This window comes from Ambystoma mexicanum, chromosome 4q (assembly GCF_040938575.1).
Source record: "Ambystoma mexicanum isolate Mex_15411 chromosome 4q, UKY_AmexF1_1, whole genome shotgun sequence".
NCBI classification, from domain to species: domain Eukaryota; kingdom Metazoa; phylum Chordata; class Amphibia; order Caudata; family Ambystomatidae; genus Ambystoma; species Ambystoma mexicanum.
The window spans coordinates 1,259,249,520-1,259,537,877 of record NC_090928.1 but is presented as its reverse complement, the minus strand read 5'-3'; the positions used below and the strand labels follow the sequence as shown (position 1 = coordinate 1,259,537,877).

Below are 288,358 nucleotides of genomic sequence, written 5' to 3'. Positions count from 1 at the left end.
TGCTTGATTATGTGTAAATGACTTTTGCTTGTGCCTTTTCTTACCCGACCAGTGCACACACTACTGCATTTTATCACGTTAGCAGTACACACTGGCCCACATGCGCTTTGTGGCCTAAGATTAGCAAGGGGGTGGTTACTCTGAGCATGTGTGTTGGAAGTGTGTGTTTGCATGTGACGGGGAGTAGTATAGCTCACACCTAGCTAGCAAGCAACAGATCCCCAGAGAGAAAGGTGGAGAAAACTATAGAGAGAAGGAAAGGGAAGAGGCAAAGATGCGCCCTTGTTGCTCTCTTCCCTTGTTATTACTACTGCATGCTATTAATATTCTTATTATTATTAAAAGGGTTGTTTTTGTAATGATTGTATTGTTACTGTTATTAGTGAGTATTATTATTACTAAGTAGGATGTTTATTTTGTGTTGTATATTATATTGATTTACATGTATTGTACATGTCACTTTATGATCATGCTTAAACTATGTTACAATAACCAAAAAGAACAATGTTATGTCCTAGTTTGAGCAGCCCTAAGTGTCAGGTAGTGTACTCTCAAGTCATTGCTGATGTGCTGCCCTGCTCAGCTAGATGCTGTGAAAGAGGCTGTTTATGCCCCAGGACACTGACATCCCATAGTTGGCAATGGTCTTCACCGTCATGTTATCTTAAGCTGTAATTAACAGGTGGATATGTTTCATATTGCAGACAGTGCTGTACAGAATACGTGAACTAAATGCTAATTATTTTCCCGCTTGATGTTCCTTTCCAGGACAGTGCTGTACCTGGAGTATAAATTGGGCAAGTTACTTATCCGTCCGCTGCAGGACCACCATCCGGCTGCCCGCCATGACATTAGAGGGTACAGCCGCCAAGCAGACAGCACTTCCGTGTCAAGCATCCCCAGTCACCCAACCACCGCCATCGCCAGCCTCCCAGGGGCTGCTTCGGACCCCGACCCCCACTTCCCATTGTTGAACTGTCGCCTACTCATGAAGCCACCCAGCCGGACGCGCAGCACCCCAGCCTCTCTAGGTGAGACTTTCACAGAATCCCTGAGCACTCACTCTATAACCAGGGCCCCGCCCCTCATTTTCTGCCAATCAGAGCTAAGCGATGCTCTCCACCTAATGGAGCGGTGTAACTAGGGCTGGGCCAATCCTAACATCTAGCTAGATGTTCAGAATGACCAAAATGATATGCAAATAATCCAAAATTAAATGTATTATATGTAAATGTGTCCACGCCTATTCAGTAACAACCTGGCTTAATGCCACGGTTCATGGAGTCCAGCGCCCCAGAAAATAGTCTAATCATTGTGTTCCTCTCTTTCTGTTTAGAATCTTTTCTTTTTCTATATATTATAAGCTACCTTAACTGTTATACCCCTTTTGATGAAATTATCCACTATTTCTGTGGGGTGCATTGGAGCTCGCAGAGTTTTGTGCAATTAAATGGCCAGTGACCATTGTGTTCACACAGCATATACCAAGTAGCATTTATAGGAGTCGGTGGGAGTGCTGGTTAAGATGCACATTAGAGCTGCAATGGCAATTCAGATCTTGCAACAAGGGTCTTGGTTGCAGAGGTGAAAGTGAGCAGGAGCTGACGGGAACTGAGACCCACTAGTTTTATTTTTTCTGTTAGTACCGGTTCTAGGTTTTAGGGACATTTTACATTTCCAGAACTGCTGTTCTTGCAATGAAAGCAATTTTACTTAATGGTCTCTTTGAATATAATTTCTTCTCTTGGTCTGCATCTGATCTGGGAAGCAGTAAAACGCATGATAAGTGCTGATTTGGGTATTCTCTGTGGTTATAGAGGTGTCTATGCGGAGAGCTTACTCTGCTTAAAGAGGCACTGGCCTCATAACTGCATCTCTTCATGTACACCACATTAGCATACAGGGTTGTCCAACTGCAGCCTTGAGAGCCTGGATTCATATCGGATTTTCAGGATACCCCTCATTAATATTTATGAGATACATTTGCATACAATGATTCCAAATGTTTGCACATTTTTCCTCATGAATATTAATGAGGGATATCCTGAAAACCCATCAGGATTCCGGCTCTTGAGGCCTGGAGTTGGACAACCCTGCGGCATAGACACTAAACTCTAGCTTTAAATGGCAGGATTCGCTGGGCCCTGATTCCAGGCAAACAGACAATCTGTAAGCTTTCCTTGGCTCACTGAGAGGCAAATATTGCTGAGCAGTCTAGGCAAGCACTTCAAAGGGGCTGGGCCTTGAAAAGAATGCGGGGTCACACGAGTTTACTTGGAAGAATGGAATGTCCACATTAAGGTATTATGAACATTAATGAGGCCGCATAAGACTTGAGTGACCATTCGGCCTCATGCCTCACTTGGGAAACCTCCAAACCAATTACCCTCCCTATACATCTTAAAGAGGAAATACACATTAATAATGGGACCAGTTGAAATCATTGGGCAACATCCAATGTGACCAAGTTCAACCATTGGTTGAAGGGAACTATAAATGGCAGCTCCAAGCCAAGTTTGATCAGAGCCCTTAAACCAGACCAGCTACTCAGGGATAAACTACCCAAAACCTTGTAAGTACAATTATGATATCAACATTCATACAGAAAAAAAGTCCAAGATATAACCTTCGAAAGTTTAAATATTGCACTGATCTTATTAAAAGAGAATTAGCAAAAAAGAACAAACTAAGAGGCAAACATTGGCTGTGGTCTTACTAGACCCAGCTAATTCAAGAGGAATCAGAAAGAATGTTAAAAATATTGTTGTTTCACCAGAATGCCATTTTCTGTAAACCTATTGGTAAAGACTCCAATACCCAGGCATAACATCTAATTAATCCTATTGAGGAATTGGTGTGGATAAAACACTGTACAGAACGATAATCTAACAAACGTTCTAGCCTGATTATTGACTGAGAGGAGTTGGATGTTGCTCTCATCTGAAGATATCTACAATCTAATAAAGAAACTCAAAGCATCTCGAGCACTGGGCCTGATGACTGATCTAATCTTGTCTATGGAGCACACCCACACATATGGTCAGTGATCCTTAACATCTTGTTTACGCATGTCCTGTCTTCACACGATACATCCTCAACTTGGAAAACCTCTCACCAATTTTCAAAAAGGGATATTGGACGAAACCATGTAATTATCACCCAATAGCACTTCTTCATCATTAACGATATGGGAAGTGGAAGATTGGGCTTTTGCAAATGGAAGAATTGATCATCTCCGATCGGGGTTCAGGAAAGGCCTGCGTCCTTCTGCCAATGGATTCTTTTCAGAGCTACAGCAGACGAGAGACTTGAGGACCTACCAACTGATCTATCTTTGTTTTAATGTCCTCACTATGGCCTTCGATTCTTTAAGTCGAAATCATCGTTTGTATGAATTGTGGAGGTGCGGATGTGCCCCTTCGCTGGTGAATATCTTATGCATTTTCACACATATACAAGGGTTCAGATAAGATTGAACAACACAAGGCTAATGTCAAAATCGATTGCGACTTTTAGGGGACTGCGACTGGGCTGTGTCCTGGCCCCTATGTTGTTCAATATATACTTATCAGTTATAGGGGAGGTCTTTGAGGGGAGTAGAACTCCCCCACCCCATGCTAGTAAAATCCAAACTATCCTGTTTGGCTTCTGCCGACGACTTAGTGTTGCTAGATTATGAACCTACAGGCCTTCAGAGACAGTGAAATAACATTGATCTCTACCTAAAAGCTAGTGACCTAGAAATTAAGGTGCCAAAATCAAAAGCAATGCTTATGTCTTCAGCCAAAAAAACCTAGCCTGAAGTACATGTGGATATTAAATAAGGTTACACTTGAAATAGTCAGCAGTACAACGTATTTGGGGTTTTCCATTCGTGAGAGACACTCTACAAAGGCCTCCCTGAGAACACTGATTGTTAAGACTTTAGGCCTGGTGGCCCCATCCAAAGAAAGAAACACTCCATATGGTTGTTTTTCCTTAATTCCGGTGGTGACATTTTATAAAATGAAGGTGATTCCAGTATTGACCTACGGTGCTGAAATATCGGAGCACTGGAACAATATCTCATTGACAGGATTCGAAGGAATATCCTGGAGATCTGTCCTTAGGTCGCCAAATGGGGCACCATTTCCATCATTAGATATGAATGGGGTCTGTTATCGCGTGAATGCACGGTTACATGGAAACCCATATTCTTGTACAGGAAAGATCTCGATCCTCCAGGGAAGTCCTTATTTGGCAACCTAAACTCGGCGCTGGCCTTGCCTGCTGACCAAGAAATGTTAACATAGAGGAAAGGATGCATGGAATGACTTGCCCGATTATATTGTACTGATGAAATTGCTGTTGACCAACCATTATTGCTAAGGAAAGAATTTAAGAGAATTGGACTGGATTACCACTAGAGAGGATGTTTTACCTATATATCTGGACCAGAAAAAGCAGTAAATACTCTTCCAGAATATCTACCAAACCCCCCTGGCACTAGATGAACACGGTTATTCTTAAGAATGCGTTTTAACCTGTGCCCCACTAATGAGATGGTGGGGGCTCGTACAATAGCCCAAGACCCAAAGGATTCTGTAGATTCTGTCAGAATGATCCTAGCACAGAAACGCCCAAACATCTTGCTGTGGAATGCGCAAGCCGAAACAAGCTAAGACACTTGTCATTGCCGAGTTGTATGAATGTTATGAATTGGTTTAGCTAAAATGAATTGTGGCAAAGAATTTTAGCAGATGATCAAATTTTGCTAATTTTTGCGTCTATTAGATTTTTACTTGTACTCTTTCCATATTGATTCTGTGCTTGAGGCTGATTTGAGATTTTGACATATTTTGTATTGTTCATTCACATATTTGTGGTGTACAATCTTTTTATAATTCCTTTAATCTATATGTTTCCTTTTTAATTTTATGTACTGTATTGTATTGTTTTGAGAAAGGTTTGGATACAAGCCATGTCACATAATAAAACAAACCAAAATCCTCAGGTTGTTTAAAGATCACCGTCTATCCAGGCATAGGAGAGGGTTTGCCCTTTAATGAAACAACAATTAACGACATCCTGCTACACTAGGTATAGTCCTAGAAGTGATTTGGTTGCACATCCGTGGCACCTGGGCAGCGCACAATCAGCTCTGCCCTTTAGTGACCTGCTAGGCTTATGATAACTCATTATGTGGCCCCGCAGATGTTGTTGACTACTACCACCAAGACCCTTCAAAAGGGAAAAGGTTGGCTGAGGATCATGGGAGTTGAAGTCCCAAAAAATCCAGAGCTCTAAATAATGAGTAACAATGTGGTTAAAGCAGCGGTACCCACCAACTCACTGTGGGTGATGGATGCACTACCCATGACAGGTGTGCAATTTACAGATACCAATCAACATAACATAACATGACACAATACGAGTTGTGTCTTGTAATAAAAGAACACTGACAGCCTGTCCGCGGTGGAGGCCACAGTAGCCATGCAGTCCGATTCGAATTGTGCCAGTGCTGCTATGTAGTAGACTGTGTCCAGTGTCCATGTTTCCTAACCCAAGATATCTCCTGGCTTTGCCTCTGCAGGTGGAGGAGCACGGCGCATGGAGCTGTACTCGCTGGAGTGTTATGGAGAGGTGGTACTGGGGTACTACGCCCCGTGGGAGTTCCCAGGTCGCTTGGAGCTCTCTTCCTTCACCGACCGGGCAGACCTAGCAGCGCTGACCTCTGAACTTGGAACCATACATGGTGAGCTGCCCTTACCTGACAGCTGCTGATCTCTAAATTCAGATTAAGAAGCACCAGATGGAGCCAGGGAACACCCCTCCTCAGTCTTTCATTCTTATCAGGGTGGTAGTAATACTTGCTATGTACATCACGCCGGGATGGGGCTTCTACAATGTTACAAGGCATTTTCTGCCATTGATATGCTATGTTATGTTAAAGGAGTGGTCCACTGGCGCTCAGGCAGATCTGAAAAGCAAGAGGGTGAGGTACGTTAGTAGGACTGAGCGGGGAAGAAAGCGCAAGAGAGCTGTTTAGCTTAGTTTGTGATGTGCTGTTGGGAGCTTCAGTTCGGTTTACACCGTTCACTGGGCGCAAGTGTGAATTTCCAGTCGATAGTTGTCATGTGCTGTTGTGCAAGGCTATGTGTGGTTTGTTTTGTCATTGCGGTGTGGTGAAGTGCATGCGGCTTGTTGTGCTGTAGAGGTATGGTTGTCTTTTGTTTAGAGTTCGAGCGGGGTAAGCGGAGGGATGAGGTTTTTAGTGGGTTTGGTTAGTGGTGGTGCTTTATCGCACCCCCTCAGTTTTGGGCACCTGTGGCACATATCCCTGCCAGTTTCGTGCATTGTGGTGTGCTAGGGGCCTGCCACCTATATTCTGTGCAGAGTCTTGGGTTGTTAGCAGGGCTATTTAGTGGTGATACACTGCCCCCCTGTGTTCAGGCTTATGGATGCCTATGCTGCTTTATCCTCTGGCATAACCTGATGTGCAGCCACCACTGCCTCCCTGGGCCCATTGGGGGAGGACCTCTTCCCTGTTTTTTGAGCTCGCTGGGCCCCGTGGTTTATCTGTTCAGTCACCACTCTTTCCCCTTCAATTATAATCCCCTTTGTCTCTGGTTCAACTTAAGACGTTCCTATTTTGCTCCTTAGTTTCTGTTTGGCCCTCTATGGGAACGGGTGCACCTGGGTCTCCCTCCCATTCGGAGGTCTATCTACTTCCCTGTACTTCGTTGTGGTCTGGCCTAGTCCCCTATCTTGCCATTTGTGCATTCATTCCATGGAGTGTGGGTGTTGCCTATTCGTTTCTGTCTGTTTCTGAGTTGAAGAGCCAGGTTTATAGGAGTTTTCTGAATTTTAGAGGGTCCTTCATGTTTCGTATTTCTCTCGAGAGGGAGTTCCAAATTTTATCGGCTGGCAAGGGAATGCTGATCCACCGAGTTTTTTCCTTGTGTATGGTTTTGGTTCCAGGCGCATGTCATTGCTGGATCCCAGTGTTCTGGCCGGCTGGCAAATGGCGATTTTCTTTTATAAGAAATCTGCTCCTTGGCCGTGGATTGCTCTGTGTGTTATGCACATTGTTTTGAATGTAAATAGTTTTTTGACTGGCCAACAATGTAGCATCTTTAGTGCTGGAGTGATGTGGTCCCTTCATGAGAGTTTGAGGAGAAGTCTGACTGCTGCGTTCGGTTTACGTTGCAGTTTCTTCAGTAGATAATCCGGCGTTCCGGGGTATAGGCTGTTGGCGTGGTCTATCCTGGACATGATCAGGGAGATGATGGCCAGTGTTTTGTGCGTGAAGGAGAGAAATGGTAGAATCCTTTTGATCGTGTGTAGATGGAAGAAGCATTTCTTGATTATTGCGTTTACTTGTGGTTCTAGGGTTGGCTCGTTGTCCATTAGGATTCCAAGGTCCAATGTGGACATTTAGCGGTGTGAGTTGTCTATGGGTGCAGTGGTGCACGGTTCTGGAGGTCTGGTACAGCAGAGTCTGACACTACATTGCAGGTGACATGCATATAACCGATTGCAGGTTTTAAATTGATATATGTAAGAGCAAGCATTGCAGGACAAGCATGGGTGACCATGCGACAGAGCTTGGTGTACCTTTCGACGTTGTATGCATCTGCTAAGACATCTTTCAAGTCGCTAAAACGCGGTTGTAGAGCCTCCCGAGTGGGCACCCTCCCAGAGAACAGGGTATTTGGTTGTGTTCGTTCTCTGTAGAGTGGCTTCCAGACCTTTTTGGAATCTTTCAAATAACATTGCATGGAAAGGATTGTGCTGCAGAAGCAAGGATGTCTGTCTGTGGCTACTGCCTGTTGGGGGATTGGAGCCGTGCACTGCAACATGCATCAAGCTGCGCTGGCGTGTACTAGGCAATGCTATTGAGGGAGCGACTGGCTGGATTGTTTGCTAAGCATTTGGAAAGCTGCATAGTGCTGTGCACTGGGTGCAAAGGGGCATGTGGGCTCAGTGGGAAACTGCTGAAAGAAAGCATGTGCATTTGACTCTGGGGCCATGCCTTTGCACCCGATGTATCATTAAAAGAGGGTCATGCATCCCAGGGTGATACAATGTAACTATCATCTAATGGGGGTACCAGCCCCCCCAGGCTGAGAGTGTAGAATATGCTGTGCATACATGCTCAGATCACACCCCTAATGACATAGCGAGGCATTCCGGAAGGAACTGTGCGTGCAGACTCTTCCCAGAAGTGTGGAAATGTTATGATAAGGGTCTTATAGCATGCACTGTTGCCTCCGGCGTGTTCTCTTGGCGCTCTGGCGGATCTGTAACGCCAGGGGGTAGGATACAACAGTAGGAGCGAGCGGGGGGAAAAGAGCAAGAGAGCTGTGATGTGCCGTTGCCAGCTTCAGTTCCGTTTACGCCGTTCGCTGAGCGTAGGCGTGTTTTATTCGGTTGCTAGCCGCCATGTGCTGTTGGGCGAGGCTATGTGTGGTTTGTTTCGTTGTTGTTGCATCGACCACGCACTTGCTCCCTTGGCTATCACGTCATCCCCATCTTTAATTGCAGAGGCGTCGACCAGCTGGAAAAACACAACAGATTCAACAGAAGATCCTGGAGAAAATGTTCAGCCGCCGCCCCTTGGTGGACATGGACATGTCGAGAGGTAGGTCGGCAATGGTGCAAGTGGGATTAAGTCTTTTCAATGCTACCAACCCTCAGTGAGACCCTCACTATATTAAAGAGATGCTTCTCCTGCCCTGAGGTATTCTCTCTTTACTGAGGAAGTTACTAGTGGTGAATTAAGGTTATGATGTTGCACTAGTCACGTCCTCTTACTTGCTATAGAAGGGGCGCACATTTTCTCCATATGTGACCTAAAAGCAGGGATATCATCTGTGACCGATGTTTGGGCCGACAGCTGCTCCTTGGGTCCAAGGCGATGAGTTTCTGTTCACAAAGAGGGCTGGGATCCCGCATTCTAAACAATTCAGGAAACACTGAATGCTAAGTGTTGGGAATTCCTTCATTTCCCAATCCGACCGGATTAGGAGCTGGGAGTCGTCGGTGTAGGGGAAAGAAGGGAAATCCAGAGGTAGAAATGTGGGGCGGTCAGGAGGTGGGGTTGCATAGAGAGTGAAGAGAATAGGGACGGGAGAAGAGCTCTGTGGACCACTTGATGCAAGTGGCTTGGTTCAGACCACGCTTGAAAACCACTGAAATGTCATGTCTCAAGATGGCGGCGCCCAGGAAGAGATTCAGAAATTACATTCAGGGAATATCAGGCTTCTGGGGTGTGGAACCCACAGCAAACAATAATGGTGGGAAAGATGGTGTTAGGGAGAATTCTCTGTTTAGGCTGAATTTCCTAACCTAGTGAGTCCCCCAGCAGCTTTGCTGGATTTTTGGGGTTTATTTTTTTTCTCCTGCCAAGAGTGAGACTCTTTTACCCTCACTCTTGGACATGATTTGAGTGTGTTTCTTTGGATCTAAATGTGTTTAATGGACTATGGGGTCTTTTACCCCATAGGGCTTCATGTGTTTTTGTGATGTGTGTTACACAGCACCCTCAGTTCAGTGACACAGGGGTGTCATAGTGACCCCCCAGTATAGACTCCATACCCTGGGACTGACTACTGTCTCCCAGGGCATGTAAAGTCACCATTGACTTTACTAGTCTTAAATTCTGAACAGAACCAGTACAAACCATCATATTGTGGACGTACTGGCTGGGGAAATTCAATTGCCCCAGGATCTGTTAGTCGAGGGGGCACGTCTCCGTCCCCCCTGATCGAGTTTTGGCTGGTGGCAGTGGATACTACTTTTTATATTCAACTGCGAATATTTTCCTATGGGATTTCCATTGTTTTAGGCTACTATCTTTATTTAATTATTTACGGTAGCCTTGAACATACCGCCGGTTTATTTAATTAATATTAATTCTCCGGTTGGTATTTTTTGCCAAAACATGATTCTAAAATGGCGTTTGTGTTCTCTTCTGTGACTCCAACCCAAGTCGAGCCCTTTGTTCCACTTTTTGGTGGGCTTCTCCACAGAAGCCCTCCAAAATGGTGCCACTCTCTCTGGGGTACTTAGGAGTGGTGGAGGGAAATTTAGGCACCCTGGACTGAGTTGCCTAGGCAACTCAAGTCGCACTCCATCCGGCCGGCTCACCACTTAGCATGTTTGAGTGACAGCTAGGCTGAGTGAATGGGGGTTTGCTGCATAAAAGCAGGGCTTTGGGGACTGGAACTTCAGAAGTCGCCACAGGACCTAAGAATCTGACGAGGGAGAAGCTGAGGCGACCTGCCACGACACCACCACCGGTGGAGCCCTGCTGGACTGCCTCACCACTTTTCCCAACGACAGAGGAGATCTCCCGCCGGAGAGTCTTCTTCCTTTGACTGGTGGGGATAAACAGTTTCACCGTCTTTTCGCTTTCCCGACGTACCTCGAGGCTGCCTTGCCCGTGCCAAGCACCCCAGCAACCGGGATACCACGTTTTACCACGACTGCGAAACAAAGGTACCACCTTTTAACCGGAAAACTCAGCGGCTGGTTTCTTCCCTGGTAGTGCAACGACCTTCATCTTTCCTCCAAGTCGAGATCTTCTCTTCCCCTGAACGACGACGCGACTTGCACCCACTGCCAGGAACAACTGCCACCGCCCGAGGATCCTTCCCACATAAGGTACCGTGTCCCGCCTGGCTTCCCTTGCTACCGACTGTAGGGGGTAGATTTAGCCCCCGGCTTTCGAACCTGGGTTAGTCTGGGATACCCTGGCTAAACTTTCCTAAAGCCTCTCTAAACTCTTTTTTGAACCCTCTGCAAGACTTTCTAAGCCTAGTGTAACTGTGTGATCTTGGGCGCATTTGTGCTCTGCTCTCTCTAAGAGTGGGCCCAGCCTTTGGACTTTGGCTCACCAGTGACTTTTGCTCTTCTGCCTTGCTAACAGTGTTCCTGAATCTTAGAGTGGTGTACCTTTCCATATTCTGTCTTTTATCCCCCCTTTCTCACAAACTTATTGGAGTGCAATCTAGTTAAGCGCTCACCTCTGTATGAAAATAAGTTGTGTTTTACTGTGACTTATCTGATAAGGAAAAAGGGGTGTATATATTACAATAGTAACTGTGTTTAGAATATTTTACAATAAGAGTGCTGGAGTGTTTCAACTGTGTGTTTTTAAATAATTAATTATATACTTTGATACCAAAGCTCTGGTCAGTGTTTGCTTGTATTATTGTATCTGAGTGCCTATTGTGTATACTTTGCATACTGCCTAACTCTTCTTGAGGGAAGTCTGACTTCTCAGCCACAGCTACCAGGTAAATCTGGGTGGTGCAGACTGCTACCAAGTGGGTTTACTGCCAACACCTGTAGTCTTAAATCTTTTACAGTGGTCCCTAAGGGAACTTCACAGGTTTCTGCCTAACAGACGGTGCCGTATTTACAATCGGTTTTAGGGCAACCTATTGTTTTACGCGCGTAGGTATAGGAGTGATAGAGAATTGCTAGAGTTGGCCGCTGCGTATTGTGGTGTTCTAGAGGAAACGCCCTAACCTCTTACGGAAATTACTTTCCTTTTAATTTGATTGTGATATACTGTGCCTTGATACTACTGGAAACACTTTTTGATGTATAGGCGCCATTAAAATAAATACTATCACTATTGCTTGTAATTTAAAATGAACTACGCATGTACTAATGTTAAGCCTTGAAAAAGACCTTACGGTCGAAACACGTGTCGGCTTAGTCATGACACTCTATGATTGTGGAAAACTGTAATGATGCTTGAATATTAAATTCTAAAAAAGAACGTTGGGCTCAGCGCAGTAGGACTGGTGTTCACACTGACCTTAGACCTTACCCTATTCACAATAAAGCATTGATGGATTTCCCCCGCTACTCATCCACTTGCTTGCTAGAAATGACCAAAAGCGCGTTATCTCACACACTGCTGATGGGACCCTGCTTGCCAGGTTTTGCAAACATAAACACAAATCGACAAGTCTAACAAAGGGGAACAGATTGAATTACAAAGCTGGTCAGATAGCTCACTGGGTTCTATAGAAGAGTGTCTGAGAAGAAAGCCCCGGACTAAAATTGAAGCAGTAAAAATATATAATTTTATAACAAAAATAATATTAACACTAGAAAACGAAAATAAACGCATCTTGAAATCATTGCCCCATTACAGGGGGCCGCAAACCTTGACAGCCTTGGGGTTTTGAACTACAACTCTCATCAGTCCTAGCCAGTTTAATCAATGGTGAGGAATCATGGGAGTCGTAGTCTGTAGAGCCTCAGATTTCAGACGCCTGCCCTGTTAGTTAACGCTGCTGGTTTCAATAGAAGCCATGAGGCATAAACCGCTCTCTGATATAAAATGCATTGTTAATGCTCAGCAAAGCGTACTGTTTGTATGTGCTGCACACGAGTCTCGTGCAGAAAGGATGTGGCCTGGCAGTTTGGGCTGGACTGACCCTTTTGGGGTGGGACCAGACGTGGGTGCCGTGCCTGCTGGGCTTGGGGACCCAAGCTCGACAAGGCCGAAACATGACTGGGGAGGATTGTGGTCTTGTGCAGAAGAGATGTGGCCAAGCAGTTCAGGCATGACAATGAAAATGTGAGGCTTTTTTCTCCCTAAATCCTGAAGCTCTAAGTCAGACTTTAGAAAAAAGGTCTTGCCTTCTAGCAGCCTTGTGGGCTAGCATTAGCAGAGGACTTTAGTGATTCCCGGCAGGGCCCAGTCTCTGAACCAATTTCCAGAGCCTGAACCCTGGCTAGCCCCGGCCCACTTTAAGCCCTAGTGCTACCGGCGTTAATGACTAGTGCAGTGCGCTGGCCCTAGTGCTAACTGCACCGCTGCCCGCTTTAAGGAAGCCTTGTTATGGCCACGCCCTGAAGTAGGGGGATGTGCTGTCACCACCAGGGCCACCCTGCGGTCCCAGTTAATAATGCAGTAACTTTGAGCAGTGAAATGATGACTTCCTTAAAGATGAGTGACAGCTCCCAAATTAGAAAACTGCAAGGTAGCACAGCTGGTAGGGTGATGGTTGCTGAGATGTTACATGTTGAGATGAACTTAAAAATCCTTTCTATTTTTTCAAAATTCCTTCTGTAAAAATGGCCGTAAAATGCGCAGTTTCCACCTGAAATTTCTGTAAAATTGGCTTTAAAAGGAACTGAATAGGCCGTAGTCGGTAGGACTGGTCGCGGGAGGGGTGGTATTTTTGCCCGCGTAATGAAAATCAAAAGTCGGCACCCCTGCCTGGAGCGGAAGTTCCTCAGCAAATAAAATGACTAACTTTTCAGCACATATGGCTGGAATGGCTCATACTAGTCTGGCGTTCTGATGTGCACAGACCCGCTGGCGTGTTTACTTTTGCCCATTAGGTGACTGTCCTGCGCCTCCTAAAAGACAACACTACTGCATTGGACAAGTACTGGGAGGGAGATGGCATGCGAGGAGTGATTCACAGCTTGTGGGTGTTGTTTATGTATCCTCCCATTAACTGCCCATGCCATGCTAATCCTATGACCATTCCCAGGCACTACCTCCGCCCCTCCCACCGACAATACAAGCTGCTGGGATATCTTTGAGTTAGCTCTATCAAGCAGTAACATCAAATCGTGGAACCACAAGGTTATTTCTAAGCAATATGCGGACCGTTATTGGTCTAATAGCTTCTTTAACATGTAATAAAAATGTCTTAACAACCAGTGCCTTCAGCCACTTGATTTATGTCTGTTTCCTGCGCTGAAGTACTGTTAAAAGCAAACATTGACAAAGCCAACATATTTGCCCTAATAGTCTTCAAGTTAGGTGTGCTGCAAGCATTCGTTTTGTAGATAAACAAAAAATATCAATTAGACTAAATAGTTTCTTCGCGTGGCCTTTTAACTTTAAATGTTTCATAAATATACACTCGCTCCTGACAGACTTAAGGGTTAAAATGGGTGAGCTAGCCACATAAGGTTGGCCGTGTTCAGTAATCACACATGTCAATTTAAGCAGGAGTTAAACATGCACTGGTTTGAGGAAAACAACACAGATTTGTTTTACAAATCATGTCACAGATGGAAGAAGTCTGAGAATGAAAGTGTGTGCCAGGTCCTAATTGTGCACTAATAAGCGTCCAGCTCCAATGTATGTATAGTCTGGCAGTATAGTTAAGAGTATGTATAGACTTCTGGTATAGTTAAGGGCATGCATAGTCTGCCGGTATAGTTATGGATATGTATGGTCTGGCAGTATAATTATGGGTATGTACAGGCTGCCGGTATAGTTAAGGGTATGTATAGTCTGCCGGTATAGTTATGGGTGTGTATAGACTGCCGGTATAGTTATGGGTGTGTATAGACTGCCGGTATAGTTAAGGGTATGTGTAGTCTGCCGTTATAGTTAAGGGTAGGCATAGTCTGCCGGTATAGTTATGGGTATGTATAGGCTGCCGGTATAGTTAAGGGTATGTATAGACGGCCTGTATAGTTATGGGTATGTATAGGCTGCCGGTATAGTTAAGGGTATGTATAGTCTGCCGGTATAGTTATGGGTGTGTATGGACTGCTGGTATAGTTAAGGGTATGTGTAGTCTGCCGGTATAGTTAAGGGTATGTATAGTCTGCTGGTATAGTTAAGGGTATGCATAGTCTGCCGGTATAGTTATGGGTATGTATAGGCTGCCGGTATAGTTAAGGGTATGTATAGACGGCCTGTATAGTTATGGGTATGTATAGTCTGCCGGTATAGTAATCGGTGTGTATAGTCTGCCGGTATAGTTATGGATTTGCCTAGTCTGGCAGTATAGTTATGGGTATGTATAGGCTGCCGGTATAGTTAAGGGTATGTATAGTCTGCCGGTATAGTTAAGGGTATGCATAGTCTGCGGGTATAGTTATGGGTATGTATAGACGGCCTGTGTAGTTATGGGTATTTATAGGCTGCCGGTATAGTTATGGGTATGTATAGGCTGCCGGTATAGTTAAGGGTATGTATAGACGGCCTGTGTAGTTATGGGCATGTATAGTCTGCCAGTATAGTTATGGGTGTGTATAGTCTGCCGGTATAGTTATGGGTGTGTATAGACTTCCGGTATAGTTAAGGGTATGTATAGTCTGCCGGTATAGTTAAGGGTATGTATAGACGGCCTGTATAGTTATGGGTGTGTATAGTCTGCGGTATAGTTATGGGTGTGTATAGTCTGCCGGTATAGTTAAGGGTATGCATAGTCTGCCGGTATAGTTATGGGTATGTATAGGCTGCCGGTATAGTTAAGGGTATGTATAGACGGCCTGTATAGTTATGGGTATGTATGGTCTGCCGGTATAGTTATGGGTGTGTATAGTCTGCCGGTATAGTTATGGATTTGCATAGTCTAGCAGTATAGTTATGGGTATGTATAGGCTGCCGGTATAGTTAAGGGTATGTATAGTCTGCCGGTATAGTTATGGGTGTCTATAGTCTGCCGGTATAGTTATGGATTTGCATAGTCTGGCAGTATAGTTATGGGTATGTATAGGCTGCCGGTATAGTTAAGGGTATGTATAGTCTGCCGGTATAGTTATGGGTGTGTATAGACTGCTGGTATAGTTAAGGGTATGTGTAGTCTGCCGGTATAGTTAAGGGTATGTATAGTCTGCTGGTATAGTTAAGGGTATGCATAGTCTGCCGGTATATTTATGGGTATGTATAGGCTGCCGGTATTGTTAAGGGTATGTATAGTCTGCCAGTAAAGTTATGGGTATGTATAGTCTACCAGTAAATTTATGGGTATGTATAGTCTGCCAGTAAAGTTATGGGTATGTACAGTCTACCAGTAAAGTTATGGGTATGTATAGGCTGCCAGTATAGTTAAGGGTATGTATAGATGGCCTGTATAGTTATGGGTATGTATGGTCTGGCAGTATAGTTAAGGGTATGTATAGTCTGCCGGTATAGTTAAGGGTATGCATAGTCTGCCGGTATAGTTATGGGTATGTATAGGCTGCCGGTATAGTTAAGGGTATGTATAGACGGCCTGTGTAGTTATGGGCATGTATAGTCTGCCGGTATAGTTATGGGTGTGTATAGTCTGCCGGTATAGTTATGGGTGTGTATAGACTTCCGGTATAGTTAAGGGTATGTATAGTCTGCCGGTATAGTTAAGGGTATGTATAGATGGCCTGTATAGTTATGGGTATGTATAGTCTGCCGGTATAGTTATGGGTATGTATAGGCTGCCAGTATAGTTAAGGGTATGTATAGACGGCCTGTATAGTTATGGGTATGTATAGTCTGCCGGTATAGTTATGGGTGTGTATAGTGTGCCGGTATAGTTATGGGTGTGTATAGACTGCCGGTATAGTTAAGGGTATCTGTAGTCTGCCAGTGTAGTTATGGGTATCTATAGGCTGCCGGTATAGTTATGGGTATGTATAGTCTGCCGGTATTGTTAAGGGTATGTATAGTCTGCCAGTAAAGTTATGGGTATGTATAGTCTACCAGTAAATTTATGGGTATGTATAGTCTGCCAGTAAAGTTATGGGTATGTACAGTCTACCAGTAAAGTTATGGGTATGTATAGGCTGCCAGTATAGTTAAGGGTATGTATAGATGGCCTGTATAGTTATGGGTATGTATGGTCTGACAGTATAGTTAGGGGTATGTATAGTCTGCTGGTATAGTTAAGGGTATGTATAGTCTGCCCGTATAGTTATGGGTATGTATAGTCTGGCAGTATAGTTAAGGGTATCTATAGTCTGCCGGTATAGTTATGGGTATGTATAGGCTGCCGGTATAGTTAAGGGTATGTATAGACGGCCTGTACAGTTATGGGTATGTATAGTCTGCCGGTATAGTTATGGCTATTTATAGGCTGCCGGTATAGTTAAGGGTATGTATAGACGGCCTGTATAGTTATGGGTATGTATAGTCTGCCGGTATAGTTATGGGTGTGTATAGTCTGCCAGTATATTTATGGGTGTGTATAGACTGCCGGTATAGTTATGGATTTGCATAGTCTGGCAGTATAGTTATGGGTATGTATAGGCTGCCGGTATAGTTAAGGGTATGTATAGTCTGCCGGTATAGTTTTCCTTTGCAGCTGGGGAGCAGGTGTAAGTGGATCTAGGTCACCTGGCCTAAACCCTGCCCACCTGGTGCCTTCCTGGTTGCCGCTCTTTTTCACCACTTAGCAAGCCCCGCCCACCAGGTGCCTTCCTGCTTGCTGCTCCTTTCCCTACTTAAGGAGTCCACCAGCCTCTTTTCCTTTGCAGCTGGGGAGCAGGTTTAAGTGTGCTACTACTGACTTCTAAATTGTATTCGCTCTTCCCTCTTCCTTCTCCACTCTTTTTGACTGCTTACTCTCTGTTCTCTCCTCCCCTCCCCCTTTTCCTATTTCCTCCCCTCTTCCCCTAACTTTCTTCTATGCACTTACTCTATCAGAACTGTCCCTGGACCTAGTATGGTAGCAACCTCGTCTGTCGCTCCCCCATCCCCTTACTGCCCCACCCCCTCTCCAGCACTATCTGAAACACTGTCAGGCCTAGTACGATAGTTGCTTGTTTTGTTCCTCCCCTCCCTTTCTGCACCCCTCTCCCTCACCTTTTGTTTTTCTCCGGCTCGACCAGAACTGTCATCAGGCCTAGTACGGTAGTCGCTTGTCTGTTTCCATTTCCTTCCCACTCTCCCCCTCCCTTCCTTATCTATGTCTTAGCTCTTGCACTATCTGAAATGTCATCAGGCCGAGTATGATAGTTAATTTCATATCCTTACTGTTCATGGCCTGTAAGAATGTCGTCGTATTTTCTCTTGTTTCCACCCTTGCCTTGAAGCGCTTTGAAACACTTTGTGTATAGGCGCTATATGAATAAACTATCATATCATATCATATGTATAATCTGCCGGTATAGTTAAGGGTATGCATAGGCTGCCAGTATAATTATGGGTATGCATAGGCTGCCGGTATAGTTATGGGTATGTATAGGGCTGCCGGGATATAGTTAAGGGTATGTTTAGTCTGCCGGTATAGTAGTTAAGGGTATGTATAGTCTGCTGGTATATTTATGAGTATGTATAGGCTGCCGGTATAGTTAAGGGTATGTATAGTCTGCCGGTATAGTCAAGGGTATGTATAGTCTGCCGGTATAGTCAAGGGTATGTATAGTCTGCCGGCATAGTTATGGGTGTGTATGGACTGCCGGTATAGTTAAGGGTATGTATAGGCTGCCGGTAAGTCAAAGGTATGTATAGTCTGCTGGTATATTTATGGGTATGTATAGGCTGCCCGTATAGTTAAGGGTATGTATAGTCGGCCGGTATAGTCAAGGGTATGTATAGTCTGCCGGTATAGTTATGGGTGTGTATGGACTGCCGGTATAGTTAAGGGTATGTATAGGCTGCCGGTAAGTCAAAGGTATGTATAGTCTGCCAGTATCGTTATGGGTATTTATAGGCTGCCGGTATAGTTAAGGGTATGTATAGTCTGCCGGTATAGTTAAGGGTATGTATAGGCTGCCGGTAAGTCAAAGGTATGTATAGTCTGCCAGTATAGTTATGGGTATTTATAGGCTGCCGGTATAGTTAAGGGTATGTATAGTCTGCTGGTATAGTTAAGGGTATGTATAGGCTACCGTTATAGTTAAGGGTATGTATAGTCTGCCAGTATAGTTATGGGTATGTATAGGCTGCCGGTATAGTTAAGGGTATGTATAGGCTGCCAGTATAGTTAAGGGTATGTATAGGCTGCCGGTAAGTCAAAGGTATGTATAGTCTGCCAGTATAGTTATGGGTATTTATAGGCTGCCGGTATAGTTAAGGGTATGTACAGTCTGCTAGTATAGTTAAGGGTATGTATAGGCTGCCGGTAAGTCAAAGGTATGTATAGTCTGCCAGTATAGTTATGGGTATTTATAGGCTGCCGGTATAGTTAAGGGTATGTATAGTCTGCTGGTATAGTTAAGGGTATGTATAGGCTACCGTTATAGTTAAGGGTATGTATAGTCTGCCAGTATAGTTATGGGTATGTATAGGCTGCCGGTATAGTTAAGGGTATGTATAGGCTGCCAGTATAGTTAAGGGTATGTATAGGCTACCGTTATAGTTAAGGGTATGTATAGTCTGCCAGTATAGTTATGGGTGTGTATGGACTGCCGGTATAGTTAAGGGTATGTATAGGCTGCCAGTAAGTCAAAGGTATGTATAGTCTGCCAGTATAGTTATGGGTACTTATAGGCTGCCGGTATAGTTAAGGGTATGTATAGTCTGCTGGTATAGTTAAGGGTATGTATAGGCTACCGTTATTGTTAAGGGTATGTATAGTCTGCCAGTATAGTTATGGGTATGTATAGGCTGCCGGTATAGTTATGGGTATGTATAGTCTGCCGGTATAGTTATGGGTGTGTATAGACTGCTGGTATAGTTAAGGGTATCTGTAGTCTGCCGGTGTAGTTATGGGTATCTATAGGCTGCCGGTATAGTTATGGGTATGTATAGTCTGCCGGTATAGTTAAGGGTATGTATAGTCTGCCAATAAAGTTATGGGTATGTATAGTCTACCAGTAAAGTTATGGGTATGTATAGTCTGCCAGTATAGTTAAGGGTATGTATAGACGGCCTGTATAGTTATGGGTATGTATAGTCTGCCGGTATAGTTATGGGTGTGTATAGTCTGCCGGTATAGTTATGGGTGTGTATAGACTGCTGGTATAGTTAAGGGTATCTGTAGTGTGCCGGTGTAGTTATGGGTATCTATAGGCTGCCGGTATAGTTATGGGTATGCATAGTCTGCCGGCATAGTTAAGGTTATGCATAGGCTGCCAGTATAGTTATGGGCATGCATAGGCTGCCAGTATAGTTATGGGTATGTATAGGGCTGCCAGGATATACTTAAGGGTATGTTTAGTCTGCCAGTATAGTAGTTAAGGGTATGTATAGACTGCTGGTATATTTATGGGTATGTATAGGCTGCCGGTATAGTCAAGGATATGTATAGTCTGCCGGTATATTCAAGGGTATGTATAATCTGCCGGTATAGTTATGGGTATTTATAGGCTGCTGGTATAGTTAAGGGTATGGATAGGCTGCCGGTATAGTCAAGGGTATGTATAGTCTGCCGGTATAGTTATGGGTATTTATAGGCTGCCTGTATAGTTATGGGTATGTATAGTCTGCCAGTATAGTCAAGGGTATGTATAGTCTGCCGGTATAGTTATGGGTATTTATAGGCTGCCAGTATAGTTATGGGTGTTCATAATCTGCCGGTAAAGTTATGCGTATGTATAGTCTACCAGTATAGTTAAGGATATGTTTAGTTAAGAGTATGTATAGTCTGCCGGTATAGTCAAGGGTATGTATAGTCTGCGGGTATAGTTATGGGTATGTTTAGTCTGCCGGTATAGTTAAGGGTTTGCGTAGGCTGCCAGTATAGTTATGGGTATGTATAGTCTGCCGGCATAGTTATGGGTATTTATAGGCTGCAGGTATAGTTAAGGGTATGTATAGGCTGCCGTTATAGTCAAGGGTATGTATAGTCTGCCGGTATAGTTATGGGTATTTATAGGCTGCCGGTATAGTTATGGGTATGTATAGTCTGCCGGTATAGTCAAGGGTAGGTATAGTCTGCCGGTATAGTTATGGGTATTTATAGGCTGCCGGTATAGTTATGGGTGTTAATAATCTGGCAGTAAAGTTATGCGTATGTATAGGCTGCCAGTATAGTTAAGAGTATGTATAGTCTGCCGGTATAGTCAGGGTATATATAGTCTGCTGGTATAGTTATGGGTATTTATAGGCTGCCGGTATAGTTATGGGTATTTATAGGCTGCCGGTATAGTTATGGGTATGTATAATCTGCCAGTAAAGTTATGCGCATGTATAGGCTACCAGTATAATTAAGGGTATGTATAGGCTGCCAGTATAGTTATGGGTATGTATAAACTGCCTGTATAGTAGTTAAGGGTATGTGTAGTCTGCTGGTATAGTAGTTACAGGTATGTATAGTCTGCCGGTATAGTTAAGTGTATGTATAGTCTGCTGATATAGTAGTTAAGGGTATGTTTAGTCTGCCGGTATAGTTATGGGTATGTATAGGCTTCCAGTATAGTTATGGGTATGTATAGGCTGCCGGTTTAGTTATGGGTATGTATAGGCTGCCGGTAAAGTTATGCGTATGTATAGGCTGCCAGTATAGTTAAGGGTATGTTTAGTGTGCCGGTATAATTAAGGGTATGTATAGGCTGCCAGTATAGTTATGGGTATATATAATCTGCCGGTAGAGTTATGCGCATTTATAGGCTACCAGTATAATTAAGGGTATGTATAGGCTGCCGGTATAGTTAAGGGTATGTATAGGCTGCCGGTATAGTTAAGGGTATGTTTAGTGTGCCGGTATAGTTAAGGATATGTATAGGCTGCCAGTATAGTAGTTAAGGGTATGTATAGACTGCTGGTATATTTATGGGTATGTATAGGCTGCCGGTATAGTCAAGGATATGTATAGTCTGCCGGTATATTCAAGGGTATGTATAATCTGCCGGTATAGTTATGGGTATTTATAGGCTGCTGGTATAGTTAAGGGTATGGATAGGCTGCCGGTATAGTCAAGGGTATGTATAGTCTGCCGGTATAGTTATGGGTATTTATAGGCTGCCTGTATAGTTATGGGTATGTATAGTCTGCCAGTATAGTCAAGGGTATGTATAGTCTGCCGGCATAGTTATGGGTATTTATAGGCTGCCAGTATAGTTATGGGTGTTCATAATCTGCCGGTAAAGTTATGCGTATGTATAGTCTACCAGTATAGTTAAGGATATGTTTAGTTAAGAGTATGTATAGTCTGCCGGTATAGTCAAGGGTATGTATAGTCTGCGGGTATAGTTATGGGTATGTTTAGTCTGCCGGTATAGTTAAGGGTTTGCGTAGGCTGCCAGTATAGTTATGGGTATGTATAGTCTGCCGGCATAGTTATGGGTATTTATAGGCTGCAGGTATAGTTAAGGGTATGTATAGGCTGCCGTTATAGTCAAGGGTATGTATAGTCTGCCGGTATAGTTATGGGTATTTATAGGCTGCCGGTATAGTTATGGGTATGTATAGTCTGCCGGTATAGTCAAGGGTAGGTATAGTCTGCCGGTATAGTTATGGGTATTTATAGGCTGCCGGTATAGTTATGGGTGTTAATAATCTGGCAGTAAAGTTATGCGTATGTATAGGCTGCCAGTATAGTTAAGAGTATGTATAGTCTGCCGGTATAGTCAGGGTATATATAGTCTGCTGGTATAGTTATGGGTATTTATAGGCTGCCGGTATAGTTATGGGTATTTATGGGCTGCCGGTATAGTTATGGGTATGTATAATCTGCCAGTAAAGTTATGCGCATGTATAGGCTACCAGTATAATTAAGGGTATGTATAGGCTGCCAGTATAGTTATGGGTATGTATAAACTGCCGGTATAGTAGTTAAGGGTATGTGTAGTCTGCTGGTATAGTAGTTACAGGTATGTATAGTCTGCCGGTATAGTTAAGTGTATGTATAGTCTGCTGATATAGTAGTTAAGGGTATGTTTAGTCTGCCGGTATAGTTATGGGTATGTATAGGCTTCCAGTATAGTTATGGGTATGTATAGGCTGCCGGTTTAGTTATGGGTATGTATAGGCTGCCGGTAAAGTTATGCGTATGTATAGGCTGCCAGTATAGTTAAGGGTATGTTTAGTGTGCCGGTATAATTAAGGGTATGTATAGGCTGCCAGTTTAGTTATGGGTATATATAATCTGCCGGTAAAGTTATGCGCATTTATAGGCTACCAGTTTAATTAAGGGTATGTATAGGCTGCCGGTATAGTTAAGGGTATGTATAGGCTGCCGGTATAGTTAAGGGTATGTTTAGTGTGCCGGTATAGTTAAGGGTATGTATAGGCTGCCAGTATAGTTATGGGTGTGTATAGACTGCCGGTATAGTAGTAAATGGTATGTGTAGTCTGCCGGTATAGTTATGTGTATGAATAGTCTGCGGTATAGTTATGGGTATGTATAGTCTGCCGGTATAGTTAAGGGTAGGTATAGGCTGCCAGTATAGTTATGGGTATTTATAGGCTGCCGGTATAGTTAAGGGTGTGTATAGGCTGTCGGTATAGTTGTGCGCACCCCTGGCTATGCTCACTTTCCACACAATTCGGGTAATCTAGGAAACACATGCACACCTTCACACATCACACTGGGAACAGACACAGCTGTGCAGCCTGCACGCTGTGACCCAATGTGTGAAATGCACCAGCAGGGAACGGCTTGTACGTCTTTAGCCTGTAGGACCAAGATTAGTTCCAGATTGAGAACGTTTAGAAAGCCCTCTTAGTGAGCTACTCTGCATAGCTCTGTCTTGTACCTGTTATCAAATCCATCCAGAGAAAGCCTTCATCAAAAAAATCACCCACAAAGCATCAATGGCCTCATATCGAGTTTGGCAGTGTGGTAAAAAAAAATGACTGCCATTTTTTTGGCAGTATTGGAATTACCGCCCCTTTTATCGCATTTCTTCATTCTGAGTTTGGAGCTAAAGAAGAGGATTCGTCAACTTAAAAAGTTGAATATGAATCCTTGACTTTACCTACAATAATCGCCGATTTACCGCCTGCGGTATTATCACCAAAACTCTGATCGACTCCTCTGGGCTCCAAAAATTGGTATTTACACTGTTCTAGCACCACTTGTAAGCCAGTGGTAATGCCGCTTGACCGAGTGGCGGTAACGGTAAATGATTATGGCAATATATCGGCAGATGTATTGCCAATTTACTGCCAAATCAGTCATAAGACCCCATGACTCTAAAGTCACGTCACCATATATGCTGTCTATGTTAAGGAGTGTTGCAACTTTTGCTGCTGAATTAGGTCTGTTTAAGTGTACCGAGGGATGAGGCAAGGAAATGAAGCCTCATATTGAGTTTGGCGATGTGGTTAAAAAGTGGCGGTATTTTCTGTTCCTGCGACTTTCAGCCACTTTCGCTGCAGTGTTGAATCCTAAATTTCGTCTTGAAGTGGGAGATTCTCCTCCAGCAAGATGCTGAAGATTAACCCTCCACTTCAAGGACGTGAATCGACTGATTTACCGCAGTGGCATTACCTGCGCTGCCACCGCTCATAATCCCGCAGGAAACTCACAGGACTGTATGGCAATAATGGTAAATGAGTTTGGTGGTAATTTCACAGTACAATCACAGAATTCCCACCAAAGTATGAGACCTATCAGGTCTCATTATGGTTTTGGTGGTAATTCTGTGATTTTTACTGTGGTATTACCCCCCAACTCAATTGCCGTTACTGCCATTCGGTCGCTCAAATGAACAGCAAGATTTCTAGGCACAGCAATGCAGTGTTAGTCCCCATTTTGGAGTCCATTGGATTCCATGGGCATATTTTGACAGATTTACCACGAGTGGTAACTCCGCATCTGCAGATGTAATGTTTTTTGACCTTGAAGTGGGGGAGCACCGTGCTGGAGATAAATCCACCACATCAAGGCAAGCTTAGAATTCAGCAGTGCGGTAAACGTGGTAGTAATTCCATTACCACCAAAAAAGTGGTGGTCATGGAAATACTGCTGCTTGTTTACTACACTGCTGAATTCTTAATGACACCCACAGCGCCTAATAACGAGTTGGGGAGTATTCCGGCGGTAAATCCAGAATACCGCCTAATGGAATTACAGTTACTGCACAGGGTTCGGTGGATTTACAGCTGGATTACAAGTGGTGGCAGCGGTGTTAGTCCCCATTCATTTGGAGTCCAGAGGTCTGCATTGCGGGTTTCAGCGGTATTACCGCTGGCAGAATTACCGCCACGGTAATTCCACCGATTTTGCCAAAAAGTGGGAGGATTTACCTCCAGCATAAAAGCAAAAAAGGAAGAAGAGAAAATAAAGATTATTTTTATTTTTATTTCCTCGATCCATTGTAGCCAATGACAGCTATTCTGATGCTAGGCGCGTATCGCAACACAGGTAACAAGCATTGGCAAAGTCAACAGACGTGGCGTGGGATTCACATTTCCCAGACCCTGCCATAACTACCTGGCCAGAAGATGGTAAAAGCTGGCAAAGGGCCCCAGTGCCTGGGCATATTATAGCAGTGTCTAGCACATGCATGTGTCAAACCGGATGCCTTGCCAGTGCTGCTTCTGGGGTTCTCTGTCCCCCGCCATCCTGCACCTGCTCTCCGCTCCCTGCTGAATAGATTAAGGGCCATGAGATGTCTGAGTGTGTGGGGTGCGGTGTATATGGTCGGTCTAAACTGCACTTGAAATGTAAACATTGTAAACATGACTCCATATAAAAAGGCTGGAATTGCGCTTGACCGTAATAGGCCACGTGGGTGTAATAGAGTGTATCCTTAATGCTGTGATTTTTAAAGTCTGTTGGTTTGTAGGGGAAGGTTTTGCAGAGACTTCACGAGTAGCTGCATTTGGTAGATGGCGTCTCTTTGCTGTGCACTCTTAGTAACCTGCTCCTCTTCTGACAGAGACTCTGAGTTGCTGTTGGAGGAGGGAGGCCAGTCCTGCTCCGGCCCGGAAGACTTGGGCGATTCTGACATCTCTGGGGGACCCTCGCCACTTTCCGCCTTCACTCGCTCGGCCCTGCAGCGGATGAAAGAAGAGGTCCTGCGCACGGTGGGTACACACATGCGGCACGCGGATGCAGCCTGCAGCATGTGATAGCTGTGGACGTAGCGTAACATGCGCAGAAGCGAGTCGCGCTGCACACACCGTAGCATACTGTGCAGCATCAAAGCATGCAGTAAATATAGCACGCTGTAAAGCACAGCAAGGTGCGCTGTAAACATAGCATGCTGTGTAGAGCAGCAGCATATGCTGTAAACATAGCATGCTGTGTAGAGCAGCAACACATGCTGTAAACATCAGCAACACATGCTGTAAACATAGCATGCTGTATAGTGCAGCACGTCATGCTGCACAGAGCATACTGTAGAACATCCAAGCATGCGGTAAAGATAGCACGCTGTAAAGAACAGCAGGGTGCGCTGTAAACATAGCATGCTGTGTAGAGCAGCAGCACATGCTGTAAACATAGCATGCTGTGTAGAGCAGCAACACATGCTGTAAACATCAGCAACACATGCTGTAAACATAGCATGCTGTATAGTGCAGCACGTCATGCTGCACAGAGCATACTGTAGAACATCCAAGCATGCGGTAAAGATAGCACGCTGTAAAGAACAGCAGGGTGCGCTGTAAACATAGCATGCTGTGTAGAGCAGCAACACATGCTGTAAACAGCAGCAACACATGCTGCAAACATAGCATGCTGTATAGTGCAGCACGTCATGCTGCACACAGCATACTGTAGAACATCCAAGCATGCGGTAAAGATAGCACGCTGTAAAGAACAGCAAGGTGCGCTGTAAACATAGCACACTGTTTAGAGCAGCAACACATGCGGTAAACATCAGCAACACATGCTGTAAACATAGCATGCTGTATAGTGCAGCACGTCATGCTGCACACAGCATACTGTAGAACATCCAAGCATGCGGTAAAGATAGCACGCTGTAAAGAACAGCAAGGTGCCCTGTAAACATAGCACGCTGTGTAGAGCAGCAACACATGCTGTAAACAGCAGCAACACATGCTGTAAACATAGCAGGCTGTACAGTGCACCAGGTCATGCTGCACACACAGCATACTGTAGAACATCAAAGCATGCAGTAAAGATATCATGCAGTAAAGAACAGCAAGGTGCGCTGTAAACATAACCTGGGCATTTGTCCATTAGCTATGCCACTTGTATCAAACATTTCTCATTCTGCAGGCCCCTTTCCTTTGCCCTCCAGTAAGGTGCTGCATGAGACATTTCCTTTAGTTTGGCATAACAAGGCCGCAGATTTATTTTTACATACACACAACCACTGCAAACGGGTATTAAAAATAGCTCCAAAAGTGTGGCGACTGCTCCTCGTCCTGCTTCCCCCTTTACCTCCATGTCCATTGCAGGCACAACTCCCCCAAGGCCTTCGAGTCTGAGAACCGCCTGCCCCTGCAGGTCTTTGCGGACTGGGGGAGCGCCGTTTGTTGGGGGGAAGTTTTGAGCCCCAATTGCTACCGCCAGACACCCCTGCCGTTTAGGCTCCCAGGAGGCGCTGTCTAGGTTGGGCAAAGCCCCTTCCGGTTCAGCAATGGCTCATTCGGAGTCTTTGTCTTATCATAGGTTGCCACAACCCGCCACGCCAAAGGTGGGTTACCGCCCACCGTGGCTCCCTCCATTCCTTGCTTATAACTCCAGCAATTTTGTGCAGATGTTCCAGAAAAATAAATCCATTCCCTGCTCAGACAAATGAACTCCATCTTTCAAGTAGTACTCCGTGTTTTTTAGATTGATCAAACCGTCTCTGATATGCTGAAAGCCCCTTCCTCTGCAAAACTTAGCCATAGCCCAATTCAACTTCCTCCTTGAATTCTCCACAGCCGCCTGACTCCCAGCGCCCCTCCATTCGTGCCTCGAGATGATTTCTGACCACACAATTTCGGTCTCCCCCATTTCCGCCGATAACTCCTGTAATGAAGACATCATTTCCCTGAGCAAGATCCCCCTCCCCAGACCAGCCAAGTCATAGCCACCAAGGTGCACCACCAAAACATCGGGCCTCCGATGTTCCCTCAGGAGTCTGCGCACGTGCCCCCGCAGCTGTGCCCACTTCATACCCGGCACTCTATGCCATTGCACCCGGTATTCCCCGGCCGTCAACTCCTCTTGCTTGGCTGTCCAGCTTGCCCTGGCCCTTGATACAAACGAATGGCCCACCACCCAGGCGGACCGTCGCCTTCCCTTCGTCGATGCTACTGCGAGGAGATAGGAGGGAGGAACCGTTAGTCTTACAGTTTTTCAGGCCTGACGTATCGCTTAAAACAACCGGACCTCCAGCCCCCAATCCGTTTGATTGCCTCTGCTCCCAGGCCCATTCCAGCCGCTGATGTGGCTGCCCCTATCCTGAAGGAATGCGTCCCATAGACCCCCTTCGAGAACCCTGCCTCCCCCAGTGCCATGTCCATCACCTTTCTAAATTGAAAAAGGCTTAACGCTGACCCATCGTTATGTACCAGAAAAGGGTCCTCCTCCCCCGTGCGAATCCTCCAATTCAAATACTTGTTTACGCATCCTACTGGACAAACTGGGCTGTCCTGGGTACCCCCTAACATGATGCTTCTGCCTTTCCCTGTCTGATCGGTCTTGGATCTCCTCAGAAATATGTATAACCGCTCTCCTTGCACCCCAATGTCACAACTCCTAAGGAAACTTAAACCCTTACCCTTCTTGTTGGCTGGTACCAACTCGCTTACCCTTAACGCCCCAAAAAATGCCAGTGAGAAGGCTGCTGTGAACAATGCTTTTTCATACTCATCCCTACACACCACCGCTAAGCTCCTGATTATTTCGTGCAACTTGCCCACATCTATGGGCCGTCTCTCGTCAGGTTTACTTGTCACCTGCTTGGCCCAGCCCCTCATTGCCATGACAATGTAATGCTCTTTGGTGGGATCGGGCCTGCCCCCCAATTTATAGAAATGCGCAACCACTGCCAGGTGATAGACCACCCAAGCTCTGGACCTTCCTTGTTGCCAACACCATCCTACAAAGGCCCGCACTGGCCTTTCCTTCTCGCTCTCGGGCAGGATGTTGTTTTGAAAGGCTATGAAGTGCTCCCAGCACCCTGTATATCTTCGCATTGTGCCTGGTGCAAGCGCTATGTCGATCAGTGAGTTCAGATCTCCCCAACCAATCCCCACCATTGTGTCTGGAAGGGTGTCATCTTTGTACTCGCCTCTGGGTGATTCTCCCGGAACTTTCCCCACTGTAAACGAGAAAGAGAATCAGCTGCAACATTCTTAACTCCCGGGTATATGTCGTGCCCGGACCTCTGTATTCAGCTGCAGCAAGCACCTGGTTAGTTCCCTGAGTAGCCTCAGCGCCCTGCCATTCCTACTTGTACCCTGGTTGATAATCTGAACTACCGCTAGGTTGTCAGACCAAACCATCACCTTTTTATCTTGCAATTGTTCTGGCCAGAGCTTGAATGCCACCACTATCGGGAACAATTCTAGTACTGTAATGTCCTTGGTGATCCCCTCTGCCTGCCATTGTGCCGGCCATGCCTGCCCGCACCATCTCTTGCCCAAGATGGCCCCAAACCTTAGGGCCCCTGACGAGTCGGTGACCAGCTTCTGGTCATTTCCGTTCCCCAGGTTAGCTCTCCACATCAACACCCCGTTAAAGCAGTCCAAAAAGGTATTCCACATTTTAAGATCCTCTTTAACCTCCTTTCCTAGGCGCTGTCTTGATATGGGCAAAATCTTCCTCGGGGCCAGCCCTTTGAGAGCAAAAATACCCAATTCAGCCCAAAATACAGGTTCTATTGTGCTGAGCAGTGATCTCATGCTAGTGACAAATGACACCCTCAAAGTTTTAGCATATTTATTCTAAGCAGTGACTTTCATATACATTTGGGATTCAAGTTAAAGAATATTACAAAGCATAAACTTAGAACAATGCAAAATATAGTGAAACATGGAACTTAGATAAACATAGAGAAACATAGAGAAATATAGAGAAACATAGAGAAACACAGTCTTACGTCCCTTTAATCAGCACTGGGAGACCTGGGCTTTTCATAGAAAAACAATGCTGTAGGACACCGTGAGAGCCAATTCCGGGCACTTGACTGTACACGAATCAAGTCCACAGGACGATCTCCCCCCGAGTCATGTGTGCATGGATATTTTATAATCTCTTGCTGTCAGTCACCATGACGCACAGTTCCAGAACTTTCCCTGTGCAACTGGCTCATGGAAAAAACCCAACTCTCTCTGAGAGGCACCCTGCTCGCTCCTACCCCTCCCTGGTTCCCATCTGCGCTGGCTGAGGAATGTCTTATCAGTACCTTCCCAGAGAAAAGGAAGATTAGCTTGGAGCCAGGGCTACCGTTAGTGAGGCTGAATATTCTAAGGGAAGCAGGGATGTATTAACCCCATCTGCAAGCTCTAAAAGGCATGCACTCATAGCTTAGTGTTTATAGCGCTTAAGACTGGCTATCTAAGCGCTATATAGGTGCCATGATGTTCCAAACACTCCAAAAATACCTATTAGCTACAGAGCTAGGGGCCCTCTCCCTGCCTGTCTATCAACAATGCATAATGTGACCTATCACTCATACTAGGCCTGCATATTCCTTGTAGCTCACTACTGCATAATGGAAGTGCTACAACAGACTACTGTCAGCATTTTTAGCACATACTTTGAATACACTATTGGCTTTCAGCGGCTAATGCTGTCATCTAAAGCCCTGATTGGCAAGGCTGCAATTTCGTGTATCACTACATTCCACCCCTATTCAACGTTTGTGCGACAAATGCTGACTAATACCTATCAATATAGTATTTAGTGCAGTGATAAAGACCTAGGGGCTTTGCAAGAGGTTTAAGCAAACTATCTTCTAGCGGTTAGTTAGCGTGGCATGCAAGGTAAAACACTACCTAAACAAAAATGTACACAAAGTGAACAGTGACATATACCCTTGCCAAAACCTGGCCTACACAAAGTGAACATGGACATTTACTCTAGCCAAAACCTGGCCTACACAAAAATACCTACACCAAGTGAACATGGACATTTACTCTAGCCAAAACATGGCCTACACAAAAATACCTAAATCAATTTTGTATAACTGATTGTCAGTTAAAAAGCAGCATGCAGTTAAAATGTCAAGGCAATCCAGTGTAGTCTAATCTACAATGCACTATTGCATTTATGTATGGTTACCAATTCTAAAACCTGGCAGCCTTTCACTCTAAGGGCCTACCTCCCCCTGATCCCAGGGCATTCAAGCGTGACTATGGGCTGTGTGACTAGACACTTCCCCCAGGTAGGTGGAACCCAACCAGAAACCATCTAATTTCATGAACAAGGTGAACCCATGGGCACCAGGTTATCTAAATAAAAACAATTCTACTAATTTACATCAAGCATGGCATGTGTTATTCATGCAATCAAAAGCAAGCAATTCAATCCATATGTATGCTGGTAACTGTAGCTCTGCGTGCCAGTGTGTGGAGGATGGTCGCCCCCACCCAGTAAAAAAGCCAACACCTGCTGATCAAACAATGTTTGCCATACAATGCATCGTGTGTATATAGCAGTCTTGTTGACCTGCCCTATGGCAGACAAAAATGTCTTCATGTCTAAAATTCTGTCATCTTCAATTGGTTGTCAATACTTGTAGCAGTGCTGGGCATATCAATGGGCCCCACCAGGCCAGAAGTTCTATAGCAGAGCTGGCATCAGAACCCATAGTGGCTAGCTTATAGTGCACAGTTTCTATGTCACAAGCATATAAAGCTCCTGCAATTAATGAATCTAGCTCCCTAGCTACGCGCACTCTAGTGATGGGCCATAGAAATGGACTCCATTTGTAGCAGCTTGGTAGTACTAAGGAAACATTGCCTCATGGTAAATCTATGTCTAAGTGTATCACTGTAATAATGAAGGTGTGCATTACCAGTCTACAATTTACATGTTGTCTTACTACTGGAAAATCTAACAGGTTCACAGTGTCTACCTTCTGTGACTTGGAGAATACCCTTCTTCAAGTGGGATATCTACCATATACAATATTAACTTTAGCCACAAACACCATACTACTATCCGGCAGTGGCTGTTTCATCACATTAAACAAATTCATTTAGTCAAGTTATAGTCCATAAAATCTTGGCGAGAACACTCGCTGCAGTTCTTGGTCAGAAAAACATCACATTAGACAAATTAAACAAATGGTATCCATTCAGTGACAAAAGATGCCCGACAATGTGCCAGGCCAGTACACTAGCAATTCCATGTGGATACTCATTTGTAGCGCTTTTCCAAAGAATTATTCCAAATGTCTACAATCAAAAGGTGACTCTTTGCATTAGTGTGCTGGAGACAGCTGTCCCCACAAAAACATGAAACTGGTTGGTTTAACAAAAACCGTGTCACACTCTGTGTCATAAAATCAAACATCAAGTCAGTCATGGTTTCATTTACCTGCCTTAAGCTGGCTGTAAAAGTATCCAGTGTTTCAAAGATTACCATTTCAAATTAGAGCTCACACACTTGGCAGCATTACTTCAATTAAGAATCTTAACCTACGCACAGGTGACTTTGATGTGCGCACTCATCTTATCTCAAAATAAATTACACTCCTGCTTGCATAATTCTGCTGCCCCAACAATTCATAAATCATTCTCCTGCCTACGTGCAATGTAGAATATTTTTTTTTTTTCAAAAAACAAAACATCTCTGGTTAAAGCAATTCAGTTGGAAGAGTAAAACCATTTCGTTTTTTCAGATTCATCTCAACAGTGCATTTAAAAACCATTTTTCAATGTGTTAGCATTCAATTGCTGTGTCACACAGCTGTTTGTGGTGCCTGATGTTACAGTCCACAACTCATTGTCCATAGTCCTTTAAACAAGAAAGGGCAAACCATGTCATTTAAGTTATTTCCAGCAACTGAATCATTTGAATGTGTAGCATCAAATACTTGATAATTAGCCAAGTCTGCATCGTGCCAGTTCAGCAGAAGTTATTACTCTGTTGGACACTTTTCGCAGGTTGCAGCAGCGTTGAGTGCGGTGCAGGGCACGTTTAAAGTTGAAATAGCATGTCGCAGTGGCTCGCTTTCTCTGAGAATGCGTCTGACCCTTCTTTGATCAGTGTCACCCGGCATTTGCACACGTCTACCCCCCAATCTATTTCTTGGTTATTTGCCTAGGCAAAATACAAACAGAAATGTTAGGATTTCATCAAAACTTCAATATCATTATTCTTCATGTTAGGATGTCATCAAAACTTCAATATCAGCGTTATCCACCCCTTCCCATAATACCACCCCCATCTTCAAAAAGTCTCATCAGGTAACTACACACTTTATCATTGCTACTGCAATTATTTTTCACCCTTCTGCATGTTTCTGGGGGCTTATTTACACTCAACCATACGGGGTGTAACTGCCTAATCACAAACTCATTTGTGCAATGCGATCATAGTTGGTCAATGGTACCTCAGACTGATCTGTGCTTTTACAAAGCCATATAGTAAGTACCCAGGTCGCACAATGCTTTTCTTTTTCACCAAAGCGATCACAAATGCCAGGCGCCAACTTGCTTCCAGTGTCTCATGATCTTGATTTAGTTTGCCCTGCTGGCATCACTCCATTTTTCAAAGGTAAAGTCTTTCAGTCCAATACCGCTTACAGTTGCACAAGCAGCTGTTTATTTTTTTTTTTCCTTACAGGCAGTGTCTTTTCAAGCCTCTGGTTTTTTCACTTGTCATTTTCTCAAAGGGTGTTTGCTGTTTCTTGAACCACCCCTTTGAGTGCGATAGTCTAAGTCAGTTTCTTTTGTTGCTTCAACAAATCATTCATTCTTGCACTAAGCCGTGTGGCTTCTGGATCATGGCTAATGTGCAGTGTTCATGTTATACTTCAAATCCCCGCTCTGCATGTTGTCTCTTGCAAAACGGCTAAGCACTTTTGTCAGTTTTGCTTCCATCTGGAATGCCATAATGTCTTTGTCAGTTACTCCAGCCCTGGCAATGTAGCTTGCAGTTTGCCAGATGTGTATTTTCTCTTCTCAAAGCGCCTAGAGGTCTCTTCTCCAGTGCACAGCGCTTTACTTCAGTTCACATCACATGGAGCATTGGAATGCAGCTTGCACAGCAATAGCGTTTCACTTCACTTCACATAACATCACATGGGAATGCGGTTTGCACAGTAATGTCTGTTGGAATGGGCAGCTGTCTTTTCTTGGCCCATTTACAGATGCATAGGTAAATGTTCAGATGTGATGTGCCCGTCTGCCATCCTGCATGAAGCCTTTGTTTTCCTACCACAGTTTACTGGGCAAATTCTTTACTTCTGAACAGCTCTCTGTCTTTGCTCCCCCTTCCTCAGGAATGCAGGCATTGTTTATCTTTCGTGTGCACCTGGGAGCGCCATGAGCACGCAGCAGGCTTATCTCTTTTGACTATAACTCTTACACTGTGGCGGCTTCAATGGGAAGCACTCGTTTCAGACAATTCATCCAGATTAACTCTTTCTTGTACTGTTTCTGCTTTTGTTTGCCTTCGCTTTCGCGCACTTCGCCCAAAACAGCTTCAAGGCACAAACTCTGCACACACAGCAAGACTCTTATTTTCAAAAGAGGCACTTTTCTTGTCATCAGATTCTACTCCATGTAATTTTGCAAAATGTCAAAGCGTCTTTTTTGCCTGTTTTAACCTGATTAATGTCCCATGTAAAAGCATACGTTTTCTTTTCTTGTAATGTGCGATCTTTCAAGAGAACTCACAACCCATTAAATCTTTGTGCTATCTTATCACACACAGATGTTTCATTCTGTTGTACCATTGCCAAACTATAACCACTCATTTCAGTGCATTTAAAAAATAAAAATGCCAATGTTTAGTGCAGCTCCCTGCACGTTTTCCTGCAAGAGCAACCCACACTCTATTACTTGTGGGCTGTTTAATGTGTCAACAACATTTTTCCCCATGTATCACAGTCAACAGGACACTATTTCCAAATCATATATCACTTATAAGGCAACAGCACAAATCCATGGCATAGCATGTGAACAAAAATACTCCAGGGGCAATTTAGAAAAATATAAATTGTTTTTCCCCCCAAACCACTGCAAACTGATTCAGCAAATTCAAATCAATACACAAAAATCGAAAATCCAAATAACATTCACTCACTTTCCTTTTAAGTGAGTCTCTCACCCATTAAAAGCATGGCACAGCTTAAAATGCAATATAATCATTTTAGTGTGTTTCCTTTAAACAAAATTCGCCACCACCAGCACATGGAATTTTACAGTTGCCAAAAGAAAAACAAACCCTTTAGGCTCTCAGCACAGATGTTACTCATTCTCCTAAGCATGGCTCCTCATTATTCAGGAATGCCAACATTCAAAAGCATACATCAAAAAAGCGAACCTTCGCCTCCGAACATTACAGCCCCCACTCGCTAGCACACTGGGGCTGAGTCAATGGTTAAATCACTATTCACAATTTGCATGTCAAATTCTTGCAATTATTTTTCTCTTTTCCCTCATGACAGAATAGAGATGAGAACTCCGTCTCACTATGCATTCCAAATTACAACTTTAAACTGGGGAAACCGCATGATAAAATTCTTTTCTAATTGAGCATACATCTTTCTTGACCATTCATCGGAGTGCTTTAAACAAAGCCATTTCCCGCTCGTTTATCGCCTTGTACTCCCTGGCACCAGTCCCATGCAATAAGTCAGTCACGACTGATTTACTGAAGGGAGTCTTAACCACACAAGCTATCGGCCACGGCAAGCCGACACAACATTGCTGCCTTTTGAAGTCTCAGAGCTGCAGTGAGACCATCAAGGAAATGTGACAGCCTGCTCCCCACTCTACACTGTGTTCTCTCACACACTTTGTCATGTCATAGCATGGCACTGCTCTTCACAAATCCCACAAAGCTGCCACCAAATGTCTTGATATGGGCAAAATCTTCCTCGGGGCCAGCCCTTTGAGAGCAAAAATACCCAATTCAGCCCAAAATACAGGTTCTATTGTGCTGAGCAGTGATCTCATGCTAGTGACAAATGACACCCTCAAAGTTTTAGCATATTTATTCTAAGCAGTGAATTTCATATACATTTGGGATTCAAGTTAAAGAATATTACAAAGCATAAACTTAGAACAATGCAAAATATAGTGAAACATGGAACTTAGATAAACATAGAGAAACATAGAGAAATATAGAGAAACATAGAGAAACACAGTCTTACGTCCCTTTAATCAGCACTGGGAGACCTGGGCTTTTCATAGAAAAACAATGCTGGAGGACACCGTGAGAGCCAATTCCGGGCACTTGACTGTACACGAATCAAGTCCACAGGACGATCTCCCCCCGAGTCATGTGTGCATGGATATTTTATAATCTCTTGCTGTCAGTCACCATGACGCACAGTTCCAGAACTTTCCCTGTGCAACTGGCTCATGGAAAAAACCCAACTCTCTCTGAGAGGCACCCTGCTCGCTCCTACCCCTCCCTGGTTCCCATCTGCGCTGGCTGAGGAATGTCTTATCAGTACCTTCCCAGAGAAAAGGAAGATTAGCTTGGAGCCAGGGCTACCGTTAGTGAGGCTGAATATTCTAAGGGAAGCAGGGATGTATTAACCCCATCTGCAAGCTCTAAAAGGCATGCACTCATAGCTTAGTGTTTATAGCGCTTAAGACTGGCTATCTAAGCGCTATATAGGTGCCATGATGTTCCAAACACTCCAAAAACCTATTAGCTATAGAGCTAGGGACCCTCTCCCTGCCGGTCTATCAACAATGCATAATGTGACCTATTTCATACTAGGCCTGCATATCCCTTGTAGCTCACTACTGCATAATGGAAGTGCTACAACAGACTACTGTCAGCATTTTTAGCACATACTTTGAATACACTATTGGCTTTCAGCGGCTAATGCTGTCATCTAAAGCCCTGATTGGCAAGGCTGCAATTTCGTGTATCACTACAGGCGCACATGCTGGCCCGCATGCTTCAAGCCCACCGTTTTTAGCTCTTTGTTCCTAGCGAACACTTTACCTGCCGGGATCACTCTGCCAGCAAAATTCAGGTTGCCTGCTAGGGACTGAAGTTCCTTCAACGTGGCTTTTTCCTTGCCCAACATCCCTGCAATTACCTCCTTCAACCTCATTACTTTCTCTCCAGGCAGCCTGCATTCTCCTGCCACCGAGTCAATTTCAATCCCCAAAAATACCAATGTCGTGACTGGACCAACAGTTTTCTCTTTTGCCAGTGGAACCCCAAACTCCTCCATCAACCCTTGAAACACCCCCATGAGCTCCTTGCAATCCTGTGTCCCCCTTCTCCCAATAAACAAGAAATCATCGAGGTAATGGAGTATCCCCCCGACCTTGGCTCTTTGCCTTACTGAAAATTCAAGGAATCGGCTGAACCTCTCAAAATAAGCACAAGAAATTGCACACCCCATCGGTAAACATTTGTCATAGAAGTATTCCTGTAACACCTTGAACCCCAGCAAATGGTGGCTGTCCTTGTGAATTGGCAGCAAGCAGAACGCCGTCTCGATGTCGGCCTTCCCCATGAGGGCCCCCTCACCCCCCTCACCTAACGCTTTCACCAATTCCACAGCATCTTCAAATGACGCATAATGAACCCTGCATTGGTCTTTTGAAATGCCATCATTAACTGACTCCCCCTCCGGAAAAGACAGGTTCTGTATAAATCTGTACTGCCCCACTTCCTTTTTTGGCACCAGGCCCAAAGGGGACACTACCAAGTTTTCTAGTGGAGGTGCAGTGAAGGGACCTGCCACCCTCCCCAACTGCACTTCTTTTCCCACCTTCAGTGCCAAGACCTCAGGCATTGACAAAGCAGACTTCAAATTACAAGCCTCCCTTGGTCCAATTTGCCAGTTGAAAGGAATCTTAAAACCCCACCTGAAACCTTCCCACAACAACTTTGCATCACCCTTGTCACAATATGCATTCAGAAACGGAATCATAGCCTGTAAACGTATTGGCGTTGGTAGTTGCGTTTTAATCATGCTTGCTTTTTTCCTTGCTTTTTGTGCTGCCCTTTGCCTTACTCTCTCTGATGGAGGAGCTGTGCCTCCCTGCGCAAGGGCCCTTCGTGTGCTTGAACCTGCATGAATTTTCGTATGTGCACTTCCCTTCAGCAAACAACCAACATTCTGGTAACTCCCCCTGGTAGTTGGAACAGTTATTCCAGGAAGAGTTCCCTCGAAAGGACCCCCTCCCCCTTGAGTAGGACCCCCTGCCCTTGCCCTGTGTTGCTCTCTCGCTTGCGACAGTCTCATCCACTGGCCTGGATGGGACCATTTTTGTGTCTATGTAACCTCCCACATCCACTTCATCCCAGGTCATTGCTGGCCATACCTGCATTTTCAGTCTAAAACCCCTATCATAATTGATCCATGCATCTCCCGCGTTCCTTGTATGCCAGAGGGATGAGCCAAGCCAGCGCGTTAATCACCACTCTGGCTGGCGCAAACCCTGGCATGGGCCTCCCATACATTGTGGTATTGTTAGCCGGCTCTTGCCCCTGCACCTGTTGAGGGACCTGTGCCCCCCACCATGGTGTTCCCCCTATTTGGGGGGTATAAGCGGTGCTTGTCCCCTGCGTCGCAGGACCTGCTCCCCCCGTCTGCCCCAGGTTCACCCCTACTACCGGTCCACTCACCCCAATCATGGGCTGACTCCCCAACCGACCCTCCTGTTCCGGGACCACACCTCCCTTCTGAGCCCCTTTCCCCACTAGGTTCAAGGCATTAGTATTACAAAAAGGTATCTGTCCATTTACACCAGTCCCCCATGCTTCCATACATTCCTTGAACATACCTTTCACCATCTCCAAGGTGGTTGGACCCTCAGCTGCTACCGCCGGCATGGCTACAGGTGCGCCGCGAGGACCTCCCATTGGCCTTGGAGCCTCAGTAGGGACAGGTGACGGTGTGGCTTCAACCTCCTGCGCCCTCCCCTTTCCTTTAATAGTGGCTTTCCGTTTTTGAGCCGCCACTGCCTGCTGCTGGCTGTCCTTCGCTCTCTTTGTCATCACTCTTTTCCTCTTGACCACCGGCTAGTCCTCCTCCTCGAGCTCCTCAATGTCCTGCCCCTCTCCCTCCTGGGAGTGCACTTTGACCCATGCGTCTTCCACGGGTGTTAGTGGAAACAAGAGTGGTGAATCTGACCTCTGGCTGCGCCCTGCCACTTCAGCTCCGACCTGTGATGCCATCTGCTGCATCCAACTGGTGCCATATTTGTCCCCAGCCCTCCTTGCCATGACCAAAAATGCTTCCAGGTCATCCTTCTGCTGGTCCTCGTGGCTTTTTCCTTGAACCTCCATGGCTCTTCTTGGTAATGTAGCTCAAATTAATGGCAGTCTTATTTTATAAGCTTTCCACCAAGCTCCGACGTTGCTCAGCTTAATGGTGCGACCCTCTTTGCCGTACCGGCGCTGAAAGCCGCCTCTATGCGACCTTCCGGTCTCCTTCCGTGTCGTGTTGTAAGCCTTCTTCCCTGCTGCCGGCTCTCCACCGCTTGCCCCCGCTGCACGTAGCGACCTTCACCGCCACTGCTCACCGGAAAACTCTTGGGAGATACAGAACCTGGGATTAGAACTCAGGTCTCCTGCATCCCTAGTTCCAGCACTTATCACCTGTGCCACTGGTCTCTGCAATGGGGAGCAGGATGGTTGCTGCTAGAGACTTCCTCTGTCCCTTGCACCGCCCCCTTGCCGCCTACGTAATGCTCTGGTGGAGGGGCCGCTGGTGCTCCACTGCGCGGGGAGACTTCCTTTGCCTCCCGTGCTTGTGACGCCCCCTCGCAGCCTCCATAACGCTCTGTTGGAGGGGCCGCTGATGATCCGCTGCACGGAGAGACTTCCCTTGCCTCCCGTGCTCGTGACTCCTCTGCGCAGCCAGCTCCGCGAGCTTCGCTTCCTCAGCCACACGGATGCTTTGTTCGGCGCAGGTCCCGCCGGCTGCTTGTTCCGCTTCGGCCGTCGCTTCTTCTGCTGTCCGCCACGCCGGGGCTCGCCTTCCTCCTGGGTCCCACGACGACAAAACGAAGTCTGAAACAAAGCGACAAAAGAAATCCTCTGACGTTGACGGGCGCCCGGCTGCTGGAAGAGCTGCAAGTGCTCGTGTGCCGGGTGCCCGTCGCTTATGTACCCTGAGCTCCTCCCTCTTCTTTTTTGCAGGCTTTTTGGCGCCCTTTCCTTCTTTGTCTCCTTTTGCCGCCCTCGGGGGGAGGGATGAGAGAGCGGAAGGAGGAAGGCCCCTGCCCCGGTTATCGGGGTGCCTCCTCCATTTCCTCCGGTCCCCGTTGTCACCTTCATAGTATGCTGTGTAGAGCAGCAACACATGCTATAAACAGCAGCAACACATGCTGTAAACATAGCATGCTGAATAGAGCAGCAGGTCATGCTGCACACACAGCATACGGTAGAACATCAAAGCATGCAGTAAAGATATCATGCAGTAAAGAAGAGCAATGTACACTGTAAAAGCATGCTGTATATTGCCGAAAATCATGCAGTAAACAGCATGCTGTATAGTGCAGAAAAACATGCTGTAAACATAGCATGCTGTATAGTGCAGCACGTCATGCTGCACACAGCATACTGTAGAACATCCAAGCATGTGGTAAAGATAGCACGCTGTAAAGAAAAGCAAGGCGTGCTGTAAACATAGCATGCTGTAGAGTGCAGCAAGTCATGCTGCACACAGTATACTGTATAACATAAAAGCATACAGTACATATAGCATGCCGTAAGGAACGGGAAAACACGCTGTAAACATAGCATGCTGCATAGTACACCAAGACATGCTGTAAACATTGGAGTAGAGGATGAAGGGCCACTGTAAACATGCACTATACATATGGCAACACAGCATACTGTAGAATATTATGGTGCACTGTAAACTTAAACATGGCATGCCATATAGAACAGCAAGGCATGTTGTAAACATAGCATGATATATGGAGCAGCAATGCATGTTGTAAACATAGGATACTCTAGAACATCAAGGCAACCAGTAAACATGGCACGATATATAGACCAACACATCAGACGGTAGAACATCATGGTATGTGTTAGACATGGCATGCTGTATAGAACAGCAAGGCATGCTGTAACCATTCAGGATGTATAGAGCAGCATTGCATGCTGTAAACACAGCATACTGTAGAACATCAAGGCATGCAGTAAACATGGCACTATATGTATATAGCAACACAGCATAATGTAGAACATCATAGCATGCGTTAAACATGGCATGCTGTCTAGAACAGCAAGGCATGCTGTAACCATATCAGGATATATAGAGCAGCATTGCATGCTGTAAACACAGCATACTGTAGAACATCAAGGCATGCAGTAAACATGGCACTATATGTATATAGCAACACAGCATAATATAGAACATCATGGCATGCTATCTAGAACAGCAAGGCATGCTGTAAACATAGTATGATATAAAATCAACAGTACATGCTGTAAACACAACATACTGTAGAACAGGGCTGCAACCTGTGGCTCTCCAGATATTTCGGACTAAGAATCCCATGATCATCCACCATTGACTATGCTGGTTAGGGCTGATGGGAGTTGCAGTTCAAAACATCTAAAAAGCCAAAAGTTGCAGAACATCAAGGCGTGCAGTAAACATGGCACTATATATAGCTACACAGCATACTATAGAGCATCATGGCATGCGTTAAAACGTTTAGCATGGCAACGCATGCTGCATAGAGCAGGAAGGCAGTCCGCAAACATAGTATGCTGTATAGAACTGCAATCCATGCTGTAGACATAACATGTCAGACACACCAGTAGGGTACGCTGTAAGCATAGCATACTGTATCGGACTGCAAGGTATTCAGTAACAATAGCATGCTGTATAAAACAACAAGCCACAATGTAAAAGCATGCATTATAGAAGAGCAAGGCGCTCAGTAAGAACAGCAGGGCATGTTTAAGCATAGCATGGAGTATAAGTATCAAGGCATGCAGTGAACAATGCATGCAGTATAATTGGCAATGCATGCAGTAAACATGTTATGGAGTAAAAGCAGCTAAGTATGCAGAAAGCATAACATGCATTATAAGCAGCAAGGCATGTGGTACACATAGTATGGAAGATAGGCAGGAAGGCATGCAGTAAACATGGTATGCAGTGTAAACAGCAAGGCATGCTGTACACACAGCATACACTATAATAAGGATAATTGCCATGGCATGCAGTAAACATGTCGTGCAGTATAAGCATCAGAACATGCAGTAAACATAGTATGCACTATAACTGGGGTATTAATTGTTTCTACTTGGCAGAGTCTAATACACCCTGCACTATGTTAGATTCTATGGGAGTGCCCCGTTTAATGATTCCTTCATGGCATCAATTTGCCAGGCCCCCTGAGCTGACATCAGGCACCAGGAATGTGCAGAGGACAGTCACTCTCCTGGCAACCTCTGGGAAGTTCCTGCTCACTTCCTGGATCAGCAAGGCCTCCAGGTATTCTCAGGAAACGTCTCTTCCACGAGGCACTTCTGACGCAGCTTCTAAGCACTGCATGCCCTCTGCTCCAGGCCTACTCTGGAATGGACCTTCCCAAAATGGCGTCCAGGATCCCTCTTTCCTCTCCTCTGTTGGAATCAGTCTGTCTCCTTATAGGACCCCTGATATTCCTTCTGGATCCTGTGCCTTTCTGCTCTGGATGATTGCCAAATTTTTTTCTCCCTTTTTTATCTGCATGGCGTGTGCCTCTGTAAAGGGTATCACTCCACCATTTTGAGTAATTAGTGAGGTACATCTCTCCTATTGGTTCATATGTGATGCCCGAGTGTATTTCGTTTGAACAACTAACACAGCTACCAAGTGATGTTTCAGGAATGTGAGGCGAGGAGTATTCTCATGTCTCTACCTCCTCTTTACTGGAGAGAAGGTTCCATGTTCCATTTCATCCCTCGTCTCAGTAAGATGACGTCATCAAGAGGAACAGTTCACAAAACAAGTATGAAGTTACTCACATTGAATTTGCCAAAAGCTTTGAATAACAACAGATGTGGACTTTTCAAAGCAGGCTGTTTTCTGGTGTGAGGTTTGATTTCAGCTAAAATTGAGTTATCAAAGTGTTGTCCATATATCCAAATGTGGGTTAATCACTTTAAAAGTAGCATCATTTATGTAAAAACACATTTTCTACTGATCACATGCATGTCTTTGGTTTATCTCTGGCTACCATGGTTAAAAATATATGAGTATTCCTAACTCCTGAAAACATCAAATTCTAAGGGTCCCCTTTTAATCATGCCCTGCACATTCCTTCTCCGTTTCCGCTTCAAGGCTACATTGCAAAAGCACAAGTTATAAGTCTGTTTCTTCGAAGATTAGAGGCACTGATTCTCGGGGTGATGAAAGCTTCTTCACCCCTCTCTCCGGAGAGGAATTCAGGGGAAAAGCGCAAGCCTTGCCAAACTACAATGTTGTAATAAAATCCCTTTGAAGCTTCAGAATGTGTATATATTGGTTTAAGTCTTAATGTCTGTCTTGAAGGAATTCCTACAACATCTGGCCTCTTGTAATCCTAAGTGAGATAATCCACCGAGTCTATCAGGCTTTACACATTGTCGCTCCAGAATTATTCACTCAAGGAGACCGGGGCCAAATTCGTCTGCATTATGAGTCCACTGCACTGGGCACCTGGCTACCCCATGAATTCGGGCCCAGATCCCTGCCCACCCAGCTGCATACCTGTACTGCCTCCTGGCAACCCTCGCACTTGGGTTTGAATCTGCAACCCTACAGTCCCCTCACCCGTTGTCTGCGCTTAATTCTTGCACTTTCCACCTGCTGGCTGCACTAGCTGTTGTTGTTTTGATCACGTGTTCAGCACTTTCCACTCCTCCCCTGCCCCTTGCACTTTCCCCCTTCCCTCTCCCCTGCACTTGTGCGTTCTCAATGTCACTGGGCCTAGTAAATTCACTGTCTTGTCCTCCCTTGTACCCCTCCCTTGCCTCGTCGCGCCCTGAAACGTTTTTGTATGGGTGCGCTATAAATAAAATATCATATCTTATCATACCACATTTTGAATTGAAATTACTTATTTTGGTGCAATTTCCAATGAAAACTGTACCCCATGGCCACTCCCAAAGCGTGTTTCTAACCTGTTCTTAACACCATACCAGTATACAGCTAGCGAATCTTCACAGATTAGAGCTCAACCCCCCCACTCCCTAAAGGGGTCCAAGGATATATTTCAGATATTATCAAAATTAATGTGCGCCGGGCGAATTAACAACATATGTGTTGTTCCTTGGGGGAAACGTTGGTTCATGGGCCTGGTCTGTTGATTAATTAAACACGTTCCAAAGATTGACTTTGTTTTAAAACCTGGTACTCACCTCTTAAATGTTTTCTCTTGAAATATAAAATAATGAAGATGGGCTTCAGAAATGCGGTACCACATGCATAGAACAATGACTAGAGAACCTTGTATGGATTCCAAATATCAACATTCAAACAGTGCAATAGTTAATGTGGCAGTAGGCTTTGTTTACCACCAGCTCTGGTCACTTTAGACAGCGTAGTTCTATTCAGAAAACTCACTGAATGAATTTCATTTTTCAAATCCTGAATTGAAATAAGTGATATTTTGGCAGAGAAAATACTTCTGCCCTCCTATAATTAATAAAAGGCATTGCATTCAGTCACATAACACCTTATAGCTCCTCTCCCAGGGCCTACTTGATATGCTATGATATGGCATTTATAACACGCCTATACACAAGTGTTTCAAGGCGCAATGAGGCCTGGGAGGGAGACAAAGGGAAGACAGAAACAACGATCTTACTAGGCCAGGTGGCATTGAGATCACGCAAGTGCAGGGGAGGGGGTAAGGGGAAAGTGCAAGGGGCAGGGGAGGAGTGGAAAGTGCTGAACACGTGATCAAAACAACAACAGGTAGTGCGGCCAACAGGTGGCAAGTGCAAGAATTAAGCGCAGACAACGGGTGTCTAATAAGTGCAGGTGAGGGGATTGTAGGGTTGCAGATACAGACCCAAGTGCGATGGTTGTCAGGAGGCAGTGCTGCAACATTGCTGGAAGTGAAGGAAATCAGGAACAAGGGAATGTTCTGGGATCTCTGTTTTTTTTGCGAGTCCCAATAGAATTACTCTTGGAAAGCAGACCTTTAATGTGACGGTTCATTAAACACATTACAAGAGAAGATTTCTCCTAAATCTTCAGTAGGTTGCGCAAACTTGGCCAAACATTATGGGTTCCCCCAGTATGATATCTTTGTCGTGGTTGTCTCGTTTGTCTTCGTCCTTCTGGACTTTCCATTGGTGGTGGACTTTCCTTTAGAGGGACAAGGTTGCCACCTGTCCCTCTAAAGATTCCTACTTACTCTTTAAGGTTATTCTAATCCATTCTTCCTTCTTGACCTTCAGTCCGAAGCCAACCCAACCCTTATGTCCGATGGTCATTCTCTTTGCCTTGCAGCAGATTGGGGATGGCTGTTTCTCAGCTGGTTGATATGGACCTAGCATTCCTCTCTCTGATTCCCCTTTTGGAATTTGAATTTTGTGCACCACTGGAGATGTTTTACCTACAATTTCAAAGGATCCTCTGAAAGAAGGTAAAAACCTCTTCTTCTGAGGTTGGTCTCTTTGAAGCTATATAGGTAGACTTGATCATCCATCTCATTTTCTCTTTCCGTAGTCTTGAGGCCCTGCTGAGTTTTCATATTCTTGGCAGACTTTACAAAATGTGAGTGGGCATATGTGAACGCATGCTGTAAAGGCTTTCTAAGGTTTTTGACATACTTACAAGTAGTCGATCAATATCTAGCAGATCAATACCTGTTCCTGTGTTCGGTATAACATATGTTGAAGCATCTGCGTAGCAGAAGAGAGAGATCACTGTACCCTCAGAGCTTGAGGTAGTTGCACATCCCAACTAGGCCTAGAGTCAACAACAACCTTCTTAAGGGCCCCCACATTTGTTTTGTTGTACATTTCCACTCCTCCGCTAGATGTGGGGTTGTATTCATTGTGGAGTTTTCCTTTTACACCTAAGATTTCCCACATCTCATTCATCTCGTCATTAGTAAAGTGACTATACAGGTCAGACACAATGCTTTGAGGGAGGCCAAAATGAGATTGATTGTGGCTGATCATTAAAGTGGCTGATAGCTCCACCTTTCAGTTTGGGCTTAGAGACACTACAGCTATTTGGTAAAAAGGCATGTCACAGTCCCAGAGCCTATAACACCCAGGAGTCTGATCTCTGATTAGCTCCAAGAGCATCATGTGACTCAACGCCTCCCTCCGTCTGCAGCTAAGCACCATAAACAGCAAAGGGCAACTCCCTGTTTGGGCCAAAGCTCCTGCCCGTGCCAAGAATGTGCTGTCCTGGTCCGTTGCCTGACTCCTGCTTCCACGCATAGGGATCATTTGATCCAGTGACTCTATACAACAGAGCTGCTGTTTCCTCAAAGAACCAAGTGGCATCACTGTTTTGGGCCTGTTAACTGTCTTTTGGTTACCTATAGCCCCACTCAGATCTTACGCCCGCTTCTTCCAAGCCACCTATTCTATTCTTACTTACATTTCTGATCATATACCCTTTCCCTCTTGGGCTGCACCCTTCCTTCAAAGTCTTCCCTTCCCTATTTCTTCTACCCTCCATCATGCAGCTTGACTTCACTCCCTTACTCCTTGTACTCACTCTTCTACTCACCGTCTGTAAGAGCCTTTGGCCTCAAGTTGGTCTAACTTCTACCTCATTCTCCAACTCCCAATCTCCCTCTTCTCCCCCTGCACCCCTCAAACCTGATGCTCCCGTTCTACCAGGATCTCCAAAGTCATGGATTCTCCTCACCTACCGCACAGCACCTGCTCCTCTCCCCACCTCCTATTACTACTCCACTTGCCTCCGGAATGCACAATGCCTCTGCAACAGGATTTCCTACATTACGGATCACCTCAATTCTTATCACCTTCAACCTTCGCTTCTTGCTATCACAGAAACACGTAAACTTGGATCTCCCCCCATGACTCTACAACACTAGCAGCTCTCCACACGGACTGCGCTGCCTTCTCCCACTCAGCTTGACCTGTTGGGAAGGGTGGTGGAGTGGTGTTCCTTATCAAAAGGGTCCTCAGTGAGAACTCTCTTGGCCTTGTTTTTCGATGTCCTACTCTGACCTTTCCGTTGACTCTTCTCCCTCGGATGACTCCTTTGTCCACGTAATCATCGGCGTCCCTCCATCCCCTAGTCTTCCTCTACCCTCTTCAATAGAGGATACTACCTGATATACCCGGTGTTGCCAGGGCTTTCATTCCCTCATAGGTACATGTAACTCTGCAAATGTCACACTCACCTGAATTCTGCAGGAGCGATGGATTGGACCCCTGGACTGAGTTTGGGTTCCCTGTTCTAGTGTTCTTCAGTGCCACAAAGGTATGCCTGTGGAAACAATCATGGGTTTAGTGTTCTAATCTGCAGTGTCACACCCAACCCCTTCCCCGAGTGCCTGGGTGTGAGTTCAATCGGGCTCACCTTGTTTAATGTTTTGATGAGCTCTCCATCCTGAGCTAAGCAGGGGTGCGTGCTGGAACAAGAGTTGTCTTGTAACCAGTTACGTCACTGGTTCGGTAAGTATTTGTCCGATTATGTCTTCATATGCGATTGTCCTCTTATAAGTGTTTTCCTTTCTTTTTCAGATTGTGGGTTGCGGTAGCTGTTGTCGGCGTGCATCAAAGAATCCTGACTGAAGACCTTGCAGTTGCAGGTAAGTTTGCGGTACAGTTTTTCGGTAATTGTCTATTTATTGTCTTTAGTCTTCCAGGGTCGAGTTCGAGGTGAGCCGTGTTGCTAGGTACCTCGAGCGGGGAAGAAGGCACGAGTTTGGTGCGGGGGTAGATAGGCTGCGCCAAGGAATTCCCAGGTAAGCTTACCGCTGCTGCGACGCTGACTGGTCCCGCGCTGGGGACGCAGTGAAGGATAAGAAGCGGACGCGAGCTGGAGTTCCTGCAGGTAAGCAGTGGCGAGTAGCTGGAAGGAAGCGTGCCACAGGTTGGAGTCCTCGCAGGTAAGGTGTAGCACGCGCGGCGGGCAGAAGAAGCTGAGCTACTATCAAGCGAAGGTAAGGCGGAGTAAGAAGAAGTCGGATCGAAGATTCCAGGTCAGCAGAGGATCTTCGGAGCTGCGGTGAGTGTGGAAACAGAAAGTCACACGAAGCACAGGATGCTGACTGGGTGTGGCTTATATAGACAGCCACACCCAAAGACTAGACCGCACCATGCAGAATGGGCACTAGGAACAGGAAATGAAGCTTTTAACAGGAAGTGGACCTAACTACTGTAGTTCTATGCAATGCTGTATGATAAAGGAAAGATGAGAACTCAGGAGCCCCTCATGTGTCTTGTGTGCCAGGCCCTAGTCCGCAGAATCCCAATCTGACTATTAAAAAAGGGCAAAAGTGTGTTTGAGAGCTTGTTGCTTCTGACAGTCTTCCCCCTCAAGGCCCCTCCCAAGGGTGCGTGAATGATTCTTGGCTTAGAGGGATTGTTTCGATGAAATTGCTTTTGCAAACGAGGTGCGTGGATGTGTTCACTGGGTTCCCAGGACCTATCCTGTGGACCGTACCCTTTCCAATCTACCAAGTAGTATAGTTTGTTTCTAACCACCTTGGAGTCTAATATTTTCTTGACTTCGTACTCGGGTTCTTCTTCGATTATCACTGGGGCAGGAGGTGCTTGCAGACGAGTCTCTGGGTAGACTGGCTTCAATAAGGACACATGGAAGACCGGGTGAAAGCGTATGTGAGATGACAAGGTTAATTTCATAGCCACCAGCGACACTATGGCTTCCACAGTGAAAGGTCCTAGATATTTTGGCTGGAGTTTCCTAGATCTTGTTAGTGGAATGTACTTGGATGCCAACCACACTGAATCACCCACTCGGTAATTAGGTGCTGGCCTGCGTTGACGATCGGCATAGGTTTTTTGAGTTTCTTTAGCCATTTCCAAATGGTGTAAGGCTTCTTGACTGGCTTGCCTTATTCGTTCATGTAAGGTTTTGACCGCCGGCATTTGAATGTGCTCAGGCGGGTCATATATAGAAGTTTGTGGATGCTGACCGTGTGGTATATAGAATGGGCTTAACCGAGTAGAGGAGTGCACAGAGATATTTTAGGCATATTCAGACATCCACAAAACGTCCACCCAGTCTTTGTCCATCTGATGTAAGAGACAACGGAGGTATTGTTCAAGGGTTTGATTGGTGCTTTACGTTTGACCATCCGTTTGTGGGTGATGGCTTGTGGAAAGATGAATCTTAACTCCTGCCAAATCACAATTCTTCCAGAATCGTGACACAAATTGACTACCCCTGTCGGATACTTTTGCTGAAGGGAAGCCGTGTAGTTTCACTATCTGATCTAAAAATACTTGTGCCAATTGTGGAGCTGAGGGAATCCCTTTCAGAGCTACAAAATGGGCCATTTTAGAGAAATGATCTACGACTACAAGAATGGTGTTATATCCTGCACTGGAAGGTAAGTCTGTGACAAAATCCATAGAAATTGTATGCCAGGATGCAGGTGGTATTGCTAATGGTTGTAGTAGGCCTGCTGGTCTGTTCTTAGCTGCCTTGTTTTGAGCGCACGTGCCACATGAATTAACAAAAGTCGTAACATCCCTACTCCAACTTGGCCACCAGTATGATTTTTTAACCTTTTCCAAAGTCTTGAATATTCCAGGATGGCCTTCTAAGGGGGTGTCGTGGTAGCTAGTAATCACTTGTTCTCGTACAGCCTGCGTAGGGAGGTAGAGGCGCTCTCGGTAATACGTTAGCCCATTCCTGATCGTGAATTGGGCTCCCTTCTTAGCCCATGCCTGCAATTCTGCAGTTGACGTGCTGTCTTTAATCTTCTCCTTCAGCTCTTCCAAAGCTGAGTTGGCAGAACCGCATGTCCCGAGTATCTTGTTGCCCGGTATGATGTCTACTGGGTCTTGTGTAGTGTATGCTTCCTCACCTTTCCTGATGCGCGATAGAGCGCCTGCTTTATCATTCTTTTTTTAATTTTTTTTTTTACCATTCTTGACTCCAGGTCTGTATGTGATTACGAAGTCGTATTCAGCCAGAAACAGGGACCAGTGCAGTTGACGAGATGATTGAGCCTTGTAAGTTTTGATGGTCCGTTATGATTGTCACTGTGTGTTTGGCTCCCAGTAAGTAGTGTCCCCACTCCTTTAGGGCCTCCTTAATGGCTAAAAGTTCTTTGTCGGTAACCACGTAGTTTAATTCTGCCGGGGAGAACTTTTTTGACCAGAAGGCTACCAGATGAAGGCGACCAGTTTCTGGGTTCCGTTGGGAAAGGACCACCCCCATGGCCACACTTGAGGCATCTGTTTCTACTGTGTAGGGAAGTTCGGGATGAGGGTGTTGAAGAACCGGAGCAGATGTGAATTTTTCTTTAAGAGCACAAAAGGCTTCCTCGGCTGCTGGTGTCCACTCGAATTTTTGATGTTTTCGTAACAGGGAGGTAATAGGATAGACTAATTGCGAGAACCCCGGTATGAATCGACTGTAGAAGTTTGCGAAACCGAGGAAACTCTGAACCCCTTTCAGAGACGTAAGCGCTGGCCAAGTGAGAATTGCCTTCACTTTCCTATTGTCCATTCGTATGCCTTGGGGAGAAAGTACAAAGCCTAGGAATTCCACTTCGGTAACATGGAATGAACACTTCTCGAGTTTGGTATATAGGTGGTTGTCTCTCAACTTCTGGAGTACTGCTCGTACGTGAGTTATAAGTTCTTGCAGATTCGTAGAGTAAATGAGTATGTCGTCGATGTATACGACTGCACAGACGTCTAGTAGTTCACGTAGTACGTCATTCATAAAGTATTGAAAGGCCGCTGGGGCATTGCACAACCCAAAGGGCATTACTTAGTATTCGTAGAGCCCGTACCTGGTGCGAAATGCAGTTTTCCATTCGTCTCCCTTCTTTACACGCACCAAGTGGTACGCTCCATGGAGGTCTAGTTTAGTGAACACCTGTGCCTGTTTGACTTGGTCTAGCAACACTGGGATCAAAGGCAGTGGGTACCTGTTCTTGACTGTTACTTGGTTGTGCGGCCAGTAGTCTATGCATGTCCTTAGATCTCCCTCCTTTTTTGGGACAAAGAAGAGGGGGGAGGCCGCAGGAAATTTTGAGGGTCGGATAAAGCCATTTGCCAGATATTGGTCTAGGGAAGTCTTCAAGTGATCGTTCTCCTTTTCTGTTAGAGCGTATATGCGGCTGCATGGTACTTGAGCTCCTGGTATTAAGTCAATTTGACAATTGTATGAACGATGGGGCAGCAGGATGTTGGCTTGCTCTTTAGCAAAAACGTCTTGGAATTCCAGATATTCAGAAGGGAGGCTTCCCACTATTCCCAGGGTTGAAACTAACTTCTGACTGACTGGTAACTGGTGTTCTGCTTTATGTTCTTCCTCCATATGCCCCTTGTCACATTTGTCAGAAAAAGTGATCGTTCTCCTTCGCCAATCAATACTGGGATTGTGCTTCTCTAACCATGGTATTCCAAGGATTAACTGGAACTGCGGTGATGTGATCAGGTCAAACAACAACCTTTCTCTGTGTCCATGTTGACATACCAGTACTAGCTGCGCTGTACATTGCGTTACAGGACCTGACAGCAGTTGCGTTCCGTCTACTGCCGTGACATTCTCTGGAGTGGTCTTTGGACAGATGGGCAGTCCGATTTTACCAGCCAATTCTTGATCCATATAGTTACTGATAGCCCCGCTATCGATATAGGCCTCTAGGGCGTGCATTTCCGAAGGGCGTTGTTGATCGATCAAGGTCACAGGTATAGCAAAATGTGAGACCAGAGAACTCTTGACCATGCTCGGCAGACTGGCCTCTAGGCCTGCCGGGCGTTGAAGTTTCCCGATTCACCTTTCTCCTCACTATTGTCCATGGCACCTACCATCTTACGTGGAGGCTTAGCTGGACAGTTCCGGAGAAAATGACCGGGCTGGCCACAATATAAACATAGTTGTTCCGACCGCCAACGGTCTCTTTCCGCTTTGGAGAGAGGGCCTCTGAGGACCCCTAACTGCATGGGTTTGGGGTGAGTGTCTGCCGGTTGTTTCACTGGTGAGTCCTTAGCACTCACATAAAACGGTCTGTTTTCAGAGCAGGAGCAGTCTGCCTTCAAGTTGTATGGCTAAATCTATGTATTCTGCACACCCCTCGGGGGGGTTAACCACCTGTGGGAGAACATCTTTTAACTCCCCCCGCAGGCCTCTGTGGAACAGGGTAGTGCGCTTTTCCTCAGACCAATTGGTTTCCGCCACTAAGCGATTAAAAGTCGCCACATACGCCAGTAGATCCTGACTGCCTTGGAGAAGGGAAAGCAGTTCGTTATCTAGGGCCTGTCCCTTGGTGTGGTGAGCAAAAAGCTTTTCAAGTACCCGCTGAAACCCGGGAAGTTTCATAATAGAGGATCATCCCGGTTCACTAAGGGGACTGACCAGTCTGCAGCATGACCCCCCAGGTAAGACAATACAAATGCTACCTTAGATTGATCAGTTGGGAATACTCCTGGCCTACGCAAAAAGTGCAAACGACATTGATTCATAAATACCCCAATCTTCTTTGGGTCCCCAGTGAACCTCTCAGGAGGTGCTAACCGTCTGCTGCCGGGAATAACTACTTGCACCGGGGTCGAAGCTTGTGAAGCCGGAGTTGTGGATGTTCCTCCTGGCAGAGGGACTTGGCCAGCCTGAGCTTGCAACACTTGCCGTGCTAACTCCTCAGTTCTGTCTCTGTTCACAACTAACTCTCGGCTGAGTGCATTGGTTTCAGACCGGGCTGCATGCACCTCCGCCCGTAGCTCCCCCAGGACTTGGGATAACTGATCTACTTCTGAGGTTTCCATCGCTCAGGCAGAATAGTTTGAAGTGGCTTCGTGTTCTGTCACACTCACCTGAATTCTGCAGGAGCGATGGATTGGACCCCTGGACTGAGTTTGGGTTCCCTGTTCTAGTGTTCTTCAGTGCCACAAAGGTATGCCTGTGGAAACAATCATGGGTTTAGTGTTCTAATCTGCAGTGTCAGACCCTACCCCTTCCCCGAGTGCCTGGGTGTGAGTGTGAGTTCAATCGGGTTCACCTTGTTTAATGTTTTGATGAGCTCTCCATCCTGAGCTAAGCAGGGGTGCGTGCTAGAACAAGAGGTGTCTTCTAACCAGTTACATCACTGGTTCGGTAAGTATTTGTCCGATTATGTCTTCATATGCGAATGTCCTCTTATAAGTGTTTTCCTTTCTTTTTCAGATCGTGGGTTGCGGTAGCTGTTGTAGGCGTGGATCAAAGAATCCTGACTGAAGACCTTGCAGTTGCAAGTAAGTTTGCGGTACAGTTTTTTGGTAATTGTCTATTTATTGTCTTTAGTCTTCCAGGGTCGGGTTCGAGGTGAGCCGTGCTGCTAGGTACCTCGAGCGGGGAAGAAGGCACGAGTTCAGCGCAGGTTAGATAGGCTGCGCCAAGGAATTCCCAGGTAAGCTTACCGCTGCTGCGACGCTGACTGGTCCCGCGCTGGGGATGCAGTGAAGGATAAGAAGCGGACGCGAGCTGGAGTTCCTGCAGGTAAGCAGTGGCGAGTAGCTGGAAGGAAGCGCGCCACAGGTTGGAGTCCTTGCAGGTAAGGTGTAGCGTGCTCGGCTGGCAGAAGAAGCTGAGCTACTATCAAGCGAAGGTAAGGCGGAGTAAGAAGTCGGATCAAAGATTCCAGGTCAGCAGAGGATCTTCGGAGCTGCGGTGAGTGTGGAAACAGAAAGTCACATGAAGCACAGGATGCTGACTGGGTGTGGCTTATATAGACAGCCACACCTAAAGACTAGACTGCACCATGCAGAATGGGCACCAGGAACAGGAAATGAAGCTTTTAACAGGAAGTGGACCTAACTAGTGTAGTTCTATGCAATGCTGTATGATGAACGGCGGATGAGAACTCAGGAGCCCCTCATGTGTCTTGTGTGCCAGGCCCTAGTCCACAGAATCCCAATCTGACTATTAAAAAAGGGCAAAAGTGTGTTTGAGAGCTTGTTGCTTCTGACAGAAAATCCTGGTGCAGATTGGTGAAACAGTGTGGAATTGTATAAGAAACAAAGCTTCTCCAAGCCACAAACCCACAAACAAATGTTGACTTTTGCTGAAATCCCAGGTAAGGGGTGGGGTGTCCAGATGTCATGTAGTCAGTAATGTCAGGAGGGTCCTAACAGGTGACCATGCAGAATTTGGTGCAGATTGGTGAAACTGTGTGGAATTGTATGAGGAACATACGCTTTGCCACAAACCCACACATTTTCACTTTTATATATATAGATATAAGCAGGGCTCCCCTTCTCCTTGCCTTGATGATGTGACAGCCTCTCTCCTGTTTCTTTGGCCATCACTATCCTGCATGCACATTCGCACTCTTCCCGTCCCTGTTCTCAGTCCTCGATCACCTCTGAGATCCAGCCCCTCAAAAGAAATATATGTTGTGATCTACAACACTGGGGAAAATCAGAGAACCCCACACAATTGATCACCTACCAAGATTTATTTGCGGCCTTCACCTCCGCCACACCCTTCTAATTCACAAACCTAATCCCCTCCTTCTCAATCAACCCCACAAACTTTCACCTACTCTCCAATCTGTGCTCACACCTCCCAAGGCAATATCCCTTGCCCTGACCCTCACTTCTTTTCCTCTAAAATGTATAACACTCTCACAACCCTCCTCTCTCTCTCTCTCCCTTCCCAACCTCCTTCTGTTTACCACCTCTTCCCTGCCATTTCTTTACTCAACTCCTTCTTGAGCGTCTATCTACCCATTTGCTCCTCAAATGATCACACATTTATTCTCAATCACCTGCCCTTAACTCTCCGAGTTATTTAACCTCTCTCTCCGTTGGACTGCTCCCAGCCTTCTTCGAATCTGAAATTGTCCTACCTCTTTTGAAGAAATCCTCTGCTGACCAGAACATTCTGGCAGACAAACGTTTTCCCAGTTTCTCTCCTTCCCCATCATTCAAAAGTCCTTCAGTGGGTGGTCTTCAACCCGATCACTAAGTACCCCGAAGATAATGGCCTTAAAGGTGCACTTCAATCTTGCGTCAGTAGTACACACTACACGGAGACTGTGCTCTTTAATATCTCCATCTTCATGTTTGGTGCTCATCACTTCAAACTCTTTATATTCATCTTTCTAGACCTCTCTGGTGCTTCTGATACTTCCAATCACTCCTATTTCCTCCACACTCTCCAGGACATTGGATGCTCTCGCCTGGCTCGCCTCCTACTTGGAAGGTCCCTCCTTTTAAATTGCCTGGAACTTGCAAACATCTGACCCCACCACTCACCCTATCGACATAAACATAACATAACAGGTGTATTTCTTAAGTCACGTTCACCCCCGAAGCAGCATCTTGGCGCTAATAACAAATCTTTATTGTTACGCCACTTAATGGTACACATATAATCGACCTCAGAACGATAAAGGGCTGAGTGGACCTGCTGGGATTCCAACCTGTGACCATGAAGTCAAACACAGGCCTCTGTAGTGGATGCATTAGTCCACTGAGTCTCAGACCTGGCCCGGCATCTCCCAAGGGCCTCTACTCTTCGTCCTCTATACATCTACCATAGGAAAACCTATCTCGTACTATGGCTTTCACTATCACTACTTTGTTGCTGACACTCAGTTCTTTTCTCCTTTCCCTCCTTCACCTCAGCCCTCTCAGAAAGGATTACAAACTGCCACTTGCAATCTTTTACTGCACGGCTCTCCACTGCTTCATGCTGAACTCTTCAAAAATAGAATTCATCTTTCCTCCATCTTCCAACCCCTCTCCTACTGCCTTCCACCTGGCCCTCTTGCTCCCTCGCCCAAAGCTTTCTGCTTTGAGGTTCTCTTTGATAACAGCTTCTGACTGCAACCATTCATCACTACAACTGCCTCTGCTGCTCCTATTACCTTCTCAACATTCAACAAAAATGTCCTTTCTTTCCTTAAAGTTTCAATTTTTACTCACCACCCTATGACTATAATCTCCACCATCATGTTCTGCAAACTCAATTACTGCTTGTGCTTACTCCTTGGTCTTTCTCTCTTCTCCTGCCACCACATGGACAAAGTACTCAACTTTGCTACCTGCACCTTCTACAACCTGGCCAGCTTCTCCCCCACTTCTACCTACCAACCACATGCTGGTTGGCTCTCTGTGCACAACCAGAGGAGGTGGTGAAAGAAAGAATATGAGGGCAGGGTGAACTATCTAGGGGTGCAGATGGTGAAATATCAGGAGGGGAAGGTAGCGAGATGATAAAGAGGGAGTTGAGGGGGGGTTGGTAGGAAACAAAAAGGTGAAATCTGGGAGTTATAAGCCAGATGTGGAGCAGATGGAATAGGCGGTGGTAGTATGATTAAACACTGAGGAGGCAGGTACCACCTGCAGTTAGTGTATGAAAATGTTCTTTAATTCGCTCTGTCAACATGCTCCGGCACCATGCTGTCATTGGTAACATGGCTGTAAGAGCATGCTTTGACATATGATCTTCAATTATTTCCAGTGACGGAACAATACATCGGGGAAAACACAAGCATCGCCATAGCGAGCAACGCTGTGATCTAACACTCGCGTCCCGCATATGAGAATTACATTTTGAAAAGGCAATAGATGTCCCTGATGAAGGACTTTTTTAGGTCAGAAATGCATTGGACATTACCCATGTCATCTCCTAATTAAAGATTGCATCTTTTTATATGACAGAGCATTTTTCAGAGTATTTGATAAATGTTGTACATAGTTAAATGGGTTCCATGTAATAATGTCGCCACAAAAATCTCGCCATGCAAAAATATCGCCGAAAAATGGCCGTTTTTTGTGGCGACATTATTGCATGGAACATGCGGGGGACACCCCCGCAACCTCCAATTTATTTATTTTTTTAAAAAATGTTTACATTTTCTTTTGTTTTGTTTTTTTGCCCCTGTCCCCATATATATGGTCACCCATATAATATCGCCACGACCTTTTCCCGGCGATATTATTTACGGCGACCATATATATGGGGATAATATTACCTGATACCGTTAAATGTTAATACTAATGTTGTTTATTTCTGAACCTATGTTTATTTTCATGTATCACATGGAGGGAGTTCTATTCAGTTTACAGGTGTTATGGTTTAAGTTTAGAAGACACGTGCACCCTGCTATATCAATGAGCCACAGAACGTTGCAGGCAGAAGGCTGCTGGCTGCTTTATGCACGGTGCTGAAGGAGGCCCTCTTCCATGAACCTCGCAATAAAGCATTATGACCGCATGGATCTTGTCCTGTCTCCTACATACATAACAATATTATCTATGAAAAATGGCAAGAGTTCTCTAATTTGATCATTTGTTTTGAAATGTGTAAAAGAGGTCTAGTTTACATTGGTAAATGAAAAAAGCACAGAGTAGACACCGTGCAGGAAAGAACATGTTTATTTCACTCCCCACAGCTGGAAGATGCCAATTCAAAAAGTCCTGCAAGGGAACTGGTTGAAAGTCTCTTAGCTCCGCCCATGACAGGCTACAATTTCTATACAATTAAACACATATTAACATAATCCCCAGTAGTTACATTTTGGGGCAGGTAAAACGAACTGATTGGTTAAAACATTATGAGGCCCCCATGGATAAAATGCATTGCCCCCCTCTTACTGGGTAAACACATTTCACATTTCCTGAAACCAAAACCCACACCACCCACTACTGATACCACAATCCTGATAGCTCCCGCCCCTCAATGACATCACCATATGCTGACCAGCAGAAACATCCTTTGCTTTGACTGGCTGGCAGAGTTCTCATACGAAACTAGCTATGCAGCGGCAAGCCGAATGGATACTGCTGGTTGAAGATAACTCGAGTTGTAGAATTTCAGTCCCATGGTGGGACACTACATTCTAGCTTCTTTGATTGGTTCCTTCTTCCTCGCCTCACAGCTCCTGCGACTCCTTCTTTATTTGTGCCAATTCTGCTCTGAAAAAACCCTCACAGCCCGGGCTGGAACGTGAATTCACTGTACTTTATTTGATTTTGGAATCCTAATCTCTGTTGAAGTTTCTAGGCCTTTGCCGTATCGCATGGAAAAGGCTTCAGCGTGCATCACGTTTTATCCTGACCTTCACTGTGCAGTTTTCAAAAGTAAAACAAAGCCTGCAGCATTTTATTATGGGCTGGCTAGAAAAATGTGTTTCCCAATCGTGGCCTACAAAAACATGGCTGCCCTATGATTCAAATATTTGAACCCTAAAGTCCCTTTTACTCAAGGTAACATGTTGTACTATGGATGAGACGGAGAATAACTTCTCAAACTAAATAATAAGACTGACTCAGGAAGTTGGCAAATAACTCTGTTTTAATATCAATTGTCTAAAACAGGGAGTACAACGGACATCGACGGACGTCGCACAGAATGATCTCGAAACATTTCATGAAAAACAACAAATTTATACCAAATGTTCATCATAAATGACGTCATACTACGTGGCAAATTAAGAAAACCTACGTGAGATTGTGGTTAGCTCAAGGAGATCATCTAAATATACCTTATATACGGGATAGGATCGTGATTGGGTCTCTACAGTCAGGTGGGCACTCATCCCCTCCCCTAGTGCAAGTCATAGTGCAAGTCATCCTCAACAATAATTAGAAACACAACACTTCATTGGCTCTTAAACCATAAGGCTCTTCGTTATATGGCCTTCTACAATTCGTTGGCACGCTTGTACCCTTCTGGAACATTCAATGCTCTAGCAGCACATAAGCTGGTACCCCAGGTGCTGGTGAGTGAACTTGACAGTATCTCCCCACCCAATTAGCCTGAAATCTCTCATCACTTATGCTGTCTGCCATTCACATTGTCTTTGAACTCGACCTTGTAGTAGCTTCTCGCCTCTGGGAATATAAGGGAGTGTGAGCACTCGCTATCTTCAATCTGGTGCACCATGTCCATCGTCTATTTTCGCCCTCAGCTCACGTGATCAGAGACCTTGTATTTGCTCATATTATAGTATTAAATTGTCTTCAATAAAGAAACGTGGCACTCGTGTGTTCTCTCCTTGCAACTTATCAAGGGATGCCTCTGCTTCTCACGTTTTCCTGTTCTTCGCAGCTGATAACCAGTTCTTGGATGCTTTCAGTCTATGACATCCAGCCAGGCAGCCTACTTTGCTTTGAATTTGAGCCTATTCTTTGCTGCGACACGCGTAGCTTCCAATCCGTCTTCCTTCATGGAGACTCACTTACTAAAATGTATCATTAAATGTCCATAACTCTATATACATATACGTTGGCAGCACCGCCTGCAGCCTATATACTACGTATAGCCAGCCTTATGAATACTTAGTCTACTTGCGTTGCAGCATCTGTACAATTGTAAAACGTCTTGTGTTTTCTGCAGTGCTCTTCACACATGCAATGTTCATTACGCACATGAAAGTCTTCTCGATTCTTTGCTTCGCCATCAGATTCTATATCACCTATGCATTCTCTTCTCTGGTTATCCTAACCGATGTGTCAATCTCATCTTTCATGACGTCATCAGCTTCTTCTTTCCACATCTTCACACTTCTTCAGGAGCTCCTTTCAGGAGAACATCAGTCTTTCAGGGGTACTTCTCATAGGGTCTTCTCAACGGATAGCTTGCCTCAAAGACTCTTTGTGGTATAGGACCCATTACTGGCGTTGCACGTGTCGCATTTTCTGTTTTCCAGCATATAGGCAAAATAGGGGCAGGACTTCCTGTAGAGGCATTCGGCTGCTCCTCTACACTTTGCTCATAAAAAGAGCCACTACTCTTACCTAACAAAGCCAAACCTTATATTCTGGCAAACCCCAATCCCTCTATCACCCTAAATAGGGGCTGCAACATGTGTCCTGTGACAGCAACTCTATCGCGCGCATGTTTCTCTCTGTGCAGCGCTCTACACATGACTCTTATGTCACTGCGTCACTTACGTAGCTAATATGTACGGCCCAAATGTAGGCATTATTTGCAAGGGATGACTCTGCACTGGGTGGTGTTCCCCCTTGGTCCTAGATGTTTGCATAGGTGGTGGTAGTGTCATTGGTGAAAGGAGGGGACAAGAAGAGGAGTTTGAATCAGCAAAGGAAGATACTGCACGTACAACGTGTTCGAGAAAGTAACACTGGAACTGACTGCAGTGGCACGATGAGAGCAGCCAGAGGAGGGGCTGGTGTCAGGAAAGCATCTTCTAGGACAGGGTTAGAAGAACCCCCTCTATGGAACCCACCCAATCACCTAAAGATCAGCAGGAGACCTTGGGGCTTAGGATTGATGAACCCCAGCCTCCTTCCAGTGGGTGCCCGAATGAGGACAGCAGCAACTTTAGCCTTCTGGAACCAGATCCTACCAAGAGAGTAAAGAAATCAGCCATCAGACAACGGAAGATAAGTGCATAGGCCGCAGCAGACCATGAGTTACTGAAAACCTGTCAAGGATTGCCAGCAGGGGCCTGGACAAGAGCAACTGTGGAAAGCCCGCCAAGGATTGCCAGCAGGGGCCTGGACAAGAGCGACTACTGAAAACCATCCATGGATTGCCAGCAGGGGCCTGTACAAGAGCGACTATTGAAACCCCATCAAGGATTGCCAGCAGGGGCCTGGACAAGAGCGACTATTGAAAACCCACCAAGGATTGCCAGCAGGGGCCTGGACAAGAGCAACTATTGAAAACCCATCAAGGATTGCCAGAAGGGGCCTGGAAAAGAGCGACTATTGAAAACCTGCCAAGGATTGCCAGCCAGGGCATGGACAAGAGTGACTACTGAAAACCCACCATGGATTTCCAGCAGGGGCCTGGACAAGAGCGACTATTGAAAGCCCGCCAAGGATTGCCAGCAGGGGCCTGGACAAGAGCGACTATTGAAAACCCACCAAGGATTGCCAGCAGGGGCCTGTACAAGAGCGACCATTGAAAACCCGCCAAGGATTGCCAGCAGGGGCATGGACAAGAGCGACCATTGAAAACCCGCCAAGGATTGCCAGCAGGGGCATGGACAAGAACGACTATTGAAACCCCATCAAGGATTGCCAGCAGGGGCATGGACAAGAGCGACTATTGAAAGCCTGCCAAGGGTAGCCAGCAGGGGCATGGACAAGAGCGACTATTGAAACACCATCAAGGATTGCCAGCAGGGGCCTGGGCAAGAGCGACTATTGAAAACCTGTCAAGGATTGCCAGCAGGGTCCTGGACAAGAGCGACTATTGAAAACCCATCAAGGATTGCCAGCAGGGGCCTGGAGAAGAGCGACTATTGAAAGCCCGCCAAAGATTGCCAGCAGGGACCTGTACAAGGGCGACTATTGAAAACCTGTCAAGGATTGGCAGCAGGGTCCTGGACAAGAGCGACTATTGAAAACCCATCAAGGATTGCCAGCAGGGGCCTGGAGAAGAGCGACTATTGAAAACCCGCCAAGGATTGACAGCAGGGGCCTGGACAAGAGCGACCATTGAAAGGCCACCAAGGATTGCCAGCAGGGGCCTGGACAAGAGCGACTATTGAAAACCCACCAAGGATTGCCAGCAGGGGCCTGGACAAGAGCAACTATTGAAAACCCATCAAGGATTGCCAGCAGGGGCCTGGAAAAGAGCGACTATTGAAAACCCGCCAAGGATTGCCAGCCAGGGCATGGACAAGAGCGACTACTGAAAACCCGGCAAGGATTGCCAGCAGGGGCCTGGACAAGAGGGACAATTGAAAGCCCGCCAAGGTTTGCCAGCTAGGGCATTAACAAGAGCGACTACTGAAAACCCACCAAGGATTGCCAGCAGGGGCCTGGACAAGAGAGACTATTGAAAACCTGCCAAGGATTGCCAGCAGGGGCCTGGAAAAGAGTGACTATTGAAAGCCTGCCTAGGATTGCCAGCAGACACTTGGACAAGAGTGACTATTGAAAACCTGCCAAGGATTGCCAGGAGACAGCTGAAAAAGAGCGACTATTGAAAGCCCGCCAAAGATTGTCAGCAGGGGCCTGTACAAGGGCGACTATTGAAAACCTCCCAAGGATTGCCAGCAGGGTCCTGGACAAGAGCGACTATTGAAAACCCATCAAGGATTGCCAGCAGGGGCCTGGAGAAGAGCGACAATTGAAAACCCGCCAAGGATTGACAGCAGGGGCCTGGACAAGAGCAGCTATTGAAAGGCCACCAAGGATTGCCAGCAGGGTCCTGGACAAGAGCGACTATTGAAAACCCACCAAGGATTGCCAGCAAGGGCCTGGACAAGAGCAACTATTGAAAACCCATCAAGGATTGCCAGAAGGGGCCTGGACAAGAGCGACTATTGAAAACCCGCCAAGGATTGCCAGCAGGCGTCTGGACAAGAGTGACCATTGAAAATCCGCCAAGGATTGTCAGCAGGGGCCGGGACAAGGGCGACTATTGAAAACCTACCAGGGATTGCCAGCAGGGGCCTGGACAAGAGCGACCATTGAAAAATCACCAAGGATTGCCAGCGGGGGCCTGGACAAGAGCGACTATTGAAAACCCGCCAAGGATTGCCAGCAGACACCTGGACAAGAGTGACTATTAAAAACCCGCCAAGGATTGCCAGGAGGGTCCTAGACAAGAGCGACCACTGAAAATCCACCAAGGATTGCAGCAGAGACCGGGACAAGAGCGACAATTGAAAGCCCGTCCAGGATTGCCAGTAGGGGCCTGGCCAAGGGTGACTATTGAAAACCGGCCAAGGATTGACAGCAAGGACCTGGACAAGAGCGACAATTGAAAGCCTGCCAAGGACTGTCAGTAGGCGCCTGGACAAGAGCGACTACTGAAAACCCGGCAAGGATTGCCAGCAGGGGCCTGGACAAGAGCGACTATTGAAAACCTGCCAAGGATTGCCAGTAGGCGCCTGGACAAGAGTGACCATTGAAAATCCGCCAAGGATTGCCAGCAGGGGCCGGGACGAGGGTGACTATTGAAAACCCACCAAGGATTTCTAGCAGGGGCCTGGACAAGAACGACCATTGAAAATCCACCAAGGATTGCAGCAGACACCGGGACAAGAGCAACAATTGAAAGCCCGCCAAGGATTGCCAGCTAGGGCCTGGACAAGAGCGACTATTGAAAACCTGCCAAGGATTTCCAGCAGGGGCCTGGACAAGAACGACCATTGAAAACCCACCAAGGATTGCCAGCAAAGGCCTGGACAAGAGCGACTAATGAAAACCCGGCAAGGATTGCCAGAAGGGGCCTGTACAAGAGTGACCTTTGATAGCCCGCCAAGGATTGCCAGCAGGGACCTGGACAAGAGCGACTGATGAAAACCCGAAAACCCGGCAAGGATTGCCAGCAGGGGCCTGGACAAGAGCGACTATTGAAAACCTGTCAAGGATTGCCAGCAGACAGTTGTACAAGAGCGACAATTGAAAGCCCGCCAAGGATTGCCAGTAGGGGCCTGCACAAGAGTGACTATTGAAAACCTGCCAAGGATTGCCAGCAGGGGCCTGCACAAGAGTGACTATTGAAAACCTGCTAAGGATTGCCAGCAGGGGCCTGGACAAGAGCGACCATTGAAAACCCACCAAGGATTGTCAGCAGGGGCCTGGACAAGAGCGACTATTGAAAACCGGCCAAGGATTGCCAGCAGGGGCCTGCACAAGAGTGACTATTGAAAACCTGCCAAGAATTGCCAGCAGGGGCCTGGACAAGAGCGACCATTGAAAACCCACCAAGGATTGTCAGCAGGGGCCTGGACAAGAGCGACTATTGAAAACCGGCCAAGGATTGCCAGCAGGGGCCTGCACAAGAGTGACTATTGAAAACCTGCCAAGAATTGCCAGCAGGGGCCTGAACAAGAGCGACTATTGAAAACCGGCCAAGGGTTGCCAGCAGGGGCCTGCACAAGAGTGACTATTGAAAACCTGCTAAGGATTGCCAGCAGGGGCCTGGACAAGAGTGATCATTGAAAACCCAGCAAGGATTGCCAGTTGGGGCCTGGACAAGAGCGACTAATGAAAACCCGGCAAGGATTGCCAGCAGGGGCCTGGACAAGAGCGATCATTGAAAACCCAGCAAGGATTGCCAGCAGGGGCCTGGACAAGAGCGACCATTGAAAACCCACCAAGGATTGTCAGCAGGGGCCTGGACAAGAGCGACTATTGAAAACCCACCAAGGATTGTCAGCAGGGGCCTGGACAAGAGCGACTATTGAAAACCCACCAAGGGTTGCCAGCAGGGTCCTGGACAAGAGCGACTATTGAAAACCCACCAAGGATTGCCAGCAAGGGCCTGGACAAGAGCAACTATTGAAAACCCATCAAGGATTGCCAGAAGGGGCCTGGACAAGAGCGACTATTGAAAACCCGCCAAGGATTGCCAGCAGGCGTCTGGACAAGAGTGACCATTGAAAATCCGCCAAGGATTGTCAGCAGGGGCCGGGACAAGGGCGACTATTGAAAACCTACCAGGGATTGCCAGCAGGGGCCTGGACAAGAGCGACCATTGAAAATCCGCCAAGGATTGTCAGCAGGGGCCGGGACAAGGGCGACTATTGAAAACCTACCAGGGATTGCCAGCAGGGGCCTGGACAAGAGCGACCATTGAAAAATCACCAAGGATTGCCAGCGGGGGCCTGGACAAGAGCGACTATTGAAAACCCGCCAAGGATTGCCAGCAGACACCTGGACAAGAGTGACTATTAAAAACCCGCCAAGGATTGCCAGGAGGGTCCTAGACAAGAGCGACCACTGAAAATCCACCAAGGATTGCAGCAGAGACCGGGACAAGAGCGACAATTGAAAGCCCGTCCAGGATTGCCAGTAGGGGCCTGGCCAAGGGTGACTATTGAAAACTGGCCAAGGATTGACAGCAAGGACCTGGACAAGAGCGACAATTGAAAGCCTGCCAAGGACTGTCAATAGGCGCCTGGACAAGAGCGACTACTGAAAACCCGGCAAGGATTGCCAGCAGGGGCCTGGACAAGAGCGACTATTGAAAACCTGCCAAGGATTGCCAGTAGGCGCCTGGACAAGAGTGACCATTGAAAATCCGCCAAGGATTGCCAGCAGGGGCCGGGACGAGGGCGACTATTGAAAACCCACCAAGGATTTCTAGCAGGGGCCTGGACAAGAACGACCATTGAAAATCCACCAAGGATTGCAGCAGACACCGGGACAAGAGCAACAATTGAAAGCCCGCCAAGGATTGCCAGCTAGGGCCTGGACAAGAGCGACTATTGAAAACCTGCCAAGGATTTCCAGCAGGGGCCTGGACAAGAACGACCATTGAAAACCCACCAAGGATTGCCAGCAAAGGCCTGGACAAGAGCGACTAATGAAAACCCGGCAAGGATTGCCAGAAGGGGCCTGTACAAGAGTGACCTTTGATAGCCCGCCAAGGATTGCCAGCAGGGACCTGGACAAGAGCGACTGATGAAAACCCGAAAACCCGGCAAGGATTGCCAGCAGGGGCCTGGACAAGAGCGACTATTGAAAACCTGTCAAGGATTGCCAGCAGACACTTGTACAAGAGCGACAATTGAAAGCCCGCCAAGGATTGCCAGTAGGGGCCTGCACAAGAGTGACTATTGAAAACCTGCCAAGGATTGCCAGCAGGGGCCTGCACAAGAGTGACTATTGAAAACCTGCTAAGGATTGCCAGCAGGGGCCTGGACAAGAGCGACCATTGAAAACCCACCAAGGATTGTCAGCAGGGGCCTGGACAAGAGCGACTATTGAAAACCGGCCAAGGATTGCCAGCAGGGGCCTGCACAAGAGTGACTATTGAAAACCTGCCAAGAATTGCCAGCAGGGGCCTGGACAAGAGCGACCATTGAAAACCCACCAAGGATTGTCAGCAGGGGCCTGGACAAGAGCGACTATTGAAAACCGGCCAAGGATTGCCAGCAGGGGCCTGCACAAGAGTGACTATTGAAAACCTGCCAAGAATTGCCAGCAGGGGCCTGAACAAGAGCGACTATTGAAAACCGGCCAAGGGTTGCCAGCAGGGGCCTGCACAAGAGTGACTATTGAAAACCTGCTAAGGATTGCCAGCAGGGGCCTGGACAAGAGTGATCATTGAAAACCCAGCAAGGATTGCCAGCAGGGGCCTGGACAAGAGCGACTAATGAAAACCCGGCAAGGATTGCCAGCAGGGGCCTGGACAAGAGCGATCATTGAAAACCCAGCAAGGATTGCCAGCAGGGGCCTGGACAAGAGCGACCATTGAAAACCCACCAAGGATTGTCAGCAGGGGCCTGGACAAGAGCGACTATTGAAAACCCACCAAGGATTGTCAGCAGGGGCCTGGACAAGAGCGACTATTGAAAACCCACCAAGGGTTGCCAGCAGGGGCCTGCACAAGAGTGACTATTGAAAACCTGCTAAGGATTGCCAGCAGGGGCCTGGACAAGAGCGATCATTGAAAACCCAGCAAGGATTGCCAGCAGGGGCCTGGACAAGAGCGAATAATGAAAACCCGGCAAGGATTGCCAGCTGGGGCCTGGACAAGAGCGATCATTGAAAACCCAGCAAGGATTGCCAGCAGGGGCCTGGACAAGAGCGACCATTGAAAACCCACCAAGGATTGTCAGCAGGGGCCTGGACAAGAGCGACTATTGAAAACCCACCAAGGATTGTCAGCAGGGGCCTGGACAAGAGCGACTATTGAAAACTGGCAAGGATTGCCAGCAGGGGCCTGGACAAGAGCGACCATTGAAAGCCCCAGGAGCTTACTTTTGGTTTACTTGTTTGAATCACAGAAGAAGGAATGTGCTTCTTGTTGTTCTCGAGAGAGAGAGAGACAGAGAGAGAGAGAGAGAGAGGGAGAGAGAGAGAGTGTGTGTGTGTGTGTGTGTGTGTGTATATAAAACAGTTCAACAAACACAGGACCACCAGCGCAACACGGCCTTCCTCACACACAATTCTAGACTACCTTTCACTGACCAGCTCATACTACATACGTGTGTCTCCACAAAGTTTAACACACACTCTCTCTCTCTCACACTTATTTTGCCGGTAAATTTGCTCAGACGGTTGAGGGCCCATTGCTGTGATCTGTGTTTGATCTGCAGCTCGTCGACTCAGCCTTTCATCCTTCCAGGTCCATAGAGTGAGTATCAATTTCGATTGGGTAATAATAATGTATGTAAATATGTGCTACGAAAGCGCTTTGGATCAAAGCGCAATATACATATCGAATTATAAAACTACACAAACTCTAGACTAAAGAGCACGTTCTTAACAACAAAAAACACAACCATGGCATCGTAGAACTGTTTGAACTCCACATTTTGCCATCCCTAGCACTGGACTGCCCATAGGCGCTGCTCTGTGTGTGGGATTAGACGTCACATGTTTCTGTTTCTTGCTTAGACTTGCCCCTTTAATGTTTACTCATTAGCTTTCTTTTAGTGGGACTTCTGTCGCATGCATGTCCTATCCACGCTTTAGTTTCCTCCTGCACCTCCTGGGACAACTTCTTTGATGTATTATCCTCCGGAAGTAATTACCTTGCAGTTGACATCCAAACCGGAAACAGAAATGTCTATTGGGCTTGCACTCACCTAACACTTCAAAGGGATTCAATACAATATGTGTGCGGTGGCAACTCTTCCTTCCAAATCAAGTATAAAGCCACCAACCTTGGTCATGGCAGACCTGCGTTGAGGGGCATTTGAAAACTCTCCTCCCCCCCACACCAGCAGACACCCTTTGCTGCCAAGATGGGTGTTGCTGTCTCTTTGCTGCCACTGATGTGTAAGAGTCTCCTGAAGACTGACAGGAGCCTGAGCAGGGACATTGTGGGGGCTTGTGTTTTATCCTGGAGGAAGAGGGTAGCCCCCACCCAAGCCGCCACCCAAGAGCTAGAATGGGGTCACATGTGTGTCAAGTATGTTTACAGATGAGGGGGCCTATGTTAAACATCATCTCGCCAGAATTCATTTTTTTGGACACTCCATGTTGATGGCATGGTGTGGACGGTCACCTGCACCTGGGCCTGAAACGTTACAATGAGAGTGCCAGCATGACGATGTTACGCATGCCGGGGGACTGGGTGCTGTACTCTGTTAGACGTTAGAGATTTAGACTGCAAGGACCTAGCCACAGCTAATTTCTTCTGTGTGTTTGATCCGGTGTGAGTACCTCTAGCATGGCAAGCACATAGAGAAAAGCCTTGGGTTTTGTGCAATTGTTGGAACTTCACGATGGGTGCCAGGCTGGAAGAGAATGAGCAGGCTGCTGCCTGTCCTGCTCTCATCGAGTACGGGGTCAAGTTGATGTACCACCCTGGGACCAATAATCCAGCCGACTACTTGTCCCGCCAACCGAACTACGAGGGAGGGGAAGGTCCCTGCGAACTGATAGAGTGTCAAGAGTTTGTTCACAACATCGTTGAGAGTGCAATGCCGGTGGCGCTGTCGAGGGAAGCAGTAGCCGAAGAATCAGCGGCAGACGAAGTGTTCAAGATCATGCAAGTCGCGATACGGAGTGAGGAGTGGAAGGAAGTACTCCAGAACAACACCAGGCGAGAGGACAGGGCCCAGAGGGACCTTCAAGCTCTCTGGAGAGTGTGAGATGAACTCTCAATTTCGGATGATGGGTTACTACTGTGAGGGCGACAGATTGTCATCCCACGGACGCTGAGAGCCTGGGTCTTGGAACTGGCTCACACCAGCCATCAGGGGGTCGCAAAAACAAAGGCGCGACTGAGACCAAAAGTCTGGTTTCCGGACCTTGAAAACCTGGTGGAAATGCACGTGCGGAGGTGCCTGCCATGTCAAGCGGCGAGCCCGGTGGAAAGAGCTCCACCAATCAACTCCATGGAAAGAAGCGAAAGCCCCTAGGGCACAGTCCACGCCGACTTCGGATCAACCGGGAGGGGCATGTACTTTTTGGCCATAGTCGACCAATGGTCGAGGTATCTGGAGGTGGAGCTGGTGGACTCAACTGCAAGCGACCACACCATTTTGGCCCTACACAAGATGTTCGCTACCCATGGCTTCCCAGAGGTCCTGTGCTCGGACAACGGCCCGCCGTTCACGGGGAACCAGTTTGCGTAGTATATGAAGGAGAAGGGGATTCAGCACAGGAAAGTATCACCGCTCTGGCCCGTCCAAATGGAGAGGCTGAAAGACTCATGAGAACATTGAACAAAGTCTTCCGAATATCAGCAAACGGTGGAGGGAAACTTTCCCTGCCAGAGGAATTTTACAATAGCTCTTTTGACCTGTTGAAGAAGAGTTTCGGCATTTTAATGGGGAGCACCTGGAACGGGTAAAGGAATCGGGGGAGACATACGCCTTCCCAACCATGATATTGTGAGTTTCTCCCACCTGCCAGATCATCGTGGAATCTCAGGAGAAGGGGGGGAAAGTTGGCTTCATAGAGTTTATGTATGTCTCTTGTGACGTATATTCCCAAATACTTAAGCTTGACATTTTCCACCGTGAGCCCCAGTGGTAAGAGTCTTTCTATGTCTGCTGGTGTGGTTTCATGCAAGGGGAACAGAATCGACTTGGCTTTATTTATTTTGAAGCCTGAGAGTTCCCCATAGTCTTCAATTAATTGGACTTCTCTAGGTATAGAGGACATTGAGTTCGAAATGTGTAGGAGTAGGTCGTCGGCATATAGAGCTACCTTGTATTCATTCCCTCCCATCTGGAGTCCTTCTACCTGAAGATCTCCCCTCAATTTCTGGTCCAGGGACTCTTATGAGAGTGCAAAGAGTATCGCTGAGAGTGGACACCCCTGTTGTTTTCCCCTTCCCAGCACAAACCACCGGGAGTATTCCCCATACACGAAGACCGAGGCTTTGGAGGATGTGTACACCGCCTGGATCCCACGTCTAAATATCGGGCCTATTCCCACCTGTCAAAGAACCGCCGTCAGAAAGCCCCATTCAACCCTGTCAAAGGCCTTCTCAGCGTCAACCGATCACAGGGCGGGGTCATTTGTAATTTCTTGAGATTCATTGATCAAGTGTAGGGTCTTCCGCACGGTGTCGGCGTCCTGTCTGCCCAGTATAAAACCGACTTGATCGGTGCATATCAGACGAGGCATGAGTGTTTCCAACCTGGCGGCGATAACTCTGGTGTAAATCTTAGCGTTCGCATTCAATAAAGATATGAGCACCACACACCGTGGTTAATAATAAGCAGCGCTACGATACCTGAGGGTTCGTAGCGCTATATGAATGCCAAATTATTATTATTATTATTATATGGGACGATAAGAGCCACACTGCTTGGGGTCCCTTCCCTCTTTATGAATTACTGAGACCAGGGCTTGGTCAAAGGAGTCTGGGGCTCTCCCAGTGTCAAGGATCTTGTTAAAGAGTTCCACCATGAAAGAGAGAAGGGGGCAGAGGAAGGATTAATAAAATCCAGCGGTGTAGCCGTCTTCTCCAGGGGCTTTCCCAAGCGTCAACCTCTTGAATGCGATACGGATTTCGGTGCCTCTAAGTTAAGGGATTCATCATGTGAGAGTTTCAGCATTTCGACAGAGGCCAAGTAACTTTCTGTTCCCAGCCGATCGGCATCTACCTCTGAATGGTACAAAGTCTCACAAAAAGCAGCGAAAGCTTCTGGGCTATTTCAGTTCATTGTACTTTGGGGGCTCCCACCACTCTCTATTTCCAAAACTCTACGTTCCGCCCGCCGTTCCCTTAATCTGGCGGCCAACAGTGCATCCATCTTGTCCCCTTTTTCATTGAACTTCTGTCTCAGAAGTTGCAGCTTACGAGCTATTTGCCGGTTTTCTAGGAGTCAGAGCTCTTCCCTCTTTCATTTTGCCTCCAGAATCTTGTCGGCCCTTCCTTCTCCAGCCCCCCTCACGTCCCCATCCAGAAGGCAGATCTCCTACCTGAGTTTATTTTCAACCGGTCCTTTCCCTCTTCTTGCTCGAGCCCTCTCTGATTAGGACACCCCGCTATGTAGCCTTCCAAGCTTCCCACTCCGTCAGTTTGGCGATCTCCCCTATATTATTTATCTTGAAATATTAATTAATCTCATTTTCCATCTCCTCTTTAAAGACAGGGTCTTTCCAGAGAGATTCGTTGCACCGCCATTGACCCCATTTCGTGGGTAAGTTGCCCCAGTGCATGTCGACCATGACCATATCATGGTCGTAACCTGAGACCGGGACAATCTCTGATCTCGTTGTAGCATTATTTACTTCTTCCGACAGATAGATATAGTCGATCCTAGTGAATGTATTGTAGGGGGCAGAATAAAAGGTGTAGCCCATTTCATCAGGGTGGAGCCCTCTCCATGTGTCTCGCAGCCCATATACCTTCAACATATCCACGATCTCAGCACGGCCCCCATCGGTCGGTTCTCTTGCGTCAAGGTTACCCGCTTTCCTGTTGAGACTGGGGTCATCCCATAAGTTGAAGTCCCCTCCGAGGAGGACATGACCTGTTGCTTATAGCATAACTTTGGGAACTGTTTTAGCAAGAAACCGGGATTGTCCCGAGTTAGGGGAGTACACTGTGGCAAAAGTAATGCACACTTTCTTTATAGAGACCACCACGAGCAAGGCACGCCCCTCTACGTCTGCCCATATCTTGGTGGCCGTGAAGTCTAGTCCTTTCCTTATGAGTATCCCAACTCCCCCCTTTCTCAGAGGCCCCGACCCCCAGTATTCTGTCCCCATTCACACACCTAGAATCTTCCGCTCTTCCCCTCGGGCATATTTTGTTTATTGCAGGAGGAGGACATCTAGACCTGCCCTGCGGAATTTCCGACATACCAGGGATCTTTTGGTCAGAGAGTTGAGTCCCTGGAAATGTAGTGTTCCTACCCTGAGGACCCCTCTCCTCCGTGAATCAAAATTAACCGACATTACTACTTACGTGTATGAGATGATCCCTCAACGGAGATCTGCAACCGAGCAAACTGTGAAACGTCATATGCACCAATCTACAAGCTAATGAGGATTCTGTTCTCACCCCTTCACCGCCCACCTTGCTTCCCCTCACTCCCTTCGCCCACGCCCCTCCCCCATCCCTTCCCTTTCCCCTTCCCCCTCTACCCCCTCTTGTCCCCCCTTCCCATCCCTCCCTTCCTTGTCGGAGTCCGATCCAACCCAGTTAAGCTCAGTGGGCTAGTGCCTGACCCCTTTCCGAGGCCGTTACCTCACAGCACTCTGCATAAAAAAAATAAATCACAATAATCTTTGTGCCCCCAGTTCCCCCCTCCTCCTTTCTCCTAACACAAACGTAACACTTGCGAAAAAACAAATGTTTCCCAAACGAGTACAGTCACTATACCCTACCCTCTTCCTCCATTCAGGGATGTTCAAGTAGGTAAAGTCATACATGTACTCTGCCCAGTCGCCCTCTGTCTTCTGTGGCGCGCGGATCCTCAGATTCCTGAGGCTGTGGGACAAGCGTCCCTCAATGAGGCATGGGCTAAGTAGTAGATGAGTACCTTCATAATGTTAGGACCAACGTTCCAGCCCATCTCAGTGTTAATGGGTGATGTGAGCACCGAGGCCCCTTCAAAGTTGAGTGATGTGTGACCTTCGGAAGCTATATTGATTGTCAGGTATGATCAGCCTTCCGCCTCCGGTGAGGCGTTCCCTCTTCTAAATTTCCTCGAGCCTTTGACGCACCTTCTTTTTGGTCCCTGAATGCGCCATTCTCTTCCAGCCTGTCCTTCCTCTCCCGGGTCTCTCCCTTCATCTCGGTTGTCCAGCAGTTCTGACATGCAGTTCTTGATGTCCCTCTAGAACCTAAAGCGCTCTTTTTTCCCTTCATTCTCAAACGAGAGGGAGAAGGGATATCCCCATCTGTAGCAGATTCCGCGTTCCTTCAGCCATTTTGTGAGAGGGAGGCACATTCTCCTTAGGGCAAGAGTCATAGATGATAAGTCTTGAAAAATCGTGACACGTGCTTCGCCCAGGGCGACCGGCCCACTTCGTTTGGCCTTATCAAGTCCTGTCCTGGTAATTGTGGAAGCGGGCTAGGACGGACCTAGGTCCACCTGACGGTCCCCACGCTCTATGTATTCTCTCGTTTTTGGGCTCATCGATCACCTCATCATCAAACAATAGTTTCATGATTTCGTGAAGCGTATTCTTCAGATCCCCCTCAGATTCCCCTTCTTGTTCCGGGATGCCAAAACAAAACGCATGTTGCTTCACCTCTCACAATTTTCTAAATCATCCATGTTAAGGCAGAATTCTTCCTCTCTGTGTTCTATTTCTGCAATTCTACGATCCATTTGAGTTTCCAGAGTACTCAGAGAGGTTTGGTTGTTCTCAACTTCATCAAGTCTTTCTTCCATCTTGTCCATTCGTTGCGTAATCTTGCCGATTTTTCCCACAATATTCTCCCATATTCTTAATCTCCTTCAGTAGGGCTGCAACATCACTTTTGGTCGCAGCTGCTTCTGTACCAGGGGTAGCCATGCTTATGTCATGGGGAGCTTCGAGTGGGGAGGGGTATGGCAAATAGGCAAACTCCGCTAATTTTAATTTTACGTCCATGGGTTTCAAAGCCGTGCTTTCAAATTGAAGTTTGGGCACACCAAAATGTAGTGGAGGAGCGAGGCCCCCCTCTCCGGTGAGGGATAGGATTTTGTACATTTGTTTATGGAAGGCTATGCACTTTAATAGGGGCTGCCCCTCAAGAAGGGGGCCTTTCACTCAGGATCCAGCGTATAGGTCATAGCCCATGACCGTAGGACAGGTGCCACTCCTGATATCTCATATCTTGTGTCCCCATGTAGTCGCGGGGGCTGCGGTAGACGTCCGTTTCTTCCGATCCCCAGGTGTTAGCCTTGTCCGGGTTTTGTGCTTCTTTGCCTATGGAGGAGGGCGCACGCCCAATAAAGGGGGCCCAACCCTCCCGGTCCCAGGTAGAGCACAAGGACTGAGGTACCAAATATGCGTAGTTCGGATGCACCAACTGAATGGGGGCCTATAAGTGCGCCCTCCCGGATCGCGTCTCATTAGGTCCCGTTGGTAAGTGGGGGTGTGTGTTTTGCAGTTAGTAGTTCAATGGGAGTCCTCCAATTTCTCAGGGGCCAGTATATTGGAGTCTCAGAGAACCATATTCATAGAGGAGGCACACGCCTCTGTGTCGGGGGCCCAACCCACTACCAGCAACCTGAATCGTGTTACACCTTTTGTCCGCCGTGAGGTGTGAGCGCTGTGATTTCTTTTGTTGCAATCGGGGTCGTATACTTGGTGCGACCTGCCAAGTCATTTTGGCTTGTATCTATGTGCTAGAAAACAGCAGATCCCAGCTATCAAAGGGAGGACCAGTCCCACTTAGAGACCTATGCAGTATCAATGGACTGGGCGTTCATAGATATTGCATGGGGTGACTTAACTTCCACCTAGGCTCGACATCTCACTCTAATACATATTGCAGCCTTTCACCGGTGATGGGCTTTATCAGTAATCAGCACAGATGACATCAGAATGGTTGCAGGAGAGCCATGTAGTTTGAAGCTCCACGCGGACCAAAGGCCACTTAACATTGGGCAGGTCTCTCTTTACCCTATACAAGCCTACCCCATTGAAGGTGTTGTGTTACTGCTCTGCTTCTCTCCGATGTACCCACTCACCGCATATCACAAACTGCTGGGGAGCGAGGAGGTTCTTCTTTATTGCCAGAGGTGGGGTCTTGTGTCTCCATAAGGTGTAAGGGTCTCCTGACCAGTCCTCTGGCGTTGTGCTCTTCCCCCCCCCCCCCGATAGTATTTGCAATTGCCCAGGTATCAAGGGAAGGTAACGGGGGATGTAGCGGTGTGTCCTCTGCCTCGTTTATCAATGGTCCTGCGCTCCATAAAATCTGAGTGTGTGGGCTTCTACCCCTTTCACGTGACCCGATTCAGTTTAGTATCCCTCGAGGGCACCGATCCTGCCTCCCGTAAGTGGGAGCTGGGTGAGAGCGTAGAGGAGTCCATGTGGCGTGTGGGGGGTGGGGGGCTTGGGGTCTTCTTCGCGGGTTGCAAACATGCATCCCACCCAACCGTGTTAGCTCTTTCCTGAACGCAAGTCCATAGTAACGTGGTGCCCGGCAGGTAAGGGATCAGCGGTTCACACAGTCGCAGACTCACCCACACATTCCTTGATTAAAACAAACTTGGTGCAGCGGGACTCCGGATGGTGTGGAGGGCAGACGCAGGCAGTCGCTGAGATATCCAGCAGTCGGGGGGAGAACCGGCGGTACAACCCCCCTGAATCCCTTCAGGCCGCGGGGGTCTGGTTGTGTTCTCTCCCCCTGCTCTTTTTGCTGGGTGGGGGTGTGTATGGTGGGGCCCTCTCATGGCGCCTCAAGAGGCAGCGGTCTCACTCTGCGTATTTTTCCAACTGAGCCCAGGGCCTACGTCGCCTCTGAAGTTTGTCTCCGCTCCCTGGAGTCAGATTCAGTTTCACTTTCTCTGCAGAATGCCTCTTCCAGACGGAGGGGGGAGTCACCTTTTTCTGTCATGTTATGGGGTGAAATCATCACAGATTTGGATCAGACTTTCGCCCTCTAAGTTTTCCCTCTGAAGTATGCTGTTAAATTAGTATCCCTTGATGAAATACACATTTTGCTCTCCTGGAAGATGAACTTGGCATTTTATTGTCGTATGCGTAAGGCAACAGCTCCCTCTAGTGGTGATAACAGGCGGAGCGGGCAGGATGGCTTCGGACAAACATACATCTGGCCTTTTATTGTATGGTATCATGACTGCGATACAGAGTAAAACAACGCAATTATAGAATTATAGTTATCATTCAGGAAGGAGATACAGTATATAGATAGATCATACAGAGTGCATGTACCATGGTAGATATTATTGCATCATGTTTCCCGCCCCACATTATTCCTTTCTAAATCGATTAATCTTTTTTTGTGGCCACAAATATATTTCTACTTATGCTACAACAATGAGAAGTGCTTCAACGTGCGTGGTCCACTAGTCAAGACAGGTAGGTTTTAGGTGACTTAATAAAAGACCTCCGAACATTTGTTTATGTCACATAATAGAGCCGGCATTGGTGGCTACGAGCAAATGTGGGATGAGGTTTCCCTGTGGTCCCAGGATTGGATATATACCCCCACCCAGAACCTCCAAATAATATTGCCTGTGGATCCAGGGTGGTCGTATGTCCGTGGTCGATTTAATCTGCGATAGCACCACTCTCCAGATGCACCTCACCACATGTCCAAAGCAAGTGTTCAGTGTTCCCTCCTCCCCACGGGCTCACCAGCAGAGGGATGGATGCGATGGGTTCCTCTTATCCATCCCTCATAATTAGGTTAATCTGTCATCTTCTTCGTTTCAATACTGCTAAAGAGCTCATCTCGGGCTTAGTCCTTTCTAGATCTGACTACAGTAACAGTCTCCTCTATGGCCTTCTCAACTATGCTGTTTCACCTCTGGACAAAGTCCTAAAATTCGAGATCCACACACTTTGCAACGTTTCTTTCTTTACCTCTATCTCCTCTGCCCGTCGCCAGATTGGCTGGCTATGAAACAAAGAGCCAAGTTTAAATGTCTTCTCATCTTCAAAACTATCCATGGACTCAGCCCACCCTGCCTATCTGCTCATCTCACGCCCTACTCTCCTTCTTGCTCATTAAGATCATCTTCAGCCCACCCCGTTGCCACCACTCAAGCCCCCTGTGCTCCCTCTCATTTCAGCTCTCTCTCCGCATTCACCTACTCTGGAATGCTCTTCCTCTCCCCCTCCATATTACTCCAACTCTACCACTATTTAAATCCAACCTCAAAGCCCTACTACTGAGGAACCTGTTTTCTAAGTCTCTGTGCTAATGTATCCCCCTGTTTTCCTCTCGGCCTGCCCTTCATGGACAACCCTACAGCACTTTCCCATCGCCCCTCCATCCTTAAATCAGCACTTTCTCCACCATCCCGTTCCTATGTCATTCTGTCCTGTCCTCGTCCCTGGTTTATGGTTCCCCCTTCCTCTGCAACATCTGGTCTTCAAGTCACATCCTCTCACCGCATTGTAAAGGACCCATGTCCTCTCCGCTCTGTTATCAACAGCAAATAATGCACGCGTTTCTGTGCCAAAAATGCATTGCTTTCCTTGTGATGTAAATTATTCCTAATGATAACGATCACCATTGTATGCAGCCTTGCTGGTGGCTGGCACCATCTGCAGCCCATTCTGAAAAGTCCTTCGTTGTCGCTCGTGCATCCAAAGGAGCTCTGCATTCGAGCCCAGATACAGCCCCAGGATTCGTCGTCTATATGTTTCCCAATTTCTAGTTCCCGTCGTAGCCTTTAGGGAAGGCAATCATGTGGGTCAAAGCGATCTAGTAATCTGGATAATGTAGGTAGCCTGGATTTCCCTACTCCACATTGCTAGGTGCCTTCCAGTGCATCTAGGTCTCCAGTGCCCTTTGATTTGGAGTGTGGAGAGAGGTCCAGTGCCGTAGTTGTGGGCAGTGGAATCTTTCTTTTTGGCCAATTTGGAGTTTAACTGTGCATTCCACAAAGGTCAATGGATATCCTTCCCTATATAATGGTTGTAGTTGCACCAAGCCTCCCCCTTCCCAATATTTGAACTCTTTTTTTTCCATTCCAGGTTGGAAATCCGGGTTGCCCCTGACTGACGTTCGCAGACCCATTTCATTTGTCACCCCCCATCTTGGCATAGCTTTATTGGAGTGGTCGATTGTGGCTTTAGGATTCTTTCTTGTGGGTTGTTGCGTTCATAAGGGAAGCCGGAAAGGGAGCACAGAGGATGTTTACTGTTCTATCTGTTTCCTCCTAGGAGTGGAGTGACCCGGTCCCCCAGTGAGGATGTCTGATATTTCTGTCATCGGATGTTATCTGTATGCATCCGGGACCCCCAGACTTTATACCCCTTAATGGTACTTTTCTAGGAACGCAGGCTTTCTTTTTTCCCCATATAAAGTTACACCTCTCTTTCTGGAGAGCATGTAAGCTTGATTGGGAGAGCAATTCTGGGAATTAGATTCATCTTAATCACTGCCACCCCCACTCCCCCCCCAAGCCATGACAGTTCCTGTGTATCCCATCTATCCATGCCTTCAGCGAGTTCCTTCATTAATGCTGGGAAATTGCCTTGGTATAGCTTTTCAGCACTATCTGGGATATGGCCTCCTAGGTGTTCATTCACCCATTTCATGGGGCACATTAGGGATGGTTCATCTATATCTTGGGGTGGTATTGACATGTTTAATCCCTTAGATTTGGGGTAGTTGCTTGTGAACCCAGAGGTGTCCACAGAGTCTTGCAATTCCTCCATTACGGCAGTCAGTGAGGTGGGCACGTCAGGTGTGATCAATATCACATCATCGGCATATAGGCAGGCTTTACATCCCTCGCCTCTTAAATGGACTCCCTTAATATACCGAATACCCCTGTTCTCCTTAGCAAGCGGTTCCATTGATAGGGCATAAATCAGTAGTGGCGGGGGGGGGGAGGGGCATCCCTGCCTGGTTCCTCTTGTGATTAATATTCTTGGGGTGTGACTCCCATTGTTGTAGTTGGGGTCTAGTACTTTGCAAGGGCCATCCGTATGAAGATCGGTCCAAAATCAAGGGCCTCTAGTAATAATCGTGTGTAGTTCCAATCCACCTTATCGAAGGTTTTATGGGTGTCCAGTGATATTACTCCCATTTCTAAGCCTACTCTTTGCCCTATGTCAATTATATGTACGGTCCTCCCGATATTATCGTGGTGCTCCTATCGATTATGAACCCAGTCTGGTCCTCATTGATCAGAGCTGGCAACATTTTCATTAGTCTTTGGGTGAGTATTTTGGAGTAGATTTATGCGTCATCATTCATTAAATAGTTTCGTGAATAAAGGAATTCATTAAGTCTGGAATTCTGTTGGGAATCCACTTGGGCCCATGGTTTTATCCTTGATGTATTTCATGGCCTTCCTTTACACTCTCGTCCTCTTGAATTGGGATCTCAAGCTCCTGTCTAACGCTAGGGGATAAGCAGCGTAATCTGGCTCAAGCGATGTGATCTAGATGATGTTCCAAAATCCTAGGATCTCAGGTCATTAGAATAGTGAAAACAATTTGGACCAATTTGCCTTTTTGCTTTTGACGTAGTGTACTTTTCCTTTATCGTCTCTTATCCCATGTATGTCATGTTGGGTTTCGGGTTTGGATAGCTCTTATGTCAAGAGTCTATTGTGTCGCGTTTTTGAACTGGTTAGTGATTATTATGGGGATGTGAACACTGGGTGTTTCTTTGCGTAAACCCTGCGTCTTTGTCTGTTGTTACTTGCCGCTTATGTTCGTCACTGTTTTCAGATACTCACTGGAAGTTTAGCATAGTAAGAGAACTGAAAGGAGAATTGTTAATCGGCAAAGACCCATTGCACTGTTATCCTCTGTCACCTCCACCTGCCTTGGGATAGCAGATACCACCCATCAAAGTTCTATTATATCTCTCCACAATCCCATTGGTTTAGGATGGGTGAGGAGGTCACATGCACAGCACCCAAGGAGGGAGATTGGGGAATCCTGAAGATGGGGATGTGGGGGGGGGGGGTGTCAGCCGCTCCATTGTTGGACCTCTGGAGATGCTTGATGGATGATCCCCAGAGATCGCCCAGTCTTCCTTCAAGCAATTCAGGGGGGTATTAAGTCTAGGGCTAGAGCAGAGATACTAGCCTATTCATTCCCCTGGAGAGGGTCTACAACCACATGAATAACAGCCAATGGGGGCACAAAGGAAGAATCCCCCAGAGACTCAGCCTCCAAGAAGAGTCATAAAGTAGCTAAAGCAAGCAAGCGATTCCCCGACCATGCTCAGCCCCTTGGGGGTTCTGGGCACGGACTGAGTATGGAAATCCAGCGCATATCAGGTGAGCAAATCCTGGCATGAAACCGGAGCTCGAGCCGGAAGTGAATCCTGTGGCAGTGAGGTCCAGCGCATATCAGGTGAGCAAATCCTGGCATGAAACCGGAGCTCGAGCCGGAAGTAAATCCTGTGGCAGTGAGGTCCAGCGCATATCAGGTGAGCAAATCCTGGCATGAAACCGGAACTCGAGCCGGAAGTAAATCCTGTGGCAGTGAGGTCCAGCGCATATCAGGTGAGCAAATCCTGGCATGAAACCGGAGCTCGAGCCGGAAGTAAACCATGTGCCAGTGAGGTCCAGCGCATATCAGGCGAGCAAATCCTGGCATAAAACCGGAGCTCGAGCCGGAAGTAAATCCTGTGGCAGTGAGGTCCAGCGCATATCAGGCGAGAAAATCCTGGCATGAAACCGGAGCTCGAGCCGGAAGTAAATCCTGTGGCAGTGAGGTCCAGCGCATATCAGGCGAGCAAATCCTGGCATGAAACCGGGGCTCGAGCCGGAAGTAAATCCTGTGGCAGTGAGGTCCAGCGCATATCAGGCGAGCAAATCCTGGCATGAAACCGGAGCTCGAGCCGGAAGTAAATCCTGTGGCAGTGGGGTCCAGCGCATATCAGGCGAGCAAATCCTGGCATGAAACCGGAGCTCGAGCCGGAAGTAAATCCTGTGGCAGTGAGGTCCAGCGCATATCAGGCGAGCAAATCCTGGCTTGAAACCGGAGCTCGAGCCGGAAGTAAATCCTGTGGCAGTGAGGTCCAGCGCATATCAGGCGAGCAAATCCTGGCATGAAACCGGAGCTCGAGCCGGAAGTAAATCCTGTGGCAGTGAGGTCCAGCGCATATCAGGCGAGCAAATCCTGGCATGAAACCGGAGCTCGAGCCGGAAGTAAATCCTGTGGCAGTGAGGTCCAGCGCATATCAGGCGAGCAAATCCTGGCATGAAACCGGAGCTCGAGCCGGAAGTAAATCCTGTGGCAGTGAGGTCCAGCGCATATCAGGCGAGCAAATCCTGGCATGAAACCGGAGCTCGAGCCGGAAGTAAATCCTGTGGCAGTGAGGTCCAGCGCATATCAGGCGAGCAAATCCTGGCATGAAACCGGAGCTCGAGCCGGAAGTAAATCCTGTGGTAGTGAGGCCCAGCGCATATCAGGCGAGCAAATCCTGGCATGAAACCGGAGCTCGAGCCGGAAGTAAATACTGTGGCAGTGAGGTCCAGCGCATATCAGGTGAGCAAATCCTGGCATGAAACCGGAGCTCGAGCCGGAAGTAAATCCTGTGGCAGTGAGGTCCAGCGCATATCAGGTGAGCAAATCCTGGCATGAAACCGGAGCTCGAGCCGGAAGTAAATCCTGTGGCAGTGAGGTCCAGCGCATATCAGGGGAGCAAATCCTGGCATGAAACCGGAGCTCGATCCAGAAGTAAATCCTGTGGCAGTGAGGTCCAGCGCATATCAGGCGAGCAAATCCTGGCCTGAAACCGGAGCTCGAGCCGGAAGTGAATCCTGTGGCAGTGAGGTCCAGCGCATATCAGGTGAGCAAATCCTGGCATGAAACCGGGGCTCGAGCCGGAAGTAAATCCTGTGGCAGTGAGGTCCAGCGCATATCAGGTGAGCAAATCCTGGCATGAAACCGGAGCTCGAGCCGGAAGTAAATCCTGTGGCAGTGAGGTCCAGCGCATATCAGGCGAGCAAATCCTGGCATGAAACCGGAGCTCGAGCCGGAAGTAAATCCTGTGGCAGTGAGGTCGAGCGCATATCAGGCGAGCAAATGCTGGCATGAAACCGGAGCTCGAGCCGGAAGTAAATCCTGTGGCAGTGAGGTCCAGCGCATATCAGGCGAGCAAATCCTGGTATGAAACCGGAGCTCGAGCCGGAAGTAAATCCTGTGGCAGTGAGGTCCAGCGCATATCAGGCGAGCAAATCCTGGCATGAAACCGGGGCTCGAGCCGGAAGTAAATCCTGTGGCAGTGAGGTCCAGCGCATATCAGGCGAGCAAATCCTGGCATGAAACCGGAGCTCGAGCCGGAAGTAAATCCTGTGGCAGTGAGGCCCAGCGCATATCAGGCGAGCAAATCCTGGCATGAAACCGGAGCTCGAGCCGGAAGTAAATACTGTGGCAGTGAGGTCCAGCGCATATCAGGCGAGCAAATCCTGGCATGAAACCGGAGCTCGAGCCGGAAGTAAATCCTGTGGCAGTGAGGTCCAGCGCATATCAGGTGAGCAAATCCTGGCATGAAACCGGAGCTCGAGCCAGAAGTGAATCCTGTGGTAGTGAGGTCCAGCGCATATCAGGCGAGCAAATCCTGGCATGAAACCGGAGCTCGATCCGGAAGTGAATCCTGTGGCAGTGAGGTCCAGCGCATATCAGGCGAGCAAATCCTGGCATGAAACCGGAGCTCGAGCCGGAAGTGAATCCTGTGGCAGTGAGGTCCAGCGCATATCAGGCGAGCAAATCCTGGCATGAAACCGGGGCTCGAGCCGGAAGTAAATCCTGTGGCAGTGAGGTCCAGCGCATATCAGGTGAGCAAATCCTGGCATGAAACCGGAGCTCGAGCCGGAAGTAAATCCTGTGGCAGTGAGGTCCAGCGCATATCAGGCGAGCAAATCCTGGCATGAAACCGGAGCTCGAGCCGGAAGTAAATCCTGTGGCAGTGAGGTCCAGCGCACATCAGGCGAGCAAATCCTGGCATGAAACCGGAGCTCGAGCCGGAAGTAAATCCTGTGGCAGTGAGGCCCAGCGCACATCAGGCGAGCAAATCCTGGCATGAAACCGGAGCTCGAGCCGGAAGTAAATACTGTGGCAGTGAGGTCCAGCGCATATCAGGCGAGCAAATCCTGGCATGAAACCGGAGCTCGAGCCGGAAGTAAATCCTGTGACAGTGAGGTCCAGCGCATATCAGGTGAGCAAATCCTGGCATGAAACCGGAGCTCGAGCCGGAAGTAAATCCTGTGGCAGTGAGGTCCAGCGCATATCAGGTGAGCAAATCCTGGCATGAAACCGGAGCTCGAGCCGGAAGTAAATCCTGTGGCAGTGAGGTCCAGCGCATATCAGGTGAGCAAATCCTGGCATGAAACCGGGGCTCGAGCCGGAAGTAAATCCTGTGGCAGTGAGGTCCAGCGCATATCAGGCGAGCAAATCCTGGCATGAAACCGGAGCTCGAGCCGGAAGTGAATCCTGTGGCAGTGAGGTCCAGCGCATATCAGGCGAGCAAATCCTGGCATGAAACCGGGGCTCGAGCCGGAAGTAAATCCTGTGGCAGTGAGGTCCAGCGCATATCAGGCGAGCAAATCCTGGCATGAAACCGGAGCTCGAGCCGGAAGTAAATCCTGTTGCAGTGAGGTCCAGCGCATATCAGGCGAGCAAATCCTGGCATGAAACCGGAGCTCGAGCCGGAAGTAAATCCTGTGGCAGTGAGGTCCAGCGCATATCAGGCGAGCAAATCCTGGCATGAAACCGGAGCTCGAGCCGGAAGTAAATCCTGTGGCAGTGAGGTCCAGCGCATATCAGGCGAGCAAATGCTGGCATGAAACCGGAGCTCGAGCCGGAAGTAAATCCTGTGGCAGTGAGGTCCAGCGCATATCAGGCGAGCAAATCCTGGTATGAAACCGGAGCTCGAGCCGGAAGTAAATCCTGTGGCAGTGAGGTCCAGCGCATATCAGGCGAGCAAATCCTGGCATGAAACCGGGGCTCGAGCCGGAAGTAAATCCTGTGGCAGTGAGGTCCAGCGCATATCAGGCGAGCAAATCCTGGCATGAAACCGGAGCTCGAGCCGGAAGTAAATCCTGTGGCAGTGAGGCCCAGCGCATATCAGGCGAGCAAATCCTGGCATGAAACCGGAGCTCGAGCCGGAAGTAAATACTGTGGCAGTGAGGTCCAGCGCATATCAGGTGAGCAAATCCTGGCATGAAACCGGAGCTCGAGCCGGAAGTAAATCCTGTGGCAGTGAGGTCCAGCGCATATCAGGTGAGCAAATCCTGGCATGAAACCGGAGCTCGATCCGGAAGTGAATCCTGTGGCAGTGAGGTCCAGCGCATATCAGGCGAGCAAATCCTGGCATGAAACCGGAGCTCGAGCCGGAAGTGAATCCTGTGGCAGTGAGGTCCAGCGCATATCAGGTGAGCAAATCCTGACATGAAACCGGGGCTTGAGCCGGAAGTAAATCCTGTGGCAGTGAGGTCCAGCGCATATCAGGTGAGCAAATCCTGGCATGAAACCGGAGCTCGAGCCGGAAGTAAATCCTGTGGCAGTGAGGTCCAGCGCATATCAGGCGAGCAAATCCTGGCATGAAACCGGAGCTCGAGCCGGAAGTAAATCCTGTGGCAGTGAGGTCCAGCGCATATCAGGCGAGCAAATCCTGGCATGAAACCGGAGCTCGATCCGGAAGTAAATCCTGTGGCAGTGAGGCCCAGCGCATATCAGGCGAGCAAATCCTGGCATGAAACCGGAGCTCGAGCCGGAAGTAAATACTGTGGCAGTGAGGTCCAGCGCATATCAGGTGAGCAAATCCTGGCATGAAACAGGAGCTCGAGCCGGAAGTAAATCCTGTGGCAGTGAGGTCCAGCGCATATCAGGTGAGCAAATCCTGGCATGAAACCGGAGCTCGAGCCGGAAGTAAATCCTGTGGCAGTGAGGTCCAGCGCATATCAGGTGAGCAAATCCTGGCATGAAACCGGAGCTCGAGCCGGAAGTAAATCCTGTGGCAGTGAGGTCCAGCGCATATCAGGTGAGCAAATCCTGGCATGAAACCGGGGCTCGAGCCGGAAGTAAATCCTGTGGCAGTGAGGTCCAGCGCATATCAGGTGAGCAAATCCTGGCATGAAACCGGGGCTCGAGCCGGAAGTAAATCCTGTGGCAGTGAGGTCCAGCGCATATCAGGCGAGCAAATCCTGGCATGAAACCGGAGCTCGAGCCGGAAGTAAATCCTGTGGCAGTGAGGTCCAGCGCATATCAGGCGAGCAAATCCTGGCATGAAACCGGAGCTCGAGCCGGAAGTAAATCCTGTGGCAGTGAGGTCCAGCGCATATCAGGCGAGCAAATCCTGGCATGAAACCGGAGCTCGAGCCGGAAGTAAATCCTGTGGCAGTGAGGTCCAGCGCATATCAGGCGAGCAAATCCTGGCATGAAACCGGAGCTCGAGCCGGAAGTAAATCCTGTGGCAGTGAGGTCCAGCGCATATCAGGCGAGCAAATCCTGGCATGAAACCGGAGCTCGAGCCGGAAGTAAATCCTGTGGCAGTGAGGCCCAGCGCATATCAGGCGAGCAAATCCTGGCATGAAACCGGAGCTCGAGCCGGAAGTAAATACTGTGGCAGTGAGGTCCAGCGCATATCAGGTGAGCAAATCCTGGCATGAAACCGGAGCTCGAGCCGGAAGTAAATCCTGTGGCAGTGAGGTCCAGCGCCTATCAGGTGAGCAAATCCTGGCATGAAACCGGAGCTCGAGCCGGAAGTAAATCCTGTGGCAGTGAGGTCCAGCGCATATCAGGTGAGCAAATCCTGGCATGAAACCGGAGCTCGAGCCGGAAGTAAATCCTGTGGCAAAATCTAATTGCGCATTGCTCCAGTGACTTTTGCTCCACATACATTTAAGAAGACAGAAGTCTCTTAACAGGGTGGGTGTTAGGACAGCCTTTGGGACAGGCAGTAGGCAGCCTGCTAGCAGAGAGGGAGTATGGGTAATGGCAAGCTGGGACCAATTTTGGCAAAGTCAGGCAGGCCAGGAAAGATGGGAGAAGGTGGCTGGGCTCGGAATCTCATAGCACTGGAAACACCGTGTTAGAAAAGGAGAACCTGGGTTTGGGCCTGTCAGGGTCCAAGCTGAGAAGAGGAACACAGGTGGAGAAGACAGCTGGTAGCTCTTGCGCAGACTGGCGGCAGCAGCAATGTCACCAGGTCAAGCTAAAGAACCTTGTACACCCTTAAGTACCCATATAGCGAGGGCAGTAAATCATACCCACAAGCACGCTTAGTAGGGGTGAAATACCCAACAGTGATCTCAAGAGAGAACTCCTAGGGCAAGAGGGGTGCATTATAGGACCTACTCAAGATGACACAGCTGTGACAAACCCAAGGACAAGAAGACGCCGCTTACGATCTTGCCCAAGGCAACAAAGTCGAGGCCATCACTTTGTCCAGAAAGCAATGCAAGGCCAAGGCGAAGACCCAGAGTACAATATCCGCAAAGGCTTGGACCAGCCGCACGAAAAAGATCTGCGAGGGACATTGCCCCGGGTGCAGACCCCACGCAGCTTTGGGATTTAGACTAGGGAACTCGACCTCGGACTCAGGACCTTAGATCCTTTAGAATAGATTCTCAACTTTGGTTCATTTCATCCCATCCTGACACTTCTTACTATAGAAACCCTTGGTTTCGTTGTTTAGTTTAACCCTGAGGTCCAGCAGGTGTTCACCTCATCTTGCCCTTACACTGAGTTTCCAGTAGAGGCGATGAAAGGTTCAACAACAACATCAAATTAGATTATGATGGTAGCTGGAAGGAGGAGGTGGGAAGGTATGTTCTATGGGGATCAGGAACTTACCTCTGGATTAGCAGAATCTCCTGGTTTGGCCTCTGGAAATGAGATAGGGAGGTAGGGCCGTTTTTTGCAGTACCTTAGCCCAGGAGGCCTGCTTTTGTTTCATTGATGCCTACCACAGCTACCCTTCTATATCTATTCTAGTAAACCTTGTCTCTGCCCCATCCCTGAGAGAGAGTGTTCGGTTCCTCTCGATTGGTGCCCAATTTAATTTTCTTTGTCTTGTTTTTAAATGCCTTTATGGTCTCGCACCTGTTTATATCTTTCTTCTCCCATTTCCTTCTGTGTTCCTTCTCGTGTTTTGTGTTCTCAGGGTCAATATCTATAATCAGTTCCTCTCCCCCTGCCCCCACACACTGAAGCACGCTTTCATTCTTTCTCTTTGCTTGCTGCACTTCGCTGCTATTCTCTCCCTCTGTCTCTTCGCTCTATTACTTCTTACTCTCTTTTTCGTTCTTCTCTTAAGAATGATATTCAATTTTAATGGAAACTATGTACATTGTGTATAGCCTGTGATTTCATATTCAATTGTACTGTCGGTGTGTTTTGTTAAGTGCTTTGGCAGAAAGCGCTATATAAACTACAAATAAAATACTAAAGAGATGATACAAAAAGGTTCTTGTACTATTTAGCCCTCTCACTGCCGGGACTTCATTGATGGGAATGAAGATGCATATGGACATTCTGTGGGCAGGCAAAGGGCGAGCGCCATTTCCTATGCAACATAAATTAGTCAGCATTGATCACCCAATATGACGCTTGGAAACTTTCCCTGGTAAAATGGTATTCATCTCCGACGTATGTAGCATAGTTTGAACTTGGTTGAGCCATGCTTCAGCAGCACATTCTGATAGTACAGAGAGCTACCAGAGCGCTGCATGTGAATAAAGCGGCATTAACTCTGTCCAAGACACATATAGAGCGAGGCACTCCTGCAGCTTAATGTCCACTCTTTGTTTTTCAGCGGGAAGGGATTGAAAGCTTCCAGGACTTTCTCCGGGGCACGCAAGGACTAAATCATCTGCATTTCTGGTTGGACTGCGAGGACTTCAAGGAGCGCTCGTTGGCATTGGATGCCCAAGGAGACCATCCAGAAGCTCGCCACCTGTGTGCCCACATGTTCAGGTAGGCCCTGTGTGGGGAGAAGCCCATAGCATGCAGTGTCCAGCTTAACCATGGAATTCATTACACACTACCCCTCTGTCACAGAGGTATTTGGGGCGCTTTGCAAGACTCCTGTGAACCGTCCACTGCCAGTGACAGGAGGATGTGTGTCCCCAACATTATCATGTTGCCATCCATCCTATCGAGCTCTCTAGGGTACACTGCGGGTAGGATGGGTGTGGGCGGGAGGCATGGTGTCACAGGTATACACTGGCACAAGCGTTGCACGTTTCAAAACCTTTATTGTTAGATTCAAAGGGGTTGGAGAAACTCCTGTCTGGTCCTATAACTAAGATGGGAGTAATGCTGACCATCGAATAATAAAGAAAACAGTCCTAGTCAGTCTTAGTCAAACAATAAAGGCCTTTATTAACAAAAACCTAATGTCTGCCCTCATTCCAATACACTCCAATGTGATATAGGGATATGTATCTATAAAAAGGAAAAATCAGTGGTGAAGCGAAATGCCAGAATGGCAATAGAAGTCAGTATTTATTCTCGTCCCCACGTTGTACAGCACAGGGTTCGGTGGAACACTTGATGGATGAACACACTTTGGCTTGCGAACAAAGGTAGGCAGCTGGCTCTACCCTCCTTCTTGACCATTCAACTCTGAGTCACAAGTTCATGGGTTTAACCTCTGGGGTTCCCATCACCCAAGTCCAGGTCACCCTTCAAGCTTATACACAGTTTCAACAAAAAGTTTCTAAATATAGAATTTGGTCGCAGTTCACTATAGGTACCCCTCAATCGGGCTCAAACCTTTTCTCCTTGGTGGGGTTCCCTTCCTCAAGCTTTCTTCAAATTCCACACATGGGTTCCCTCTGTCGGCTCCGATCCACCTTTCATTTTGACTTCAATGTCGAAGACTTTCGAAACTGGGAAGATTTTTGCTCTCACCTCCACATGACCACTTCGACCCTCCTTTCTTTCTTTACTTCCACTTTAAATATTTTCCTTCAGTTCCAAAGTCTCTTGGAAAATGTACTTGCTACATATGACTTGCTTTCATATCAATTGCTCCTAGATCAAGTCTTTCAAACTTTTCTTTCATGCGATTTTGCGGCTACTTTCTTTCTCTCGCTTCCCGCTGCCTCTGCAGCTTTAGAACATTCATTTCACAGAGACTTTTGATTGGGCAATCTCACTTCGCTGGACCACTTTGCTACTTTGTATTTCGTATTCACAATTCTTAACAATGTATTCACTTTCTCTCGCCACTTATCAGCACTTGCGTACCCTTCATCCCTCGGATACTGTCACAAGCATTTCAATTAAACACAGAACAGGCTTTCTTTGCTTCCCTCAACACACCGGTAAGGTTAAGATGCTTTCTGTCATTTGGCGCCTTTGATGTAGGAGTCAAGGTTGTTACCACTGACGCTTCTGCACCTCCCCAACTCTGCCGTTCACCCAGGAGGGTTGCTGGTAACCTTGTAGCACTCGGGAGACTCTTTTTCCCTTCACAACCTTTTGGAAATAACGATCTCTCGCCGGGGGGTCTCTTGCTTCCTGCCCCTTCGGCTCAACCTCTCAGTGTGTTGCTCTCCTTTTCCTGGTTCGCCATCATCCTGGAGCAACTGCTCCTTCTCGTGCACTGCCTTGCTCAAAGTGTGTCTCAGTGTTCCACCTTTGAACCATGTGGGGAGAGTTAATAGGTATTAGGTGTGCGTGATTAAAGTCAAGTGCCTGACCCTGCCTGATCTCGTTAGAGGGACATGTCCAGTATATTGCATGGGTGGTAATCCTTTCAACCTTAGACCTCCTCTTCCTCGGCTCAGTGTTTGTTTAGGAAGGGGGGATCTGGGAAGTTGGAATAGCCCATAAAATAGGATTGGATAGGGGTATTGTGCACCCCCAGGTTCTGGATCCAAAGGCGATGGCCGTGCCCTAGCCACCTGAGTAAGGGATTCCCGGGGCCTGGGCAGTGAAACACCCTCTGGTTTTTCACAGGTGTGATTCCCAGGTGGCTGAGTTCTGTTATAGTACTCGGAATCCACAGAGGACCCAAGAATGAAACAATGTGGTGGCAAAACAGAATTTATGTGGCTGCGCAATAGGATCGGAGCAAAATAATTAAAACCAAGGACGGCTACGTCTCAGAAGATCCAGCGAGGGCAGAAAACTGATAAGTGCAGGGGTGTGCTAGGGTCGTCAGCCTAGGGTGAAAGTCATCAAAGGTTTGTAGGCCAAACGTCTGCCACACAAAGTCACTCACAGTTCCTTGGAAAACTCTGCACACTTGGGGAGTTCTTATGACGGTGAGTGATGCAGTACCTTCTCATGTGACTAGTGGTATCTTCCTTGTTCGCTGGTCGATTTTCAGGCCATCGTCATGATGGCCCCCGGACAAATGGCAGCGTGGCCCCAAGTTCTATTGTTGGCTGGGCTGGCAAGTGTTCTTTGGTATCGTTGGTGGACTTGCCAGTTCGGCCAGAGACAGATTATTGCCCCCGGGTAGCCCCTCTGATGCTTGTTCAGGGTTATTTAGATTTGGTCCTTGTAAGTGTTTTACCCAAGGTGAATTTGAATCTCCACTGCGTTAGCCTAAATCCCTTCCTCTTGCTCCACCGTTGACCCTACTGGCTTCTATCACCTGGTCAAACTCTGGGTTTCCTGGACCACCACTTGTTCTTCCCCACTCTTGCCTATACTCTCTCTCCTCCTTGATTCCTCCGCCGCCTCTCCTCCCGCTATATTTTCCACCTCCATTGTCCTCCTCTTCTCCCTTTTTCCTACACCTCCCTGTCTCTGCTTGTGAATTCCTCATTCCTAACTTCTGCTCTCCTCCTTCCTCTTGCTTAGCCCGCCTCACTTCCATTCCTGGCCCTGCTCCATGCCCTACTCTTATCGGCCACTCTGTATCCTGACACCACACTCCCACACAGTTTCCCTGTTCTAGGGCACTTTTATGCTCCTTCCCTGTTCTTGATTGGGGAACTAAAGACCAGAGCAAGTACAGTTGCACTTGGTAGTTTCTTGGGCTCTAGGATTGCTTGTGGGAGGTTCCTCCTGCCCCTCCCCCATGTGCGTCTGGGCCTGTCATGGTGGCCACCTAATTTCTGAATGTGTGCCTCTTGGATACCTTAGTACTGTTTGTTTGTGGCCGGAGCCACAGTGTCTATTTCAGATTTGGGGTACGTGGCAGTTCTTGTTCCACTGCGCGAGCCATGGATATGCACAAACTGACTTGGAATTGTAGAGGTTTACGGGAAGTGGTTGGAGAGTGCACATACCAGAGAACCAGCGAACAAAGGTGCCAGGCTGATGCATTCTCTCAGGGCATGTTTCTGCTGTTATGCAGAAGCCAGGGAGAAGGAAGAGACCCTCGGGGTCCACCATATCCTGTTCCAGATCAGGATGACTTAGGTCCTCATTATGGGTTTGCCACAGGTAATGCTGGCAAACTAATTCATGGGAAGTGTTGCACTATTTAGAGTAATGCACACCCTTCACTTAATCCACCATTTGGAATCCTATAGGACTTGATTGGGGACCTGCAGTAATACCTCACAAAGCAAGCAGTTTTAATACTTTCAGGAATTAAACTTTTCATGCTTTGGCAGTAATTCAAAACAGGTGGTGTTTCCAAATACCAATGTATTGCCAAATACTGCCCGTTTTACCACTATTGCCAAAATGTATAATGAGGGCCTTAGGAGGTGTACCCCATGACCCTCACGGTCTCTCGTTCCACACATCCGAGACGCCAGTATGTGAGTCCATGAATTCTCCATGTGCACAGCTTGAGGTGTCGAGCTGCAGTGTGTAAGAGTGCTCGTTTGAGTCATAAATCACCAGAGCACTGCATTGCCTTCTCCACAACACACACATGCTGAAGGGTCTACATGAGTCATTATCTCCTTATATTTGGGGGCCATCCTAATTGGCACACAATGGCATGGGCAGGAGTTATTTCTCAGTCCAATGTTGCAGTGAAAAATGAATCATAGCGGGATGACAAATTAGGACTTTGTGTCTCACAGTGTGAGCTTCTCAGCTGAGACAATGAGGAAATCCTTCACTTTCTAATTGGTTAAACTGTCTAGAAAGTCAATCTGGATTCTCATGAATAGTTCCTACCATGTGCTGTATGCTGAAGTCCAGTCCTGGGAGAGAGAATGACTACCAGAGTAACTTGGGATTTTCCCCTTTCATGGCCATACGCCACTTTAACGGTGCATGGCCTGTAAGGGGCTTGAACGCGGATCAAAAGAGCTCTAATGGGCTTTAAAGCCCAAGCAATAGCATAGCATTCTTTCTAAGCAGTGGCCCCTTCTGCTCCTGGGCTGTACACTGTTGTCGATGAAGGCCACTGGGTGTTATCTCCCCTTCTTATCAAGTTGTGATAGGATGGCTGCCTCCGCTCAGTGAGATGCATGTATGTTAACAGTGACAATCTTCTTAAAATAGGTGTTTGACGCAGAAGGGCATCACAGCGAGGCTCTGCCTACTTCTGAACGGCCTAACATAAGTGCTTTGCTGCCACTATTGGTAGCCTTTCTGCGTGTAGCTCTGGAGGTCATTAGTGGGGCAGTAGAAGAGGCAGATACATGTTAAACCTGAGGCGTTTATGGGGGCAGATCAGAAGTTCCTGTGTCACTTATTGGGGTTTGGCAGGTACAGCTTGTTATCAGTAGGGAAGAGCCCAAGCTCTCATAGGCTACATCACTTTGGGCCAAGTTAACAGCTGAAGTGGAAGAGTGTGATCAGGCTTAATGGTGGAGAGGTTAGTCATGGCTCGGTTAGTGCCGATGAGCTCTTGGCTAAGCACGTGGCGGCTGTCTGTGTGAGTGGTATGAGGAGGTAGGAGATCTTATAGGGGAGTCAGTCAGTCATAGGAAGGCGGAGCAGACCTTACAAGGCAAAACAACCTGCAACTCCGGACTCCAACCCATGCCAATTGTAGAAAGTCCCATTTCTCTAGCTCACAATGCCACCCGCCAATCTCTCTCTCACTCGCGCGCGCTTGCGCGCAGACACACACACACACACTTTCTCTCGCTCTCCCTCTCTCTTATACTCCTTGGTTCAGTCTTCTGAGGCTGCTAAGCTATGAGTACTTCAAGAAGAGCCGCCATGCAACCTTAGATTGCCACATATTTTATTTGAAGAGTCACATACTACTAAGAGCGCCAATATCTAGAAAAAGGCTTACAATGTATGCATAACTAATGGGGGCTGTGATATGATATGATAGGTTATTTATAACATGCGTAATACCCAGAGGTTTCTAAGCACGGACCCGGGGATGGAACCTGTGGTGTTCCGCGTCATCTTGCTTCCAAGGCGAGCACATTGCCCCTGAGCTATCCTCCCGTGCCTGTTTGACAGCACTGCACGCGCTTTCGGCAGCTTTTGATACTGGGTCCCACTCAGAGCTTCCCAACATCCTCTCGCGGCGCATGGGTATAGGGGGAGCGTTCCAATCCTTTCCAGCCAACAGGCATCAGGTCGTTCAGATTTGAAAAGTGGTGAAGTGTCTCCATCGGCCAGGTCATGCTGGCAACTCAGGGTTCATCCTGTAGGTAAGAGCAGGCACAGCTGGTTGTGTTCTCCATGGCTCCTTCCATGGAGGCCATCAGTGCATTTCTCTTGTAATAGGTCAGGGGGAGACTGAGTGCCTCCCCCTTCCTGAACCAAGACTGGAGACTGTATCTACCTGTGTGTGGAGTGTGCCTCATTGCTTGAGCTTGACACGCCTGGGACCCCTGGAAGTCATTGGGCGACTGGACCTGGAAGCATTTTCCACACATCAGGACTCGGGTGGCAGCGTAGCACTGTATGGCAGGGAGACTGGCATTCTCAAACACCTTCTGAGGCTATTAGTATTCCATGTGCTTCCCAAGAGTGCCACCACAGCCAGGCGCTATATAGTGAATTCTAATGATGTGGTGTGTCAGATTTCAATCCTACCCCCACTAGCCAGTAAAGAGCGGCCCCCAGAAATCCTGTCTTGAGTTGCCTTCGGACACTTCAAATCTCAACCCCATTTCCAGTCCATGAGGTTTTTGGGTGGAAAGGATGGCATTTCCTTGTCACCTGATCAAAGTGTCAATGAAGTGAGATGCCGAAGGTAAGGAGGTAAAGTGGGGGTATGCTGGGGTTTGGGGGCTGATTGACAGCGCAAAGGTGGGCGGAGTGACAGCACAAGGGGGATGAAGGGAAAGCACAAGAGGGGCAGCACAAGGGGAGAGGAGGGACAGCACAAGGGAGGAAGGAGGGACTGCGCAAAGGAGGGAAGAGGGACAGTGCAAGGGAGGGAGGAGGGACAGCACAAGGGAGGGAAGAGGGACAGTGCAAGGGACGGAGGAGGGACAGCGCAAGAGAGGGAAGAGGGACAGTGCAAGGGAGGGAGGAGGGACAGCACAAGGAAGGGAGGAGGGACAGCACAAGGGAGGGAAGACAGTGCAAGGGAGGGAGGAGGGACAGCACAAGGGAGGGAAGAGGGACAGTGCAAGGGAGGGAGGAGGGACAGCGCAAGGAAGGGAGGAGGGACAGCACAAGGGAGGGAAGAGAGACAGTGCAAGGGAGGGAGGAGGGACAGCGCAAGGGAGGGAAGAGGGACAGTGCAAGGGAGGGAGGAGGGACAGCACAAGGGAGGGAAGAGGGACAGTGCAAGGGAGGGAGGAGGGACAGTGCAAGGGAGGGAGGAGGGACAGCGCAAGGGAGGGAAGAGAGACAGTGCAAGGGACGGAGGAGGGACAGCACAAGGGAGGGAAGAGGGACAGTGCAAGGGAGGGAGGAGGGACAGCGCAAGGGAGGGAGGAGGGACAGTGCAAGGGACGGAGGAGGGACAGCACAAGGGAGGGAAGAGAGACAGTGCAAGGGAGGGAGGAGGGACAGCGCAAGGGAGGGAGGAGGGACAGCACAAGGGAGGGAAGAGAGACAGTGCAAGGGAGGGAGGAGGGACAGCGCAAGGGAGGGAAGAGAGACAGTGCAAGGGAGGGAGGAGGGACAGCGCGAGTGAGGAAGGACAGCACAAGGGGCAGGGGTAATAGCGCAAGGGAGGGAGGAGGTACAGCGCAAGGGAGGGAGGATGGACAGCACAAGGGAGGGGGGAGGGACAGCGCAAGGGAGGGAGGAGGGACAGCACAAGGGAGGGAAGAGAGACAGTGCAAGGGAGGGAGGAGGGACAGCGCGAGTGAGGAAGGACAGCACAAGGGGCAGGGGTAATAGCGCAAGGGAGGGAGGAGGTACAGCGCAAGGGAGGGAGGAGGGACAGCACAAGGGAGGGAGGAGGGACAGCGCAAGGGAGGGAGGAGGGACAGCACAAGGGAGGGAAGAGAGACAGTGCAAGGGAGGAAGGAGGGACAGTGCGAGGGAGGAGGGACAGCACAAGGGGCAGGGTTAATAGCGCAAGGGAGTAGGTACAGCGCAAGGGAAGGAGGGGGAGAGTGCAAGGGAGGGAGGAGGGACATCAGAAGGGAAGGAGGAGGGCAGGGGTCGAGTCCTAAAATAAAAAGTAGGGGACACAATAACATATCAATTGAATGTGGCACCACCAGAAATTAGCATATCAAGTGGCGGGACTCCTGCCACCCGCGTGTACCCTCGACTTGAGCCCTGGTGGAGGGACAGTACAAGGGGAAGGAGGGACAGCACAAGGGGAAGGAGGGACAGCACAAGGGGGGAAGGAGCAGATGCCTCCTGGTGCACAAGAAGAACCCTTCAGGTGTGGCGAAAGCCATATAGTGCTTAGATTCCGGATGTAGTCTGATTTGATGATATACAACCTTGAGATGGAATTTGCCGGAGATCTTGGCTTCTTTGAGGACCAGCAGAAGTTCAGTGATGCTCATAAGTGGATGGTAATGTACCATTGAGGCTTCAGAGATCGATGCACAGAGAAGGTGTCCGCCTGGATTTCTGATGGGCATGGTGGCACAAAGCCAGGTGGTGGCTTTGAGTATTGTAATGGCGACCACCTTTCCGCTCCTTCTGTCTGACAGCATCCGGAGTCATGCATAATATTGCTGCAGTTAAAGGAACAGTTTATCACACAATGGAGTTTGGCAAGTGTGTGTGCATGATGTGGGCAAATGCGCCCTCCATCCCGACCCTGGCAGAGATGTAGAGCTTCTGTGTGGCAGAGGAGGTGGCTCTCTAGAATAACAGAGGGATGTTGTGCCACTTGTTAAGGATTTCAATCAGGCGACGCACACCTTGGTCTCGGCCCAGTATGCAGCACACAATTGAAATGCTTAGGTTTTAGATTAGATTCAATATTGAGATGATATACCACTCATATCACACCCTTTTTTCAAATACCCCGGGTCACAATGGGCCATGAACCAGGCTGGTTGGTAAAATATAATATTTATTTATTTATTTATTTATTTGAAAATTAAAAGAAATCATACAATTATTAATATGGGGCAGCAATCACCAATGGGGTGATGAGAACAATAGGAATGTAAGCAATGCACTTAGTTTCACCTTCTATTGACACATCTACAAAACACCAGGGAATAGGAGCACTTTTTGATTTTAGGAAAGATAGCACTTGAGTTAGAATTTCCCACTGCAAGGTTCCCTCAACCCACAAATAATCAATTTTGAGTGGATAAACAGAAGTAGCAGGTAATCAGGAATGACAGGTAAGAAACCGAATTCAAATCTGAACGTCCCTCCCCAAATCAGAGAGAAAAACAGATTTGAAACCCTTGCAATGTTATAACATGACACTCGTAAATGGATGAATAAAAGAATGAATGTGTGTAAAAACATTGAAACAAATACAATTCTTCACTAAAGCAACAACGTAAAGGTACCAACAACCACAAGCAATGAATTAGCAAGAGCACACAGTTCAAAAAATGAGTGGGAGATTGAAAGCAGTTTGCAATCAAAATTAAACGTTGGAAACTTTGCAAACTTTGCAATTCCCGCCTGAAATTACCAAAACAGTTTTTAATAAAAACAGGGTGAAATATTGTAAATCCCCACCAGTGAATCTCCACAGTTACGCGGCCGTTGTAACCCTTCACGTGGTGTACCCCCATTTCCTTTAGGGAAAATTAATTTATTTAAACAAAATCGCTAATGGCTTATGTTCTATGCAAAAACGAAAATTAAGAGAAAATCGGCGCTGACACTAGGAATCAAATAGTTTCACATATAATGCTGCCAATTTTAACAAGATATTGGGGTCAGAATAGGATAGCCTAGAGATTGGGATGGAACAAAGCAAGGCAGGTATACTATGTATTTCTATGGGCTCCTATTGATACTCACAGTCCACTTTAGTTTAGGATTTTTGGACCGTCAGCGTTCTGGTCACCACACGGATTTGGTCTAACACAGGACAGCCGGACTAAATCAGTGGGACAGGATCAGCTGGGCAGGGACTGGATACCAAAGAATAGTTCTGGTCACTGGATGGCACAGGTACCTCAGGATGCAGTTATTGGGCAGAAATCGGTGGGCCACAGGCCAGGCTGGTGTCAGGAGGCTTCCCACAAAAATACCACTGCTTCTCCCTTTGAGTATTGGGATTTTAAAATAAAGACCTTGCTGGAAGGGTCAGCAATGCTTGGCCTGGTATTTGGATCTAGAGTCTGGATCAGGGCAATTTAAAGGAAACAGGAACAGCACGCTGCACAGGAAATCAGGAAAAGAGTGTTTGTCTAGAGCCTTGTCAGGGACCCTTACTTATGCATAATGACATCATCAAAGTAGCGGCTGGGCAGGGTTAACTAAGTACGCCCCTAAACTACTTGGATTGGACAGGGGTACTAGTCCCCGCCTCGCTCTCAACTGGTTGGATTTCCAAGGGAATGATGTCAGATTTATGAGGTGAGTTTTACAATGTCCAGAAACCCCCACCTTTACTTTACTTAAAATCCGATTTTGCCAAAAACATACATTTACATCATTGCAATCTCTTGGCAAATTATATGTACAGGTTGCATATTGTGTGCAGCACATATCTGTCCAATCCGCCAGTCTGTGCTACCTTGTTTTGCCTTTCCACCAGTTTTTCACACTTTTAAATGCGATTTATGTTACGCAACATTCTAGAACTTTATACATGGATGTGGATTATCATGAGGGATGTGTGTACACAAATTCACATTTGCAACATGGATACTTTTCTTGTAATCTGTCATATTTTATAACTTCTGTTCCCCATGCAGCAATGTGTTCTACCAAGTCTTAAAAGAAAACACATAAAATTAGATTTAGAACTGCGAACTTTTTACATTTTAATAATTCTTGCTGCAGAGATAAAACATCTTTAAAGTTTCTTTATAAAATAGTCTTTGGGACCAAAAGGCGGTCCATTGTCTGTCACTGCACCATTTTTTTCTTTTTCTGCTGTAACCAACTGTCACATCAGCCCTGTGTGGGGTGAGGGTTTCCAGTTTGATTGAAGTTTTTATAGCCCTCCCTCCACTTGACATGTTAGTGTCCCAGGACTTCTATTGTCCCAGCCTGGAGCACAGATGAATGTCTGCCGAGCGTGCAAACTTTCTTTGTTCTGGCCCATACAAAATTTTTCAAGCTGCCAATTATCATGTCCGTGTCCTGGAAGTTTATGTTGTGCCTCCCTTCCTAGGGGGAAGTTTCAGGGCAGGCACTTGAATAACTGTTTTTTGTTTTTTTTGAACTTGCAAACTCAGCCCATGTGTTTTAAACTCTTTAATTTCTTATTTTGAGTCTTGACTTAAAACAAAACTGTGGAATAGAAAATAGCCTATGTGTATATTATCCCCAGCCACAACCCCCATTATATTGCTAAGTAATGGCAGGCTTTCTTTCAACAGTCTACTTTTTAAATAGGCAATTTTTTTTCCTTCTGTCAGCAAAGCCCATTTTTACACGTATTGAAAACTGCTAGCATTTCTTCCTTTAAATTCAGTTTGGCAGCTCCCTCAGATGCCCACACTGTCTTTGCAGCTATAGTCATTTCCTTGAATGCAGGAGTCTTATCTAAAACATAGATACATTGACACTGACCTGGCTCCGAGAGTTCAAGTCTCTTTGTACTGCTGAACCTGGATACTTTTTGAAAGAAATAAATGTGGGTTCCCGTGGGAGTGAAAGTGAAGTTGCTTATTGATTTCTCCCAGAGTTGTTATGACTGGGCCTGTCACTCAGGAATTATGCCTGGTTTTGGTGAAGCACAGTGAAATATCCTGGGCATGACAGGGCCTTTTTCATCACAGTGGTTTCAGAATGAACAGATGGAGTTAGCGTCAAAGCCGTATTTCTTTTTTTTTAGGCGAATAAGGGTTTCTTTCCAATGGAGATTTGGGCTTTTGCAGCAAAGCAACTCTGCTTTTTCCACTTTCTTCCCTTTGTTTGTTTCAGAACACACTGGCATACTTTCAGTGTGTCCCCTTGTTCCATCCTGCCTGAAGTGTGCTACGCAGGATGGTGCAGCCATCCATTTGCTGTTGTTGCCAAAATGCAGTTTTGAGCCCTGGCGCTCACAGGCATCAGCGCAGCCATTTGGCTGTTTCTGCGCAAATGCAGCTTGGCAATGTGGGGAAATGCTGTTGAGTCAGGGTATGATGGGAATGGCCATGGAAAGAGAAGAAGGTGTGCTCAGGGATGAGGGCTTGATGTCCGGGTATGATGGGAATGGCTATAGAACAAGAGGAAAGTGTGCTCAGGGATGAGGTTGTGACTTGAATGTGATGTCCCCTTTAAATAGACTGCGAGTTCAGTCACGTCACACGCCAATAAAGGCGGGTCCCTGAGGCGCATGCGCCAGTTGGAGCGCGGACCCAGTGATTCATCAGACCTGTGTCCGTGTCGCTCTGTTGCCGTTCCAGGGCCTGACCTGGACCAGGCTCTCATCCACAAAATTGGCGACGAGGTGGGACCCCCATTCCCCTGCTAATCACAGCACACTGCTGTTCCTGCCCATGGCAGGATTCATATAATTATTTTTCTCTCTATTCTCTGCTCATCATTCTTCTTCTTGAGGGAAATTCCCTCATTGGGTACTGCGGGCCTCCAGGACGGGGCAATCCTGCCCCCACACCTCTTCCAGCACCACGCGCTGCTCATCATTCTTCTTCTTGTGGGACAACTTATCATTGGGCACTGCTTGCCACCAGCATCCAGGACGGGGCAATCCTGCCCCCACACCCTTTCCAGCGCCATGCGCTGCCAGTAGTCCAGTGCCACGCACTGCCACTAATATTGTGGGTTGCAGCTCCTTAGGGGAGTGCTTGTGCACCCAGCCACCACCCAGGAGGTCAACTGTGGGCAGGGTTGCAGCTCGGGAGGTGAGTGCTTGTGTGCCCTGACCCCATAGCCGACTGCTATGTTGGTGCTTCCTTTGACAGTTGGCCATGGGCCTACATACACGAGACACCACCACAGCACGTGATCATGGGGGAAGAAGAGGAAGTGCTGAGGGCTGCCAGGCTACCACACTCATCGGCGCAACTCGCCTCTTTTATAGGAGTTTGACATTTCAGGGCCCCCATCATCGCTGGGTCCCAGATGGATTGCATGGGTGAAGAGGTTGGATATGTTCTTCACAACAATGAAGTCCATCATGCTATACTCAGCTGGCCCGGCGGTACACATTACCTTTGAGACTCTATGACCCGTGAGCAATTCGATCGCAGCGGCCAGAGCAGCCCTGCTGGAGTACTGTGCAGCCATGGCAAACGTGAACTATGAGAGGACCCTCATGAGGACTGCTCTGCAGAAAGAGGGTGAATATCTTGATGCTTTCCACAGCAGGATGGGTCGCATGTCAGTGACGTGTGCCTGGCCAGATGTGGAGCATGAGATACGACAACAGGTCATACAGGGCTGCCTTGAGATCAGGTTGCGGCACCAGATACTGTGCATGACTGGAATCACGCTCACGTGCATCCTGGAGCTTGGGCACTCCCACGAGCTGGTGGTTGTCCGGGCGAACAAGATGTGCTCGGCGATTAAGGCAATCAAGCTAGAGGACGCATGTGCGGTAGGACGGTGGCAGTTTCAAAGGAGTGACAGGTGCCAGCAGTGGAGCAGGAAAGAAGACAAAGGAGAGGACATGCCCCAATGCCTCAACTGCGGTGATGACCTCCCCCACCCAAAAGAGTGCCCGGCGAAAGGACATGTGTGCTGTCGCTGTGGTATAGCAAACCATTTTGCGCATGTCTGCAGAGCACTGGCACCATCAACGCATTCAAGAGGCCTGGTGTCCTCGAAACCACTGACACAGAGGGCACAGCGCAAGGTAGCCCAGGTGAAACAACCAACGGCAGAGGAGGACGAGTCTGAGGAGCCGGAAGAAGACAAAGAGGATGTCTTCTTCATTTCGAGCATGTCAGTCCTACAAAGGTCAAAACGTCATCAGCCCAGGTGCATAATTTGCATCTGTGATTCCCTGATACCCGTGTTGATCGACACTGGTGCTTCTGTGAGCGTCATGGCAGAGGACCATTACCGACAGCTGGATAGCACACAACCCCTAAGAAAGACGAACATGCACATTTTTACATTTGGCAGGAAACAACCGGTACCCCTGGAGGGTGCATTTGTGGCCTGGGTCACTCATGAAGACACATCGATCAGGGCCCGTTTCTTTGTAACCAAAGTGAGCGAGGTGATTCTACTAGGGTGCGCTGCCGCCAAGGCATTACACATTGTGAACATCATGTTTGCAGTGCATCTTGAGAACATCCAGATACTGCTCACCAGATATGAGACTGCAAATTGACAACACTGTGATAACGGTCGCGTTGAAGTATCGCAGGGTGCCCTTTCACCTGAAAGACTGTGTGGAACCAATTAACATCAGCAATGAAATCATGGTCTACGCAATGTCAGAGCAGGAGCATCGGGAGAGATTGGAAAGTGTACTGCAGCTCATTCAACACCTCAGCCTCACTCTGCACTGGGACAAATGCGCGCTCATGCAGAGAAGGATCAAGTTCTTTGGATTTGTATTCCAAGAGAGTGGCATATCCCCTGACCTGGCGAAGGTGAAGGACATCAAGGAAGTATGTGCCCCGGTAAATGTGTCGGAGGTGAATCATTTTCTTTGGATGGCCATGTATTGTGGCCGGTTTATACGAAACCTAGCCACTCTTGCCGAACCACTCCGAAGTCTCAGGAAAAAGGAATGCACATGGAGGTGGACAGCACTTGAACAAAGCGCGTTCAATGACAGCAAGGTGGCGCTGACAGCAGAGATTCTTAAATCCGGAGAAAAGTTCAGATATAATAGTGGACGACAGCCCGTTTAGCTTGGGGGCCGTCCTTATGCAGCCAGGCGAAAACGGTGTGGACCGTTCACTGGTTTTCGCCAGCTGGGTGCTCTCAGCAACTGAGCAGAGATATTCACACATTGAAAGAGAGACCCTGGCGGTGCTCCAGTGGTGCAGGAATTACCATCAGTACATCTACGGCAAACCCGTGAAGGTCATCACAGACCACAAACCCCTGATTCTGATCGTGACCGGCTCTTCCTCCAAGCCACCAGCGAGAATTGAAAAGTTGCTCCTTGCTCTACTGGAGTATGATGTTGAACTTACATTCCGACCCGGGGTCACCAATGCTGCAGACTATTTGTCACACCACCCTATCCCGAGTTTCGAAAGCACTGAAGAGGTGGATACAGAGGAGTATATAAACAGCATTGCCGATACGATGACCCCAACCCTCATGTCAATAGACAACATTCGAAAGGCTTCAGTCGATGATGATTGTTTAAGAATTCTCCAGGCTGCTGGAGAGAAATGGGAGTGGCGGAGAGTCCTAGAAAAGTTTGAGGCAAGGACCACAGAGGCAAGGACAGCGCTCAAGCGGATGGGGAGAGTAAGGGGGGGGACTCACATTTCTGGACAATGGTTTGAAACTAAGGGGCATGAAGATGGTGGTCCCCGCCAGCCTTGTGGGCAAAGCGTAGGAATTGGCACACAGCGGTCATCAGGATGTCCCCAAGACCAAGGCTCGGCTCTGCATGAAGGTGTGGTTTCCGGGCCTAGAGGAGCGAGTTGAAGACTTTGTCCACAACTATGTGTGGTGCCAAGCAGCGTTGCCACACAGACGGGAACCCCCCAGATTGAGTCTATGGAAAGGAGCGGTGTGCCATGGGGCACGGTACACATGGACTTCGTATCGACCTGTAGAGGCAGCCATTTTGTGGTCCTTGTCGATCATTCATCAAGATACCCAGAGGTCGAGTTTGTTGAATCCACAGCTCTGGAGGATGTAATCGTGACGTTGGAGAGGATATTTGCCACGCATGGACTCCCATCCAAAAACTGCTCCGACTACAGACCTCCCTTTCAAGGTAGAAGGTTCGCAGAGTATTTGCACCACCACAGTGTTACCCGCCGGAAGATTAGGCCACTGTAGCTGAGAGGAAACGGGGATGCTGAAAGGGTCATGAGGACATTGAACAAAGTCTTCTGGACAACTCACAGGCAAGGGGAGTGCGAGAGACGTGCCCTATACAAGGTTTTGACAGAGTATTGTGCGACTTCTCACTGCTCTACAGGGGTGGCCCCCGCTGAAGCACTATTTCAACGATGCCCGCAAGGATTTCTCCCAGACCACCTGCCACGCTCACCCGGAATCATTGATGATGCTGCAGTATCTGAAGGAAGGAGAAAGGCCATTGAGATGGTGAACGACCTAAGGAACCTGCAAAGAGTATTGGTACAAAGAGAACAAGAAATGTGGGACGGAAATTGTCCCTGCCTAATGAGCCAACTCCACTCAGGGTGACAGACAGCAACGGATCAATGGTAACGGCATTGGATGGCAATACGACAGTGACCAGGAACTCCTGTTTCTTCAGAAAGATGGGTCCCCGAGGCGCATGCGCCAATTGGAGCGCGGACCCGGTGATACATCAGACATGTGGCCATGTCGCTCTGTTGCTGCTCCAGGGCCTGACCTGGACCGGGCCCTCATCCACAAAATTGAAGTCGAGTCGGGTGGATAGCTCAAGGGCTAGGTGCTCATTTCGGAAGCAAGACAAGGCTGAGCAGCATGGCTTTGAAACCCGTTTTTTTGTTATACTGTTGTCATGATTCCTGCCCCTCATGTCCCCAGCCCTCCTAGATGTCAGGCTGGAGCCAGGCCACGATCACCTACATGGCCCTCAAGGGCCTCTCCATCCCTCCAAAGGCCCACTTGGAGTCAGACTTGGCGCTTGTGGCACCAGACTCACTCCCATAGGATAATATTGGGGATTGGACTTGTAGTGCATTGATGGGGACAAGATGGATGCCCCCACATATTTCGGTTCCCAGAACTGCATGTGCGGTCTAGTCTTTGGGGTGTGGTTCAGCCCAGAGACACCTGGGATACCCAGAGACTATTTAAGCCACACCCAGGCTGAGAAACATGATTTGCGTTTTCTGCACCTGCAGCGTGACACTCACCGTGTTCGGATCGGTCTCCAGTAGGCCGGCATCTTTCTTCTGCGCTCAGCTCCCATAAGAACAAGAATACTGTTAGGAACAGCCTTACATTGCGGCGCTTCTGCCCATCATTCATCGCTCCTTCTGTTCTGCGGGCATCTTCGGCAGTGTCATTCCCATCCCGGCACGCCGCTTCCTAAGGAAAAGGGAAAAGAACAGAAAAAAGGCATTAGTAAGCATTCTGCAAATCCTTGCTTATTTTAAATACTGTACGAGCTTCAAACGCTTACCTGAATCCCAACTGTCTACAGGCACGCATACCGCGCTTACCCACTGCATATGTTCTTCATAACCGGCATCCACGCTGAAAACGTCGCTGCACCTAAAAGACACAGAAAAATAACTCAGTTCAATGCAAATACGAAAGGGGTGCATCGCGCATCGCGCTCTCACTCGCCTTCAGCACTACTCATCTCAGCAGCATGCCGCCATCCCCGGACACCGGCCATCAGCTAAGGAAGGAAAGGAACGAAGTTAGAGAACTGTTCAAAAGACTCATTATGCTTACCTGTCGGACTCTTGCCAGAGAAGTAACTAGGCAGCAACGAGCCTGCATCAATCAACGCGCCCCTGTGCTGAAAGCAGGATGGAGAGCACACTATCCAAGAAAACAAGGTGAGCTGTGGATCAAAGGGAAGGGTTGGACCCCGGGGAAGAAGGGGTTCAAGCACACAGAGACAATAGGGAGTTAAACTCTACCAATCTTGTGTTTCAGGCCCAGTCTCCAGTCGAATAGCCTCCAGGGAAGGGTTCGAGGTCGTAAGAGGTCAGAACAGGCTGATTGACGTCCCCGTGGATACCAGGTGAGCGTTACAACTGTTGATGCTGATGTCTTTTCTGGTGGTGTTTGCACCATCCGACACACAGATGGAAATGGGCCATTGTTTAACATCACTCCGAGTCATTGTTGCTATAGAGCATGGGTGCACAACATACGGCCCGCGGGCAAGTTGCGGCCCGCCATGCCCTTTTGACCGGCCCGCGAGGCAGAAAGACTTTCCTAATGGAGGGCGGCCCGCGGCCCACCCTCCATTAGGAAAGTCTTTGTTGTCTTCCGGGCCGGTGAAAACACTGGCCCTCATTGGCTCAGCACACACACGCATCACGTCGCTCCTACGAGCCACGTAATGCGTGTGTGCTGCACCAATGGAGGGCCAGCACTACGGCTGGCGTGGCCCATAAGGCTTGATGCCGGAAGGCATTTCAGCCTTGGACCATGCCAGCTGTAGTGCGATTCCAGCGACTTCCAGCTTACCTGCCTGCCTGCCTTCCAGCACGTCTCCGGTAAGTGGTCTGTTTGTGTTTGTGTGTCGGGTTTGTTTTGCTTTATGTTTGTGTGTATGAATGTTTGTGTTTGAATGTATTTTGTGTATATGTTGAGATGCGGGGGTGGGGGGGTGTCGGATGTGTATGAATGTTTGTGTTTGAATGTATTTTGTGTGCATGTTGAGATGCGGGGGTGGGGGGTGTCGGATGTTTGTATTTGAATGTATTTTGTGTGTATGTTGAGATGCGGGGGTGGGGGGTGTGTCGGATGTGTATGAATGTTTGTATTTCAATGTATTTTGTGTGTATGTTGAGATGCGGGGGTGGGGTGTGTGTCGGATGTGTATGAATGTTTGTGTTTGAATGTATTTTGAGTGTATGTTGAGATGCGGGGGTGGGGAGGGTGTGTCGGATGTGTATGAATGTTTGTGTTTGAATGTTTTTTGTGTGCTGAGTTGGGGGGTGGGGGTTCGGGTCTGTATGGGTGCATGCTTGAGTGTGTGTGTGCTGAGTTGGGGGTGGGGGTTTGGAGTTGGGGGGTGGGGGTTGGGGTCTGTATGGGTGCATGTTTGTGTGTGTGCTGAGTTGGGGGGTGGGGGTTCGGGTCTGTATGGGTGCTTGTTTGAGAGTTTGCTGATTTGGGGGGGTGGGGGGTTTGGGTCTGTATGGGTGCATGTTTGTGTGTGTTGAGTTGGGGGGTGGGGGGTTCGGGTCTGTATGGGTGCATGCTTGAGTGTGTGTGTGTGCTGAGTTGGGGGTGGGGGTTTGGAGTTGGGGGTGGGGGGTTCGGGTCTGTATGGGTGCATGTTTGTGTGTGTGCTGAGTTGGGGTGGGGGGTTCGGGTCTGTATGGGTGCATGTTTGTGTGTGTGTTGATTTGGGGGGTGGGGGGTTCGGGTCTGTATGGGTGCATGTTTGTGTGTTGATTTGGGGGGTGGGGGGTTCAGGTCTGTATGGGTGCATGCTTGAGTGTGTGTGTGTGCTGAGTTGGGGGTGGGGGTTTGGAGTTGGGGGGTGGGGGGTTCGGGTCTGTATGGGTGCATGTTTGTGTGTGTGCTGAGTTGGGGTGGGGGGTTCGGGTCTGTATGGGTGCATGTTTGTGTGTGTGTTGATTTGGGGGGTGGGGGGTTCGGGTCTGTATGGGTGCATGTTTGTGTGTTGATTTGGGGGGTGGGGGGTTCAGGTCTGTATGGGTGCATGCTTGAGTGTGTGTGTGTGTGCTGAGTTGGGGGTGGGGGGTTCGGGTCTGTATGGGTGCATGTTTGTGTGTGTGTTGATTTGGGGGGTGGGGGGTTCGGGTCTGTATGGGTGCATGTTTGTGTGTGTGTTGATTTGGGGGGTGGGGGGTTCAGGTCTGTATGGGTGCATGCTTGAGTGTGTTTGGGGCATAGTGTTTGGTTGGGAGTGAGGGGGCCATGGGGCATAGTGTTTGGTTGGGGGTTAGGGGGGGAGGGGGCCATGGGGCATAGTGTTTGGTTGGGGGTGAGGGGGCCATGGGGCATAGTGTTTGGTTGGGGGTGAGGGACAGGGGGCATAGTGTTTTCTTGGGGGGTGAGGGACAGGGGGCATAGTGTTTGGTTGGGGTGGGGGCCATGGGGCATAGTGTTTGGTTGGGGTGGGAGCCTTGGGGCATAGTGTTTGGTTGGGGGTGAGGGGCCCATGGGGCAAAGTGTTTGGTTGGGGGTGAAGGGGCCATGGGGCATAGTGTTTGATTGGGGGTGAGGGGGCCATGGGGCATAGTGTTTGGTTGGGGATGGGAGCCATGGGGCATAGTGTTTGGTTGGGGGTGAGGGGACCATGGGGCATAGTGTTTGGTTGGGGATGGGAGCCATGGGGCATAGTGTTTGGGTGGGGTGGGAGCCATGGGCATAGTGTTTGGTTGGGGGTGAGGGGGCCATGGGGCATAGTGTTTGTTTGGGGTTGGGAGCCATGGGGCATAGTGTTTGGTTGGCGGTGAGGGACAGGGGGCATAGTGTTTGGTTGGGGGTGGGGGCCATGGGGCATAGTGTTTGGTTGGGGGTTAGGGGGGTGAGGGGGCCATGGGGCATAGTGTTTGGTTGGGGGTGAGGGGGCCATGGGGCATAGTGTTTGGTTGGCGGTGAGGGACAGGGGGCATAGTGTTTGGTTGGAGGTGAGGGGGCCATTGGGCATAGTGTTTGATTGGGGGTGAGGGGGCCATGGGGCATAGTGTTTGGTTGGGGGTTAGGGGGCCATGGGGCATAGTGTTTGATTGGGGATGGGAGCCATGGGGCATAGTGTTTGGTTGGGAGTGAGGGGACCATGGGGCATAGTGTTTGGTTGGGGATGGGAGCCATGGGGCATAGTGTTGCACTCCAAGAGTTAACTCAATAATAAAGCTAAAACAGGCACAGTTAGGAGATGTACATCCTTTGCTTTTTTGAGGAAACCTGACTCAACGAAGGCCATACTCCTCTTGGGCAACCCAAACAGCAAACTATAGCAGTCCAAAATAACGGAATGTCCAATCAAGGGTCAATAAAATATATATAATTTAATTAAACAGACGATATACAATAACTAAATCGAAATAAATGATAGCAATGGAAAATGTGTAGTACAAAATGTAAGTTTGAAATGCAATAAAAATCGTTACCCCTCAAAAACATATCTTTTTCCATGTGTTTAATACAAATTGGGGGTTGAAAAAGCCTCCTGACATGTCCCGCCTACCGCCCCGCCCACTTTTACTTTTCGGCCCACTATAGCCCTCATGTAAGGTACTTTCGGCCCTCTGTCAAAATCAGTTGTGCACCCCTGCTATATAGGGTTGCAACCGAAGCACTGCCCTTGTATTTTGCTGCCACAGTTGAAGCCCTCTGGTCCTGTTTCTCTGGATCTGCTGCTCCTCGAGCTCTTGGAGTCACTCCATTGCCTGGGTGTGCGGTCAGATTGAGTTCAGTCACGGTCGGTGCAAAGTAGGTGCCCCACGCAGAGCTCATCCTTGGGCAGAGGGAATTACTCTTCTTTCATGGAGCGACGGAATTGCTTGACAGACACCTCCATGGTGAGGGATCCCAGCTCATACATACGACTTCCTGGATCTTGGAGGGATCCCAGCTCATGCATACGTCTCCTTGGGGGGGCATCGGGAGGGGGATCCTGGCTCATGCATACATCTTCCTGGATCTTGGGGGATCCCGGCTCATCCATGTGTCTCCCCAGGAAGGGGGGGATCTTGGCTCATGCATACGTCTTCCTGGATCTTGGGGGGATCCTGGCTCATGCATACGTCTCCCCGGGGGGGATCCTGGCTCATGCATACATCTTCCTGGATCTTGGGGGGATCCTGGCTCATGCATACGTCTTGCTGGATCTTGGGGGGATCCTGGATCATGCATACATCTCCCCGGGGGGGATCCTGGCTCATGCATACGTCTTCCTGGATCTTGGGGGATCCTGGCTCATGCATATGATATATGTCCCTGGATCTTGGGGGGCTCCTGGCTCATGCATACGTCACCCTTGGGGGGGGTCCTGGCTCATCCATACGTCTCCTCAGGGGGGATCCTGGCTCATGCATACATCTTCCTGGATCTTGGGGGGGGGGGTCCCAGCTCATGCATACGTCTTCCTGAATCTTGGGGGGATCCCGGCTCATGCATACGTCTTGCTGGATCTTGGGGGGACCGCGGCTCATGCATATGTCTCCATGGGGGGGATCTTGGCTCATGCATACTTCTTCCTGGATCTTGGGGGGACTCCGGCTCATGCATACGTCTTCCTGGATCTTGGGAGGATCCCAGCTCATGCATACGTCTCCCCAGGGGGGATCCTGGCTCATGCATACATCTTCCTGGATCTTGGGGGGGTACCAGCTCATGCATACGTCTTCCTGGATCTTGGGGGGATCCCGGCTCATGCCTATGTCTCCCGGGGGATCCTGGCTCATGCATACGTCTTCCTGAATCTTGGGGGGATCCCGGCTCATGCATACGTCTTGCTGGATCTTGGGGGGACTGCGGCTCATGCATATGTCTCTGTGGGGGGGGTCTTGGCTCATGCATACTTCTTCCTGGATCTTGGGGGGACTCTGGCTCATGCATACGTCTTCCTGGATCTTGGGAGGATCCCGGCTCATGCATACGTCTTGCTGGATCAAGAGGGGATCCCAGCTCATGCATACGTCTCCTCGGGGGGGTCAGGAGGGGGATCATGGCTCATGCATATGTCTTCCTGGATCTTGGGGGATCCCGGCTCATGCATGTGTCTCCCCAGGAAGGGGAGGATCTTGGCTCATGCATACGTCTTCCTGGATCTTGGGGGGATCCCGGCTCATGCATACGTCTCCCCGGGGGGGATCCTGGCTCATGCATACATCTTCCTGGATCTTGGGGGGATCCTGGCTCATGCATACATCTTGCTGGATCTCGGGGGGATCCTGGCTCATGCATACGTCTTCCTGGATCTTGGGGGATCCTGGCTCATGCATATGATATATGTCCCTGGATCTTGGGGGGCTCCTAGCTCATGCATACGTCACCATTGGGGGGGGTCTTGGCTCATGCATACCTCTCCCCAGGGGGGATCCTGGCTCATGCATACATCTTCCTGGATCTTGGGGGGGTCCCAGCTCATGCATACATCTTCCTGGATCTTGGGGGGATCCCGGCTCATGCATACGTCTTGCTGGATCTTGGGAGGATCCCGGCTCATGCATGCGTCTTCCTGGATCTTGGGGGGATCCTGCTCATGCATACATCTTGCTGGAACTTGGGGGGATCCCGGCTCATGAATATGTCTCCGTGGGGGGGGTCTTGGCTCATGCATACTTCTTCCTGGATCTTGGGGGGACTCCGGCTCATGCATACGTCTTCCTGGATCTTGGGAGGATCCCGGCTCATGCATGCGTCTTCCTGGATCTTGGGGGGATCCTGCTCATGCATACATCTTGCTGGAACTTGGGGGGATCCCGGCTCATGCATACATCTTGCTGGATCAAGGGGTGATCCCGGCTCATGCATACGTCTCCCTGGGGAGGGGGGCTCCTGGCTCATGCATACATCTTGCTGGATTTTGGGGCGACCCCGGCGCATGCATATGTCTCCCTGGGGGCGGGGGGATCTTGGCTCATGCATACTTCTTCCTGGATCTTGGGGGGACTCCAGCTCATGCATATGTCTTCCTGGATGCTGGATCTTGGGGGGATCCCGGCTCATGCATACATCTTGCTGGATCTTGGGGGGATCCCGGCTCATGCATACATCTTGCTGGATCAAGGGGGGATCCTGGCTCATGCATACGTCTCCCTGGGGAGGGGGATCCTGGCTCATGCATACGTCTTGCTGGATCTTGGGGTGACCCCGGCTCATGCATATGTCTCCCCGGGGGCGGGGATCTTGGCTCATGCATACTTCTTCCTGGATCTTGGGGGACTCCGGCTCATGCATACGTCTTCCTGGATCTTGGGAGGATCCCAGCTCATGCATACTTCTTGCTGGATCAAGGGGGATCCCAGCTCATGCATACATCTTGCTGGATCTTGGGGGGATCCTGGCTCATGCATACGTCTTGCTGGATCTTGGGGGGATCCCGGCTCATGCATACGTCTTGCTGGATCAAGGGGGGATCCCGGCTCATGAATAGGTCTCCCTGGGAGGAGGGGGGGTCCTGGCTCATGCATACGTCTCCCCAGGGGGATTCTGGCTCATGCATACGTCTTCCTGGATCTTGGGGGGATCCCAGCTCATGCATACGTCTCCCCGGGGGGATCCTGGCTCATGCATACGTCTTCCTGGATCTTGAGGGGATCCTGGCTCATGCATACGTCTTGCTGGACCTTGGGGGGATCCCAGCTCATGCATACGTCTCCCGGGGGGGATCCTGGCTCATGCATACATCTTCCTGGAGCTTGAGGGGATCCTGGCTCATGCATATATCTTGCTGGATCTTGGGGGATCCCAGCTCATGCATACGTCTCCCGAGGGGATCCTGGCTTATGCATACGTCTTGCTGGATCTTGGGAGGATCTCAGCTCATGCCTACGTCTCCCCAGGTGGGTTCCTGGCTCATGCATACGTCTTGCTGGACCTTGGGGGGATCCCAGCTCATGCATACGTCTCCCGGGGGGGGTCCTGGCTCATGCATACATCTTCCTGGAGCTTGAGGGGATCCTGGCTCATGCATATATCTTGCTGGATCTTGGGGGATCCCAGCTCATGCATACGTCTCCCGAGGGGATCCTGGCTTATGCATACGTCTTGCTGGATCTTGGGAGGATCTCAGCTCATGCCTACGTCTCCCCAGGTGGGTTCCTGGCTCATGCATACGTCTTGCTGGATCTTGGGGGGATCCCAGCTCATGCTTACGTCTCCCTGGAGGGGATCCAGGCTCATGCATACGTCTTCCTGGATCTTGGGGGATCCCGGCTCATGCATATGATATATCTCCCTGGACCTTGGGGGATCCCGGCTCATGCATATGTCTCCCGGGGAGGGGGGGTCGGGTCCTGGCTCATGCATACGTCTTCCTGGATTTTGGGATCATAGCATTGGACAATAATCAGTTCATAGCTCAGGTCGCTTAAATCCCAGGTGCTGGTTAATTATTTTAGACTGTTATGACATCAGCAATGGACTCAGACGCTGGTTAGTGACGTGTAGAACTTCTCTCGTTTGCCCCAGGCAAGGCGTCTGTGAGGACGGTGCCACCGGCTTTCTTGGCTGCTGAATTTATGCCAAAGAGCCTCGGGCCTGTCCTATTAAGTTGTTTCCATTCGGGCGTCAATTCTAGTTCATTGCTAGTCTCAAGGTACGTCACAAGGTGTGTGTTCCTCTGTGTCCAGCCAGAGAGCAGAAGGCTCCTCTGCGCTGTGCAGCAGAACTGGTGCCGGTGTGCATGGCCACCGGCTCAGAAGGCCACATCAGACAGGTGGAAAGTTCTGGAAGACAGCTCAGAAGGTATAGGTGCCTTAAAGGAACAGTGCGCTCAGAAATATTATTGGCAAAAAAGATGGCCAATAATAAAAAAACATCTTGAAAATATTTTGTTTTAAGTCCCTATGTAACGTATTGAGCAAATGAAGCTCAAACTTTCAATGGGAAGAACCAGGAGGCATCCATTTTGTATGGATGCCGCCTGTGCTTGCCCTTGTGGCACTAATGAAACAAAAGCCAGCCAACTGTAGTAAACAAAAGCTACCACTGGGTGGCTTTTGCTTCATTGGTGCCGGAGGATGGCGACCAGAGACTGCAGGCAGGAAAGCTGCATCTCGGTAAGTACTCATTTCTTTTTTTTAAATAAGCAGTAGCTGCGTAACCGCAGCTTTTAAAACGTTGTAGCCCCCTGGGCTCCAAGCTGAAGCTACCGCAAACATAAATAGCAAAGACCCAAAGTGACCCAAAGTGAAAGCCAAGGCAGGCAGAAACACAGCGCGGTTGTGTTTCCATGCCGCAGTGTTTCTGCCTGCAGCGGCTTTCACTTTGGGGCTCGCGGCCTCCCCCGGGGGAGCCCGCGAGCCCCAAAGTGAAAGCCGCTGCAGGCAGAATCACAACACGGGTGTTTTGAAATGCTGCAGTGCTTCTCACTGTGCCAGCTTTCGCTTGGAGTCTCCTGGACTCCCTCAGGGTTGGGGGAGCCCAGGAGACTCCACGCGAAAGCTGCCGCAGTCAGAATGACAACGTTGTTGTATTTATGATTTCTGTGGTTTTCCAACCAACAACGTTGTATTTTTAAATGACGCGCCTCAGCTTTTTGCCTTCATTTTACGTTTTCTGTGCTTCGCTGGGCTTGGGGAGCACTGGAAACGTAAAATGAAAGTGAAGGCAGCCTCCTCAGCTCTGCTCATGTTGCAGTAAGCAAAAGCTCCCAGTAGGGGGCTTTTGCTGCTTGTTTAGTGCCGCCAGGGCAGAGCTGAGGAGACTGCTGAAATCTCAAAATGGATGCTCTCATGTAAACACTTTGAGCCTCGTTTTCTCAAAGTGTTTACATAGGAACTTTCATTCAAAAATATGTCTAAACTATGTTTCCTTTAAAAAAATGTCTGGTGCGTGGAGTCAAGAGCACCCAGGTGAAGGGAGAGCCCTAAACCCAAGTCCAGTTGCCATTGTAATGTTTGACAGGTAGAGTGAGGGGTGGCAGGAAGCAGAACAGGGTACATCTCTGCCTCATTATAGCGGGAGTGGGCCGGGCTGCTTGACAGCCATGGCTCTCTCTCAGGCCTCCTCTTGCTCCCTCCTCTACAGATCTTTTCGGTACACCCCATTTTGGCGCGGCCAGTTCGGCGTGGGACGAAATGGCTCATTGGGAAACTGTAGCTTTTCAGGAACAGGCACATTAACAGCCCAGAATGTGATCCTCTTTTAATAGGTCATTACAGCTATAGGGGTTAATAGTACAGGTCCATACATCAGGCTTCCTCCTTAGCTCCTGCACATCTTTGGGAAGCTGCTCTTTATAAAGGAACAGCGCTGGCGATAGGGCCGGCTCTCGCCGGATCCAAGATCCGGTACAAGATGTGTAGCTGGATCTCGGGACCCGCCTGGAGTCAGCTGCCCCAACCCCATGTTCTACTGTGGGGGGTTGAGGAGTGATTTAAATTTTTTTTAAAAGAAAGCGCTCAGATGAAACTGTTACTTCCTCTGGTGACCCCAATTAAGTGGTCACAAGAGGAAGTTACAGTCCTCAGGCAAGACCCGGTCCTCAACCACGACCTGGTTTATTTACTTATTCATGTAAGGTTTGTCGGATTCATGGGCCTGGATTATTTATTTATTTATTTATGCAATGTTTGTCGGATACCTGTATCCGACAATCATTGATTGAATAACTAAATACCCCTTTAAACATTGAAACTATCACATACCATGCAGCCACCCAACTGCTTCAGAAGAGCTGCGCTGGGTGAGGTTCAAGTAAAAGAAAACGTTGCTTAAGGGAACAGAAATCACCCTGTTTGAATAGTACCCAAAGGGGACTTTTATTTTTATAAAATGTGCATTTTAAAGAATATTTACTCAGCAACACTGGTCAAAACTATTATCCATATAGTGATGTAACTCATCACAGTGCCATGGAAGTGGTTTATAGTGGAATTGATACTGTGGAAAAGGAGCAGCATGAAAGAAATAGCGCCTTTTCAAACTATTATTTTACTTTAATCGGAGGTCAACTGCCAGCTCCGCCCCCCTAAACCCTGTGTCAGTCATCGCCCCTCCTACCCCCCAAACTCCAGACCACCCAGGCCCTTGTGGGACCATCCACCATTTCTTTCAATTCCCACCACTGGACATGAATGTAGTCCCGCGAAAGTGCTCACTTTCCTTTTGTCATAAATGGTTGGCACTCCGATTATCGGATGGCAAGTCCAGACAGAAATTGCGCCAAACCGACTCCAAACGTTCGCGCTGAACTGGCGGCGCCGAAAAGTCCTGCTCCGAGATATTTTCTGAAAATGATGTTGCAGCAGTCTTCTGTCGCCACCAAGTGGCCGAATTGTGAAGTGCATTTCATATGTATTGGGTTGAATCTCGTGGTGAGCAGCCAGCACCCCAACCTGAGGGAGGAGGGGTCGAGGGGATTACTGACATGCACCTTAAATCCGCAAGGTAAGAAGGTTTCTTCCTTTTATTTAGCGACAGAGCGCAGTGATTATTTGATGTTTCTGTCCGTCACTGTATATTTATTTTTTGTGGGAATTATATTTTCATCACATGATTCTCCTCCCCACAAGGTTAGGCTTGGGTTGAGGCAGGCAGCTCCTGCCTAAGACGTCTGCACCTTTTGGAAAAGCCCATCACTTAGGCCACCCCTCCTTGTTACGCTCTCCCCCGCCCCCCCAATTTCTCATCCCACTAAAGCACTGGGAGGAGGGCAACTCCTTGCAGCACAGCACCCCCAGTAGAGCGTGCACGTGCGTTCCCCGCTGCTTTCCCTGTTCACGCTTCCCTTCCCCTACTCCTGCGCTTTTGCAGTAACGCATGTTGTGGGGGGCCCGCCATGGACATCCAGCGGGCCCCCTGAGTGCCATGGTTACCGGCACTCTACAGGCCCAGTGCCTGTGGGGGTTGGGGCCTGCCCTAGACATCCGGCAGGCCCCATGGTACTACAAGACACCAGCACCAATGGGGGTGGGGGCACAGCCTGCCATGGCCCTGACCATGCGTACCTCTGCCACCGTCCTGGAACGAGGGTTTCAGGGCATCAGGGCATGCAGGCCTGTGCCTCCACGTGTAGACCTGCAGCCTACATGAAATGAGGCACGGACTCAGTCGCTCCTCTTCTGGAGTCTGCAGCCGCTCTGCTGGGCGTGTCTGCAGAACCTCCTTTTATTAGCTTGGGCCATGACACAGTCGTGGCCCATGTTAAAAGGGCATTACAAAGGGGAGGGACACATTCCCTGAAAGGGGCAGCACACTTGGGAGGGCCACACACCACAACGCAAAGAGGGGGCAAAGAGAAAAGGGGGGAAGGGACATAGGCAGTAAAATGATGCTACAGAGTTCAAGGAAGAGGTCCATTTGCCGCTTACAGCACCTACCAGTACAGATTCATTGCCAATGAGACTAGACACAAATAAGGCAACTCCAAAACCCGACGCCTAGTCTCGGACTGGCCTATAGGGCAATACCCGAATCAAAAACACAAAATAATAGTGTGGGCCCGTTTTTTGGGTCAAAGTGGACCTCTTTTTTGGCCAATGTGGGCCGCTTTGATAAGTTATTTCATTATGCTGTTGTAGATTTGACCAGTGTTGCTAAATAAACATTCCTTAAAATGCACAATTTGCGTCACATTTTATCAAAAAACTCCCCCTTGGGTACTATTCAAACATTCTGCCACAAAAGGAATGAATTGTAGGTGGTCGACGACGCCCTCAACATCCTTGACGATGGCCCCCCATGCCTCCTGTTTCTCGTCGACCTCTCAGCCGCTTTCGACACAGTAGACCACCAGGCGCTCACGGACGCCCTACATCGGCGCATGGGGATCAGCGACCTTGCCCTACACTGGTTCAAGTCCTACCTCGCCAACTTCAAGCAGTTTCTTCAGATGGACTCCTCTGGATCGCCGATGCTACCCGTCACCTGTGGAGTCCCGCAGGGTCCCATCCTCTCCCCAGTGATCTTAAATCTATACATGGAGCCGCTGGGAGCCCTCCTAGCCACACACACCAACCACCAATACGCCAACGGCACAGCTATATCTCAAGATCAACTCTATCAAGGACATCCACAGGCTCAAAACCTGCCACTCGCTGATCCAGTCTTGGATGTCCAGTGCATACTCGGAAGCTCAATCCCTCCAAGACCGAATTCCTACTCCTCACCAACAACACCGACCACCCAGACATACAGACCTGGCTATCAACCATGAACCCTGAGGGCTTCACATCCGAGCTCACCTCCTGTGCCAAATCCCTCAAGTTCCACATCAGCAAACACCTCTCCTTCAAGACACACATATCTAAGAAAACTCAGACAGCTTGGTATCCGCCCTCCCTCCTGTGGAAAGTCAAGCCCTTCCTCCCTCCAGACAGCTCAAGCACTGGTCCTATCCAGTGGCGACGCTAGGGGTGGGCATGGGGGGGCCGGGCCCCCGCTGTGAAACCCTGTGCCCCCACTTGTGTCCCCCTACCTAAGACGAGCAGTGATCATGTTCTCCCATTACTTTTGTCTGTGGCCCCCTACTTTTGTCTTTGGCACCCTCTGTGCCCCTCCTAAATTTGATTCCTGGCGACGCCACTGGTCCTATCCTACCAGGATGGGGACAATGCACTCCTCAAAGGCCTCCCGTCATCCTCTCTTGTGTCCCTGAAATGTGCCCTAAACGCGTCTGCACAACCCCATCAAGGGTCTACACATATATGACCGCATCACCCTGGCCCTCATCGACCTTCACTGCCTCCCATTGCACGCACAAATCTCCTTCAAGTCTTAGTCCACCATCTATAAGGCAGCCGCCCTCAAGTCACCCAGCTACCTCGCAGAGAAACACTTCATCTCCGGCAGACAGGCACCACCAGAAGCCAGGACACGTGCAAACTTGAAAGAAATTCACCACTGCAAAAAGGAAACGACCAGAAAACAAGCCTTCTCTGCCTATGCCCCAAAACTATGGCTCCTCCTCTCCGTCGGCGTCAGTCTTGCCCCCACCTTCCTACAATTCAGAAAAGAGCTGAAGACCCACCTCTTCAAGGAGTCTCTGTTCTTCAACACCTAGGTCATCACATCGCCCCTCGCGGCACATGACTCGCTAGACGCCGCCCGCTACTCCCCGTCACCCGGTACAGCTGTACCCCTCCTCTGTACCCCTCTGCATCCTACACCCCGCTGTATATTTGTTCTGTTGTTACCACTGAAAAGCACCTGCAATGTTGTATACTTCTGTAAAGCGGTCCGTTATGCACCTGTAATGTTGTATACTTCTGTAAAGCGGTCCGTTATGTATCTGTATCTGTATTGGTGTATACCTCTGGGCAAAACAGAACTGAAAGATACTTGCTTCACTTGTGAGGTGGGACAGATCCAACCCACTGAGCGGCTGCAGTGGCTTGCCTTGTGAAGTGCAGCATTGCACAAATGGGGCTACAGCCAAACATGCAATGGAAGTCACTCCCACCCCTCACATGCCAGGCTTGACTTCAGTGCAATTTAGGAAGGGAGAGTCCTGGGCAGGGCCTGCTAGCAGCAGCACCATACTGCCACTAAACAACCAGAATGTGGTCATGGTCCACTGTGGACGGCTGCAGGGTGGGCGACACTTACATTCTGCCCAGCAGGCTGCTGCAAGAGTTCTGCAGTAGCACAAAGGATGAGGTAGAAGTAAGCAGGGACTAATGGGAACTGAGTTCCTCTACTTTTATTCTTTACTGTTAATGGTTCCACTACTTTGTATTGATATTTTCCCAGTTCCAGAGTTGTTCTTTGTGCAGTTTAGAGATGCCTCTTAATTTTAGTAGATAGGATCTTTAAAGCCGCTCTCTTCACTGTGCTGTGCTGTTACTCCGCTTCATACAGTGCGTGACTGCAATCTGACTGGCCTCCAGGAACACTGGCAGCTCTGAAAGACAGCAGGAAGGGTTGGGTTCATGGGGAGAGAGGGAAAGTGCCAGGCGGCTTTGCTGTGGTGCTGATGCGTGCAGACCGGAAGTACCCTTGACCTCAACATCCGGTTCTGTTTCTAGGTGTGTTGTGTCTAGAGGCATCTGTGCCCGTCTAGGAGACTCGTAGGCCTGTCGTGCTAGCACGCACGGGCCAGGCCCGTGGCATGTCAGTTGGTTGTAGGGGTGTCGTGTTTTATTAAATTTCCATAGTGCTATTTGCTAAAGCATTTGCCAAACAGAAGGCGGAACAAAAATATGCAAATATCAAATCAGTTACACACATGATTAAATGGATAGTAAGTAGGCTTTAAGACAGGTGCGACAGGGAGAGAAGGATGACCAGGATCAACGATCAAGTGGGAGTTGCTTCCAGAATGGCGGTGCCAGAAGCGAGAAGGAACAGACATGAGATACATGGAGCACGGGGGACTGACAGGAGAAACTGAGACTGGAGCGAAGGAGGCGAGATGGTGAAGAGCAAGAAATCCATGAAGAGAGATAGAAAGGGGCAGTGAAGGCAACTGGAGGATACAGAGAAATTGAAAAAGTAAGCGAGATTCAATGGATAGCCATTGAAGAGACCGCAGAGCAGAAGTATGGAATCGCAAGGATTCCATGTTACTATGGGCATCGGAGCAAATCAGAAAAGGGAATTAGCACCTGGGGCGCGCGGGGCAACCAATCAGGTTGCTCGGATCGCGAGCTGAATCTACGGATTCAAGGCCGCGTTCTGATGGCTGCTTCCCCTGCCCCACCCTCCCTTCCCTTAACCTTCATTTTCCCTGTCCCTCCCACCCCCACCTACTTGATGGCTGTGTGCTACGTTGAGAATTGTATCTGCTTATTATTGCAATTCTTTGATCCCTGTGTATTAGCATGGAGCTGCCGATCTGTCTGCCTTCTTCTGGCTGCCATGGAAATGGAAGAGAGGCTCTGCATGAAGCCGCAGCGGCCATCTGGAGAGAGTCTTTTCTATGAATGTACAGGATGCTGCGAGGCGTCCCGTTCATTCATTCAAAAGACGTGGCTTTCAGCACTCCGGTTTACCGAATTGGCAACCCGGAGTGCTAATAGCAATAATCATGTGTTCCACAGGCTGGAACGGGTGATAACCACACCGGGGACCCTCATTAAACTCATGCCCCGGGCCATTCACTGGCTGGAACAGGTGATAACCACACCGGGGACCCTCATTAAACTCATGCCCCGGGCCATTCACTGGCTGGAACAGGTGATAACCACACCGGAGACCCTCGTTAAACTCGTGCCCCGGGCCGTTCACAGGCTGGAACGGGTGATAACCACACCGGGGACCCTCGTTAAACTCATGTCCCGGGCCGTTATCACCCATTATTGCTTAAGTACTTGCACTGGGGACATCACAGGGACACTACACTTGGGGTTAGTTATACACACCTGTTGAAGATTGTTCAGTTCTCAGTAACCATCTAATGAGACAACCCACAGTGACTTTCCGAACTGTTAAAATACGCAGCTCTCTCTGTTGGGACACACCTCCTCGTTTGACTAGGGGACAGATCATAAAAGGGCATAGGTTACAATGGGGAGCCGGGGGAAAATCAAGGGGGACAAGAAATGAGTGTGGGGTAGCACCACCCACTTTCTTAGCCCTGCCTCTTCCTTCCTGCTCTTAACTCTTAGTTCAACGGCGTCTCTCACCCGGGCGTCCGAAGTGAAGGGCAGACGAAGAAAAGGGCAATTCCTGTTTGGCCCTGTCCAGATCGGGAGGACCCAGGGCCAGAACCCCTGCTGAGACAGCAGGTAAGCATGCACCAACATGTGTTTACTCCCTATGTCCCCCTAGGCCATCCGCAACCCTCTGGTCCCCCTGTGATGTTCCCTTGTGCCGCCCCCTTCTCGCACACAGGCGTTGCCTGTTTTTCTTGATTCTTCTACCCTGCCCCCCCCCAGCCTACTTCTGCAGGAGTCTGTCTTGATACATTCTGGTTTCACCATCACCGTCTTGTGGCCAATGCTGGATGTGCCTTTGATGGACTTCATTGATTCACGGTGTGTCACCCTTTCTCATTGGGGCCCTGAATCATGCTGTTCCCATCTTCATCTTGTATCCTGGCTTGCAACATTATGTGTTACTACTGACTTCTACTCTCCCCTTTTGCTTCTGCACTCTTCTTCACTGCTTACTCTCTATTCTCTCCTCCTCTCCCTTTTCCTATCTCCTCCCGCCTCCCCTTACTTTCTTCTATGCACTTACTCTATCAGAATTGTCCCTGTACCTGGTATGACAGCAACTTCGTCTGTCTCCTCCCCCCTCCCCTTGTTTTTTTCCTCCCTCCTCCCCTCCCCACCCCAGCACTATCTGACATGTCGTCAGGCCTAGTGCGATAGTTGCTTGTTTTGTTCCTACCCTCCCTTTCTGCACCCCTCTCCCTCACCTTTTGGTAATCTCCGGCTCTACCAGAAATGTCGTCAGGCCTAGTACGGTAGTCGCCTGTCTGTTTCCATTTTACTTCCCACTCTCCCCCTCCCTTCCTTATCTATGTATTAGCTCTTGCACTATCTGAAATTTCGGCAGGCCGAGTATGATAGTTAATTTCACATCCTTGCTGTTCATGGCCTGTCAGAATGTCATTGTATTTTCCCTTGTTCCCTCCCTTGCATTGAAGCGCTTTGAAACACATTGTGTTAGGCTCTATATATATAAACTATCATATCATATATCATATCATCTCAATGCATGGGCAGGTCGAACAAGGCAAAACATGGCCTCCTCCCCCCACTTCTACCACAGACCTTTGCAGAGAGCTTCCATTTCACCGTCTCACTTTATCACTCCCAAATCCTGTTCTCTCTTTCTCTCGCCCCTCTCTCTGTCTCTCCCATCTCTCTCCTCCTCTCAGTCTCTCTCTCTGTCTCTCCTCCTCTCTCTAACCTCTCTCTGTCTCTCCCATCTCTCTCTCCCCCTCTCACTTTTTTCTTTCTCCCCTCTCTCTCTTGCTCTCTCTCTTTCTCTTCCTGCCTCTCTCTACCCCCCCTTGCTCTCTTCTCTCCACCGTCTCTCTCCCTTCTCATCTTTCCCCCTCTCTCTCCCATCTCTCTGTTTCCCTCCCTCTCTGTCACTCCTTCTCTCTCCTCTCTCTTTCTCCCCCCTCTCTCTCCCTTCCTCTCTCTTCTCTGTCTCTCTCCCTGTCTCCCCTCTCTCTCTCCTCTCTGTCCCCCCTCTCTACCCCTCTCTCTCCTCTCTCGTCCCCCTCTCTCTATCCCTCCTGTCTTTCCTCTCTCACCCCCTCTATCTCCTCTTTCTCTTTCTCCACCACTCTTTCTTTCTCTCTCCTCTCTCTTTCTCCCCCTCTCTCCCTTCCTCTCTCTTCCCTCTCCCTGTCCCCCCTCTTTCTCTCCTCTCTGTCCTCCTCTGTACCCCTCTCTCTCCTCTCTCTATCCCTCTATCTACCCTCTCTCTTTATCCACCACTCTTTCTTTCTCTCTCCAGCTCTCTATCTCTTTCCCACTCTTTCTCCCCCCTCTCTCTCTCGTTCGCTTGCTCAGTCTCTCAAGCAGGTACACCCAACACATTGTGTAAGGACTTGTCACAGTCTGCTCCCTAACACCAGGGTGGGTGTGGAGTGGTCTGCAGGGACCCCCCCCTTTTCTGGGAGCCTGTTGTACATGTCTCGGGAGGATAGCTCAGGGGCAACGTGCTTGCCTTGGAAGTAAGACGACACAGAGCACCACAGGTTCGATCCCCGGGTCCGCCCTTAGAAACCTCTGGGTGTTACGTGCGTTATAAATAACCAATTACAATTACTCACTTCCAGTGGGTGCAGTACCTCGGCCTCCCATTATGCAGCAGACGTTTGAGGGTTATTTCTTGGCTCTTTATGTGTCTGTAGATGTGAATTAGGTGGTAATGTTTGCCTCCATGTTTGGCTGACCCAATGTGGTGCACATGAGATAAAAGCAGCAGCTACTGGGCCATTGTTGGGTAATTGTGGACACCCCAACATCATCTTCCAGAGGCTGGGGCTGTTCAGAGGAAACTGTGCCGATTGAGTGTGCACAGCAGCTGTGCAACAATGTACATGGTCATATCAGGCTTGACAAGTGAAGACCCATCTAGCTGGCCTCCGCAGGACGAAAACAACCTGAAATTCTCATGGCAGTTCCACTGCAACCAAATGTGTTATGACTGAAGAGAACCCCACTTGGTAATCTGCCTGCCCCAGCCCCTTTACAGATGTGCTGGCCCCTCTCCTGCCAACCCCCTGCCCCGGCCAGGGCTAGAGCTCAACTCTGAGAGTAAACAGGAAGAGGTGGAAATGAGCAGTAAATCACATAATGCAACATTAAACACAATATACGCAGCAATAGTGAAGAAAGCAGCACTAACCCGGTCAGCTTAAGTCCCTGAACTTTAAAAATAAATGATGCTCTTGATTGCTTTACAAAAGAACTTCTAAAGACAGCGGGCGCGTCCCCGTACCCTTAGCACCCAAAGATGTTAATTTAACACCAAAGTATGACATGTTTATACTGAATGCGTGGGGGCGTCCCATCATACCCCACACAATTCCCCCCTCCCGTCCACATTAACAAGTAAAACCTTTCCACTCTCTTATCACTCGTTTAAAGTTACTCTGTGCCCCCTTTCTCGTGCCTTTACCCTGCAGTGTACCGGTGATTTACATACACCCCTACATGAGTAACTTATTAGCGTTAGTATTGACATAAACACACCATTAGTATCATTAATAAGAACTGCAAGGGTCCCTAGGTTTGCGAGGAGGACGGATGGGGGCTACCTTGGTGCAGGGCAATCCTCTGAACCGCTGAAAAAGGGATTTCCCTCTAACATATGCCATACCCCCCCACCCCCCGCCCAAAAGGCAGAAACATGCAAGTCTACAGGGAAGTTGTCCCCCTCCCCCACAAGAAGCAAATCAAGCCAGGAGAAGAAGGAACTCACTAGAGGGATGCTGTGCAACAGCTGCTGTGTTCACAGGGTAGCCACTTCCTTGGTCTTAATTGGTGTCCAGTGTGCCCCCCAGCCCCTCCCCTCCCCGGCACCAACAGCTGCCTCCACTACTGTTGCTACATACCCAGAAACCCCTCTAGTTACACACCTGGGTCCCTCTCACGTGCATTGCTATGTACACTGATTTAACTCTCACCTCTGGAAACCACTCTGCCTACTGCACACTGACAGTAAATCTGTTCCATTGCAATCCAGTTCACAATGAATATGAAGGTGACGACGGAGAGACAGAACAAGATGGAGGAGGCACCCCGATAACTGGGGCAGGGTCCTCCTCCTCCCTCCTCCCTGGGTTAGTGGGAGGGATAAGTCCAAGCACGCCAAAGCACTTGGAAAGCCCGCGAAGGGCAACAAAAGAAAGGGGCGGGCCAAGCCCCATATAAGCGGCAGGCGCCGGCTGTACAGAACATACAGCCCGCAGCAGACGGACGCCCGCTGGTGCCAAGAAGGATTTTCATTTTGCACCCACCCACCCTGCATAAGGGACAGCTACGGCGAGGCCTGGCTGTTGACGTCGCGGGACGGGGAGGCAGTGTTTTGGCGACCAGTGACAAGAGACAGATTCCGAATGAGCCATTGCAAAACCAGAAGGGTCTTCGCTCTTCTCGGACCAGCGCCTCTTGGGAGCCTAAGCGGCACTGGCGTCTGGTGGTAGCAATGAGGTCTCAGCTTCCCCCGAATAAACGGTGCTCCCTCAGCCCTGGAACACCTGCAGGGGCAGGCGGGTCTCAGGCACGAAGGGTTGAAGGAGTTATGCCTACTGTGGACTTTGTTGGGAAAAGGGTGAAGCAGGTTTTGGACACAGAGCTGTCGCCGCACCTTGGGAACTATTTTCACATTTGTTTGCTGAGTTTTTTTATTATGTATGAAAATAAATCTGCAGCCTTTTTATGCCAAAAAGAAGACATGTCTCATTCTGCACCTTACTGGTGGGAAAAGAAAGAGGCCAAGAGGAATGAGCAAGGGTGATGTATGTTGGCATAGAAATGGACAAATGCCCAGGTTATGCTTAACCTATGAAAGTAACCTTGTTATTTAACTGTTACATAATACATCCAGATTTATTTTATAAACACTTTATTCACTATTAGCACCCAGCCAGAATGGGGCCTTTACCATATGGTTAAGCCGCCGCTCTGAGCCTCCTCGGAGCGGGAGGCTGCCATCTTCCCTCGGCAGGAATCAATTAAGTCACCCCCGTGCCTCCATCCCCTCCTTCCCCAAACCCAATTTCCACACCCCCAACCTGCCCCCACCATCTCCCCACTTACCTTACGCTCCTCCATCCCTCGCCGACGCTCTGTGTTCCCGACCCATTTCCCTCCCGCAAATGACTACCATGGAAAGGGAGAAGGGGCTACATGTAGTTCCCTTCTGCCCGATCCATGGTGGCCATCTTGTTTTGTAGTTTTTACTCAAGTTGAGAAACTGCAAACATGCTGTTAATCAACTTGAAAAAAAAAACACTATTAGTACCCCAGTAAAACGTGCCAGGTTACTAATGGCAATAAAACCCGAGCGGGGTGGTGGGTGGGTGGGCATTACCAGTGAGGTAATGCCTCAGGGCTAACATTAAACCTCGGGTTATATTGCTTAATTAAAATACTGTTTTTTTCTTCACTGAAACAATTTCAAAACCTTTATTGTCACAGTGTGCTTTTACCCTTACAGGCCTCTGGAGGGGTAATGACCCTTCCCGCAAGTATGGCCCTTGGCTTTGCCTCTGGCCGTAACTTGGAGGCGAGTTACTATTCCCCGATAATGACCCCTCCTTTGGTCTATAAGGCTATATTAGAAATTAGGCTCAGCTGCTGCTCTATCACTGATGTTTCTTTGTTTTTTTGCTTCCTGTTAAGGTGCACCCTGGACAAACACAAGGTCCACCTCTCAGCGGAATCACAAGTAAGCAGCGGTCAGGGCTTCAGTGCGCCTTAGTGCTGACCTGGAGCACTTTTCTATTCCAGCCCGTGGGACGGTCCCAAATGCTTAATCAGTGGACCTTGCCCCTGCACCACAGAACCCCTCGCCATTCCTGTGCTGTCACCCCCAAACGAATCAGCAGCCAATCCTGACCCACAGCAGCCCATGGCCCTCTGTGCCCCATACATAGCTCCGTTGGGGGCACCTCAATCCTGACTCGAAACCTCACCCTGCTGTTCCTTTCCTGCGACGCATGCACAGCTCTGTCGGGGTACCTCAATCCTGACTCGAAACCTCACCCAGCTGTTCCTTTCCTGCGACCCATACGCAGCTCTGTCAGGGCACCTCATTCCTGACTCGAAACCTCACCCTGCTGTTCCTTTGCTGCGGCCCATACACAGCTCTGTTGGGTGCACCTCAATCCTGACACGAAACCTCATCCAGCTGTTCCTTTCCTGCGACCCATACGCAGCTCTGTCAGGGCACCTCATTCCTGACTCGAAACCTCACACTGCTGTTCCTTTGCTGCGACCCGTGCACAGCTCCGTCAGGGCACCCCAACCCTGACTCGAAACCTCCCCCTGCTGTTCCTTTGCTGCAGCCCATAGAAAGCTCTGTCAGGGCACCCCAACCCTGACTCGAAACCTCACCCTGCTGTACCTTTGCTGCGACCCATACATAGCTCTGTCAGGGCACCCCAACCCTGACTCGAAACCTCCCCCTGCTGTTCCTTTCCTGCGACGCATGCACAGCTCTATCGGGCACCTCAATCCTGACTCGAAACCTCCCCCTGCTGTTCCTTTGCTGCAGCCCATAGAAAGCTCTATCAGGGCACCCCAACCCTGACTCGAAACCTCCCCCTGCTGTTCCTTTGCTGCAGCCCATAGAAAGCTCTATCAGGGCACCCCAACCCTGACTCGAAACCTCCCCCTGCTGTTCCTTTGCTGCAGCCCATAGAAAGCTCTGTCAGGGCACCCCAACCCTGACTCGAAACCTCACCCTGCTGTTCCTTTGCTGCGACCCATACATAGCTCCGTCAGGGCACCTCAATCTTGACTCGAAAACCTCCCCCTGCTGTTCCTTTGCTCTGGCCCATGCACAGCTCTGTCAGGGCACCTCAATTCTGACTCGAAACCTCCCCCTGCTGCTCCTTTGCTGCAGCCCATATAAAGCTCTGTCAGGGCACCTCAATCCTGACTCGAAACTTCACCCCGCTGTTCCTTTGCTGCGACCCATACACAGCTCCGTTAGGGCACCTCAATCCTGACTGGAAACCTCACCCTGCGGTTCCTTTGCTGCAGCCCATACACAGCTCTGCCAAGGCTCCTCAGTCCTGACTCAAAACCTCACCCTGCTGTTCCTTTGCTGCGACCCATACACAGCTCTATCGCGGCACCTCAATCCTGACTCGAAACCTCACCCTGCTGTTCCTTCCTAACTAGAAACCTCCCCCTCCTGTTCCTTCCTAACTAGAAACCTCACCCTGCTTTTCCTCTGCTGCGACCCATGCACAGCTCTGTCAGGGCACCTCAATCCTGGCTCGAAACTTCACCCTGCTGTTCCTTTGCTGCAACCCACACACACTGTCAGGTCACCTCAATCCTGACTCGAAACCTCAACCTGCTGTTCCTTTGCTGGGGCCCATGCACAGCTCTGTCGGGCACCTCAATCCTGACTCTGTCGGGCACCTCAATCCTGACTCAAAACTTCCCCCTGCTGTTCCTTTGCTGCAACCCATGCACAGCTCTGTCAGGGCACCTCAATCCTGACTCAAACCCTCACCCTGCTGTTCCTCTGCTGCGGCCCATGCACAGCTCTGTCGGGGCACCTCAATCCTGACTCAAAACCTCCCCCTGCTGTTGCTTTGTTGCGGCCCATACACAGCTCTGTCGGGCACCTCAATCCTGACTCAAACCCTCACCCTGCTGTTCCTTTGCTGCGGCCCATACACAGCTCTGCCAATGTAGTTCCATCCTGACATGAAGCACTTCATTGCTACTTCTTTACAGGATTCCACCCAAGGATGTGCCAAGTCATCTCTCTGCTGGTCAGCAGCACCACAGCTCTTCCAATGCACCTCAATCCTGAGTCAACGCTTTGCTTGTTATTCTGGTACAGGGTTGCAGCTGGGCTCATGAACCCCCTCTGCTGGCGTCCTGCACCCCCTGTTATATGTTGCACAGGGACCTTCACCCAACTCTACAAATGCCCCTCAACACAATAATCCAGTGGTTTGACCCCACACGTTACTAGCTAAACCTGCATTTCTCATGTGGTGGCAGCCCTCTGAGCCAGAGGCTTCTGTCCATGTTAGGTCACATGTATTCCTTGGTTTTGGGGGCAACCAGGTTAGTTCTGCCAGCCTCACCCTGCTCCAGTCACCCCCGCCCTCAGCCAAGCCTTGACCCCTGAGCTGCCGCTGCCTTCTGACACCTGTGCTGTTTCCTTCCTCTGGTGCCCATCAGGTGCAGGTCCGTGTGGCGCAGGAGACCCTGGGCCTGACGTTCCGGGCCTTCAGCAGAGCGCAGTATGACGCCTTGCGCCGCCTCCGATCCTACTGGGTCCCCAGGTTCCTGATCCACCGCCAGAGGAGCTTGCATCGCAGGTGGGTGGTGTGGTGCGGCCTGCATGCCTCTCCCTCCCTGATTATAGCATCAGACCCAGGTACCACGAGCGAGAGTGGGCAGTGGGCCATCAAAAGCCGGCATCAACCCCACACGTGTGATCTACAGATGTGTAATACAATTCTACAAGCTTCATACAGTGCCTGTATTAGTTATCTGCAGTGCTTTACGTGGGGGCGTGGCTTCCATGGTGGGCGTGGCCGTAAAAGTCCCCAAACCATAGTAAGGTGCGCAAACTAATATATGAATGTATGTAAGCATTTTATATATTTATGCGCCCACCTTGCCATGTGTGTACTTTTCAAGCCACCTTTTATAAGCATAGAAATATGTTACATATTTCTGTGCTTATAAAAGATGGCTTGAAAAGTACACAATTCAAGGCATCTTTTATAAAGCTTTGCCAACGGACAAAGACGCCTCGAGCTCGGTGATATGCGCTCTGCTCTGCTGACCAGATAGACCACCGAGCCGGAGGCGTCTTTGACCCTCGGCGAACCCAGAGGCTCTGTGATCTAATCTGCAGATTAGATCACGCAGAGATCACGCAGCCCTTGGGTTCACCAAGGATCAGTGACCGGGAGAGGGGAAACAAACGGACCATAACTTCCTCTTGTGACCCCTCACGCGAGGCGTCACCAGAGGAAGTTACAGTGACTGACATAAGTGCCTGCCAGCCACAGCGTTGCTGAAACTGAAACTTCCAGTTTCAGCCACGCTGTGGCTGACTGGCACTTATGTCAGTCACACAGCTGCCTGACTTGAAAATGGCAGGCACATTTCCCATTGCGGGATAATGTGTCCTGACATGGCGTGGTGGGAATGTGGGGCCCCACTTTTTGGACACCCTGGCTGACCCCGGGCCCACTTAAAGCACTGGTTATCTGTTTTGGCTTGATATAAATTGTTATATAAGTCCTATTGTCTCTGCAGTTTAGAGATGTAAACTATGTCACCAGCCCCGAGAATCTAAATGACTGACATATATGGCAACGGTGTGGGTGTGATATTAGAAAGAGCAGCCAGGACTTGTGGTAAAGATAGGACACAGCATTTAGATACAATGACCTTAGGGTCCCATTTATTTATTTGTTTATTTGGTTTTGTATAACGCGCCTAATACCATACCTGAGTTCGGTTTCTAATCGGGGATCCGCTCTGCGTGGTCTTGTTTCCAAGACCAGCGCGTTGCCCCTGTGCTATCCTCCGTCGAGACGACTTTCGATGGAAAACCTTGTGAACCTCCTCTTTTATTCTAGAAGTGGGGTTTTGAACTGAGTGCGTGAGAAGAATGGGCTCCCCCAAAAAAGCCTGCAGATGCCAAAGCACAGAGGGGCTGAGAGTGGGAATGGCTAGATGAAACCTCTGCCCCGCTACTGCAGCGAGGGATTTCACAGCTCTGCCACTCCTTTTCAGCTACACACCGGTGAACACAAAGGCCGAATAATGCTGAATTCTCATCTTTGAGTGGAAACTGCATTAAAGTCTGAAAGAAACTCCCCAGTATGACGCAATGCCACCTGTCAGATTAGCTGTGAGCTGATTGGATGTCTGCAGGTGTGATGTCAGCTCTTTGCATTGTAAAGGAAGCCCACCGGTAACTGTAAATGGTGGGCTACCAGACTGGCATAATGGCATTCAGCTCATGGCCTGTCCAATCCCTTCTATTGACAGGTGCCCTCTTTTCTACAGGATCCTGCGTGCGGATTGGTGGCGCAGAGTGGAAGTGCCATCCTGTGTTTTATAGAGTGATTGCTACAGTAGCTGTGTCATTGTGTAAAACACAGGTGTTACCATTGCCCTACCCCATGCCACTGAATTTATCACTGTGGCGTAATGTGGTCTTGTGACCTGCAGACCACTCATCCCTGAGACATCAAATCAGCTTAAAGTCACGCGGGCCTATCCTGCAGGGGGCCACACCTTTGCATTGCTTGGGCCCCTGATCTCCCCTGCCCCTGATTTCCCCTGCCCCTAATCTCCCCTCAGATTTGTCATTGTACACGAACATGTGTCTCCAGCGACGGGATCGGCACAAAACCCACTCCCCATCACCCCGAAGGATAACCAAGGCAGCCCTCTCACTGGGACTCATTCTCTCCACCAAGCCAAGGCTTAAGTCCAGCTATTCCACCAATCCGGCCACCTCGCTCCACTCTCAATTCATGCAAACTCACTACTCTGCTTCAGGCGATGCCACCCACCCACTCTCCCAGCCAGTGGCATCTCTAGTAATCAATATTAGGAGAGGGTGAGACAAACCAGGTGGCACAAAGAAAACAAAGGGGCGTGGGGGGCTTGGGGCATATCAAATAAAGGTCAATAGGCCAAACTACTCTAATATCTCGCATGGTTAAGATTGGCCTGGCGGGTTCAGTTCTTGCCTGGTTCACTTCCTTTCTGGCGGAGCGTAGTCAGACACTCTCCCTTCCCCCCCTTCCTCTCGGCCTTATTTTACATGGTCTGTGGTGTCCCCCATGGATTCGCCTTGTCACCAATGTTGCTCAACATTTATATGCAGCTTCTTCTGATTCTCATCCATTCCTTTGGCTTCTGATGCTAAACCTATGCTGACGACACACAGATCCTGGTGCGTTTAGATCTCGACCAGGCTGAGGTGTCGTCACGTCTTAGCCTCTGCCTGGCGGCCATCGGGAATTGGATGTACCAGAATTGGCTAAATCTTAATGGCGGCAAGACCGAGGTTCTTGTGGTTGGTGCCCCATTTTCCTTCACTGTAGACCCCGGCCTTCTGGCCCCCGGCACTGCGTGCCTTTCCGGCACCGGTGGCGACGGTCAGAAACCTGGGCGTTGTTTTCGCTGCCACACTTTCTTCGAGTGCCCAGGTGGCGGCTGTCTGCATAGCTGGACACTACCATCTGAGGATTCTTAGGAAGGTCCTTCCTGTGCTCCCCTCGAAGGTTTGGTCACCGGTGGTCGCCGCCCTGGTATTAAGTCGCACTCTATCCCCTGTAGAGATGGTAGCAATGTTCAGTTTCTGGCTGTACATCCTAAATTAATCTGTGCTGTGTCAGTGTGTCAGGATAAGAAACACTATTGGCTTTAAAGTCCCGCACACGAGCTGCACTTGTGGAAATGCAGTGATTTTCAGCATAATCAGGGATCCACATCTAATGTAGAGTTCTTTGAAGGTAGAGTGACACGTCATAAAGTAGAAACCTACCAAGGTAGCTAAGCAGGTTGAGTGATTGTTGCGTAGATGTTATATGTTTAAAGCTGGCTGCATCCTATGGCTTTTTTGCAATTCGTTATAACTGATAGCTGCTGTAGAATGAGCTTGGACGAGCGGGTAGGCTGGGCCGATGACTTGCTCATATTCAGGGTGGGGGTGGGGCGGGGGAATTCCTGCCCCCATAGTGAAAATCAAACGTTGTCGCTCCTGAACACCCTGCTCAGGTTGATTGAGCAGTTTGACAAGCAGATACCATCTTCAGAAGGATACCCTCTGATAGAACTGAAAGGAAAGGGCACACAAATCACAGGGTATCTGTGGGGATAGTCTAAACACAGTTTAAAGAAAACTGGATTCACGTTTAAGAAGAAATGTGCGCCTTGTAAGCTGCACATTTAGAAAAGATTGGTGTGTCCAGCAGGTGGGGTCCCTTCAGGCCGGAAGAAAGAACTCATGGCCCATCTGTTCCCGCGGTGTCCGCTTCGGCCCGGAAGAAAGAACTCATGGCCCATCCATTCCCGCGGTGTCCGCTTCGGGCTAGAAGAAAGAACTCATGGCCCATCTGTTCCCGCAGTGTCCGCTTCGGGCCGGATGAAAGAACTCATGGCCCATCTATTCCCGCGGTGTCTGCTTCCGGCTGGAAGAAAGAACTCATGGCCCATCTATTCCCGCGGTGTCTGCTTCAGCCGGAAGAAAGAACTCATGGCCCATCTATTCCCGCGGTGTCTGCTTCAGCTGGAAGAAAGAACTCATTGCCTATCTATCCCCGCGGTGTCCGCTTCAGGCCGGAAGAAAGAGCTCATGGCCCATCTATTCCCGCTGTGTCCGCTTCGGGCTGGAAGAAAGAACTCATGGCCCATCTGTTCCCGCGGTGTCCGCTTCAGGCCGGAAGAAAGAACTCATGGCCCATCTGTTCCCGCGGTGTCCGCTTCAGGCCGGAAGAAAGAACTCATGGCCCATCTGTTCCCGCGGCCCATCTGTTCCCGCAGTGTCTGCTTCAGGCCGGAAGCAAGAACAGGCTCTGCAAACCAACTGACTGTAGCCATGGCATCGACTGCTGGGCGAAGGAGCACCTTAAGGACTCCGGGGGTTCGGGGAGCACCAATTCATGGGGGAAAAGCAGCAAATAGGGGTGGAAATTGCCCCCATTTGCTGCGCCCCCAGGAAGGCCTATGCTCCCGGCTCAATCTCCTCTCCCACATCTGCTCATGGCTTCACCCTCTATTCCTCTCCCTGTCCAGTCCATAATCCTTCTCAGCCTCATCAGCAGAACTAGCCAACCCATCCTGTGCCCCTCCCTTTCAAGAGCAACTTACCTGACTGCCTTTAAAAGCTTTCGCTGTCTTCACGACTACTCAAAAATCCTCGAATGTCTACATGTTTAACCGAATCACCGAGAGATCAACAGGATTTGTGGCACCCACTGTGGGGCCTCTGGCACCTTCTGTGGACAGCCCCAGGCTGGTGGTGGTGGATGCTTCTATATTCCCTTTCTCGCCGTTCATAGTGTGCATTGTCCGGCGATTGCAAGAACTGGAAAGGGTGGTTCGGGATCAGAATGAAACCAGGAGGTGCGACGACATGTTGGGAGATTATAGACAGGCTCCTTAACGGCCACTCAAATATCAAAACCACCAAGGCTAAGGATGAGAACATTGGCAGCTACAAGGTAGATACGTCCTCACAAACCCCAAAGGTATGGCTTTTTGTGTGTTTACCACGGGTCAATCCCTTCTCCAGCTGAGCCAGTAAGGGGAGGAGACCCCAGTTTTCCTGTTTCAGTGGTGGAACCTGCAGTTGGTGGGTTGGTGGGGGGCATCTGTCTAGCCTGGGCACTGCTGGGCCCAGTCTGGCTGCATATGTTCGTCTTGTACCATCTGTAGAGTACCGAGCCTCTCCTACTCAGCTGTCCGTCCCATCTAAAACAACTGTGTCGGATCCATTGCAGGGCCGGCGATCCAGGAATCTTATATGTACTTCTAAAGGGAGGACCCATGGGAGCAAGAATGCGTGTAAGCATGCCCTGGTCAAGGCCCTGCCGGAGATACTGGAGGTTGACGGCATAACTCGCAGCGTCTTCACGACCCGCCAAATACTGTCAGACTGCATGTTCTGCGGTGGTGGTAGTGTCAGGTGCGGTTTCATTATCCCTTATGGCAGGTCATGCTTAGGGAATGGCAAAGAGGCTTTGTTTAGCGAAGGGATCATGGTTTATGAGGATGTTAATTCTAAGATCTGTCCCCTTTATGATGCCTGCCACGATCCTGTTGTGGTGGATTTCCTCTCTTCTTCTAGACCAGGGGCCTGGGCGCAGCCCTGCATTGACAAATGGCATATCCTGGATTGTCCTAGAGAAACTCTGGAGGCACCAACTATGGCCGTCTCCCGGGGGGCTGTGGACACCGTTTATCGTTGCATTAATGCGACTCCACCCTCTTGTGTTTGATGATGGTTTTGGTTCCAATGGGAGTCGGGTGGGGGAAATGGTATGCGGCCCAGAGCTCCTACCTAACAGTGCTACCAGCTGTACTAATGATATAACTTAGGAGTTGGGTGGCAGCACTTTTATTCCGCCTCCCGCATTTAATAGATCTAGAACTGTTGATCTTTTTTCCATACTCTCCTGGAACATCATTGGGTTGGCCACCAAGAAATGGCACCCTGATTGGCACGCACTGATGGATAACCATAGGTTAATATGTCTGCAGGAAATGTAGTCGATTGGCCCAGTACATAAACCAAACTACCAGCTGTTTTTCAAACCGGCAGAAAGGTACCCAAGAGGGCGTTCCAAGGGTGGGCTGCTGCTATGGATTCATGCTCACGTTGATGGCACTTATAAATGTTGGGACATGGAATCGCCAGACCTGCTTTCAACAACGTGGTATGGCCCCAGGCCCGGAATTTATGCCTGCAGACCTTTTCAAAGATGAATAAGTAGCCTGGATCCCTTTCTAAACAACATTATTAATGGTGTTCTCTCAACGTATACTTCTCCATCTGGTTGGAGGGGGGAAGTCATTCTCCAGATTTTTAGAAAAGGTAACTGGGATCAACCTTCCAATTACAGACCTATCTTTTTGATAGGCACCTTGACATAAATGTATTTGAGGGTGATTCTCCATTGTTTGAAGGATTGGGTGGAACACCTAGGTATTCTTTCGCATGTCCAGGCGGGCTTCAGGCCAGGGGTTGCAACTGTCGATCAGATAATGAGGCTAGACCTAATCTGTCAGACATATGGGACCTTAAAGGAATAGTGCGCTCAGAAATATTATTGTCCCGAGGGCTCGGGTATGTATTTGTAAGCATACATTGATCAATCATACAAACATTTCCTATGCACCTTACCGTAGTTTTTTACTTTTGTACACATGTGAAATCCGACAGTAGGGCGTGGCCATTTTGTGATATTCTTATCCATTACCGCATCGCCCAAGCAGGACTGCCATGGCGGCACTAAATCATAGCCCCCGTCCCTGAGCCTGACATCACCAAACCTAGTGATATTTTCTGCCTTTCTCCTTGATGTTACTGGGCAGCGTAGCCAAAGGCGCCCAGTCATCACCTACGTGACGTGACACAGAACCCAGAAATCAACATACATCGTCTCACAACAAAGCGCGTCACAATTCAGAATATAAAACAGTATATTAAAAAGGAAACAGCAAGACTGTACAATTTGTAAAGTACTTTTATTTCACAATAAACGCTACGAGAACATCCTGCGTTTGCTGCATTCAATCAAATTGGATTTTTGTTTTCTTTGCTCTCGATCCGCAAATGTTTATCGTGAGTCACACGGTGTTCCTTTTGGGTACAGAAGGTGTTCGTTTCGGTATGTTGCTCCTAGGCGCTAGTACCGCATAAGGGCATATCGGCCCTTGGCGATCGTCCCAAAAAATTGTCAAATATATCCAGCTATTGACGTGTATCTGCAGCTGCCGGTTGAAAAAGCCATCAGTTGGTATCTGGAATCTATGACAATCGCAGAATGGCAGGATGTACCTGTTTGGAAAACATAATAGAAATGTGTCTCAGTAGCCGGACTTTATTAAAATGTATCATTAAACTTATTAATTTGGCATTGTGTTAAAACTAACGATTAGCACAGATGTGAAACAATGTGAACAGAGAGAAAACAATGTGGAAAGTACTCCACAATTTGCTTCGTAGGATAGTGCTATGGAGTAGCTCTAAACGGGATGCGGAAGCTGACGCTACAATTTGAGGTGCACGTAGATGGCATTTTAATGAAATATTAGCATTGAACCTGAGGGAACCGAGTGGTGGTCTACATGCATCTCGATGCTGGACTATGTGCACGTTAGAAAGACCAGTACACACAAATTTTGTACTTGCGTTTCATTGCAATATGCCACACAGAAGAAACGAGTACAATGTAACCCAGCAATTACGGTCAGCTGATGATAAATTGACTCGTTCGAGGTTTAAAATCGTCGAAAGTCAAACTTACATTATATTCGGCATTTCCATTCTCTTGGCATAACGCAGACCGTAACGCAGACTCTGTTCGGATCAACGATTTTTCATAAACTGAACTTACATGTTCCTTAGTCCAGTTTTGGAATGGAGAACCTTATCATATCTTAAGTTATTACACCCCTCCTTTAATTCAATTCCTTTCGGAATGGTCCCTTTCTCTCAAGGTCATAAAACAATTGAACCTTATACTGTGTGTGCGATGCGTGGGCTTCCTCGGCTCGCAAGCAAAAATTCAAAGCTGTTGACCTTCACTCATAATGAAGATACATTCTTAGTTTGCAACATCTTGTCTCACCGCATCCATGAGAATTGGAATTGTGAAGTATGGGCACAGGAGGAAAAATGTGGGGGCTGTCATTGCTCGCTGTTCGTGGCGCTGCTGAGAGTTAGGGGAAACTTTGCAATGACAGAATGCGCCCTACTCCAAAATTGGAGTCGAGGGTACACAAAATAGAGTCAAAGTGTGTCTGGCAATAGCCCCACCTCTGCTTATGTCACGGCCTCCTTCCCCATGGCAGTAGATTGGCAAAGGAGGCGCCCACCAAGAGTGCAAGATCAGGATGCCACTTTCACGTATAATGTATGTTGGCCATGGGCTCAACCGACCCACCCCTTCCTTACATTAGAAATGACCCCAACACATGCCCCCATGAATATATTGGTGAGAGTGCTTCTATTTCTCACCAACAATGCACTTTGATGCGCTGTTTTGTTCACAGTCAGTACTTCTTGCATGCCGAGTATCTTATGTAGCCTAGGTCTCATCCCTTTTGTGGGAGGAGCAGTTATTCAGCTATTTGGGCAACTGTATGTAAGGCAACTGCAGAACCCCAAAGTTTCTTTCACACTGTTATCCATCTGGCCCTCCCACGATCAGTGAAGGTCCCACAGTAGCTCGATGAAACTATGAACTGTGAAAGCACAGCATTACATTGTATGGCAATCGTAAAAATGGCACTAGTTGAAAAAATAAATAACTGAGAGGATACATTTTAAAAGACAAATTGGATGCTTTATTTGGACACTACGTAACAACATTGTTGATAAAAAAAACAGATGCTAATCATTTGTACCTGTACTTGAACTGTTCCGCGAGCTCTGCTTTAGGTGGACAGGGCACGTTGGCAATGTTTTGTGGCAATGTATGTGTACTCGGAACAAAATTGCGCGCTATTCCGTGATTATGCATCTCCAAAACATTAATAATAAGATCTTTCACAAAATCAAATTCCATTTCCTCATATGCTGACTTGACCACCCATTTTTTGCTTCTCTTCGTAAAGGCCAAAGTGTAGCGAAGCATCCCAAGGTTTCCCGCGGTCATCGATTGTTCACGGCCCACATTCTCGTTATGCGCTAATACCGCTAGTAATGTCCTATATTTCATCCCTTCAATGGCGAAATGCAATCTCTTTGGCCTGTACTTTAGGCACATATTGTGGAACACCTCCGAATCTCCCGTGTGACAGAATTCTGTGAGTCCCTTCAGATCTCTTGTGTGGAGGTGAACATGGAATCAAACACTTCTTCCGTTCCTACTCCGGCGACAAAGGACCATGTTCACATTGGTGGAAATGTTGGTTTTCTGTCGAAGAGTGAACGTTGGAACAGTGGTGCATTAGTGACTGCCATTTTTCTAGTAGAATTTCCTCAGACCCATCACAAGTTTTGGAGCTCCACCAAGGATGGTTGCTGAAAGACTGGGACCACTGTGAAATACTTTCAGAACCTTTTTTTTCCCTGCAGCTGAGATTTTTTTATTGATGGATTTGGCAATGTGCCATACATCAAATTGATGACGAATTATTTGGAGACTGCTCTCTCATTGTCTTGGCTATTGAAACGTGTCTATCCGTGGCTATGAAGTCAATATGCATTCCCCTCGATTGTAGATCTTCCAGTGATTTTATAAAACCAAGTTTCTCCATGGCCACTGAGGATGTACATTCGGACACCTGCACAACCACCAAACTCACAACTGTTTTACTTTCCATGTCCTGAAAGTGGTATGTGCAGTACTTTGCTGAAAACCCGGGGCTGTCACACTGTCCATCGCCAGCTAGCCTGAACCGTTTTTCGGAGAATGTACTTTGAATAGACAATTGTTAAATTTTCCAAGCTTCACTACTTGCAAAGAATAGATATTGATGTTGATATTTGTAGTACTGTGTTTTAGAAATGAAATGGAGTCCCACAAATTGATAGAAACTGGACAACTTAATGAAACTAGAGCCACTGAAAAGTAAATTGTTGCACACAGTAAATTGCCAGCTGGCAGTTTCCCCAGCATTGGTTGAGCGGACCAGGAACATTTTTCATGGAACATTTCACAGGTGGCATGTATTTTGAGGTTACTGCCTTGTGATAGACGAGTCACATTCACCAATGGCTTCCCACATACTTCCCCTCTCACAGAATGCACACATTTCAGCATCATTATAATCTCCATCAAGAAGCTGTTGAATACTATGTATTTGGCCTCCTTTATTAGATTTTCATCCTGCATTAATGTTGTTTCTAACTGAACTGTTGTTGACATATCAGCCAAACTGGACATACTGTAGTCGAGATCGTTGGCAAGTTCCTCAGTCAATTGTATTGATGCTTCAGTCTCTGTCATTTCAGCGTCTGTTACTTGAACGTGAATCAGAGAAATCATCAATGTCGATTGATTTTTGGTTGGCCCTTTTTTGGCAGGTGTCGATTGTGTGAAGTGGTCTGCGAGTTGTTCAAAACCATCTTCAATACATTCAGTTTCTTCTTCATCTGGTGGAGCAATCGCATTGTAGCATTGGTCCAAAAACACTTTGCTGGCTTTGTTGGTCACATTAAATTCATTTTTTGGCCATTGGGCAAATGCATTTCGAGTCTGAACACACTGCACCTCAATTAATAGTTGCTCCATGGTGTAATCAGTTTGGCAAGCAGCATCTCTCATTTGTGTCGCTGTCTGTGTCTGCATAGTCCGTACACCACCGGGCAACTAGAAGACAGGTTGGAAAAAGCTGTTCAATGTAAATCCAACATACAGTATTGGACAATTTACATTAAAAAAAGCATATCATGAAGGCCCCAGCACAAAAAACTGTTTAAAAATTGAAATTGTTTATAAATTACCTTATCTTTCTTGCTTTTTGTTGAAACCTTCTTTACTGTAACGTCAGCAACAGCAAGCTGGTCCACCGACTCAGATCCACGTGCCTTTTATTCTATATCTGAATGTTGTATACATCCCTAGAAAAGAGTATCCAGTTAAAATAAGTCATTTGCATTAGAAATCAAATTATTGCTTCGCACACATGGCTTACACAGATAAACTCATACATCGTGTTCGTCATTTAGTCTAAATACACATTTGGAATTTCACCTGATTGATCGCTAGTTTACTCGATAAAAGTTGACTGTGCAAAGCACACTCTTTGAAATGTTGCACTCAAGCAATTTGCAAAAACTGCTTGTTTCTAATACTGTCACTGTCTAATAGTATCAGATCTAGGACCAACTTTATTTCATTCGAGGGAACTGTCAGTACGCATACCTCTGGCTCTGGATCAACTACAGGGGATGATGTAATTGTAGTCGAAGCTTCAGCATCTCCCTGTAAAACAACACTTGCATTAGTATGGATGAAAACATTGAAATTGAACACACACATTGTGACGCAGACATTGGTACATATCAATAGAAAACCACGAATGAAACATTGTGTAAACGAATTACACGATATGTAAATATGATCAGATTATCTCAAATTCCATGCATAAAACAATTCCGGAACTGAATAGCTAAGTAAGACTACCTGATACGCGCTCAAAGTGGCTGTTGACTCCAGGCAAGACATGGATGCTGAATCTTGCTCCTTCATATTCAGTGCATAGTCAAGGAGTTGTAAAGGGAAAATATTAGTTGATTTAGAAATGCTAATCTTAAAAATTGGCATCTAAGGAGACAGATTACGAAAACATTATAGCATAATTATCTGTGCCCATAAATCAATTTTCTATGAGGCTTCTAAAACCAAAGACAGATGTTTAGCAAAATGGTCTTTATTTAAAAAGCAATACAATCTTGTAAATATGAAAAGTATTATAAGGGACATTTAGACCTAAAACACCAATCCGTCCATTTAGTTACCTGTTCACTACCCCAAGGGCTACAGCTAAATTCGGAACCGTGACTCACCTGAGGCGGCATGTCAATGAATAGAGTCGGAATTGCATTTGGGAGCAATTTTCGAGTTGTTCTGAGTTGATTCTTCGTTGTGTACATGAATGGGTCGTACATATTCGGGGTAAAGTGCAGGCTGCAGATGCGGCATCAATCACCTCTCTTGTCCTTCATGACTTGTTTGACTCTACTATCAAGCTCTGCCGGCGCATATCTGCAATATCTGACCCATTCACTTATTCGATCTATAGCCTTTGGGAATACATGCATTGTAGTGCCTTCAGATTTCTCATGGGTCTTAAAAGGACAATCGAGAATCACACATGCATGCATTGTTGCAAATTCTGCAAAAACAAAGGTCAACATTATTCAAAAATTACTTTGCATTAAAACGTGAGAAAGAAGGAATTATACCATACATTCTTCTAAGCAAAGTATGTTTTGGTCACCACCGCAAAACCAGTGTAGCGTGGCCGGCTGTATTATAGGATAACTTTCATAAACAATTCATTGATGTGACGAAAATCAGAACATGTTACCCGTCCCTTGAATGTACTATCATGCATCAAAAGGAAACATGCTTATATTATAGACACAGTCCGCGAAGGATGCAATTCGATGACAAATGACACTGATGACAATTGTTATATCGATAACATAACAAATTAAACTCAAGTCAATGGCGATGAGACGAAGGAACATAACACTACTGGGTACGTTAGTTCAAAATATATCAAAATGTCGAGATCAAAGAGATATCATTAGGTGGCATGCGCTTACCTTGACCAACAAATAGTTAGATTCAGCAAGCAGGGTAGTTAGTGGCAGGAGAACAGGGAGATGTTCGCAGCTAGCACGACAACAAGCTGACTCGCAGTGGTCACAGAAGTTCTCAGGTAGCACAACGACGAGAAGATTTGCTGTGGTCACTGAGTTTCTCAGGTAGCACGTTCACAAGTTGACTTGCAGTGCTCAAAGATGTTCTCATGATAAATATCAAGTGGTTTATAAATAATTAGAAAAGAGGGTGTGTACGTGAATGAATGACATGTATATGTCGTGGTCTTATGTGGATTGCAGGGTTGCGGCCTACTTCAGGGGATCCTGCCTGGAGACACAGGGTCTGTGGAGGGCATGTGTACAATGGCCCCTGGGCGTTAGATAACTTTGAAGTGTACATGGTGTTTGGCACCTTGGCCATTCGCGCCCCTGCCAGCCCCCTTTGGCAGCGCACATCCACTGGTGCTAACTACCTTTGATAAACGAGGGGTGATGGATGGGCCTGAGATGTGCAGACAAGGCCCGGAACACTGCTGAATGGAGACACACTTGATTCACTGAAAAACTGAAACAACCATTGATAAAAGTTCTGTTGTGCTTTATTTTGTTTCTTAATTTTATGGCACAAATATACTACACATTGTAAAGTTCAGGTTGCAGCAGAGTCAGGGAAAATCCTCTGTATTGTCCGCTGTCACTGGGGAATGTGTCTCTAATGGCACCAACAACACAGGCGGGTATTACTCGTCGAACGCGGTGTCCAAGCCTCCCATGAAGCCACCATCTGTACGAACGATAGGCCACCAGCCGGTACCACCTGTGAAAGAGAAAGATACAAACTGTTTTAAATGCCCAAGATAAGTGTATTAAACCTTAGTTGCCAATGACAATTCTTGTATCCAATGGCATTGTTGCCAGTACAAATGCTACCTAGACACTGTACAATATTGAACGACTATTATACGACTATTACTAGAGAATTGCAAGACTAAATTGGTTTGACAATGATATATTGAAGTTACGACAATATAGGAGACAACCATGAAATGTTAGTGGCCTAAGTGACATCACATTTAGAGTACACTTACTCGTTACTTTGATTGCAAGAGCGAACTGTTGCGTGAAGTTCATGCTAGCACCATCATAATCCTCATCACGGACCGTGTGAGGCAGGCTGCCCTGAGTCTGGCAGCTCGGTAACGCATAGCGGCCGTGTCTCGCCTTGAGACATGTAGGACGAGCATCCATAGTTTTCTCAGCAGCAGCAGTTCTTCTCCTCGGTTGGCATTAGCGCGCACCGATTGCAGTTGCACCAGGTGGAAACGTCGTCCATGCTACTAAGCTCAGGCTCTTGATCTATTGAATCGTCCTCCCAACTGTCGTCTGAAACCCCATTGTTTCCGCATCTTTCTCTTTCGAGTAATTCCACCTCGGAATACTCCGGCTCATACTGGTAGGGTTGTATTGGTGCCATTGTGGGGGAAACGAAAATAATTGATAGTAATGGGACTGGTATCTGATCGCACGGGCTACAAGCAACGAAGGTAGCTGACCATAGCACAGAAACGAGGCACAGAATACTCAAAGAAAGACAGTGAGAGGAATGGAAAACAAATTCTGATGTTGTCTGTTGTGGAGCAGTCTGTTTATACTTATTGAGGAAAGAGGCGTCCTGCCGTTTCCGTGGTGACACGTGATTAGCTGAAGTGCAGAGAACGTTGACACGAGATGTGCATTGGCGTTGTGAAATGGGTGGTACGCGTCTAGTGATGTCAGGCTCAGGGGCGGGGGATATGATTTAGTGCCGCCAGGGCAGTCCTGCTTGGGCGATGCAGCAACAGATAAGAATATCACAAAATGGCCACGCCCGGCTGCCTGATTTCTCATGTGTACAAAGGTGAAAAACTACGGTAAGGTGCATAGGAAATGTTTATCCGATCGATCAACGTATGCTTAAAAACACATGCATGAACCCTCGGGACAATAATATGTCTGAGCGCTCTATTCCTTTAAGTTCCCAAAGCGTGTTCCTTGTGGTTGTGGATCTCCAAACCGCCTTTGACACTCTGCTTAGGGATCCTTTATGGGTTGCCTTGGAGGAAGCAGGTATTCCGTCAACGTTGATTAAGGCCATTAAGTCACTGTATTTTGAGAACAGCACGCAGATCTGTTGGGGTTTGCACGGAGAGACCCCTGATTCAGTTTCTATTGGTATTGGGGTCAGGCAGGGGTGTGTTTTCCCCCCCTGCTGTTGTTATTATATATCAATAGTATGGTTTCTGCATTCGAAGTGGCAGCTTTGGACGCTCCAAGATTGGGAAGCCATTAATCGAGCCTCCTTTTGTTTGCAGACCATGCTGTTTTTTGTTTTTTTATTGTTTATTTATGGTTTATTTAAACCTTTACAAAAACATTTATCAAAATTTGAAATACGAATTCACAAAATAAAAGAGCATTGAGTATGAACTAAGCATAATCCAGATCAACACACAGTTAAAAGAGAAAAACACTTCAGACTAACCAGTTTTATTGACAAGCACTTCATACATTTCTAAAAATAGGAAGCAAACAAAAACAACTTCACTCGGAAACCTTAGAGCTCATGAGTACAAAACAGAACCATCATATCAGTAAATATTTAAGATAAAAGAAATATCGATATGACCCATGAATGAGACGATAGACTCTAAACCACAATTAAAACATTCTCATTGAGCAATCCAACATTTGTTCAAGATGGTTTCAATCTATTAATATAAGGTTCACAAGCAAATACATTTAGGATAGGTCACAAAACAATTTCAGAAAAGCAGTAACTCTTATCCTTAATGCGATACAGTGGCCATGTCTCATTTGATACCACAATAATTCTCTATTTACACAGTGTAAATGCTCCACAAATTGTTCAAAATATAAAATGTGTTGTTGAATCAGAGCCGGACAGATAAGTAAGATATGCTGCAAAGTTTCCTTAGTACCCTCGTTCATACAAAATCTGCACCACCCCCATGTGTCCGTCATCAGGTTCCAATTCTTGAGAATATAATTAGTTCTCAAAACATTTAACCTGAATCTCATAAACACATTTACGAAGGCTTCTGCAAGGATATTTCTCCAGGTAAACCTCAATAGCTGGAAAGAACTTTTGGAGAGTAGTATATCACTATATAGAATATGTAGTATCTTGGCCCATACATCCATTTCGGTTTTTAAGATCTTATTAGATAAATTATTGGGTCCAGGAGCCGCAGAGTTTTTTGATTTACCGATTAAACAGGATATATTTGAGATAGAAATATTCAAATGCCATAAGGCGACATTGTTGGTATTGCCCATAGATTTGGCCGTATTGCAGCGATACATTTTAGAAAAGTATTCTTGCCACCTTCTCTCACTAATTTGAGTGAATAACATTTCTTTTTGAGATAATTCAAAATTGTTAAGAATTTGCCAGAAATTGGATATGTTGTTCCCTTTTAATGCACTAAGCACTTTTTCCCCATCCAATTGGGCTCGTATTCCCTTATGACTTATTAACCAGTTTTTATAATGTTGTTTAATTTTTTTAATCTGCATAAATGTATAGTCAGCATTATGGCCCTTTTTCTTAATTGAGCGAATTTCTCCTCTCATCTATTGCTTCCCCTTAAAAACCTCTATATCAAAGCAGTGATCATGTCTCCTTCTACCTTTGCAATTGGGCTTGATATTCTCCACAGATTTAAGTATAAGATCATTAACACGTGTTGTAAAAGTGGTCGCAGAGAGACTTCGTATACGTTCTTCCATATGCATGTCTTCAAAATTCTTTGCCATAACAGAAGAAAATCTTCTTGTTTTAGCAAACGTTCATCTCATTCGATTACCTTTCAAGTTCACTAACAAACCCTCAGTACAGCATGATGTTACTTCTGTTAGAGCTGAGTATATTAAATCAATGTGTAGCAAATTATGATCACTAGTAGGCATCTCAACTACTGCAAGTTTGGAGATATATTTGTCAAGACCAACAGATACAAAAATATAGTCCAAAATAGAGCTAATACCTCTCGCATTCTATGTATAGCATTTGTTAGCCATCTTCACCAATCCCATAATTTCCATGAAATTGGACCATATAGCTCCCCGAAGTTTAGGATTACCTGCCGCAGTTTTAGCCTTACAGTTGTTAAGATTTAATTCAGACAATATAGCATCTGCCACCAACAAATCAATATTACAATCCGCATTCAGGTCCCCCGCTATGATTATAAAACCATTCACATTAACAGCACGCCAAGCATCAAATTTCGTGGTCCAAGATGTTAATTTCTTTTGTTAGCTGTGAATCTGTATATTTAGCAGGTTCCAATATACATTTGTAATACGAAGTTGCATAATAATATCACCAGATTAGATTTCATATGTCGCAGATAGGAAGGAATTTAAACTAGACCATTCGCTGGTTTTATTCGCCTGAAGAGTATGTTTAGAGGCAATTAAAAGTCCCCCCATTGTCAACCTTTGGCCCCCTTTAAGGCCTTCATTTGAACTATGTCGAAACCTTCCCATAATAAATCACTAGTAGCCCAGGTTTCTTGCAAAAGTAACAGTTCATAGTATTGTAATGCATTGGTTACTTCAGTGTTTTGGGTCAGGTGTATGTGCCCTCTCGAATTCCAACTCGCTAGTGCTATTTTTCTACACTTGCTAGAGAGGATTTGCCAGTTCCTTCAGTGAGTTGATAGATTCCCTAAGAGAAAGTGCAAGCCATCTCCACTCTTGCTTGTCAACATTATCCATTGTTGAATTATTACTTGCCATACGATCCCACCCCACCTCTACCTTCTACAGCATTCGTGGATGGGCACTTATCGCTACTCACTTGTATTAGATGCTCGTATTGAAACAAGTCAAAACCCCCACGTTGTAGAGATTCAACCTCCTTTAGCAGCAGGTTTCTTTCTAAAGGCGGTGGAATCACCAAACACACATAGTCAAATCTCTGTTTATGAATAAAATCCACCAACACAATGTCTGCAGATGATATTAATGCTAATTCCGGTAAAGCCGCAAACAATGAAAGAATATAAGAACGATTTAGCGAGATTTGATTACCCTCCCAAAACAGTGTTGTCAGTATAAGGCTTGGAAGATGACTCAAAGCAGGTTTTCCCAGGTCAAGATCATCATTGGATTTCCCAAGATGCTCTTGTGTATTTTGAACAATCTTGTTATCACATGTGGCAACTTTCTGGTTCTTATGTGAAGTTTGCCACCCATTCCTGTTTGAGAACAAATTTTCCTTAGATTTTCTTGACAATGGTTACTATTTCATCCTCCTTAGAAGAGGTATTGTTAGAAGTCTTTATTGGAGTTTCGTCAGGAGCGGGCAACTCCTTATTGATAATAGTATGGGGGTCAGTCGCATCTGCAACCGTCAATAAACCACCCACATGTGTAAGAGTTGTCACAGGCATGGTCAGTTCTTTGTTAATTAAGACGAGAGATTCAGACACAGAGGGGGGCCATAGAAAAGCATCCAGTATAGGGCGGAGCAGTATCAATCATATGCTCATTATTCAGCCAATCTCTATGACCCAACCCTGTATTAACCGTACTAATTGCCTGACTCTTGCCGACACGTAGGGCATGATCTATCGAAAATGAATCACTACCTGTCATGTCTTTGTTAGTGTTTACTACACCAGTATGCTCAGTTGAAACATTGGCCGTATTAACAGACATGGGAATTGGAACAAGAGAACTCAATGAACCCAACGAGTTAGTTTTAAATATTTCAAAAATATCAACTAACCCTGTTTTCAATGTTGATAATTGAGAAGCAATATCGTACGCTTCACTTTTTTTTTCTTCATGACATCAGAAATCGAGTCACCAGCCTCATAGTAGACTTCCGAAGAAGGCTGGTTAACCAACCTCGATTCAGTAGGCGTTTTCTTCTTTGCCACCCCCTCAGTGATAGAGTGTTGGGCATCAGAGCTATCCATGTCGTCTCTCGCCTCCAAAATAGAGTTTTTAAATGTCAAATCTCTTAGATATTTGCAGGATGATTTGGCTATATTATTAGCTCTAGTCAATTTAGTTTGTCGTGCTCTTTTTCTTTTCCTGTTTAATGTTAGGAGCACTCATTGTTTTAGGCGTGCATGCCAATTCACCTTCAATAATGGGAACCTTAGGGGTACCCGCCTTAGTCGCGTATTCTGCCCTATCATTTATCTTCTTGGTACCTTGTGAATCAAATATAGTAATTATTTCCTCGATGACTTGGGGTTTGGAAACCACTTGGGTATCCAAAGGCTCTGAGTTAGTTAAACTTATTTTATCCACCAAGGTTGTTTTTTAATTCACTGAGTGAATTTGACAATAAGTCATTCACTCTCATGGGAGTATTAATTTGGACCAGTACCTCCGTCTGTCTCCTTAGTTCGTACAACATTAATCTATTAAAGGACCTCAACATCATACAGATATCAGTATTTTTTGTAGCATCGCCCCCCTCATTGAAAGGCATGTCATGATTCATAGGTAAGCCCATAAATTCTAGGTCTGCAGTCAGAAAGACACTGGGGGTATCGCAGAAAGGGTCATTAATATTATTACTATTAGTCTGCTCCGCAACCGCTTCCCCCCACTGATGTTTTAGAACCTCCTTCTCCATGTGAATTGAATATTCTTCTGCGTAGAGTGACTGAGAAGAATCAATGGACTCAATAGGATTGGAAATAGAGTTAGCGTTAGTTTTAAGCTCATTAGAGCAGAACTGCGCGCACTGAAGTCATTCTTCCTCCTCAATGCATGGGGGTGGAAGAGGTAATGCCGCTGCGCGTGCCAAGCTAGCCCTGTGCGTAGTCACTGCTGAAAAGAAATCAGCACGTAGGTCTTTCATCATAGTTGGTATTTTGATGCCTTTACCCATGGTAATTATGTGTGTTACCCGTTAGCACTAGACTGCGTAGAATTCACCAAAAGAAGCTAGCATACATCAGCCCAAAAAACAAAAAAAAAGAAATACATAAACACCACTTACTTACGGGTGTCAGTACACCTAACCGGCACTCCTAAAATCAATACAGATCTAAACAAAATGGTACAGAACTGACCCCGCCCCTTGCACCCCACACCCGAACAGCCAAACAGCAAGCCACTTGGTCCACTTGGGTGCGCGCGTGGGTGCGCAGGCACTGGACCAGTTGTAGGCTGTCGGGAGATGGGAGCGTGGCCTGCAGGCAGGCAGGCTCAGTTAACTAGCAAAGAAACAAAAGAGAAGCGTAAGCAACGTAGCTCAACGTAAAGGTCCACGAACAATAAGTCCACAAAAGAGTAAGCCGGCAAGAGATCCCTAAGTCCACTCACAGGCACAGGTTTCCACTTTAGGAACACGCGGCGGCTTCCTCTCGCCGACAGCTCTTGCACAGAAGACAGAAAACAGCAAGGCAAAGTCTCACCAGCCAAACAGCTAGACACTTGGTCCACTTGTGTGCGCGCGCAGGTGCGCAGGCACCGGACCAGTTGTAGGCTGTCGGGAGATGGGGGTGTGGCTTGCAGGCAGGCAGGCTCAGTTAAAAGCACAGGCACAGGTTTCCACTTTAGAAACACGCGGCGGCTTCCTCTCGCCGACGGCTCTTGCACAGAAGACAGAAAACAGCAAGGCAAAGTCTCACCAGCCAAACAACCAGCCACTTGGTCCACTTGGGTGCGCGCCATGCTGTTTTGCTGTCCCAACCCCCAAAGGGGCTGCAGAACCAATTGGAGGTTTCTGACAATTTGTGCGCTGCAAAAGGTCTGCGGATAAACGATTCCAAAACAAAAACAATGCAGTGTCATCAGGTTGGACGTAAGGCCTGCAGGGGGGTGAGATTCCGTTTGAACTCTCGGTTATTGGAGCCAGTGGAGTCTTTTAGCTACTTGGGGCTGATCTTCTCTAATAAACTCACATGGTTAGTCAGGTTGAAAAAAGCTCATTGAGTCATCAAAGCCAATGTGAGTTCATATCGAGCCTTGTGAATGCCCTCAAGATCTATCGGGCCAAAATAATACCTGTGCTAACATACGGAGCCGAACTTTAGGGTTATGGTGATCGTACTTCCATCCAGACGGCCGAAAATCCATTTTTGAAAACTCTTCTCAGCATTCCATTAAGTGCTCCTTCTATTCCGGTGGCGTGTGGTCATCATGCTTCAGCCTGTCCTTTACTGGCTTCGTATTTGGAACACCGAAGCCCTTTTGTTATATCGGGGAAGGTCCAGTAGAGGTCCTTCACATGCCTGCTGGAAGGCTACTCCCATGCTTTTTGCATGTTAGAAACATGTTAACCAGTATGGGCATGCGGACCTGTGGGGAAACCCCCAGAAGTTCGGGCCGGATGCAAAGGCTATGTCAAGAAACGTTTTACGGAATGGGCTTGCAGTAGGATGATCGACAGATGTTTGGCAGGAAAAGGTCAGTGGTTTACCTGCAGCTGAAAGGATTGGGGTGCAGAAGCTTATTTAGATTTTTAGCTTACCACCAAACTCAAAAGCTGGCATGCTAAGTTTCGGCTGGGTATTCTACCACTGGCGAATGTTACTGTCGAATGAAGCAAAGGTAGTACTTCAACTGTTTGCCCGCTCTGTCCGTCTGGATGAAACCAGTGCATCTTTTCCTGTGTTGCCCATTGTATCGTGTGGTAAGGCGGCAATGGCTCAGGCCACTATGGGTAGGTCACAGAGTATTCCCTGCTCAGTTGGCCCTTGCAGTACTTAAAGGTTACCCTTCTTACCCACTTGTGTCGGCTGTTTCTGTCTTCTTATCTTCTGCTTTTCAAAAATGAAGATTATTGCTAAGAAATGCTTAATCCATTGTATTATCTCATCTGTCCTCTCATCCTCTGGACCACTCGACCACCCGCGATATTGACAACCACCCTCGCCCTCCTGCAAGCCTTTCCACATCTTGGCATCCAAGACGTTGCACTTGCCTGGATTTCTGACCGCCCTTTCTCCACCTCCTGACACTGGAACACCGCTGATCTCACCCGCACCCCGATGTCCGCACCTCGGGTTTCGGTCCTTTCATCATTACTCCTGACCCGCTATACCTCCTCTTAGGGTAAACGCCTCTTCTCTTTCGGTTTCACTGACCACCTCTTCACTGATGATGCCCAGATCTTCTGCTTCTCTACCTCCAACCCGCCTTCTCCTGCAGTGCCTCCAACTGCCTTTCACCGATCAGCCACTGGGTGGCACTGCGATAGCTTAGGCTACATTTTTCAAAGAGTGAAGTCCTCTGCCTCTCCAAAATAGGGCCATCCTCTCCTCTCCAATTTCCTTTCCCCAAAGCCTCCTCTCACCGTCCTCCAATGTCCGAAACCTTGGGGTCCTCTTTGAAAAACGTCAGGAATGTATCCCCTCCATTACGACAGTTGCAAGACCCGGCCTCCTCAACATCAGCAGAGCGAGTTGCCTTCTCACATATCACTCCACGAAACCCCTGATCTCCACCCATCTAGACTACTGCGCTAGCTTGCTTCCAGGCCTACCTCAACAAAATTCCTAACTTTGCTACCCCTACCCTCTACAATTCCTCCCATTCTTTTCCAATGACATCTGTCCGAATGCACGCTGTCTGTGGACCCCCCAATACCTCCTCGTATGTATACTTCTTATCTTTAAATCTATCCATGGTCTAAACCTCCATTATCTAGCAAACTTTATCACTTGTTACTCTCTCCAGCTTGCTGCGTCAAACTGTATCACCCGTTACTCCCTCCAGTGTCCTACTCAAGCTTGCTGTGTCAAACTGTATCACCCGTTACTCCCTCCAGCGTCCTACTCAAGCTTGCTGTGTCAAACTGTATCACCCGTCACTCCCTCCAGCGTCATACTCAAGCTTACTGCGTCAAACTGTATCACCCGTTACTCCCTCCAGCGTCATACTCAAGCTTGCTGCGTCAAACTGTATCACCCGTTACTCCCTCCAGCGTCCTACTCAAGCTTGCTGCGTCAAACTGTATCATCTGTTACTCCCTCCAGTGTCCTACTCAAGCTTGCTGCGTCAAACTGTATCATCCGTTACTCCCTCCAGCGTCCTACTCAAGCTTGCTGCGTCAAACTGTATCACCCGCTATTCACTCCAGGTTCCTACTCAAGCTTGCTGCGTCAAACTGTATCACCAGTTACTCCCTCCAGCATCCTATTCAAGCTTGCTGCGTCAAACTGTAGCACCCGTTAGTCCCTCCAGCGTCCTACTCAAACTTGCTGCGTCAAATTGTATCACCCCTTACTCCCTCACGCGTCCTACTCAAGCTTGCTGCATCAAACTGTATCACCCGTTTGTGATGGTTTCTAGTGTGCATTTCGCCTTCCGACCTATTTCCAACATGGCCGCCACTTCTGCACTAGGAAATCGTTTACTCCACAGTCTAGTTGAGACTGATTCCAAGATGGCCGCCACAGCGGTTACCATCGCTAGTGTACAATGCAGGCTAGTTGTTAATTCCCAGGAAGCCTTGCAACCTTCCACCATCACTTCCTGTTCACTCCCTTATAATCCAGCAACAACAGAAGGAAGATGCGTTGCTACTCTCTCAGGAGCCGGCACACGCTTTGTATGTTCGCCCCACAAGAATTACAAAGACATTTCCTCTCAACCATTTTTTGTCTACTTTACTCACCTTCTTGTTCTCCATTCTTCCCTTTTATTTCAGAAGGCTTTACGGAACCTTTCATTTTCATTTCTGGCATTTCTGGGATCGATTCTACTTCTAAGCATGCTTAGACCCGGAATCTCCTCCATACCTCCCTCCAGGGAGTCTCTAGGTACTAATCTACTTTTCATCTTACTTCTTCAATCACTCCCGGCTATCGGACTTCTGTTTCTAACTCCTCACCCTTCCTTTATAGCAATAGCTTGTTGGGAACCTCCAGATTTTCCTCATCCACTCAGGCTGGCTCAAAAGGACTTGGAGGTAAAAGGGTAGGCTTTCTCCTAGTTCATCCTACTCTTATAGAACTTGATACATCCACCCTAAATCTTACGGGTCTTTTCTTTCCCTCATCATAGTGCCCTCTTACTTTTGCAACACGACGGAGATTCCTTACCTCTCCGCTCTCTTCATGTCTAGCACATGGTAAGCTCTTAGAACCCTCTATAGGAACTTCTCCTTTCCTTACTTTCAGGAATAACTGTGTTCATTTTTACCCACTATATTTAGCTCAGTTTCAAAGGCCTCTCGTCTAAAACAGCCAGAAAGAATACCCAGACCAGCTCTCACCGGGTCTCCACAGGAAGACAACGCCCACCAGCAGCTCTTCCAGGGTTTTATCCCCCACGAGGGTTTCCCTCAGAGTTTCACGAAGGACAAGCTTTTGCAGGTCCTTTGAGGAGTTCTCAGGGGGATTTCTCCTATTCTTCGAAGATCCACCAGGGTTTCTTCAGACATCTGTTCACCACATAAATCCCCAGGTAGGTGGTTTTTTGTTTCTTCCCAGTGTATTTCGGAACAATTTTGTTGTCTTTACAAAACAGTTAACAGTTAGCAACGCCCGTGTTATCTTTTGTTCCTAGTACTCTGGGTAGAAACATAGGAATCACAAGTCATGGATCAGCAACAGCAACAACAACTTCAACAGCTGATTGCTGCTGTTCAATCCCTAACTACTGAAGTACAGCAGCTAAAGCATGCGAATGCCTCCTTAAGACAGCTCCAACAGCAAACGGCCCAACAGGCTGCAGCCCCTCGTATCCCACACTGCTTAGACGTTCCTCCAGGACCCTTACCTGGAGGACAGTTTGATGGTAACCCGCATAAGGTTAAGGAGTTCTTGGACTCCTGCACTGTGCAATTTGCCTTTAAAGCAGCTTATTTTCATACCAATAGAGATCGTGTGGGATATATGGTCTCACAAATGACTGGACCAGCATTGGCTTGGGCAACACCTTTAGTCACAAACAATAACCCTATTTTAGACTCTCATACAGCATTTTGCAATAGCAGCCGTACCATGTTTGGCCGCCAAGAGATTCGTGTAGCGTCACAAGAACACCTCCTTGACCTAAAACAAGGAAGTTTAGATATTTTGGCTTACATAACCAAATTCAAACAGATGGCAAGCGAAACCACTTGGTCAGATGACGCTCAGGTCACACTCTTCAGAAGAGGTTTATCTGAAGACCTCAAAGACGAGATGTCTCGGGTCCCTCGCCCCTCTACACTAACTGAATTCATCGCATTGGTAATGCAAATAGATTACCGTATGAAGGAAAGAGTAATGGAGAGAAAAAAGGGAAGGAATACACGAACTACGTTCTCTCCTTCTTCTTCTCGTCCTCAGTCCAATGATGAACCGATGCAATTGGGTTCAACAGCTCGAGGCCCCTTGACTCCCGAAGAGAGAAACCGGAGGAGGACCTTGGGTCTTTGTATGTACTGTGGTTCAAATAACCACATGGTACAAGATTGCCCAATTACACCACCTTGGCGTTCGGGAAACGCCAGCTCCCAGCCGTAAGGGAAACCACGGTATGGGAACCAACACCTAAACAGGGTTCCTCACAAACCTCTTACTCCTCTTTCTGTACTAGTCAGACCGATTCTCATATGGTGGTACTCCTGGTCTCTTTCTCCTTCGGTGATTGTCTGCTACAGAACATACCGGCACTAGTGGACAGTGGAGCGGCCGGAAATTTCATTGATGATCAATGGGCCATCTCACACAGAATTCCCAGGTCCACTAAGGTAGAACCTATTCCAGTGGAAAGTGTGGATGGTAGCCCTTTGGTTTCCGGACCCATCAAAGATCAAACTAATCCAATCTTGATGAACATCTCTGGTCATCAAGAGATTCTCACGTTGGATATCATTCGGGCAGCCCATCATCCAGTAATTCTAGGTTTACCGTGGTTAGGGAAACGCAACCCGTTCATTAAATGGACAGCTGGATCTTTCTTTCTGGGGTCTGAATACTGCATAACCCATTGTGTCAAAAATCAGCAAAAGGTGATGGTTGACTCTGCTCCAGTTCCCTTGAATCACCAGTGGGTAACCTCCCTTAACCATGTATCTGGGCTTCCAGAACGCTATCATAAATTCCAGGAAGTTTTTTCTGTCTCAGAATACACTCAACTTCCCCCTCACCATAGGGATGACTGCTCTATAGAGCTGGTTCCTGACCAGCCATTACCATTTGGGCGAATGTATATCTTATCTGAAAACGAAAAGGAGGTCCTACGTCAGTATCTTCGAACCCATCTTAAGAATGGACTGATCACCGAATCCACTTCACCTGCGGCTGCCTCTTTGTTTTTTGTTTCCAAAAGAAACTCTACGGAACTCCGCCCGTGCATAGATTTCCGTGGGCTGAATAAAATCACAGTTCCTGACAAATACCCTATACCATTAATACCCGACATTCTTGAAGCAGTCAAAGGGGCCAACATTTACACCAAATTGGATCTCAAGGGAGCGTATCATCTTATTCGAATAAAACCGGGTGACGAATGGAAGACAGCATTTAGAACTCCGTTTTGACATTTTCAATACAGAGTGATGCCTTTTGGATTGTCCAAAGCCCTGGCTATTTTCCAAAGGTTTATGGATCACATCTTTGCAGATCTGCTACTTCATAATATGGTTGTCTATTTAGATGATATTCTGATATTCTCTTTCAATATCCAAGAACATCAGAAACATGTTGAAGAGGTGTTACGGTGGCTCCAACAAAACCTTTTGTATTGTAAGATAGAGAAATGCTCCTTCCATCAAACTCAGGTTACCTACCTAGGATATGTTCTTTCGGCCGAAGGAATCGCAATGGACCCTGAAAAGGTGTCTGCTGTCCAAAACTGGCCCACTCCCTCATCCGGCAAGGACATTCAACGCTTTGTTGGATTCGCTAATTTCTATCGAAGGTTTATTCCCGAATTCTCAAGACTTACTCAACCTTTGACGAATCTACTAAAAAAGGGAAAAAAGTTTTTATGGTCTTCGATCACAGACCAAGCATTCAATAAACTTAAGGAATTGTTTACCTCAGCTCCTATCCTGTTAACACCTGATCAATCCCGCAGGTTTATTGTTGAAACCGATGCCTCACAGTACGCTCTAGGAGCAGTTCTACTTCAACTAGACAATTCTAATCAAGAACGCCCTGTAGCATATCTATCCAAGACACTTGCTCCTGCCGAACTAAACTATACTGTTCTAGAAAAAGAACTCTTAGCCATCAAGCGAGCCTTTGAGGATTGGCGTCATTTACTCTTAGGAGCCAGACATCCTGTTGAAGTCAGGACAGATCATCACAACCTCCGGATTCTGCAGTACGCACAAACCTGTAATAGCCACCAGGCTCGCTGGGCTCATTTCTTCTCTCCATACAGGATCACTTTCTCATTTATTCCCGGAAGGGATAATGCGAAGGCGGATGCTCTTTCACGGAAGGAACACCTTCCCAACGAACTTTTCAAGACAGAACCCATCTTTCCCCTGATGGCTTCAGGTTTACAAACCAAATCAGATTTTTTGTCACGATTTAAGGTCCAATCTAGGCACATTACCAAGGACAAACTGTCACTTACCGATAAAACGGCTTTGATCAAGGAAGACAATTGTTATTTTCATGGAAATAAGGCATTCATTCCCACTCGACCACTCCAGAAAGAAGTCTTGGACATGTGTCACTCTTCACAGATAGCTGGACACCGTGGAGTCCTGTCAACTCTGGAATTGATCTCACGTTTTTTCTGGTGGCCTACGTTCCGGAAGGATGTCAAGGAATACGTTAGGTCCTGCCCCGTCTGCCTCCAAACCGAGGTTCCTCGAAAAGCACCTCTTGGGGAATTGGTAAAGATGCCATTACCCTCTCGCCCTTGGCAGATAATATCAACTGATTTTATTGTTGATCTTCCACCTTCAGGTGGTTGTTCCACTATAATGGTAACCATCGATACCCTTACCAAAATGGCTCACTTCACTCCTCTGATAGGAGTACCATCGGCAGCACGAATGGCCCGCATCTTTATCAGTAACATCTTCACCTTACATGGTTTACCCGAGACTATCATCTCTGACAGGGGTTCACAGTATTCCTCACGATATTGGAAGCTTGTCTGTTCACACCTCGGTATTTCTCGGGCTCTCAGTTCAGGCTATCACCCTCAATCGAATGGCCAGACTGAGAGACTCAATTAAACATTGGAAGGATATCTCTGGAGCTATGTTTCTGCAGCCCAAGATAACTGGAAGGAACTCCTGCCCATGGCCGAATTCACATACAATAACTCATACCATTCTGCCATTAACACAACTCCTTTTCATTGTACATATGGATTCAATCCCACTTCTTTGCCGATAATGAAAAGATCCGAAACCAGATTTCCAGATGTGGACTCTCTAATGCTCCAGATACGTCACGGACATAGCTCCGCCTTGACCGCATTACAAAATTCACAAGTCAAAAGGAAACATTTTGCAGATCGCCACAGAACCCCAGCACCAGTGATCAAGAAAGGGGACTGGGTTTGGCTATCCTCTAGATTTCTCTCTCGCCATTTAGTACCATCTAAGCTTTCTCCTCGATTTTTTGGACCTTTTCAGGTTATTTCAACGATTGGTACCGCAGCTTTTAAACTCCGACTCCCGACCTCCTGGTCCCGGATTCATCCTGTTTTTCACATATCACAATTGAAACCAGACAATCGAAGTATTTTTCACCCTGTGGTCTCGGTTCGTCCTCCCCCAGAGATGTGTGAAACCGGACCAGAATACGAAGTCAAAGAAATTTGTGACTCTCGGTACCATCGGGGTCGGTTACAGTATCTTGTGGACTGGAAGGGGTATTCTCCTGCCGACCGCACATGGAAACCTGAGACTGAGATTCATGCTCCCCGCCTTATTAAGAAATTTCACCTCAAACACCCGTCTAAACCGGGAGGAAGCAGGTCTAAAAAGGGGCATACTGTGATGGTTTCTAATGTGCATTTCGCCTTCCGACCTATTTCCAACATGGCCGCCACTTCTGCACTAGGAAATCGTCTACTCCACAGTCTAGTTGAGACTGATTCCAAGATGGCCGCCACAGCGGTTACCATCGCTAGCGTACAATGCAGGCTAGTTGTTCATTCCCAGGAAGCCTTGCAACCTTCCACCATCACTTCCTGTTCACTCCCTTATAATCCAGCAACAACAGAAGGGAGATGCGTTGCTACTCTCTCAGGAGCCGGCACACGCTTCGTAAATTCGCCCCACTAGGATTACGAAGACATTTCCTCTCAACCATTTTTTGTCTACTTTACTCACCTTCTTGTTCTGCATTCCTCCCTTTTATTTCAGAAGGATTTACGGAACCTTTCATTTTCATTTCCGGCATTTCCAGGATCGATTCTACTTCTAAGCACGCTTAGACCCGGAATCTCCTCCATACCTCCCTCCAGGGAGTCTCTAGGTACTAATCTTCTTTTCATCTTACTTCTTCAATCACTCCCGGCTATCGGACTTCTGTTTCTAACTCCTCACCCTTCCTTTATAGCAATACCTTGTTGGGAACCTCCAGATTTTCCTCATCCACTCAGGCTGGCTCAAAAGGACTTGGAGGTAAAAGGGTAGGCTTTCTCCTCGTTCATCCTACTCTTATAGAACTTATTACATCCACCCTAAATCTTACGGGTCTTTTCTTTCCCTCATCATAGTGCCCTCTTACTTTTGCAACACAACGGAGATTCCTTACCTCTCCGCTCTCTTCATGTCTAGCACATGGTAAGCTCTTAGAACCCTCTATAGGAACTTCTCCTTTCCTTACTTTCAGGAATAACTGTGTTCATTTTTACCCACTATATTTAGCTCAGTTTCAAAGGCCTCTCGTCTAAAGCAGCCAGAAAGAATACCCAGACCAGCTCTCACCGGGTCTCCACAGGAAGACAACGCCCACCAGCAGCTCTTCCAGGGTTTTATCCCCTACGAGGGTTTCCCTCAGAGTTTCACGAAGGACAAGCTTTTGCAGGTCCTTTGAGGAGTTCTCAGGGGGATTTCTCCTATTCTTCGAAGATCCACCAGGGTTTCTTCAGACATCTGTTCACCATATAAATCCCCAGGTAGGTGGTTTTTTGTTTCTTCCCAGTGTATTTCGGAACAATTTTGTTGTCTTTACAAAACAGCTAACACCGTTACTCCCTCCAGCTTCCTACTGAAGCTTGCTGCGTCAAACTGTAATACCCGTTATTCCCTCCAGTTTCCTACTCAAGCTTGCTGCGTCAAACTGTATCACCTGTTACTCCCTCCAGCATTCTATTCAAGCTTGCTGCGTCAAACTGTAGCACCCGTTACTTCCTCCAGCATTCTACTCAAGCTTACTGCATCAAATTGTATCACCCCTTACTCCCTCCCGCGTCCTACTCAAGCTTGCTGCATCAAACTGTATCACCTGTTACTCCCTCCAGCATCCTACTCAAGCGTTCACCGTCAAACTTTATCACCCGTTACTCCCTTCTAGCGTCCTACTCAAGATTGCTGCGTCTTCACTCTCCAGGTCCCCTTCAAATATAATGGCCGCCCCCTCCAACCCCACCACAGTGACGCAAAATATTACCACCACCCTGACATTCAAAGCAGTTCTGAATTCAACAAAATCTCCACTCCCTTCAAGGTATTTTCGCCCCGTCTCCCCTCACTTAGTCCCACCAAGCGCCTCTCCTGCTCCCTCACTGTACATTTAAACAGTTAGAGAGCCCGGGTGTCCAGATCCTATGCTCCTCTAGATTTAGGGTGCTTGAAACCCTGTCCCCCACTTTTCCCTGACACTTCAAAGTCCCTACCAAAGCTCAAGCAAGGCCTGAAGACTGTGGTCAAGGGCCATTGGCCACAGCCTATGAGAATGGACGTTCTACTGAAGAAGACAGTGTGGGCAGGAAAGCAGACCTACTGTGTGCAGCGCACCATAGTGCTATCCTCAAAACAAGCAATGGCAATGCCAACAGTGTGGGTTTCCTGTAGGCATGGGAAAGGCACTTTCCAAGGACAGCCGTAGTGGTATTAATTGCCCATCGATGGTAGCAGGTGCAAAACGATGCAAGTACCTGGGCATCCAACAGCAGTGCCTGGCAAATGCCTAGTACTTCTACACAAGCCAAAACTGTTGGCTTTGCCAGTGCTTGTTTTTAACAAGACTTCTGTGTGGGAAGGACACGCAGAGTGCTTCTATATCAGGTGGCTGAGGGCAGACCTGGTTAAGACATTTATATTGCACCAGTAGCAGGTTTACAAGTCCAATTAAGTCATTAACTCTCAGAAGACTGCTTTTAAAATACACTGGCAGGCACTTTGAGTGCAACGTTTGATGGTAAGGTTTGATTAAAGAGAGCACAAAGAGTTCTCATGAGGAGGATTTTTTAGATTGAAAGGGCATGCCTAGGGTGGGAATGGCCATGGGCAGTCAATGGGTGGGAAAATAAGCAAACAACAACCACAAGCTGTCTGTCCCCCCTCATATACCATGTCTTCCCAGCTGTACTTGAATGCAATAGTTTCAGCTAATGCCCAAACTAACGGCACAGTCCTCACGGCACCCGTGGACGCTTTGGGATTGGTTTGGTGAAAAAGCATGGGACATTTCGATTGTCGGTTTGGGCTCGGACTTTTCTGCCCATCAGTCTAAATGCCACATGCTCGACAAAAGGTGGCCCTGAAGGTGGAGTTGCTGGTCATTTTGCTAAGTCTGGTGGTGCATCTAGTGAAGAAGCTTCTATTCATTAATGTACACATGCGGCAGACGACTAAGGAAATAAACGGGCCACTAGTGAATCTGATAGAGGCCCATCAGCAGTGTGGCATCACTAGATGCCCATCAGCAGTGTGGCATCACTAGATGCCCATCAGCAGTGTTGCATCACTAGTGAATCTGATAAAGGCCCATCAGTAGTGTGGCATCACTAGTGAATCTGCCCATCAGCAGTGCGGCATCACTAGTGAATCTGATAGATGCCCAGCAGTAGTGCGGCATCACTAGTGAATCTGATAGATGCCGTCACTAGTGAATTTGGTAGAGGCCCATCTGATAGAAGCCCATCAGCAGTGTGGCATCACTAGTGAATCTGATAGATGCCGTCACTAGTGAATCTGGTAGAGGCCCATCTGATAGAAGCCCATCAGCAGTGTGGCATCACTAGTGAATCTAATAGATGCGCATCAGCAGTGCGGCATCTCTAGTGAATCTGATAGATGCCCATCAGCAGTGCGGCATCACTAGTGAATCTGATAGAGGCCCATCAGCAGTGCGGCATCACTAGTGAATCTGATAGATGCCGTCACTAGTGAATCTGGTAGAGGCCCATCTGATAGAAGCCCATCAGCAGTGTGGCATCACTAGTGAATCTAATAGATGCCCATCAGCAGTGCAGCATCACTAGTGAATCTGATAGATGCCCAGCAGCAGTGCTGCATCACTAGTGAATCTGTTAGATACCCATGAGCAGTGCGGCATCACTAGTGAATCTGATAGATGCCCATCAGCAGTGTGGCATCACTAGATGCCCATCAGCAGGGGGGCATCACTAGTGAATCTGATAGATGCCAATCAGCAGTGCTGCATCACTAGTGAATCTGTTAGATACCCATGAGCAGTGTGGCATCACTAGTGAATCTGATAGATTCCCATCACTAGTGAATCTGATAGATGCCCATCAGCAGTGTGGCATCACTAGATGCCCATCAGCAGTGGGGCATCACTAGTGAATCTGATAGAGGTCCATCAGCAGTACTGAATCACTAGTGAATCTGATATATGCCCACCAGCAGCGCAGCATCACTAGGGAATCTGATAGATGACCATCAGCAGTGTGGAATCACTAGTGAATCTGGCCATCAGCAGTGCAGCATCACTAGTGAATCTGATAGATGACCATCAGCAGTGTGGCACCATCAGTGAATCTGATAGATGCCCATCAGCAGTGTAGCATCAGTAGTGAATCTGATAGAGGCCCATCAGCAGTGTGGCATCACTAGTGAATCTGATAGATGCCCATCAGCAGTGGGGCATCACTAGTGAATCTGCCCATCAGCAGTGTGGCATCACTAGTGAATCTGATATATGCGCACCAGCAGTGAAGCATCACTATCGAATCAGCCATCAGCAGTGTGGCATCTCTAGTGAATCTGATAGAGGCCCATCAGCAGTGTGGCATCACTAGTGAATCTGATAGAAGCCCATCAGAAGTGTGGCATCACTAGTGAATCTGATAGATGCCCATCAGCAGTGTGGCATCACTAGCGAAGCTGATAGAGGCCCATCAGCGGTGGGGCATCACTAGTGAATATGATAGATGCCCAGCAGCAGTGCGGCATCACTAGTGAATATGATAGAGGCCCATCAGCAGTGTGGCATCACTAGATGCCCATCAGCAGTGGGGCATCACTAGTGAATCTGATAGAGGTCCATCAGCAGTGTGGCATCACTAGATGCCCATCAGCAGTGGGGCATCACTAGTGAATCTGATAGAGGCCCATCAGCAGTGTGGCATCACAAGCAAATCTGATAGAAGCCCATCAGCAGTGTGTTATCACTAGCGAATCTGATAGATTCCCATCACTAGTGACTCTGATAGAGGCCCATCAGCAGTGCTGCATCACTAGTGAATCTGTTAGATACCCATGAGCAGTGCGGCATCACTAGTGAATCTGATAGATTCCCATCAGCAATGTGGAATCACTAGTGAATCTGATAGAGGCCCATCAGCAGTGTGGCATCACTAGATGCCCATCAGCAGTGGGACATCACTAGTGAATCTGATAGATGCCCATAAGCAATGTGGAATCACTAGTGAATATGATAGAGGCCCATCAGCAGTGTGGCATCACTAGATGCCCATCAGCAGTGGGGCATCACTAGTGAATCTGATAGAGGCCCATCAGCAGTGTGGCATCACTAGGGAATCTGATAGATTCCCATCACTAGTGAATCTGATAGATGCCCATCAGCAGTATGGCATCACTAGATGCCCATCAGCTGTGCAGCATCACTAGTGAATCTGATAGAGGCCCATCAGCAGTGTGACATCACTAGTGAATATGATAAATGCCCATCAGCAGTGTGGCATCACTAGTGAATCTGATAGAGGCCCATCAGCAGTGCGGCATCACTAGTGAATCTGATAGATGCCCATCAGCAGTGTGGCATCACTAGATGCCCATCAGCTGTGCAGCATCACTAGTGAATCTGATAGAGGCCCATCAGCAGTGTGACATCACTAGTGAATATGATAAATGCCTATCAGCAGTGCGGCATCACTAGGGAATCTGATTGATCCCATCAGCAGTGTGGCATTACTAGCGAATCTGATAGATACCCATCGCTAGTGAATATGATAGATGCCCATCAGCAGTGTGGCATCACTAGGTGCCCATCAGCAGTGTGGCATCACTAGTGAATCTGATAGATGACCATCAGCAGTGTGGCATCACCAGTGAATCTGATAAATGCCCCTCGGCAGTGTGGCATCACCAGTGAATCTGATAGAGGCCCATCAGCAGTGTGGCATCACTAGTGAATCTGATAGAGGCCCATCAGCAGTGTGGCATCACTAGTGAATCTGATAGATGCCCATCCGCAGTGTGGCATCACTAGTGAATCTGATAGATGACCATCAGCAGTGTGGCATCACCAGTGAATCTGATAGATGCCCATCCGCAGTGTGGGATCACTAGTGAATCTGATAGATGCCCATCAGCAGTGCGGCATCACAAGCGAATGTGATAAAGGCCCTTTAGCAGTGCAGCATCACTAGAGAATCTGATAGAGGCCCATCAGCAGTGTGGCATCACCAGATGCCCATCAGCAGTGCGGAATCACTAGCGAATCTGATAGATGCCCATCACTAGTGAATCTGATAGAGGGCCATCAGCAGTGCAGCATCACTAGTGGTGAATCTGATGGATGCCCATCACTAGTGAATCTGATAGAGGCCCATCCGCAGTGCAGCATCACTAGTGAATCTGATAGAGGCCCATCCGCAGTGCGGCATCACTAGAGAATCTGATAGAGGCCCATCAGCAGTGTGGCATCACTAGTGAATCTGATAGATGCCGTCACTAGTGAATCTGGTAGAGGCCCATCTGATAGAAGCCCATCAGCAGTGTGGCATCACTAGTGAATCTGATAGAGGCCCATCAGCAGTGTGGCATCACTAGTGAATCTGCCCATCAGCAGTGTGGCATCACTAGTGAATCTGATAGAGGCCCATACGCAGTGTGGCATCACCAGTGAATCTGATAGAGGCCCATCAGCAGTGTGGCATCACTAGTGAATCGGCTCATCAGCAGTGTGGCATCACTAGTGAATCTGATAGATGCCCATCAGCAGTGCGGCATAACTAGATGCCCATCAGCAGTGCGGCATCACTAGTGAAACTGATATATGCCTACCAGCAGTGCAGCATCACTAGCAAATCTGATAGAGGCCCATCAGCGGTGTGGCATCACTAGTAAATCTGCCCATCAGCAGTGTGGCATCACTAGTGAAACTGATATATGCCCACCAGCAGTGTGGCATCACTAGTGAATCTGATAGAGGTCCATCAGCAGTGCAGCATCACTAGTGCATCTGATAGAAACCCATCAGCAGTGCAGCATCAGTAGAGAATCTGATAGAGGCCCATCAGCAGTGCGGCATTACTAGTGAATCTGATAGATGCCCATCAGCAGTGTGACATCACACGCGAATCTGATAAAGGCCCATCAGCAGTGCAGCATCACTAGTGAATCTGATAGATGCCCATCAGCAATGTGGAATCACTAGTGAATCTGATAGAGGCCCATCAGCAGTGTGGCATCACTAGTGAATCTGCCCATCAGCAGTGTGGCATCACTAGTGAAACTGATATATGCCCACCAGCAGTGTGGCATCACTAGTGAATCTGATAGAGGCCCATCAGCAGTGCAGAATCAGTAGAGAATCTGATAGAGGCCCATCAGCAATGCGGCATCACAAGCGAATCTGATAAAGGCCCATTAGCAGTGTATTATCACTAGAGAATCTGGTAGAGGCCCATCGGCAGTGTGGCATCACTAGTGAATCTGTTAGATACCCATGAGCAGTGCGGCATCACTAGTGAATCTGATAGATTCCCATCAGCAATGTGGAATCACTAGTGAATCTGATAGAGGCCCATCAGCAGTGTGGCATCACTAGATGCCCATCAGCAGTGGGACATCACTAGTGAATCTGATAGATGCCCATCAGCAATGTGGAATCACTAGTGAATATGATAGAGGCCCATCAGCAGTGTGGCATCACTAGATGCCCATCAGCAGTGGGGCATCACTAGTGAATCTGATAGATGCCCAGCAGCAGTGTGTTATCACTAGTAAATCTGATAGATGCCCATCAGCAGTGCTGCATCACTAGTGAATCTGATAGAGGCCCATCAGCAGTGTGGCATCACTAGATGCCCATCAGCTGTGCAGCATCACTAGTGAATCTTATAGAGGCCCATCAGCAGTGTGACATCACTAGTGAATATGATAAATGCCTATCAGCAGTGCGGCATCACTAGGGAATCTGATAGAAGCCCATCAGCAGTGTGGCATCACCAGATGCCCATCAGCTGTGCAGCATCACTAATGAATCTGATAGAGGCCCATCAGCAGTGTGACATCACTAGTGAATATGATAAATGCCTGTCAGCAGTGCGGCATCACTAGTGAGTCTGATAGATGCCCATAAGCAGTGCTGCATCACTAGGGAATCTGATAGATTCCCATCACTAGTGAATCTGATAGATGCCCATCAGCAGTGTGGCATCACTAGATGCCCATCAGCTGTGCAGCATCACTAGTGAATCTGATAGAGGCCCATCAGCAGTGTGACATCACTAGTGAATATGATAAATGCCTATCAGCAGTGCGGCATCACTAGTGAATCTGATAGATGCCCATCAGCAGTGTGGCATCACTAGATGCCCATCAGCTGTGCAGCATCACTAGTGAATCTGATAGAGGCCCATCAGCAGTGTGACATCACTAGTGAATATGATAAATGCCTATCAGCAGTGCGGCATCACTAGGGAATCTGATTGATCCCATCAGCAGTGTGGCATTACTAGCGAATCTGATAGATACCCATCGCTAGTGAATATGATAGATGCCCATCAGCAGTGTGGCATCACTAGATGCCCATCAGCAGTGTGGCATCACTAGTGAATCTGATGGATGACCATCAGCAGTGTGGCATCACCAGTGAATCTGATAAATGCCCCTCGGCAGTGTGGCATCACCAGTGAATCTGATAGAGGCCCATCAGCAGTGTGGCATCACTAGTGAATCTGATAGAGGCCCATCAGCAGTGTGGCATCACTAGTGAATCTGATAGATGCCCATCCGCAGTGTGGCATCACTAGTGAATCTGATAGATGACCATCAGCAGTGTGGCATCACCAGTGAATCTGATAGATGCCCATCCGCAGTGTGGCATCACTAGTGAATCTGATAGATGCCCATCAGCAGTGCGGCATCACTAGAGAATCTGATAGAGGCCCATCAGCAGTGTGGCATCACCAGATGCCCATCAGCAGTGCGGCATCACTAGCGAATCTGATAGATGCCCATCACTAGTGAATCTGATAGAGGGCCATCAGCAGTGCAGCATCACTAGTGGTGAATCTGATAGATGCCCATCACTAGTGAATCTGATAGAGGCCCATCCGCAGTGCAGCATCACTAGTGAATCTGATAGAGGCCCATCCGCAGTGCGGCATCACTAGAGAATCTGATAGAGGCCCATCAGCAGTGTGGCATCACTAGTGAATCTGATAGATGCCGTCACTAGTGAATCTGGTAGAGGCCCATCTGATAGAAGCCCATCAGCAGTGTGGCATCACTAGTGAATCTGATAGAGGCCCATCAGCAGTGTGGCATCACTAGTGAATCTGCCCATCAGCAGTGTGGCATCACTAGTGAATGTGATAAAGGCCCTTTAGCAGTGCGGCATCACAAGCGAATGTGATAAAGGCCCTTTAGCAGTGCGGCATCACTAGAGAATCTGATAGAGGCCCATCCGCAGTGTGGCATCACTAGTGAATCTGATAGATGCCCATCAGCAGTGCGGCATCACAAGCGAATGTGATAAAGGCCCTTTAGCAGTGCGGCATCACTAGAGAATCTGATAGAGGCCCATCAGCAGTGTGGCATCACCAGATGCCCATCAGCAGTGCGGCATCACTAGCAAATCTGATAGATGCCCATCACTAGTGAATCTGATAGAGGGCCATCAGCAGTGCAGCATCACTAGTGGTGAATCTGATAGATGCCCATCACTAGTGAATCTGATAGAGGCCCATCCGCAGTGCTGCATCACTAGTGAATCTGATAGAGGCCCATCCGCAGTGCGGCATCACTAGAGAATCTGATAGAGGCCCATCAGCAGTGTGGCATCACTAGTGAATCTGATAGAGGCCCATCAGCAGTGCAGCATCACTAGTGAATCTGATAGATGCCCATCAGCAGTGCGGCATCGCAAGCAAAGCTGTTAGATGGCCTTCATCAGGTGTGTGGCATCACTAGTGAATCTGATAGATGCCCATCAGCAGTGGGGCATCACTAGTGAATCTGATAGAGGCCCATCAGCAGTGCGGCATCACTAGTGAATCGGCTCATCAGCAGTGTGGCATCACTAGTGAATCTGATAGAGGCCCATCAGCAGTGTGGCATCACTAGTGAATCTGCCCATCAGCAGTGTGGCATCACTAGTGAATCTGATAGAGGCCCATACGCAGTGGGGCATCGCTAGTGAATCTGATAGATGCCCATCAGCAGTGCAGCATCACTAGTGAATCGGCTCATCAGCAGTGTGGCATCACTAGTGAATCTGATAGAGGCCCATCAGCAGTGTGGCATCACTAGTGAATCTGCCCATCAGCAGTGTGGCATCACTAGTGAATCTGATAGAGGCCCATACGCAGTGTGGCATCACCAGTGAATCTGATAGAGGCCCATCAGCAGTGTGGCATCACTAGTGAATCGGCTCATCAGCAGTGTGGCATCACTAGTGAATCTGATAGATGCCCATCAGCAGTGCGGCATAACTAGATGCCCATCAGCAGTGCGGCATCACTAGTGAAACTGATATATGCCTACCAGCAGTGCAGCATCACTAGCAAATCTGATAGAGGCCCATCAGCGGTGTGGCATCACTAGTAAATCTGCCCATCAGCAGTGTGGCATCACTAGTGAAACTGATATATGCCCACCAGCAGTGTGGCATCACTAGTGAATCTGATAGAGGTCCATCAGCAGTGCAGCATCACTAGTGCATCTGATAGAAACCCATCAGCAGTGCAGCATCAGTAGAGAATCTGATAGAGGCCCATCAGCAGTGCGGCATTACTAGTGAATCTGATAGATGCCCATCAGCAGTGTGACATCACAAGCGAATCTGATAAAGGCCCATCAGCAGTGCAGCATCACTAGTGAATCTGATAGATGCCCATCAGCAATGTGGAATCACTAGTGAATCTGATAGAGGCCCATCAGCAGTGTGGCATCACTAGTGAATCTGCCCATCAGCAGTGTGGCATCACTAGTGAATCTGATATATGCCCACCAGCAGTGTGGCATCACTAGTGAATCTGATAGAGGCCCATCAGCAGTGCAGCATCAGTAGAGAATCTGATAGAGGCCCATCAGCAATGCGGCATCACAAGCGAATCTGATAAAGGCCCATTAGCAGTGTATTATCACTAGAGAATCTGGTAGAGGCCCATCGGCAGTGTGGCATCACTAGTGAATCTGTTAGATACCCATGAGCAGTGCGGCATCACTAGTGAATCTAATAGATTCCCATCAGCAATGTGGAATCACTAGTGAATCTGATAGAGGCCCATCAGCAGTGTGGCATCACTAGATGCCCATCAGCAGTGGGACATCACTAGTGAATCTGATAGATGCCCATCAGCAATGTGGAATCACTAGTGAATATGATAGAGGCCCATCAGCAGTGTGGCATCACTAGATGCCCATCAGCAGTGGGGCATCACCAGTGAATCTGATAGATGCCCAGCAGCAGTGTGTTATCACTAGTAAATCTGATAGATGCCCATCAACAGTGCTGCATCACTAGTGAATCTGATAGAGGCCCATCAGCAGTGTGGCATCACTAGATGCCCATCAGCTGTGCAGCATCACTAGTGAATCTGATAGAGGCCCATCAGCAGTGTGACATCACTAGTGAATATGATAAATGCCTGTCAGCAGTGCGGCATCACTAGTGAGACTGATAGATGCCCATAAGCAGTGCTGCATCACTAGGGAATCTGATAGAGACCCATCAGCAGTGTGGCATCACTAGGGAATCTGATAGATTCCCATAAGCAGTGCTGCATCACTAGGGAATCTGATAGATTCCCATCACTAGTGAATCTGATAGATGCCCATCAGCAGTGTGGCATCACTAGATGCCCATCAGCTGTGCAGCATCACTAGTGAATCTGATAGAGGCCCATCAGCAGTGTGACATCACTAGTGAATATGATAAATGCCCATCAGCAGTGTGGCATCACTAGTGAATCTGATAGAGGCCCATCAGCAGTGTGACATCACTAGTGAATATGATAAATGCCCATCAGCAGTGCGGCATCACTAGGGAATCTGATTGATCCCATCAACAGTGTGGCATTACTAGCGAATCTGATAGATACCCATCGCTAGTGAATATGATAGATACCCATCAGCAGTGTGGCATCACTAGATGCCCATCAGCAGTGTGGCATCACTAGTGAATCTGATAGAGGCCCATCAGCAGTGTGGCATCACTAGTGAATCTGATAGATGCCCATCAGCAGTGTGGCATCACTAGTGAATCTGATAGATGCCCATCAGCAGTGAGGCATCACAAGCGAATGTGATAAAGGCCCTTTAGCAGTGTGGCATCACTAGTGAATCTGATAGATGACCGTCAGCAGTGTGGCATCACCAGTGAATCTGATAGATGCCCATCCGCAGTGTGGCATCACTAGTGAATCTGATAAATGCCTATCAGCAGTGCGGCATCACTAGAGAATCTGATAGAGGCCCATCAGCAGTGTGGCATCACCAGATGCCCATCAGCAGTGCGGCATCACTAGCGAATCTGATAGATGCCCATCACTAGTGAATCTGATAGAGGGCCATCAGCAGTGCAGCATCACTAGTGGTGAATCTGATAGATGCCCATCACTAGTGAATCTGATAGAGGCCCATCCGCAGTGCAGCATCACTAGTGAATCTGATAGAGGCCCATCCGCAGTGCGGCATCACTAGAGAATCTGATAGAGGCCCATCAGCAGTGTGGCATCACTAGTGAATCTGATAGAGGCCCATCAGCGGTGCAGCATCACTAGTGAATCTGATAGAGGCCCATCCGCAGTGCGGCATCACTAGAGAATCTGATAGAGGCCCATCAGCAGTGTGGCATCACTAGTGAATCTGATAGAGGCCCATCAGCAGTGCAGCATCACTAGTGAATCTGAAAGATGCCCATCAGCAGTTCGGCATCGCAAGCAAAGCTGTTAGATGGCCTTCATCAGGTGTGTGGCATCACTAGTGAATCTGATAGATGCCCATCAGCAGTGGGGCATCACTAGTGAATCTGATAGAGGCCCATCAGCAGTGCGGCATCACTAGTGAATCGGCTCATCAGCAGTGTGGCATCACTAGTGAATCTGATAGAGGCCCATCATCAGTGTGGCATCACTAGTGAATCTGCCCATCAGCAGTGTGGCATCACTATTGAATCTGATAGAGGCCCATACGCAGTGGGGCATCGCTAGTGAATCTGATAGATGCCCATCAGCAGTGCAGCATCACTAGTGAATCGGCTCATCAGCAGTGTGGCATCACTAGTGAATCTGATAGAGGCCCATCAGCAGTGTGGCATCATTAGTGAATCTGCCCATTAGCAGTGTGGCATCACTAGTGAATCTGATAGAGGGCCATACGCAGTGTGGCATCACCAGTGAATCTGATAGAGGCCCATCAGCAGTGTGGCATCACTAGTGAATCGGCTCATCAGCAGTGTGGCATCACTAGTGAATCTGATAGATGCCCATCAGCAGTGCGGCATAACTAGATGCCCATCAGCAGTGCGGCATCACTAGTGAAACTGATATATGCCTACCAGCAGTGCAGCATCACTAGCAAATCTGATAGAGGCCCATCAGTGGTGTGGCATCACTAGTAAATCTGCCCATCAGCAGTGTGGCATCACTAGTGAAACTGATATATGCCCACCAGCAGTGTGGCATCACTAGTGAATCTGATAGAGGTCCATCAGCAGTGCAGCATCACTAGTGCATCTGATAGAAACCCATCAGCAGTGCAGCATCAGTAGAGAATCTGATAGAGGCCCATCAGCAGTGAGGCATTACTAGTGAATCTGATAGATGCCCATCAGCAGTGTGACATCACAAGCGAATCTGATAAAGGCCCATCAGCAGTGCAGCATCACTTGTGAATCTGATAGATGCCCATCAGCAATGTGGAATCACTAGTGAATCTGATAGAGGCCCATCAGCAGTGTGGCATCACTAGTGAATCTGCCCATCAGCAGTGTGGCATCACTAGTGAAACTGATATATGCCCACCAGCAGTGTGGCATCACTAGTGAATCTGATAGAGGCCCATCAGCAGTGCAGCATCAGTAGAGAATCTGATAGAGGCCCATCAGCAATGCGGCATCACAAGCGAATCTGATAAAGGCCCATTAGCAGTGTATTATCACTAGAGAATCTGGTAGAGGCCCATCGGCAGTGTGGCATCACTAGAGAATCTGGTAGAGGCCCATCAGCAGTGTGGCATCACTAGATGCCCATCAGCAGTGGGGCATCGCTAGTGAATCTGATAGAGGCCCATCAGCAGTGTGGCATCACTAGTGAATCTGATAGAGGCCAATCAGCAGTGTGACATCACTAGTGAATATGATAAATGCCTATCAGCAGTGCGGCATCACTAGATGCCCATCAGCAGTGTTGCATCACTAGTGAATCTGATAGATGCCCATCAGCAGTGTGGCATCACTAGCGAATCTGATAGATACCCATCACTAGTGAATCTGATAGATGCCCATCAGCAGTGTGGCATCACTAGATGCCCATCAGCAGTGTTGCATCACTAGTGAATCTGATAGATGCCCATCAGCAGTGTGGCATCACTAGTGAATCTGATAGATGACCATCAGCAGTGTGGCATCACTAGTGAATCTGGCCATCAGCAGTGTGGCATCACTAGTGAATCTGATAGATGACCATCAGCAGTGCAGCATCACTAGTGAATCTGATAGGTGACCATCAGCAGTGTGGCATCACCAGTGAATCTGATAGATGCCCATCAGCAGTGTGGCATCACTAGTGAATCTGAAAGATGCCCCTCGGCAGTGTGGCATCACCAGTGAATCTAATAGAGGCCCATCAGCAGTGTGGCATCACTAGTGAATCTGCCCATCAGCAGTGTGGCATCACTAGTGAATCTGATAGAGGCCAATCAGCAGTGTGACATCACTAGTGAATATGATAAATGCCTATCAGCAGTGCGGCATCACTAGATGCCCTTCAGCAGTGCAGCATCACTAGGGAATCTGATTGATCCCATCAGCAGTGTGGCATCACTAGCTAATCTGACAGATGCCCATCACTAGTGAATCTGATAGAGGCCCATCAGCAGTGTGGCATCACTAGTGAATCTGATAGAGGCCAATCAGCAGTGTGACATCACTAGTGAATATGATAAATGCCTATTAGCAGTGTGGCATCACTAGTGAATCTGATAGAGGCCCATCAGCAGTGTGGCATCACTAGTGAATCTGATAGAGGCCAATCAGCAGTGTGACATCACTAGTGAATCTGATAGATGCCCCTCGGCAGTGTGGCATCACTAGATGCCCATCAGCAGTGCAGCATCACTAGGGAATCTGATTGATCCCATCAGCAGTGTGGCATCACAAGTGAATCTGATAGATACCCATCACTAGTGAATCTGATAGATGCCCATCAGCAGTGCGGCATCACTAGTGAATCTGATAGAGGCCCATCAGCAGTGTGGCATCACTAGTGAATCTGATAGAGGCCAATCAGCAGTGTGGCATCACTAGATGCCCATCAGCAGTGTGGCATCACTAGTGAATCTGATAGATGACCATCAGCAGTGTGGCGTCACTAGTGAATCTGGCCATCAGCAGTGTGGCATCACTAGTGAATCTGATAGATGACCATCAGCAGTGCAGCATCACTAGTGAATCTGATAGATGACCATCAGCAGTGTGGCATCACCAGTGAATCTGATAGATGCCCATCAGCAGTGTGGCATCACTAGTGAATCTGATAGATCCCCATCAGCAGTGTGGAATCACTAGTGAATCTGATAGATGCCCCTCGGCAGTGTGACATCACCAGTGAATCCTATAGAGGCCCATCAGCAGTGTGGCATCACTAGTGATTCTGATAGAGGCCCATCAGCAGTGTGGCATCACTAGTGAATCTGATAGATCCCCATCAGCAGTGTGGCATCACTAGTGAATCTGATAGATGCCCCTCGGCAGTGTTGCATCACCAGTGAATCCTATAGAGGCCCATCAGCAGTGTGGCATCACTAGTGAATCTGCCCATCAGCAGTGTGGCATCACTAGTGAATCTGATAGATGCCCATCAGCAGTGGGTCATCACTAGTGAATCTGATATATGCGCACCAGCAGTGCAGCATCACTATCGAATCAGCCATCAGCAGTGTGGCATCTCTAGTGAATCTGATAGAGGCCCATCAGCAGTGTGGCATCACTAGTGAATCTGCTCATCAGCAGTGTGGCATCACTAGTGAATCTGATAGAGGCCCATCAGCAGTGCGGCATCACTAGTGAATCTGATAGATGCCCATCAGCAATGTGGAATCACTAGTGAATCTGATAGAGGCCCATCAGCAGTGTGGCATCACTAGTGAATCGGCCCATCAGCAGTGTGGCATCACTAGTGAAACTGATATATGCCCACCAGCAGTGAGGCATCACTAGTGAATCTGATAGATGACCATCAGCAGTGTGGCGTCACTAGTGAATCTGGCCATCAGCAGTGTGGCATCACTAGTGAATCTGATAGATGACCATCAGCAGTGCAGCATCACTAGTGAATCTGATAGATGACCATCAGCAGTGTGGCATCACCAGTGAATCTGATAGATGCCCATCAGCAGTGTGGCATCACTAGTGATTCTGATAGAGGCCCATCAGCAGTGTGGCATCACTAGTGAATCTGATAGATGCCCCTCGGCAGTGTGGCATCACCAGTGAATCTCATAGAGGCCCATCAGCAGTGTGGCATCACTAGTGAATCTGCCCATCAGCAGTGTGGCATCACTAGTGAATCTGATAGATGCCCATCAGCAGTGGGGTATCACTAGTGAATCTGATATATGTGCACCAGTAGTGCAGCATCACTATCGAATCAGCCATCAGCAGTGTGGCATCTCTAGTGAATCTGATAGAGGCCCATCAGCAGTGTGGCATCACTAGTGAATCTGCCCATCAGCAGTGTGGCATCACTAGTGAATCTGATAGAGGCCCATCAGCAGTGCGGCATCACTAGTGAATCTGATAGATGCCCATCAGCAGTGTGGCATCACCAGCGAATCTGATAAAGGCCCATCAGCAGTGCAGCATCACTAGTGAATCTGATAGATGCCCGCCAGCAGTGTGTCATCACTAGTGAATGTGATATATGCCCACCAGCAGTGCAGCATCACTAGCGAATCTGAAAGAGGCCCATCAGCAGTGTGGCATCACTAGTAAATCTGCCCCTCGGCAGTGTGACATCACCAGTGAATCCGATAGAGGCCCATCAGCAGTGTGGCATCACTAGTGATTCTGATAGAGGCCCATCAGCAGTGTGGCATCACTAGTGAATCTGATAGATGCCCCTCGGCAGTGTGGCATCACCAGTGAATCCTATAGAGGCCCATCAGCAGTGTGGCATCACTAGTGAATCTGCCCATCAGCAGTGTGGCATCACTAGTGAATCTGATAGATGCCCATCAGCAGTGGGTCATCACTAGTGAATCTGATATATGCGCACCAGCAGTGCAGCATCACTATCGAATCAGCCATCAGCAGTGTGGCATCTCTAGTGAATCTGATAGAGGCCCATCAGCAGTGTGGCATCACTAGTGAATCTGCTCATCAGCAGTGTGGCATCACTAGTGAATCTGATAGAGGCCCATCAGCAGTGCGGCATCACTAGTCAATCTGATAGATGCCCATCAGCAATGTGGAATCACTAGTGAATCTGATAGAGGCCCATCAGCAGTGTGGCATCACTAGTGAATCGGCCCATCAGCAGTGTGGCATCACTAGTGAAACTGATATATGCCCACCAGCAGTGAGGCATCACTAGTGAATCTGATAGATGACCATCAGCAGTGTGGCGTCACTAGTGAATCTGGCCATCAGCAGTGTGGCATCACTAGTGAATCTGATAGATGACCATCAGCAGTGCAGCATCACTAGTGAATCTGATAGATGACCATCAGCAGTGTGGCATCACCAGTGAATCTGATAGATGCCCATCAGCAGTGTGGCATCACTAGTGATTCTGATAGAGGCCCATCAGCAGTGTGGCATCACTAGTGAATCTGATAGATGCCCCTCGGCAGTGTGGCATCACCAGTGAATCTCATAGAGGCCCATCAGCAGTGTGGCATCACTAGTGAATCTGCCCATCAGCAGTGTGGCATCACTAGTGAATCTGATAGATGCCCATCAGCAGTGGGGTATCACTAGTGAATCTGATATATGTGCACCAGTAGTGCAGCATCACTATCGAATCAGCCATCAGCAGTGTGGCATCTCTAGTGAATCTGATAGAGGCCCATCAGCAGTGTGGCATCACTAGTGAATCTGCCCATCAGCAGTGTGGCATCACTAGTGAATCTGATAGAGGCCCATCAGCAGTGCGGCATCACTAGTGAATCTGATAGATGCCCATCAGCAGTGTGGCATCACCAGTGAATCTGATAAAGGCCCATCAGCTGTGCGGCATCACTAGTGAATCTGATAGATGCCCACCAGCAGTGTGTCATCACTAGTGAATCTGATATATGCCCACCAGCAGTGCAGCATCACTAGCGAATCTGAAAGAGGCCCATCAGCAGTGTGGCATCACTAGTAAATCTGCCCCTCGGCAGTGTGACATCACCAGTGAATCCTATAGAGGCCCATCAGCAGTGTGGCATCACTAGTGATTCTGATAGAGGCCCATCAGCAGTGTGGCATCACTAGTGAATCTGATAGATGCCCCTCGGCAGTGTGGCATCACCAGTGAATCCTATAGAGGCCCATCAGCAGTGTGGCATCACTAGTGAATCTGTCCATCAGCAGTGTGGCATCACTAGTGAATCTGATAGATGCCCATCAGCAGTGGGTCATCACTAGTGAATCTGATATATGCGCACCAGCAGTGCAGCATCACTATCGAATCAGCCATCAGCAGTGTGGCATCTCTAGTGAATCTGATAGAGGCCCATAAGCAGTGTGGCATCACTAGTGAATCTGCTCATCAGCAGTGTGGCATCACTAGTGAATCTGATAGAGGCCCATCAGCAGTGCGGCATCACTAGTGAATCTGATAGATGCCCATCAGCAATGTGGAATCACTAGTGAATCTGATAGAGGCCCATCAGCAGTGTGGCATCACTAGTGAATCGGCCCATCAGCAGTGTGGCATCACTAGTGAAACTGATATATGCCCACCAGTAGTGAGGCATCACTAGTGAATCTGATAGATGACCATCAGCAGTGTGGCGTCACTAGTGAATCTGGCCATCAGCAGTGTGGCATCACTAGTGAATCTGATAGATGACCATCAGCAGTGCAGCATCACTAGTGAATGTGATAGATGCCCATCAGCAGTGTGGCATCACCAGTGATTCTGATAGAGGCCCATCAGCAGTGTGGCATCACTAGTGAATCTGATAGATGCCCCTCGGCAGTGTGGCATCACCAGTGAATCTCATAGAGGCCCATCAGCAGTGTGGCATCACTAGTGAATCTGCCCATCAGCAGTGTGGCATCACTAGTGAATCTGATAGATGCCCATCAGCAGTGGGGTATCACTAGTGAATCTGATATATGTGCACCAGTAGTGCAGCATCACTATCGAATCAGCCATCAGCAGTGTGGCATCTCTAGTGAATCTGATAGAGGCCCATCAGCAGTGTGGCATCACTAGTGAATCTGCCCATCAGCAGTGTGGCATCACTAGTGAATCTGATAGAGGCCCATCAGCAGTGCGGCATCACTAGTGAATCTGATAGATGCCCATCAGCAGTGTGGCATCACCAGTGAATCTGATAAAGGCCCACCAGCAGTGCAGCATCACTAGCGAATCTGAAAGAGGCCCATCAGCAGTGTGGCATCACTAGTAAATCTGCCCATCAGCAGTGTGGCATCACTAGTAATCTGATAGAGGTCCATCAGTAGTGTGGCATCACTAGTGAATCTGATAGATGCCCACCAGCAGTGCAGCATCACTAGTGCATCTGATAGAAGCCCATCAGCAGTGCAGCATCACTAGAGAATCTGATAGAGGCCCATCAGCAGTGCGGCATCACTAGATGCCCATCAGCAGTGCAGCATCACTAGTGCATCTGATAGAAGCCCATCAGCAGTGCAGCATCACTAGTGCATCTGATAGAAGCCCATCAGCAGTGCAGCATCACTAGTGAATCTGATAGAGGTCCACCAGCACTGTGACATCACTAGTGAATCTGATAGAGGTCCATCAGCAGTGTGGCATCACTAGTGAATCTGATAGATGCCCACCAGCAGTGCAGCATCACTAGTGCATCTGATAGAAGCCCATCAGCAGTGCAGCATCACTAGAGAATCTGATAGAGGCCCATCAGCAGTGCAGCATCACTAGAGAATCTGATAGAGGCCCATCAGCAGTGTGGCATCACTAGATGCCCATCAGCAGTGTTGCATCACTAGTGAATCTGATAAAGGCCCATCAGCAGTGTGGCATCACTAGTGAATCTGATAGAGGCCCATCAGCAGTGTGGCATCACTAGTGAATCTGATAGAGGCCCATCAGCAGTGCAGCATCACTAGAGAATCTGATAGAGGCCCATCAGCAGTGTGGCATCACTAGATGCCCATCAGCAGTGTTTCATCACTAGTGAATCTGATAAAGGCCCATCAGCAGTGTGGCATCACTAGTGAATCTGATAGAGGCCCATCAGCAGTGCAGCATCACTAGAGAATCTGATAGAGGCCCATCAGCAGTGTGGCATCACTAGATGCCCATCAGCAGTGTTGCATCACTAGTGAATCTGATAAAGGCCCATCAGCAGTGTGGCATCACTAGTGAATCTGATAGAGGTCCATCAGCAGTGTGGCATCACTAGTGAATCTGATAGATGCCCACCAGCAGTGCAGCATCACTAGTGCATCTGATAGAAGCCCATCAGCAGTGCAGCATCACTAGAGAATCTGATAGAGGTCCATCAGTAGTGTGGCATCACTAGTGAATCTGATAGAGGTCCATCAGCAGTGTGGCATCACTAGTGAATCTGATAGATGCCCACCAGCAGTGCAGCATCACTAGTGCATCTGATAGAAGCCCATCAGCAGTGCAGCATCACTAGAGAATCTGATAGAGGTCCATCAGTAGTGTGGCATCACTAGTGAATCTGATAGATGCCCACCAGCAGTGCAGCATCACTAGTGCATCTGATAGAAGCCCATCAGCAGTGCAGCATCACTAGAGAATCTGATCGAAGCCCATCAGCAGTGCAGCATCACTAGAGAATCTGATAGAGGCCCATCAGCAGTGCAGCATCACTAGTGCATCTGATAGAAGCCCATCAGCAGTGCAGCATCACTAGTGCATCTGATAGAAGCCCATCAGCAGTGCAGCATCACTAGTGAATCTGATAGAGGTCCACCAGCAGTGTGACATCACTAGTGAATCTGATCGAGGTCCATCAGCAGTGTGGCATCACTAGTGAATCTGATAGAAGCCCATCAGCAGTGCGGCATCACTAGAGAATCTGATAGAGGCCCATCAGCAGTGCAGCATCACTAGTGAATCTGATAGAGGCCCATCAGCAGTGCGGCATCCGTAGTGAATCTGATAGATGCCCATCAGCAGTGCAGCATCACTAGAGAATCTGATAGAGGCCCATCAGCAGTGGAGCATCACTAGAGAATCTGATAGAGGCCCATCAGCAGTGCAGCATCACTAGAGAATCTGATAGAGGCCCATCAGCAGTGCAGCATCACTAGAGAATCTGATAGAGGCCCATCAGCAGTGCAGCATCAGTAGAGAATCTGATAGAAGCCCATCAGCAGTGCAGCATCACTAGAGAATCTGATAGAGGCCCATCAGCAGTGCAGCATCACTAGTGCATCTGATAGATGCCCATCAGCAGTGCAGCATCACTAGTGCATCTGATAGAAGCCCATCAGCAGTGCAGCATCACTAGAGAATCTGATAGAGGCCCATCAGCAGTGCAGCATCAGTAGTGCATCTGATAGAAGCCCATCAGCAGTGCAGCATCAGTAGAGAATCTGATAGAAGCCCATCAGCAGTGCAGCATCACTAGAGAATCTGATAGAGGCCCATCAGCAGTGCAGCATCACTAGAGAATCTGATAGAGGCCCATCAGCAGTGCAGCATCAGTAGAGAATCTGATAGAAGCCCATCAGCAGTGCAGCATCACTAGTGAATCTGATAGAGGCCCATCAGCAGTGCGGCATCACTAGAGAATCTGATAGAGGCCCATCAGCAGTGCGGCATCACTAGTGCATCTGATAGAAGCCCATCAGCAGTGCGGCATCACTAGTGCATCTGATAGAAGCCCATCAGCAGTGTGGCATCACTAGTGAATCTGATAGAGGCCCATCAGCAGTGCAGCATCACTAGAGAATCTGATAGAGGCCCATCAGCAGTGCAGCATCACTAGTGCATCTGATAGAAGCCCATCAGCAGTGCGGCATCACTAGTGAATCTGATAGAGGCCCATCAGCAGTGCAGCATCACTAGAGAATCTGATAGAGGCCCATCAGCAGTGCAGCATCACTAGAGAATCTGATAGAGGCCCATCAGCAGTGCAGCATCAGTAGAGAATCTGATAGAAGCCCATCAGCAGTGCAGCATCACTAGAGAATCTGATAGAGGCCCATCAGCAGTGCAGCATCACTAGTGCATCTGATAGATGCCCATCAGCAGTGCAGCATCACTAGTGCATCTGATAGATGCCCATCAGCAGTGCAGCATCACTAGTGCATCTGATAGAAGCCCATCAGCAGTGCGGCATCACTAGTGCATCTTTTAGAAGCCCATCAGCAGTGCAGCATCAGTAGAGAATCTGATAGAGGCCCATCAGCAGTGTGGCATCAGTAGTGAATCTGATAGAGGCCCATCCGCAGTGCGGCATCACCAGTGAATCTGATAGAGGCCCATCAGCAGTGCAGCATCAGTAGAGAATCTGATAGAGGCCCATCAGCAGTGCTGCATCACTAGAGAATCTGATAGAGGCCCATCAGCAGTGTGGCATCACTAGTGAATCTGATAGAGGCCCATCAGCAGTGTGGCATCACTAGTGCATCTGCAGTGCGGCATCAGTAGTGAATCTGATAGATGCCCACCAGCAGTGCAGCATCACTAGTGCATCTGATAGAAGCCCATCAGCAGTGCAGCATCACTAGAGAATCTGATAGAGGTCCATCAGTAGTGCAGCATCACTAGTGAATCTGATAGATGCCCACCAGCAGTGCAGCATCACTAGTGCATCTGATAGAAGCCCATCAGCAGTGCAGCATCACTAGAGAATCTGATCGAAGCCCATCAGCAGTGCAGCATCACTAGAGAATCTGATAGAGGCCCATCAGCAGTGCAGCATCACTAGTGCATCTGATAGAAGCCCATCAGCAGTGCAGCATCACTAGTGCATCTGATAGAAGCCCATCAGCAGTGCAGCATCACTAGTGAATCTGATAGAGGTCCACCAGCAGTGCGACATCACTAGTGAATCTGATAGAGGCCCATCAGCAGTGTGGCATCACTAGTGAATCTGATAGATGCCCATCAGCAGTGCAGCATCACTAGAGAATCTGATAGAGGCCCATCAGCAGTGCAGCATCACTAGAGAATCTGATAGAGGCCCATCAGCAGTGCAGCATCACTAGAGAATCTGATAGAGGCCCATCAGCAGTGCAGCATCAGTAGAGAATCTGATAGAAGCCCATCAGCAGTGCAGCATCGCTAGAGAATCTGATAGAGGCCCATCAGCAGTGCAGCATCGCTAGTGCATCTGATAGATGCCCATCAGCAGTGCAGCATCACTAGTGCATCTGATAGAAGCCCATCAGCAGTGCAGCATCACTAGAGAATCTGATAGAGGCCCATCAGCAGTGCAGCATCACTAGAGAATCTGATAGAGGCCCATCAGCAGTGCAGCATCACTAGAGAATCTGATAGAGGCCCATCAGCAGTGCAGCATCAGTAGAGAATCTGATAGAAGCCCATCAGCAGTGCAGCATCACTAGAGAATCTGATAGAGGCCCATCAGCAGTGCAGCATCACTAGTGCATCTGATAGATGCCCATCAGCAGTGCAGCATCACTAGTGCATCTGATAGAAGCCCATCAGCAGTGCAGCATCAGTAGAGAATCTGATAGAAGCCCATCAGCAGTGCAGCATCACTAGAGAATCTGATAGAGGCCCATCAGCAGTGCAGCATCACTAGAGAATCTGATAGAGGCCCATCAGCAGTGCGGCATCAGTAGAGAATCTGATAGAAGCCCATCAGCAGTGCGGCATCACTAGAGAATCTGATAGAGGTCCATCAGCAGTGCGGCATCACTAGAGAATCTGATAGAGGCCCATCAGCAGTGCGGCATCACTAGAGAATCTGATAGAGGCCCATCAGCAGTGCGGCATCACTAGTGCATCTGATAGAGGCCCATCAGCAGTGCGGCATCACTAGAGAATCTGATAGAAGCCCATCAGCAGTGCGGCATCACTAGTGCATCTGATAGAAGCCCATCAGCAGTGCAGCATCACTAGTGCATCTGATAGAAGCCCATCAGCAGTGCGGCATCACTAGTGCATCTGATAGAAGCCCATCAGCAGTGCAGCATCACTAGAGAATCTGATAGAGGCCCATCAGCAGTGCAGCATCACTAGTGCATCTGATAGAAGCCCATCAGCAGTGCAGCATCACTAGAGAATCTGATAGAGGCCCATCAGCAGTGCGGCATCACTAGTGCATCTGATAGAAGCCCATCAGCAGTGCGGCATCACTAGTGAATCTGATAGAGGCCCATCAGCAGTGCAGCATCACTAGAGAATCTGATAGAGGCCCATCAGCAGTGCAGCATCACTAGAGAATCTGATAGAGGCCCATCAGCAGTGCAGCATCAGTAGAGAATCTGATAGAAGCCCATCAGCAGTGCAGCATCACTAGAGAATCTGATAGAGGCCCATCAGCAGTGCAGCATCACTAGAGAATCTGATAGAGGCCCATCAGCAGTGCAGCATCAGTAGAGAATCTGATAGAAGCCCATCAGCAGTGCAGCATCACTAGAGAATCTGATAGAGGCCCATCAGCAGTGCAGCATCACTAGTGCATCTGATAGATGCCCATCAGCAGTGCGGCATCACTAGTGCATCTGATAGAGGCCCATCAGCAGTGCAGCATCAGTAGATAATCTGATAGAGGCCCATCAGCAGTGTGGCATCAGTAGAGAATCTGATAGAGGCCCATCAGCAGTGCTGCATCACTAGAGAATCTGATAGAGGCCCATCAGCAGTGTGGCATCACTAGTGAATCTGATAGAGGCCCATCAGCAGTGTGGCATCACTAGTGAATCTGATAGATGCCCATCAGCAGTGCAGCATCACTAGTGCATCTGATAGAGGCCCATCAGCAGTGCAGCATCAGTAGAGAATCTGATAGATGCCCACCAGCAGTGCAGCATCAGTAGAGAATCTGATAGAGGCCCATCAGCAGTGCGGCATCACTAGAGAATCTGATAGAGGCCCATCAGCAGTGTGGCATCACTAGTGAATCTGATAGAGGCCCATCAGCAGTGTGGCATCACTAGTGAATCTGATAGATCCCCATCAGCAGTGTGGCATCACTAGTGAATCTGATAGAGGCCCATCAGCAGTGCAGCATCACTAGAGAATCTGATAGAGGCCCATCAGCAGTGCAGCATCACTAGTGCATCTGATAGATGCCCATCAGCAGTGCAGCATCACTAGTGCATCTGATAGAAGCCCATCAGCAGTGCAGCATCACTAGAGAATCTGATAGAGGCCCATCAGCAGTGTGACATTGTATTTGCAGCATAGATTAATGCAAAATGATCATCGCAGCTGCTACCATGTGGTGAACGTGTGCTGTGAGCGGAGATCTTACCAGCAGTGTGCAATCTGCGGCTTTCCAAATGTTTTGGACTAGAACTCCCATGATCCTTCACAATCCACTATGCTGGCTAGGGCAGATAGGAGTTGTATACCACATCTGGAGAGCCTTAGATTCCTGGCCCTTAATAGGCTAGGGTGCAATCCCAAGTATTCCACATGTTCCTACTCTACTGAGAATGAACAGAGCCTAATAGCCTGTTCTCTGTGATGGCCGCCACGAAGGCCGGTCTGCAGCCACAACCCTTCTAAGCATAAATTAGAAGAGTAGTCCAGACGTGGACCCCTGGCTCACTGTGCCTTAGAGAGGCTCAGCGTCACCCCACTGGTGATGAGGCCCAACAAGACCCAAACACCTGTCTGGGGTTCCTCGTGGTACTGGTGTCCAGAGGAGAACTGCCTAGCATTCCTCGGCCTGAGTGTCCTTGTGGGTGGGACAAGACGGATTTGCAAATGGATATTTCTCCTCTGGTAAGGCACAGTGAGCCGCATTACAAGTCTGGTGGTACCCCGGCAGTAAATCCAGCGAGATGCCACCAAACAGATTAAACGTTACAAAATGCTGGAGGCAATTCTACCACCTTACTGCCAAAAAAACAGCAATTTCTGCAGAATTGCCGCCAGTGGTAATTCCGGTGAAATCCCCATGGAGTCCTATAAATGGGGACTAACACGGTCATACCGCCACTTGTAATTCAGCGGTTATCCTGCCAGACCAAGTGGCGGTATGGTGGTGTTAGTCCCCATCCATGGGGATTTCGGCGGAGTTACCACTGGTGATAATTCCACCGAAATTGCCGTTTTTTGGTAGTAAAATGGCAGAATTACCTCCAGCATTTTGCTGGAGGTTTTTTCTCCACCTTACCTCCAAACTCATAGTGGGGAGGTGCGTTAATGCAGCAATAACTCTGTCACCGCCATTTTGAGCCGCATCGCCCTACGCATAATAAGGCCCAGTGAGTAAAGAGTGAGTGTAGACCCTCCTGAGTGGAAACCAGCCCTGAGAACAGGTTACTTGGCCATGTTCATCTCATCAGAGGGGCTCTCCCATTATAACACATTTTGAAAATCTTGTGAGATGTAAATCTACATGATAACTATACCCAGAAAATATTGCTGTTACAGGTTGCAAAACGTACTTTACCTATAGAATTTGCTGTGACTGGCATCTCACCATGATCACAAGCCAGACCAATGGTGGACTTGCTTATCAAACAACTAGGAAGGAAACCTATCCCAAAAACTGGCAGTGTTAATAAAGGCTTTTCAGCTCCTCGGTAAAAGAGAAATTCACATTCTGTTGCAAGTACAATAGAAGTGCCTTGAGCTTAAAGCGCCTAGAATTGGATTCCCTAGTACAACTGAAATGAAGGGTCACAAGCGATTTTGATGTACAGCAGATGGTGGCAGACCGGGACCAAGTTCATTCAATGTATTGCCAGATCTACAGCAATATGATAGCTCCCCGCTGCACGGGCAACTGAGAAATGCATAACCAGTGCCAGGCCCCCAGAATGCATAAGAATTTTAGCCGGTTGCAAGAATTGACTTTTTCCGCTTGCCCCGACCTTTTTGCAAAGCCTGTGTGTGTCAGGGGTCTGCATTCTGGGGCTCTCCAGATGCTTTGGACTCAGACTCCCATAATCCCTCACAATTACTTGTGCTTTCTTGGGCTGGATAGAGTTGGGAGTCTAAAACATAAGCCAAAGCTTGCATACCCCTGGTCTAGGGGCAAGTGACAGACAAGGAAATGCAACACCATTTCCGGTCACTAGCTCAATGCATAATTATTTAGGCAAGGTGTGGCTTAAACCAATGTTATTGCCAGTGATAAGTTTCCGATGCTATGTTTTTGATACTAACAGTGCAAGAGAATAGTATAAAGTGTGTGAGACCACCCACACAAGATTGGAATTGTTATCTTGATGACTGTCGTATAGGTGTGTTTTGTTGGATTAATTTCGTTGGGTATTTTACTTCTATGCTAATGAAGACTAAATAGCACATTTAAATAAATGTAAGAACATAAATAATTGTAAGAACTATACAGCAGCCTAATGACATCACTTCCTGTCAACCCTTCTATTTTGTACCTCTCTTTTAGGGACGTGTTTGAATCCGGGCCCTTTTCTGAGACGGAGGCTCGTCTGACGTTGGACGCCCGCCCTCTGCTAAAGCCATTCAAATCCCTTCCCACCAATGGCGACGGTCGGATGAGTCACGTGAAGAAGAGCCATGACAGCGTCACTGTACGTGCTTCCGGGTTTCTATGCCTCATCTCCAAATTCTGTTCGTCCCCTAACCCCTTACATGAAAGGTACACACTCCACATCCTGTTGAGATGGCATGTAAATGGTTCCTGTCCCACACTTGAGCCTTCTAACAGCCCTTTTAGTAATCAAGCACGGCTGCAGAGAATCATGGGATTTAGGATCTTCTTTTAGGCCCTGTGATCTCTGTGATGGGGCTTCCCGTGCCTCGGGCCGCCCTGTACTAGAACCAAAGCATACGCATGCAATGAGACCCGGACACGCACGTCTGATCGTTACAAGGTCCCGGCGGCAACTGCCTCATGGGCCGTTTTTATTTCTTACGCGCATGCGCCACCACAACGAGGCTAGCACATGCGCACATGCAACACTGACATAACATCCCTTCTTTTCTTTAAACAAAAACAACAACAACTTACAACTGCAACACATTCACAGGTACGCCATGAACATCACGAACGTTAACTTTCTGGATAGCGTCTCTTGGGCCACGGACAGTCACCTGTTCAGTCGCCTGAATCTAGAATGTAGTCTTTGAGCCGAACAGGTATGGCGCGGCCTTGTCGCACCGGGTACCGACTTTCCGCCTGCAAGCTGAGCGGTGGGGTCCCGACTGTCGGTGGTGGATCCAAGGATGGGTCATCCTCCGGTACTTCCGCATCTTCCACCTGCTGCATAGGCCTCGTAGGATCAGCTTCAGGAAGCCGACTGTCAAATCTTTTGAAGAAAGACTGGTTGCGGGTGATGGTTCTTTGTGCATTCGCCGCAGTGATCATAGATCCTTTGACATGGGTGACTAACCACGGTTGGGGTTCATATGGCAGTGATAGTTTCCCCTCTGGCTTGCGGTTGCGTACCAGTACAGAGTCTCCAACCACTATGTCCTTTTCTCGCAGTCCTCTCTGTTCGTTCTCCTTGGCATTGTGGGCTTCTCGTTCCCTTCTCACCCGGTCATTGTCTATGATTCCCGGCCCACGACCTTCCACCTCCGGGAGGAGGCCCCTCAGACATCTCCCAAACAGAGTCTCGGCCGGAGCCACGCCGGTGGACTGATGCGGTGTCGACCTATATTCTCGAAGAAACTCAAATAGGGTTCTCTTCAGTTCCACCCCACTGTTGGCCGCTATGCGAAATACCATATTGAGGGTCCTCATGAGCATTTCAGCCTCCCCATTTGCCCTGGGCCACAGAAGCGACAACTTCCGATGTTGTATGCCCCGTTCTCTCAGATACTGTGCAAATTGGTTCCCAGTGAATGGTGGCCCATTGTCCGAGCAGAGGATTTCAGGGAGACCATGCGTGGTAAACATATTTTCCAATGCAAGGATCGTGTGATCTGTGGCGTGTGAGTCAACTAGTTCTACCTCCGGATACCTCGACCATTGGTCTACTGCCACTAAAAAGTACATGCCCCTCCCGGTTGACCCAAAGTCAGCGTGGACTGTGCCCCACGGCTTCTTGGTTCGTTCCATTGAATTTATCGGGGGTGCTCTTTCTACGGGGCTGGCTCCCTGGCACGACAAGCACCCTTTTATATGCCGTTCCACTAGAGCTTCCAGATCTGGGAACCAAACCTTTGTGCGCAGCCTCGCCTTCGTCTTCGCCACTCCCTGATGTCCGATGTGCACCAGTTCTATGACTCGGGCTCTTTGCGACCAGGGTACCACAATTTGCCGGCCTCTTAGTAGTAACCCATCTTCTGAAGTGGAGAGTTTGTTACAGATTTTCCACAGTGCCTGAAGATCTCTCTGGGCTCTGTCCTCCCTCCTTGTATTATTCTGCAGAACGCTTCTCCAATCGCCGCTCTGAATTGCCGCTCTGATGATTTTGAACACCACGTCGTCTGCCGACTCCTGTGCCATCTGATTTCTGTTCAACGCCACCGGCATAGCAACTGCTACAACATTATGTACGAATTCTTTGCACTCTGCCACATCCCCCTGAACACCTTCCCTCTCCCTGTTAGGATGACGGGACAAGTAGTCTGCTGGATTGTTCGTCCCCGGTCGGTACACCAATTTGACCCTGTATTCAATGAGGGCCAGCATCCACCGTTCTATCCTGGGAGGAGGTTTCGAGGATACACCCGCTAGGATCGGAAGAAGCGGTTTGTGATCCGTGATGACAGTTACTGGTTTCCCAAGAATGTACAACCTGAAATGTCTGCAGCCCCATAAAATGGCTAGGGCCTCTCTCTCTATCTGAGAGTAGCGACGTTCAGTCTCCGTGAGGGCTTTACTCGCATATGCGATAGGTAGCATCTCGCCTCTCACATCTTTCTGCATCAGCACAGCTCCTAAGCCCACCGGACTGGCGTCTACAACCACCTCAGACTCAGCCGCAGGATCAAAATACGCCACTGTGTCTTGATCTGACAATGCCTTCTTTATTACATCGAACGCATCTTGTTCCTTGGCACCCCAGACCCAAACAGCGTCATTTTTCGTGAGGGCCCGGAGGGGTTCAGAGAGGGACGCCAAACCCTTGATGAAGCGACCGCAGTAATTCACCATCCCCAGAAAACTGCAGACTTCTGTCTGCGATTGGGGGGGTGCAGCCTCGCGGATGTCTCTAACTTTGTCCGGATCCGGGGAAACACCATTGCCATGAAACACAAAGCCAAAAAACCCAATGCGATCTCTGAAAAATTTACATTTTTCCCGGTGTAAGGTAAGTCCAAGATCTTTCAGCCTCTGAAGTGTTGCTTCTAGACGCTTCAGGTGTTCGGCATGTGTGGTGGCAAAGACCAAGATATCGTCACTCTTATTTATCACTCCCCTTAGACCAGCCAGGGCACCCCTGATGGCATTCTGAAACACCTCAGCTGCGGAGGAAATCCCAAAGCTGAGGCGCTTAAACTGGTACAGACCCTCATGCGTTGTGAAAGTAGTAATGTACCTTGAGTCCGCATGTAACTCCAGCTGGTGATATCCTGCTCTTAAATGAAGTTTCGAGAATATCCTGGCACCCTGCAGTTCACTGATGATATGATCTATAGTGGGGGTCAGGTGGCGTTCTCTCTTGATGGCCGCATTGGGCAACCGCATGTCCACGCAGATGCGAACCTTGCCCGGTTGTTTGGGCTTAGGTGCCACCACGATCGGCAAGACCCACGGAGTCAGCCCTTCCACCCTTTCAATGATATCCATATCGATCAGTGCTTTGAGTTCCTCTTCAACCTGGGACCGAAGATGGAATGGAATTTGTCTGTGTTTCAATGGTGTTGGGTGGATCGTTTCATCTATGTGCAGCCGCACTGATTCTGCTTTTAGTCGACCAATCCCTTGAAACGTACTTTCGAATTTCTACAAAAGTGAGTCTACATCACATTGATAAATTGCACAGGCAAAATGGACCAGATCTAATGCTTCTGAGGCCATACAATTCAACAGGGACCGCGGGCTGACGTCCGTGACGAAGAACCTTGCCTTGATTGTCTTTCCTTCCCGGGCTACAGGAGCTACAAACACCCCTTTCATTGGCAGGGGAGTGTCACCCCCGAACGTGAAAATCTTCGCCCTCGAATGGTCCAATGTAGCGGGGCCTGGGAGGGCCTCGTAGTGTTCGGTAGCCAACATGCATACTGAGGCACCAGTGTCTATTAGTACCTGCGTGGGGACTCTTTGAATGTTGACCACACACATCGGTTATCTTCGTTTTCTCACCCCGGTCGCCAAACTTGAAATTAAAAAGACTTCTTCATCCTCTTCCTCCTCCTCTGCGATGTTGAATATTTGGACATCCTGTTCCACTGCAGCGACACTTCGTTGTTTCCTATATCCACTGCTTACCCTCGCGGGTCCCCGCTGTGTGGCAACTGGGGCAGCCGCTCTGCACATCCGGGCATAGTGCCCTGGCATGTTGCATCTTCCGCAGGTCCTCAATTTGGCTGGACAGTCTTCCGAATGCGGCAAATTGTATCCACAATACTGACATATGACCGTACTGTCTAGGGGAGATGTCGGTTCCTGCCTCTTTTGGTTCCACCTCGACTTTGTCTGGGACTGTCTCCCAACCGCAAAAGCTTCCTCGAGCTTGCCTGGGCATGCGGCAGCGTCCAGTTTAGCTCCTCTACTCTCGGCAAGTTCGTAAACCCTTCCACTGTCCAAAATATGTGCCAGCGACATGCCTGGCTCTCTCAAAACCTGCCTCCGCAGTTTCCCTGAGCTGCACCCTTGGATCAGTTGGTGTCGGACCATTAAATCGGCATCCGTCCATCTGCACGTGGTGGCTAGCTGTCTCAAACGTGCACAGAATTGATCTAATGTCTCCTCATCGTGCTGCTTTTCTGCACACATGACAAACCTGTCAAAGTCTACGTTAGATAAGGGGTTAAAATGATCCCTTAGCGCGGTTTTGACCGCATCGTAGTTTACCAACGGTAGGGTGAGAGACTCATATATGCGCAGTACCTCTGTGCCCGCCGAGTACAACAGCGTCGCCACTTTGGTATCATCATCTGTTTCTCCGGTGGCGGCGAAAAACATGTCCAGTTTTTTTATCCAGAGGAGCCATCTCGGGCCTAGTTTCGAGGGGGGCCTGAGGTGTCAAACTCTTGCATTGGTTGTAATGAGCCATCCTGCCTTCTGACCTCCCTCACTGATCCAGAGGCCTCTCCGTCGTTGTCCGTCATGCTCACAGGTGCACGGGCACCTCAGACCGTGTTAGAGGCCGCAAACTTGGCTATATCCGTGTCCGACGTAGGGAGACTGCAGAACGTCCAAAAATTCAGGCATTGTCTACCGCAGTGTTTAGACAGCGCACGAGCACCCTCGCGGGCCGCAACCGCCTTAAACACCATAAACAAAATGGCCACCGTCACTCGTGTGAGGATCGTGGCGCACGTTAGATGAAATACCCATAACAACACGATTGTACGTGTTGGGCGTTTTTCTCCTCGTGTCCCGCCTCGTCGCCAGTGTGATGGGGCTTCCCGTGCCTCGGGCCGCCCTATACTAGAACCAAAGCATACGCATGCAATGAGACTCGGACACGCACGTCTGATCGTTCCAAGGTCCCAGCGGCAACTGCCTCATGGGCCGTCTTTATTTCTTACGCACATGCGCCACCACAACGAGGCTAGCACATGCGCACATGCAACACGGACATAACAATCTCCTTCGGTGGACCTTGGAATTAGAGCTCACCTCCATTACAACGCACCCTGTAGTTTGGGGCTCGTCTGCAGTGCAATTTAGGACCTGAACTGTAAAGTCTGGCCTCTTCTGCAGTGAACATTCTGAACAGGGCTCTACTGCCGTTAATCCCATTTGCCTGGGCTCTTCTTTGGTGCAACTTCTCTGCAGTGAACCTTAAAACCAGTGGTCTACTGAAGTCATACCTGCCTACATTTGAAAATCAAAATTCCTGAGATTTACGTCCCGCCCACAGCCACACAAGACTCTGCCCATTTGTATGCGGCTCCTCCCACACGACCCACACACCTGTGAAAAAGGTATACTCGGTTGTTGTAGCCTTCAGTTTGCTTACTATAGCATTTAAAATAATTCAAATTCAATGCTATGGTAAGCAAAATGAAGGCGGCGGCGCGGCCGAAATAATAGTGCTTTCAATCCATGTCATTGCATTGAAAGCAGCATTATTTCGGCAGCGCCGCCGTCGCCTTCATTTTGCTTAAAATAGCACTGAAAATCATTAATTCAATGCTATAGTAAGCAAAATGAAGTCAGCGCCGCAGCCGAAATAATGCTGCTTTCAATCCAATGACATGGATTGAAAGCAGCTTTATTTCGGCTTTATCTCACCTCGGCGCCGACTTCATTTTGCTTATCATAGCATTGAATTAATTATTTTCAGTGTTATGGTAAGCAAAATGAACGTGGCAGCGCCGCCATAATAATAGTGCTTTCAATCCAATGACATGGATTGAAAGCACTATTATTATAGTGATGCAGGCAATGGGCACAACATTTCGTGCTGTTTCCGGGTCCCGTCATATTCTCCACCTGATTGGCTACGGGCGGCAGCCAATCAGGTCTAGAATATGACGGGACCGGAAAGAATCTCAAAATTCCTGAGATTCAAGGAACTTTTCTGGAGACCCGGAGAAAGGCTTGAAATTCCAGAGTCTCTGGAAAAATTCCAGAGGTTAGGCAGGTATGACTGAAGTGCACCTTAGGGCCTGGGCTCTTCTGCAGTGAACCTTATATCAAGGGCTCTACAGCAGTGCACTTTAGGTCCCCAGCTCTGCACCTTAGAGGATGGGCTACTCTGCAGCGCACCGTTGTACCTGGGTTTGTTTGTTTGTTTGTTTATTATTTATAATGCGCATCATACCCAGGGGTAACAGGGCACAGCAGTTACAAGTATATGCAAGGCTTGGTTATAACAGAAACGGTATAGAATCTACATACAAGTCATTAATTACAAGAAGGTATATACAGATGGTACCTATTTACAAGGTTCTTTTTTAGTGACCCTTAGCACCAGGACTGTACTGCAGTCTGGACTCTTCTGTGGCGCAACTTAATGCCTGGCTCTTTTGCAGTGAAACTTATGTCCAGGCGCGTCCACGATGCACTGCTCCAGGCCACATTCAAGAGAAAGACTTAGTTTGCTACTGGCGTGCCAGTGGTGTTCCCACGTGCTGGTGCCCCAGGCAAGTGCTTTGGTTGCCTGGTGCTAAGACCAGCCCTGGGGATTTCTATGCCTACCACCTCAACCACTGTTGTTGAGATCAGTTGGAAAGGTGCAAAGCCGGGGAAGTGCCATGCCTTCTGCCCTGAGACAGACAGATGTTCCAGTGTGCACTGTCTGACTCGGTCTAAGCAGCCCCTCAGGGAAACATAATTTCTTTAATTTAACCCACAATATGCTTGTTTACTGTATCAACATCTTTTAGATGGTTTAGAAAAGCTGCGCAGAGATAGGCGGCCTCACTTGCTAGAAACATACTTATATATTTATATTGTTTTGAAATGCATTCAATGAACAATTATGCTATCATTGTTGCTTCATGTGGCCAACAGCACACAATTCAGAGGGCTGTGCAATGGACTGTTTCGAAACTATAGTCTCAGCAGGATCTAAACCCCTGAGCATGACCAGCAGGGTTTACACTCGATGACTGTGGGCTGGACGGTACGAAAGTGCCTCAGACTATCTTAAAGTGGAAAAGGTTGCTTTAATGTGACAGCCCAAGCTTACAAACACTTGCTCGTATGGCTCCTTGGCCTTACAGACTAAACCAAATAATGTAAACGATAGATACATTATTAGCTGTCAACATCCCCCACAAACGGAAAGGCATCCAAGTAAGAACTGCTCCGAACCCGACTTGAATGAAAAGCACCACTGTATAAAAGCACTAAAGCGCTCAAATAAAGCTCATGGTAATTGACAACCCATCAACAGCACCCTGAGTACTAATACCTCATCTCGAAACTGCATCCCCAGCAGCCAAACATCCTATGGGTATACCGGCTTCAGGCGAAATGTGGACTTGATGTCATACTTTGCTAAATCGCCCTCCCCCCGTCCCCCTGATGGCACATCTGTATCAATTCCACCACCCTGTCCTTCCCTGCACAGCCCTCTTCTGCAAGGAAACCATTGACGAACCCCCCACGGCTACGATTGGTGATGCATGACCCGGGACTCCCCTTTATTTGCCACCACTCCAGGCAGGGAGACAATCAAGTCCGTCCTAGGCCATTTCTCCACTGGGCCTATCACCATTCTCACTTCCACAGCTTACGTTCAAAGCTACACTTCCACTACTTCAGGCATTAGCCAACCTCAAATTCTCCGCCCATCTCCTCACCCTGGGAACGCAATAGCCCAACCTGACACTGAACTGAAAATCCATGCCCTCTCCCTATCTTGGTGAAATATCAACCCCCCCCCCCCACCAGCAACGGGCCAATCTTAATTGGAGAATGCGCCCTTGCCCACAATCCCCCTACCATGGCTCTGTCCCGCCCACCTCCAGCACTGGCGGTTCAATTGACACACTGCTCTGAAACATGCCTCCTTAATAAAAGCCAAGCACGCAATAGTTTGTTGTCCTCTGTCTGCTGCCCCAGCCACTCTTGGATGGGACGGCCTAGAGAGGGTCGGTAAGGTAAAGGTAAACCACTCGCAGTGCATATGGCTGGAGCACAGCACGTCTGCACCACACACTGCAACCAAAGATCAATAATTAACTATCCACACACCACACTCTCATCCTCCCACATCCTCTACATCTCACTCCACCCTTTCCTGCTTTCTCCACACCAGTTACCCCCCACTTGCCCTCCTGCTCCTATCTCCATCTCCTCTAGGTATACCGCACCTCTACTGCCCCCAAAACTTCATTGTATGCACCCATACCAGAGACCAACCCTGCCCTAACCACACCTCTTGGCAGCCGTGCATTCCTCTCCACCCGCCCACTCCTGCACCCTTCTCACTAGTCAATGTCATCCTGCATGCTCCTGCCACAGGAAAAACATCTGCCAAGCAATCGACTCCACCTGTTGCCTCCCCACTTGACCCCTACTCCCTTTTGCCCCCAATTGTCCCCCACCAAGTGCCCACCTCTTCCTTCTCCCTCCCACCAACCATGCAGTACTCCCTTTGACCCCAATCCCCCCCTCCTCAAGGGTCTGCCCTTCCTCCTCTCCCAACCTCACTCCCTGGTGCCCTGACTACTGGTGGGAGTCATACCTCCCTCTCCCCTGCTCTTTGCCATACTCTGGGGGAGCTGTTCTGGACCCACTCTGCCGCTCCACACCTGCAGGCTGTGGTGTCCATACCCCTAACCCCTCCACTCACTCGGGAGGATAGCTCAGGTGCAACGTGCTCACCTTGGAAGCAAGACGACACGGAGCAACGCAGGTTCGATCCCGGAGAGGGCACTTAGAAACCTCTGGGTATTAAGCGTGTTATAAATAACCTATCATATAATATCACAACCTATCATATTTTATCCCATTCTTTACAATCTAGTACTGCAGTTCAAGCCCCTCGCCTCTCCGCACGTGTTGCCTTTGCCCTCTGGTCCCTGGCTGTTCCAAGTCCGGGCCGCCCCAGGCGAGGCCAGGTAACTGTTGTTACATGGCAGCAGGGTCAAGAGGGTCAGTGCCCCCCTCTGCTCCTCGGATAAGGGAGAGAATCAGCCGGGTCTGGTGCATCAAAGCGCAGGAAGGGTGAGGTAATAAAAATACCTCACCCTTCCAGGAGAAATATGGGAGCATTGCCCCCAGGAGACCCAAGATGCCTAGGCAGGGAGGTACAAGGGGATCCCCCCTCCCGGGGGCAGAGGGGGCCCCATTAGTCAGCTGCAGGCTGGCCTGGGGGGTTGGTACGCAGCCCCCCACACACTACAAAGACCCAGGGCCTTCTCTGGGCCCTATATAATGAGCTGCTTACAGCTCCAAAAGACACAAACTGTTTGTCGTCCCTGCACGGGGACCCAAACAGTATAGGGAAATGCGCTGTGTACTCAGCGTCTTCCTGCTCTTTTTCTTTCTCACAAAAACCCTCCCACCACAGAAAAATGGGAGAAGAACAATGGAAAGACACTCAGGACTGTGATGCTGGAAATGCATCGGAGGGACAGGGCCTCCGTAGCCTTGTCCTTTACTGCCTTTTTATCGTGTGTTCTGCCGTGTTTTCCGAGCAGGAGTTCATGTGGGACTCCTGGCGGTGCAGCTCTCTCTCTTTTGGTTTGGTGAACAGACCCATGGGATACCCTTACGGCACCCATGGGTGGGGGTACAACCCTGTGCCCCTAGTGTATGTTTTTGGGCACCTGTGGGTGGCCCGCAGAGCAGGGTATGGGCTGGTGGCAGCTCCATGCTGAATTTGACAGGTACGCTGAGTATCCTCCATTTTGGGATACCCAGGCCCTGCCACTGGAATCAGTTGATACCTGATAGAAAACAAGATTGCCCCTGTGGCCTCTTTCTTTCTATTGCCAGTTACATTGTTTTCCCAAAGTCCTGGGAAGCCCTGACTCTGTCCCTTCCCCCTGACTGGCTGTTAGGTGGAAGTTCCATGTATGGTGCTGTTGTGAAGTCCAGTGCAGACTGGCTGGAGCCTTCCCAGTGACTGTATGTTGTGGGTACACCCTGTGGGTGGGACCTGGGTGAATGGAGTGTGTGACCAATATGCACTTCTTGTTGTGGCTGACTGGTTTCTGGTATGAGAGACAAAGACTCAGACAGCCCTGCCCGAAACTGGCCTGAATGCAGTGTGTGTGTTGAATGGCTGGGTACTTGTCCCAATCCACATTCCTTGTTGTGAGTGTCTGAGAGGGAGGAGGATGGCCTGAATGCACTGTGTGCCTGATTGGCTGACTGACTGCATGAATGCCCTTCTGTATAATTGGCTGCTGAGAGTGACCCAGCAGTGTGCATGAGAGACAGGATAGTATATCTGGGGACCTCTCACCACTGGAAATTGTTCAGAAGCTGTGAGTAACACTTGAAGAGTAACGGAACTGCTGATCCTCGACGCCAAGCTGGAAGAAGAAGACTTGTTGTTGCATTCGCTTCGACCTGATCTGAAAGCTACCGAATTCGAAGACTGATCTGAGAAAGGACCTGGTAAGGCGCCCTCTTCCTGTGCTCCGAGGGACCATCGAGCACCGCTAACCTTCGCCGAAGCTCCCTGGAAGTCAGACCCTGAAAAGGCTGCCGACCCAAAACGGGACTGCTGAGGAGAACGAAGCAAAGCACCCGGACTTTGCCGCTGTCAAGGTCTATTGCCGTCGACCAGGGTTCGCAGGGTTGTGTAACCGCTGGAGGCCCGTCGAAGTTGTGTTGTCCAGCCGTGGGGACCACTTGACGCCGTGCCGCCGAAGACTGGAGCCGCCCGCTCCTTTGCCTAAGAACATTTCAATCCAATGACTCCCTTGTCCGCAACGTCAACCGTTTTGTCCCGCCGGAGAAAGTCGAGGATGACCAACATGCCGAGGCGAATCCGCCGGTGGGTTTCCCGCCACCTGAAGGCCACAAAAACTTCAACGACTCAACACCCATGTTGGGCCGCAGTTCTTCTGAAGCTCTTTGCGGTCCTGAACAATCAATCGCCGAGGTGCCCCGCACACCTCATCCTCGCAGGACGTCGCTGACGAGCACCACCTGGATCGACGCTGTGGTCTCGGCACCCTCGAACTTCTCATCGCTGCCGTCGATGACAAGTTCACCATCTTCGACTCCTCTCGACGATCCGTGGCTCCTGCTTTAAAGGGAATCACTCAAGAAGGATCCTTCGACGCATCTTCGAAGAACTCTACTCCACCAGGTACATTGGGGGGGTAAAACCTTAATGGGAGGAAATAAGACTAGTGAACAATATATGGACTGAGCTTGTGCTATATCTTTATTTTACAGGTTGCCCAGGTGGGGGGATCTCCACACAGAATGGTGTCTATCGGTAGGGGTCAGTATTCTGCCTATTGTTTCAACCCTCTTGCTTTCCCTCCTATCTCTATTACTGGTTTCCTCGTTATTGACCTGTGTGACATTTTCACCGTACAGTTGATGCACTTTAATGAGATTTGATAACATTGGTGGTACCACTTTAGAATTGTATATATTTATCATTGTTGATTTCCGAGTACAAAGTGTGTTATTGTGATCGTGTACATGCCTTTGAATATTAATTATATAAAGACTTTGTTTTAACCGATACAGTGTGTGGACATTCCTTTGTGGGTGCTTGGGGACTACACTGTACTTAAGAACCAGCCCGCATCACCTCCTGAGAAGCTAGGCCTTGATTGCTCGACCACGCACCAATAATAGAGAATCTTGGCTGGGGTCCACTGTGCCTCTCCTCTACCATATAGAGAGCGGAAGTACAGACACCCCCCCACCGGTATCTTTACAAGGACACTGTACGGTGACCACAACAAGTCGTGGGACAAGAAAGGCGGCAGGGGCCAGAGGGGGTGACCTCTGGACCCGGTGCCAAAAAGTATGATATAATTATGATATACAAATATTATTTATGTTCCCATAACCATATCTGTATCAATAAAAACCTACGGCCTTTTATTGCCAACACTTGACCAATTTTTGTGGTGTAATATTTCATGAGGGCCGTAAGGCATAATGCACACACCGCAGAGCAACATATGTAAGTCTGCTGCATATGGGTTCAACAGGTACTCCCAGCGCAGGGCAACCACCCCACTCTCCTGGTGGGCCTGTTCCTGCTCACCCCCTGGTGCCCCGACTACTGGTGGGAGACGTACCTCCCTCTCCCCTGCTATTTGCCATACTCTGGGAGAGCTGTCAGTGGAGTAACTTTGCTGAAAATGTTGGGGGGGACCTGACACCTGAAGAAAAGGTGTCCCAGCCAAATGAATGGGGACAAAATGGTATGCCATGAAAGTTGGGGGGGACAAACACCCCTGTCCCCCCTAAAATTACGCCCATGAGAGCTGTTCTGGACCCACTCTGCTGCTCCACACCTGCAGGCTGTGGTGTCCCTACCCCTAACCCCTCCACTCACTCCTCACTTTTGCCTCACATCTGCTTATCCGGCACCGCAGACTGGCCCTGCGCTTCCCTTCCTCCTCCCTTTACACCCAGCAGTACCACACTCTTCTCCCTCAGGACCCCCGGCAATCCCTCATCACCAACCACCCTGTGAGGTATCCTCCTCACGAGATCTCGGCAACGAGATCTTGCGAGACTTCGCGAACGAAGCGCACACAGCCCCCGGAGCCCAGAGACTTGCAGCGGACCGAGAGACAGGAGGACACTCCCCGGCGCCCCTCTAGTTGCACTCAGGCCTGCTGCCTGACTTGCACATCGTACAATCACCCCCCTACCTTGTCTGACTGTGCTGGAAGCCTGAATCATCAGAGAAACCTAATGAAGGCATAAACCCACTGCTGTGAGTTCACAGCAGTGGTTGCCTGCCAGGCTGCTTTTACAGACATTGACTGAGGCACAATCCCACTGCAGTGGGCCAATTGCAGTGGTCATCTCAGAGACACTATTTATACTTGATACGTGTGTACATGTAAAACAATGTACCAACCAGGACAATAAAGGCAGTTACCAGACCAACCTGGGTCCAGGCCACCACACACACCCACTACACAGAGGACACCCATACCATGACCCACCCACTTTCAGCCCCTTTTCCCTAACTGTCTTTCTAGTCATGTGCCCTCTGCTGGCCCAGCCCCATATTTCCCTCCCTTTCTCCCTCCCGCCTGCACGCTCCCCCAACCCTGTACCCGGGTTGCATGCCAACACTGCGGCAAGGGCCTCTGTAGCTTACCTGATCTTCCTCCAACCCACTCCGCTGACACTCCTGCGACCCCTCTGCCAATTGCCCTCATCCGGCTTGCAAAATCTAGAGCAGGGCCTTTTATAGAGCCTTTGGGTCTACCCTCTCATCCCCCATAACTCTAGGCCACCCCTTTTTTCCTTGCCCAACAACTAAACATTTTAACAGCCCACGGGAAGATAAACTGCTCGCCTCCTCACACCCAAGAACTGAAAGTGACAGGTGATGACAGCCTCTGCTCCACACGGTCCCAGAGCACACCTCTCTCCAACCAGGACGGGCCACACCTTACCCCTGAAAAAACAGTAGCTCCCTACCAATCAGCAGTCTGACCTCCCTGCACCTATGAAAATCCCCCCTGCGATTGCAAAATGAGAATAACCGAAACCCTGCCCGCATGCTCTCCCAGCCGAGGGGGAAGGCACTGCTGCTCCCCAGTCCCCGGTGCCGGGGGACCCCCAAACAGCCAAGCCGCTGCTCCTGCTGTCTCCCATTCCTACCCTCACCCTTCCTTGCCGCTCCTGCTCACAGCCAGGCCAGACGCACACCGCACAGGCTGATCCACGTTCTCCACCGACGCCACCTCTCCCTGAAATCCATACAAAGACTAATGGTTGATTTGTTCGAATTTCGGCTCTATGAAATTGACGTACAGCCAAAAATGTCGAACAAATCTACTATTCGGTACCGTTCTAGTTAACATGGAGTGCGGGGGACACCCCCGCACCCTTGTTCGTTACAATGGCACTGGGGTTTGCAGGGGTGACCCCCTCTCCATCAAAAATAAAGTTTTTTTAAAAAAGGACCCTGTGGCGCCAGTTCCCATGCGCGTAAGTGAAGGAAACTAGCATTGCAGAGGGATGGAGGAGTCAGCTGCACACAGCAAAGTGTGCCGCCAGAAGGTAAGTAAAGGAGTGGGGGAGTGTGGGTTACCAGAAATGTCAGCGGGAGAAAAAACACATTTTTGTTCAAATGACTTTTGTTTTTTTCTCCCTCTGACATTTCGGATTCGGTTGAATAACCCCTCTTCCTCACCAAGCGCTGCTGTGCTTCCCAAGTCCCAGTCTGTCTGCCCCAGCCACAGGGCAGAAACTCCAGGACAACATCGGGTAATGCCCCCTACACGTGACCGGCACCCAGGCCTTAGCTGCAAATACACAGTAAAAGAACAGGATAGAATGCCTACGGACCCAACTGCCGGCTCTGCCTCCCAATAAATATCCAGTGGGCATTTTGTCCCAAAGCAGAGTTTGCTGGCAGCGTGTACCGCACCCAAACATTCTCGGAGAAAACCAGTCCCTCATTTCCACTGGTTGCATCTTCTAAAACCAAAGCTTCTTGATTAACACTCAAGGAGAGTGCCTAGTGCACCTCGAGTCCCTGCCCTGTTCCTTACCTCATCGCCAGTCTCGATTAGAGATACATAGCCTCGCCCACCCTCATGAATCCCCCCAATAAAATAAATGTTATGAGTTTTTCGTGCAAACATTTTCAGTAAAACACATTGCAAAACCTGGGTTGAATGAACATACAACCAGTTGAAGTGAGCTCAGGCCCCCGTCTGGACCTGACTGACCATTGTAAGAAGACTCACTGGCAAAAGCAAAACCCAATGGTTGGACATGTTCGGGCTTACTCTTTCTAACCACTGGCAATGCTTCAGGGCACAATTCCAGTCTAAGGACCTCAGCCTGTCTACACTATTTGAGAAAGCAATGCAACGCAGATCATCCTCCAGCCGTTAGCCTCAAGCATTTTTGTTCATTACTCTTTCCTTTCTGTTTTAGGGTTGGGGGCAATGGCCTATACCATATAGTATCTTCATGTGTCAGACAGGCGTGGACATTTCCGGCCTTTCTTGATCACAGGCATCAAAGCCGGCTCACCGCGTGCTTGTGGCAATTACACACGCGAGTCATCGTAAGGCCTGACCATGGAAGACAATAGAATTCTAAGTTTATGGAATGTGATTTTGTCTTTTGTTAATTACATCATTGCTGGTACTAAGGTTTCGGATAGTCTCTGTACTAATTGTGAAACAGGCCTAATTTTGATGGTCACTTTCTAGTTCAAAGCTTGACAAAATATGAGTCTTTTATCATTCATTTTATTTTTCACCACATTGTTTAGTTAATAAACTTCCTCAATGTGAACCCATACTTGCCAACCCTACTTGTTCAGGTGGTAGGCTACCACTATTTAAGCAGTGTCTACTGCCTACCGATTTGCCTGTCAAAACCTACTGATTAATGATGGCTCCACTAGGCCTGGCTGCCAGGCCCAGAGCAGCATCCTCCTGTCAGTGCTTTGAAGGTGAGCGTAACGGGCCACTCATTTTGATTGATGATGACATGCTCGCTGCCTGGAGTGAAACAGACACTCTCTGCCATGCGCTCCCTGAGGTCAGTGTCAGAATGTCCGCGTAACCGTGCCGTGCTGTGCATGCCTCTGAGCTTCCTGCCTCGTTGCTGTGTTTGTTCAGAGCTCCGAGTGCCTGATGTCTCACTAGAAACTCATCTGAGCTTACGGAGGCTTGTTTACTGGAGTTTGCATGGGCAGTACAGCCATGTTTGTTAGGGAGAATTCACAAGAATGTGCTAATTTCCCATACCTTTTGAGACCCCCAGCAACTTGGCAGGATTTCTAGGATTTGATTTTTCACCAGGGAAGAGTGTGGGCCTTTTTTGTCCCACTCTTCCATGTATTTTGATGTGTGTTTTACTTTTGTGTTCTTTGGTTATAGTGTTTTAAGACAACTCCAGTGGCATCATCTTTTTCTGTGTGTCACAGAGCACCTTCAGTGCAATGGCACAGGGGCGTCTTTCAGACTTCCCAAGGTTTAAATACCTTCTCTGGGACTCACTCCCGTCTCCCAGATCATGTAAAGTTAAATTGACTTTACTAGTCTCTTTAAAATTACTGACCCAGCACACACTATCTTCCTATAGAGTGCTGGAGGGGTTGCCTAGCATCCCCTAAGTCAAAACACTCATGTGACAGTAAAATGTTACCCTTTCCTACTTTAAATGGCTGGTGGGAGTGGTTTAGATCAAACTAGCATGATTTTTCCTGACCACGAACAACGGTAGCTAGAAATCGGGTCAGCCATGTTTTCCAATATGGCGCCCAAGACCTATATGTCAAAACAGACTCTGGTCAACTTTCTTTTAGGAATGTTCCTTCTTGCGTTTGTTTCTGCGCGCCAAACCAGGTTTGGTGCCTTTGATTGTTGGCCTTTGGCGGGCTTCAGTGCTGAAGCCCTCCTCTGGCGCCTGAGTGTCTGGGGTGAACAGGATGTGAGGGAGGTGCCCGAAACTCCCTGTGCTTAGTCTCCTAGGAGACCTGAATGCACTCTGGCGTTATTGGCCGGCTGCCTCTCCGGCAAGGACAGCCACCTTGCTGTGTGAGGGACAGCCAGGCTGGAATGAATGAGGGAAAACTGTTTAAAAGCAGGTCTCTGGGACTTGGAAAGCAGAGTCGACGACTGGAACGAAAGAACCAAAGACGGGCTGAAGGAAGAGGACTGCTGCAACTCCTGGACGACCGGTGAAGCCCTGCTGCAGGTCCGAATTGCCTGAAACTCCATCAACAGAGAAGCCCTTCAAGGTTAACTTCTTCCCTTGAGTTTGGTGGGGACAGCCAATTCGTAAGCCACCTGGACACCATCCCCATCCTGGTTGAATTTTCTTCAGAGTGCTGTTAAAAACCGCATAGCCAGGGGGAAGGAAACCAGCTTGTGGACTTTAAGGCACTCACACCTTAAATCGACGTTTTGCCAAGCTTGTGGCCTCATCCCTGGGCAGTGCAGGAACCTCCCGACATCCTCCTTCTTGTCCCACGACTGAAGCTCAGGAGATCTGCTCGAACTGCCAGGAACAACTGCCTCAGCTACATCTCTTCTTCACTTTAAAGGTACTGTGCAAACGCGGTCCAGAAATCTTTTCTGCCCCGTTGAAAGTTTGTGAAACTTTTTCCGACTTCGAAGGCTTGTCCTTCCCTAAACATTTGTCTAACTTTTCGCCTGACCAAATTCTCCTAAGATCCGTGGCAAAGACTTAACCGTTTACTACCAGACCTGTGCTATCCTATACAAAGACTCTGAACCATTGTCTTTGGCCCAGGCCTATGAACTGAATTGCTGGTTGCAGTTTACTGGAACCCTGTGCCCTGCCTATGAAAGTATTTGTGCTGTTGATTCTTACAACCTTGTCTTTTTACCCCTTTTTAAAGTATCTGAAGTGCCATTTTGCTCCCACTTCAGGGGAGCTGAACTTGTTCAGTAATTTATTGGTTGTGTATTTGTAGTATATTAGTAGATGATATTGAGCTGCTCTTGCTAGGGTAATGTTTTCAAACTGACTGTGTAAATAAATGTATATTCTTTTACCAAGAAATCTTGAGTAAGTGTTTGTTTGAATCACTGTATTTGTTGGTCCTATGTGTAACTTGTTCTACTGCTCACTCAACTCTTGAGATAAGCCTGGCTGCTCAGCCACTGCTACCACATAACTGTGTAATACAGGCTTGTACCAAAGGTGAAATTGTACTGACACTTGTAGTCTTAATTGCATGTAGTGTTCCCCAAGGGTACTGTCATGATCTCTGCTTCCAAAAGATCAGGACTTGCCCGACTCCCTTGGAAGCAGACCCATAACGCCGGTTCCGAGTGCCAGCCAGTCCCAATTGGGACCTTTTGGACCCTGTCCTGGCGCCAGTGGCACCAGGCTCATAAAGATGCCCGGTCCCAGCGCTGGAAGCGCCGGGCTCATAATGCTTGGGTGGACTTACCTGCAGCAGACCATGCTGCTTACTTACCTGCCAGTTGAACCCCTGATCCTCTTCTGTTTGGGACTACTTTTCCTGTTGGGTGGGGCAGGAGCCACTCCCTAGGTTCAGAACACTGGAAGTCTTCTGGAAAGCAGGAACTCTTTTCTTACCTAGGCGTGGCTGTGGAAGGAGACACCTAAGCACTACAGGAGGCTATTTAAACCACACCCGATGGATGAATCTTGCTTTGTGTTATTCTGCTTTCTCTGCAGCAGAACGCTCATCGTGTCTTCTGCTTCTGATCCTGGGCCTAAGGGAACAACGGCTTACCATCCTGGAATCCAGTCTTCAGCAGCACCTGTAAAGACAAAGAAAGAACAGGTTAGCACTACGGTCTTCAGTGGCAGCGCATCTCTTACCTGGTCCATCGGCTGTCACCAACGCCTCGCGCTGCATTCCGGCATCTGAAAGACAAAGGCTTACCTACTCTTCGCATGCGCCAGAGGTCTTCGCACTGCATTCCGGCATCTGAAAGACAAAAGCTTACCAGCTCTTCGCACGCTCCGGAGGCCTTCGGCGCTGCATCCCGCATCTGAAAGACAAAAGAAGGTGCGTTTAAAGACATTGGGCAACTTTATTACTCACGTGCTATTACTCCTTCCCACGCCGAATCCAGTGGGTATTCCAGCACCCTTCAGCTTCTCTAAAGCTCCGAACTTGTACCTGCAAGATAAAAGGGACAGTTAGTGCGCATCGTGAAGCAGGCTACAAGCGCTTACTTACGTGCTTCCAGGCGCTTCTATTCCTCACGCGGGTTCGATCCTCAACTCTCATCAGCCCGCCATCCGCCATCGCCGGAACCCTGCAAAACAAGAGATATCATTACAAAAGACTTTTAAGACATTTGAAGTGCCCAGAACTTACCGTTCGTGCAGTTAACGACGGACAGCAGTCCTCTGAGGTCAAGAGGCCTGCACCCTTATCCAGTGAAGAAACTGGTTACGGCACCCTGCCCCGAGGCAGATGGAGAGCTCGGCGTTCACTTACCTAAGGTGAGGGCGTTAACCTTTGGGGTTCTACAGGAGAAGAGAAAGGGAAGAGGAGAGAGGCACCAAATAACCCCAGTTCATTAATCCCATATTTTCTATCTGCAGACATCTTACTCTTCGAGTCAGACATACAGTGCACAGAGGTCCAGCCCAAAGAGCCAACCGTGTGTTACACATCACCTTTGAAGATACGGCATTCACCCAGTCAAGACCGGCGCCTCTGCGGGAATCAGGTGAGCGTTACAGGTACTGCATGTGATTCTGCCTAACAACGTCGACGAGTGTCACTCTTCAAAGGTCACCATGTACATTTTACATAGATGTGTGTAGACTCTTTCTTGTTATGAAAAATAAAAGAAAGTCCCTCAAAGAGATGGCAATAAGAGGGTCGCTTTAATGTCGGAAGCTGGGTCTATGCTGTGGGGGTGTGATGAAGCTGTATGTGGAAGGAACGTTCCAGAAAAGTTCTGCATTCATTTTTGGTAACTGTTAGGGAGAATTCTCTGTTTAGGCTGAATTTCCTAACCTAGTGAGTCCCCCAGCAGCTTTGCTGGATTTCTGGAGTTTGTTTTTTCCATCCTGCCAAGAGTGTGACCCTTTTCCTCTCACTCTTGGACATGTATGTGTGTGATTCCTTTGAATTGTCAATGTGTTCGATGGCCTATGGGGTCTTTTACTCCATAGGTTCTCATAAGTTTTTCTATGTGTGTCACTCCGCACCCTACGTGTCGTGACACGGGGGCACCCTAGCTGGTCCCCCCACCATAGACTCCATACCCGGGGACTGACTACCGTCTCCCCGGGCATGTAAAGTCACCATTGGCTTTACTAGACCTAAATTTGCTAACAGAACTAGTACCAACCATCTTATTGTGGACGTGCTAGTAGGGGTAATTCGATTACTCCTGGATCTGTTACTCGAGGGGGCACTGTCCCGTCCCTCCTCGTCGAGTTTTGGCTGGTGGCAGTGGAAACTACTTGTTATGTTCGACCCCGAGCATAACCCCATGGGATCCGTCCCATTGTTGAAGATTGATACTGTTTTTCGTTAATCTCCAACGTACCACCAATCTACTTATCTTAAATAGGTTTATCGAGTGGTATTTTCTGCCAGAACTCGGGTTGTAAAATGGCGTCTGTGTTTTTCTCTGTGACTCCTAAACCAAAGGTTGAGCCCTTTGTTCCACTTTTGGCGGGCCTCTGGACAGAGACCCTCCAAAGTGGCGCCATTCTGTCTGGGTTACCTCAGGGGTGTGGGAGGGGGTTTAGGCACCCTGGACCGAGTTGCCTTGCCAACTCAGGTCGCACTCTGGAGTGATTGGCCCAGGTGGTGAGCCTTCCCGCTCACCACTTAGCATGTATTGATTGACAAGCTAGGCTGAATGAATGGGGGACGTCTGCATAAAAGCAGGGCTTTTGGGACTGGATCTTCGGAACGTCGCCACTGGACCTAAAGAATCCGACGAGGGTAACGCTGAGCCGACCTGCACGACGACACCTCCGGTGAAGCCCTGCGGAACCGTCTCACAATCTCCCGACGACAGAAGAGATCTCCCTGCCGGAGAGGCTCTTTCCCTGGCTGGTGGGAACAACCAGTCTTCTTCTTCTTTGTGCTTTTTGATCGCCCTGGACGCAGTGGTCGAATTGCCCGTGCAGAGCACCCGGCAACCGGATAGCCACTACTCCGGCATCGTGATCGAAAGGTGGTGCCTTGTGACGAAGCCCTCCGCGGCTGGTTTCTTCCCTGGTGGTGCACCGGACATCTTCTCTTCGACGACGAGAGCATCTCTTCTCTTGGCCAAGACCCGTCGTGCATCCACCACCAGGAACAACTGCCCCCGCTGGAGTGGTCTTCCACAACAAGGTACCGTAACCGCCTGGCTTCCCTTATCGATCTGTTCGTGTGAGGTATCTGATTCCTCTCCGTTCCGTTGGGTTGCCTCCAAGCTTTATTCACTCTTTGTTCTGAACTGGTTCAACCTGTCGCTAACCAAACTGCTAACTGAGACTTGAACGCATCACCCATAGAGACTTTCCAGGACATCGTGCCTTACCTCTCACCGAGTGGGCCTGGCCGCCGAACTGTATGATCTAGTGTGATTAATGCCTTCTTGCCTTGCATTTTTACCTGCTTCAGTACGAACCGTGTTGACTTCATTACCTGCCTATCTCTTCTCTCCCTTCCTCACTAAATATTCGAGTGTCATCTGGGTTGAGGTATACACCTCTGTCTGAAAATAAGTGGTGCCGTAGAAACCTGGAGTTGTCGATATTGTGTTTCGGGGGATTGAGCTTTATTCCATTCTGCAGAGTAATTGTATTTTGATTTGTTTGCCGTGGTTCGCTTTAGTACTTTCCGTAGATGTTCTGTTGTTAATAAATAACTTGCTACCTTTATACTAAAGCCTGGTTGCGTGTTTACTCGTTTTGCTGCGAAGAATTACCCTATCTTGTATGCTCCCTATACTGACCAACTTTTCTTGAGAGAAGTCTGACTGCTCAGCCACAGCTACCAATTGAATCTGTGTGGTACAGACTGCTACCAAGTGGGTTCATCGCAACACCTGTAGTCCTAAATCTTTTGCAGTGGTCCCAGAGGGAGCTGCACAGGTTTCCGCCTAACACTGGTGTACAGCGGTGGGATTAGTATCGAGTATACAGTTTAGAGTGTTTTTCGACGCTGTAGGACGACTAACCACAAAACGTTACAAAAGCAACTTTCAAAAAAACATGTCTACGATGGAAATTTACAGCCAAGAGTCTTTGTCAGATAAAAATACTGAGAGTCTGCGAGCTCTCTGTAGACAAGAGAATCTTCCTGTAAAAGGCAAGAAGTTAGAACTGATAGAGAGATTGCTGGCGAACCAAAGTCTGGGTACTGGTTCAGAGGAACCAAACTCTCCAGCAACTGTAGATAACAGTAATGGTGTTGATCTGAATCGTAATTCTGATGATAGCGATGAAGAGGCTGACGAGGACGGCGAGGCTAACGAAACTGTCTCACCTGTTCCTCTACCTGCCTTACCAACTGTGCCTACGGGGCCAATACCAGGTCCCACGAGTAATTCTGCTTATTTTGAACTTGAAAAAATGAAGCTCGAATTAGAACATAAACGGTTCTTGGCTCAAGCTGAGCAGAGGCAAGCTGAGTTAAGACTCAGGGAAATAGAGCTTAATCATGAGTTACAAATGAAAAAGTTGTCTATGGAAAATGCTTCTCTCTCCTCTGGTTCCTCTAGGAGCTCCAGTCCCAAAAGACCCCGGATGCCGAAGGAATTAGTGGGTATGTACGAACCGAGATTGGATGTGTTGGATTGGTTGAAACTGTTTGAATACAATCATGGGCTCCAGGACATCACCGGGAATGCGTTGCTTCCCTGGTTGTTCTCTAGGCTTCCTCCTGTTGCGACTGATGTGGTAATGGAATTGGGGGAGGTGGATAAGACGGATTACGAAAGTGTGAAACTAGCGTTGATAGCTAGATTCGGGAAGACCCCTTCCCAGTATCTTAAGAGGTTTAGAACCCTCAAAAAGCATGATGGTACCCCTTGGGCTACCTGGGTGAGTGAAGGGTTGAAAAACTTAGAGGGATGGATTAAGGGTTACAAAGTTAACACTTACGAGGGTATGCGAAATCTTTTTATGTTGGAGTCGATTTATGATGCCTGTTCTCCCGAGCTCAGACAGCACTTGGCTGATTCGAAGGAATTAGATTCCCGGGAACTAGCTAAGGCTGCTGACTTGTGGGTTGCCAACAGGGCTACTCACAAGGATTCTGGGGCAACTCAGAAAAAGGACGAGGGAAAACAGCCTAAAAAAGACTCAAAGGAGAATTCGAATAACTCACATTCCAAAGAGGGCCCCAAACAAAACCAGAAGGGTAAGCCACCGGGAAAACCACAGCAGAATAGTATGTCTTCTGGTGCCAAACCGGAAGGAGGTCAGAACAAGCCACCATTCCAGAAAGCATTCGGGAAATGCTTTGTTTGTGGCTCGACTGATCACGTGAAAGGAGATCCCAGATGTAAGGGTAAACCTTCAGGGGTCCAGCTTGTCTCCTTAGCCTTCGCTCCAGAGGAGGAAGTCCAAATGGCAAGTGGAAACTTTCTACTGCTAGCTGACGAACCCATTGGAGTCTCAGCCAGCGTTTCTTTAGTATCTCTGGGGTTGTGGGAACAACAGAATTTAGATGTCTATAATTCTATCCCCGATAATACTAAAGAGTATTATAAGGACAGTGTCCAGGTGAATGGTCAGGAGACGCCTGCCATTAGGGACACTGGGGCCAGCATAACTGTGGTGGATAAATCGTTTTTTCAGGCTGAGGATGTTGCTAAGGCACCCAAACGCCTCACCAAGTTAGCTGGAGGGCCTGTGCAGATGCTTCCCCAATTACCAGTTCTCATCCAGTGTAACGACATGACTGTAAAGATACCTGTCAGCATACAGAGTGAGGTACCAGGACGCGTACTGTTGGGTAACGATTTGAAAACTCTCGGAGTTGTATCGCATACTCCCAGACCTCCTAGTAAACGGTTACAGGAGCTAACCAGACCTGCAAGAGAGAGGACCCTGCGCGGAACTCTCGGGGAGATGATGAAGAAAGAAATCACTCCTGCTCCATTGGAAATGGCGGCCGCTGTCTCTAGGAACACAGAAGTAAAAGGGAAACCTAAAACTTCTAAACCGAAACCAACAGCCCACATTCCAATGCAGCCGACACGGACTTCCCCGCGGTTGTCCAACGTCAAACCCGTAACTCCACCTCCAGCTGAGGCTGAGGGGGAAGTACAACCCTGTATGGTAGAATTAGACTCTGAAGAAGAGCTAATGGAAGGCCAAGAACTCATTGGAGATCTGGATCCTGTTGACCATCCTGAGCTGCAGTCGTTACTGGCAGAAGGTGGACCCAGCAGGGCGGACTTCAGTAAGGGACAGAGAGAATGTCCAACTCTGGAAGGTCTTCGCCGTCAGGCAGAAACTCAGGCTGAAGGGCAAGAGCCTGGGAAACATAGGTTGCACTGGGAAGATGGCCTCTTCCATAGTGAACCGACCGAGTCTGCACCTGGAGACTACAAACGCCTTGTAGTACCCCAAGAGAACAGACCACAGTTCTTGCAGTTAGCCCACGAGATTCCTTTGGCTGGTCACTTGAGTTTCAAGAAGACTAAGGAAAGGCTCTCGCTCTACTTCTATTGGCCAAAGATGGGGGCCGAAGTAGAAAAACACTGCAGAAGCTGCCATACCTGCCAGATCTCTGGTAAGGTTGGGTCCAAGAATGTGGCACCGTTAGTGCCTCTTCCCGTTGTGGGAGTCCCATTTGAGAGAGTAGGGATTGATATCGTTGGTCCCCTTGATCCTCCAACCTCCTCAGGCAACAGGTTTATACTTGTTGTAGTAGACCATGCTACTAGGTATCCTGAGGCAATTCCTATGAGGACTGTTACAGCTCCGGCTGTGGCTAAGGCCCTCCTTGGTATTTTTACTAGGGTCGGATTTCCTAAGGAAGTTATCTCTGACAGGGGGTCAAATTTTATGTCCCACCACATGAAAGCCATGTGGAAAACCTGCGGGGTAACTTACAAGTTCTCAACGGCTTACCACCCACAAACCAATGGGTTGGTAGAACGGTTCAACCGAACCATGAAGAGCATGATAGGTGCTCTAGAAGAACCCCTTAAACGTAAGTGGGACCTTCTATTGCCATGCCTTCTTTTTGCTTATAGAGAAGTCCCTCAGGAGGGAGTAGGCTACTCTCCCTTCGAACTGCTCTATGGTCATCCCGTCAGAGGTCCATTGGCCCTGATTAAGGAGGGGTTGGAGAGTGCTCCTTCCCCCAAGCCAGTCAGAGTGACTGACTATGTGATAGGTCTCCGGAGGAGAATGTCGCACCTGATGACAGAAGCAAGCGATAACTTGAAAGCTGGACAAGCATTGGTCAAGCACTGGCACGATCAAAAGGCTAACATGGTTGAGTTCGCTCAAAACCAGCTTGTTCTTGTTATGATCCCCACAAGGCAGAGGGCCTTGCAAGATAAATGGATGGGACCCTACCGAGTAGTGGGTAAGCTCGGCGAGGTTAACTATCTGGTGGACTTGGGCAACCCCAAGGAGGCTCCGACAGTCTTTCACACCAACCGACTTAAAGCGTATGTCTCACGACCTGATGTAGGAGCGTTGCTTCTAGCATCGGCCGAGGAAGAAGAAGAGAGTGAAGCTCTTCCGGATCTCCTCAGAGGCTTACCTTTAGATGAAAAAATTGAAGGAGTAAATCTCTCCTCCAATCTGACACCCGAGCAACAAGAAGAGTGCAAGTCTATGTTGAATCAGTTTGCCTCTCTGTTCTCGCTCTCACCAGGCTTGACCCCTTGGGGCCAGCACGAGATACTCACTGGTGACTGTCTGCCTGTCAAAAGCAGAGGATATCGCATGTCAGAAAACGTAAGAACCCACATCAAAGGCGAGGTCAGCAAGATGCTTGATCTCGGGGTAATAGAGCCCTCTACTAGTCCATGGTCTAGCCCAGTTGTGTTAGTACCAAAGGCCGGATCTAAAGAACTTAGATTCTGCGTGGATTATAGAGCTCTTAACGCAGTCACCACGATTGATGCCCACCCTTTGCCAAGGACAGATGAGTTGGTGGATAAACTTGGCGCCGCCAAGTTCCTCAGCACATTTGACTTGACGTCAGGCTATTGGCAAATAGCCCTGACCAACCATGCCAAGGAGAAAACTGCATTTTCTACCCCCGTTGGTTTATACCAGTTTACGGTAATGCCTTTCGGACTAAAAAATGCACCTGCTACGTTTCAACGGATGGTAAACCAGGTTCTAACCGGGATGGAGGACTTCTGCATGGCATACTTGGATGACATAGCAGTGTTCAGCAATTCCTGGGACGAACATGTAACCCACCTGAGAGATGTTTTGCAGGCTCTTGGACGAGCCAATCTGACCATAAAGGCGAGTAAATGCCAAATTGGACAGAGTAAGGTAGTCTACCTTGGGCATGAGGTAGGCGGTGGAGAAATAAGGCCTTTGCTCAGTAAGATTGAAGCTGTGCAAAATTGGACAACACCGACTACTCAGACTCAGGTGAGAGCCTTCCTAGGTCTCACCGGGTATTACAGGAATTTCATAGAGAACTATGGGACCATAGCTTCTCCACTGAATGTCATCTCCTCGCCCAAATTCCCTAAAAAGGTTAAATGGAACGAGGAGTGCAATCAGGCTTTTGAAAACCTGAAAAAGGCTCTTTGCCAAGCCCCAGTACTCAGAGCTCCTGATTACCGCCAACACTTCATTGTGCAGACAGACGCTTCCAATGTAGGGATAGGTGCCGTACTCAGTCAACTGGATGGGAAAGGTAGGGAGCACCCCGTTTGCTACATCAGCCGCAAGCTGAAGGATCCTGAAACAAGGTGGGCAACAATCGAAAGAGAATGCTTTGCTATCGTGTGGGCTCTGAAGAAGTTTAGGCCGTACTTGTATGGTTCTACTTTTGTTATTCAGACTGACCACCAACCCTTGAGATGGTTAATGCAAATGAAAGGGGAAAACCCGAAACTACTGAGATGGTCGATCTGCCTGCAAGGGTTCGATTTCACCATTGAGCACAGGTCAGGGTGTCACCACCAAAATGCTGATGGTCTCTCTAGGATGTATATCATCGACTAGAGGTATGAGATTCATCCAGGAGTGGATTAAATCCTCCTGTCCCTTAGTCTGGGGGGGGCGAGTGTTAGGGAGAATTCTCTGTTTAGGCTGAATTTCCTAACCTAGTGAGTCCCCCAGCAGCTTTGCTGGATTTCTGGAGTTTGTTTTTTCCATCCTGCCAAGAGTGTGACCCTTTTCCTCTCACTCTTGGACATGTATGTGTGTGATTCCTTTGAATTGTCAATGTGTTCGATGGGCTATGGGGTCTTTTACTCCATAGGGTCTCATAAGTTTTTCTATGTGTGTCACTCCGCACCCTACGTGTCGTGACACGGGGGCACCCTAGCTGGTCCCCCCACCATAGACTCCATACCCGGGGACTGACTACCGTCTCCCCGGGCATGTAAAGTCACCATTGGCTTTACTAGACCTAAATTTGCTAACAGAACTAGTACCAACCATCTTATTGTGGACGTGCTAGTAGGGGTAATTCGATTACTCCTGGATCTGTTACTGGAGGGGGCACTGTCCCGTCCCTCCTCGTCGAGTTTTGGCTGGTGGCAGTGGAAACTACTTGTTATGTTCGACCCCGAGCATAACCCCATGGGATCCGTCCCATTGTTGAAGATTGATACTGTTTTTCGTTAATCTCCAACGTACCACCGATCTACTTATCTTAAATAGGTTTATCGAGTGGTATTTTCTGCCAGAACTCGGGTTGTAAAATGGCGTCTGTGTTTTTCTCTGTGACTCCTAAACCAAAGGTTGAGCCCTTTGTTCCACTTTTGGCGGGCCTCTGGACAGAGACCCTCCAAAGTGGCGCCATTCTGTCTGGGTTACCTCAGGGGTGTGGGAGGGGGTTTAGGCACCCTGGACCGAGTTGCCTTGCCAACTCAGGTCGCACTCTGGAGTGATTGGCCCAGGTGGTGAGCCTTCCCGCTCACCACTTAGCATGTATTGATTGACAAGCTAGGCTGAATGAATGGGGGACGTCTGCATAAAAGCAGGGCTTTTGGGACTGGATCTTCGGAACGTCGCCACTGGACCTAAAGAATCCGACGAGGGTAACGCTGAGCCGACCTGCACGACGACACCTCCGGTGAAGCCCTGCGGAACGTCTCACAATCTCCCGACGACAGAAGAGATCTCCCTGCCGGAGAGGCTCTTTCCCTGGCTGGTGGGAACAACCAGTCTTCTTCTTCTTTGTGCTTTTTGATCGCCCTGGACGCAGTGGTCGAATTGCCCGTGCAGAGCACCCGGCAACCGGATAGCCACTACTCCGGCATCGTGATCGAAAGGTGGTGCCTTGTGACGAAGCCCTCCGCGGCTGGTTTCTTCCCTGGTGGTGCACCGGACATCTTCTCTTTGACGACGAGAGCATCTCTTCTCTTGGCCAAGACCCGTCGTGCATCCACCACCAGGAACAACTGCCCCCGCTGGAGTGGTCTTCCACAACAAGGTACCGTAACCGCCTGGCTTCCCTTATCGATCGGTTCGTGTGAGGTATCTGATTCCTCTCCGTTCCGTTGGGTTGCCTCCAAGCTTTATTCACTCTTTGTTCTGAACTGGTTCAACCTGTCGCTAACCAAACTGCTAACTGAGACTTGAACGCATCACCCATAGAGACTTTCCAGGACATCGTGCCTTACCTCTCACCGAGTGGGCCTGGCCGCCGAACTGTATGATCTAGTGTGATTAATGCCTTCTTGCCTTGCATTTTTACCTGCTTCAGTACGAACCGTGTTGACTTCATTACCTGCCTATCTCTTCTCTCCCTTCCTCACTAAATATTCGAGTGTCATCTGGGTTGAGGTATACACCTCTGTCTGAAAATAAGTGGTGCCGTAGAAACCTGGAGTTGTCGATATTGTGTTTCGGGGGATTGAGCTTTATTCCATTCTGCAGAGTAATTGTATTTTGATTTGTTTGCCGTGGTTCGCTTTAGTACTTTCCGTAGATGTTCTGTTGTTAATAAATAACTTGCTACCTTTATACTAAAGCCTGGTTGCGTGTTTACTCGTTTTGCTGCGAAGAATTACCCTATCTTGTATGCTCCCTATACTGACCAACTTTTCTTGAGAGAAGTCTGACTGCTCAGCCACAGCTACCAATTGAATCTGTGTGGTACAGACTGCTACCAAGTGGGTTCATCGCAACACCTGTAGTCCTAAATCTTTTGCAGTGGTCCCAGAGGGAGCTGCACAGGTTTCCGCCTAACACTAACTTGTCACGAAAAACGTCTGTCTCTTGTACAATTAAAAATCCCTGAACGTGTGTCACAAAACGACTACTGCAGAGTCCAGCGTGGCAAGGGGGGTGCCTGGACAATACCAGAGAGTGGCCTCTACGCGCTTATTAGAGGCTTCCAACAGGAAGATGACAGGGGATAAAAGCAAATACATGTATTGCGATACAATGGGTTAGAGATACTGCTCTGTTTTCATTGTCTGAAATGTTTGGCTCAAAACATAATGGTTTCTAAATGCAAGAGCGTCCTCCGCTAGTGGCTTTCTGCCTGGGCTTGTTGAAAAGACCCAAAAGTCCTGCGCTCTGAGATCCTCTGTCTCTGGGAAAAGGCGCCCTTTTGAATTTTGAACTGTGTTCGCCAATGAGTATAACTGCAGCAAAAATAAGAGCGTTCGTGTTTATATTGTAACTTGTCAATCATCACCAAACAATCCCCCACAAATACGTCATGGGCACACACATGGGGGTTTCTAGCCAACTTGGTGCCCAGGGCGAAACCTCAGAATGTGCCCCCGACTGGCACGCGTCACTCCCAAACTATACCTCTGTCATATGACAAAACCCCTCCTCAATATGAATAAATAATGCACAGAAAGGCTACACAGAAAGGATTGTACCTCTTTCAAACTTTAGCCTGACCAGTAATAAGCTGATGATGCGTTTTAAACAAAACCGGCTTCTGCTGCATGGTAAAGGGTCCACAGTTTCTCAGCCACTACCTCCTCACTATTACGCCGGCCTCAGGGGTTCTTTCGGCAAAAAAGAGCAGGCCCATGCTATATCTAACAGAGCTGGCATTCACATCTCATCAGTGCTGGCCTGTAGCTATTGAAAATCATGGTTTGGCAGTGTAGAAAGGGCGTTTGGCTTAGTGGATTTACAATTTGAGGCAACTTCTTTGATTGCTCTATCTGTTTAAGTGTGGGCACAGTATGGCATGCTCGTCAGAGCCAGATACACAAAACAACCCAGTGTGCACTTGTATGGACATTGAGCACACCAGACAAATTGTGCAGCGCACAAAACATTGCTGCACACATAACACTGCATTGATTTGCCATGGACTACTGTATGCACGGTGACACACAATGAACTCTACTTTCCTAATTAAGGTGCCAGGTGAAAATGAGTTGCCATCTGGTGTGCACGCTAGGCAGTGGCTGGCTTGTTTAGGCAATTAAAATACCTTCGATGCTGCGCAGATACATTTAGTTCATGTCCCAAAGGAGCCACTAGAATACTTAAGCAAGAACATTTGAGTTAACCTTCCCAGGGATGCGCCATATGTCACTAAAAAGAAATATAAAACAAATAAATGTTTTGGTGTGTCAAGTAGAGACATATAAATAAAAAAAATAGTTTAAAACTTTTCTGTGTGGCACGTTAATTCTCTTTGAAGAATGCATAGGTTTGGTCTGCTAACTGATACTTGTGCTGGCCTGGTGAATAAAAATGCCCCATGTTCAGTTCTTAAAACTGAAATGTTAAAGGAATAGTGCCATCAAAAATGTTATTGGCTCAAAAGATGGGCCATCATCAAAAATATATATAAAAAACATTCATTAAGAAAGTTCCTATGTAAACTTTTGATCAAATGATGCTCAAAGTCACAGATTTTGGGTCGGAGGAGCCCAGGAGACTCAAAGCTGAAGCCACAGGAAATATAAATACAACGTTGTTGTATTTAAATATGCTGCAGTTTTCTTTCTACGTTTCCCAGAGCCCGAGAAACGTGGAAAGTAAACCGCAGCATTTATTTTGCAGTGCTTTTAAAAAAGGACATTTAAAGCACTTACCAGCTTGTGTTAATCTCTGCTCTCCTCTGCCCAGGAGACTCAAAGTGAAAGCCACCACAGTCAGAAATACAACGTTGTTGTATTTGTAAATGCTGCGGTATTCGTAGAAAGAAAAACGCAGCATTTACAAATACAACATTGTTGTATTTCTGACTGCGGCGGCTACAGCTTTAAGTCTCCTGGGCTCCCCCAGAGACTCAAAGCATTTGTAAATGCTGCAGGTTTCTTTCTACGAATAATGCAGAATTTACAAATACAACAACATTGTATTTCTGACTCCAGCGGCTTTCGCTTGGAGTCTCCTGGGCTCCCCCATGTTGGGGGAGTCCAGGAAACTGAAAGTGAAAGCCGCCACAGCCAGAAATATAACATTGTTGTATTTCTAAATGCCACAGTATTTACAAATACAACAACGTTGTATTTCTGACTGCGGCGGCTTTCGCTTTGAGTCTCCTGGGCTCGCCCAGGAGACTCAAAGCGAAAGCCGCTGCAGTCAGCAATACAACGTTGTTGTATTTGTGATTGTCGTGGTTTTCAGACCACGGCAATAACAAATACAACAACTTTGTATTTATTATTGCTGCGCCTTTGCTTTTTGCCTTTCATTTAATGTTTTCTGTGCTTCCCTGGACTTGGGGTACACACAACAGAGTTTCAAAAGCTGTAAAAACTAAATTTAGAAAGTTATAGTTACAATTCACATGGTTTCCGATACGGGATATCCTAATTATTCTTACTTAAAGCAGCCCAAGGTAGCCATGAGAAGCATAGAGCAATGTAATGCCACACTGAAAACGTCTTTTTTTCAAGAGTTTTACTCATTTATTTCACAAAAGTGAGTATATTTAACAAATGCATAAAATTCATTGCTTTTAACAAGTACATGAAATTAACAAAACACACAAAAAACAATTTCATTTAATAAATCTGCTGGTTGACTGTTTGAATGAAAACGAAGAACAAAAAAAGGATAAAAAGAAAGAACTATTCAGTTCAGTTGATTAAACAAAATGTAGATACATTTGTACAGGTCTGCCAACGTAAACTTTTCATATTATTCAGTTTTGAAAAGGAAGGGCATCAAAGAGAAAAGAAGCAGTATGTAATATGGAAACAAAAATGAATTCCAACAAAAAAGGGGGGAGACCACTTTTACATTTCGGCGGGCCACCTGTAAGGCCACTTGATGTTAAAGAACCGCCTTCCTCGGGGCAGAGTAAGTAATGAAATTCCCTGCGGGGAAGCAGACAAAACAATCCATCACATAATGAAATATGTACAAAAAAACAAACAAACACACTATGACTTGCTGTATACTTATCAAATGCAAATCCTGGGTTACCAAGTATTCATAGCCATAATTATTTAGGCAAAGCATTTAATTTGGTAAAGACTACTAATTAAAGCTGCCTAGAAGGGGAACCTTACCCAAAATAAATGAGGGGGGAATTCTTCAAGGCAGGGGGTCAGGACGTCAATAAGACCTCGGTACAGAGCATGGGCAGTAGTAACTGGAGAAAATCACTGAAGTAAAAAGAAGTATAGAAATGTATACATAAGTAAATCTAAAATATGCATAATCTACAAGAAATTAATAGTGGCATAATGGAGAGAGGAAAGGAAAAAATACCTGAGTAAAAGGAGTGTGGTGTACTCTTCTCCAAGCACAGCAAAAGTCTTGAATTAATCAAGCTCATTAATAATTAGCCGTCTTCAAAGGAATAAATTGATGCAACAGGTTGTTAGTGGAAACAAAGGTATCCAGTGGGTAATGCGGTAATGAATACCTGCCAGCAATGACAGAAAAAAGAGAAAGAGCGAAAGAAAGTTAGGAAGAATCCTGTTATAGTCCGTTTCACAATGGAGAGAATGCACTAAAGAATGTGCATCTAGACCACATTTAAAATGCATAGACCCTTTTCTAAAATGTAGTGCACAGTTTCTGACAGTGGGTAAAGCTGCACTACAGAACTATTGGGAATCCTGAGTAAAGTAAGGAAAATGTAAAAGCGTGAACTCATGTACTGAATGCACCGAGGAATGTGCATCTAGACCACATTTAAAATACACAGAACCTTTTCTTAAGAGTTGTGCACAGTTACTGACAATGGGTAAAACTGCACTACAGAACTATTGGGAATCCTGAGTAAGGAAAGGTAAATGTAAACGCGTGAGCTCATGTGATGGCTTGTTAGAAATGCGCCAAAAGAAACAAAGAACTAATCTGCAACGGCTAGAGTGCTTACCGGTCTCCTAGGAGTCGATGTAGCGATGCTGAAACTGATTGTGTCAGTGCCGGTGTCAGCGAAGATCTGACAGCCGAGAATGAGTTGCTGGCATAGCCTGATATGTTACGGCCGACGTGGTGACATACGGTCCGTAAACCGCGTTCCGAATGGGAATCCTTACTTGGCTGATGCGCATAGGTGTGTGGCTGCCACACCTCCCTCTGGATTGGTTTGCGTAGCGTATCCAATCTCAGCGGGGCCATTGGACTCGTACCCTGTAGAAAGGGGAGTGTGCGAGAAAAGGGGAGGGTCTGACACACCTCCCTATGGATTGGTTCACGGAGCGTGTCCCATCTAAGCAGGGCCATCAGGACACACACACTGTGGAAAAAGGGAGAGTGTCCGAGATATGGTGCTATCAATCACGCGAAACAGAGCCATGCAGGGGGGAGGGAAAACGCTCAGGATCCGAACCTACCAGTCGCACGAAACGGCACCACGCTCCCCGCGAAAATCTACACCCAGCTGCAACGCGTGAGTGTGTGGCTGACACATCTCCTCTATGTCGCGTAAATGATGCGGAAAATAAACAGAGGTGTGCTAACAGCTAGAACTGGCTGGACCAAGAACCAAAGCCTGCGGTATAAAAACTGCAGGCAGGAAGGTGATCAATAGATGTGCTAAACCTGGTGTAGGGCCTTGTGGTCTGTGAGACATAAAGAGGAGCACATGAGTCGATGATTGAAGAAAGTGGCCTGTAAGGTGGGAGTGGCTCTGTAAGGTCTAAATATTGGCTTTCATCAACAGAGGAAATAAGATAGAAGAAAGTGACAAAGTTAAAGAGGTGGAATGAATTCCTCATTTAATCCATGGGTATGGGTGCCCAATCGAAAGATCCACCGTGCCTCTCTGTCCAACAAGCTTTTATGTGTATTAGTGGAGTTTTTAACTGTTTCCAAGACCCACCATAGTATATTATTAGGTGAGTGTTTCAAAGTCAAATAGTGATTGACTAGCGGTGCATCACGATTTTACATCTTATGCGTGATCGATGTTCCGCAATTCTAACATGTGCTGCTCTGCTGGTTTGTCCGACGTATGTTAGTCCACACGGACATTCAATACAGTAAATTACGTTTTTGGTTTTACAATTGGTAAGGTTGGACAAAGTCCATACTCGTTCATTTATTGTGAAATCTTTCATCTTTTTGGTAAACGCACAGGCACTGCAGGAACCACACGGGTAGTGGCCTTTGGTTGAGCGCAAATCCCAGAGGACAGTTTTTAGTGCATTTTTTCGGAAGCTTGAATTAATCAATTTGTCTCGAATGTTGGGAGCCCTTTTGAAGGCAAAACGAGGTAGAGGCTCCTCAGGTAGGTCCAATCTGATGATGTCCCAATGTTTCAGGATAATTTTCTTAATTTGAAAAGCTTTAATGCCATGTGTGAGAACATACGTCATATTGTCATTCTCTGATTGTTGGGTTTTTGTGGTAAGTAAAAGATCATGGTCCGTAAAGCGTGCCCGTTTGCGAGACCTTTTAATGAGTGATTTGGGGTATCCTCTCTCTCGGAGTCTGGTGTCTAACTCATCCGCTTGTAGATTAAAGTCATGAATATCAGTGCAGTTTCTTCTGATTCGTAAGTACTGCCCGTATGGGAGTTGTCCTTAAGATGCCGAGGATGGTCACTCGTGTAATGTAAAAGTGTGTTCCTTGCACTGGATTTTCTGTGAAGGCAACATTTAAGCTCTCCATCTTGATGCTTGATAATGAGATCAAGGAAAATAACTTGATTCTTGGAGTATTCAAGTGTAAATTGAATATTTGTATCAATCTGGTTCAGCCAAGAAAAGAACTCCAAGGAGTTCATTTTCTGGTCCTTCCCAGATGAAAATAATGTCGTTTATGTAACGCTTCCAATTAGAAACCGATTTCTGGAAGGGGTTGGATTCACAAAGAATGTGTTCATTTTCAAAATTGGACATGAAAAGAATTGCAAACTCGGTGCAAAGGCGGCATCGCAGTGCCTCTTGTTTGTAAGAAGAAATTCCCATTAAACTCGAAGTAGTTTTTACATAGTGCCAATTCCATCAATTCCATGACGAAGTTGATTGGCACCCTTTGTTGTGTATTAGATTCTGACAGAAGTTCCAGCATGCATTCAAGAGTTTGTGGCTGAGGGATGCTGGTGTATAGAGAGGTTATATCCATTGTAACTAGGATGTGTTTACTGGGATCAAATGCTAGATGTTCGAAAATTTGAATAGTATTCATAGTGTCTCGCAGGTAGGTCCTTGTCTTCATGCTCAGAGGTTTTAGAAATGTATCAATAAATTTGCAAAGTGGTTCGAGTATAGTACCGCAGCCAGAGACTATGGGACGACCAGGTGGGTTTGTTATGTTTTTGTGCACCTTGGGTAACGCGTACAGGGTCGGAATGCGACCCTGGCTGGTTGTTAAGAAGTCATGTTCATTCTCCGTGACCCAGATGCGATCAAATGCATATTTCACTACTTGATCGATCTCTGCTTTAATGTCTTTCGTAGGGTCCTTTTTCAGTTTTTTGTAGCTTACTGAATCAGTCAATAAGTTGTTTACCATCTCCAGGTACTGGGTATTAGTCATCACGGCTATCCCCCCGCCCTTGTCTACGGGTTTAATCTCAATGGCCTCATTAGATGCCAGTTCTGAAAGCGCTTTGTTCTCTTCTGCAGTCAGATTGTGCTTTATATGTAATCTGGTATTTCTGGTCTTTAGATTATGTAGATCCTTAAGTACGCTCTTCTCAAAGGTTAAAATTTCTTTAGACATTTGATTGTCTTGAGGAGTAAATGTGGATGGACAGCGGAGCTCTGATTCCTGCTCCTGTGTTCTCTCTTGGACGTCTTCAAAGAAAGATTTAAGCCTTGTGGTTCGTAAAAATCTACGAACTTGCATTTCCGTAGAGAACCAATCAATTCCTCTCGTGGGGACGAATGATAGGCCTCCCCTGGACTTGGGGAGCATCAAAAATGTAAAATGCTTTGCTCTGGCTGCAGTAAGCAAAAGCTCCCAATAGGGGGCTTTTGCTGCTTGTTTAGTGCCGCCAGGGCAGAGCTTAACATGAGATGAGGAGGCTACCTGAAATGGCAAAATGGATGCTCCCATGTAAACGCTTTGAGCCTCGTTTGCTCAAATGTTTACATGGGTACTTTCATTAAAATTATGTTTAATGCATGTTTTTCATTATTGCCCATCTGTTGGGACAATAATATTTTTAAGCGCACTATTCCTTTAAGCAAATACCATGTAAAAACAATGGCTTGTTAAGTGAGACATCACTTATAATTTGCCCCACTTGAAAGGCTGTCAGCACAAAGAATGAGGGGCACCGGGCGTGTGACTCCAGAGCACCTCACATGCTGCATTTCTTTGTTTGCATATTCTGAACGCCTCGCAGTTATCTACAAGTCAACAGAGATCAGCCAGCCGCACATTGCAGCGCAGCGCTCACCAGCAGAGCAGGGTGCTTAATCTGTTGTCTGGCAAGCTCAGAAACAGCTTTCTGCATGGACCCCTTCCTGCGCCCACCTCCTGAACTATTAGCTCTCTGCCCCAGGCCGTCGCCCGTTCTGCCCGGGCCAAGAAACGGGGCTGGGCACACACAACCCACTTCTTCTTACTATGGCTAATTTATTTTCCAAACATGATGTATTTCACAGTTCTTTACTTTCCAAACGCCAAAAAGAGCACTAAATTCAGTTTACATCGACGTACATTTTGTTGTCGAGTCCATCATGTCCAATTTGTGTGTTACTAAACAGCGGAGTCCATATGTAGACATTACGTAGTATTTCAAAAGTACCCCTCTTATCAGGGAGACATTGGACAGCGATGGGAAATACTTGGCAGGCAGTGGTGAGGAAAGGCAGAGGCTGGCACAGTTGGCTGTGCAACGGTAGCGGTTGAGTCACCCTCCCGAATTCAAAATGCAGAGATACTGTGGTGTGTGCGCTCGCGCTCCCCTCCCTTCAGGCGTGTGCCTGTCACTGTCTGTGCTCTGCTGTAAATACATACAGCTGCTAGATGCAAACGTAGCGTGAGTGTACATCAGAATCTGTGATGCAGGTTGATAAATGAGTTACTTTGTAAGTTTGTTTAATGACATCAGGCCAGTGATGACTTCCTGGCCTTTCCGCCATTTCAGTTGAAAAGGGGCCATTCATGAGCCTCACTGGGGCCCCCAGCAACTGCCCCATGGGATCCAAGAACATGTTTACTTCCTTTTTGAAAGGATCACAGATATGTCCACAAAGTCAGGGGATGCACCGTGCAAAGGGAAGCCTGGGAGGACTCTGTCCTAGCTGCATTGCCCAGCAGGCCTCCATGGGCCCCAGTCTCACCATCCCTCTATAGCAGGGACCAGCTGGGGTAACCCACCTAGACAGACCAACACCAGCAGGCCGGAAGTGGGCGTAGGGGAGGGATCACAAGGTGCAAAAAGGGTGGGAAGGGGTTTCCGTGTTAGTTTTGCAAAGCCTTTTCTTTGAGACCTGTGAATCCATGCTGCCCCTGATTCCCGTGATCCTGTATTTAAACTTGATCTATCCCGCTTTAGATTGCTCAGCTGCCCTTTACTGGACATGACAGGCCGTGCTACCCCATCTGAGCCATTTCCGCCTCCCAGCCCTTTTCTGCCAAAACACGTGGTCCGGCCCCATAGATGAAGTGCTTGTTGACGGTTGGACCTCAATAGACGGTATTACCCAAATTGATCGTTTACAATTGATTTAAACGGTCACAATTGACCTTTTCACAATTGACCGCATATATATATATATATATATATATATATATACTGCTTTGGTAATATATATATATATATATATATATATATATATATATATATATATATATATATATATATATATATATATATATATACTGCTTTGGTAAAATATATATATATATATATATATATAAGGGGTTTTGGGCGGGTTTGGGTTGGGTGGGGGGTTGCGGGGGGTTTCCCCCCGCATATATGTTACAATTGACCTTCATAATTCGGTCAATTGTGAAAACGTCAATTGTCATTCGAACAGTTGTAATAAGAACAATTTGCATACAACCCAATAGACATGTCCTCTATTTGCGTGTCCTCAATAATTTCCATACGTGGGCTTCTGTCCTCATACATCCTGTTGACTTTTCCTCCCCTGCCCTCAATACCATCCAGGCTTGATGATCCCTGCCCCTTTCTGTGAACCTTGCCTCGTCGTGCCTTGACACAGTTGCGTATAGGTGCATCATAAATGCCATATCATATCGTATTATATCATAACCTTGCCCGCCACTCTAATGCTGCTGTTTCCTGCCCCTGAACAACCTGCACACTTTCATACTTCTAACCTTGTAGCAATCCTCTTTGCCCAACTTCACCACCTGTCGATCTTTTTGTGCAACCCAATTCTGTAATACATAACTCAATTGTTACAATTTCATCAACACCTTCTGTTCCTTCCCATCCCTGCCATTCTACCCCTACCCCCCCCCCCCCGGGCATCCGGCCACGTACGGGTGTACAGATATTTATCATGATCTTGGCCTAGTTGTGACCAAATGTTTAAGAGTCGCCAGCCCATCCGTTACTAGACATTAACAGCAGTACAGGAAGTGACCAAATGTTTAAGCGTCTCCAGCCCACAAGTTTCTAGACATTAACAGCAGTACAGAAAGTGACCAAACGTTTAAGCGTCTCCAGCCATTCGGTTTCTAGACATTAACAGCAGTACAGGAAGTGACCAAATGTTTAAGCGTCTCCAGCCCATTGGTTTCTAGACATTTACAGCAGTACAGGAAATGACCAAATGGTTGAGCGTCTCCAGCCCATCGCATTCTACACATTAACAGCAGTACAGGAAAGGACCAAATGTTTGAGCATCTCCAGCCCATCGGATTCTAGACATTAACAGCAGTACAGGAAATGACCAAATGTTTAAGCGTCTCCAGCCCTTCGGTTTCTAGACATTAACAGCAGTACAGGAAGTGACCAAATGTTTGAGCGTCTCCAGCCCATCGGATTCTAGACATTAACAGCAGTACAGGAAATGACCAAATGTTTAAGCGTCTCCAGCCCTTCGGTTTCTAGACATTAACAGCAGTACAGGAAGTGACCAAATGTTTGAGCGGCTCCAGCCCATCGGTTTCTAGACATTAACAGCAGTACAGGAACTGACCAAATGTTTAAGCGCCTCCAGCCCATCGGTTTCTAGACATTAACAGCAGTACAGGAAGTGACCAAATGTTTAAGTGCCTCCAGCCCATCGGTTTCTAGATATAAATAGCAGTACAGGAAGTGACCAAATGTTTAAGCGTCTCCAGCCCACAAGTTTCTAGACATTAACAGCAGTACAGGAAGTGACCAAATGTTTAAGTGTCTCCAGCTCATTGGTTTCTAGACATTGACAGCAGTACAGGAAATGACCAAATGTTTGAGCGTCTCAAGCCCATCGGATTCTAGACATTAACAGCAGTACAGGAAGTGACCAAATGTTTAAGAGTCTCCAGCCCTTCGGTTTCTAGACATTAACAGCAATACAGGAAAGGACTAAATGTTTGAGCATCTCCAGCCCATCGGATTCTAGACATTAACAGCAGTACAGGAAGTGACCAAATGTTTAAGCGTCTCCAGCCCACAAGTTTCTAGACATTAACAGCAGTACAGAAAGTGACCAAATGTTTAAGAGTCTCCAGCCATTCGGTTTCTAGACATTAACAGCAGTACAGGAAGTGACCAAATGTTTGAGCGTCTCCAGCCCATCGCATTCTAGACATTAACAGCAGTACAGGAAAGGACCAAATGTTTGAGCATCTCCAGCCCATCGGATTCTAGACATTAACAGCAGTACAGGAAATGACCAAATGTTTAAGCGTCTCCAGCCCTTCAGTTTCTAGACATTAACAGCAGTACAGGAAGTGACCAAATGTTTGAGCGTCTTCAGCCCATCGGATTCTAGACATTAACAGCAGTACAGGAAATGACCAAATGTTTAAGCGTCTCCAGCCCTTCGGTTTCTAGACATTAACAGCAGTACAGGAAGTGACCAAATGTTTGAGCGGCTCAAGCCCATCGGTTTCTAGACATTAACAGCAGTACAGGAACTGACCAAATGTTTAAGCGCCTCCAGCCCATCGGTTTCTAGACATTAACAGCAGTACAGGAAGTGACCAAATATTTAAGTGCCTCCAGCCTATCCGTTTCTAGACATTAACAGCAGTACAGGAAGTGACCAAATGTTTAAGCGCCTCCAGCCCATCTGTTTCTAGACATTAATAGCAGTACAGGAAGTGACCAAATGTTTGAGCGTCTCCAGCCCATCGGTTTCTAGATATAAATAGCAGTACAGGAAGTGACCAAATGTTTAAGCGTCTCCGCCCCAAAGTTTCTAGACATTAACAGCAGTACAGGAAGTGATCAAATGTTTAAGCGTCTCCAGCCCTTCGGTTTCTAGACATTAACAGCAGTACAGGAAGTGACCAAATGTTTAAGCGTCTCCAGCTCATCGGTTTCTAGACATTAACAGCAGTACAGCAAATGACCAAATGTTTGAGCGTCTCAAGCCCATCGGATTCTAGACATTAACAGCAGTACAGGAAAGGACCAAATGTTTGAGCGTCTCCAGCCCATCGGATTCTAGACATTAACAGCATTACAGGAAGTGACCAAATGTTTAAGAGTCTCCAGCCCTTCGGTTTCTAGACATTAACAGCAATACAGGAAAGGACCAAATGTTTGAGCGTCTCCAGCCCATCGGATTCTAGACATTAACAGCAGTACAGGAAGTGACCAAATGTTTAAGCGCCTCCAGCCCATCCGTTTCTAGACATTAACAGCAGTACAGGAAGTGACCAAATGTTTAAGCGCCTCCAGCCCACAAGTTTCTAGACATTAACAGCAGTACAGGAAGTGACCAAATGTTTAAGCGTCTCCAGCCCATCGATTTCTAGTGTGTACTACTTGTGTATAGGAGCGTTACAAATGCCGTACCATATCAGCCCATCGGTTTCTAGGCATTAACAGCAGTACAGGAAGTGACCAAATGTTTAAGAGTCTCCAGCCCATCGGTTTCTAGGCATGACCTGCAGCCAATCGCAGGGTCTTTCCAGGCTTCCATGGAGATCAAGTACTCGAGTGTGTTGCTTAGTGATTACGCAGTATGCGCATGCGAGGCCCATAACGAGGCTCGCACATGCGCAAGTTAAATAAAGACGGCCTCGGTAGCCAGATGCCGCAGGGACCTGAGCAGGCAACACGCGTCCCGTGTGGGTCCTTAATGCGAGTGGGTGTATGCATGTGTGACTGCAGGCGGGGGCCCAGGATGTCCCTCGCCTCACAACACTGGCGACGAGGAGCGGCGTCAGCGAAGAGAGAGATCATTGCTCCGAGTGAATCGGAGAAAGCGCTTCCTCCGTGCCGTCACGAACATACGCATGTGGCCGGCGGCCATCTTGTCTGCATCGCGGATCGCAGTGGTTGCGGCCCAGGAGGGTGCTTGTGCGCCGGCTGCGATTCTTTCTCTTAAAGGAACAATTTTTGGACACTCCATGGCCCTTTTCACCTAAGGGGGCCGTGGATCCAAAAACAAAAAATAGGAGAACAACACCCTGGAAGAGAGTGGAGACAGCTGAAAGTGTCACTATCCATTGCTGTGGGCCCATCTGCGTCATCATCCATTGCTGGGGTGCCTGAATATCAATCCTGAGGCTGGACTACAAGTGCTTGTGTCCAGACTGTGAGTACCCATTCCCAGTTGCCATCATGGGTGAGGAGGGAGAAGGAGAGGAAGCCCCTGCGCCAGTCCCACGCAGAATGCACAGCACCCTTGCTCCTATGCCCGAAATTTGACGCCACTGGTCCACCATCCAAGCTGGGGCCGAAGTGGCTTCTATGGGTTAAGAAGTTGGAAATGTTTTTCAGGGCTGCAGGGGAGATGGATGATGATGCCAAAGTTGCCACCATGGTGTACTCTGCGGGCACAGAGGTCCACAGGATCTATGACTCTCTCAATCTTCAGGTGGTCACCTACGATGCTGTGAAACAGGCCCTCCAAGATCATTTTCGCCCCATGGTGAATGTCGACTTCGACAGATTTGTTATGTGTGCGGAAAAACAGCAAGGAGAAGAGTCACTGGACCAGTTCTGCATACGGCTGAGACACCGTGCAAGTACCTGCAGGTGGGAGAATGAGGAGATGGTGCCAAACCAGCTGCTGCAAGGGTGTAGCTCGGGGAAGCTGAGAAGGCAGGTGCTACGGGAGCCAGGCCTGACTCTGCAACAGATCCTCGCCGCTATGCACCCTGGGAAGTGCGAGGATGCATTCACCATCGGCCGTGTTGCCCCAGGAAGGGCGCGATGGACACCCAGGAGGATGGACAGTCCCTCTGTGGCTGGTACTCCGCATTCATGTCCATATTGTGGGTATGACCTGCCGCATGTGGGAGATTGCCTGGTGAAGACGAGGGTCTGTGGCTGGTGTGGCACGCCAGGACACTATGCAAGGGTGTGCAGGGCCTCCACCCCTGTGACGGCGTCAAGAGGGCCAGTGAGAGTTGGCGGGAGCAATGCCCAGAGAGTGAGGGGTGTGTCGTCGATTGAGCAAGGCATGCAGGATTTGGACATAGCCAAGGAGGAAGAAGAGGAGGAGGAAATCTTCTTCATCTCTAGCATTGCTGCCTGCTCCAGAGGTTACAGGCAACCGATGTGCACCGTTAACATTGGGGATGTGCCTACTCCCGTCCTGATAGACACTGGGGCGTCAGTCTGTGTGCTAGCAGCAGAGCACTATGAGGTTCTCCCAGGCCCTCCCAAGCTGACAGAGTCCAAGGCCTGGATATACTCTTTCGGTGGAGATACGCCGCTACCTATTCAAGGGGTGTTCGTGGCGCCGGTGACACACGGGCCGAACAAGATCAAGGCAAGATTTTTTGTGACAAGCGTGAGCCCACACTTCCTGCTGAGCTGTGCTGCTTCCGAAGCCCTTGACATTGTACATTTCACACTGGCTCTCTATCACATGGACATTGACCGCCTCCTGCAGCGTTTCAACAGCATCTTTCAAGGGGTCGGAAAACTGAAAGGGGACCCCATCAGGCTCCACATTGATGGGTCGGTGAGACCGACAGCCCACAACCACCGTAGGATACCCTTCCACCTGAGGGCACAGGTGGAGAAGGAACTTCAGTCGCTTGTTGACCTGGACATTATTGAGAGGGTTGAGGGCCCAACCCCGTGGGTCTCCCTGATCGTTGTTGCCCCCAAACCCAAACATCCAGGTGCCGTCCGCATCTCCGTGGACATGAGATTGCCCAACATTGCCATCAAGAGGGAGTGCCACCTCATGCCCACGCTGGATGACATCGTTAGCGAGCTGCAGGGAGAGAAAGTTTTCTCCAAGCTAGACCTGAGGTATGGCTACCATCAACTGGAACTTCACCCTGAGTCGAGATATATCACCAATTTCACGACTCACGAGGGGCCGTGCCAGTTTAAGAGGCTCAGCTTCGGTGTCTCGTCGTCGGCGGAAGTTTTCCAGAACGCCATCCGGGGGGCCCTGGCAGGACTAAAAGGGGTGATTAATATGTCTGATGACATTCTGGTGTTCGCACAGAGGCGGAGCATCTGAAGCGGGCACTGGAGAGACTAAAAAGCCTGGGGCTAACTCTGCATCAGAAAAAGTGTGAGTTTTTGGAGGACCGAATAGAATTCTTCGGGTTCGTGTTCCATGCAGGAGGCATCTCGCCGGACCCGGAGAAAGTGAGAGACATTCGTGAGGCGGCTCCGCCAGAGTCACCAGCCGAGATATGGAGTTTCCTCGGCATGGTAAACTATTGTGGACAATTTATTCGCGATCTGGCGTCCCTGTCGGAGCCGCTGAGGGTCCTGACAAGGAATGACGTGGCGTGGGCCTGGACGGCGAAAGAACAGAGGGCGTTCGTCGATATCAAGAATGCCTTATCGGGTCAGGAGACCATGGCGTATTTCAATCCGGACAGGGAATCGGAAATAGTGGTGGATGCCTGCCAGCCCGGTGGGCCTGGGGGCGGTGCTCATGCAGGCAGATCCACAGGGGACCATGCGTCCCATCGCCTATAAGAAGCAAGGCGCTGACAGAGACGGAGAAGCGCTATTCGCAGATTGAGCGTGAGGCCCTGGCCATTCTGTGGGGCTGCAAGCATTTCCGCATCTACATTCTGGGGAAGCCTGTGGTTGTGATAACGGACCTCAATAGACGGTATTACCCAAATTGATCGTTTACAATTGATTTAAACGGTCACAATTGACCTTTGCACAATTGACCGCATATATATATATATATATATATATATATATATATATATATATATATATATATATATATATATATATATATACTGCTTTGGTAATATATATATATATATATATATATATATATATATATATATATATATATAAGGGGTTTTGGGCGGGTTTGGGTTGGGTGGGGGGTTGCGGGGGGTTTCCCCCCGCATATATGTTACAATTGACCTTCATAATTCGGTCAATAGTGAAAACGTCAATTGTCATTCGAACAGTTGTAATAAGAACAATTTGCATACAACCCAATAGACATGTCCTCTATTTGCGTGTCCTCAATAATTTCCATACGTGGGCTTCTGTCCTCATACATCCTGTTGACTTTTCCTCCCCTGCCCTCAATACCATCCGGGCTTGATGATCCCTGCCCCTTTCTGTGAACCTTGCCTCGTCGTGCCTTGACACAGTTGCGTATAGGTGCATCATAAATGCCATATCATATCGTATTATATCATAACCTTGCCCGCCACTCTAATGCTGCTGTTTCCTGCCCCTGAACAACCTGCACACTTTCATACTTCTAACCTTGTAGCAATCTTCTTTGCCCAACTTCACCACCTGTCGATCTTTTTGTGCAACCCAATTCTTTAATACATAACTCAAATGTTACAATTTCATCAACACCTTCTGTTCCTTCCCATCCCTGCCATTCTACCCCTACCCCCCCCCCGGGCATCCGGCCACGTACGGGTGTACAGATATTTATCATGATCTTGGCCTAGTTGTGACCAAATGTTTAAGAGTCGCCAGCCCATCCGTTACTAGACATTAACAGCAGTACAGGAAGTGACCAAATGTTTAAGCGTCTCCAGCCCACAAGTTTCTAGACATTAACAGCAGTACAGAAAGTGACCAAACGTTTAAGCGTCTCCAGCCATTCGGTTTCTAGACATTAACAGCAGTACAGGAAGTGACCAAATGTTTAAGCGTCTCCAGCCCATTGGTTTCTAGACATTTACAGCAGTACAGGAAATGACCAAATGGTTGAGCGTCTCCAGCCCATCGCATTCTACACATTAACAGCAGTACAGGAAAGGACCAAATGTTTGAGCATCTCCAGCCCATCGGATTCTAGACATTAACAGCAGTACAGGAAATGACCAAATGTTTAAGCGTCTCCAGCCCTTCGGTTTCTAGACATTAACAGCAGTACAGGAAGTGACCAAATGTTTGAGCGTCTCCAGCCCATCGGATTCTAGACATTAACAGCAGTACAGGAAATGACCAAATGTTTAAGCGTCTCCAGCCCTTCGGTTTCTAGACATTAACAGCAGTACAGGAAGTGACCAAATGTTTGAGCGGCTCCAGCCCATCGGTTTCTAGACATTAACAGCAGTACAGGAAGTGACCAAATGTTTAAGTGCCTCCAGCCCATCCGTTTCTAGACATTAACAGCAGTACAGGAAGTGACCAAATGTTTAAGCGCCTCCAGCCCATCGGTTTCTAGATATAAATAGCAGTACAGGAAGTGACCAAATGTTTATGCGTCTCCAGCCCACAAGTTTCTAGACATTGACAGCAGTACAGGAAATGACCAAATGTTTGAGCGTCTCAAGCCCATCGGATTCTAGACATTAACAGCAGTACAGGAAATGACCAAATGTTTAAGAGTCTCCAGCCCTTCGGTTTCTAGACATTAACAGCAATACAGGAAAGGACTAAATGTTTGAGCATCTCCAGCCCATCGGATTCTAGACATTAACAGCAGTACAGGAAGTGACCAAATGTTTAAGCGTCTCCAGCCCACAAGTTTCTAGACATTAACAGCAGTACAGAAAGTGACCAAATGTTTAAGAGTCTCCAGCCATTCGGTTTCTAGACATTAACAGCAGTACAGGAAGTGACCAACTGTTTGAGCGTCTCCAGCCCATCGCATTCTAGACTTTAACAGCAGTACAGGAAAGGACCAAATGTTTGAGCATCTCCAGCCCATCGGATTCTAGACATTAACAGCAGTACAGGAAATGACCAAATGTTTAAGCGTCTCCAGCCCTTCAGTTTCTAGACATTAACAGCAGTACAGGAAGTGACCAAATGTTTGAGCGTCTTCAGCCCATCGGATTCTAGACATTAACAGCAGTACAGGAAATGACCAAATGTTTAAGCGTCTCCAGCCCTTCGGTTTCTAGACATTAACAGCAGTACAGGAAGTGACCAAATGTTTGAGCGGCTCCAGCCCATCGGTTTCTAGACATTAACAGCAGTACAGGAACTGACCAAATGTTTAAGCGCCTCCAGCCCATCGGTTTCTAGACATTAACAGCAGTACAGGAAGTGACCAAATGTTTAAGTGCCTCCAGCCTATCCATTTCTAGACATTAATAGCAGTACAGGAAGTGACCAAATGTTTGAGCGTCTCCAGCCCATAGGATTCTAGACATTAACAGCATTACAGGAAGTGACCAAATGTTTAAGAGTCTCCAGCCCTTCGGTTTCTAGACATTAACAGCAATACAGGAAAGGACTAAATGTTTGAGCATCTCCAGCCCATCGGATTCTAGACATTAACAGCAGTACAGGAAGTGACCAAATGTTTAAGCGTCTCCAGCCCACAAGTTTCTAGACATTAACAGCAGTACAGAAAGTGACCAAATGTTTAAGAGTCTCCAGCCATTCGGTTTCTAGACATTAACAGCAGTACAGGAAGTGACCAACTGTTTGAGCGTCTCCAGCCCATCGCATTCTAGACTTTAACAGCAGTACAGGAAAGGACCAAATGTTTGAGCATCTCCAGCCCATCGGATTCTAGACATTAACAGCAGTACAGGAAATGACCAAATGTTTAAGCGTCTCCAGCCCTTCAGTTTCTAGACATTAACAGCAGTACAGGAAGTGACCAAATGTTTGAGCGTCTTCAGCCCATCGGATTCTAGACATTAACAGCAGTACAGGAAATGACCAAATGTTTAAGCGTCTCCAGCCCTTCGGTTTCTAGACATTAACAGCAGTACAGGAAGTGACCAAATGTTTGAGCGGCTCCAGCCCATCGGTTTCTAGACATTAACAGCAGTACAGGAACTGACCAAATGTTTAAGCGCCTCCAGCCCATCGGTTTCTAGACATTAACAGCAGTACAGGAAGTGACCAAATGTTTAAGTGCTTCCAGCCTATCCGTTTCTAGACATTAATAGCAGTACAGGAAGTGACCAAATGTTTGAGCGTCTCCAGCCCATCGGTTTCTAGATATAAATAGCAGTACAGGAAGTGACCAAATGTTTAAGCGTCTCCGCCCACAAGTTTCTAGACATTAACAGCAGTACAGGAAGTGATCAAATGTTTAAGCGTCTCCAGCCCTTCGGTTTCTAGACATTAACAGCAGTACAGGAAAGGACCAAATGTTTGAGCGTCTCCAGCCCATCGGATTCTAGACATTAACAGCATTACAGGAAGTGACCAAATGTTTAAGAGTCTCCAGCCCTTCGGTTTCTAGACATTAACAGCAATACAGGAAAGGACCAAATGTTTGAGCGTCTCCAGCCCATCGGATTCTAGACATTAACAGCAGTACAGGAAATGACCAAATGTTTAAGCGTCTCCAGCCCTTCAGTTTCTAGACATTAACAGCAGTACAGGAAGTGACCAAATGTTTGAGCGTCTTCAGCCCATCGGATTCTAGACATTAACAGCAGTACAGGAAATGACCAAATGTTTAAGCGTCTCCAGCCCTTCGGTTTCTAGACATTAACAGCAGTACAGGAAGTGACCAAATGTTTGAGCGGCTCCAGCCCATCGGTTTCTAGACATTAACAGCAGTACAGGAACTGACCAAATGTTTAAGCGCCTCCAGCCCATCGGTTTCTAGACATTAACAGCAGTACAGGAAGTGACCAAATGTTTAAGTGCCTCCAGCCTATCCGTTTCTAGACATTAATAGCAGTACAGGAAGTGACCAAATGTTTGAGCGTCTCCAGCCCATCGGTTTCTAGATATAAATAGCAGTACAGGAAGTGACCAAATGTTTAAGCGTCTCCGCCCACAAGTTTCTAGACATTAACAGCAGTACAGGAAGTGATCAAATGTTTAAGCGTCTCCAGCCCTTCGGTTTCTAGACATTAACAGCAGTACAGGAAAGGACCAAATGTTTGAGCGTCTCCAGCCCATCGGATTCTAGACATTAACAGCATTACAGGAAGTGACCAAATGTTTAAGAGTCTCCAGCCCTTCGGTTTCTAGACATTAACAGCAATACAGGAAAGGACCAAATGTTTGAGCGTCTCCAGCCCATCGGATTCTAGACATTAACAGCAGTACAGGAAGTGACCAAATGTTTAAGAGTCTCCAGCCCTTCGGTTTCTAGACATTAACAGCAATACAGGAAAGGACCAAATGTTTGAGCGTCTCCAGCCCATCGGATTCTAGACATTAACAGCAGTACAGGAAGTGACCAAATGTTTAAGCGCCTCCAGCCCATCCTTTTCTAGACATTAACAGCAGTACAGGAAGTGACCAAATGTTTAAGCGCCTCCAGCCCACAAGTTTCTAGACATTAACAGCAGTAGAGGAAGTGACCAAATGTTTAAGCGTCTCCAGCCCATCGATTTCTAGTGTGTACTACTTGTGTATAGGAGCGTTACAAATGCCATACCATATCAGCCCATCGATTTCTAGGCATTAACAGCAGTACAGGAAGTGACCAAATGTTTAAGAGTCTCCAGCCCATCGGTTTCTAGGCATGACCTGCAGCCAATCGCAGGGTCTTTCCAGGCTTCCATGGAGATCAAGTACTCGAGTGTGTTGCTTAGTGATTACGAAGTATGCGCATGCGAGGCCCATAACGAGGCTCGCACATGCGCAAGTTAAATAAAGACGGCCTCGGTAGCCAGTTGCCGCCGGGACCTGAGCAGGCAACACGCGTCCCGTGTGGGTCCTTAATGCGAGTGGGTGTATGCATGTGTGACTGCAGGCGGGGGCCCAGGATGTCCCTCGCCTCACAACACTGGCGACGAGGAGCGGCGTCAGCGAAGAGAGAGATCATTGCTCCGAGTGAATCGGAGAAAGCGCTTCCTCCGTGCCGTCACGAACATACGCATGTGGCCGGCGGCCATCTTGTCTGCATCGCGGATCGCAGTGGTTGCGGCCCAGGAGGGTGCTTGTGCGCCGGCTGCGATTCTTTCTCTTAAAGGAACAATTTTTGGACACTCCATGGCCCTTTTCACCTAAGGGGGCAGTGGATCCAAAAACAAAAAATAGGAGAACAACACCCTGGAAGAGAGTGGAGACAGCTGAAAGTGTCACTATCCATTGCTGTGGGCCCATCTGCGTCATCATCCATTGCTGGGGTGCCTGAATATCAATCCTGAGGCTGGACTACAAGTGCTTGTGTCCAGACTGTGAGTACCCATTCCCAGTTGCCATCATGGGTGAGGAGGGAGAAGGAGAGGAAGCCCCTGCGCCAGTCCCACGCAGAATGCACAGCACCCTTGCTCCTATGCCCGAAATTTGACGCCACTGGTCCACCATCCAAGCTGGGGCCGAAGTGGCTTCTATGGGTTAAGAAGTTGGAAATGTTTTTCAGGGCTGCAGGGGAGATGGATGATGATGCCAAAGTTGCCACCATGGTGTACTCTGCGGGCACAGAGGTCCACAGGATCTATGACTCTCTCAATCTTCAGGTGGTCACCTACGATGCTGTGAAACAGGCCCTCCAAGATCATTTTCGCCCCATGGCGAATGTCGACTTCGACAGATTTGTTATGTGTGCTGAAAAACAGCAAGGAGAAGAGTCACTGGACCAGTTCTGCATACGGCTGAGACACCGTGCAAGTACCTGCAGGTGGGAGAATGAGGAGATGGTGCGAAACCAGCTGCTGCAAGGGTGTAGCTCGGGGAAGCTGAGAAGGCAGGTGCTACGGGAGCCAGGCCTGACTCTGCAACAGATCCTCGCCGCTATGCACCCTGGGAAGGGCGAGGATGCATTCACCATCGGCCGTGTTGCCCCAGGAAGGGCGCAATGGACACCCAGGAGGATGGACAGTCCCTCTGTGGCTGGTACTCCGCAGTCATGTCCATATTGTGGGTATGACCTGCCGCATGTGGGAGATTGCTTGGTGAAGACGAGGGTCTGTGGCTGGTGTGGCACGCCAGGACACTATGCAAGGGTGTGCAGGGCCTCCACCCCTGTGAAGGCGTCAAGAGGGCCAGTGAGAGTTGGCGGGAGCAATGCCCAGAGAGTGAGGGGTGTGTCGTCGATTGAGCAAGGCATGCAGGATTTGGACATAGCCAAGGAGGAAGAAGAGGAGGAGGAAATCTTCTTCATCTCTAGCATTGCTGCCTGCTCCAGAGGTTACAGGCAACCGATGTGCACCGTTAACATTGGGGATGTGCCTACTCCCGTCCTGATAGACACTGGGGCGTCAGTCTGTGTGCTAGCAGCAGAGCACTATGAGGTTCTCCCAGGCCCTCCCAAGCTGACAGAGTCCAAGGCCTGGATATACTCTTTCGGTGGAGATACGCCGCTACCTATTCAAGGGGTGTTCGTGGCGCCGGTGTCACACGGGCCGAACAAGATCAAGGCAAGATTTTTTGTGACAAGCGTGAGCCCACACTTCCTGCTGAGCTGTGCTGCTTCCGAAGCCCTTGACATTGTACATTTCACACTGGCTCTCTATCACATGGACATTGACCGCCTCCTGCAGCGTTTCAACAGCATCTTTCAAGGGGTCGGAAAACTGAAAGGGGACCCCATCAGGCTCCACATTGATGGGTCGGTGAGACCGACAGCCCACAACCACCGTAGGATACCCTTCCACCTGAGGGCACAGGTGGAGAAGGAACTTCAGTCGCTTGTTGACCTGGACATTATTGAGAGGGTTGAGGGCCCAACCCCGTGGGTCTCCCCGATCGTTGTTGCCCCCAAACCCAAACATCCAGGTGCCGTCCGCATCTCCGTGGACATGAGATTGCCCAACATTGCCATCAAGAGGGAGTGCCACCTCATGCCCACGCTGGATGACATCGTTGGCGAGCTGCAGGGAGAGAAAGTTTTCTCCAAGCTAGACCTGAGGTATGGCTACCTTCAACTGGAACTTCACCCTGAGTCGAGATATATCACCAATTTCACGACTCACGAGGGGCCGTACCAGTTTAAGAGGCTCAGCTTCGGTGTCTCGTCGGCGGCGGAAGTTTTCCAGAACGCCATCCGGGGGGCCCTGGCAGGACTAAAAGGGGTGATTAATATGTCTGATGACATTCTGGTGTTCGCACAGAGGTGGAGCATCTGAAGCGGGCACTGGAGAGACTAAAAAGCCTGGGGCTAACTCTGCATCGGAAAAAGTGTGAGTTTTTGGAGGACCGAATAGAATTCTTCGGGTTCGTGTTCCATGCAGGAGGCATCTCGCCGGACCCGGAGAAAGTGAGAGACATTCGTGAGGCGGCTCCGCCAGAGTCACCAGCCGAGATACGGAGTTTCCTCGGCATGGTAAACTATTGTGGACAATTTATTCGCGATCTGGCGTCCCTGTCGGAGCCGCTGAGGGTCCTGACAAGGAATGACGTGGCGTGGGCCTGGACGGCGAAAGAACAGAGGGCGTTCGTCGATATCAAGAATGCCTTATCGGGTCAGGAGACCATGGCGTATTTCAATCCGGACAGGGAATCGGAAATAGTGGTGGATGCCTGCCAGCCCGGTGGGCCTGGGGGCGGTGCTCATGCCGGCAGATCCACAGGGGACCATGCGTCCCATCGCCTATAAGAAGCAAGGCGCTGACAGAGACAGAGAAGCGCTATTCGCAGATTGAGCGTGAGGCCCTGGCCATTCTGTGGGGCTGCAAGCATTTCCGCATCTACATTCTGGGGAAGCCTGTGGTTGTGATAACGGACCACAAGCCTCTGATTCTGATCATGGCCGGTGCTTCATCCAAGCCCCCACGGCATATCGAGAGATCGATGCTGTCACTCATGGAGTATGGGGTCAAGTTGCAATATTGCCCGGGCACTCACAATCCTGCAGACTATCTGTCCCGTCACCCGGGGGCGGGGTGCCCTCGAGACACCAACGAGGTGGTGGACTGCATCAAAGTGGTTCAGCACGTGTTGGAAGCTGCTTTGCCGGTGGCCCTGGCGTGCCAAGAGATCGCGGAAGCGTCGAATGTAGACGAGGTGTTCCTGGTCATCAAGGAAGCCATGGACAGTGGTGAGTGGCATGAAGTGCAAACAATGCCTGAAGGGAGAGTGGGCACGAAAAAGACCTCCAAGCACTGTGGAAGGTCCGCAACGAGCTGTCAGTGGCAGAGGATGGCCTTCTGCTGAGGGGGTGCCAAATCGTCACCCCGTGAGCACTGGTGGGGAAAATACTGCAGCTCGCCCACGCAGGTCACCTGGGGACAGCAAAAACTAAAGCACGCCTAAGATTGAAGGTGTGGTTCCCGGACCTGGAGAGCAGGTGGACGCTTTTGTGCATGCATGCACACCGTGCCAGGCGGCATGTTCCGCGGAGAGAGGGCCTCCCATCCGGGCCATGGAAAGGAGCAAGCAACCGTGGGGGACGGTGCACGCGGACTTCGGATCCATGGGCAGGCGTATGTACTTTCTTGCTGTTATCGACCAGTGGTCCCGCTACCCCAAGGTGGAGCTGGTGGAATCCACGGCCAGCGATCACACCATTGTGGCCCTGGAGAAGATGTTCGCCATCCACGTGTTCCCCACTGAGATCTGCTTGGACAACGGCTTGCCGTTCCAGGGGCAGCAGTTCGCCCAGTACTGTGAGGAAAGGGGGATCAAGCACCGAAAGGTCACCCCACTCTGGCCCAGAGCTAATGTAGAGGTGGAGCGGTTTATGAGGACACTCAATAAAGTCTTTCGAATATCGATCAATGGAGGGGAGGAGCTCCGCCGCAACCTTTTTGAGTTCCTGCGTGAGTATCGCACAACCCCCCACCAGACCACCGGGGTTGCGCCAGCTGAGACTCTCTTCAAGCGGGCCCCCAGAGGACTGAACCCCGAAGTGGAAGGGCGCAGTCCTGGAGTAATTGACAACAACCGAGTACGGGTGGAGAGGGCCATCCACAACGAGCGGGAGAGCGCCCGCCGGAACTTGTCGGAGAAGGTGATTGAAGTAGGGCACACTGTGCTGGTCAGAAATCGGAAGCCGGAAGGGAAGCTATCTCTCCCGTATGAAGCGCATCCACTGGGTGTGACCCATGTCAAGGGGTCTATGATCACCGCCGCCAATGTCAGGGGCACCATCACGCGAAACGTGTCATACTTCAAGTGGATTGAAACTGTGCCCACTCCCCCATTGCCCGAGGCACCTGGACCCGGACTCGGGGAAGGATCACCACCAAGGGACGAGGGGCCGTCAGAAGCTCTCGAGGCCCCAGAGTCACCTCGAGAAGAGCCCAGAAGGTACCCGAGCCGGGCGGGGCGGAAGCCGCCACCGAGGTTTCAAGACTTTATCATGGATGCGGCCCCGTAATAGGGTAAGAAACGGTTGGGAAGTCCCAAGTTGTATTTGTTGTGTGCCAATGTTACAGTTGTTTCTTGTTTGGGGAAAAAGGAGGGATGTTGCGTAGTGATTACGCAGTATGCGCATGCGCGGCCCATAACGAGGCTCGCGCATGCGCAAGTTAAATAAAGATGGCCCCGGTAGCCAGTTGCCGCCGGGACCTGAGCAGGCAACACGCGTCCCGTCTGGGTCCTTAGTGCGAGTGTGTGTATGCACGTGTGTCTGAAGGCGGGAGCCCAGGACGTCCTTCGCCTCACAACAGAGTGTAGGAAGTAGATTCAATTCAAAACGCAAATACAGATAGTTGACCTTTCAGACAAGGAAATAGAAAAATATATTTCGTTTTTTTTTTTTCTCTTTCTGGGAAATTTGCCATATTATTTGTAAGATTTGTAAACTTCCAACTTTACCAGAGTGTTTGTCCAGTCTGCAGAGAACAAATTGTTTTTTGTTTTATGTGGAAGCAAAATCAGCTCTTCCAACCTCGAGTCTATTTTACTTAAAAGTGTATGCAACCTGGCCCTGGAGTGACAGCTGAAGCTCCGCTTGCGAGTTGTGCAAACACCAGCCAAAACCACAGTCCAAATCACTGTTGTTGTAGTGACTGCTGCTCAGCATCCTCCACGCCGCTCCAGGCCCTCCATGGATCACAAAATACCACACTTCGCCTCACTTATCCATGCACACTCCATGCGGGCAATGGGTCTTTGAAGGCTGTCTCCTCCTCTTCCTCTGCGAAATCCCTAGACAAGGAAGAATGACTAGCAAGACACTGCACTCCATCACTGCTGCAACAATCAGAGGTCCGCCACAACGGACCACACTTTGCCTCACTTACCCACGTACACTCTGCACAGGCAATGGGTCTTTGAAGGCTGTCTCCTCTTCCTCTGCATAATCCATAGACAAGGAAGAAAGACTAGCACAACACTGCACTCCGTCACCGCTACAACAAGTACAGGTCCATCACAATAGACCACACTTCACCTCACTTATGCGCGTATGCTCTGTGTGGACAATGGGTCTTTGAAGGCTGTCTTCTTTTCTTCCTCTGCGAAATCCACAGACAAGGAAGAAAGTCTAGCGCAACACTGCACTCCATCCCCGCTGCAATAATCAGAGGTCCGCCACAACAGACCACACTACACCTCACTTATCCACTTGACTCTTTATCCTGTCCTAGGGCTTGCGACTGGACAAGAGAGACCAAGATGCGTGCCCGGATCTCGACCGGAGAGCCCAGAAGACTCCACTGCTGGGGAAGCTCCTTTCTGCCCTAGAGAGAGACAGAGAAGCGGGCAGCACCTTCCTTCACTACCTGTCCAGGTGGATTTCGTAATGGGCTGTTACCTTGTTTCCTGTTGGGAGGGAGTGTGGGTGTGGGGAGTGTGTGTGTGTGTGTGTGTGTGTGTGGCTCCTTTGACTCTGCATGCAGGGTGACACTTGTTTGTATAATCATTTGTGGGAATTTTGGGATGTGAGTGTACCTCTAAGGAGACCCCTGACCTTTGTGAGCATAAATGCAATGCCTGGACACATGCATAAGTATCCTGTGTCTTCTGCTAGTGTTGAGGTAGAGAGTTGGATATGACCTCCAGAAGGTCCCAGAAGGTTCTAAGCAAGAGGGGTGATGTGTGAACAACCCCCCAAGCCACCTGATGTTTTGTGAGAGTGAAGGGCAGGGATTTGGATGTGACCTGCAGAAGAACCCCAGATGTTCCCTTGAACATATACAGCTCCTTCAAGTCTTACGTTCCCTTGGGATTTAGACCGCTGTGGGGAATGGCAGCAACATGCGTAATGTGACACACAGGGTTGTTCCAGCCTCTGCTTAGTGTATGTGTGTATCCTTGGGCTCTCATGTCCCTCACATGTCTTCTACCCAAGACCTACGCGGCTTCTGCGACAACAGGATTACCTGTATGGATGGGTTGCTTAGGTGGACCTTACCTGGCTTCTGCCCCACTCCTCAAGAATGCAGGTTGTGCTCTTTAGTTTCAAAGTCAAGCTCAAGGGTAACTTGATCTCTTATTTTTAAAACCCCAAAGATCAAGGGAAAAAGACAGCCTTAAGGGCAGAGAAATGGAGAAATGGCAGAAATCTTGTTTGATGAGCATACCTCCATAGTCCAGGGAGGACCAAACTACTTGACTAGGTTTGGGTGTGTTTGACCGAATCATTTTTTACCGCGGCAAAGTGACCGCAATTTATCTTCTCGGCCCCAATTTAAATGCACATTCATTTTTTTGTCCCCCGCCTCCAATTTTAAGGAAGCAGGGGACACCCAAAATTGCAAAATATGAAACTTGGGGAGCGGGGGACACCCCAGCAATCCCCGCTCTCCAGGGTTGGTATTTTGCAATATATGCGACCAAATTGCCCCAAATCACCCATGCAAAATCCAATCAAATTGGTCATTAGGTCAATTGTTTTAGGTCAAATCGGCTAATACCACTTGACTATACGTGGGCCAGCTAACAGGACTGTGACAAGGAAATGTGCAAAGAAAAACACTGACCTCCACTAAAACCCCAATGCACATACACCAAAATCCGGGTCCATTGAAACATTTCTCCTCTTGCCTCCACGTTATGTCCAAAACTGCAGCAATGAGAGAGTCACCTCAAAACCGCATAATGCACGTCATTTGTGCAAAACAACAGTGTGCCCGTGGTGTGTGGTAAGTGACCAAACCTCGCCCATCGATCACTGCAGAGTTTACACTAGAAATGAAAGATTCTTTACATGCTTTCCTGGGCGCCATTTGTAAAAGGCTCAGTCATCACACCAGAGCCTGAGATCGCCTCTACGGCGCCATCACACTGGGCACTGACGCAAGATGGAGACAGGGCCAGGTCGCCTCCCAGACTCTTGTCTCTCACCTCTCACTATCTCCCCCTCTCTTCCCAGGTTCGAAAGTGCTCAGATGGTCCACAGCTTCCTGCTGTGGAGGGAGCTGGAGGATTACAGGGGTGCAGAGGCAATGCAGGTGAACCCACACCTCCTGCACCGTGCGGCGTGGGACATCCACAACAAGTACCTGCGGCGTGACGCACCCTGTGCTGTCGGTGAGTCTCAGAGACGTGTTCATTTCTTGAAGCTTCTTGAATGCTGGACCTGAATGGAACCAAAATAACACACAAAGGCACTGTTCCAGTGGGAACTTCAAACACATTCTAGAACGTAATGAATACTGAGAAGCAATACTTAATACCTCACTTATTGTTCAATAGTTTCCATCAAATCAAGAATCTTTAGATTTGTTGATTAAAATGTTGCTTTCGACTACCAAGTAGTAAATTGAATTATGCATGCACGCGCGCACACAGACACCCCACCGCATGCACACACACACCCCGCCGCGCGCACACGCACACCCCGCCACACTTCTGTCACTCGTTGTTGCAGTCGGAGGTAATGCCTGTCCCTGCTGCCCTTTTTCTTTCCCCTTTTGCTGTCATTCCCTTTCTAGGGGTGCTAGGACCCGATTCCCGATCCCACTTCCCACGCCACATGACTCACAAGGTGGGGGGAAAACCATGAGCCCTCTCCCCCACCTGAACATCCTTTCTTTCAATCGACTTTGTGTGGAGAGGATCCCAATCCCTGCATTGTCCTCCAACCATCTTCACATCAAAGATGCTGCAGCTACCTCTCCTCCTCCCTTCTGCAATTCACCTGCCACCACTCCTACTCACCTGGCCCGGTTCCGCCCCGCAGCTCCCCTGCACGAAACCTGACATGCAGAAAAAATGTACGCTGCACATTCATAAAGTGTCAGCTCAGGAAAGCACATATGGGAAAGCGGGACACTTTCCTAATATCAAGTATATTCTCCCACCAAGCGTAATATTTAGAGGAAGTCACACAGATGATATGATATGATGTGGCATTCAGAACACGTCTGTACACAAGTGTTTCTAGGCACGACAAGATAAGGAGGTGAAAACAAGGGAGGACAAAATAAAGATCTTACTAGGCCTTGTGTCATTCAGATCATGCAAGTGCGGGAAAGAGGGAAGGGGAGAAGTGCCAGGGGGGAGGGGAAGGAGGAAGTGCAGTTAACACACATGTACAGCCAGCTGGTGCCTCATAAGTGCAGAGAGAAGGGATTGTAGGAGTGCAGATACAGACCCTTAAGTGCTGGGGAGCCCGGAGGCAGTGCGAGGGCAACTGGAAATGCAGGAGCCTTGGTCTGAATTCAAAGGGTGACCAGTGCGCGGAGCAGTCAGGTGCATCAGCAAGGAAGAGGAAGAGAGAGAAAGCGGAAGCGAAAACAAAGGTTTTGAGTTGCTTCCAGAACCAGAGGTGGTTCTGCACCAGTTTGAGAGAGGCAGAGAGGCTGTTCCAGAGGGAGGCCCCAGTTGAGGAGATAAATCTGCCCACAACTGTCAGCTAGGAGAAGCATCGGACCCTCAGAGAGTTGGAGCTGGATGAGCGGAGAGCTCGAGAAGGAAGATGTTTTGGAAGAGAAAGTTGGAGGTAGAGCATCTATACTTTCATAGCGTTTTGCTATTGCCGCTAATTTCTGCTCACCAAATGATGGTCATTTGGTCTGTCAGAGAAAAAGAAATCCATCTTTCTTACTGTTTCAATTTCTTGGAATTATTTCTTATTCATAAACAACTAGATAGCAGTGATTGTCCTTTGAAACTGGCATCTAACACATAAATAACTTGCTGCTTTATTAGTGTAACTGATCTTGTGTAAGATATTGATTTTCCTGTGGATAACGTGTTCTTAAATCGTCATGAATGTATCTGATTGCTTTGTCTCGTTCCTCTTCCGTTATTTCACAGCTTTCTTTTTCTGCATGTTTTGCCTCTTTTTTCATTTTTTACTATGTAACATTGTGAAACATAATTCCTAGTAATTACATTTCCCCCAACTTTCATCTCTTCTGCTCTTAGCAGACTATCCCTTTCCTGTGTATCATAACATATTCCTGGGATCTTTACATTATTTCGAAATAGGTGCATAACTGATTTGTACCTCCAGTTTTACCTCTATGCTCTAACATAATATGCATTGTAATGCCGTTTTTCATTAATCAACGCCTGTAGTGATTCCGACTCAGTTTGTACAAACACTCGGAAGCCTTTTTGTGTATCTAAATATCAGGTAGTTCCCAGCCCCTCCATTTCCATTGCCCTAAACCTATGACAAGTGGTCCTCAAATGTGTAAGATTGCATAGACATTGTGTAATCATCTTTTTGAATCAAATACAATTGTATTCAGAATTCACAATAAAGCAGACTGAAATAAAAATGGTGTCTGGGGCAATATTGCCATTTTAATATATCAAATGCAACTCAAAATCAAGATTTATAAATGTCCCACTTTTTAAAATCCTTATGACTCTGATCAAATTGATGTTCACATTTTCATAACAACCCCCAGCCAGGGAGCTAACCGTCAACTGACAGGAAAGGAACTTCTCCAGCCTTCAACATTCCCATTCCATGGCATGAGGCACACACAGGTAAACATGACAGTAACTATGGTGCACAGTCCAATGGAATAACTATGTACAGTGACTATGGTGCAATGTCCATTGATAACTATGTACAGTGTGGACAGCCAGTCCACAGACGCTATGAAGATATACCTAACACCACCCTTCCTTCAACAGGCCTTAACCTTTGCCAGACCTGCAGAGAGGACAAAAAATGGTTATCCTTCATTGGATACAGAACCTCCCTTCCTTACACCAAACCCTCTCAAAACAGCCACTCTCTCTTAGTTCCACACAGCTCCACCTTCAACCAAAACAGACGACCCAATATCTTTCACCACCAACTTCGGTTCAGAGTATACAGAAGAACCCTTCCTCACCTTGGTGGGCAACTACACCGTTATCCACTCTCCTCCCTTTACCTCAAAATTCTTAGAGCAATTCTTCTGATCATACCGCTCCTTAGACTTCACCCCACTCACATGTATCCTCTCCCTCAACCCCTCAATGTCCACTCTCACACACCTAGACCTTTCCGTCCAACCCGGACACGGTTGAGAATTGGGCCTCTACCACGCAAAACGTCAAACGGAGACACCCCTGTGACACTATGGGGTGCCAGGCGATACTAGAAAGTCCTTTCCATCACCATCCTCAACCAGTCACCGCCAGTAGCCACTGCTGTCCGGATCGCTTCCATGAGTGTCCTATTAAATCGCTCTACGCAACCATTGCTCTGGGGAAGATAAAGTGCAGTGGTGACCTGCTCTATGCCATACTTGCCCAAAAACTCCCTGAACTCGCTGGAATCTAACTGAGAACCATTGTCCGACAGGCACCTTTTTGGGAAACCTTCCCTCCAGAATAACTGCTCCAAGGATTGAATTATCCTGCCACTCGATATCTCCTTTAACACTTGTTTATAATAAATTACCCACATAAAGCAACAATATCTGTCAACATCCAAATTATGGTTGTTCCAAAATAGCACCGCAGGGTAGCTCAGAGGCAGCATGCTTGCTTTGGGAACAAGACAATGCTGTGCAGCATGGGGTTGATCCCCGACCTGGCGCTTAGAAGCTTGATGAGTGCGGCATTAAGTGAGATATGAATAACTAACAACAATAACAGGCGCTACTGCAGGAAATGTTACAGTAGGGCAAGCGACACTTCTGGAAAAGGGTCCAGACCATAGGTTCTACTTAAGCATTGCCGTCGCAGTGGGAGGGATTCCCAGGCCATTAAGTGTCCTCAAAACCCTTCTTTATGCCAATAAAGAGGGCTGTGGCACGCCGTATGTGGATTCCCCACACACTCTGGGAGCTAGGGCGTTTTAGCATCCATGGGAGGGGAGTCAGATTGGCCAGTTTGCACTGTGTAAATGTGAAGTAAATAGAAAGATGATATACATTGCTGCCCTTGGAGTCTGGTTGCCATGGCAAATGGTGTTCTGCAAATGAAGCCACGCTGGGGGAAGTTGCGTTCCATGTTCAGGTGTGCGGCGCAGGCCGCAGAGAGCAGGTGGGAGATGTTACAACTGAGTTTGCGCTGAGACAGGATGTGGACTGGCTGGTGCTGAGCAGATGTAGTAGAAAGAGCAGACATGGAGGTGTTTGTGCAAGGGGGAGAAAGGTGAGCTGAGGACACATACATCTTTGTTGAGAGGTTTTAATATTCATAAAAAGCTAATACAACTTACAAAAATTAGCTACTTAAGAGCAAGGTATCTGGGATATAGTAAGAACTTGCAGAAATTGATATGATATGATGTGGCATTTATAACGCGCCCATACACAAGTGTTTCAAGGCGCGATGCAGCAAGGGAGGGGGAATAGAGGGAGGACAGAGACAAGGATCTTACTAGGCCAGGTGACAATGAGATCGCTCAAGTGCAGCGGAGGGGAAAGTGCCAGGGGAAAGGAAAGGGGCAGTGTTGTACATGGGATCAAAACAATAACAAGAATTGGGGCTAGCAGGTGGCAAGTGCAAGAATAAGTGGAGACAGCAAGTGGCCACAGACTCTAGTGCAAGGAGGCAGTGCAGGTGCACAACTGGGCAGGCAGGGACCTGGGCCCGAAATCAGAGGGTAGCCAGGTGAGCAGTGCAGTATCAGACAGGAAATCAGCAGGGGAGAGAAAGAGAGAAGACAGAATCAAAGAGTTAGGTCTTGAGGTGCTTCAAGAACCGGAGATGGTTCTCCTCAAGTTTCAGAGAGGCAGGGAGGCTGTTCCAGAGGGAGGCCCCAGCCAAAGAAAGATCTACCACCAACTCATTGCTTGGAGAAGCGACTGACCATGAGGGAGTTGGAGGTGGAGGAGCGAAGAGCTGGAGTAGGAATTTATTTACGAAGAGAGAGTTGGATGCATTTTAGAAGTAGTTAGATACCTGTTGGTGTATTCTAACTGTTTTGGGTTTTAAAAGTTCTATTGTAGTATTTTAGATGGAGTTAGAAACCTGTTGGCGTAGTCTAACTGTTTTGGGTTTTAAAAGTACTATTGTAGTATTTTAGATGTAGTTAGATACCAGTTGGCATATTCTAACTGTTTATTGCACTGTAGTTTAGTGAGGAAATTTGGGGTGAAGGAATACTAAGTAGGCATCTTTTAGATTTGGTGGTAACATTGGCGCATTGTAATTATATTGGATTTTACAAGAAGTATTGCAGTAACAGGAGCTGTGATGGCATATTTGAAGTGTATTGCAATGGAGGGTATTTTTGAAGTAGTTAGATACCTGTTGGCATATTGTAACTATATTGGATTTTAAAAGTATTATTGTAGTATTATGGATGTAATTAGATACCTGTTGGCATATTCTAACTGTTTATTGTGCTACAGTTTAGTGACTAAATATGGGTTGAATTAATATTAAGTAGGCATCTGTTAGATTTGCTGGTGATCCGTTTTTTGGAGTAACAGAGGTATCCTTACATTCAAACCAACTACTTATTTTTTTGGCAAATGTAGTATAGTGGCCTGAAGTGGTTGTAGCACCACGGTGGTAGATTATGCCCACTGTTGTGAAGATTTTCTTGCCAAGAGATACTTGGCTGTGTGTGAAGCCTGCAAACTTGCAGTTGTTTTTGGTACCATCTACATTGTACCTTAGAAGAATTAGTATCACATAATGGCCATGTGAGTTTATCTGTATGTTGGAACGACTGCCTGAGTTACAAAAAGGGCATAATATGCTATGATTTTCATTCTTCAGAAGCTGGTGAAATGGAATGGATTCAGAATTTGGTATGGAGACATACACAAATCATTCATTCGGGATGTGCTCTTGTGAAACATGATTGCAGAGAGTGCATGTATGGTTCCACATGTATGAAATCTAGAAGTTTCATTTATAGGGATGTATTTGGTTTCCAGTACTTGTAGTAAGTACATTAGGAATTCCTGTGTATCTCCCTGTGTGTTATGGTAAATGTCACCATTCCTGAACAGTAGTCCAATTCTCGTCTTGCACCTGAGACACTATAAATGTTGTTAGGATTATTTGTGGCTTTTCTATGAAGGACAAGCATTTGCGAACACAACTAGTACAAGCCATTTAAGTAAATGGTGTGAACAATTGGTGGCAATTAGAAGAGAATATAGATTGCCACATTTGCTTAGTAATTTAGTCCAGTTGTGTTGCTGAATTTAAATGGACCAGACGGTTGTGCTTCTCTACCCTTGGGCCTGCAGTTGTTTTTTGAGAAGAGACATTTGTCTCTTTGTCTTCTGATGAACGTGTAGTTTATTTTGGACTAGACAGTTTTACGGTTCTAATATTTGATGGAGCAGCAGTTGGTCTTTGTTCCTTAAGAAGTATTGTTGGGAGATCTGTTATAGGTTCTGTTTGTATTAGTTTACTTATTAAAGGTTTTCTTTTTTGAGGTACAGGGTACATATCTAAATAGGGGGTGTACAGTGCACGTAACCTGTTGTATTCTAGGATGCAAGGAATGTCAGTGTTGACTTTGTTTGCATCAAAGTAAACTAGGAATAGACCATTTGGTTTACGCAGACTCGAAAGTGCTACGTAACTCACAGCTTCTTTAAACACTACGCTGCCCATGTCAATGAATGTGTGATCTAAGATTAGACCTTGTGAATTGTGAATAGTGACAGCATGTGCACGAGAATTGTTCTCTGCATATGTATATGTTTTTGAAAAGAAGGAAACATGCTATTGTGCCGCCTATTTCTTTTAACTTCTGCAAGTTTGTCAAAGTGGATGTTGACAAACTGAATGTTGTTGTCATGTGGATATGTTTGGAAGTCAACAACTGTACCAATTGCTCCACTGACTAAACCTTGTTCTATGTCAAAGTTATGTTTTAGAATTACTCTACAGTTTACACACAGAGTTAATACCTTTTCTAATCCAGCTGTGTTGGAGATACATTTTTCTAAGCTATTTAGTCATGCTGTTGCTTGTTGACACATAGGGAGTGCCATGCTGGGCACTTCTAGTTTGTCTGTGGATCTGAAATGCTGTATGGGTTGCATTTATTTTTTTAACATTGTCTCGTTGAATTGACTACAGCTTCCAAGGGTTGGCATTAAGGACATGCATTTTATATTTTGTTGAGTTAATTGTTCCATGACACCAGGAGCAGTTATGTTTTTCCCATATAGCTCATGGATTAGTCTAGTATTTAAGATCGATGTTGCATCTTTAATAAGCAGACCAGTTCTAATACTTTTTAAAATGTTAGCATAGGTGAGATGCGCAGACTGACACATGTTTTGAGTTAGTTCTCTGTAGTGAAAATGTTGCCAGAGATTAATAATAATAAGAATGTTTTACCAGAACCAGTTACCCACTTACATACAGGAGCAAAGGTTTATAACGTTTACAGCTACACATTTTATTTTCATGTTTAAAACCATGTTCAATTTCTTCAGTGACTTCTAGATAAATGGTGAGTTGTTATCATTTAGCTGTGATTCCAGCACTGACAAGCCTTCTTCATATTGTTTAGATTTATACATGGTATTTTCTACCTAAGTCATGGTTATTTCTGCTTCACTTAAAATGAGTGGCGAGGGCCCTCGTGGTAGGTTCCGGAGCAGAGAGGATGCTAGGATCCCCAAGAGCTTGACACTGAGAGAAGACAGAGGCTGCGGAGCCTGCAGCCCCAGGTCTACAGACACAGCTCCGAGATAAGATGAATAACCTTTCCTTCAGTGGCTGTGTTGCCTCTTCTGTTGCCTGACATGGCCTGGGAAGATTGACTCAAAGTTGGATTTTTTGCCTCCTTATCCAACATACACATTGATGTGTGATGAGAGTGGAACACACTAGACTCTGCATCTTTCAGTGTGAGCAGACTGGTAGTACTCCTCTAGAGAAAAGGATGCCATTGAATGTTTTATGACTAGAACCAGCAGTGGTGACCGGATTGCCTGCATGTTTGCGCGTTGCTCACCGAACAATAATAATAATAATAATAATTATTATTATTAATGCCAAATATACTCTACTCTTCTCACATGGAAATGCTGTTGACTTAGGCCAAACAAGCAGTTTTTACATTGGGTTGGGCTCACGGATTAATTGTAACATATTCTCTTATGATTATTCTTGCTATGGAACACATTCTGAGAAACCAACTGAGAAAAATCTATATGCTGACATTGATGCTGCTTGGGTGGCCCTCAGGACAAGGTACGGAATCCGTACTGAAAATGTGATAATTTATGGACAAAGTATAGGAACCATTCCGTCTGTGGACCCTGCTGCTTGCTATGAGAGTGCTGCTGTTGCACTTCATTCCCCTCTAACCTCAGGAATGTGAATAGCCTTCTCAGATACAAAGAAGACTTACTGTTTTGATCCTTTTCCAAACATTGATAAATTCTCAAAGATAACCTCACCAGTGTTAATAATCCATTGGACGGAAGATGAAGTCATTCATTTCTCTCCTGGCCTTGCATTGTTTGAACGTTGCCAGAGACCAGTAGAGCCTCTATGGGTCGAAGGAGCAGGTCATAATGATGTGCAGCTTTAACAACAATATCTTGAGTGATTGAAACAGTTTGTTTCAGAAGAGTTGGTGAATTTATAAAACAGATTTTGTAAATTTCTTGCTTGGTTTTGTTCCACTGCTAGACTGTGCACCATGGTTAATTTAAGAAATGTATAACCTGAGACCTGAAGATTTGCTTGAAAATCTGGTCAGTTGCCTTTAAATATGCAAGTAATGGTTTGGAAACATAAGTGATGAAGGTTAAAATACCAGTATTAACAATTGGAATAACACTGTCATGCAGTCAACCTTGTGTAGTTAAACTTATTCATTGTGATGGGTTTTTCATATTGGATGTAAAAGTTAAATATTGTATGAGGCAATCCATGAAATCATGTACAGTTAGAAAACAAATGGTTTTTTTACCACACGCTAAAGCATTTTAGGTCTTTAAACCTTGTTTTTTAAAAAGGTTCCTGTTTAATTTATTGTACAATAAATTAAAAATGCTATGAAACCGATTCTGAAATCTGTGGCACAGCCATGGTATGCACGCCTAGTCCGTGCAAAGTCTGTTAAAGATTACTAGAGCATCAATCTATCACTGGAGTTCACCACAACCCTATTATATAAGGATCAGAACTAAGGTGTTTATTTAATGAGTTGATAGCACTTTTTATATATAGTTTTTGTACATACATTGCAAATGCCATCTTTTATTGGGATTGGAAGAACAAATACTACCACCTCTCTCCCTCCAGTAGGCAATTGTAATCATGGGTTCTCTGAATGCCACTAAATTCTGGTAACGTGAGTCTCGTTCAAGGGTTTTTTTTACAAGATGCAAAATGAGTGGTTCTCCAAGTGGTACTTGGCTTCCTGTAAGGGAAGGTTGTCTGCATTCAGGAGTGTCTTTATGTAGTAGAGCTTCAATTTCCTCCTCTGGTGGTGTTCATTGTCCAACATTTCTATGTATTGTTTGAAATTTAAATTTATTATGCTGCTTTCATTTGCTTTGAATACAGCTTCAAATGAGTCATGGTCATCTAATAATTCTTCTTTTCACCACGCTTTGCAGTAGGGTCATGTAATAAAGTTCTCTATGTTATGGAGATTGAAATGATAACTTTACATGATTAATTATGCTGGGTTCGGTAGGATTCACTTGGCTTCCTTCACAAGTTATGACGGAATATTTGCCAGTTGTCTCATCTGGTGTGACGTTGTTTTTGTAGGAGTAGTTTTGGGCTACGTTGTACAGGCACATGCTTTCCAAATCAGTACTTCTGTTTGGGTAGTTTGTGTCAATTCAATTGTTTTTTAAAATGTCCTTTAAAATGTCCTTGCTGTTGGGATCATTTGTGGCTATTGTTTCTATCTCTTGGTAGGAGTTTAGTACTCCTTATTGGGATAAAGCTGGACCAAGGTTTAGCCAGACAAGGGGCCTCATTTTGAGGTGGGCGGTAAGGGATTACCGGCACCGGTAAGGGCACCGGTGCCGGTAATCTCTTACCGCCCTACTACGAGTTCCCTTTGCGGGTCCTCCCTTAACGCCTGGTTTTTCCAGGCTTTAAGGACGGGACCCACAAAAGGGACTCTGGAGCTAATAATGGTACCGCAATTTGCGGTACCATTATTAGCACCTTCCCCATTCCCATTGAGCCCTATTGGGGCTCAATGGGAATGGGGAAGGGCCCTGGTGAATGGGGAATTACCGGTCCCGCCAACCTTGGAATGGACCGGTAATTGCTCCATTCACCAGGGTGGAGTCGGTAGGGTTTTGGAGGCAGCCATGGAGCTAGTAGCTCCATGGCTACCTCCAACCTCGTAATGAGGCCCAATGTGTTCAGATTTGCCATATAAGGCTGTACCTATTAAACGGTCTGCAGCTTTGTAGAACCTGCATTCTCTATGGGAGAGCATTTTTATACCGAAGCTGTACAGTTTTTGTGACAGTGTTTTGTCAGATAATATGTCATCCCAGAGCTCTTTTAGCTCTGCTTTCTCGGCTTTGGTGAGATAGGCTATGACATATCTTTCAACTGCAGTGGAATTATCTGAAATGTATTGTATGTCTATAATTGCATTCCACAAGAGGGTGGCAATGATTGAATTGCAATCATTGATGTACTTGGATGCTTTGTCCCTTTTAATGTTGTATGTGTTTTTAGGGGATTTGCCTTTTACACTGTGTCTAACAAAAGATGTCAAGCTATTTACTTGTCCTTGTATGCGAACTGTTCTAGGATAACCAAAGTGATACTTGGTATAGTATTTACATTTGTTTTTATTTCTACGTCTGAAGTATTCGTCACACTTATGTTTTTGGAAGCGTAATATTTGTGTACTCAGGTCACTATGTGTTGTTTCTGAAGGAATGTCGTAGGTAATGTATTTTTCAATAAACTGTAAAATAGTGGCATTACTGTCATGGCCAGATTTGGCAGCATTTTTTATCCACACAAGCATGTGGATGTGTTGTATTCTACTTCTCCGAGTGGAGGGATAGTTTTATTGCAGATAAAGCGCAGCATGGCAATGAAGTGATGGCGAAAGTACCCTGATATATTGACAGGGTCAAGAGAGCAGAGTTCTCCTGGTGTTTTTATATCTATTCCCTCAGGAAAATGCTGACCATTTGAAAATATTTCTTTTTAGGAGCTTTTTTATGAAACTTAAGAAATGCATATGTGCATTTACAGGAGCTCTGTGTGTAACTTTTTTGTAAAAGAAAAAAAGCAGATAGAAAAGATTTGTGGAACATTTTTAAGTGGCACTTGGTATGTGGAAATTTAATATGTTGGCAGTACATGCATACTTGCCAACATGATCCATTCGAATTGTAGTTGCTTATCTAGTCCTGTTTTTTTGTTTGAATTCGGGGTCTTGTAGTTCCACTTTCCCCATTATAAAACTTCCACACAGCAAATTAAAAATTGTCTACAAATGTGTTGCATCTGCCTTTTCTTTCTTTTAGGAAAAAGTTACACATAGTGCTGCTATAAACTCACATCTGCATTTTTTTACTTTCCTCCAAATGCTCCTAAAAAGATACATTTTTAAATGCACAGCATTTTATATTGTTCATTCTATATAAATGTCAAACTTTCAAAACGTCCAGTCCAGTCCTGGTTTTTTCTTTGCATTCTGGGACTTGTAATCTGAATTTTATAATGGAAGAAATGGAATTACAAGTCACAGAATGCAAAGAAAGAAACGAAGACTTGATAAGCACCTACAGATTGGAATGTGCCATGTTGGCAAGTATGCACGTACTACCAACATATTAAAATTCCATACACCTAGTGCCACTTAAAAATGTTCTACAAATGTTTTGCATCTGCTTTTTCTTTGTTTTAGAAAAAAAGTTACACACAGTGCTGCTATAAATGCACATATGCATTTTTTTACTTTCATCAAAATGCTCCTAAAAAGAAACATTTTTGAATGCATCGCATTGTAAGTAATTGCTATTTGATGTGAGCAGGTGATGAGTGCTGCACTGCCTGGCATTTGCTGGAGTGATTAAAAAAGAGAATATGTTTATTTAGAAGCTTATTACAGGGTTACTAACAGGAACCCTCTATATATATTTCTAAAAGAGTTGAAAAAGATACTTTAAAAAATATAAGCATACCTGCACTATGTCTTGTTAGATGCAGATGTTTTTGAATCTGTAAATCGAAATCTTGGACAGTTTCACTGTAGTTTGTTATGTAGATAGCTGTGTGTAACAGGAGACATGTACTCTGAGAGTTCAAGAGTGGTGCCTCTGAATTGTTGAACTTAGATGACAGAGTTACATGTAGAGTTTGTGGATGGGATTGGTGGGTAGATGTGTGACTGTTTAAAAGCAGCCAATGAGGGAGTGTTACAAACATAAAAGTAACAAAGGGTAGAAGGGATGCCCCTGTGCTACGGTGTCCGCGGTCATTAGGATTCATATGATAGGTGATGCGGAGTTGCATTTTTTCCAGCACCCGCAAATGGGCAAGAACCGGGTCATGCCGAGCTCGGCGGACTCGGTAATTGCCCATTTGCGGGTGCCGGAATCAAGGGCGTCCCGATCCCCATACTGCCCCAAAGGGCTGAATGGGAATGGGGACGTCGGATGCACCGGCACATTCAGAGTTGTGTCGGTGCATCCGACGTGCTCTGCTAGCAGGTGCCGTTACACCCACCAGGAAAAACCTGGTGGGTGAAACGGAACCCACAATCTGAGCACATAGTATGGTGGTCCGGGAACTACAGTACCGGCATGCTTACCGGTACCGTAGTTCCTGGACCGCCATGGTTGTAATGAGGCCCAATGTATTGCTCACCTTAATGTCCCTGCAACTAAAAAAAAGTCAGTTACTTTCAAGGTTTTTCTATGCCATTGTTTGTTTTTCAGACCACTAGCCTTCGGCCATGTCCACCTTACATGTTTCCTTGATATGTTTCTTGTGGACCAACTAGGTGGCCACTGCCTTCGGCCATGACCACTATGCATGTCTTTCAGCCCACCAACCCAGGCCCTGGCCAGTGGTTTTTGAAAAATATACAGTGTGCACAGCCAAAGGCCGTGAGACAGTGGCAGTGAGGCAGAACATTTATACAATGACCACAGCCTAAGGCCATGGACAGTCACACAGAAATATATACAGTGTCCTCAGCTGAAGGCCATGGTAGTGGCGCAGAAAATTATACCGTGGGCATGAAAAAAAACGATGGCATAACAAAATCTTTGAAACTCAAGGAAAAAAATGTAGTTCAAGTGCAGTTAAGGTGAGTAAACTTAGCCCAACAAAACCCTTGAAATTCAGTACATTGGGAAGTTCAGGACCGGCTTAACTGAGCGCGTTCCCGTTGCAAAGCCCAAGAGCACATATACATTATAAGAGAAGGAATTCACAATGTCACTCAAAATTGAGTTATAGGGGATATGGTATTATGGGGGAGATCAACAGGAACGCGCTGAGTTAAGCTGGTCCTGAGTTTCCAAGGGGGCTGAATTTCAAGGGTTTTGTTGCGTTAAGTTTACTCACCTTAACTGTACTTCAACTAAAGTTTTTCAATGAATATATATATATATATATATATATATATATATATACACACACACACACACACACACACACACACACACACACACACACACACAAACACACATATACCGTGGCTGTGTAGTTATGGTTAAGTTGCTGTTTCCACAGAAAGAGCACTTTTTGGGCGGCCTATAACTCCGCTCCCCCGGGACAAATCGTCACCAAACTTTTCAAAAAAAGTATATGGGCCACTCTGAATTTCTATGCAAAGTTTGGAGATGTTTGATTGAGGGAGGTAAAAGTTATAGGGGGGGTCCCAAAATGTCTTTTTTTCCCATAGACTCAATGGGGAAAAAACTTTGGGCCTGATCACGACTTGGCCGTTACCCGGTAATAGCCCTACCGCCGAACTCCCCGCCGGATCACGAGTTCGGCGGTAAAGTAATTCCCCATTCCCCATTGAGCCCATTGGGGAATGCCCCATTCCCCATTGGGCTCAATGGGAAATGTTCACGCTCTTACCGCCGGCGGATTTCGCGCCGGCGGTAATAGCGCAACTTTTTGGCGGATTTCCCCCCAGCTCAGAGCTGGGGTGAAATCCGCTGATGCCCTGATTCGGCGGACCCTTAAATCTGGCGGTATTAGCGCTACCGCCGGATTTAAGGGTTACCGCCGAAGTCGTGATCAGGCCCTGTGTGCACGGCTACAGGTCAAACCGCTGGATGGATTTTCACGAAATTTGCAGCAGGTACAGGGGCTTGGTCCAGAAAGCGTGCTTTTGTAAATTTGGTGACCTTTCGTGCAGTACTTTTTATTAGAACGACCAAAAAGCAGGTCTGAAAAAATTAGTGATATCTATGTCCCCTTCGCAGTCACACTTCCCTGCTCGGTCCACGGACAAGATACCGATTGGCTAAGGGGCTGGAGTCATGACCGCAGACATGCGATGTCTCTGCCGATTAGCTGCTGCGAGACGTGTTCTGCGTCAGATTGTTTGGCTGCGCCCGACATCTTGGATCCGCCCATAGCGGAGCGACAACCAGCGTACACATACTATATAAAACTCTTTTGCTGTGTCACAGAGCGTTGGGAAAGGTTCAGACAGTAAGACATGGGTGATCAATGCATTTGTTCTGGGGGTCGGTCTTCATGATGTATTTTCTATGGCAACCTTGTACGCACAGAAAATGAGGGGTGTAATAACGGTAGCATTTCAGTCCATGCAGTGCACAGGAAACTTGTAACTGTTGTAAGGACACGCGTAGTGGTAGCGAACATTGAAATTGACAACATGTCATAATTGCATTACTTTTTCCTATGGGTATTGTATTCATCAGTACGCCGCCATGGGTGTCACATGCTACGGTGGTTGTGGCCAGGGCCTAGAGTCTTGGATGCATGGCCGTCGGCCGAAGGCCTTACTTCCAAAACTCTAGGCCCTGGCCACAAACACTGCAGCATGTCACACCCATGGATACCCCCTTACTAATGCGTATCGATTGCCTGGTATGTGGGGAGTGTGTGCAGTCTTGGCCATGCACCCAACATCAAAGCTATAACCTCTTCACTTACAAGCCCACATGGGTTTTATCTAGTGCAGTGGTTTTGGCAAAGATGTGTAATTTTGGGTGCATTGTTGCAGGCTGTATGCACCCAACAACAAAGCTATAACCTCTTCACTTACAAGCCCACATGGGTTTTATCTAGTGCAGTGGTTTTGGCCAAAATGTGTACTTTTGGGTGCATGGTTGCAGGCTGTATGCCATACACCCAAGCATGCACCTAAAAGGAAACTTGTAAGCACTGGAGTTATAAACCACTTCACAACCATATATTGAAATGTATGGACATACACCTAAGATTTTAGGCCCTGCCCACAAACAGTGCAGCATTTCAGAGCTACAGAGACACCCCTAGTATTCAACATCAGTCCAGTGGCTGTGGGGAGGGTCTGCAGTCATGCGTGCCTGGCCGCAGGCCATGCACCAAACAGAACAGTTGTATGTAGTGTACTTACAAGGCACAATGGGTGTGAAATGGTGTGGTAGTGCATCACTCAGGCAGCAGTGGGGAGGGGCTACAATCATGGGTGCATGGCCAGAGGCCATGCCCCCATAAGCACATGTGTATGCAGTGTAGTTATATGCTCCAATGGATGTCATATGGTGTGGTAGTAGTGGCCAGGATGCAGAGTATTTGAACAAAGTTATAAGCACTGCAGTTGTAAGCAACTGTGCATTTTATATACTGTACACCCATACATTGATAATTCTATGGCCTAAAACTCACGTCTGTAGCTTGTGGCTACAAACTACTGAACCATATCACAGCTATTGGTACACTTGTACTATGCAGCATCATTAAGATGGTTGTGGGGAGGGCGTAGCGTTTTGGGAGCATGGCCAAAGGCCATGCTCCCAAAACCAACTTTGTACATAGTGAAATGACAAGGCACAATGGTTCCGATATGCTGTCGTGTTTTTGGCCAGGACCCAGAGTCTTGACTACATGCCCAAAGGTCATGCACCCAAGACTGAAGTCATAAGCAGTGGAGTTATAAGTGAATATGGGTGTGGTGTAATGCGCTAGTTGTGTGCACGCCCTAATGTCTTGGCTGCATGGCTGCAGACGATGGTCCCAACAGTAAATTTATAAGTAGCTAATTTACAAGGACCATGGTTTCGATATGCAGCAATGGTTGTGTCTAGGAACTATACTCCTTGTACTTTGGTCGTAAGGCGTAGGTCGTAGGTTACACACCGAAGATGCAAGGGCCAGCCTACAGCCACTGCAGCATATTACTACCATAGATTAGACGTGTAGATTCGCATGTGTAGAAAATGACTGCCAATATACTTACTCCTTACTTTGTTCAGAATCCACATATATTTTTTAAATGCTTTTCATACTTGGCGGAAGTATCCCTTTTTTAATTTCTGTGATAAAAGAAAAAGGTAAGTCTTTGCATTTTATGAAAACTTACTACATTGCATTATAGAAAGTTTACCTTTTTTTACCCTCATATATAGTTTACAAACCAGTGTACTGTGCATTGTGCTCAGTTTCTGTGTTTGCTTTTCTAATCCTGGGGTCTGGGGAAAACAAATCCTTGTTGGATTAAAAAAAAACTCCATTTGCAATGGTACTAACTACTTCCTTGTTTCCTTTGAGTGTTTCCTTCATCTTTCCGATTAATGTTATGTTTGTTGCCTTCCTGCCGATGTTTAACAACAGTTAGATACCTGTAGGCATATTCTAACTGTGCATTTCTTCCTACAAATCTGTGATATTCATTTATTTGTGTTGTTGTTATATCCTCTTGGGCAGTTAGATACCTATTGGCGTATTCTAACTGTTTGTAGTCTTCCACATAATTTTTTGACAATGTTGAAGTACACATTATGTATTAAATTTTGGCTTTAAGAAAATTAAATACGCATTTGTAAGATTAGCTGGCAATCTCTGCTTTAGAGTAATGGTGCTATCATTACATTCAAACCATCCACATTTCTTTTTAATGTATGCAGTGTAGTGACCTGCATTGGTTATAGCTCCTGCATGGTAGATTATACCTACTGTTGTAAAGGTTTTCTGTCCAAGTGACACTTGACCGTGTGTGAATCCAGTCAGTTTGCAGTTGTTTTTGGTACCATCTGCATTATAACGTAGAAGCATACGTATTCTGTAGGCACTATGTGATTGTATCAGTAAGGTGGAGCGCTTGTCTGAATTGCAAATAGTACATAATCTGTCATGGTTTGCATTCTGTACAAGTTGCTGAAATGGAATGCTTTCACAATTTGGTATGGAAACATACAGAAATCGCTCATTTGGGATTTCTTCCTCTATCACTTTGATACAGAGAGTGCATGTATGTTTCCACATGTACGAAATCTGGAAGATTTCATTTACAGGTATGTTTTCCTTTTCCAATACTAATAGTATGTGCATTAGAAACTCTTGTGGATCTTCTTGTGAGTTCATAGTGAATCTCACCATTCCAGCACAGTCGTCCAATTGTTGCCTTACTCCATGAACACTGTATGTGTTGTCAGGATTGCTTGTTGCATTTCTATGAAGCACTAACATTTGCAAACACAATTGGTCTGTACTGTGCAAGTAAATATTGTTAACAATTGATGGCAATTGAAATAGAATATTCATTGCTACATTTGCATAGCAATTTACCCCACTTTCATTTGCAAATTGAATGGACCAGATAGTTCTGTATCTGAGTGTATTTTTCGTAATTTCTGTTCCTTCTTTGCCGACGTCCCAGGTTTACATTCCCTAATAGGTTCTTCTTTGTTTGTGGTAATTGCTGAAACTTTAGCTTCTTTTCTTTTCTTTAAGGAATTTGCTGTTGGATTCTGTTGCATTTTTGTTTCATTTAGTTTTCTTTTACTATGTTTTACTTTATCCAGAACAGGATATTGTTTCAGATGAGGGGTGTACAGTGAACGCAATCTATTGTATTCTAGAATGCAAGGAATATCAGCTTTGACTTTACTTGCATCAAAGTTCATTAGCAATAGACCGTCAAGTGTACGTAAGCGTGATAATGCTACGTAGCTCATGCCTTCCTTAAAGACTGTGGGCCTCATTACACGGTAGGCGGTAACCATGGCGCTATTAGCGCCATGGTTGCCGCCGGTACCGTACCGAGTCCGCCTTGGTGGATGGCGGAATTACCGCCCTACTCCAAGGTGAGCGGGGGCGGTAATTCCCCAATCCCCATTTACCCTTCCCCATTCCCATTTTTGCCCCATAGGGCATAATGGGAATGGGGAAGGTGCTAATTACGGTACCGCAAATTGCGGTACCGTAATTAGCTCTGAGGTCCCTTTGCGGGTCCCGTCCTTAACGCCTGGAAAAACCAGGCGTTAAGGGAGGACCCGCAAAGGGACCTCGTAGTAAGGCGGTAAGGGTTTACCGGTACCGGTGCCCTTACCGGTACCGGTAAACCCTTACCGCCTACCGTGTAATGAGGCCCTGTGTTTCCTATATCTATCAATGCTTTGTCTAGGGTAAGACCTTGGGATTTATGAATGGTAACTGCATATGCAAGAGTTAGAGAAAATTGCTCTCTGCGTACAAACATGTCTTTGAAGAGAAGGAATCAATCAATTGAGCGCCCTATCCTTTTCACTTCTGAAACTTTATCAAAGCGAATATTGACAAACTGAATGTTGCTGTCACGTGGGTATGATTGAAAGCCAACAACTGTACCTAGTGCTCCATTAACTAGCCCTTGCTCGACATCAAGGTTACGTTTAAGCATTACTCTACAATTTAAGGATCATTTTAATATTTGTTGGAGATTGAATTTTCTAAACTATTTAGTCTTGTTGTGGCTTGCTCACACATGGTTACTGTCATACCATGCACGTCTAGTTTGTCTGTGGCGCTAATTTCCATTATTGGTTGCATTTCTTTATTTAACATTGTTTCATTGAATTTGAAACCGCTTGCAAGAGTTGGCATTAAGGCCATACAGTTGACATTTGTGTGCGCTATTTGTTCCATAACATCAGTTGCACATGCATTATCGCCATAAAGTGCATGAATGTGCTGGTTTTTCAATACAACTTGTGCTTCTTGGGATAATACAACAATTCTAATACTTTTTAAGATGTTGGCATAAGTGAGATCTGCAGATTGCTGCATGTTCTCAGTTAATTCTCTGTATTGGAAATGTTGACAAAGGTTGATTGATTGATTGATTGTTTGTTTGTATAGCGCCTATACACAATGTGTTTCAAAGCGCTTCAAGGAAGGAGGGAACATGGGAGAAATAAATTACATTCTTACAAGTCCTTGAAACAATTCAGAATGTGAAAATAACTATCGTACTAGGGCTGGCGACATTTCTGATGGTGCAAGTGCTGCAACATTTATGGAGGAGAGGGGGAGGGAAAGAACATGAGAACAAACAATCAGTAACATTAATGCATGATGACAATTGATGTAGTGCAAGTGAAAAACAAGAGGAAGGGGGGATGGACAGACAGGCTGCTATCAAAGATCAAGGGACACATGATAGGAGTAAGTGCCAATGGCATGAGGGACAGAAAGAGGGGGGAAGAGGGGAGAGGGGTGATAGAGGAGGGGGACAAGATATGCAGCCATCAAGCATGTCTAAGCAAGGATATGAGGTAGCAAAGTGCAGAGAGGGAGAGAGACCACACCAGAGGAGAGACAGGGAGGGAGGGCAAGAGGGTCGTAAAGACAAATAACAGGGGGAGGAGCATGGGATATGGAGGGGTAGGAGAAGAAAAGGGAGAGAGGATGAGAGATGGCTAGGGGACAATTCAGGTGGTGAGGGAGGATGAGGGGAGCAACATGGAGCATGGAGGGGGGACAGGGGAGCAGCACGGAGCATGGAGGGGGGGTGGGGGGAAGGGAGCAATACGGAGCATGGAGGGGGGACAGGGGAGCAACACGGAGCATGGAGGGGGGTGGGGGGACAGGGGAGCATTGGAGCATGGAGGGGGAGGGGGGACTGGGGAACATCGGAGACACAACAGGGAAACAGCGGAGCATGGAGGGGGGTGGGGGGGATAGGGTAGCAACACAGAGCATGGAGGGTGGGGGTGGGGGGGACAGGGGAGCAACATCGGAGACACAAAGGGGAAACAATGGAGCATGGAGGGGGGGCAGGGGAACATCGGAGACACAACGGGGAAACAGCAGAGCATGGAGGGGGGTGGGGGGACAGGGGAGCAACATCGGAGCATGGAGAGAGGGTGGGGGGACAGGGGAACATCGGTGACACAAAGGGGAAACAACGGAGCATGGAGGGGGGTGGGGGGACAGGGAAGCAACGCGGAGAAATGAAGGAGCAAAGAGGGGGGACAAGGGGAGGAAATGCAGAGCAGGAAAAATGAAAAGGGTGGGACTCACCGGCAAAACGAACAGGGAAACAAACAGGGCCTTAGAAGGCAGGCCTTGGGGAGGCGGGCCGGCGTCCACCTGCCGGCGTCGGGATTGGCCCTTAAGTGGAACGCAAAGGTCAATCACGGTGCAGCAGGAACTGTGGTCGGTAGGGACAGCAGACAAAGAAGAAAGTAGCCACCATCTTGGAAAGTGGATTCAAGCACATGGCTCCAATGAAGCTGGGCACTACAAACATTGCAAACAAAGCAAATAATGTGGCACGCACTCACCAGGCTGGGTGAAAAGAGCCAGGAAGAGTGTGGGATGCGCACAATCATATTTTAAAAGTTTGTGAGTCTCGTGTGCATGGGACTCCATGTGGAGCATGCCAGGGTCCATTAGGCAGCATTTCTCTTCCAAGTCAGGCGCAGCCTCATGCTGGAGGTGAAGTCTCCATGGGAAGGGGAGAAGCAGGTCCGTAGGTGGTAGAAAAATAGATGGAATAAGGTTGATATTACCTATGCTACCAACAGTTTTCCGGCAGAGTTTGTGGCCTTAGATTTTAAAAATAGTTTCACCTTTCACTGGTGTCAATTGTAGAAGATCTCCGAAAATAATAATGTGTTTCCCTGCAAAGAGTTATTCGTTGTTACTTTTAAGTACTTCTTGCAATCTGAGGTGAATCAAAGCCAACATTAGGTTGGAGACCATGCTCACTTCATCTATTAGTAGCATTTTCATTTGTTTTAATACTCTGCATAATTTCATTGCAGCTTCTGCAGAAAGTTTGTAATAGTCTAATATATTTTGATGCTCTACTGGAAGCAGTAGTAATCGGTGTAAAGTGACACTGCCTATGTTGTAGGCAGCTAAACCTGTGGAGGCCGTTACAACAGCTGACAGTTTGTTGTTTGTCATTTTTTGAAGGAACTTGTTGATAATTTTGATTAAGAATGTTTTCCCTGATCCAGCTTCACCACTCACGTACAGCAGTATAGGTTTGTAATTTTGGCAGGTACATTTATTTTCGTGTTGTACACCATTTACAATTTGTTTTGTTACATCTTCAAAAATGGTGCGCTGATCTTTGTTAAGTTTTTCTTGTTGTACATTTAAGTCTTCTGTATCTTCTTGATACTGATACATGGTGTTTTCTACTTTTGCCATAGCTACTTCAGCCTCATTTGCTATTAGTAGTTGTCCTTATCTAGTTGGGCCTGAAGTTCTTCTTCCTGTTGCTGCTCATTGTGTAACATTGTTTTGTACTGCGTAAAGTTCACATCGGTGATCTTTCATTTGCTTTGAAAGCATCTTCATAGCAGTCATAGTTTTCTAGTATGTCTTCCTCTTTTCTCCATGGTTTGAAAAAATTGGAACAGAGACATGTAATATAGTTCTTTCTATTGAGGAGTTTTTAATGACAATTTTACATGATTAATTAAGCTTCGTTTGGTAAGTTTCACTAAGCTCCCTTCACAATCGGTCACTCTATATCGACGTTTGCTTTCATCGGGTTTTACATTGTTTTTGTCTGCAAAGCTTTGATCTATGTGGTATAGACACATGCTTTCCAAAGTGTTACTCCTGTTCAGATAGTATGTGTCCAGTAAATTGTTTTTTAGAATGTCTTGGCTGTTGGGATCATTTCTGGCAATTGTTTCTATGTCCTCATATGATTTCAGCACTCTTTTTCTAGATTTTGCAGGACCAAGACTTAGCCATACCATGTTGTCTGATTTTCCATACAAAGCAGTACCGGTTAAACGATCTGCTGCTTCATAGGCGCCACATTCTCTATGAGAGAGCATTTTTATTCCTAAGCTGTACAATTTCTGTGATAATGTTTTGTCTGATGCTAGGTCATCCCAGAAGTCTTGAAGCTCTGTTTTTTCTGCTTTTGTTAAGTAGGCTGTAACATGGTTCATAGTGATAATATCGAAAACCAAAATCTCGAAAACCAAAATCTCGAATACAAAAGGCCGAAAAATAAAATATCGAATTTTTTTTTCAATGTGTTTTTTTTTTAAATGGGGGGGTTCCCCCCCAACCCCCCTTTTTTTTCATTTTTTTTTTATTTTACCCCTTTTTTTTACTTACCTGACCCCAAAAGCATATATAAATAAATAAATAAAAAATTCGATATTTTTTTTTTCGATATTTTTTTTTTCGGTCTTTTTGTATTCGATATTTTGGTTTCGAGATTTTGACTGACTACCCTGTAACATATCGCGCAACAGCAGTTGAATTGTCTGCAATGTACTGCACATCTATGTTTGCATTCCATAAGAGGGCAATGATTGCATTGTAATCATTTATATATTTTGATTCTTCCCTTCTTTTTATGTAATACGTGTTCTTAGGTGTTTTACCTTTAACACTATGTTGAACTGAAGGTATGAAGTTGTTTACTTCACCTGTTTCTGTAACTGGTCTAGGGAAACCAAAGCAGCTTTTGGTGTAGTATTTACCTTTGTTTTTGTATTTGCGGCGACAATATTTGCCACATTTGTGTCTTTGAAATTGTAAAATCTGCCCATTCAGGACTATGGGCCTCATTACAACTCAGGCGTTAAGGGTTAACGCCACCGTTAACCCTTAACGCCTGATTCTGATTTTAACGCCTGCTTTTAGCAGGCGTTAAAATCCATGGCGCTAACCTGCCATGGTGCGAATTACGCCGCCGTAATTTACGGCGCCGTAATTAGCGCCTTCCCCACTCCCATTATGCCCTATGGGGCAAAAATGGGAATGGGGAAGGGAAAATGGGAAATGGGGATTTACCGCCCCACTCACCTTGGAATGGGGCGGTAAATCCGCCATCTACCATGGTGTAAACGGAGTTTGCACCATGGTGGTAAAGTTGGTGCACTTAGCACCAAGGTTGTAATGAGGCCCTATGTGTCTGTTGTGAAGGGATTTCACAAGTGACATATTTTTGGATAAACTGCAAAACAGTGCTATCACTGTCGTGACCAAATTTCGGTGCACCTTTTATCCATAACAGCATGTGAATATGTGGTGCTCCTCTCGCTTGATATTCTTTTCTCCAAAAGAAGTGTTGCACTTCTCCAAGGGGAGGAACAGTTTTATTGCAAATAAAGTGTAGCATGGCAATGAAACGATGATGGAAATATCTTGCCACATTAACTGGATCTAGAGAGCAAAGTTCTCCGAGTGTTAATATATCTATGTTGTTTTTGTTGCTGTTTGCTATGCGTAGGAACTCATGTAAATCTTCCCATGCATATTCTGCACAACTTAGCGTAACAAACCAAGTCGGTGGTCCAAGGTTTCTGATCATACAACTCACGTCACCGTGCCGTCGGAACCAGTATTCCTTTGTACCACGCATGTTTGCAAACAAATTTGTTATACTTGATTGTAAAACCTCATCTTTTTCCTGTACTTTTTGTATTAACTGCGTAGCTGACATATTTTGAAAGTGGGTTCCAGATTTCAAAATGTTTGCAACTCCATACATAGTGTTGCTAATTCACTTTCATAGAGTAGGTGGAATATGTATTCCACATTTTGTCTAAATCTGGGATCTTGCAAATACATTCGTAATGAGCGGTATTCTGATGCCCCAATCTGAGTGGGTCTATCATCGTATCTTCCACCTTTGCCAGTAGGAAATAGCAGTGGAAAAGCACGTGCTTCTGTACTTTTTTCCCATATACTCATTGGTGACCCTTTGGTTTGTCGCATTTGGTAAGTTTCTAGTGCATCATCTGTGCTTTCATTGGAATGCAATGGATTCATTGTGTAATGGTCCAAAAGAGTGGATACTGTAGCAGGATCCAGAAGTTTGAATTGTCCAGTTTCTGATGGCTCTTGAATTATTTTGATTGTTTCCCTTAAGCTTTCATCAATATTTATTTCCTTGTAGTACTCGTTATTGTCTTTTAGATATAGCAATGCTTGTCTAACTTTATGTAAGTCCACCAGTTGTTGCCACATTATTTTGTCCTTTGTTGGTACACCATTTACCAAGACTATTAAAGAATGCTCTATTGAACGTTGCACTCCTAGAGTGTGTACATTTTCCGTTAGATCTAATGGCAAATAAACTACTTTGCCACAAATGCCTTTCACTAATTCAGAGGGAGGTAATTTAGCTGTTTTTGGATGAAGGCGTATAATTGCTTGAAATGGGTGAACTGTTTGAATTATTATGCTCTCATACAAATTGAGTTGTTGCAGGATTTTTGGTAGTGGGAACAATTCCAAATTATTTGTAATAGCACGTGAAGGAGTGTGGTTGTTGTCTAATTTTGTAGTACAGTAACTGCAACATATTAGGCGTTCAGTTAGTTCATATTTGTTTTCTGCTAAAAGGTAGAGAGCTAATTCAAACCATTTAGAATCTTCATTGTCTTCTATTTTGTATGCTATGTCTACATTTTTTGTGTTCCTTTTGTAAAACTTTCTGTGGCAACACACACACACATGGTTTGGTACTTCAGCCGATGACCTTTTACTTTTTACTATTTCTTTTCTGTATGTGTGTAATAGAAGGTTGCTATGTGCAGAATTGTTGCTACTATGTTCTAAAACTGTTGCATTTTGTAAGTGGCTCTCACTTCCAAAATACTTTCTCTGAATACGGTCAATTTCTTCTTGTAAGTATTTGGGTGTACCATGCAAAAGAGTGGCATTTAAGTTGTCTAATTCTGAAGCTGGACTTTTTGCATAGTATATTTTATACACTAGATTTCTTACATTGGAAGGATGTATTGATATCCTTTTGATATCATGGAAGGTGCTTTTGCAAATAGGCCCTGAAATGCAGGCTAATGAATGTCCTTGTAGTCCTGTGTATTTGCGCACTGGACAAATATCCATATTTTGCAGCACTTCCATTTTAATTTTGTCTTTACCTTTTACATACTGATTGAGGAACTGACGTAAAGATTTGAAAGCTTTGTTTGGAATGGCACAAATTGATGTGCACGGCCATTTGTATACTGGATGGTATAGTTCTGCTAAATTGAGAGGTAATTCTGAGTTTTCAGAGGATACGAGAGGTAATTCTGAGTTTTCAGAGGATACTTTTGTAAGCAGTGTTTCTTGTTCCATGATGGTAGTATTGATTTTCTCATACCCTTGTCCACTGCTATGGATGGAAATTGTGTTTGTTTGATTTTGTTTGTATGCTTCTTCATTAAAATATGGTTCTGTGGTTGTTGTGTGACTCCATTCACCACCACAAACATTTAAGAAATTATTTTTGTTCACATTCTGTTCATTGCTGAGTTTCTTTTGTAGTTTAGTACTTAGTTTTGTTAGTGCTTTCATCCTATTTAACACTAATATAAATAACTTCCTTTTGAGAAGGATTGCACTGTCCACGAGAGCTTGTAGCACTCTGTGACAAAACATTTTTGATAAAATACTTTTTTTACTATGGGTTCTTGTTACACTATCAGGATTAGTAGGAGCATAGTTAGCTGTACTGGTAGCCGATTTTTTGCCAACATTTTTGTGTTTTGTGACACATTTTGATGGAGGACTTAAAGTTTCGGTAGTTGAAGCTTGTTTTGTTTTGCTAACCGACTGCATTAGCTGGTTTGTTCCAACATTCTCTACAAACTCTACAACAGAAGGATGCTTAGATTGGGCACTTTTATTTGTATTTACTCTACTTCTGCCTTCCTTTCTATGGAGTTGCTTTTTGGTAGGCATTCTTTGGTGTCTGTTGAAAAAAAGAAGGCATACTTTGGTCTGTTGTACAATGTATGTGTGCTGTGTGCATGAGTCTGATGGGGAAGCTCTTTGTCATGGTGTGTGAATGTGCATTGGACTCTTGCAATGATTTGGTAAGGTTATTTTACTGTTTGTATACTACTACAATGTGCTTCAGATGAGAGTACAAAGTGGGCAAGTAGTGACGAGAAGCATTATTAATAAATGAAATGCCATAAACTTGCAACAGCAACTTCTTTTCTAAATCTAACCTAAGGTTTACGTATGTTATTTGAGTTCCAAACACATGGGGATTTGTGAGCCAATCTGCCTGTTATTCTTTGTTCAATAAATGGATATTTGTAGGTAGAATGGTTCAGAAATCAATGTTTGCTTTGGTACCCAAATTAAACAAATAACCCACGCAGCCTCTTTGAGGAGTAGTTACAATATAAAGGTAGTACTATACTTACTTTTTTTTGCAAAATGACCAGGTTTCTTCGGATATGTCGTCTGCAGTGTAGATGCTGTTGATTCTCAGGAGAGTAGTCTTCACTGCAATTAAAAAAAACAAAATTAATTACTTTGTGTGTTTACAGCAGTGCTGATACTGCACACATTAATTGTGCATCGTTCGTCAGAGCATTCTCCTTTCATATTTGAACCCAGTGCATGTGCGCATTTCACTTCACTCTGTGCAGGCTTTGCGTGGTATTTGCAATATGTTACTTGCAAGTCCTTCAAAATTGCTAACATTTTTAAGGTTATGAAAATGCATTGTTTTTTACAAGGTGTACTATCTTTAGGAGAGAGGTTTGTAAGCGATAGGGCATAGTAGTAGATGGGAAAAAATGTTCTACTTACAATTTCAAAGCACGATGCTGAAAAATCGGGAGACCCTCAGAGGGAGATGTCACCACAGCAATCGGGAGCGCTTACTTTTGTCATACGATTACATTGCAGGTAGCATTACTGTAGGCCGTACACAGTACACAACTCCAACATTTTCTAATACAAAATCGAGGTTAGCCCTAAATAGGCATGCTTGGAACGCATGTATAGGTTATGCGGAAAACAGTAAGAAGTCGTGAGTTTTGTCAATGATAAATCAGACATTTTGCACTTAAACGGGGGGAGCGTTCGTCAAAGCATTCTCCTTTCATATTTAAACCCAGTGCCTATGTATTGCCTATGCACATTTAGCAGCATTCATTTGTTTTAAATTAAATCATAAAGTTTGCGCATGTTCTCTAATTAAAATGTACATACCTGTACTCTATACTCATGCATGTGTGCATGCATGGAGCTGTACGTAGAATTTCCCAACACTTGCACAGTAGCTTCTGAAGTAGGTGCTTTGCAATGATATGCGACTTTCATTCAGAATTATCAACAGTAATTTTGAAGTGCGCAATGTTGATGATGGAGTTAGATTTAGCGATTTTCAATGTGCTTGGTGGATGGTTGTGTGACTGCTTAGTTGTGTCCGATGAGGTACTCGATTTGCTACCGCTGTGGAAAGGGTGAAAGGACTGGGTAAGAGTTACGTGCCGCATGTAGGCCATGCTTGTCCGCGGGTAGGGCGTGTCACATACAGGTTTCTACAACAAATCCTGCATGGAAAGGGGACTGTAGGCATCAGCCAATCAGATGTTCACATTACTCTTTTGTGTCGAAAGACAGTGCGTACACTGAAGATGGCAGAGGTGGAGAGGGTCAGGGTTTTGGTGCTTGGAGACATTTTTGTCCATGGCTTACAACATGATGCAGAGAGTAGGCATGTGGAACACCATTTCGATGTAAGAGGAGTGGAGGTGGTGTGGAACGCTGAGACTGATGCCAATGTTGCGGCAATTTTGCAAGTTTGCAGAGACATATGTACGATGACCTCTCCTCATGTGGTAATTTTGCACTACGGTGCTTGCCATTTAGGCTACATGACTGTACGGCTTTGTTGGTAGATTTGGGACAGTTGGTTCAAGCACTCATGAATATCTTTCCAACTGCGAAAGAAATTTTTTCTGGTTTACTCCCTAGAGTAAAATGGGACAACAATTATTTTTTCTGTCCAGATCAAAGTATTGGGAGGTTTATCATTAATCGCGGCATGCGTGCTTTTATGTTACGCGCTGGTATGTTTTTCTGCAGCCATGAAAACATTGTTCCAAGTAATGCAGATTATTTTGAAGCAGATGGTGTTGCGCTATCTTCTTTGGGAAATGCGATGTTCTTTTGGAACATAAGGCTTGCTTTAGAGAATGTTCTGTAATGGTTGTAGGAGTAAAGTAAGGACAAAAAATACAAAAAAATAAACAAAATAACAGATGTCTGTAAGGTATCTGACCAAAAAAAAAAAAAAAATGGCTCTTTCAGAGCCCACCTTAAAGGGGAAAAAGGGGAATAATACTTTAATGTACCGTCGTCACGCTCTGATCCTATACATGTCCGCAGACATGGCGGTAGTTTGCAGCCAGCGCATATCGCCAGCGGCGATTCTGGGGTGGAGACGCATGCAAATGAAAATGAGCGGAGCTAGGGATTGGTCAATAAAGTTCAGTGGGTGTGTCCTGAACAGCAAGAATTAGTAAGACCGTCTTCTCCCTGACAGGAGACCACACAGCCATGGCTTTGCGTGCTCTCAAACAGATTATCTGGATTTTGGGAGACTCATGGATACATTGGTTGAAGATGCATGCAGAAAGCTGCAGTTTATCTGCAGATCTCGGATTTCCTCATGTGGAAGTACACTGGCATGGCGTGCGTGGCATGAGGTGGCTGGACTGGTACTTCTCTGTGTTACTTTACTGACAGAGCGTCCTCCAGATATACTTATCATTCATTGAGGAGGAAACAGTTTAGGCCATGTCTCTGGCATTTCTTTGCAATTTGCAATGAAAGAAGGACTTGTGAAGCTCATGGACATGTTTCCAAATTGTCAAATACTTTTTTCCCGTATTGCACAAAGATAAATATGGGTGCGTTCTTCTGCTTTTGGTCCACAAATGGAGAAAGCGAGATGCAATGTGAATAAGGCTGTTTGTGCCTTTTTAAGAGATGTTGGAATGTCCTCATTCCACAATGAAAACATTTTGTTTCACAGCTCTTTCATTTTCCGCAGAGATGGAGTCCATCTCACATATGCTGGCAATCAGATTTGTCTTAGCAATGTACAAAATGCATTGTGACCTCTTTTGGATTCACAATAACCTATGTGACAATCCGTTTTCTCCCATCCACAGTTTTTTACCCACACAACACACCACCGAAAGGCTATTTTCAGAGCCGCCACTTACTCCAGTGTCCACTTCATTGGGTTTGCTCTGCTTGCACCCTCCTTTTTTGTGTGTCCTACGACTGTCCGTGAACTTTTTCACGAATACGCGGAGGCCTACATCGGTCACTTGATAGTTCTATAGTTAAACTGAGAAAGGCGGCTCTGAAAAGAGCCATTTTTTTAATTTTTTGTTGTTTTCCACTTTCCTGCTTTTGGCCACATGACACACTATGAGAGGAGGACAAAGGAGGGTAAGGAAGGGACACCAGCCACGGGGATAAGAAAGGGCAAGTGGACAGAGAAAGATATAGGGTGAGCTTCACTTAGGTAAGGAGCAGATCTTCTGGTGCTCCGGGACCGTAGCCTCAAAAGCACTTTGAAAACTCTCCCCCCTGCAGAGTACTACGTCACAATACATACACACTATTGTCACATTTGAAAGGTAAGGGTCAACAGCATTGAAAATGGCTTGTGAGGCAGCTGGAGGGAGGCGCTCCCCCACAGGAGGGTCTCTTGTGGTGGGAGGATTGGACTCGGAGGATGCTGTGGAGCAACTCAATCGACTACGCTCTTCACATGGCACCACCTTGCGAATGTCCGCAGTGTGGAACGAAGTGAGGTGTCCTTTCATGGTTGTCGTACCAAAGCTGTATGCACCAAATCTCCCGCCACTCAGCACCACCTCGCACTGGTTATACCTCACCAGGTTCGCACGTGCTTTTGGTACGTTCCCATAAACGGAAAACAACCGCCACACTCACGACTCCCGGCGAGTGCTCCTAGTGCGGAGTTCCTCCACCTCATTCTCTTCCTCGCTCTCTACATCCTCACCGTATATCTCTCTGCAGGCCCCTGGGGAGGTGGTGGTGGTGGCGGGTTTGGGGGTGGTGCAGAGGCTAATGAAACAACTGCATCCATGGAAGCCATACCGATTAGTTTCCTTTTGGTCACTACAGCAGTAAAGGCAGTACACCTCAATCTGCAATAGCTAGAAAGACAATGAAGATGCGCTCGGGGATGTGGCCATTTATAGGGGTGGAGGGGTGTGCCTCGTGACCGTCTTCATCACTGCAAAGCGGTACAAAACTTTTACACAACAAGTCCTCAGGTAAGCTATTGTCTGGGATATGTGAAATTATATTTGTACACTCTACAATATTTTGCCTTGTGTCTACAAGTTCTTTTGTACTGCTACGGAAACACACAAACTGCGCAAATTAGTCCACACGCTCAGCGTGGATGCGGTCACATGATGATGTCCTGAACACATGCGCAACAGAAATGGGAGTCGGCTGGACAGCAAATGCAGAGTAACAAACTTGTGCATGCGCGCAAGTGTCCTACGGACAGTGTTTGGGTTCTCAAATTAATTCAAAGTGCGACACAAGTGAGACGGACAGTTAGGGACAGGTGCGATGTTCGCTATACTTATGGTTGTACTGCGCATGTGCATACATGATATGCTCACTGTACGGACAGGTCCAGCGTCCTAAGGACAACTCCATTTTGTTTGACTATGAACTTGCCGGCCACCGCGCCTGTTCTACAGACGCCACCATTTTGGCTGCGGATGACACGGACAGGTATACTGCTGTCCTTAACACACTCCCATTTTGCTCATTTAAAACCATCCCGGACACCTGGTGTGTTCTACGAACATGTTTAATCTCGTTTGTAAGCGCCCTGGCATGGTATAATGTCCTTAGGACGCCCCTTTCTGTTTATGTACGCACCTGTAAGTGCACGAAAGTGTGCTGTTTGCTGAGCAGGAATTCTACACGCTTCGTGGATTTTATTTGGACACGTGGAGGAAGCGTTTTTCTTCTGAGGACACAGCCGGCAAGACACGTGGAGGAAGTCCTTTTCAGTTACACTGGGACTCTGCCTGACTTTGCTAGCACCGGATTGGCCCGACCTACTTGGTCCCTCCTCCCCACTTCCCCCGAACTGGAACTTATTCCCAGCATGCAGCGCACCTCGCGCGCGCACCTGTAAGTGCACGAAAGTGTGCTGTTGGCTGAGCAGGAATTCTACACGCTTCGTGGATTTTATTTGGACACGTGGAGGAAGCGTTTTTCTTCTGAGGACACAGCCGGCAAGACATGTGGAGGAAGTCCTTTTCAGTTACACTGGGACTCTGCCTGACTTTGCTGTAAATATATTTGAGCAGTTTGGTTTAGCACGTCATTCCCCCTCTGTGTCACTCGGGGTTTGATTTTACTTGGATACGCCTACCCTCCTTGTACAAATGCTCTAATACAGCCCCTCTTGGATACGCCCACCCTCCTTGTATAAATGCTCTAATACAGCCCCTCTTAGACACGCCCACTTTTAGAAAATATACCCGATCCTCGTTTGTTTTAAGACACATTTCATGTGTTAGCACATGATTTTAATGAGTTTTTTATCTGTTCTGACTTTCTAGAGCACCGGATTGGCCCGACCTACTTGGTCCCTCCTCCCCACTTCCCCCGAACTGGAACTTATTCCCAGCATGCAGCGCACCTCGTGCGCGCACCTGTAAGTGCACGAAAGTGTGCTGTTGGCTGAGCAGGAATTCTACACGCTTCGTGGATTTTATTTGGACACGTGGAGGAAGCGTTTTTCTTCTGAGGACACAGCCGGCAAGACACGTGGAGGAAGTCCTTTTCAGTTACACTGGGACTCTGCCTGACTTTGCTGTAAATATATTTGAGCAGTTTGGTTTAGCACGTCATTCCCCCTCTGTGTCACTCAGGGTTTGATTTTACTTGGATACGCCTACCCTCCTTGTACAAATGCTCTAATACAGCCCCTCTTGGATACGCCCACCCTCCTTGTATAAATGCTCTAATACAGCCCCTCTTAGACACGCCCACTTTTAGAAAATATACCCGATCCTCGTTTGTTTTAAGACACATTTCATGTGTTAGCACATGATTTTAATGAGTTTTTTATCTGTTCTGACTTCCTAGAGCACCGGATTGGCCCGACCTACTTGGTCCCTCCTCCCCACTTCCCCCGAACTGGAACTTATTCCCAGCATGCAGCGCACCTCGGGCGCGCACCTGTAAGTGCACGAAAGTGTGCTGTTGGCTGTTCGCGGTGCGAGGCGCGAGCGCAAGTCGCATTGCGAGAAGTTCAATTAAGAGAACTAGAGACTAATACATGAGAGGTAACTAATTAGGTCTGCTTTTTAATTATTTTAAAAACGCAATACAGATTTTAACTAAAAGATTCCACCTGTGTATATTACAATAAAGGTGTGTGGAATTATAATAGTTATTTAACATTTTTCCTGTTCTTAAAATATATTTCGGTTGAGAATGAATTTAAGATCTAACAACAGCATTGATATTGAAGTGAAAAAAATTACGGAGATGATTCAGCGCCCCAATCGTGCATGCAAAAGAAAGATCATAGGCAAACAGGGTCTCCTACCGGAGGCCAAATTAGCCAAAATGACGTCCTTTTTTGACAAAATTGAGCCAATAAAGCCAGCTAATCCCATACTAGCTGAAAGTGTCAGATCGGAGACAAGCGCTGAATTAGTAGAAGATCTTGCTAATAGACTTCCAAGTATCGGTTCTAAGTTTCTTTCTGAGTTGTTAGAAAGCCAAAACAACAAAGAGGAGCTGAAACCACTCAAGGGTAGTCACACCTTAGACTACTGTAATTCATGTACCGATATGGCTATATGGAGTAGTACTGCAGTGCACCGACCGGACTTACCCTATTCTATAGATCTAAAAAAATGGCAAGCACCCGACCCCATTACCCATACATCAACTAAACAAGACATATGTTACGATACTGCCCCCAAGATGGACAGCAGTCTGAATTCCAGTCAATGGTGCAAATTAGATGGAAGCACTAAAGACAGAATTATTGTCGACCCCATCTCAGGTTTAATAAAATACACTGCCACTTGCCTTAATGAGATAAATACAAATACAGCTATCCCCAATACCTGTATGAATGCTAGTATGATCACTATAAACAGCTGACAATCTGAGGAGAATGAGAGCTTTACACTCATGAAAAATGAGGAACTGTGGGAAGCTCTAGAGCGAGTGCTAAATGAGATAGTTGAAAGATGTGACATAATTGAACGAAAGTTAGATAGTCACACTACTATACTGCAAGTTCACTCCTCTAAAGTAAGCACAACATTCAGAGAAACTTCCACCAATACTGAACCAATTATAACCCCAAATACACAAAGCTGTCCTGTGATCGACGTAAATACATCTAAGGCAATACATGACCATCAAGTGGGATATTCTATTGATTCTAATGCGACAGTTTGCTGGTATAAGAAAAAGCTGAAAAAAGGCAAAAAAAAAGCAATGTACCAAAGAAAACTGGAAAAAATTCAGCAACCATCCTCACGTGGGGTGTGTGAGAGACCATTCACGAACGGATGTATCGTAAATGATGAGACTCTGCCCAATAAAGTAGAAAAATGTGCAATTATCAGTTCAGAAGAGGGTACGATGGAAGTTATGAAAACCAAACCAATCCATATTACCAAAGAACCTAATTTCTTCGGTAAACATACAGTTACAATCCACGCTCCAGTCGATAAGACTGGTAATGGTAGCATCAAAAAACAAAAAAATCCAAGTAAAACCTGCAAGATCCCAAAACAAATTAAGCTAGTGGCACCAACACTTGATGAATGGGTAGTCCCTATAAGTCAAAAAGAAAAGCGAGGTAAAAAGACGAATAAGAATAATGAAATCTCTACCAAGGTACTAAAAGCCATTAAAACTCTCTTCTTAGAAGAGAAATTCGAACCTGTCCTCAACCTAGTTTCATCTTCTGAGGCTGTCCTCACCCATGAATGTGAAGAGGCAGAGAAACTAGTAGAAAAAGCTGTCCGCTTTGGTGAAAATAGTGACGACAAAGTGTACGATCCTGCCTATAAGAGAGACCCATTACACTTTGTCAAGGCACTACAGTTTCAGGCAATTGATAAACATGATCCCTTAGTGTTACTAAATAGACATCGAATAGTCGAACTCTGTTCTCTAGTAGTACCGTTGCGGATGGTAAAAACTAGTGACTTTAAGATCGTTGACCAACTAGTAACTCCAAATTCAATTACGACTAATGTATGGTGCCTAGAAGACTCTATCCATGAATTTATACTTAGTTACCATGAGTGCTTTACTAAACTTGGATTCACCTGCACAGAAACTTCTATGCGTAGAGTGAAATATCAAAGATTACCAGTCGAAGTAAAGAGAAATGCGAATGTAAGATCAGTAAATCTGACTACGACTCACATCGACATTAATTCGAATTCATCACATAAATGTACCAAAGCAATAGTAAATCAAATCCAAGCTAGTAAGGATAACCAATCGAGAATACCCGGTAATGCAAAAGCTCATGGTATGTCTAATAGTGATCCAAACACCGCAGGCTATTGGCAATGGCTTCCAATAGAATTTAAATCCAGATTGGAACAAAGTTCCTGATGACACTTGCATGATGATCTCATGGAACACTAGAGGGAATATGCATTATGAGAAGAATGCGGGTCTCCTTAATAATTTAGACATATTTAGTTTGGTCACACTGCAAGAGACATGGTTGTGTGACCCCTGTGAAATAGATGGGTGGTGCTCCTTTCAAAGTTTAGCATGTAAAGGGTTGAAAGGCCGCCCGAAAGGTGGACTCCTAACAGCTATCAAATATCCATGGACCGGTGTGAAATCTAGCTGGTCAAATAATATGATCCTGGGAGTGATTGTCAAAACTAATAGCATCCACCTTCCCAATTTTTTGTTGATAAACATATACAACCCCCCAAATGGAATTAAGAACAAAGAGAACATTGAGATGTTAACTGAAATATTGTTAGAATACAATGCTGTGCTACCTATCATTATCGCAGGAGATTTTAATGCCAAGATATTCTTACCTGTAGACCCTATGTGTGACGATAAGATCTCTGGCCCCATTACTAGGTATTTTCCCAATAGGTGTGGTGATGCTTGGTGTAAACTGATCATTAGCCAACAGCTTTTAATGCTAAATGGCCACACTAAAAGCGATACCAACCGTGGGATAACAAGAGTTGGCTGGGGTAGTTTATCCACAATTGACTACATCTTAGTAAATGAAAAAGCCAATAGTTTTATTATTGATATGGCAATAGGCAGTCGTGAAGAAAGTGACCACTTTCCACTTGTTGTGATGCTGGAACACCCCAAAGACGAGGCAGACTTTCATATGGCTGGGAATATTAAATGCAATAATGCGGCTAACCGAATTTCTTGGAATCCTACCAATTTAAAAAAAACTAATTGCGTAGCCGTTAAAGAACTGCTAGAATGGTGGGAGTCGATTGATGCTGGGCAAACTGCTACTGACAATACATTGATTGTCACATATGAAGCAGCCATAAGTAAGATCAAAGTAACCTCCTCTAAAAAACGAGAGTATTCCAGCAATGGTGAAAAATGGAATCTTACTCATTGCAAACATAATTCCTATGACCCGACAATAAACAAAGCAAAAAACATCCTAAGGAAGGCTATAAAGCATATTGCTGAAATCAAGAGCACCGAAGCTACCTCACAAATAAAATGGCTAAAAAAACAACACAAGAAGTGGATGAGTAACCATAAAAGATTCAAGGCAAGTGAAATCTGGTTAAGGATTGCAGACCAAGCGAGAAGTAATAACCAACAAGGGATGTGGAGAGTGATAAACGATGCAAAAAAACGTAACCTCCCTATTAATTGCGTGGGAGAAAATGAGTGGATCATGCACGTTATACATACCCTGGGCTCTGAAGAGAGTAGTAAAATCAGCCCATTGTCTCGACGAGCAATCTGGGTAGGTAACTTCTCTGAATCCTCCTTGGTAAATATGATAAGGAAATTGCATACCTCTAGAGCCACTGGCCCTGATGGGACATGTAATGCTCTTTTACGTCTATCTCCAGAAGTTTGGGCTAAAGCCTTATATCTGTTGTTTAGATGGATTGGCATGAATGGGGTGATTCCAAAAACATGGCATGAAAGTGTCATTTTGCCAATCTACAAAAAGGGCGAGTGGAAAGACCCACGTAACTATCGCATGCTAGCAATGCTAGATATTCCGGCTAAATTATTTGCAAAAGTTTTGCTAGACGACCTTGACATATGGATAGAGAAGAAGAAGATCCTACCAATATACCAAGCGGGGTTTCGAGCGAAATCCTCCACTACTCATAATATAATTAATCTAGTATCAGCAATTGAGTATTCTTGGTATGTTTGCGAACTTCCAGTATATGTGGTGTTCATAGATTACTCTGCGGCCTTTGATACTGTAATAAGAGGTAAACTTTGGTCCAAATTAAAACTTTGGGGGATTCCCGAAGGCCTTCTAGCTATGATACAGTTATTACATTCTGATACCTCTGTCAGGATACGTCTAGATGGTGAAGGACGGCTCTCCCTACCAATTCCCACCTTTTGTGGAGTAAAACAAGACTGCAGACTAGCAGCAACATTGTTTAATCTTTATCTAGCCGATTGCATGAATGATATAGACAAAAACATCGTTAACCCAGTGCGGACGGGCACAATAGAGTTACCCTGGTTAGGCTATGCCGATGATTTGGTTCTATTAGACTACACACCGGCAGGTCTTCAATCAAGATTAGATTGTCTACTCCATTTCTCTGAAAATAATGGGTTAAAGTTTAACATCGCAAAAACAAAGGTAATGGCATTTCGAAACACTACGAAGAAATACTTGAAAAAGTCGACTGTTACCGTTACTTAGGAGTCATAATTGACTCTAAGCTACTATGGAAACCCCACTGGGAGGCTACTAAACTGCTATGTTTAAATAACACTGGTGCCATTAGTAAATTTATAGGAAAACAAGGAGGCATCTCTGTAAATACAATTTTATTACTGTACGCAAGTAAGATAATATCCTGCTTATTATATGGTGCTGAGATCTGGGGGAGTAAATTTACCAATGAAATGTGTTTATTAGAAGGAAAAATTTTAAAAACACTGTTCAGGTTACCTAGTTCAACATCTTGTGAATACATTTTATTAGAATGTAACTTTAGATATGCGAAAGACATTTTAGAATACAAATCCGCAATGTTATACGCTAAATTAAGTATGCTATCTATCAGTACTTTTGTGGTTGAACTGATGAAAACATTCACCAAGGAGGGTCATAAAAAACAGTTTGTATCCTTAAGCAGATTACATACGATATATGAGAAATGGGCGACAGTTAATTCAAAGAGTTGGCTACTCCTCAAGCAAACTAAGATTAAAAACGTATTACAAGGAACTATATATAGCCATGCAAAAGAACGTGATATGATTACTCTGTCCACAAAATCCACTAGTGGCTTATTCCTAGAATACTGGACGCCAGAAACTGTGAAACCTAAATATCAATTTGCGTTTCCGACCGCAGCCACTATAAAACAGTATTTTTTGTTTAAGTTCAACCGTTGTGATACTCTGGAAATTTTAGGAGCTAAACTCAAGCTCGAGAGAAATATAAGGTTCTGTCGATTATGTGGAACCCTAGAAATCGAAAATGCGAAGCACTTAATATGTTACTGTGAAAGTCTTACAGTTATTCGTGGAAAATTTCTCTTTCGCTATAATAACACCAGTATCACTGAGGATGTTGAGATTATTTGGAAAAAACTACTAGAAGGAAACGATATCAATTTAATATATCATATGATGAAATTTTACAAACTAGTCTTAATAATTTTAAAGGATTTATCTGAGAGTATTTTTGTATGAAATTTGTTTTTAACTTTTATGGATTGTGTGATTTTTGTATGTTAAATTGTTTGTGTGTGTAAATTGTTTGTATATGTAAAGCCATTATTTGGCTATGAGCATATTATAAATAAATAAATAAATAAATGTACGCACAACTTGAACAGATGTTGCGGTCAAACATCAACTCCATCTTACTTGACTTTAGTAAGGGTAGGTGTACTGCCTTTACAACACCCACATTCCATTCCTTGGGGATAGGTCGAACAGACGCGCTGTTCACGAACATTTTAAGTCTTTTAAAAAAAAAAATTCCTCAAACTCTATAACTACAACTACTATACAAAAACATTCAAAACACACACACACACTTAAATCCAAAGAAATAGCGGGGGAAGCAGATAGTGATACAAATATAGGGGAATTAGGATTCAACACGGGCTGGTTATGAGGAGAAGATTTGTGAGGTGAAGAAGGGATGGATGTTTCGTCAAAACGTCTGTTTTCTTCTTGAAGGTTTGGGGATGGTTCACTAGGGAATGGAGAAGCTGGGCAGGTACAGGTGGGACAATGGTAACATACTTTCCCTCTCACACAGTCCTCCACAAACTCCCTTAAACTTTTAAAATTGTCATTCAGTACATCCATTTTCTGCTCAATCCTTTTCACCCTGTCTTCTTCTGTCTCGTTTGTTGGCCTTTCTTCTTGTCTTTCCTGGTCTGTACAAAAAAATATACATATGTTAAATGCCTATAAAATACTGATCAGTATTTTGCCAATGCGGAGCAGTGTGTACCATTATTGTCTCTGTCTTCAGACATTTCCCCGTGAGGAAAATTCTCCTCCAGCCACTCCAAAGTACTAGCCATTTCTGTGTCAAAACAACAGAAATAAATTATTATTTCTGCACCACATACCAAAACAATTACCCACACATCCAAAAATATGAACTTCACTCACTATTTTGATGTAATTTCCCTTCGTCCTACTGCGTCCGTCCACTGTCGGTCCAGGCTGCAGATTTTCTGTGAAGTGATTACCATGGAGGCATCCTTTTTTTATGGTACCATCCATTTCATTCTACATGGTTATTAAATATGTCGTTTTCATTTCACACCTTTAGGTTTCCATATTTACTTATTACTACTTATAGTGTCTTTATGTCCTTCTTCTACGTTGCAGATTTTTTGTATAAGACAATAGTACATTTTAATTTGTGATGTGATCTTTGATGTCCTAGGTGTTAGTCGTAGCAATGCACGTAGATGGTGCGAGTTATGGTTGCTTAGCTTACCATAATTGGGGAATGTGGAGTGTTTTTTGGTTTCACTGTGAAGTATAACATCCATTTAACAAAGTTTTTTTACTGAATGTACGTATATATATATATGTGGCAGGGAACGACAACAAAGGGGCTAAACATGGGATGTCATGAGCGATGTCATCAATGACATTTGTGATGCCATCTTTCATGTTCTGGGTGTTAGTGTTAGCAGTGCACAGTGGTGATGGCAGGTATGGGGGCTTAGTGTACCATAACTGGCGAATTTCAGGGGTTTTTCGGTTGTAATTTGAATCATAAAGGGGAGGTAGACATTTTTTTTCCAAGATGCGCTCCCAAAAGCAGCAAAAAAGACCGTGATGGCTTTCTGCAAAGAGGCAGGGACACCGAAAATGTTCCAGACAAGCAAGTCCCTTTATTGTTAAATTGACACAAAACGAGGAAAAGTAAAAGAATGACGCGTTTCGCGGTGCTCTCACCGCTTGATCACGTTAGGCAAACAGACATTGTGAAGGTGACTTGAAATAACACAGCAGTCTCTATGGTTTCACCTCCTGATAGAGTGTCACATTGTGAAACATAGTACTTTTCTTAGCAGGAAGGGCAGACATCTTTCGATACACAAAGGCAAGCGCAATTTCTATGGTCTGTTAAAATATTAGGTTCACTCCACAAAACATTGAAAGCGATTTTCTCATACAAAATGGTCAAAGAAAAAGATATAATGTTGTCTACACGTGGAGAAGTGCATTTGATACAACAGTATGCCGCAATGAGTAACCACTGTATTGGCAGCGACTATTAGCAATAGAAATGTAGCACAATCATAAGTGAATATCAACACAAACGTGGTGGCATATCGCAATGTATTTAAAGTCCGGCTAATTTTTGATGAGAGAAAACTCTCAATAATGCTTACCCAAAAATACAAAAACGATTGCCTCTTGCTAAATAGCTGCCTGTGTTGTAATTAGGCACTGCCCCAGTCATTGCACTAACCCGTTGTAAAACTCGAACTTCCAAATTTAAATTTAATAGCCTATTGTAATGTGCAAAATGCAAAGTTGCAAAGCTTGGAAGTGCGGAAATAGGCAAGGACCCCATTTTGCTTCATTAAATAATGTGTGTAATGCAAGTGAACTTCTTCACTGTCAACAAGGCAGTTTGTGCAAATAAGCAAAGCAGCAATTGGCTAGAATATATTGATTACAACATAATGTTTCCAAATAGATAACATATATATTTAGATATATAGTCAATACATTGTTCATACAAGTGCTGGATTGCATGTAGTGAGTCCTTGCATTTATTTCCACAGGGTTGTCCCTCGGAACCACACCTCACTGCCATGATCTTGAAGGGATGCCCGGCGCCAGACTTGGAGGGCCGTACGCATTGGCGTTCAGAGCAGCTGCTCACCACACCCTCGGGGTGCTCCGCGTTGCCTGGCTTCGCTATCTCAGCTACGACATATCCAACTTTCTAAAGTGAGGGTGCATTGTGGTTTCCGCTTTGAAAAAGTGAGTTTGCAAGACAACTCAATGGGTTGTGCACCTTCTGTGGAGAGCTGAATGCAACCTGGGGGTTCCAGGCTTGACTGAGGTGGATGCACTGAAGACCTTGGATTTGGATAATAGTATTGCTTGTTATTTAAGTGCTTCCATGCCAGGGGGATATCATTATCAATTAACACCAGGTCAGTTCAGCCACTCAGTTGATCTCGTCCACGTGAATATGATTTCCCTGTGGTACTTACAGAGTTTAGGTGGAGCTCTATGGATAGCTCTTGGAAATCTTGGACCTGTCCTGATACTTTGGTTCTTTGGTCTGGCTGGCCTCTGTTGGCTATCCTAAGAGTGGCTCGGACATGTTTTCATTGATTAGTGAATTCTGGCATACATGTCTGTCCTAGTCTGGGCTCCATTGAGTTGTCAATTCTGGCATATATGTCTGTCCTAGTCTGGGCTCCATTGAGTAGTCAATGCTGGTATATATGTCTGTCCTAGCCTAGACCCCAGTGAGTAGTCAATGCTGGCATATATGTCTGTCCTAGTCTGGGCTCCATTGAGTAGTCAATTCTGGCATATATGTCTGTCCTAGTCTGGGCTCCATTGAGTAGTCAATGCTGGTATATATGTCTGTCCTAGTCTGGGCTCCAGTACAGTTACAGGACCCAGGGGAATAGGTAGCCAACGTCAAAGAGAGATTTGCAGGGAATGGTGTCAGGATGGAGAAATTAATCAAATCAAGAGAAAGAGGTTCAAATTAAGCGGAACAAATTTCCTTTGTCGAATGTCCAGCCCGTTTTTAATCCACACAGCTCTAGAGTGTCCGCGCCTGGAACCCACACTTCTTGACTTGGCCTTGGCAGACGATCCAGAAGATGTGCCCTCCTCTTGAGAATGGGTAGCTGTGCCACACATTCCTAGAGAGCAAGACCCTGAGGTGTTTCCATCTCTTGTTCTAGGAGACTCCTTGGGAAAGATTGCCCCTCCCCTTCATCTGTGACTTCTACAGCTGGCATTCATTGTAACCCGCCCTCCTGTGATTCAGCCCTGTGCAGGTTCTCAAGGCTACAAGCGGCCTTTCAGCTTTGGCAGCTTTTCAGCTCCCTCCCGGATCAGGATTTTAGGCCCCTCCTGTTCATGAACTCTCTCACAGTGGGACCTGTTTGCCGTGGCCGCCACCTGCTCTCTCCCTCTGCTTCTCCTGATCTTCTTACTGCTACAGAACACCAACCCTTTGGAAACGTTGTCCTAGCACATGCCCGGAGTGATTCTGTCTCTTTTTATGTTGTGGCCCCGGTTGTTGGGGGTTGCCTGCCATGGACATCCGACAGGCACCCCAAGGGCTATTCACTTCAGCACATTACAGGCCCAGTGCCTGTGGGGGTCGGGGCCTGCCCTGGACATCCGGCAGGCCCCCTAGTGCTATGGGTCATCAGCACCATAGGGGGTGGGGGCACAGCCTGCCAGGCCCCTGACCATGTGGACCTCTGCGACCGTCCTGGCTCGAGGGTCCCACGGCATCGGGGCTTGCAGGCCTGTACCTCCACGTGTAGGCCTACAGCCTACATTAAATGAGACACAGAGTCATCTTCTGGAGTCTGCAGCCATACTGTTGCACGTGCCTGCAGGGGCTCCTTTTATTAGTTTGGGCCATGACACAGTCATGGCCCATCTTAAAGGGGCAATACACGTAAGAGGGACATGTCCCTCTTAAAGGGGCAATGCACATGGGAGGGTCACACATAACACTCCTCCTTTTTCATAACGAGCAAACAAACACTGCTGAGACATGCATGCATCCTACCTGTTACAGAACGACAAAATACTCATCACTTTAGAACGTGCGGGGTATACACATAGTAGGTTATGCCACAAACACATACATATCTACTCAAATAGTTACCGACATGACACATACCAACCAATTATAAACATACTCAGTGGGTGACAGTCGTGGTCGGCGAGCTGCTGGTGGAATGTAGGCAGTTCCACCACCGTTTACAAAACCCTTTATTAACCTGGGGTTCGGAACTGCAACTACTGACAAGATGCCAAGGTCGGCGGCTGGCACTATATGCACACCTCGCATCTGCGGGATTACCACTTCAAATGGCCGTTCTTTACTGAGACCACTTTAAGCTCCACAGAGTATATGTATCACCAGCGAGGGCGCATAAATTTGATGCAACTAAATCTGCAGCCTGTCCGAGGTGCAAGAAGGACCAGGTGGACATGATCCATATGTTGTGGGAGTGCGCTGTTCTGGGCCCCTTCTGGGAAGGGGTGTTTAAGACTGTGACAAACTTACTTGGGCAGCATATCCCGCGGGTGATGCTGTGTGGAATGATGGGGTGGTCCCCGGGTCCGCCTGTGAAATGTCGAAAATTTTTGCCATCCTGTATGATTATTGCTAGGAGGTGTATACTAATGAAATGTACGCATCCCTCCCTCCCCCCAGAGGTTAAAGGGTGGATGAAGGACCTGCTCCGGTTGAGCGACTCAGACAAGGATTATGCTGCCCTGTGTGGCTTGTGGAACAGACCAAAAGACATATGGGGCCCGCTGACGGCATATCTGTTGGCCAGGGATGCAGATGGGGACGATATGCTGCTGCAACGGAGTACTGGAGGGGTAGGGGGGATAAAGAGTCAGTGGGGTGTGTTTAGTAACTCCTGGAGGTTGCATGATGTACAATACTGGAACCTTTGCTGCGGGGCTTGCCGTGCACTATTGTATGTGTGGCATGGTCTGTGATGGTGATGTGAACCTGTTAATAAAGTTAATGAAGAGATATTAAAAAAAAAGAAAAAAAAATAACTACTATGCAGGTTCACAGCTTCAAAACACACAAGATTACTGAGTCCTCTTTAAGCAATTGCAGGACTGCATGATACCAGTTCGTCTTCCATCAGCGTCCGTTCAGGAGTCACTTCCCGGGTCCAGGTCCATTAATGGTACAGTTCACAGCCGGCAAAGCCGCACCTGGCGGGTACCAGGGCCACATCAGCATAGTCCCTTGATGTTCAGAGCAGAGCAGCGAGACGCAGGTCTCAGGGCGTCCACGCTGCTCCATGTACTGTTGATAGGGCACAGTGCTGTTGATAGGGCACAGTGCTGTTGATAGGGCACAGTACTATTGATAGGGCACAGTGCTGTTGATAGGGCACAGTGCTGTTGATAGGGCACATGGTGACAGGGCATTACTCACCCCCTCTTCAGTGATGTTCCCCTGGTCTGGAGTGTCTCTTTCCTCCAGGAGCGCAGGAGGGCGCACAAGCACTCATGATAAGCTGCAACCCATTTCTTGCCCGATGCACCGATTCCTGGCGTTCGGGCCCAGGGCTGCCTGGTTCCATGGTCGGACACCAGTTGTCGGCTGAACTCTGGGGATCTGGCAGGTATCTCTCCCCAAGCCCCTGGTCCTTTGATGGCACGGCATGCAGGGTGGTTTGTGTTCCGCTGGCGCTGTGCTAAGAGACAAACACTTCTATGCTGTTTGGCCTTCCCTTTTGCTTGGTGTTACAGTGCACCAGTCCTTGTCTGGCTGGCAACACAGGCTGGATTGGCGCCACAGGTGCGTGCTGGGAGCCACCCTCCCAGATCACCTGACAGCACCTAGCGCCTCCTCATCAGAGTTGAGGCACCTCACTTTGTTCAGCCCTGTGCAGGCAGCATCAGTTGCTCATTTGTACTGGTGGAGTGGGCGGTGCACAGACCGCAGGATGCCCTGCTGCTCATGGTTGTGAACCCGTTAGGGCATTAGGGTGAAGGTCCCACATCGGCCACAGTGAGGCCATTGTTGGTGCTGCGTCACCGCCATACTTCAATTGCACAGGGCGGTCTTTGGTGCACAGGGTCATTTGTCCATTGCGCGCAGCATCTTGGGCAGTGCACTGGTAGTGAGGTGTACGATGCGCAGAGTGCCATGCGCTCAGGTACCCTGGGCTTGGAGTTATGATGTGGTGCTGGTGCATTAACTCTGCACTGTGGCATGTGTTGACATGATTTATGTGGTTACTCATATTCCCCTGAATGGATTGGACTCAACCCAACCTGCCCTCCATGTTTGTGCCTGTGGATCAAACTTGCCTCCTCATTTCTGCTCTGGTCTGGATCACCTTATAGTTGCCCCCTTCCCCTCTTCACACCTTCCTGGAGTACAGGGTTATGTTTGCTCTCGCTGTACTGCTCCCGACTGGAGCACATCATCACTTTCCTGGCCAGTGGTAAGCAGGGTGACTGTAGTGGCTCGGTGGTGGGGCCACCTAATAAAGCAGGCAGTCAGGGTGGCTTCCGTGGCATTGTGTTGGGCCACTGGTATTGGGTTGGCCAGGATACGTGTGGTAGTGGGGCACTGATGCCCCACGAATGAGGCCCTCTCGACTTCTCCCCCCCCCAGGCAGGGGAGGGCACACCTCTGTCCTTCGCTCACGCAGCAGCCAATCATCCACCTTGATTGTGTGGCCACCAGACCACAGAGCTGATTTCCCCCACAGGGGCAGCACTTCTTTCACTGCTCCAGACCGGAGCAAATCCCTATGTGGCCCGCCCCATAGCCGGGCCCTTCAGAGCACCATACTTTCTTCATTTCCGCTCTGGCAGGGAGCATGCATCTTTCTTTTTTACTGCTCCTGCCGGAGCACTCCTCTTGATGTCACCGCCGGGCCCAGGATTTTTTTTTGTGGGGGGCTCCAGCAGCGGCACAACATGAAACATGCCTCCATAGTGTACACGGTCTGGCAAGCCACATCTCTCATTCGCTTCACTGTCTGTGTGTGTATAGTTCTGACACCCACGGGTAACTGGAGGAGAGATTGGAAAAGGGGTGTTCAGTTTAAACACAAGATGGAGTGTAGTAGAATTGACTGGAAAAAAACATAAAATAGTCCCCAGCACAAACATTTTTTTAAAGTTATGAACTGTTTGTAACTAATCTTTTTTTGTTTTTTTTTCTTTGCAACTTTTTTGGCTCGACCTTCAACATCTGCACGCTGTAGCTCCGATTTGTTTCCGCATGTCCTCCCTTCCTCTTGCGCTGCAACGACTATATTTTCTGTATCCGCATAGACAGCACGGAATGAGGCTCCATCGTCTCCCTGAAACATAGTACTTTCATTACTATGTATCAAAATATTGTTAGCATAAAACACACGTGAGGACGAACACACAGGTACATCTCAATAGCCAAACACGATTTAAACATTGTGTACAACAATCAAAGGACAAGTATTACAAGTTTTACTTGCTTTTCCTAGCTCTTCATTCATTCATTTATTCATGCATCCATTCATTAAATCTTCATTCCGGTATAAAAGCGTGTAAAGATTTACTTACATTATATTTGAAATTTCCATTGTGTCTCTTCGTAATGCAGTCTGTAAAACGGACCGTGCTCTTGACAACGATTTTTCGTATACTGAACTAAAATGAAACTCGGTCTAGTTTCTGAATTTTCTGCCTTATCGTCTCTTACGTTATTGCCCACTCCCTTCAAATGTAGTTCTTTCGGCATGGTCCCTGTCTCATGGTCAAAAAACAATAGACTCTTATACTTCCAGTGCGACTTGTGGGCCTGATCTGGGCGCTGTCCTTCGCATTCTTTATTTGCAACATCACGTAGTATAGGCATCTGTGAGAACTTGAAGTTTAGAATCCGTCTATGTAGTGCGCCTCAATGTGCAAATGCGAACTGGCTTCTCTCCCAAATGCCACGGCCCGCTTGGCTGGCGTGTTCTAAGTGCCCCAATTTTGTCCCCGTTGTCTGCGAGCTTTGCAGCCCAAATTGAGACATTTAATTTTTGGCGGAAGGTCAGGGAAAGTATAAAGTACCACAGGAGTTGAGTTAAAAGTGAGATTTATTGTTTGTTTGTTTGTTTGTTTTATTATTTGCAATACGCAAGCCTCCCCTCCGTTAACAGTGCGCAGCATTTACATTTACATGAGATGAGACATGAGAAAAATATATACATACACATATGTGAGGTGAATAGAGAGAATTCAAAGATGACACCCAGCTTGCTCGCCACCCATGATGGTGAAGGTAGGGGTTAGGTTTACAGGTACACTGTACAATAACATTTATTTACAAAAAGACAATACAATATCGTATTGCAATTATTTAAACCGGGATTTGTACAATCAGCTGTGCTTCGGGTAGGCATGGCACAGTCGCAATGTTCGGTGGCAATGGATCACTGCTCTGCACAGAAACGTCCAAAATTCCATATCTGTGCTTCTCTAACACAGCAACAATAAGGCCTTTCACAAAGTCGAACTGCATTTCATCATAGACTGGTTTGATCACCCATTGCTTACTTCGTTTTGAAAACACCTTAGTGTAGCGAGGCATCCTTACTTTACCCCTAGTCCTAGATTGTTCACGTCCGACATTGCTGTTATGGGCCAAGACCGCTAGTCGAGTGCGATGTTTCATGCCCCGAAAGCTAAAATGCAAGCGCTTTGGCCTGTACTTTAGGCACATATTGTGGAACACCTCCAAATCTCCTGTGTGACAGAATTCTGTCAGTCCTCTCAAATCTCTTGATAGAGTTTTATCGAAAACAATCTTCTCAATGGCTTTGTGTGTCGGTGAAGATGGAATCAACCACCTCTTCCGTGCCTCCTCTGGGGAAAAAGGGCCATGTTCACATTGGTGGAAATGTTCGTTTTCTGTCCAGCGGTGAACGTTGGTACAGTGGTGCATCAGTGACCGCCATTTTTCAAGTAGTATTTCCACTGACCCCTCACAAGTTTTTGAGCTCCACCAAAGATGGTTGGTGATAGAATGTGACCACTGCAAAATACTTTCAAAACCTTTTTTTTTCTCCCTGCAGCCGAGATTTTCTTATTGATTGATTTAGCAAGATTCCATACGTCAAATTGATGTTTAATATGTGGGAACTGCTCTCTCATTGTCTTGGCAATTGAAACGTGTCTATCCGTGGCTATGAGGTCGATGTGCATTCCCCT

General features: G+C 47.3%; 1 protein-coding gene and 1 pseudogene across 1 annotated transcript; both read left to right on the top strand.

Moving 5' to 3' along the window:
* The first annotated feature begins 101,387 nt into the window (after positions 1-101,387).
* On the top strand, positions 101,388-281,588 carry LOC138467369 (uncharacterized). The gene is made up of 8 exons (XM_069607330.1): positions 101,388-101,942; positions 102,628-102,755; positions 124,754-124,799; positions 127,283-127,422; positions 183,595-183,739; positions 238,759-238,901; positions 240,486-240,643; positions 281,200-281,588. Exons 1-8 carry the CDS (start codon positions 101,388-101,390, stop codon positions 281,370-281,372), a joined length of 1,488 nt encoding a protein of 495 aa, XP_069463431.1. The 3' UTR covers positions 281,373-281,588.
* On the top strand, positions 248,190-249,357 carry LOC138467172 (alpha/beta hydrolase domain-containing protein 17B-like; annotated as a pseudogene).
* Positions 281,589-288,358: the final 6,770 nt, after the last annotated feature.

Bases quoted from the DNA above. Each gene is read 5' to 3' on its own strand.
- LOC138467369 (XM_069607330.1), top strand. From the start codon at position 101,388: ATGCAGCCAGGCGAAAACGGTGTGGACCGTTCACTGGTTTTCGCCAGC. The intron at 102,756-124,753 runs GTGAACGACCTA...CTTCCTGTTAAG, and splicing joins GGAGAAAGGCCATTGAGATG to GTGCACCCTGGACAAACACA. The intron at 238,902-240,485 runs GTGGATTTCGTA...CTCTCTTCCCAG, and splicing joins TTCCTTCACTACCTGTCCAG to GTTCGAAAGTGCTCAGATGG.